The sequence below is a fragment of the Bufo bufo genome, chromosome 7, assembly GCF_905171765.1.
Source record: "Bufo bufo chromosome 7, aBufBuf1.1, whole genome shotgun sequence".
Lineage (NCBI taxonomy): Eukaryota > Metazoa > Chordata > Amphibia > Anura > Bufonidae > Bufo > Bufo bufo.
The window spans coordinates 209,090,308-209,378,665 of NC_053395.1; the positions used below are offsets into that span (position 1 = coordinate 209,090,308).

The window sequence follows — 288,358 nt, forward strand, 5'->3', positions numbered from 1 at the left end:
ACGCCCATGATATTTTGACTCATCTGTTCCTTTAGCATCCTTCTGTCATGTTCTAAAGAATGTGTCAGCCACAAGGGATGAAGATGCGTTTTGGAGTGTTGCCTGACACAACAATGGCCTCCAAAGATCCAGTGCGGTCCCTGGAACAAGAGTCCTTTGGAATATGGACATTTATGGACACTTGCCCATACTGCTTCTACGTAAATCCATCAACTCACTACTTCAGTGCACTTGGAAGGGTTAACTTGCACTATGATTTATTCCCTCATGCTGTTTTATAGTGTTGAATTGAATTTTATATGTTTATTATAATATACCCTGTTCATTTGCACCGTTATTGCACTGTACAAAGGATTAATGCAGAGCCAGCCAATACTGAAAGACTTTGGGACTTTCTATATATGCACTGAGAAGTTAGAAATCTTCCATAGTCACTATAAGAGGCTATGCAAAATTTTGGAAGGGGTAAAACAGACACAGTGACCTTTTGACTTTCTAGTTTAGCTCTGTTGTTTACATCTAAAGTCTTGTTTATGTCTGGAAAAAAAACTTCTTAGTCATTCCCATAGACTTGTATCGAAATTCTGTACAAGTCTATGACAGACTGAAATTGCATCATTGTTTCTGTTTAGGCCGTCATGCTCTACTCCAGCCCTCCACTAGAAGGTTCTAGTTCAATTCAAAACTGTATATAAGGTGAGCAGTTACAACACCTAGTTGCCTGCAGATAGGTACCAGTGTTTAGTAAGAGACTATGCCAGACTGCATGAAGAACCAGAAGAAAATGCTGAGGCAGGGATACTCTGCCAGAGACCCTGGGTCACCAGCCTTTGACCAGAGGGCCAGCCAGATTGTGAACCACAGACCCTGTGCCACCAAGCCTTTGGACAGGGTACCAGCTTTCTGAGAGAGAGAGAGAGAGAGAGGGACAACAAGTTCAGGCCTTCCCTCTGCACATAACCTTCTTCTGCACAGGAGGAGACTGGAGAAGCCATCTCAGTGCCTCGCCTGCATTGTTTTGCACTTGAGTTCCTCCAGTAAAGAGGCACACTGGTCTACTGCAATTGCAGTACTGGTCTACTGGATTTATTTTCCATTGTGGTGCACCATGCCTTATCATCCCTTCCAGAGAGCAGCAACACATGGTGAGACCTCAACTGTGTCCAGGAGACCCAGTGGAGCATTGGAGCCACCCCAACCCTGGCCACTGCACCAGTAGAAGGCAACCCCACATGTAGCTGCTTTTGGAGCCAATCACTTGCTGCTAGGGTCTTTTTCTTATAGAATGATCACAAATAACCCATCAGACCTTGGTGATCATATGTCCTGTGGGTGCAAGGATAACAGCAAAGATTACGATGCAGGACATTCACATTTTCTGCATGATTAGATGGAGACCCTCATAAACATCTCCTGTAGTGAGGTCCTAGGAACTGCAGTCCAAAACTGTGGCACGTTCCAAGAGTGGACTAGCCATAGACCCCAAGGTTCCACGTAATGATTTAATGCCCACAGCATTAATTGAGGGAGGTAGTTTATGCTTTTGGGGCAGTATATTTTACTGCATCGTGGTATTTGCTGGGTATTTTTGCTGGGGCAGTATATTTTGTTGCTCTGTGGTATTTGGTTCTGCTGGGGCAGTATCTTGTATTACAATGTGATATTTGGTTCTCCTGGGGAAGTATCTTGTGCGGCACAGTGGAATTGATGGCCCCGCCTACTTCTGTTTGCCCCACCTACTTGTGTTGGCCCTGCCTTCTGTCAATTTTAACCCACGTACAACATGGGGCCACTTTTCTTTTCCAGGGCCATATTAAGTCCCCAGTCCACCTCTGGCACTTTCTATAAGACCACACAATAGTTTAGACTCTATATTGGGGTACATTTATTAAATTGTTGTCCCTAGCAACCAATCACAGCACAGCTTTCCTTTTTACAAAGGTGCTGTAAGAAATGAGAGCTGCACTGTGATTGGTTGCTATGGGTAACAGTTTGATAAAGACTGCCCCAATTTAGGCCAATGGTCTGAGTATAACTGGCCTTGTTGCTCATAGCAACCAATCACAGTGCAGTGCTCATTTGTCCAGACCACTTTTAACTATGTAAACAGGCTTCTGATTGGTTGCTATGGACAGTACGGCAGTTTACTGGACTGTGAAGCGTTCATAATGTGACCGTCATCTCTGACCTTCATTTTTCAGTAGTACCTGTCAATGGTAATGAAGCCCCATTTTAGGATCCCAAGTGATCAGCTGTAATCTGTGGGGGAACCTGTCAGTAAAGCCTCATTCGCGCGTTAGTGTTTCACGGACGTGTGCTGTACGTGTTCTCCACAGACAGCACACATCCCCATTTATTTTAATGTGTGTATTCAGACATCAGTGTTTTTAGCACGGAAGCATGCTCTATTTTGTCCGTTCACGGGTCCATCATGCCCATTATAGTCTATGGGTCCGTGAAAACCACGGATGCCATCCGTGTTGCATCCGTGTTTCACGGATCATTAGGAACAGATGCGGATCATTAGGAAGAGCAAAAAAACGGACACGCGGACCAAACGCGGATCCTTCAGGGACAGCTTCACGGATGCATCACTGACCACCTTCTCACGGATTTGAGCATGGACGTGTGAACGAGGCTTAAGGGTTAAATTTCTCTGCAGCGCCACCACAGGGGGATTGAAGCATTACACAGTGTCCAGACAAATCAATGGCTTGTCTGTGTAATGCAGGATAGGACAGGTCCTCCAGAGTGAGAGACGCTCTTTAAAACTGCCCCCCCCCCTTTTCTTTTTTTTTTACTAGTACATTATATAAAAATGGGTTTTCTAAACTAGAAAGGGGGTTACCTTTTAATTACATCCATTACAGAGCTTGTTGCATAATATAGTAATTCGTGCAAAGTTAAATGTACCTACTTCTGCTCTCCTGCTTCACTGTTTGTGTAACAGTCTTTACTGTAGTAATGGCATTGCATTCCTGAACTAGGAGGCTCAGGATGAACAGTGCTAAAGGAATGAACTTTGGGAAGATATGTAAATGTTTAGCATTTAAAAACAGATTTTCTCTTCATTTCTTGCAGGACCATGGAGCCGACCTGAAATGTACCGTCGTCTATGGTGCTTGTAAGGCATGCTTCCTGGTGGAAGGTTCAGCTCTCTAGCAGTAAATGGCGGGCATATAATCCCAGCTCCCCACTGAGCACATTCCACCCTCTTGGAGGGGAGTTAACATATATCACAAGCCCAGGGGCCACCCATAACTGCTGGCGTCTCGCACTCTCAACTATGACTGTCAGTCTGTTTTCATAGCATATTTAGTGACTGTTATATTCTAGTGAAAGCTAGGGAAGCTGCTAGAGTCAAATCACCAACCCCACATCGCCTATAAAGTTGTAAAGCAATTAAAAATCCCATTAGCAGCCATTACAAATCTCCGGAGAGCAGAAAGAGACAGAAAAACACGTCCTACCGATGCCATACCGCTACTCCCGGCACTCAAGGGGTTACAAGATCCTGTAAAACGCAATTTCTCGCAAACGCAAATTTACTGTCATGACTCGACAATCAATTATTCTCACTGTGAGCGAGGACGTGTCACAGAACGTACGTCCTGTATCGCATTAGAACCTTAGAAAGTTCCGCACCACCGTCACATGGGTCTTAAAGGGCAACTCTTTCCAGCACCACAGGACCTCCCCCGGTATTAGAAGTCATGTCAGCAGTCCTGTCTGTATCCCTGAGAAGCAGTGTGATCAGTGGGGAAGCGTATATACAATTTTTTAAAAAGTTCTCCGCCAAATTATATAGGCCACGCCCCCAAACACCTTCTAACCTAATGCATTTGAATCACAAGTAACGCATATGACCTCTGCATCCCATCCCAAAATAAATGTAGAACCTAGACCGTTCCCCCAAAATATACTAACCCACACTCCAAAATAAATTGAGATCTTCCAGACTGGACTAAAAAATAATTTCCAACCCCAGAATAGACCCCATAATAAACACAGACCACATACCGTACCCCAAAATCCAGGGGTGTAGCTAAAGGCTCATGGACCCCGATGTAAGGGTCCATTCACAGGTCCATAGTGAATTGCGGATCCGCAATACACCCGGCCGACTCCCCCATAGAAATGCCTATTCTTGTCCGCAATTGCGGACAAGAATAGGACATGTTCTATTTTTTTCCGGAGCCGCGGACCGGAAGATCCGCGGCGCGCTCCGGAAATGCGGATGCGGAGAGCACATAGTGTGCTCTCCGCATCCATTCCGTCCCCATAGAGAATGAATGGGTCCGCACCCGTTTCGCAATTTGCGGAATGGATGCGGACACATTATTACGGATGTGTGAATGGAGCCTAAGAGTTCAGCTTGGGCCCCTCTTCCCTCTTTGTGACCAGGGGCAGGGAAGCACACAGCCTTCATGCTGCCTGAGGCAAAAATTGAAACGCCTCTACACCCCCCCATGCCAAATTCTTGACCTAACCCTTTCCCTTCAGCCAGAGGTGTAACTTGACCTTTCTATAACACCGGTGTCTTCTTATGTGGCCGCACAAGGGTCTTTGGGGCCCCCTCAGGCTCCTGCGACTGCTACCTCTGCACCCCCTATAGCTAAACCCCTGCCAAAATCAACACCAACCCCCAAACAGAACTAATGTCAAAAAGTAACCCTATAATAAAAACAAAACCTGAACCCCCAAATTAAACACAGACCCCTGACCAGACCCCAGAATCAGCACAGGCTTCAGGACAGATTCAGATCCCGGAATAAACACAAACAAAATACTATTCCCCAAAATCAACACCATCCCCTAAACAGACCCAACATCTACACCGACCCCATAATAAATACAAATCCTGGACCCCAAAATAAACACAAACCCTGAACCCCAAATTAAATGCAGATCCCATACCAGACCCCAGAATCAGCACAGGCTTCTGGATGGAGTCAGACCCCAGAACAAATACAGACCAAATACCAAACCTGGACCCCCAAAAAAAAAATTTTTTTATAAATATATATTTTTATGTCTTTTCTGTATACATTGTATGAACTCCTAAAGAAATGTATACAGGTGGGTCCAAGTCAGGGGCGTAGCTAAAGGCTCATGGGCCCTGGTGCAAGAGTTTAGCTTGGGGGCCCCCATCCCTCATTGCTTTGTAGCCAGGGGCATGGAAGCACATTGCCTTCCTGCTGCCTGAGGCAAAAATTTTAACTGCACCCCCACCATGCCAAATTCTTGACCTAACCCCTTCCCTCCAGCCAGAGGTATAACTTGACCAGCATGCACCTTCTATAAAACAGGTGTCTTCTCATGTGGTACAAGGGTCTTTGGGGCCCCTCAGGCTCCTGGACCCGGTATCGACTGCTACCTCTGCACCCCCTATAGCTACGCCCCTGGTCCAAGTTGAGCTTTGACATAAAGGCTGAGGGCCTTCTGGGTACCAGGGATGAACTCCTCCACCATCCCTACTGTAGAGAGAGCTGTAGAGAGCCGGGCACCCAAAGCTTATGATCACGATGAATCTTAAAGGGAGTCTGTCACCTCCAAATTTGTTTTCAAAGTATAACCATACCTTTCCTGTGAAAATCCAGTCATCTAATCCTAAGAAATGCATTATTATTTTTTTTCAGAGAACCATGGGTGCCCTCACCCGCTTGTTTGACAGCCCCTGAGATTGCAGAGCTGGTAGCACTGACGCAGTGGAGGCCAGGCGCACCGAAGCAGCCCGCCCACGGTGCACTGAAGACCTTATTTCTTCAGGATTAGAGGACTGGATTTTCTCAAGAAGGTATGGTTATGTTTCAAGACACCTACTCTACGTGGCGGTATGATTGCCTTAAAACCAGTTTTGGAGGTGAAAGACTCACTTTAAGGCCCCATGCACACAGCCGTATTTTTGCAGGTCAAATGCGGACCAATTCATTTCAATGGGGCCACACAAGATGCAGACTGCACACTGTGCTCTTTCCACATCCGTATGTCCGTTCCCATAAAAAAGATAGACCATGTCCTATTCTTGTCCATTTTCTGGACAAGAATAGGCATTTTAAACATAGGTTTGAACATGCATAATGGGAAAATGCGGAACGCACACGGACGGTGATTTGCGGACACGGCGTGGAGCCCAAATTTTATTGTGGTGACAAGCCTCAGGTGCCAGGCTCTTCAGCAGGGATATCAGATGAGCCCATCCCTGGTACCCCAAAGCCCTTGGGCCTTTATGCAAAAGCTCTACTTGGACTCACCTGTATACATTGACTGACGGGTTTCATACAATGTATACAATGTACTGTTACGTTTCGGGACGCTTACCCTATCTGGCGGTATGCTTTCTGATCTTGTAGGTGACAGCATCCCTTTAATATCATTTATTTAGCAGTATTATTTATACAATATATAGCACTTTCATTAGATTACCTTATGTATGAAGCTATTTTTTCATAGTATTGGTAATGTACACTGTATAGCGGTATTATGTGCTACTTAACTACCATACGGTATATTATTTTTGCAGTTGGTGGTGCTGGCAGGGACACTGTACAGCACTGTTATTTAGACAACCTTGTATGACGCTGATATATTGGCACTATATGGTATCATTATTTGTACACTGTACAGCAGCATGGTGCAAACATAAGGTACCGCACAAGGAGTTTCCGATATAAGGCTGGATACCGCCATGTTGGAGAGAACCAAGCCCAACTGCACAAATACGACTTCATTAAGAGGGAAGATATCTTATCTATGGCTCTGCATTCATCTTCCTTCACAAGTGTTTCCACAGACGGTGACAATGTCACAATGACGGCACAGTAAATGGAAGGAGTAAGGTATGTAACAATCTCGGAAGGACAATAAGACAGTAATGGGGGAGTTACCTCTGACAAGGTTTCAGTCCCACTCATTCACTCAGCGACTGCAAATCAGCATATCCAGTGGACAATAGGCCCAGCAGTGGTCTTTTTATGATTCCGCTTTTCAGATGTTAATGGAGATTGGAACTCTTCTGCCAGGATTTTTTTTTTCTCTACCAGAACACAAATTGCGGTTTACAAGACTCGAAGGAGAGAAAAAAAAATCTTTTTTTTTTCCATTTTTTTTTAATTCAGAGAACTGACATGTAAATTACACTCTAAGTGCTCCACTTTAAGACTCTGATCATCTCCTAATTGTCGCAGTCAATTGTCGCCAACAGACTCTTCAGTCCCGAGCGCTTTGACAACAAGAGCGAGGATCAAAGATGGATCAACTCTCTATAGATCCTAGAGTTTAGGAGGCTACACAATAGAGAGGTGTGAGGGCAAGGACAGGGGGAAATATGACGCTACCTGATTATGGAAGGGGCTGTCCTATAGGATGACGTCATGAATCCATGAGATTGGGGTCTATCGGGGTCCCCAACTGTATAATGGAAAGCAAGGGTTATATCACCCAGGATCAAAAGTGAGAACACTTTTAAAGGGATTTTCCAAGATATTTTAACTGATGACGTATCCTCTGGAAAGGTCATCAGTGTGTGATCGGTTGGGGGAACCCTGCCGAACAGCCGTTTGAGAAGGTACTGCTCAGTAGTGCTGCAGCCCTCTCACACTTTTGCCCGGCCATGTCACCGTCATCAGTCGCATGGCCTAGGAGCAGCTCAGCTCCAACACTGCTATATAAAGCTTGCGGAGCTGAGAGAAGGCCGCAACTAGTGTTGAGCGAATCGAAGTCAACAATGTGGACTTCAATCCAAATTTTTCCGGATGAAATCGATTCGCCACAAAGCCAAATTTCCTCGTGCCTCATGGTAGCGAATCGATTTTACCTGAAATAGTGTAAAAAAAACAAAAAAAATCATACTTACCTCATTCATTTGCTCGCGACGGGCCGGCCACCGCCATCTTGCTTGAAGGTTTCACACTTAATTCCGTGCGCGGTGACGTATGACGTGACCGCGCTGGCCGGCATGACATCATCACGGGCCATGCGAGATTTCACACCAGATCTTCAAGCAAGATGGTGGCAGCCAGCCCGTAGCAAGCAAATGGATGAGGTAAGTATGATTTTTTCTTATTTTTTATTTTTTTGCACAATCACCGCTCCCTGTCATTGCACCCACTACTTACAAAGAAATGTGCTTCATGATGAAGTAATTCGTCACAAAGCAAATTTTGGGGTAAAATTCGGCGAAGCAGCTGAATCCAATTTTTTCATAATTTGCTCATCTCTAACTGCAACGCTACTGAGAGAGGCGGTGCCTTCTCAAACAGCTGATCGGCGGCGGTCCTGGGTGTCGTACCACCACCAGTCAGATACTGAGCTCCTATCAAGAGCATAAATCATCAGTTAAAAAATCTTGAAAAACCTCTTTAAATCTAAACATTCCATTAGGCCCTTCAGGAATGGTCTATTTTGGGCCTTAGAGGGGTTGTCCAGTCTGTTGTACCTTTTTGATGCCAGTCATTATCTGCAGTGGCACATGTGACCCTGCCTACCTGAAAGTTTGCAAGACAGGGACCGGAAGACTACCCCCCAAACATACACTGGGTCAGTGTCACCTCATCGCTGAGGCCAGTCATTGGTATCAGTGGTGCACGTCACCCTGTCCGTCTGAACGTTTACAGCACAGGGACTGAAAGACCGCTGCCGAAGTGGCACGTCACTGCAGGTTCAGGTGCCACGTCACCACTGAGGTCTGTCATTGGTAGCAGTGGTGCATGTCACCCTGTCCGTCTGGAAGTTTACAGGATGGGGACCAAAAGACTGATTCCCAAGTGGCATGTCACTGCTGGTCAGGTGCCGCATGGGGACACATCATAATTGAGGACAGTCATTGGCTGCAACAGTGACGTTTTAAGGATTTTTTTTTTCATTTTCTAAGAGCCATCCTTTTTTTGTTTCTGTTACATAGTTACATAGTTAATACGGTTGAAAAAAGTCCATCAAGTTCAACCAAGGGATAGGTGGGGATGCAACTCCCAGAAGGAAGTGACACTCAAATTTCTACACGTTTTCATAAGCATTAATGTCATTTACTTTTAAGAATTCATCTAAACCGCTTTTAAAACTGCCCACTGTTCCTGCTGTGACCACGTCCTGAAGAAGTCTACTCCACAGATTCACAGTTCTCACAGTAAAGTAGTGTTGAGCGCGAATATTCAAATAGCGAATTTTAATCGCGAATATCAGCACTTCGAGAATTTGCGAATATTTACAATATTACGCTATATATTCGTACAATCGAATATTTGTTTGTTTGTTTTTAACACAGTACACATCAGGTGATCATCCCTCCCTTCTTCTAGCTTGTGGGCCAATGAGAAGGTTTTGTCACAGCTTAGAAACATCCCTAGCAACCAATAGGAAAGTTGCCTACCCCTTACTATTGCCGAAAATTTGCAAGCGCAAATATATTGGAACACTCTATCTTCATGTAAAGCTATTCTAATGTTCTGCCGTGCCAACCATTTTTTCCAGTCTCACGACACTTATACCAGCCTGAAAAATGTAGCATAAGTGACTCACGCCTGTATTTCGCGCGCATTACGCGAATATTACATTGCCGATTTTCACAATCAAGAATATAATCTCGAAATTCGCGAATATATGACGAATACTCTACAAAATATTTGCGAATTCGAATATTGCCCCTGCCGCTCATCACTACAGTAAAGAAGCTTTGACGCTTCCGGAGACTGAACTTTTTCTTCTCCAGTCGGAGGCAGTGCCCCCTTGTCTTTTGAGGGCATTTTAAATGGAACAGCTTTTCACCGTATTTTTTGTACGGCCCATTTATATACTTGTATAGGTTAATCATGTCCCCCCTTAGACGTCTCTTCTCAAGACTAAATAAATTTAATTATTTTAATCTTTCTTCATAACTAAGACCCTCCATGCCCCTTATCAGTTTAGTCGCTCTCCTCTGTACTTTTTCCAGCTCCAGGGCGTCCTTTCTATGGACTGGTGCCCAGAACTGGACTGCGCATTCCAGATGAGGCCGCACCAGCGCTTTGTAAAGTGGTAATATTACATCCCTACCACGCGAGTCCATGCCTCATTTAATACATGACAGTATCCTGGTGGATTTAGAAGCAGCTGATTGACATTGTGCTGTTATTCAATCTATGATCTACAAGGACACCCAAATACTTCTCTATAAGTAACTCTCCCAGTGTTACGTCCCCCAGGACAGTGATGGGCAAGCTGCGGCTCTCCAGCTGTTGTAAAACTACAAATCTGATAGCTGTAGGCAGACTGGGCATACTGGGAGTTGTAGTTTTACAAGAGCTGGAGAGCCGCAGTTTGCCCATCCCTGCCCTAGGACATATGAAGCACAGAGATTATTACTACCAAGATGCAGAACTTTACATTTGTCCACATTGAACCTCATTTGTCAAGTTGATGCCCAATCAGAGTGTTCGTCAGCTTGTATTTTATGGACATCTTCCATAGATTGCACAGTTCTACACAGCTTAGCGTCATCTGCAAAAATAGATATGGTGCTATTAATCCTGTCCTCGATATCATTAATAAATAAATTAAATAATAAAGGACCCAGCACTGAACCTTGGGGTCACCATTTATAACCCGGGACCATTCTGAATAGGAATCATTGACCCCAACTGTTGATTTTTCTTGTGAAAACTGTAGGTAATAAATGTCCTGTGTAGAACATCCCTTTCAGAAGGTTTTGTGTAATTTCCATTGCAATGTATGTCTCCATTATAACCAGTCCTCATGTACTAAAGTCGACAAAGAGAAAGGTTCAAGTATTGACATCTACAGATCTACAGTACATTCCTAAAAATTGCATTCTGGAAACTACTTTGAGTTATTTCAAAGAATATAAATAGGAAACAATCTTCTCCGCTCTGTTTTATAAATCTGCATTATTAATGTTTAGATTCTTGTCAACTTAGCAAAAACAAAAGTCAGTAAATTCCCGTCGTAATTTTCGTTTTCCTTTTATAAGGTTTCATACAAGCGCTGTTTTCAAGCAATTCAGCAGAAGTGAACTGATATAGAGCGAGGCAGGGACCCAATAGCATAATATTTCACATTGGGAAAAGGTCAAATTCTGCCGCACAACTGGATAGACACACCTATGCTGCACAATAAACTCGTAAAAAGTCACAGAGGAGGCCATAAATAAGGCGGGTTGGGTTTTTTTTGTATTGCAAAACTCTAAGGCTGCACTTCAGTCTTAAGTGAAGGTTTGGTGGTATTATTTTATTTTTTCCAAAGACCACTGAACAAAAAAGAATAGATTGTAAGAAACTCCAAAGATGATTCCTTTAAAGTTAATTCCATCTTTTAACATCATGCCCTGATTAGGTCCACAATTCCTGTTGAATCATTCGATAATATATGTGTATTTCTAGAGCAGGGATTCAGCAATCTTCAGAGCTCCAGCTGATGTAGAACTACAGGTCCCAGCATGCACACTTACACAGCTGTTCTTGTCACTGCCATAAAAGTGAAAGGCAAATTCTAGGAGTTGTAGTTGCTGAACTGCTGGAGTGCCGGGGGTTGCTGATCCCTGTTCTATAGGGTCACCGCTGATTCACTTTGCACTTCAGAAAGTTAAAGGGAATCTGTCAACAGTTTTTACTATGCTAAACTGCTGACAGCAAAAGGTAAAGGCTGGGGAGAGCAGTACAAACTAAAATTTCGTGGTGCTTTTGTTATCAGGAGGTGTGTGAATATCAAGCTTTATTCCGCCAGATTCGGCTCTGGAGAGGCAGAGCTTCACTTTGAAGGGTACTTTGTATTGAGCTGCTTCACAGCCCAGCCCATCTTGGTGACCGTTGAAGTTGTTTCATAGTCGGATGCTACTCACTCAGAGGAGAGTAGCTACACCGCCTGGGTACTTTCAGAAGCAGAATAAAAGTTCATATTCACACTACTCCTGATAAGAAAAGCTCCACAACAGGTGCTGTATGTTTGTACTGATGACACCGTAAGTGCAAGTTTTACCATGTGACCCTATTCCTTTTTCCCTATCAATTGAATCATTATAGTATATATAGATGCCGTAATGCACTGTTGTTTTTATACATTGCTCCTGATGAAGGGCGTTTAACACCCCGAAACGCGTTGAGCTACACAATAAAAGATCTACCTTGTTACAACTTGAGAGTCCACCGGGTCATCTGTTTGGAGGACACCAAGGAGTTTAAATCTACACGCGATTTCGGCGAGGTAGGGTACGGCGTCAAGTGTCTTGAGCTTATCTTGCGCCCCCCTCCCTGGTGAAGTGAGTACCTGTGGTAGTGTATGGGATCCGTATGGGTCTATATACACGAACAACTTTGATTTGTTTGTATCCGCCATTAATTCTGGAAATTGATTTGCTTTTGATTTTATTTGACGCACTTTATTTGATGCACTTTATTTAATCATTGATAATATTTTACAAATGATCACTATATAGTGGGTATCCAATAACCATATAATAGGAGGTACCGCCTACCAGTCTAATTGCATAACCTGGGGATTCTAAGGTTTTCTCTCTAACACTTGGCATTCCCTTTTTTTGACTGGTCCAGTCTATACAGCTTTTACTTCTCCAACTTACCTTTGGCGCTCCACCACTCTTCCTTTTTTCTCTTCACGCAACTTGGTGACAGTTGTTTCATAGTTGGATGCTACTCACTCAGAGGAGAGTAGCTACACCGCCTGGGTACTTGCAGAAGCAGAATAAAAGTTCATATTCACACTACTCCTGATAAGAAAAGCTCCACAACAGGGGCTGTATGTTTGTACTGCTCTCCCCAAACCCTATCTAGTGCTGTCAGTGGTTTAGCATGATCACAACAGGTTCCCTTTAAAAAGGGCTTTTTTGGAAATACATTTTTAAAAAGTTTGGCAGGAAAAATGGGTTAAAAATATAAAAAAAAAGTATTAGTCACCATGCCCCTGCTGCTGTCATTTTAGTACTGCTCTGGGCCTGACACACAGGAAATGGCTAAAGATTATTGCTTAGCCAATCACTGGCTGAGGTGGGTGACTACTGTGACCAGTGATTGGCTGAGCAAGCATTTCTAGCCATTTCCTGTGTGCTGAGCCTGGAGCAGGAAGTGGAGAGTAGCGGGGATGGCAAAGGTGGGAGATCGGAAAGGTGAGTAATTCTTTTTTTTTTTTTTTATCTAGATGCCCATGAACTTGGAGTTCCAGATGAAAAAATAGAGTTAGCCTCCCCCCCCCCCCCCTAGTAAAATATATATTATGATAATTGTAGGCATGGAATTTATACAAAAAAAAAATTGTGTTTAAAAGTCGACATTTCCTTTAAGGTGTGTCCAGGAATTATTTCTCAATACGATATGTACAGGCTGAGCCTTGATAGTGACTGTATGTAGGGACATGCCCCACAGACAAGGGGATTGGTAACTACCAGAACTTATTCATACATTTACAGGAAGAATAGCATAATGCAGGGTTCAAAGATGCTTCGCAATTACTATTTTCTGTCAAATCTTTAGTATTATCTAAATCAGACAAGCCAGGGGAGATTTTCTTTTACTTATAAGTAGACTGCAAGCTCTGTGAGCTATAAAGCGGCCATGAAAACTGGAAATGTTCATCATTATCCACTAATAAAGATAAACTCATCTGTTTGCATTAAAGTCTTGCTAACAATTATGCAAAATAAAAGTGTTTGGCTCCATTTTGGAGTAAGTAAGTTCATTATTTATGCGTCTGACTGCAGCAAATTAATCTTTATGGGACGGGGTAAGGCATGCCAATGTATAAAGCGAAATAAAGAATCAAATACAAAAGATCACATCACTCAAGTTGAAGCCTTTAAACTGTTAAGAATTAATAATGGCAGGCTTTTGTGGCAATTATACCGAACCATTAATTCCTGTCCCTCTATAATTAATGAAGACAAGCTTTTACTTGGGTCTTGATAAACATGTAGACAATTAAGTGTCTAATACATGTGTATATTTGCTTTATGGCCTAAATGATCTATCCTGCATGAAGTTATGTGATGTTTGCAGTCAGTTAATTTATAAACAAGCCTTCCTCCTCGATCCGAGATGGGCTGGATGCCAGGATATACTTATATCATCAAAAATGCTTTGTGTGACTACTCAATGTCATCTTCAGTGTCTTCTCTCCATTTCCATGTACCGCTAGCTTGCCACAATTGCTAGCATTGAAGCTAAAACTTAGAAGAACTTTATAGCTTGTCTTCCAAGAGAGTAGACATGGAGATGAGTTGGTGTCCCGCAAGGCTCTGTCCTAGGACCCCTGCTCTTCTCTATCTACACTTTTGGCCTGGAACAGCTCATAGAGTCCCATGGCTTTCAGTATCATTCTTATGCTGACGACACACAATTCTACCTCTCTGGTCCAGACATCACCACCTTATTATCAAGAATCCCACAATGTCTATCTTCTATATCATCCTTCTTCGCCTTTCGCTTTCTAAAACTCAACATGGATAAAACAGAATTCATCATCTTTCCCCCATCTTGCTCAACCCCCCCAACAGACCTATCTATCACGATCAATGGCTGCACACTATCCCCGGTCAACCAAGTCCGCTGCCTTGGAGTGACCTTGGATTCTGCCCTTTCCTTCCGAACGCACATCCAAGCCCTTTCCACCACCTGCCGCGCTTTCCTTAACTTTGAATCTGCAAAAATGCTTGTACATGCCCTCATCATCTCCCGCCTAGACTACTGCAACACTCTCCTCTGTGGCCTTCCATCTAGCACTCTCGCACCCCTCCAATCTATACTCAACTCTGCTGCCCGACTAATCCACCTCTCACCCTGTTACTCCTCTGCCTCTCCCCTCTGCCAATCCCTTCACTGGCTCCCCATTGCCCAGCGAATTCACTTCAAAGTACTAACAAATACATACAAGGCCGTCCACAACCTGTCCCCTCCCTACATCTCTGAGCTACTTTCCCGATACATCCCCACACATAATCTCCGATCCTCACAAGACCTCCTTCTCTCCTCTTCCCACAATCGCCTCCAAGATTTCTCCCGTGCATCCCCCACACTCTGGAACTCGCTACCCCAACTTATCAGACTCTCACCTACAGTGGAATCCTTCAAAAGAAACCTAAAAACTCAACTCTTCAGACAAGCCTACAACCAGTGACCCTGCTGCCTCTATACCGCCAGGACCAACTTCACCCGCACCTACTGTGTCCTTCTCCCATACCATGTAGATTGTAAGCCCTCGCAGGCAGGGCCCTATCTCCTTCTGTGCCAGTTTGTAACTCGTCTTGTTTATGATTAGTGCAATTGTCTGTATTATGTATGTATACCTTTTCTCATATGTACAGCGCTATAGCATAAATTACGCTTTAATAATAAATAATAATAATAATGAGGGCTTTTCTTGTCTATGGTAGCATTTTTACATCATCCAAGATCATGGGCATAGCTACAGCTGGTCAATGAGTTCCAGTTGCACCTAGGTCCTTGTTCTTGGGGTTTGCCAAGATTTAAGTTGGCCATAGACATTCAATAGCTGTGGGCTGAACAGTCAACAGCTATCTCTCCTGTCTACTTCCCGTCTTCCCCATACACATACACATTCGGCTCAGCTAAACATGTCTGTGTATGCTATGGGCAGAGCAGAGAAAGCAGCTTCCAAACTCTTCTGTCTGGTGACCGCTTATCTCCCTGGAAAACAAAAGGATCCGGTGAAAATATACATTTCACTCGATCCTTGTCTCCACTGACATCATATATTGGGGGAGAGTTGGGAGCTCCCCACACACATTATTGTGTCAGGTGAACCCAGCGTTCTCGGCGAATTCAGCCAACAAAAGTATAATGTGTAAAGGATAGGTTATCAATATCAAATTGGTGGGGGGCTGATATATGGCACTAACACAATCAGCTATTTTACCAGCTACCGGAACCAAAAACTACAGCTCTGTCCACTGTATAGCTTCCAGCACTGGTGGCTGCCTGAAACAGCTGACCACGGGATAGCTCATCAATGTCTAAAAGGTCCAAAGACTCCTTGGCTACATGAGAAAACATGAGCATTATAAATCGCTAATGGTGTGTTGGGGGTAAGTTACAATTTTGAGGTTAAACAGCTTCAAATTACCCCTTTGCCCAAAGCCAACAGAGTTTTGGGCATGGTGACATAAAGCTGTTTATGGATTTGTCATGGGTTAAAGTAAGGGCTCTTGTCACACTAACCCATAATAATATCCCCATACTGTACCTCAGCATGCCCAATTTTACATGAAGAGTTTTTATCTAAGAGGCTTATATGGAATTAGCAAGAAAAAAATACTTGTCATACTATGGAGGTACCATGCTGTAGGACAAGGAGTACTTATGGGTCCATAATATGTGACAGTATGGACTCCATAGACACCACACATAAACATAAAGTCACTTTCCAATATTTTGGCTTAAGGAAAAAATCTACTTGAAAATTATCTCATGTAAGATTAACATTGGAAATTGCACCAAAGTTCGGTAAATTGTGTGTTATCTCACCAACCACAGGTGTCATGGACACAGTTTACCATGCATGGGCAATTTGTGGTCATGTACTGACTACTGTCTCTTCTAATGCCATTTCTATCTGTTTTAAGAAAAAAATGGGCACAGGTGACAGAAGCAGGAAAAGGGATATGGTAGAAAACATTTTCGTTCATTTCAAACACGGCAACTGTTGGCTCCATTGACTTCTTTTTTCACCCCTTTTCTTTGATCTTGAATTTTTACCTATTTCTACTACATGAAAAATGATCCAAGGCCTTAGGCCTCATTCAAATGTCTGTGTCCATGAAAACATCCGTGACCAGGTGGTTCAACTTTAAAGATGTCTGTGAAGGATCCGTGTTTAGTCGTGTGTTTGTTTTTTGCTCTCTGTGTGTCATCCATGTTCCACAGACTCTGCCAGAATGATAAATCTATTTTCAGAGCGTCCCCAATGGTCAGTGAAAATCACAGACCAAACACGGATGACATCTGTGTTGTGTCCAGTTTTCAATAGACCGATTAGGTGCACTATTATGTGCGTGAGGGATCTGTAATCACGGACAAAACAGGGCACGCTTCTGTGGTGTCGACAAGGGCCCACGGTCCATTAAAAAAATCCTGATGTGTTAATACACACATTGCAGTCAATGGATGCTGGAGCGGTCTGTGAAGGCCATGGTCAGGACATGTTCGTGATTCACTAACATTTAAGAGAGACCTTAGAGGAATGTTAAATTTCAAAGGTGCTAAGGGCAAATGATGGTGATACACATGAGATTAATATTGGCTGAACCAGTGACCATGTACTTTAAATAGGGGTGTCCTGACTTTCCCTCGAGGTCAGATGTAGTGGGATAGGAGAATCTGACCCTCATATTTCGACATGCCCAATCCTTTCCTTTTCAGGAAAGATAAGCCACCGCCAGAGGTGTCTGGCAGAGGCTTACACCCAACTTCCTATTAAAAACATGGCATGTGTGCATGTTTATGGGGTTTGGAAAGAATATCTCTCGCCCAAACAGTCGACCCATAGCTATCTAGAATATATGGCAGGCTTAAGCTACTCTGGATAATTCCCGTAAGATCCTCTTTCAACAGTTTCATTTTATAAGAACATTGTAATTCACGTAAGTTCCTACCATGAGTGAAACTTACAAACTAATAATCCTAACATAGAAAACCCAAAAAAGTCCATTTCATTGTGAGTCAGCTAAATGCCAGATCTGGTTTTCCTGTACTTGCATTGTAGAGAATGTGCATGATCCATATCTATTAGATGCCAAGGCATCTGCTGTTCTTAGACTTCTTGTAGATTCGTCACACTTTTTCCCCATAAAACAGATAAAGATCATGTTACTCACTATATATAAGTGGTAAAAGTAAATATATGATATTGGACACCTCTAAATGTAGTCCTTGAGCTTGGGTTCTTGGTCCATTTGTTACGTTGGGTCTACATACTCAGGGTGTATATGGTTGGGTTCATGCTTTCATTTTCCAATCCCTTTTTGTTTGTAAAATACCAGTGTTTTTTTAAGAGATGTCATAAACAATGTGTTGTGTAGAGGTTCCATAATTATAGTTAATCTGGAATAGGACACATGAGGTTCTATCTATGATTGGATCTTCAACCTCAGGGGCATGGCTAGAGGGGTTGTTGGTGCATGTGCCCTGGGTACAGGATGCAAAGAGGAGGGGTGTCCAGTGGCATAGCTAAAGGCTCATGGGCCCTTGTGCAAGAGTTCAGCTTGGGCCCGCCTCCCAGGGGCCAGGGGCAGGGAAGCACATAGCCTTCATGCTGCCTGAAGCAAAAATGTAATCCCCCATGCCAAATTCTCGACTTAACCTCTTCGCTTCAGCCAAAGGTGTAACTTGACCAGCATGCACTTTCTATAATACTGGTGTCTTCTTATGCACCACAAGGGTCTTTGGGCCCCCTCAGGCTCCTGGGCCTGGTAGCGACTGCTACCTCTGCACCTCCTACAGCTACACCCCTCCCTGACTCTGTCCTCCCCTCATCTCTAGACCAACATAATGGTGTTCTCTACTATAAGGGGTGTACTGCTATGAACCAGTATCAGAATGGGGACTGAAGATTGATTTTTGTGGTGGTTCCCCCTATTTTGTATATAAAGGCAAAGAAATGTGAATATAGGGGAACCGTCACATTGAACGTGCAGTCATATCTGTGGTCAGCGCGCAGAAGGAGCTGAGCGGACAGGTAGAGTTTCATGGGGAAAAAATTCAGTTTAACTTGTCATTTCAATCTCTGCTTATTCTGGGCTTAGGAGTCCAGTGGGTGGTCCAATCAGAGATTGACAGCCTTCCCTGTGTGTGTGTGTGTGTGTGTGTGTGTGTATGTATACAGAGAAAGCTGTCAATCAATGATAAGAACCGCCCCCTGGACTCCTGAGCCTAGGGTGGGCAGAGATGTAGACATATTATACTAAATCTTTTCCCACAAAACTATATCTATACTATATCAATTTGCTCAGCTCCTCCTGCTCCATAACAGGCTGTCTACATATCAATGTGACAGGTTTGATTCAAATATCTACCCTAGACATGATAACAGAATATTCTTTGCATTTGTATAGTCGTCCCGTTCTACAAGATGTTAACTTTCCTCTGCATTTATAGAATGCAAACATTTCTTGTGTGGAGCCAAACAAATGTTACATTGTAAAAGATGAAACAGAAAAATTTACTAATGATTGTTTTTGCAAAGCTTTTTTTTTTTCTTCACTCGGTCTAATTTTTGCTATATTTTATGCAAGGCAGAGAATTTGGTATTTGGCACCAAAAGTGCACATGAAACTAACGGCTTTACAAAACCACACACTTGGAAACACAATTATTTCCCTGAAACATAGTTTTGGTTTTCAAACTTACAAAGAGCTTGGAAATGGTTGTTTGATTTGTAAGTTGCCAGCATTTCAATCATATTAAGCACATTTTTGGATGCCGAACTCAGGCCAATAGTAAAAAGTAAGGTTACAGGACTAATGCTATAGGCAGATTCGTAGTGTAGAAATGTTGTGATTGTTCCCAGTAAGAAGGATCACACTTTCTGAGAAGTTTTTGCACAATTTGAACCTTATATTAAAGTTTTCATTTGAGTTATCAGGTTATATATATATATATATACAGTACAGACCAAAAGTTTGGACACACCTTCTCATTCAAAGAGTTTTCTTTATTTTCATGACTATGAAGGCATCAAAACTATGAATTAACACATGTGGAATTATATACATAACAAACAAGTGTGAAACAACTGAAAATATGTCATATTCTAGGTTCTTCAAAAAAGCCACCTTTTGCTTTGATTACTGCTCTGCACACTCTTGGCATTCTCTTGATGAGCTTCAAGAGGTAGTCCCCTGAAATGGTCTTCCAACAGTCTTGAATGAGTTCCCAGAGATGCTTAGCACTTGTTGGCCCTTTTGCCTTCACTCTGCGGTCCAGCTCACCCCAAACCATCTCGATTGGGTTCAGGTCCGGTGACTGTGGAGGCCAGGTCATCTGGCGCAGCACCCCATCACTTTCCTTCATGGTCAAATAGCCCTTACTTTCAAAGTTTTCCCAATTTTTCGGCTGACTGACTGACCTTCATTACTTAAAGTAATGATGGCCACTCGTTTTTCTTTACTTAGCTGCTTTTTTCTTGCCATAATACAAATTCTAACAGTCTATTCAGTAGGATTATCAGCTGTGTATCCACCTGACTTCTCCTCAACGCCACTGATGGTCCCAACCCCATTTATAAGGCAAGAAATCCCGCTTATTAAACCTGACAGGGCACACCTGTGAAGTGAAAACCATTTCAGGGGACTACCTCTTGAAGCTCATCAAGAGAATGCCAAGAGTGTGCAAAGCAGTAATCAAAGCAAAAGGTGGCTACTTTGAAGAACCTAGAATATGACATATTTTCAGTTGTTTCACACTTGTTTGTTATGTATATAATTCGACATGTGTTAATTCATAGTTTTGATGCCTTCTTAGTCATGAAAATAAAGAAAACTCTTTGAATGAGAAGGTGTGTCCAAACTTTTGGTCTGTACTGTATATGTCATATTTCATGTTTAACCCTTGAAGACCAGGCCATTTTTGGCAGTAAGTACTTTCATTGTTTTTGCCTCTCGGCATTCTGGTAGTTGCAGCTCTTTTTACATTTAGGATGACATGCCTGAATGAGTGCAGGACTAACAGTTCCTTTTTTTATATAATTTTTGGCTACATATACAGTATGATAGTTGTTAATTTATAATTTTAAAAAAATTCGAAAAGCATTTTTTCCACAACTAGTTACCTGTTGCTTCATTCAGGAGAAAAAGTACTTTCAATCCATATGCAAATGAGCAGTTAAGTGCACCAAGGGCGGGCCCAGGTTACTCTGTGCACCCATGCTCCTCCTGCTTCTTCTGCACAGTTCCTCCCTCTCCTTCCTATTTGATTTGACAAGGCCAGGCTCCTGCATAGTCGTCTCACTGTGAATTTCATTTGTATTATTGTTACAGAACAGGTTGTTATGGGTTATGGTGTGTATATTATTTGTTTTTGTTTTTTGCAACTGTGATATGTATAAAACGTATTAAGTATAAACGTTACATAGATATATATATATATATATATATATATATATATATATAAACAGACATTTTGAATAGTCATCCTTATGATCTTTTAATGAACCTTGTGGCGGGAAATGCCCTACCCCAAGAATTAGGTTAATTCACAACATGCACAGTTTTAGGCGCTCCCTAAAAACACATCTTTTCAGGGTGGCCTATCACCTCCCCTAATCTTCTGCATTCACTTCCCTTCAACACCATTCTTCTGAACCTGATCCCTCATGAATCATGGACCATTGTATAAATCAAGCGCTTGTTACCTTCTGTGTCACCCCTGTCTCCTCATAGATTGTAAGCTCTTGTGAGCAGGGCCCTCATTCCTCTTGTTTTAATTGTTGACTTGTTTGCTGCTGTGTGATCTCTGATTCTGTTTGTACATCTGTAGTATACGGGAGTTGTAATACCCGTTACTACCAAAGGTCACTTGGTGTGCTGTCGTCCCTCCTTAATTATGGGGAGTTGTTGTATGTCAGTTTTATAAAATGTAATGTAATGCATGTATTTCCCTGTCATTGAAACTTGCATGTGCAGGCCTGCTAGGGGTGTTATTACAATTTCTAGTCCATAGAGGGAGCTAGAGAGCCCTAGTTTATATAAGGGTCAGTCAGGGAAGTGCAAGGCAGACGGAGTCTAGTGTCTGTAATCTACAGTTGGAGTTTAGACAATGTCTGAGACAAGTCCAGGCCTGAAGCCTGCTGTTCAGGAGAAGATTCCCTCCTGAATACCCATATGTAGAAGCAGGAACATCTTAGCCTAAGGGCCTGAGGAACCATTCAGAAGCTGAGAGAGACTGAGGCAAAGATCAGAGGAGCCAGAGGTACTGAGAGAAACAGAGGAGGTACTTATTTAAGCCATGATCAAGGATATAAAGCCAGACTTAGGTTAATGGGCCTTGGTGAAGAATTGCTACATTCCAGGATCAGACAGAGTTAGAGTGCAAGCTCCTTTGCTGCAAATCCTGTGTTTAACACTCTGTAATTACCCTGCTGTACTGAATTGCCTGCATCGACCGAATTGCAAAATCGACTGTATGCTGAGGAACTGCGTTTCCAAGATTGTCTCTGCCTGCAAACTACTAAAGTTGAAGTTCTGTTTTAACACCACGTTTCCTCAAATTATTCCTGCATCCGCAAACGGCGTGCCACCGTTTACTTGGCACTGGCGTCACGAACTATTCCTACCTATACCTGCCCTTGCAGAGAGTCAGCTGTACCAGGTTAGTGTATATTGCACTACTACACCCAGAAACACCTACTACGCACAACTTGAGTACACTGCACCTCGACCATCTGATTGAAAGGCGCTGCGGACTATGTTAGTGCTATATAAAAATTATCAAAAGGTAGGGTACTTTCACACTAGCGTTTTTCTTTTCCGGCATAGAGTTCCGTCACAGGGGCACTATACCTGAAAAGAACTGATCAGGCATATCCCCATGCATTCTGAATGGAGAGCAATCCGTTCAGTTTGCATCAGGATGTCTTCAGTTCAGTCGTTTTGACTGATCAGGCAAAAGATAAAACCGTAGCATGCTACGGTTTTATCTCCGGCGAAAAAAACGGAAGACTTGCCTGAATGCCGGATCCGGCATTTTTGCTCATAGGAATGTATTAGTGCCGGATCCGGCATTCAAAATACCGAAATGCCGGATCTGTCCTTCCGGCCTGCGGTAAAAATGTGAAAAAAAAATACAAGACGGATCCGCCTGTCCGCATGACAACCGGAGAGACGGATCCGTTCTTGCAATGAATTTGTGAGACGGATCCGCATCCGGATCCATCTCACAAATGCTTTCAGTCACATCAAAATCGGCGGATCCGGCGGGCAGTTCCGACGACGGAACTGCCCGCCGGATCACACTGCCGTAAGTGTGAAAGTAGCCATAGCTGAGCAGTCCGTGCACATGTAAGGCAGCATATTATTTTCTAGAAAACATCAATTTAGATAGATAGATAGATAGATAAAATATGGATAGATAGGAGATAGATAGATAGATAGATAGATAGATACAGATATAGATAGATAGATAGATAGATAGATAGATAGATAGATAGATAGATAGATACAGAGATAGATAGATAGATAGATAGATAGATAGATACAGAGATAGATAGATAGATAGATAGATAGATAGATAGATAGATAGATAGATAGATAGATAGATAGATAGATAGATAGATAGATAGATACAGATATAGATAGATAGATAGGAGATAGATAGATAGATAGATAGATAGATAGATAGATAGATAGATATGAGATAGATAGATAGATAGATAGATAGATAGATAGATAGATATGAGATAGATAGATAGATAGATAGATAGATAGATAGATAGATAGATAGATAGATAGATAGATATAGACAGCATGGTGGCTCAGTAGTTTACATTGGTATATTGGAGTCATGAGGTCTTAGGTTCAAATCTGACCAAGGACAATATTGAGTTTCCATGTTCTCCCTGTATTTGTGCGGGATTCCTCCCACAGGTCAAAGACCATACTGACAGGGAATCTAGATTGTGAGTGATGGTCATGTGTGTAAAGCGCTGTGGAACATGTCAGCGCTAAAAAAGTAAGTAAATAAATAGTCAGAAATAGGTTTTAAAGAAAACATTTAGAACATGTAGCTGAACATGTGAATCTACATGAAATATTATATATTTTCATTACATCCACTATGTGTCTATCTATCTCATATATGTTATAAATATATAGTAGAAGGTGAGGTAATCGCTATTTAAGAACAGTGTTAATTAGACTTCTTGAAATCTGAAGCTCTCGGTTATGTCAAATTTTAGTCAACACATTGTTATTAGTGAAAAGCCTGAAATGCACAAAAACACAGATAATTGGAGGCAATATTTGAAAAGCCGCAGAAATCATTTGAGTTCAATAAACAGGTGTCAGGGCTCTCGCTGTTTACACAAGCAACATGGAGGCACGGACTGTCTGCAGACCGATATCAAGCGGAGGCCGTGTATCAATCAGAATGCAGCTTAGGCAGGGGGCTGAATCTCCTTAAAGATGACAGCTGTGTATGGAGACTTATAGGCAATGCTCCTTGGGAACAAAATATGCAAAGAGGAACCTTCCAAGGAAAGAGAACCATCTCACTAGTGCCACCTTCTGGAAGTGGCTCCCTTTGAGTCAAAGTCCAACTTTTTAACAAGCCTTGGGACATGATGCAGCGTCCCACATATGTGTGTAAAAGGGACACTTTAAACATCTGCTTATTTATCTAATGTATTTGCAATGTATGGTATTTCCTATTGTCAGGCTGGCATTGTCATTACACCCATTCGCCCCTAGGTGGTGCTGGCGCCACATGATATATAGCTTGGGGTGTGTTTAGAACAGGAAGTAGTTAGTTCAGAGTAATGTAGGAAAACAAGTGTATTGAGGAGAGAAACAGGCCTTATCCACTATGTAGCTGCAATTCCTTTTCTTCCGGGACCTGATCAATCCTGTAGAGGACAAACTAAGAGTAGTTACAGCAGCTTAGCACTGGACAGTAAGTCTACGTCTAAATATGAAGCAAGTCTAGTGTAGGTTAGAGCTGCGTCTGGTCTATGGACTTCACAAGCACAAGTGACCAAGAGTAACTTTCCAAGTTCCTGGACACAACCAGATGACCAAGGCACCAAGTTGTCCTTATTCACTAGAAGCCTTCCGGGATATAGTGAACCTGAATACTTCAGGAGAGCATCCTGCAAATAATGTCACAGAGAGTTTGCCTGCCGCGAGGGAGAAACGCCCTTATTGGATAGCTCAAGATAAGTAGAAAACAGCATATTTAGTACCTGAGTGCTATGGAAAGTGGACTTAAAGTAAATCTAATTATTCTTCGCCTGTAAAGCTAAAGTACCAGACAACTCCCTAACTGACAACTGCCTAAACCTGATAAAAGGAATACTACTGAACCTATTTCTGAGTCATTACTCATGCCATACAAATGAACTGTATCTGTACTGACTACCTGAAGACAATTGATTCAGTAACTGTTCAACTGTTTGATTACAACCAACTCCTCATCATTTCTACTACTACATTCAACATTTGTACCTTACGGTGCTGGCGTCACGAACACAGGGGCCCAGCCACCAAAGTACCCTAAGCATACCCAATACTATCAAGGGCACCTCAACTTCCTTCTGGCAGGTGTTCCCTGCAATAGAGAGTGCCCCAGAGGATTTAGTGCTGTCTTCCCCATCACCGGCCCAGGGAGGCTCTGCTAACCGTGAGTACATGAACTACTACCCTCATCAACCCACCGTAGCCTCACGTGTTCCCCTGCGGTCTGACCCGGTCATTGCAATGACAAGGGAAAATAGCCAATATCCATCCATTGACTGCTGTTTTAGGAAAAATATACAGCAAATGTAGTCAATTGGTCTCTGTTAGCAGGCATGGAGAGCATTTTTCAATTAGTTACTGACAGGAAACCTATCTGCCTCCATGATCACTACTTCATGTCATGATCACTTTAATTTTAAATAATTCATTGTTGAATTTTTGCAATAAATCATATAGAGGGTAGCTATAGAGCGGGGATGGCCAACCTGAGGCTCTCCAGCTGTTGCAAAACTACAACTCCCAGCATGCCCAGACTTACTACAGCTATCAGCCTACAGCAGGGCATGCTGGGAGTTGTAGTTTTACAACAGCTGGAGACCTGCAGGTTGGCCATCTGCTATAGAGGGTGCTGAGGTTACAGTGATGCCCAGGTGCTGGTGCTTGAGAGGTCCAAAGACCACATAAAAGAGATTTGTTTTGTATTGCTTCACCCAGGGGCGGACATACCGCCTGTGCAGCCGGTTCGGCTGCACAGGGGCCCAGTGCATGAGTGGGCCACTTCTTACCGGTGGCATGGGGAGATGAGTGCTTACATTGTGGCACCATGGGGACAAGGGGAGGCGCACAATATAGGAGTATTTTATACTGGCGCAAATTATAGGGCACTATGGGGACCTTGGCTCAACTGGGGGCACTAAAAGGTTTTTTTGGGCACACAGTAGGGAGCATTGGCACACATTATGAGGGTACTATGGGGATATTGGCTCTACAGGGGGCACTAAGAGGAGGTATTTTTTATACTGCCACACAACAGGGCATTTTTATGTACTGGCGCACATTATAAGGGGGCATTTTTCTACTGTTACACATTATAAAGAGAATTATTACTACCGGGGGATTTATGGTGGGCTTTATTACAGTTGAGGGACTATGAGAAACTTGAATACTAGTATGAGCACTATGGGAGCATTATTTCTTCTGGGACACAGTGGGGACATTATTACTGTAGGGGCACTATTACTACTACGTGTTGTTTGGTAGATAATTATTTCAATTGGTGGGACTTTGGGGAGCACTGTTACTTTGGTGGGTACCCTGGCACAGTATTAGCACAATTATTTTTGGGGAACATTATGTTTACACTATTAATGTCAGTGACACTGTTTCCTGGGCGCAGTTATTTTTTAGGACACTGTTTAGGAACTATCTGTGTGTAACCTGTATATGGAGCACAGCGGGCACAGTATTGGGGGTGGCAGGATAGGGTGTTCAGAAGGTGGGAAGATGATGGAAAACTAGGAAACTAAGATGTCTGTCAAACTCGCAAGAGAGAAGAGATGGCTGGAAGAAATCATCATGGCGGTCTGGTCTGAATGAAGAAGATGAGGACAGAGAACATCTACATCAAAGGAGACGTCCCTGGATGTAAGAGATATGTGGACCCGTATTAGGCTACCTTCAAATCTGAGTTACACATCTTCCAGCAGAGAACAGCCTTCCGGAATGCTCCAGCACTGCTGGATGCAGACAGAATGTCCGCCGGCCCAATTAACTATAATGGGGTCCGGCAGAGATCGGCTACAATCTGGCAAAAATGCAGAGAATCAGCGGGACACAAACCGCTGCATGCCTGAGATTGTGTCCGGTCAATTCCATGCATTCCCTGCCGGATCAGGTGGCCGGAGCGTAGTGCCGCAGGTGTTAAAGTAGCCTTAGGCTCCATTCACACGTCTACAATTTAGTTCCGCATTTTGTGGAACGGAATTGCGGACCTATTCATTTCTATGGGGCAGCACGATGTGTTGCCCGGACACAGAATTGCGGATCCGCACTTCCGGGTCCGCACTTCCGTTCCGCAAAAAAATAGAACATGTCCTATTCTTGTCCGCAATTGCGGACAAGAGCAGGCATATTCTATTAGTGCCGGCAATGTGCGGTCCGCAGAATGCGGAACGCACATTGCAGCTGTCCGTGTTTTGCGGATCCACGGATCCGCAAAACACGTTCCGGACGTGTGAATGGAGCCTTACTCTGTATGTTTTGTATTGCTATAAGTAATGCTAGGACGGAATAGGTTAGGTTGAGAATTTGGCTTGGGGAGGGGGGGGGGGGCCCAGGCACATTCTTTGCACAGGGGGCTCTGCTGTCTGTGTCCGCCCCTGGCTTCACCCGCACCTACTGTGTCCTTCTCCCATACCATGTAGATTGTAAGCCCTCACGGGCAGGGCCCTCTCTCCTTCTCTACCAGTCTGTAACTCGTCTGGTTTATGCTTAGTACAATTGTCTGCGTTATGTATGTGCACCGCGTATCATATGTACAGCGCTATGGAATGAATGGCACGTTAATAATAAGTAATAATAATAATATTGTTATGGGAATGGGACAGAAATCATTGCATTTTATTATCGATGACCTATGCTCAGGATAGGTCATCAGTATCACATCGGCGGGGGTCCTGCCATAGACAGCAGCAGCGAACAGGAAGGGAGAAGAGAGGTGCACGCGCCGTCTCCTCATACAGCGGATCGGCGTTGACGCCAGGTGTTGGACCCCCACTGATCTGACATTGATGACCCATCCTGAGAATAGGTCATCAGTCATAAAAGCCCGGACAGGAGAGTCTAGGAAAGCTGGGTGACAAGCCCTGTAATTGCAGCCATGTCCATGTCATGCAGATCCTTAGGTGACTGGTTTTTTCAGCTCTGGATGTCCTCATTGTTTGGGTGACGCCCTTAAAAGATCTTGTTTTTAAAAGAAAAAAAGAAGAAGAAGAAAAGAAGTCACAAGGCGATGTGTCATGATGCAGGAGATTCTGACTCTTTCCGAGTGAAAATCTATAGCCACATGACTGCCTTACATAAGTCTGCAGATAACAGGTCTCTTTCATTCCACTCAGGCGGCTAAACGTACTCAGCGCTAGATTTGTGGTCACTGTCTTTCACAGATCTGATTTACTGATTTGCAGCATACGTCCACTGACCGTTAACTGACACCGGGGACTGATGCAACGGTTCCAGCGACCACCGCACAATAATCACTACAGTCATCGCAATAACCCAGTGCAAAGTGGACAGACTGGACCAAACCTTGTGAGACCTATAGTGGTTCCTGCATACATAGTTTTTTTCCGGCATGGCATGAGCTTCAGAGTGGCAAAGAGGCCATGGGTTCAAATGCAGGCTGGGCACCATCAGTATGAAACTGGTTACACTTGTCCTCTCCTTATAAAGCTGATGACTGTATACCAGGGGGTCAGCAACCTCCAGCACTACAACTCCCAGCATGCACACTTACTCGGCTCTGAAGGAAATGTAGCATGCTGGGGGAAGCAGCTTTCCTACAGCTGGAGGGCAGGAAATCACAGACCCTGTATACGGTGATCTATCAGCAAAGGACTGTGGCCAAACAAAAACTGCAGTTTCAGAACAGAACTGTAAGGCTGCGGCCACATGGTCAGGTTTCTGCATGCAGTTTTGGAAGACAAAATCAGGAGTGGTTGATGAAAGGAGAAAAAGTGAACAGGACAGATATGACTATTCCTCTTTTTTGAATTTGCTCCTGGTTTGGGCTTTTGCATCCAAAAAACCTGACTGTGTGGCCATACCCTAAGTGCGTAGAAAAGCTTTCAATCACAATGTAGGGGCAGCCACACTGAGCTGCTCAGCGGTGTGCACAGTGGGGTCAACACAACAGAGGGCAATGCACATTTTTGCACTTTAATTGCATACTGTAGCTTCGTTTACACATAGAACAGGTCATCAATGTGCATTCAGTGGGTCCAGACCCCAGGGTTTCCCACTAAACAGCACAGCGACACTTGTAGGAGAGCCACAGCCCATCACAAGGGGCATATCGATGGGTGATGCAGAGATGGCAGTCATTAGCAGGTCCCTCTTCTACAATAAAATGCACATGGTAATTGGGGTTCCTGTAATAGGCAGGACTATTGGGCTTCCGAAGAGAAGCCAAGCACAGCACTCGGCAGACTCAAAGAGGTGAGTGGCAGCAGGAATGCTTGACTGCCATTCCATGTACTTGGAGGGACACCGGACCCTGTTCTTGTAATCGGCGGGGGTCCCAGCAATGGAACTCCCACCAATCAGACACTTAGTCCTGCGGATAGGTACATTTAAAGAGGACCTTTCACCGATCCGGACATTGTGAACTAAGTATCATGACATATACAGCGGCGCCCAGGGATCTCACTGCGCTTACTATTATCCCTGGGCGCCGCTCCGTTCTCGCGTTATGTCCTCCGGTATGTTCGGGGACTTGGTTATAGTAGGCGAAGTCTGGCCTTGTTCTGCTGTAGCGCTGGCCAATCGCATCGCAGAGCAGAACCTCCCAGGCTGTGAGCTCTGTGCTGCGATTGGCCAGCGCTACAGCAGAACAAGGGCAGACTCCGCCTACTATAACCAAGTCCCCTAAGCCTCCGCCTACTATAACCAAGTCCCCGAACATACGGGAGGACATAACGGGAGAACGGAGCGGCGCCCAGGGATAATAGTAAGTGCAGTGAGATCCCTGGGCGCCGCTGTATATGTCATGATACTTAGTTCACAATGTCAGAATCGGTGAAAGGTCCTCTTTAAATCTTGGGACATCCCTTTTAGGGGCACCAGGGTTCAGATCCCATAGAAAATTCCCTTTGCACTCCTCTCCTTGGGATCCTTTCCTGCCAGTAGAACCTACACAAGTCAAACAATTTCCTTGCTCATTTTGAAGAATAAAAAAGCAGCCGTCATGTGTCAAGTGATATTGTGTTTAGATGAGACTGATCTCAAGATGCCACATTAAGATTGTTGAAAGATTTCTAGGAAAAACAAGTAAAGATCTCCAATTGTCATATTCCAACACTGTCACAACATTTCTCGCACGCCTACCTCATCTGCCGCGCACATCAGCTATTCAGTACACAGGAAATAAGAAGTGGCACACATCGCATATGCTACGTGTGAGATGCACTTCAAAATACATCAATATCTACTTGTGTAGGGATACTTGTAACAGAGCCGGATTCTTCAAACCAAGTCTACGGTCAGCAGAGAAAGGAGAAGCAACTGATCATCCACTTAAAGGAACGCTAACCCTAAAGTCTCTTCATTTTCTGTGCAGTTGAATCCAATTTATTGTTCCCTGATTTCAGGCATTTTAAGCTGACTGTCTTTGAGTGCGCAGCTTCATAAGATTAACTTTTTTGGAAAGCGCTTAGGATTTACGGCTATTGGTGGGAATAGTTCCAGAATAAAAATCAGCTCTGTCACAGCAAAAAATAATAAACAGTTGCTGTATTCACTATAATGAGATCGTAACAATTATAGCAATAACTGATCAGACTGAAAATGATCATTTTGTCATTTATTCTACAAGATTTGTTCCTTTCATGCTAACAATAAAATGTTACAAGTACAATATGCATGGGTTAAAAAGTTTTTTGAACATAGTGGACAATATGTAATGATATATAAATTCAAATTATTTTTCCTTTTGGTTTGCAGAACTAATGATGGGAGGGAAGAAGGAAGAAAGGAATGAAGGAAGAAGGACCATAGGAGGGAAGAAAGGAAGGAAGGTAAGTAGGATGGAAGGAAGGAAAGTAGGTAGGTAGGTAGGTAGAATGGAAGGTAGGTAGGTAGGAAGGAAGGAAGAAAGAAGGACCATAGGAGGGAAGAGAGAAAGGAAGGTAAGTAGGATGGAAGGAAAGTAGGTAGGTAGTTAGAATGGAAGGTAGGTAGGTAGGAAGGAAGGAAGAAAGAAGGACCATAGGAGGGAAGAGAGAAAGGAAGGTAGGTAGGATGGAAGGAAGGAAGGAAGGTAGGTAGGATGGAAGGAAGGAAGGTAAGTAGGAAGGAAGGAAGGAAGGAAGGAAGGAAGGAAGAAGGGCCATAGGAGGGAAGAGAGAAAGGAAGGTAGGTAGGTAGGTAGGAAGGAAGGAAGGTAAGAAGGAAGGAAGGTAGGTAGGAAGGAAGGAAGGAAGGAAGAAAGGAAGGAAGAATGATCATAGGAGGGAAGGAAGGTAGGTAGGTAGGAAGGAAGGTAGGTAAGTAGGACAGAAGGTAGGTAGGTAGGAAGGAAGAAGGACCATAGAAGGGAAGAAAGAAAGGTAGGTAGGTAGGTAGCATGGAAGGAAGGAAGGTAGGATGGAAGGAAGGTAGGTAGGAAGGAAGGAAAGAAAGACGAATGATCATAGGAGGGAAGAAAGGAAGGAAGGTAAGTAGGATCGAAGGAAGGTAGGTAGGTAGGATGGAAGGTAGGTAGGAAGGAAGAAGGACCATAGGAGGGAAGGTAGGTAGGTAGGTAGGTAGGTAGGATGGAAGGAAGGAAGGAAGGATGGAAGGAAGGTAGGTAGGTAGGAAGGAAGAATGATCATAGGAGGGAAGAAAGGAAGGAAGGTAGGATAGAAGGAAGATAGGTAGGAAGGATGGAAGGAAGGAAGAAGGACCTTAAGAGGGTAGAAAGGAATGAAAGAAGAGTAGAAATGAAGGTAAGTAGAATGGAAGTAAAGTAGGAGGGAAGTAAGGAAGGAAATATGGGCATAGCTATAGCCATAGCACTTGCTATTGGGTCCAGAGGTTGAGGGACCAGTCAGGTGCAAGATTGTTCCTTTTTGTGGGGAATAACAATGTCAAAGTGTTTGCTATTATGTGGGTTTTCCAATATGTGGTGCTATTATACATAGTTACATACAGTACAGACCAAAAGTTTGGACACACCTTCTCATTCAAAGAGTTTTCTTTATTTTCATGACTATGAAGGCATCAAAACTATGAATTAACACATGTGGAATTATATTCATAACAAAACAGTGTGAAACAACTGAAAATATGTCATATTCTAGGTTCTTCAAAGTAGCCACCTGCTTTGATTACTGCTTTGCACACTCTTGGCATTCTCTTGATGAGCTTCAAGAGGTAGTCCCCTGAAATGGTCTTCCAACAGTCTTGAAGGAGTTCCCAGAGATGCTTAGCACTTGTTGGCCCTTTTGCCTTCACTCTGCGGTCCAGCTCACCCCAAACCATCTCGATTGGGTTCAGGTACAGTGACTGTGGAGGCCAGGTCATCTGGCGCAGCACCCCATCACTCTCCTTCATGGTCAAATAGCCCTTACTTTGAAAGTTTTCCCAATTTTTCGGCTGACTGACTGACCTTCATTTCTCAAAGTAATGATGGCCACTCGTTTTTCTTTACTTAGCTGCTTTTTTCTTGCCATAATACAAATTCTAACAGTCTATTCAGTAGGACTATCAGCTGTGTATCCACCTGACTTCTCCTCAACGCAACTGATGGTCCCAACCCCATTTATAAGGCAAGAAATCCCACTTATTAAACCTGACAGGGCACACCTGTGAAGTGAAAACCATTTCAGGGGACTACCTCTTGAAGCTCATCAAGAGAATGCCAAGAGTGTGCAAAGCAGTAATCAAAGCAAAAGGTGGCTACTTTGAAGAACCTAGAATATGACATATTTTCAGTTGTTTCACACTTGTTTGTTATGTATATAATTCCACATGTGTTCATTCATAGTTTTGATGCCTTCAGTGTGAATCTACAATTTTCATAGTCATGAAAATAAAGAAAACTCTTTGAATGAGAAGGTGTGTCCAAACTTTTGGTCTGTACTGTACCTTTTGCTACTTATGCTGCTGTTTTCCATTTCAATTTTTTTATTCTTTATTTCCATTTCTTCATTACAAAATGAATAAAAAAAGAAGCAATCAAAAATCTCTTACATTAGATGTTGGGGGCCCCAACTTATTTTGCTGAGGGCCCCATGACTCATAGTTACACCCCTAGAAGGAACACAATACATGATTAATGGGGCGTATGTTGCAAAAATGGAATTAAGACTAATTGAATGAATTTTGCTGAGCAAATAGAAATGTTGCAGAGTGAATGTCTAAAGGAATACAGTTTACAGAATGTGTTATTCCTTTCCTTATTCCCCCAGTAAAATGCATTACTTTAGACATATAGAATGAATGCAAGTAGAATAAATGACTAAAGGACTGAATGCTGAAGAATAAGTGAATGAATGAATGAAAGAAATGAATGTTTCAAGATGAATGGGTTAAAGGAATGAATGTTGCAGAGATAATAAATGACAAAGTCTATGAGTGTTTCAGAATGAATGTCAAAAGTGGTGAATGTTTTTAGAGTGAATGAAGAAAGGAATACCAAAAGACAGGCATATTTTAGAATAAATTAAAGAAGAAAAGAATACAGTACATTAGTAAATAATTAAATGACTGAAAACATCATCCATACATTTATTTTATTTATTATTTATATTTTTTTTTATTTCATATACTTAGTGTAGCTTTTGCCCTTTGGGATAGGAGTGTAAATCAGAGATGTGAAGCGTCTGAGCAGTGGTTAAACGCTAAGCTCTGATTCCTACCATCAGGTGAAGAAGAGGAAGGTGTGAGGCGCGGTGTGGTTCTGGGTGTGGTTTGGTGTTATTTTACTCTCACTTTTTTTTTTTTGTGCAGAAGCTCGGTGGTTACATTACGGCCTTTGAAGTGGGTAGACGTGGTGCAGACATTGACTTAGTAATAGTGTCAATCGTCTTGCAGCTTCTAGCAGGTAACCTAGTCTTAATCTCGAGGACAGTAAGCATGGCGTAGTCAAGAAGATAATGTAATGTAGTAATAATAGCTATATGGATAATAAAAGATTTGCATTTTACTTCATTAATTATTAATTTATGAAGTTATTATGGTGGTGTTATTTTACCATTTTACATTCTTCACCATTAAGGGTCAGGTTCTATGCTGGAACAAGTATTATATTCAAATTCGGTTATGAAAACTATTGTTTGGCCCCAGATACATGCTCAGAAAAGTTGCAATTCCCTTCCCCCTCACCTACTGTCATCCCACTATTAAATGCAGAAGCTACAACACAGATGTGAATATAATCTTATGGGAAAACATTTATTTTAAAGGGAATTTGTTCCGTAATTAACCTTCTTGATGAAAGGGGCTTTCCACCTTTGTACATTATTGATGTGTACATCCTGTCCTGAAACAAAGTGTTTCTTTGACTTCTTGCTTACTTTTGTATTGTTATCTTTGAATATTTTTTTTATTTTTATTATCTTCATTTATGACATACATTTGTATGTAAATAAAGTATTTTGCAAAAATAGAGAAAAATGCAGGGTCAGTATATACAATGTGTTCACTTGTGCATCGCTGCTGAAAAATGACCCTGAGGTTCTTAGTAGACATTTTGGTCAGACTGTATAAGCCCCCTGGCCACTTCATGGTGACCACTTTAAGTGGCTTTCTGCCGTAAAATTAGCGAAGGGTTGCATATGGAAATGCAAGCGTAATAGCAACAAAGGCCACCAACACAGGACCACAACCATATGAACAGAACAAAAAATGCTGCCCTGCTTTTGGCCTCTGCATTGAGGAGCATCACACAATTCCAAAAGGGATTTTTTTTCTGCTTCTGGACAAGTCTGTAGGGTGGAGTTTAAAGTCTTAAAAGAGTGCTCCGGTTTCCCAATTTTTTGTTATCTGCTCAGAGTAACCCAAGCACTGCATATTTGTGCCCCATATTCCAATTTTTCATGTCTGTGCCCTCCTTCCCCAGTGTGCAGCATCACTGCATCCTGGAATGATGTTTACATGCAGAATCTCCTGCTTTCATCAGCTTCCTGCTGGGTTTTCTAATCAAACCCATCATGCTTTGCTCTGTAATGTTACAGAGGGCCTGGCTAACATTAGTGGACGTTACTACTGCAGAGAGAACAGTGTGGAAGGTGTAACAAGTCCTTAAAAACATTAGAGGGCAAAGCATGCTGGGTTTTGTTGGAAACCCCAGCAGGAAGCTGATGAAAACAGGAAGTTCTGCATGTACACATCCTGCCAGGATGCAGTGATGCTGAAACCAGGAAAAGGAAAGTGCTGCCATAAAAAGCAGGCATATGAATCAAAAATACGCAGTATTTTGGGTACTCTGGGAAGATTAATAAAAAAAAATGATTATGAAACCAGAGAACGAACCCCTTTAAAGGGGTTGTTTTCAAAAAGATTTGTCATTTTAGTTGATATTATAAATTGCTTATACTGAAGAAACACTCCTGGAAAAACTGATACATTGTATTATGCCAAGTGCAGGACATGAGGGGTAGAGCATGGCATATGTATACAAAAAACACCAAAGAGAATCACAGTGCCAGGCTCCTCACCCTTCGATCTTATTCCAGAGATAACACGGTGTATCAGCTTGCCTGGAGAATCTTTAAGGTGGAGTTTGAAGCCAAAAAAATTCTAAATTAAGGTGAAACTTTTAAAAAGTTTCATGTCCTTTTTTTTTGCATCTTATTGATTTGATTTCAAATGCTAAAAAAACAGCCCTTGCTTTGATGATTAAAAGCCTAACGAATTCAGCAAAGGAGGATGTTGTGTGACACTCCCTTTAAAGAACTCACTGTGTAATTCCTCCCTGCCTGCCCATTAAGTTTGGAATGTGTATTAAAAATAATTACAAGCAGAACTTAGGAAAAGTTTGGGGAATATTATTGACTTTATGTTTTTTTCCTATGAGAATGGAACTAAAGTAATCATATATTAGATATGCAAATAAATCTTAAGATCACAGATAGACAAATTATTCCAAAGATTAATTATTCATCACAAAAAAATAATCCATTAATAATTCTGGGAGATAATGGACGTTTCTGTGCGCGTTCATATGCAAAATTAGATTTAATACTTATGATCAATTAACATATAGCAAATTCAAAACTGATGGTAAACAAATAGAAACGTGCATATGTTTACAGCTTTTATGTACTTTGTATCACTGTGCAGTTTATTATGGGGTTATGTCATCTCAGATATGGGTGGCAAATCTCTAGGATATGCCGGAAATGTCAGATAGGTGCGGGTATCACCTCTGGGACCTGCTCCTATCTCCATAATCAGGCCAGTGCTCAGCTATTGTCGGAACTCCCATAGCGGTGAATGGAGGATAGCCATGCTTGTGTGGTGCGCTCTTCCTTCACTTTGGGGGCCCCATTCTGCAGGCAGAGGTGGAACCCCCACCTATCTGACATTTGTGGCATATACAAGTGATATACCACAAATGTTTGAAATGAGAGAACCCCTTTAAAGGCAACTTTATAGTCTAATTAGCATAAAGCAGAACACAAACGGTGCGATTGTGTCGAGTCGTCTGGCCAATGAAACCAACCATCCCCTTCCAGACTATGAAAGAACCCGCCAGTTTAATTGACTTTTTGAGTCAGGTGTCATCCAATATGGTGAAATACAATTCCAATTGGTTGACCTCCATAAGTAATTTTGTCATTTGGTGAATAAGAAAATATCGAATTTCCTTAAATCTTGCTCTTACAAGGTTTATTGTGTGAAACTGGGTTTTGATGTTACAGAATATTGTCAAATATACCATGTCTGTGGCCAATGGGGCACCAAAAATGAGTGAAGGGAATGGGCACAGCTTTCTCTTACCCGGCTCTCTCTCCTGCAGTTAGATGGGTATGGTCCACCAACAATAGAGGGGATTTTTATGGAGGCATGGTGACATTTTGGGGATAGCTTTTTCAATGGCAAGAACCATGACCATAATAAGGTTTTTATCAAGTTGGTGAGAAGTGACCTGGTGCCATTTTCAAAATGTCAACAATAGGGCATAATCTAATGTCAAAGGCAGATGACACCATGACCCCTAATGTTTGTGAACAGGAGATTTATTGGAGATAAAATATTACTGCCTTTTCATGTTTGAACTTAATGCACCTAAATCTGTGTAACTAACCATATTTTGTAACTACGCAGCCATAAAAAGGGATGTCCTCCATGTCTATGTTGCCCTGATCCATTTCACAATGCAATGTAATTCACAGTTGATCTTGACATCAATATAGGTCAATCACCATTATATCTTTTATCTATTTATTTTTTCACAATTTTAAAGGGACAGGGTGTAATTAGTTCATCACATTTTCTTCATTGCATTGTTCATTAAATTTGCTAATCGTAAAGAATAATTTTACTTTTCCTTCCTTCACTCTTCTATAATACTGTCCCCTATGGACGTGAAAATGAAGAATATTAAAAGGACATTTTATGACATTTGTCTATAAAGTGTCAAATCGAATTTTTATTACTTTCTAGATTAGAACTTGCTCCTGTTCACAGTGTAGGCCGAGGCACATCTAGAAGGTGGATGCTCCTGTTCACAGTGTAGTCCGAGGCACACCTGGAAGGTGGATGCTCCTTTTCACAGTGTACTTCAAGGCACACCTGGAAGGTGGGTGCTCCTGTTCACAGTGTAGGCCGAGGCACACCTAGAAGGTGGATGCTCCTGTTCACAGTGTAGGTCGAGGCACACCTAGAAGGTGGATGCTCCTGTTCACAGAGTAGGTCAAAGCACACCTGGAAGGTGGATGCTCCTGTTCACAGTGTAGGCCAAGGCACACCTGGAAGGTGGATGCTCCTGTTCACAGTGTAGGCCAAGGCACACCTGGAAGATGGATGCTCCTGTTCACAGTGTAGGCCAAGGCACACCTGGAAGGTGGATGCTCCTGTTCACAGTGTAGGCCAAGGCACACCTGGAAGATGGATGCTCCTGTTCACAGTGTAGGCCAAGGCACACCTGGAAGGTAGATGCTCCTGTTCACAGTGTAGGCTGAGGCACACCTGGCGGTTGGATGGCGGGCTAGCTTCTTGCAAATTGAATGAGCAACGGGCCATATGGGCCTGGGATAGCAAACTGAATGTGCTAATTGCCCTATATCTTGAATGAAATTGGCCACCTGCTCAAGCTGTATGCCGCACAGTGTATCGCCTGGTGTAAGTGGCTCATTTTATCACGGTTTTCCTAAAAATAATGCTCTTTTTAGTTGCAGAGATGTGAAAACAAATAAACCTCCTGCTTGTAGAAGTGAGCATTTTCAAGGGGAACAAAAACCTCCTGTGTAATAGACTTTTCTTTGAACTACGAGACTGCTGAGTCAGAAGTGAGAATCGAGGAAACATACCTTATCTTGTTTCTCAATGATGCTAAGAAAACGTTATTGTCAGCTCTCCGAGGTCACTTGCATCGCGCCTTCATTCTTGCATTCATTCAGCCTTAATAACTGCTTTGGGCTGTCAAAATATATTCCAAACAGTAGATATGATATATACCATGGACAAAAGACATTTACCGTGAAATATACAAAGGCATGAAAACAATCTTCAGGGAAGAAAGAGGGAAGTACAGACAATTAGAGGGTGTATAATGGCCCATTATGAGGGTGAATCTTTATGGAGATTTCCGCTGAACATATTTCCTACAATCGTTTAATGTCCCTCTTATATGGAATTACATGATATTACCACCTAAAATAGGAAAGGAAGGCAATTCATCATGTACTGTACATAGGCAGATCGATAGATAGATAAATAAATAGATAGTTAGTACACTTAGGCCTCTTTCACACGAACGTATGGCTTTTTCAGTGTTTTGGGGTCCGTTTTTCACTGATCCGTTGTTCCGTTTTTTGTTTCCTTTGTGTTTCTGTTCCGTTTTTCCGTATGGCATTTACAGTATACAGTAATTACATAGAAAAAATTGGACTGGGCATAACATTTTCAATAAATAGTTCCGCAAAAACGGAGCAGATACGGAAGACATACGGGCAATAATAGGACATGTTCTATCTTTCAATTGAACGGAAAAACGGAAATACGGAAACTAAATGCATACAGAGTACATTCCTTTTATTTGTGGAACCATTGAAATGAATGGTTCCGTATACGGACAGTATACGGATTGCAAAAAACGGCCCGTAAACGGGAAAAAAAAACGGTCGTGTGCAGGAGGCCTCACACTTAGAAAACATTACATGCAGAGCTACCAAACATACAGCAATACAGCCCCGCATACCTCTTATATCCAGTGGGGTCTCCTCTGATGTAGATGTTCTCTTTCCTCATCTTATCCATTCAGACCAGACCACCATGATGATTTCTTTCAGCCGAGTCTGTAGAGTTTGACAAAAAGACATCTTGTTTTCCTACTTTTCCATCATCCTCCCACCTTCTCAACACCCCATCCTGCCACGCCCAATACTGTGCCCACTGTGCTCTCCAATACTATACTGCAGAAACAGATAATCCGCCTGAAAATACTAGTACCACAGAAAAAGTGCCCTCTTCAATAATTCATGGCACACAGAACCCTAAAAAATAACTGCTCTCAGCAAATAGTGTCCATGACACTATTAGTGGAAACATAATGTCACCCAAAATGTATTGTGCTAAGCTGATACTGTGCCAGGGTGCCCCCCACAGTAATAGTGTTCCCCAAAGTCCCACCAATAGAAATAATTATCTGCAAGAGTGCACTTAATGTTAACACTCCCCCCAATAGTAATAGTGCCCCCATTGTGCCAATACCAGTAATCATGTTCCCCGTAGTCACTCAGTAGTAATAATTGTCCTTAAAAAAATGCCCCCTTATAATGTGTGCCAGTACAAAAAATATACCCTTACAATGTGTGCCAGTACAAAATATAGCCCCTTAACTTTCAGATCAGACACCCATATCAGACCTCAGATCAGACCCCCATATCAGATCCTCAAATCAGACCCCCATATAAGATCCTCAGACCCCTATATCAAACCTAAGATGAGACCCCCATCAGACCTCCATGTTAGACCTCACCATCAGATTCCCATATCAGACAGTGCAGCACAGTCCTGGAGAAGAACAGGTAGGAGGGGTGAGTCCCCTAGCTTAGGAGCCTGGTCACAATTGAAACCGCTGCGACCCCTATATCTACTTCACTGGATGGATAGATAGATAGATAGATAGATAGATAGATAGATAGATAGATAGATACCATTTAACATGATAAATAGACTGTGAGCCCAGTAGCTCTGAATAGGGATCAATGAACCATGCATTAAACTTAAAGAGAGAGTCTAATATGCTTGTTTGGGTTTCGGGAAATATATGAATTGTCTGGTGGGTGCTCTTTCTTATTATGGAGAACGCCTAGTATGCTTGAGGAGTTTTGAAGGCCAAGCAACACTTCTCTTGGTTTCTAGGAAAAAATATATGCAAATTAGCATGCCTAACATCTGGTGGCATGAAAAAGGCTCCACTTTCTTTTCTTTTTTACTAGGAAAGAAAAATTAGAATTTTTCCTAGAAACCCAAACATATGCAAATTACCTTTCCAGCTGAAGTAAGAAATGTTAGTTTGCATGTATTGTTCCTAGAAATCAATAGCGCTCTCTCTTTCATTTACCTGAATTGGGATGAATTCTGAATAGATTGAATCGATGCTCTCATCTCTAGTATAGATAGATAGATAGATAGATAGATAGATAGATATATAGATAGATGATGGATAGATAGATGTGGAGTCCATCTTAAAACATCAGTGGAGCAGATTACTCTGTGGACATTTTTTGACAGCTGTATCACATTGCTTTCATAATCTACACTCCTTCCTCCCGAACTGCGTCCTTGACATTTCTATAGCAGAGATTATCAAGGTGGGCCTACATGCAAAAGTAATGATCAGGCTGTTACAATGTGTCTAATTAAAAAAAACACCAAGTCTGTGTGTGATAAAGTGCGTTTGTAAAGTGCCCCAGCCCCCTACAATGCCTCCCGTCACACAGCATCCCCCAAACCTACATTTTTTTCAGACTGGAGAAGACACCCCATATGGATAAACGAACGCAGGTAAGGGTAGAGGGTGTTTGGATGAATGTGTGCGCCTTTATCTGTTGACTTGCTATCAGTTGTTACCACTTCATAACACAACTGGGAACGCTACGAGATCATCACACCTATATAGGTCATGAGCCATTGACTGTGCCCCAGTGTATCATGGGAACACTTTCATCACATAAAAAACTGCTAAATATTGTCTGGCGGCGTAATAATTATTTTTTTATATGATGTTGTATCGGGGGACACATGGGTTTCAGACAAGTACATACAGTGCTGCCCATAATTATTCATACCCCTGGCAAATTTTGACTTAAAGTTACTTTTATTCAACCAGCAAGTAATTTTTTGACGAGAAATGACATAGGTGTCTCCCAAAAGATAATAAAACGATGTATAAGAGGCATTATTGTGGGAAAAAACATTTCTCAGCTTTTATTTACATTTGAGCAAAAAGTGTCCAGTCCAAAATTATTCATACCTTTCTCAATAATCAATAGAAAAGACTTTATTGGCTATTACAGCAATTAAACGCTTCCTATAATTGCAGACCAGCTTTTTGCATGTCTCCACAGGTATTTTTGCCCATTCATCTTTAGCAATAATGCCTCTTGTACATCGTCTTATTATCTTTTGGGAGACACCTATGTCATTTCTCGTCAAAAAATTACTTGCTGGTTGAATAAAAGTAACTTTAAGTCAAAATTTGCCAGGGGTATGAATAATTATGGGCAGCACTGTATGTGGCGAAGTATAGCATTATTAATGGGCACCAAATACTAGATGAAAGAGCAAGATAAATTGGAAAGAAAGAAAGAAAGAAAGAAATTAGATAGATAGATAGATAGATAGATAGATAGATAGATAGATAGATAGATAGATAGTGTGGGGATTCGCTCTGGTAGTTAGGTTTAGTGGATGCCGTATAGAGGTGTTTATTCCCATATTGGTGTATCACAAAACGCAGGTGACTTGGTGTTTGTTCAGACACAAGGAAAGTCCATAAACAATAAAAGTCACCTTTTCTCCTGGGTGTTAATTCACACCCTGTTAGCAGTTCAGCCTCATCAAGTCCATAGGCGGCCTGTTCGCCTTTAGAGGGGCCTGAGTCCTCCAGCCCGGCTCAAACCTCAAATCGCAGCACAGCCCTCGGATTACAGCACACAGACTCCTGAGCTCCACTGTCAGAGGGAGGTAAATCCACACACCTGGCAGTGCTGGCTGGTTTATATGCCTGGCCAAACCCAGCCTGGAACATGGGGAGTAGTCACCCACCCAGCACTTTGACTACTCCCAGTAAGAGCCGTCCCGGACCAGCTATGACAGCCATGCTAACTCTTAAGGTGTCAATTAGCAATAGCTGCTGCTGACACATAAAATACCAGCTCTTACTTCACCGATGCCAGGAACATCGGTGACACATACCTTCCATCCACGATGATTCCAGGTACCTTCTTACAATAGATAGATAGATAGATAGATAGATAGATAGATAGATAGATCTGCCTAATCATATTCTTCCCACTTGGTGGCCCAATCTCAGTGTGAAGCCTGCGAAACCCTTTCCCAAATGGCAACAGTAAATTTATGTTGGCGGACAGGCATATAAAAATGGAGCCCGCTACCACGGGTAGTGGGACCCATGGCTGCTGGGTGTCTGCTATTTTGAAGAGTAGACACCAGGCACTAATCTCTGCAACTGGCGTTAATGCCAGTCATGGACTTTTAACCCTTCAGGTGCCGTGGTCGTCCAGTTGTGCTGCTTCGTTCCCTGGCGGAAGTCGGGGGAGCCTGAGTGTGTATGCAGCAGCCCCTGTCCATTTAGGCGGGAAAACCTTACTCAAAACAATAAAATTGAGGGATTCACAACGGGGATGACCATAATCCCATGTGGATCCCTCTATAAGGTCCAGGAACCCTCCCTATTATGAACCTAATGGTATTTCACTTTTAAAATGATTAGGGTTAAAACAGATGTCAAACATGGCCGCTGGATTATTGCAACAACACTGTCCCTAGCGGACGAGCGCTTGCCACGTCTCTCCCTGTGCTCAGCTCACAGGACAATGGCGGAGATCGTGTGGGATGAGGGTTTTATAGGGCTGTGTATAGGACAGCATTACAGGTGATCTCGCACTCCCGAGCTTCTTACTTTCACTTTGTAACACGTGCCGCCACCACTTTAGGAAAACCTGATTTATTACCACAAAGTGTGAGGAAATTTGGCTTTTTTTTGCGAATTAGAGACGGATAGATAGATTGATCCCGATGTTCCTGGATCTCTTCTCTGTTTCATTTCTCTGCAGGAAAGCCCATACATTTTTAGAATGAGTTAAATGTAATTGAGGTATTAGTGTGGACTTGATGTGATGTTCACACTTTTGAAAAGGCCCCAATTCAAATGACCTACCTTTATTGGGGTAGTCCTAGTTGTACTCAGATGCTGATGCCTCAGAGACCCCAGAGGACAGTAATATGGAAGATCATAATAGTAGTAGTAGTAGAGATCACCTGGGTGCATCAGTGTCCAAGCGCTTCAAGCCGAGAACCTTCATTTATATTGGGTACTTTCCAGTCTGCAACCAAGAGATGTAGCAAGTACCAAATGCGGTATGTCAATGTTTCAAAAAACATATACTTATATAGTTACAATATTTGCATTGACCCATGACATCCAGGTAACTATTAGTTTTTACTTGTCCATGGCAACGGGAGCTGGCAGGTAGTTTGCTGCTCTGGGTCAGTGCAAATGCTGAGTATTGAGGGTGTGGGGTCTGTGTCAACAGAAGTGATTATGGTGAATGCTAGAAACCATTTATTCATTTCATATGTACTAAGGTTTTGGATGGACACAATGAACACAGATAGCAACAGATTCCTTGTGACCAGTGATGAGCAAAGGCTGCAAGATGCCTGGGCTGATCTTGGATTCATAGGTGGAAACAACAGCTGCTTTCAGTCTCATTCTGCCAGGTCAGGGTGCAGTAATAAATTCACCAAGCCTGGACATGAGGACACTGACTTCATTAAGGAGCAATCCCACCCAAATGTTTTCATACAATAAGCATAGAATACACCCATAGGGGGTAAGGGGGGGGGGGGCAAAAACACCCTTAAATGGCTGGTTCCTTGTCCCACTTTGGGACCCATAGTAATTTGAGAATTTGCAAGTCTTGGTGGATCTTCCACCTTGGCAAAATGAAGGATCTGAGATTAAAGGGTAAGTTGGTTTTTTTGGCTCATGCCACCATTACATGGAGTGACCGCATTCTAAGGTGCAGCTTTGTGCAATGGAAAATCTATACATGGGTTGAAATTAGAGGTGTAACTTGAAGCTCTTAATTCTCCAATGCATAATGTGTAACAGGGTCCCCTACCTAAATTGTGCCATGTGTAAGAGTTGTTTCCTTGTAAGTGGCAGAGGAGCCCTTGGGCCATCCCAGGTTCCATCACCCATGTTTGGCTGCTATCTCTAGGCCTCCTATAGCTATATTTTAGTTTAGTAATTTACTATTAGCGCTCCATAACTTTAACCTGCTCCACAATAGACTCATTTCACATCAGTGACAGCAAAATAATTATATGGTGGGAGTGATAGTGTATACCCTGGATATTGCTTTACAGAGATCCCAGGGCACCCTGGATATTACTTCCCAGATATCTCAGGACACCCTGGATATTGCTTCCCAGAGATTTGAGGACACCATAAATGTTGCTCCCCAGAGATCTCATGCACCCTGAATGTTGCTCCCCAGAGATCTCAGGGCACCCTGAATGTTGCTCCCCAGAGATCCCAGGGCATCTTAAATGTTGCTCCCCAGAGATCTCAAGGTACCCTGAATATTGCTCCCCAGAGATCTCAAGGCACCCTGAATATTGCTCCCCAGATATCTCAGGATACTCTTTATATTGCTTCCCAGAGATCTGAGGACATCCTGAATGTTGCTCCCCAGAGATCTGAGGACATCCTGAATGTTGCTCCCCAGAGATCTCAGGGCATCTTAAATGTTGCTCCACAGAGATCTCAAGGCACCCTGAATATTGCTCCCAGAGATCTCATGACATCCTTGATATTGCTCCCCAGAGATCTCAGGACACCATGGATATTGCTCCCCAGAGATCTCAGAGCACCCTTGATATTGCTTCCAGGCATCTGGGAGCACCTTGAATATTTCCCCCCATAGATTTGAGAGTAAGAAAAACTACTCACCTACCCTGACCTCCTCTGCAAAGTGGTGGTAAGCCTGGCCTTCACTGTTGTTCCCAGGCATTACAAATTTACATTACATTACATCCACATCAGTGGAGTCAGTATACTCTTGTCTCGGTGTTAAAAATTGCCTTCTTTTATCAGAAAACAGCGCCACTCTCATCCATGGGCCATGTGCGGTATTGCAGCTCAGCCCCATTCATCTGATATAGCGGATGAGTTAGAGTGGTGCTGTTGCTGGAAGGGAAGGGGGAAGAGCAGACCCTTTTTCCTCTGAACAGCCCCTATAATATTTCTCAATGTAGAGAGCAGATTCAGAGGCAGAATACCCAAGTGTAGAAATTAATCAGTTAATTGTAGATGGGGAGGGAGCACCGAGTGCACAGAGCAGCAGGGAGTGTGTGGTGGGAGTGCAGAGGGGAGCACTGGGCCTGTAATGGTGATTACACAGAGTGGGCACAGTGAGGGCATATAGAAGGGGAGGCTGCAGGACTGAGAACACAGAGTTGGGGGCTTGTGTGGAATGACCTGGGATTCCCAAGTGAGTCACAAGCAGAGGAAGCAACAGCTGCTCCCAGGCACCTTCTGTCAGGTCTGACATGTACTCAGCAGACAGCACACTCCTGTCCCTGTGTAGTAACCAGCTCCATCCATACTGCCCAGCCTGTCTCATAATGTGGGGAGGGTGGGAGTCTGCAAAGCAGGGACAAGAATGGATGAGTCCAGACCCAGGCTATTGATCCCAACATATGCTCAGGGTTTTTCTTTCCTGGAGCTTTCAGACATTTCTGAGCAGTGGTTTTACATTAGAACATTTCCTCTGTCTTATTCATATCTGTCATTGTGCCTAGTATATTTGGAGAAGTGGAAAAGCTGACAATTGTCATTTTAACCATCAGCCAAGAGAGCAACTTCCTTTTTAGCAAGATCCTGCAAGCAAGCAGGTTTATTAACTATGGGGTGAAGTATAATCCAGTCCCATTGGGTCCACCTTGACCTGCCTTTGTCTAGGACATGACCTGTCCTACAAACTGATGTGAGATCACTTCAGTATAGATGCGGTGCCACAACACCCCCAGCTCCAGGTCCTGGACATGGGGAGCTGGGAGCCAAACACAACAGTATGACCCCCCCCCCCCCCCCATCTGGAATTAGTCATTATTCCAGTGTTTGCCCAGAAGATATGATTGCATTTCACAGCAGATCATCCAGGAGGATTAGAAAACTAAACTAGTCCCAGAGTTTGGGGTAATTAGACCTAAGAATCTAGACACAAACATTAGTTTAACAGGAGGAAAAAATAGCAGCCCTGAGAATAACTGACCCTTCACCTGTCACTGGGATCTAAATACTGTTATCTATAGTATGGAAAGAAAAAGAAAGAAAGAAAGAAAGAAAGAAAGAAAGAAAGAAAGAAAGAAAGAAAGAAAGAAAGAAAGAAAGAAAGAAAGATGTAAGATTCAGATGAGATAGATAGATAGATAGATAGATAGATAGATAGATAGATAGATGAAAGGGTGGATGATAGATACATAGATAGATATATAATAGATTAATAAATATATAGAATGATAGATAGATAGATAGATAGATAGATATGAGATAGATAGATAATAGATGAATAGATAGAATGATAAATAGATAGATAGATAGATAGATAGATAGATAGATAATAGATAGATAATAGATGAATAGATAGAATGATAAATAGATAGATAGATAGATAATAGATGAATAGATAGATAGATAGATAGATAGATAGATAATAGATGAATAGATAGATAGATAGATAGATAGATAGATAGATAGATAGATAGGCAGAGGGATGGAAGGGTGGATGATAGATACATAGATAGATATAATTATGTAATAGTGCTAATGACTTCCAGTGTTTGCCTTGGAGCTTAGTCTAGAACATTCTGAGCTCTGCTCTTGTCAGTCAGATACTTACCAGGATGAGACACCTACTGGACTTACTATGGTCACATCTGAGGTTCTTTGCCTTTGCTGCAGAATGTTCTATATTGTGCAGCACTTCTCAAGTTATTTCATCACAGGGTAAAAACCAGCAAATACACAAACATCGAAAAAGGAAGAAACCGTAGAACCCCGCGGGTGATCTGGTCACTTCTCCTCCACAGTTTCCTCTATCTTCCTGATTACAGGACTTGCACTTCGTTCTATATAAGTTCTGATCTGCAACCTGTGACTCCCAGCCTTTGTAACACTACAACTCCTAATATTCCCTCTCATCTGGCGGTTGTCTGAACCTGCTGAGAGTTGCAGCTCCACAGGTGGCAGCCGACTGATGTAGTCGGTGAACTGCTCCAGGAGTGCAGAAGGGACCCCCTCACCTCCTATAGGGGGCTATGGTCTGCAGAGAGGAATGGAGGGAGAACCTGGACACTGGGGGGGCAATGGGAAGTTCTATAGGATTTGTGTTTGTATAGTCACATAGAAAAGAGTATTATGGCACCTTTATGTTAAAGTAATCTACTAATTGTGTGATGAGGATGAAGATGGAAATCACTCACATCGGGTTACATTACTGGGAGACTTTTACATGATATTAAAATTGACAGAAAAAGGCAAAAAGAGGAATAGATAAAGAAGAGGAAGTGGAGATAGATAGATAGATAGATGATAGATAGATAGATAGATAGATAGATAGATAGATAGATAGATAGATAGATAGATAGAAGATAGATATAGATAGATAGATAGATAGATAGATAGATAGATAGATAGATAGATAGATAGATAGATAGATATGTAGATAGATGGATAGATAGATATGTAGATAGATGGATAGATAGATATGTAGATAGATGGATAGATAGATATGTAGATAGATAGATAGATATGTAGATAGATAGATAGATATGTAGATAGATAGATAGATGATAGATAGATAGATAGGTCGATAGATATGTAGATAGATGGATAGATAGATATGTAGATACATGGATAGATAGATAGATAGATAGATAGATAGATAGATAGATATGAGATTGATACTGCAGCTAGATATGAGAAAGAAGACAGATAGGTAGACGTAGACATAGATAGAATGAGTTACAAAAAATATTTTAATATAATATATACATACACACATATCATTAAATATTTTTGTATGTAACACCTTTTAACCTTTTTACACCTGTTGTATATATATATATATTAGTGTTATATACACACACACATTACATACTATAACATCTATGTGAAAGCGACTGTAAATTACTTAGGTAATAATCAACAGTAGAAAACTGAAAATATATTTCTTTTTATAACAACAAACACCTGATACATATATTATACATATATATAGATTATAATTATTAGATAGATAGAATAGATAGACCTAGATTACATACAGCATAGCCAAGTCTAGCCCCTGAGTATTGGACCTCTTATTGCCCAGCATGCGGACAGGCAGTGGAGTTTTGCACAGTTATGACAATAACTTCCATTCTATGTATTACATTTCATTCCACTCGGATATTTTACTTCCTTCAGATAGAAATAAACAATCTTAATCATTCAAAGCATAAGAGGAAAAAAAATCGATTTCCTTGCAATTCTAAATAAGCACATTATTTTTCTCCCCCTGTTGAGGAGATTAGCAGATTGCACTGGAGTTTTACAGCTGAGCTGCTCGGTGCACTGTGTGAGGAGGCAGCAGATCACTGGTTAAAACACTTAAGCTCAGTGTCCTCCCCTGGGATGCAGACTTGAATTAGTTAATATTGCTCCTCTATCCTGACTACTCCAGATGTGGGGAATATCTGTGTTTGGACCTGATTGGCTCAAAAAAAAAAAAAAAAAAAACAACGTCACATCACAATCTTTTGACTGACGATTCAATTAAAGGATAGTTTAAAAAAAAAAAAAAAAAACAATGTAAGATCTGCACAGAGAAACGTCTTCATTTGTCACTACTGACCCCCATTCACAAATCATGGCACATGTCATCTGCACACACTCATCCAACAGTCCAAAAACTTCCCATCCTATACTTATTTTACCTTTAAAAAATAAAAAATAAAACCCTGGGAAATAACAGAAGATATACATAGGAACCGCTGCAACAATGTATCAATCTTCATTCCAAAACAACAAACAATGTAACGACTCAAAAAACGGAGGCTCGAAAGATGCAACAAAATTTAAACAAAGGGGGGGGGAGAGGCAAAAAAAAAATAAAGGAGAAAAATCATGGAAATCATCGTCTGAATGGATCCACGGGCGAGCAGGGATCTTCAATATCTGGGGGTCTTCATCGCAGCCTTGGGATAGTTGAAGTTCCTTTGGGTTCTAAGATGCATGATTGGTGCAAAATGTTTCCAGTCTTGTATCCACTAGGATTTAGTGACGAAGATAATGATGGCAAGGGCTTGATGATGGCTGGTGGTGGGGGGGAGAACACAGGGGGGAGGAGAGAGAGAGGGTTGAGGTGGGGGGGAGTTAAGGGAAAAGAGAGAAGTGTTTTTTTTTTGGGTTGTTTTTTTTTTTTTTTTTTTTGGGGGGGGGGGGGGATAAGGGAGGTGGAATTTCAATTTTTCTCCTAAGCTTTTGCTGAGGCTTCAAGGTATAATCTATCCCAGATCCTTTCCCAGAGAGAGAGAAACTTAGTGATCACGTTTTGCAAATGATGATGCTCACGTTTGGTGCTCAATTATCCCTCCCCATAAAGATAGGTGGCGTGAGTAGCAGGGTCTCCTCCACCAACAAGAAAAAAATGTCATTAGGAAAAGCGTAACACGTCAGTCCGTCCCCAGGTCTGTGTTTCCTGAAGTGGCAGTAAGAGATCAGTCCTAACCTGCCCAGCAGGAATAACGGTTCCTCCTCACCTCCCCCGACTGCCTGGCCTGCCACTGTCTCCTGGAGGAGCCCTCATCCTTCCCACCATCTCCGCTCACCACCAGGTCTGCCAGCACTTCTTCATGTTCCACCACCACAGCCCCTCTACCCAACTGCCCACAGGACTTTAAAGGTAGGTGACTCATGTCTTTTTATTATTTTATCCGGCAGAAACCCCCCACATTCATCCCCCACCCCCAGACATACTGCCCCTCAACCGTACCGTGAGCCCCCTTCTACCTGTTTAGCCAGGTAATGGGGAGGGGGGGGGGTGCCTTTTTTTTTATTTCTTTTTCTTTTTTTTTTTAACTTATATTAAATTGCAAATTATTCAGAAATGCAACACACAGGTCTCCCCTTAAAGTTGTCTAATCACATTCATCACCCTGAGAAAGATTTACATACATTTCTGTTTTTAGTTCATCTTGTGACTCTTTTCCCAGAAACACTTCAGGGCTGTTAATTGAGCGAGTTTCATTTCTGTATTTTATTTTATTTTTAAATTTTATTTTAGATTTTATTGTATCTTCTTGCCCAAATGAAGTCCTTAGGCGCTTCTACCTTTGGATACATTGTTGCATTTCATTTTATAGATAGATTTATATATTATTATTTTTTTTTTTTTAATAGGATGACTTTATTTTGTCATCGCACAGTTTAGACACCTATTTGTGGGATGGTCCTGGGTGCTGTGCAGTTTGATGTCCATTCCATGACCCCCCCCCCCCCCATCCTTCCAATTTTGCAGTCATTTGATAGAAAAAAAAAATTAAAAAAAAAGTTGCCTTCTTTCAGACTGGCCATTTATTTCACTGTGCGGTTTTGTAGTAGTATTGGCTGGTGAAGTTTGTTGCAGTCGTGTTTGTTTGCTTTTAGTGTGAGTGTGTGTCATTTGTTTATAGGCAGCCTGCGTTATTAGTAAACCTTCATTCACACTTTGTTAAAAAAAAAAAAAAAAAAAGGTTTGTCTTGGCCAAAGTGAGACAGTGCCTAGGTGCTAGGATTGGGCGAATGCTCAGGGTTAGCAAGGGTTAACTGCTCTTGTCTTAAGGGTTACATTTATTTTACAATCCCCCCCCCTTTTCCAAAACTGGAACCCCCTTGTCCTTATCTCCCCTTACCTAAAGTGCAACTTTTTTTAAACTACACATAAAAGCCCCCCCCCCCCCCCTGCAGAATAACGGTGCAGTCCCCTTCACTTACATTCTAGGAGGACACTACAGCCAGCTCTGCTACACACAGAAGGGGGTGGGGGGTTGAGGGGGGGGACGACGACACTCTTTTTGATTCTTGCATAGACTTCTGCCAGTCCATGTGGTGGGAGCCTTCCAGCCTGGGTGTCACTGTCTCTCTCTCTCTCCAAGTTCACAAGGTTTCATTACAGTCCACTACTATCCAAGGATCTGCATCTCCCATTACACTCAACACCCCCCCCCCCCCCCCCCTCCCTAAAGAGTTGTGCAAAAAAAAAAAAAAAAAGGCTTCTGGCCGAGGATGCAGGTGGGGGAAGCTTTGACTCACCATTGCAAGATGTAATTCTTGTATTCATTCTGCTTTGCAACCCTTAAGACAACAGCGAGAAGATCACTGCTGTGAGGGTGGGGGAGAGACAGACAGACCCTGGAAGAAAGGGGGTCTGTGGGAGACTTTTTTTTTTTTTTGGGGGGCATTCTTTGGCGCCCTGTGTTTAAATGGGATCTACCAATGCCCACACTGTGCTGTGTTTGGTTGATAGAGTCTGCGTGCTGCTGATATACAGTCGGAGCCCATGAGAACTAGCTTCTGATCCACTGTTATCAATGAAGCAGATGATGGCGGATGGCCCCAGGTGTAAGAGGCGAAAACAAGCCAATCCAAGGAGGAAAAACGGTAAGGACTTCTGCAGATCACCCCCTTACCCCTTGTGTCTGGAGAGGGTGCAGGGCTGGGAGCCTTTGTGCAAAAGAGTTGAGGAGTTGAGGGGGGCTGGAGGTCTTCTGGAGCTTCTTCTTCTTGCGGGCAGCTTTGGGGATTGTGTGGTCTTCATCCAGGGGTGGAGAAGGGCAGGGAGCTGGGGGGGATTCTTCTTCTTCTTCTTCTTCTGTTTTTGCTTTTCATGCTGAAACTTTTCTGCTCCCAAAGTCTGTGTTCTGCTCACATAACGGTTCCTGTAGCTCCTCAGCAATGACACACACACACTGTGCCGGATCCCCTTTCTTCTCCAGCTCTGCAGCACAAGGCTTCCCCTAGCAGCTGCTCTCCGTGCAGGGAGCACTAGCTGAGAGCCCCCCTCCCCTGGTCTGAAGGACTAGCAAGCAGGCATTTAGCCTCCAGGGTCCGGGCAGGCAAAGCAAGCATTGCTCTCCCCTTCATTCCCCCTGGAAGATAGCTATTTCTTCAGCTTTGTCGCTTTTATTATTATTATTTTTTTTGCTTCTCACCCCCAGACCCTTCATGTGCTTCATGGGCAGGAGGGGAGGAGGGTGCGGAGGGGGTTCTGCTTCACAGAGCAGCCTGGGTGCCCAGCACAGAGCCCCCTGCCTTCACTGCTGCTGATCTAATATTTAACGTGTAACTTTCCTATTGCAATTAGAAATCAGCTCCATGATGGTCACAGGGTGTGTGTGTCTTTGCTGTGTCCTCTACACTAACCCCCACCACCACCACCACCTCTCTGGTGGTCGGGGGGCTTCTCCTAAGAAGACCACTTCTCAGCCAGCTAGCCTTGATCACTCGCTGCTGCTGCCATACTTTTCCTCCTTCTTCTCCACTTCAAGTAACTTTTTTTAACACAAGAGCTTTTAATGAATGGTTGGTGGGTTCTTCACTAGTGTCCGCTATAGGGCTGTTATTAACCCCTGCTGTGCCAGGCAGCTTGCTGTAAACACTAAGTGGGTGATTTATTTTGGGGAAGGGGGTGTTTAATTTACATCTGGGACCCTGCTGTAGTCAACCTGGGGTGTCAGATAGGGATTCTAGTATAGCCCCAAAAAAAACTTCTATGCCACACCCCCCCCCCCCCTCCAGTCCTTTGATCTATGTGTTTATCTTCAGTCATTAAATATATAGCCCCCCCCCCCCCCCTTTCCTTGTCCAGCCACAGACCACTAGCTTGTCTGTCAGGGTATAAGGTGGTCCTCCATAGCCAAGACCTCCCATCTCTCACTTCAGAATGACTTGAGCCCAGGCTACAATTACATGTAATGTTTCCCACTTCTGTTCCCTGAGTCCATTTTTATTAAATGTTGGTTATTGATTTTTTTTGTATCCACTGTGTTGTGCATGTGGGGGCATTAGCCAAAGGCTGATAATCACTGCATAGCAAAGTCAAGGATGGCATCCTAAAAGGAGAAGAGTTGTCTGTGCTGTTTTCTTTCATGCAAGTTGTCAGACTCTGCTATACTGGATGCAGGTCTTGCTTCATAGGTGTAGTGTGTGTGTTATCTCCCTGCATCACATGTTTGGTGGTTTATGTTTTTTTTTGTTTTGTTTTTTCTCTCTCTCTGATCATGGGTCCATATTACCTCTCCTCTTAAAAAATAAAATAAAATAAAAAGAGATGTTGTGTAAAGGCAAGATTGCAGCCCAAGGTGTAAGGGGCTGTAAAGAAATGGTGCACATTTCCCCATAGAGGGGGGGAAATGTGTGACTGAAAGTTTACATCTTGTGGTTGTAAGGGCTGAAACTTTGACATTTGAGAATGGAATAGTAAAATGAGTGAGTTTACCTGAGCAGAGATGATAGGTTGGTTTTGCTACATTTGTTGCAGTTACTATATATATATAGTGATATAGTGATGTGGGTATTTGAGAAATTAGTGGAAATGTAAAGATGAGTTGTGTCTTTATCTCCTGGAGTTTTTGACAATATCTGAGGTTGTATCAGTATGATGATCATGCAGTAATAGATAGATAGATACTGGATAGATGGATAGATAGATAGATAGATAGATATATAGATAGATAGATAGATAGATAGATAGATAGATAGATAGATAGATAGATAGATAGATAGATAGATAGATATAGATACATCGATAGATAGATAGATAGATAGATAGATAGATAGATAGATAGATAGAAGAAACATAAATACTAGATAGATAGATAGATAGATAGATAGATAGATAGATAGATAGATAGATAGATAGATAGATAGATAAATAGATAGACAGCTGGATGGATAGATAGATAGATAGATAGATAGATAGATAGATAGATAGATAGATAGACAGCTGGGTGGATAGACAGATGATAGATAGATAGATAGATAGATAGATAGATAGATAGATAGATACCATCTAACATGGTAAATAGACTGTGAGCTCAATCAGTATCTCTGTATAGGGATCAGTGAACCACACATTAAAACTAAAAATCCCCCATTCAGAAGAGTTTTGTACCATTGACTGACCAGTGCTAGTTCTGAGGATGTGACACAAATGCATCGTGAAATGTAAAACTATTTAAAGTGGAAAGTTTAATTAAAATACACGAAGTCCACCTTGATTGATGAGGGCTTTCTCTGACTCCAGAGCAGTCAGGAGGACAATCAGACTCCAGGCTTCTTGTAAGTTTCACACTTTTGTCAGATGACCCCAAGTCTCCTGACTGCTGCTACTTTGCAACTTTTCCTTAACAAAAAAAGAAAAAAAAAATCCGCTAAGATTACAGAGTCCCATGTCCAGATAATTAGCCCAGTGTGTTGTCGGGGGGGAAGCTCTGGGTAAGAGGAAACTTTTTGCCTGCCTTGTGTCACCCAGTGTTATCATCACTATCATGGTGGTGTGTGGTGTGGAGTTTATTGGTGTTTTATTCCCCCTCTCATTCTGATCCATCTGATCCTCTCTTTAGAAGCCTCCTGATATTTCTCGTTGTCTTTAGAATCCTTCTATGTATTAAATACGAAATGATCCTTCCGCCTGAGAAAGGAGAGATAAACTCGCATGGCATTCATTCCTCCTACAGTATGTGTCTTCCTCTGAAAAGTCACAAACGATCAACTCTATCCTAATTTAATTCTTTATTTTTTCCTCTTCCAATTAGTTATTTATTTATTTATTTATTTTTAGAATGAGATGAATTATTGAAATAAAAAAAGCCCAAAATGAAAATAAATAAATAAATAAAATAAATGTAAACAATGCAAAAAGCTTCTGTTATAATGGCTGTAGGGGAGAAAGACAGTTATTCGATACTATGTTGTATCGATCACTTTGGAGAAGCTTTGATGTCTCTTCAGACCTGGGATGTTTTAACTTCCAGACTTCATTTTTGGAGATAGAAGTTAACGAATAATAATTACAAAAATAACAAATTTGAAATTGGCACAATGTTTTGCTTGATCTGGAATTTTTTTTTTTTTATTTAAGCTGTAAAAATAATCAAGCTTTTAATGTGAGCTGTTTAGTGTTATTTATTCATTTATTCTAATTGGAATTTCTGCTGGAAAGGAGGAAAAGGAAATAAACTATATTTTGATGTTTGCTATTTTTATTACTGACATAACTAAGAAGGAAAATGGGGTTAATTAACTATTTGGAATTGGTGTGAGGGGTGAATTGAGGGATTGTAGTTGAAAGAAAATCTACAAACAATTTATTTTCTAATTTGTGTCTGTATTGTTGTTTCTATGTATTATTTCTTCTGGTTGTATCAGTATAGTATGTTCTATATGTATGTTCTATATATATGCGTACTGTGTACAAAGCAAAGCTTACAGGTCATTAAGGAATAATACCATTATGACATGGGGGAATTTAGTAGGAAATTGTGCATTGACCCTTAAGGTGGGAAGCTTAAGAACACTGGTGCATTCACATACATGGCAGGGAATACAGCCCTTATAACTGTTTTCTTTGACATGTGTGCCATTCAAAGCTTTTAAGGTGCATTTTCCAAGTCTTTGTCCCTTTTTCTATGCTCCCCTGGGCTTCCCAAGGTAGCCGGTATTTTGTGCCTGTCACACAGAAAGGGATTGCAGGTTCACAGTGACTATAGACAATTGATTGTCTTTTCCTAATGTCGCTCATTTACATGTTTATAAGGACAATGGCGCAGGATGCCCACTGTACTATTCAGCTCCACATTCCCACAAGGGTGCAATAGACTGAATAGCCCAGGCAGACACCTTGCCTCATTGCTTAGATTTTTTTTTTTTTTTTTACTAAATGAAGAAAGGGGGGGGGGGGGGGGGGGAGACGTTTTTTATTTTTTTATTGCTAAAGCAGAGCAAACAGTAAAGAAATACCAAATTACCCCCACTAATGAATTAGATTGATTTGGTGTGGACTGCGCCACTTTTATCATTTGTTTTTTATATTGTCAATATGATAAGGAGATCCTTGGGAGAAAAGTGAAATGTTGTCCTAAGTGGTCAAAGTATGAAAATGTGAGACTATCTATCGATATCCGTATATATATATATATATATATATATATATATCTGTAAAATTAGAGACGGAATAGTTTATAGAAAGACACCTAGAAGCTATGACACCTTATTTTCAAGGACAGTGATTTACTTACAGTCAATGAATTTATGTGTATATATATATATATATATATATATATATACATAGATATACATAATCATGCTTTGCGTCTTATAGACAGCATGACAATCGTGCATTATATATATACATATATAAATATATATATATATATATACACATAATCATGCGTTGTGTCCTACAGACAACATGGCAATCATGCATTTTATATATATATATATATATATATATATATATATTCAAATATATATATATATATATACACATATATATATAAATATATATTTTTTATTACTTATAATATAGATAGATAGATAGATAGATAGATAGATCATACTGGCTTCAAATATGCAGTGTGTGCTACAGGCCAGCAAGGGGCATACCTATATAGATTTCTGCCCCTACTGCATTGATGGAATAAATGGAGATGACACCATTACATGGTACACAGATGGATTTCTATATATTATACATATGATGTGAACACTCTGGGGACCAGTGTGGACAGTGATTTTTTTTTTCTTCCTTTCTAGTCTGGGAAGAATAGTGCACACCCAGTCACCCATAGACACACATTTGCACACTCACCCATAGACACACATTTGCACACTCACGCACACTCACGCACACTGCACTCAGTGCACATGTACCGTTAAGTGAACCCCTGACACTACAGTCCTGTGGATGCCTTAGGTATGATTTCACTTTCGTTCACATCAATGCTGACCTGAATGCCTTTCATATCTGATCCGCTGTGTCTCTCCCAGTAAACATCCCCTAAGGGATGAACAAAGAAAGGAACTCTTCTTCTTCTTAATCACAATTCAGCCCTTTCACCGCCGGCAGAGAACATTTGCATTCTGCAACAGAAAGCCAAGATGAAAAGAAGAGGGGGGAAAAAAAAGAAAGAAAAAGAGTGAGATGAAGGGGGGGGGGGGGGGGGGGAGCGAAGGGTGTAGTCTGAGAGAAATAACTTAGGTGTTTGTGGTTGTTTGTTGGGCTTTCCCTAGTTACAGGCCTTATATAGCCCCAGCTCAGGCCTTACTGACAGCCAGATAGTGTTACCACAGGGTACTATTCATGGCCTTTACTTTGGCACTTGAGGTAAAAAGTGTTGCAGACGGATCATATTCTCTTAGAACAAGTCAGGTGTATACACACACTCCCGCCAGACTGGAATCCATCTGTCTGCGAGTAGTCGTAGTAGTAGCAGCTATTATTATTATTACTATTATGATGATCAGTAAAAGTTGAGCAAATCTACAAAAAAAATTCTCATCTCCATTGACACTTCTGGAGTTGACGAAACCGCTACCAGTTCCCGAACCGGGCAAAATCCGCTTTATAGACCCCCGCTGCAAGGATTATCAGAACCATTAAGGGCCCTCATGCACACAAACGTATTTTCTTTCTGTGTCCGTTCCATTTTTTTTTTTGCGGACCGTATGCGGAAAACATGCACTTCAATGGGTCCGCAAAAAAAAAAAAAAACGGAAGCTACTCCGTGTGCATTCCGTTTCCGTATGTTCGTATTTCCGTTCCGCCAAAAAAAAATAGAACATGTCCTATTATTGTTCGGACAAGGATAGTACTGTTCTATGAAGGGCGAGCTGTTACCGTTCCGCAAAATACGGAATGCACACGGACGTCATCCGTATTTTTCGCGGACTGCAAAATACATACGGTTGTGTGCATGGGCCCTAAAACTAGTCGGGACTATTCGTGCTGGTAGACCCCCATCATAGGTTAGAATTAAAATAATTATAATAATAAAAATTATTATGGACAAATTTCCCAATAAAATGCATTTTTATTTAAAAAAAAAAAAAAAAATCTGCGGAATATTTTTAATAGTGATGAGAGTGCAGGCTGCTAATTCTTGAAGTGAAAGGGTGTGAGCGTTTTATCAAGATAATGAGCATGGAATATCCATCCTTGATTCATTCATCTATGGCCTACAGGACAATCAACTACAGTCCCTCGGTTCCTTCCAAAAAATGCAGAGTAACCTTTGGATTTTTTATTTTTTATTTTTTTTTATGAGAGGTTTGCCTACTACGGTACGTCAGATTACATGGCATCAGTTTTAGATTTTTTAAAAAAAAACTCCATTCTATAAAACCTAATAGTAAGTTTGCGGCACGGTCTCGCGAGTGGCTACATTTTGTTATTATTTGTATGATCTTATTTATAAAACAGAAAGCTTTGAGAATGGATACAATATACAATGTATCTCCATCATCAGGCCATTGTGGAGAAGAAGGCAGTGGTTCTCATCATAGTTCCAAGTACATCTTTGGTGTCCTTAACAAAAAAAAAAAGGAAAAAAAAGAAAAAATTCTGAAGAAAAACCGAGATGTTACAAGTTTTAAAGAAACATGTGACACAGATTTGTGATTTTGTTCCCAGACGGTTCAGGAACATTGGCACAAAAAGGGATTATCCCTACACCTTCAGCCCCCCTCTCTGCTTTTCCCCATGACCCCAGCGATGAAGGATTTAGACAGATTTACTTCAGTAAACACCTTTGGACACTTGGGGAGGGGGTTCAGGATTCTGTTTGCAAAGGGAGCCTTTTGTTAAATGAGGTTTACTGGGCAGCTGTGATATTAACCTACAGAGCGATGCTGAAAAACTGCTTAACTCCTTCTGAATTAAGTACTTTCACTCAGCAGATAAGATCTGTTTTATTGAGTTTTCTTTCAAGATCTCTAGACATGATTGTTTCCAGAGAATTTACATGCCAGAGAGAGAGAAAAAATAAAAAAAAATCCTGATAGATTTTTCCTAACACCAGTTGTGTACCCCCTGCGTGCTGGAGAGGATCAGGGTGGATGTGGTGCGCCCCACAGGCAGAGGCCGAGGGACCCCCCACCCCCCCTTCCCCTGCCCTCCTCCCCCTCTCCTCTCTTTTCTGGCCTAACAAATTTTACTCACTGCTGTCTGTCATCGGATATGTCAAAATAACACATCTCCCTGTCCGTTCACTGTGGGCTGCAGTGCGTGCACTATTCAAAGGTAGCAGAGCTGAGTTTGTCAGGTGGTGCAAAATAGGAGATAGTCAAATGAATGGACCTGGCTCCTCGCGGGATATGAGTCAAAGGACGCATTCAGATCTGCTTCTGCGTAAGCACCATGCCACCGCCACGCGTTCTGGAATATGTGTACAGGTGTCGATTATTTTGAGTTTAAAGACAATTTCCTTATTTAGTTTGGAACTGCAAGTGTCACTGTTGGAGCAGCCAGTGAGGTGTGAAAGTGCAGAGCATGAGACATGACAGGATTAAAGGTGTCTGTTGTGTTGTTACACCTTGTACACAGACAGTTCCCTTTGTCGCAGCCTCCCGGTGATTTGACAGCGCAGCGCAGATCAACTTCCCTTGTAGGTGATACAGCAAATTTCAAGTGGAGTTCTAAACGAGACCCCCCCCCCCCCCCCCCCCCCCCCGGAGGTCTTGTGTCCTACATGGATGCTGTGGCTGTAGATTGTCAGCTCTTAGGAGCCAGACGTTCCCCCCTTCCTCACCTACGGGTGCCTTACTGGATATTCGCGTCTACTCATTGGGGGTATTGAGTTTTGGAAATGGAACGTGAATTACAAAGACGATAAATGATATTAAAATAATAATTTCGCTACCGTACCTAACGAGGCCACAGCCACCCACTGCTGCAGGTGGCACTGGGGGGACGGGGGGCGACGCTTGTTAACCGTTTGCAGCTGCCTTGCCAGGTAACGTGCCATTATACGCATTTTCTCAGACATAATAGTGAATTCTGGGTGCCTTTATTCTAAGTCCCAGGGTGGCAGAAGTACCGTGCAAGCTGGCACGGGCTGTCTGGTTGGCAGAAATGCCATCTGTCAAAGCATCCAATAATGAAGTGTTATGTTATCCGTATGAACAATCAGGCATAATGTATTCTTTTTAAAAAAAAAAAAAAAGTACATTTATTTAAGAATGTGGCTAATCATATTATTGGGGGTGGGCGCATGGACCATATACCCAATGAGGCCCATACGGGGGTGACTAAACAGTTGGTTTAATGGCCCAGATGACCACAGGTTGCAAACCCCTATTAGTGCTCCATTATCCAAATTCTATAGCCTAAGCTGCTGCAGAAGCTCTTGGCTGCACCAATAGATACAGAACCATCTCTCGACTATAGATTTCCCAAGATGCTCTGCAGCAGATGGACCTATGCGAATGGTTAATCCTCCTCCTTGGAGGTCTATACTATTAGAACTACTCCAGGGGTGGGCCAAGATGGCCGGCAGCTCAGCGCCCTCAGATTACACTAACCCTGCAAAGGATTTCATGAATCAGAAAATTCGTCAGTCTTACATCAGCCGGGTAATGCTTGTTGTGTCATATCTCATGTACCTATTGCGTTCAAGGGTCAGGTGGAGGACACTTTTATGGAGACACGTAGACATGTAGCAAAAAAAAAGGGAAACACTCAGGTTTCGTGATGAGGCAAAAAAGTAAATTTTTGAGGAAGACGGAAGAACCTAGAGTTCAGAACGACGAAGTCAAATGGGACATTGAGATAAGACGACATCTAGTGCATTAAGCAAGCCATATCCCGGTGCATTTCTAATCTGCAGACCATATGTAGGTCGCCTATAGCAATATACAAGTCACGCTCTCGTAATCATAAGCGTTAGATCAGTCCTGGTGTTTGAGTTTGCATTAGGTTAGGGACACAGGACATCGATCTGTTGATCATTTTGTGATAACTAGTGTCAGCCCATCAGCCATGGAACGCTGAAAGGCATATACGTAGAAAAAAAAATTAAAGTTGCATAAACCGAATAAAGTGACTATAGATACAGATGTAGCAGTGCTAACGTTGATTTACCTGCTGCCCTATGTAAAAATAACACATCTCGTATTCAGCGAGTTGTGCCAAGCTAAGCTCTGCTACATCCGGAGAGAGAGAAATGAACGATGTGGAAACACTAAGTTTCTCCCATATACACCACGCAATTTAGTTTCTACCTCTTGGAATAACGAAGATTTATAAGCTGCTTATTGCTCCCACATAGCGTTATCTAAATTATTCCATGTCTTAGGTGACTGCGGAGTGACTTGGCTATTGAAGACTTCTTGTTAAAGTTCAATATTAATCATTCCTAGGAGCAATTTCTATGAAATAATAAGTAATAAAAGAGGGCAAACATTTTTTAGAATTGGTAAAGACTCACCTAGCAGAAGAGTAACGCTATTACCCCCACTCCCTTCCGCCCGTTCCCCAAAATGGGGTGGTAAATAAGCGCAGGAGCTTTAGCTTTCTTGTGCAGCCACCGAGATTATTCACCTTACTAACGAATAAAAAATAAAAAAATTATACAAATCTTTTTGGTTTGATTTTATATTATATTTCTTTGTTCCATGGTGATGATCCGCTTTAAGCTTCATTTCCAAAGACAAGAGAAGAGGTAAAGACTCAAAGTTCTCAAGTCGTATTCGAACCAGGTTCTGTGGTTCACATTTTTATTACCTGACCGATTTCTCAGTTCTTATTTCTTTATGTATTTCGGGTTAAAAAGTACAACGTTAACACTGCAAAGTCCCAAAAAAGTTACGCTAGATAAAAAGAAAATTAAATATCCAAATCTATATTTGTTAAATATTTGTAAATGTTTTCATATATTTTTGCTTTGTGTCATCACAAGTCACTTATTAGTCCATAGGCAAATTGCCAAGTTTTCTTTACAACTGACAAAGTAAATTGCCATTACAGATGAGATTCGTTCCACTAGGTATCTGTCAAAAATCACACAGCAAAAAGCAAAGGATAAAAAAAAATTCTAAAATAAAAAAATAAATTCGTGAAAAAAAAAAACTGTATTCCTTTGTAATTAAAGTAATTAGGTTGATACTTTTAATGCCTGCTCTGCCTCTGTTTTTTTTTTTTTTTCTAATGGCAGTTTTGCATCTGCAATTAGGAGCAATTCTGACAGTTCCAATTTCCGAGGGATGGAAGACAGTGAACAAGATGTAGAGCAGTGATATTACACGTGAAAACCCCTGTCTCTTTAACCTTGTTGGTTTTTGTCTCGCAGAGGTTACCTTTTCCCGATGGTGCAAAATCGACTTGACATAACTGTTCATGAGTTTCTGGGTTTTCCCTCGAGGTATTTGCATCCGATCAGCCCAGTCAAGCTTCAAGTTGAAATTGGCAGGCCAGAAACTGACAGGATAGGGACTAGGAGTGAGACAGCTGAAATATAAGCAATAAACTGACAGCATTGGAGTGAAACTGGGACTATGTAACTCTCAGAGTGCAGGCAAAGTATGGACTGAAGTCTCACAAGCTCTCGTTGGCCTCTAATATGTTGTCGGATTCGGTTACAGGTTGAATGACTGACAATGAATTTCTGTACTGGAAGAGCAATATTTTTGTCAAGTCCTTGACCAACTCGCTCTTTTGTTTCAAAGAGGATTGGTCTGAAACAGAGTGGAGCCAAATTTCAGGGCCCTCCCATGAGCTTCACGGACCCATGACAACTTGTCAGATCTCAAACAAAAACTACCAAAACAAAATAAAATAAAATGTAACTTAAAGAGTTATTTATATTTGACCCTCGCTTTGACTTTTTGCTTTTACTTTCTGGAGAATTAGAACAAATCCTTGCAGAGGATTGTTAATTCTTTTTTTTTTTTTTTTTTGTCGATGGTGATGGGGGGGGGGGGACGTCCTTTCTTTGTCAGAAAAGAAAACAAAAAGCTCCGTAAAGTTAATTAAACCAGAATAAAATAAACACTTCCTTGAATAGTTGCACAGTTTACATTATTGTTTGTTCAATGATATCCTGAAACTCGCGTCTGAGAACGAGAAATAAAAAAAGAGTTGTAGTTTTTTTTCCCCCCTCTCTGTAAGATCGAGAAAGAATTAGGAAAAATAAGCAAAAATGCTTTACGACAGTAAGAGTTTATCAATTTCACGTTAAAAATTGTACAATTTTTTTTTTCTATTTTGCTTTTTTTTTATAGGTATTAGGCTGATTAATAAGTCTCTGTTACTTCTTCTCCAGGAGACGTAGCAGACGTAAGCTTTGCTTTCAAACAGTTTTTAGCCCTGTGTGTGACTGGCATTGGCTGATCTGTTGATACCCATTCGACAGGCCCTGTTGAGTTTAAATGGTGTGACGGCACATTTTTGTTAAGCTTTGAACAAAGGGATAGAGATGGCGTGCTGGCACCATCCTCGTGCACATCGGACCTGTCACAGTCTTCCCTGATTTATTAATGCTCTGTTTATGCCTTAATATTAAAACTTAAGGTCAGAACAATGAGTTTTTCCATACTCCGCGTACAAACTTTCATTCTGGGGTCTTAAGATATAGAAGCAAATGTCGGATCTTCTCGTTCTCATTTCCATAGAACAAAACAATCAAACAATAACTTTCGAAACGTAGATTGCAAACTTGCCTCCGAGCTGTTATCCATTTTAAAATGGGGAGATTTTTTATTTTTTTTTCAAGAAAAAGTCTTATTAAGAGAGAGGAAAGATTATTTTTCTTTGATCATTTGTTAGAAGTGATTATTTCTACAGTGGATTTGCTTATAAGCTCCTACCAAAAAAAAAAAAAAAGGTTAGGTCTATTTGCAGGCGTTGAGAATTGCTTAGACTTTTTAAAAATGACAAGAATAATTTGAAATTGCATTCTATCCCGTAAAGATGATTTACAAATAAATGCAAACGCATGGATAAGAAGATACATGTATATGATGTGTAGGGATTGTTAGGAAAGTTGGCACTGAGCACTGGGATGTAATTATTTTACCGCTAGACAGGATCAACCCGCGCTCTGAATGTCTTTTATTTATCAAGTCGCACAATCCAGTTTTACTCTTCAAAAACCCATAAAATGGTGCAGCTGCCCTTGGAAAACCTCACATGAACTTTGTGGGTCCATGTTTTGGTGTGGCACCGTTCACCTTGACCAAATGGCCATATGGCACAATCGTTTTTGATTGTCTCTATGTTTCGAAATGGCTTGAGGAAACCTCCGTTGAACCAGTACAGGAGACAGGTTAGGTTGACATGTTAGGTTGGTCATGGTTGGATATCAGCAGCTCTCCTTCCTTTCAGTGCTTACCACCATGGGCAGATATGTCCTAGACTCCCGATACTACAGTTTTGCTTGCATCTTTCATATAAAGAGTCCACAAATTGCTATAGTGATACTTGCCTAATGTTCAAAACCCAGCTGTCTATAGCCCCCAACTTTTTTTCTGTAGGAAAGTGCCATTGTCCTACAAGATCTATATAGAAGACCTACAATTAGTCTCATAAAACAAGCAAAAAATGATCAAGATCATGACAAGAGCCACATGGCACTTAAATGCAACGTTCTCCACCCAAGCCTGGCGCTCAGCTTTCTAACACATCTCTTTTTGACGCTGTCCTAATTATTTCTGAGTTGTTCTTTTTCTTCTTAAACTCGTACAAATGTTCTACATCCCCCCCTTCCCCTTCCACTGTATTAACCTACAGATTCCATTAGTAGAAAAGGTCCACACAGACAGATGTGGAGCATCCTCTGCACATCTTGTAGATTTGGCCTGTCCTCCCTCTCCTTGGCTTGAGATCCATCCGACTAGTTAGTCCAGTTAAAAAAAGACATACGTCCATCAAGTTCAAATAAGGAAGGGGAGATGTGCCCTACGAGTGACAAAATGGTATCTAGGCATTGAAAGGATGCAGTGGGATGGGACCAAACAAGGCGACCTACAGATCCGCTTCTTATTCTATATTTGATGACCTAATGGAATGTAGTTTTTCTTACTATTAGGCTTTTATTATGCTCTATGTATTATATTACAATTCAATATCATCCATTTAAGTGATCGGCATTGGCATAGGTCAGTCACCTTAAGTGACCTCTCCAGGATGAAACCCTAGGACTAACCTCTCGTCCCCTTTTTCCATATCAATACCGTAGTTGTAATCTAGCATGTAGTTGGGTGTGTGTTTGACTAATGTTCGGCTGTTTGAATCATTCCTTGTTTTTTTCCCTTGCTTAAAAAAGGAGGACTTATATTACACATTGACAGAGATGAGCAGGACCTATCCCTTCTACCAGAGCGACACCCAAATATTTGTAGGAGGAAAGACTCCCGCAATAGTAGGTCTTTTTTCCTGGTGTAATGTTGTCTCGATTTCTTATGCACAATCGCCTTCTGTTATGACATGTCTTTTTAAATGTTTGCCTTGGTTATCATAACTGTTTTAAATCTTTTTGTAATTAGAGCTAAGAGATTGACATCCCCAAGGAAGCATTAATTGTTGGATCATGTCAGTATCTGTCTACCAATCTATAAATACATGCACTGCGATTTTTAACCATCTCCGTAGCAAGAAGGGATTTTTTTTTTTCCCAGCGAAAGACCAGCAAGTATTGATGATAAAAACCCTCCATGGAAGTTTCACGCAAGCTGTGAGATCATTACATACCATAACTTATGAATGGGGCTGGCCCATAGAACAGCCTACAAGTGCATTAGTCCCATATGTTTGTAATCATTTCTGCTGTTCAGAGCCTTCTCTACAGCGTTTTACGTCCTACTTCCAAGATCATTTTTCAAAAAATGTATTTTTTGTTTGCAAAAATCAAAGCAAAACAACAGTTTTGATAGAATTTTTGGAAGAAACCAATACGATTGCCAAAATCTTGAATCTAGCGTAGCGGCTAAGAAAAGACTATTGCCTATTCGACATTTAGTAATTGGTGGAGAGACTCACATATTTGTTAGCAGATGATGTCACTTTTTGGAAAAAAAATAATAATTAATAAATAAAAACAATTATAAAATTACAATGACAGAAAAAATGCGCAGTTACTGTATCTGTGTTCAGTTCAACAATCAACATGCAGGGAAACAAAACAATTCTATGCAAAAAATAAATAAAAAATCATCATTCATCTACATTATAATTGCTTCTTTTCCACATCTACGGGGTGGTTAATTAAAATTGTGATTAAATGTGGTCTCGCTGCCTAAGATGTCTTGCCCAAAACAGGTGGTACGGAATTTAAAAGTAAAAAAAATGTAATTAGCATTGGAAATTGAGAAATTGCCTGTAAGAATCAGTGTTAATTTCAGTCAGTGATGAGGTAATTTATAAATGAATTCGGTGGAGGATGGGGAGTAAAAAATGCACAACCGACACTCTGCCCCTCCTTGGCATTCCCAGCATGCAGGTGAAGATGTTTGCAAAATATTGAGGTAATTTGAAAATAATTCCACACATTCCTAGTCTAAATTGAGACTACCTACATTCTCCTGCCTTATAAAGGGGGCCCACGGCACATGTCACATATAGGCTGAACACAATGGGTAAGATTTGTACTCAGTAACTGTCGTAAATGAGTTAAAGTGCCTATAAAGCTATAATTAGTCCATTTTATGGCGCCAAAAAACTGTGCAGCGCTGTACAAGATCACTATTTATTTTATAAAGTCATAATAGTTCCTGCCCCCGAGGAGCCTGAAATACAAGTTGTATAAACAACTCTAGAGGGAAACGGAATTTGAAAGTTCCCAAATAATACTCCGCACAATTGATAAACACCACACTGAATCACCTCCAAAGGAAGGTGAAGTTAGGGAGATAAAACGTAACTTATACTAGTATCTAATATAAAATCGCTACACCATGGTATGACATACACAAACACCAAAAAATATATATAAAGAAAATATTACGTCCAAATCAGCATACCGATCAATTATCTCAAGTGGGGCACTTGTTTAGCTCTGCTTAAAAAAAATTTAAAACTTCTTACCAATATTGAAATGTGCAGGGAAGATGAAGGTGCGGTCCCAGAAGATGTAGAAGACTTGGTATCTGGTCAGCCACAGTGGTAGATAGGCACAAGGGTGTGCTAGCCCTAACGACAGGTGGTAGGGGGCTAGAAAATACCCTGCCTATCTACACAGAGCACCCACCCCGACAGGGGCGACCACGTCCCGATACCTGTCCCTAAACCCGGGCAGTATCCCTGGTAATTCCTTTACATGGATCCCGACATGCCACGTTTTGTCTGATAACTCGTCAGGGAAACTTGGTAAGGGTATCAAACAATATATATATATACAGGGTAACTAGAAATTTCGGTCCCAAAACACTGATAGATGAATCCCCATATCAGCGGGGAATGCCAACATCTCGGACCCACTGGCTGGGTTGTATTAGATGAGTGACACATATTGATTTCAGGTCCACTGACCGGGGGCAATCTCTGTTTTATACTTTTGTCCATTTTACTTGGTCCCATCTTTGTATTGATTAAGTGTTTTGGGACCGAAATTTCTAGTTACCCTGCATATATATTGTGTTTGATACTGGTTTAGGGACAGGTATCCGGACGGGGTTGCCCCTGTCGGGACGGGTGTTCTATGTAGATAGGCAGGGTATTTTCTAGCCCCCTACCACTTGTCGTTAGGGCTAGTTAGGGCTAGCCCACCATTGTGCCTATCTACCACTGTGGCTGACCAGATACCAAGTCTTCTACATCTTCTGGGGCCACACCTTCCTCTGTTTGAATCATCTTGCCTGCACATTTCAATATTGGTAAGAAGTTTTTAATTTGTTTAAGCAGAGCTGAACACAGGCCCCGCTTGAGTTAACTGATTGGTATGCTGATTTGGACGTGTATTTTTCTTTAGATATATTTTTGGGTGCTTGTGTATGTCATACTATGGTGTAGTGATTTATATTAGATACTAGTAAAAGTTACGTTTTATCTCCTTAACTTCTCCTTCGTTTGGAGGTGATTCGGTGTGGTGAAATACAAATTGCCAACAAATCTGTAACCTCTCTGGATTCAATCACACTTAAATAAATTACCAATATAGAATTAAACTAAATCTTTAGAGGGCACACTGAGCGTGCCCCCTCTTCAATAACAGTCATGGGTCCATTATCAGTCATTTTAGGTCTAATAAATGTGAGCCAAGTTACCACAGTGCTCTTTTTGTTTTGCTATTTTTACAGACCTTGTACCTAGATGATAAGGAATCTGACTCAGGAGCTATGGACATCTTCTGGCTATGGGTCCAGAGGCTCTGCCCTAATGCCCAAAGGGTCATTACCCCCTGCGGGAAACCAATGTGGATATGAAGGGAGGTGGTAGGATCCAAGGTCATAGACACAACCATTTCCTTATACATATACTACCCGCATACATTTGTTGCATGATATGTAATGGTCTCAAGCTTTGATAGGGGCTGAAATAATTTTAAAAATAAAATTGAATTTTTTTTCCATCGAGGTCTATAGGTATAAAAACTTTACTTTAGCAAGTTATCTAATCTGGGGATATATTTTCATTAATTGCTTTCTGTGACCTCTTTCTGACCGTGAATATCGTCCATGCATTGATTTTCTGTCTCTGTGAGTTTATGTATTAGTGAAGAAATGTTCTGTTTTACATCCATTCGTTTGGTACTAATTATACGTGATATATGCGTACAGTGGATTTTTTTTAAACCATCTTTATCATTATCGTCAGAGTGGAAAATCTTTGTGTGACATCATCACATGGCATTGTTGTATGGCATAATTGATTTTCCTTTTTGTATCCTTCATTTGTGCATAAGCTTCGACTGGTCTCAGGTTCTTCCTGAATATCAAGCATAGGCAATGCATTAATATAGTGTTCACTACTTGACGCTAGAAAAGCTTTGACATCAGCTGGATGCCCATACCATGCAACTAGACATGGCTTCATATTGTAAGAAGTGCCAGGTGTCATGGTGATCAACCTCTCCAACATGTTGGCTAGAACTGTTGCAGAGGTTGAATTTTTAGATACACTTAGCGCTCAATGGCTTGGTGATGTGATAAGTATCAAGTACATTTATAGGCTGGATTTTAGATTCCAAACCTTCGGTAGATTCTAAACATGGCCAAGTACTGTCATTGGCTTCCAAACAAGTTCAGTATCAAAGGCATAACTATAGGGGGTACAGAGGGTGCGGTTGCCCCTGAAACCTGAGGGAGTTCAAAAGGTCTCTATTCCCCATATGAAGAGACAAGTACCATAAATGAAGCATGATACATGTAGGTGGAGATCCTGTTAATGATTTTGCACTGGGGCCCAGAAGCTACAAGTTACGCTTCCATCTAGTATCATCATTGTCTTTCAAAAAGATCCATTATCATCTCTGGTTCCCCTAAAACTTCTAGCAATTCCATTACTTTGCAGAAAAGTCCAGTACTATCTTTGACTTTGATTTTTTTTAAAAAGTACCATCACAAGCTTCCAAAAAATTCCAGTGCCATCACTGGCTTCCAATAAAAAAGTCCAGAGTCATCATTACTTTCCAAAAAGGTCCAGTATAGTCATAGGCTTCCAAAAAGTTCCGGTATTTTTATTGACTTCCAAAAAGTTCAAGTATTTTCATTGGTTTCTAAAAATGTCAAGTGCCATCACTGGTAAAGTTCTAAGATTTTCATTGGTTTCCAAAAAAAACGTCAGATAACTGGTTTCCAGGCAGCTTAGTTCTCATTAACCAAGCAAACCAACAAAGTGTAGTCTTGCTTGAATTTTGTTTGTTCAGGAGATGGTAGACTTGATGAAAGATTATTTCCTAAGTATTTGTGGCGTATTAATGACTGAGGCCTCCTCCAGTTGATAATCTATAAGGCTGTGGTTAAGGACTAATGCACAGGTACTTACAGAGAAAGCCAAATACTTCTTCGAATGGCGAGGATGGGGAGGGGGGAGATTAAGGAGGTTGGTCCTTGAAGATAAATAGACAACCTTTCTGAGAAGCCATAACACCGTAGTTATTTATTTATCTTAAGACACCGAGGTTACTCGAAGGAAGAGCAATCCTATCTATGACTAGGAAGATGACCCAGGAGACAGATTTCCAGTTTGAAAAATAAAAAGCAATTCCTAATATCTGGGAAATGCTCTGTTTGTTTACGCGTACATAATGCTAGTTTGTCCGCCTGGGAACTGAGGCAAATGGGAGAAGTATGCATGGATTTCACAGGTAACAGGATTACGTGGGCACATAATTGATCCATTTGGAGGAGAGGAGAGAAAAAAAAATGACACTGCTCTCGAAGATGTCTCGGCTTCGGAGATAGGAGTTTATGAAACAGGCATCTGTAAATTCTAAAGAATCAATATGTCAATTTTATTAAAGCAAAAGACCAGCTGGACATTAATCAGGAACATTTTAAAAAAAAATAAAAAAATTCAGCTGTACTTACAGCTGTCCTGCATAGCTCATTACAAAGGCTTAGATTTGTGTTAAAATGTGGCGTCTTTGTTCCCTGCTAGTACATCTGTGGAATCAAAAGCAAAGGGCTCAATCTACAAGACGAGAAAAAATTTACTGCAAATCAGCAACACTAATGCGCGATGGTGACATATAGACATAACATGATCCTCTATCCCATTCATTAAGCCATACGGGGGCTTCATCGAAGCCTCGAGGGAAGACCCATCTCTCTTTCCACCTCACCTATCCCTAACATGAATACAGTCTTTCTTCTATTTTATTTTTTTTATTTTTGTTTTAATCAAAAACATCCGTTTTATTCCCCCCCCCTTCCCCGAGATTCATTGACGTACCTAAATGAAAAATCCAATGTGAGTTTCTCACTTCAAGGCCATGAATAAGATGGACTCACATCGCAATGCTTTCTGTATGTGCATTGAAGAAATAAATAAAAAGGAAGCCCTTTGATATGGGACCTTTAATGTCGGCACAGAGCACAGTTGATCTTGGGGGAGTGTAGATATGATGTGCATCAAGCTTGTTAAAAGCTGATGTAACGCCACTTAAATGAAGGCGCAATTTATCATCTATCTATAGGCATGTATATACATTTATCAGAGGTACATGTAAAGGGGTTATAAAAAATGAAAATCATATCATATAGTACACAAAAATCTCATTCCATCAAAGCTAGAACCAGCCCTTTACCTCACATGGATCCAGAGATCTCCTCATTCATTGCTCTGCTAGATTTATATCAAGCAGGCAGCTCAAGGGACGTGTCCTTTCTGCTGCAGCTGGTGGCAATTGAAGGATAGAACTGAGCATGTGCATTCACCTTAAGAGGTGGACAGAAAAATGTGAAAAAGACCAAACAGCAGATAGATTCCATTAAATAACTCAGTGGCTGTACTAAAATTTTAATTATATGCAATTCAAAAGTGTTCACATCCAGGTAACATAGTAACATGCCAGTCATGAATAAGAACTCACCTGTTCGAAATGCGTAGATTGCAAACAGGAACTGTGAACAAGTTTTATTGCTGTCTCCTTGTCACTGAAAATAAAGAAAATTTCGTTTAAGAAAATTCTTCTCTATTGTTAACATAGTAACATAGTTTCTAAGGCTGAAAAAGACATTTGTCCATCCAGTTCGGCCTGTCATCCTGCAAGTTGATCCAGAGGAAGGCAAAAAAAAAACCCTGTGAGGTAGAAGCCAATTTTACCCACTTTAGGGGAAAAAATTCCGTCCCGACTCCAATCAGGCATCAGATAACTCCCTGGATCACCGACCCCTCTCTAGTAGCCATAGCCTGTAATATTATTACACTCCAGAAATACATCCAGGCCCCTCTTGAACTCCTTTATTGTACTTCCCATCACCACCTCCTCAGGCAGAGAGTTCCATAGTCTCACTGCTCTTACCGGAAAGAATCCTCTTCTATGTTTGTGTACAAACCTTCTTTCCTCCAGACGCAGAGGATGTCCCCTCGTCACAGTCACAGTCCTGGGGATAAATAGATGATGGGAGAGATCTCTGTACTGACCCCTGATATATTTATACATAGTATTTAGATCTCCCCTCAGTCGTCTTTTTTCTAAAGTGAATAACCCTAATGTTGATAATCTTTCAGGGTACTGTTCTCATCATGGGCATCTATGACCCTTTTGATGCAACCCATTATCTTATTGGCCTTGGCAGCAGCTGCCTGACCCTGGTTTTCACAGCTTAGTTTGCAGTTCACCAAAATTCCTAGGTCCTTTTCCATGTCAGTGTTACCAAGTGTTTTTCCCATGTCGTATTTACGGGTGACTTGCATTATTCCTTCCCATGTGCATAACCTTACATTTGTCTGTGTTAAACCTCATCTGCCACTTCTCTGCCCAAGCCGCCAATCTATCCAGATCCATCTGCAGCCGTATACTGTCATCTGTAGTATATATACAGTATACTGTCCTCTGTAGTATATATACAGTATACTGTCCTCTGTAGTATATATACAGTATACTGTCCTCTTCCATGTAAATTACTTTACACAGTTTAGTGTCATCTGCAAAAATTTGATATTTTACTATGCAAGCCTTCTACAAGATCATTAATAAATATATTGAAGAGAATAGGGCCCAATACTGACCCCTGAGGTACCCCACTAGTGACAGTGACCCAATCTGAGTGTGTACCGTTAATAACCACCCTCTGTTTTCTATCACTGAGCCAGTTACTTATCCACATACAGACGTTTTCTCCCAGTCCGAGCATTCTCATTTTATATACTAACCTTTTATGCGGTACAGTGTCAAATGCTTTGGAGAAGTCCAGATATACGACATCCATTGATTCGCCGCTGTCAAGTCTAGAACTTACCTCCTCATAGAAACTAATTAAATTAGTTTGACATGACCGATCCCTCATGAAGCCATGCTGATATTGTGTAATTTGCTTATTTTCATTGAGGTACTCCAAGATAGCATCTCTTAGAAAACCTTCAAACAGTTTACCCACAACAGATGTTAAACTTAGCGGCTTATAGTTTCCAGGCTCTGTTTTTGGACCCGTTTTGAATATTGGCACAACATTTGCTCTGCGCCAATCCTGTGGAACATTCCCTGTCAGTATAGAGTCCGCAAATATCAGAAATAAGGGTCTGGCTATGACATTACTTAATTCCCTTAGGATACGGGGGTGTATGCCATCTGGTCCTGGCGATTTGTCTATTTTAATCATTTTAAGATTCCGCTGTACTTCTTCCTGGGTCAGACAGGACACTTTTAATGGGGAATTTACTTTTACATTCTGCATTTAATTTTATTTTCTTCAGTGAATACAGTGGAGAAAAAAATATTTTATAACTTTGCTTTCTCCTCATCGCTCTCTGCAACTCCCCTTCCCCTCCCCCCCCGACCACCTTCAGATTTATACTTTTTACCATTTATTTAATTGAAGAACATTTTAGGGTTAGTTTTACTCTCTTTGGCAATTAATCTCTCGGTCTCTAGTTTGGCTGCTTTTATTTGTCTTTTACATATTTTATTTTTTTCCTTCTTTTCAGTGCTCCCCTCCTGTTTTAGTGATTTAAATGCTTTCTTTTTGTCATTTACTGTTTTTTTTTTACAATTCTATTTATCCACATAGTTTTTTTCTTGTTCTTTACCTTTTTATTCCTATATGGTATGTACCTCTCACTATTAGATTTTAGAATGCTTTTAAAAATATCCCATTTTGTGGCTGTATTTTTATTTTTGAGGACTTTGTCCCAGTTAGTTACGACTATGGCCTCTCTTATTTGGCTAAATTTAGCTTTTTTGAAGTTTGGTATTTTTGTTCCTCCCTGAAAAAAACACTCTTTTGAATGACAATTGGAAGGTTATTACTTTATGGTCACTATTTTCAAGGTGTCCCCCGATCTGCACATCTGTTGTTCTGTCAGGTCTATTGGTTAATACTAAGTCCAGTATGGCCGTCCCTCTAGTCGGGTCCTGAACCAGTTGGGAAAGGTAATTGTCTTTGGTTATTGCCAAGAACCCGTTTCCTTTATGAGATGTACAGGTTTCAGTTTCCCAGTCTATATCTGGGTAGTTGAAGTCCCCCATAATGACCACCTCATTATGATCTGCCGCCTCATTCATCTCGTTTGAAAACTGTAGATTATTTTTCTATTGGACAAGCCCTTTAAGTTATAGGTCATTTTATGCAGAATCTTTTGTGAATTGTCTATGCAGTAATGTTTCATTGTGCACAATGTAGCTATAGGGCGAGCCGTTACACCCACTTAGAAATATTGGGGGTCTATTACAGGTTTTTGCATTGAGAACCTTTCTCTGATATATACTAATCAGAGAAGGGTGAATATATTAAAATTTGTTTCAGGTCCGAAACGACCATGCGATTTTGTTTGGGTAGGAACTGATTGTACCTGAAACAAAAGTGCTTTAAATGCCTGGAAAATCTCTCTCTCTCTACTGAAAAGTTGATTCTCAAGAAATTCTGATTCTAACACTCATCTCTAATACTTCAGTGCCCTCTATATAACGTATGTGTTCTGCTGAGCTGAACTGGTGGAAAATCTGGGTAGTTGTGCAGAACGGATCCCCCCCTCCCGATTTAGCCGCCTATAGACAGTCTCCAGTGGTTAGCAGGAGGGAATACAAAATACAGATTGCATATACCACAGGAATGAGAAATGCCACTTTGGGCACATCCGCCAGGGTGCTAGGTTTCCCAGTAAAAACATGGAGAGCATTCACATATTCAGTATTCTCCTCTGACAATGTGGTTTGCCACATATCCAACCCCTTGTATTCAGTAACCCGTGTCCCATTATTTCTTACTGGATGCTGATAAAATCTCAGCAACCAACATGTAGGGGAAAAGTCAATCAAATCAACCTATTTGTTTCACGTTTGCTCCCAATTGACAGCGCCCCCTAGGTATCTAAAAGACAAAGCAAATCAAACACTTTTACAACTTTCTAACCTGATTTGAACATCAATCCCTCACTATTTTCAAGCTCTCTGCTGTCTGTCAGTGAACATGAACTTGCTTGCTGTCATTTAGAGGCACTGGGACAGACCTAATCATTTTCAAAGCTGGTTTGCTACAATTGTATCCAGTCCAGGCAATCCTCTGTGAGCAGGAGCCTAGACTGATACATGAACTGATACATTGTAGCCAACTATCAGGACCGGGAAATAGATCTGCTGCTGATGTATTTCGGAGGATTGTCTAGACTGGATGCAGCTGCAGCAAACTTTGAACTTGAATGTTTGTAGTTGACAGCAAGCAGAGATTTTGAGAATGGTGAGAAATTGATATCTATTAGAAAATGATAGAACTTTTCCATTCACACAACCGTATGGCTTTTTCAGTGTTTTGCGGGCCGTTTTTTCTGTATCCGTTTTTCCGTTTTTTGTTTCTGTTCCGTTTTTCCGTATGGCATATACAGTATACAGTAATTACATAGACAAAATTGGGCTGGGCATAACATTTTCAATAGATGGTTCCACAAAAAACGGAAAGGATACGGAAGACATACGGATGCATTTCCGTATGTATTAAGTTTTTTTTGCGGACCCATTGACTTGAATGGAGCCACGGAACGTGATTTGCGGGCAATAATAGGAAATGTTCTATCTTTCAACGGAACGGAAATACGGAAACGGAATGCATACGGAGTACATTCCTTTTTTTTGCGGAACCATTGAAATGAATGGTTCCGTATACGGACCGTATACGGAACGCAAAAAACGGCCCGTAAACAGAAAAAAAATAAACGGTCGCGTGAAAGAGGACTTAATCATATATTGTGTAAGGAACCTAATCTCATAATGTACCAGGACAAAAGTGTCCCTTTTTAGTGCAGGGTGGGACTTCCGCAGGTCATTTTTGCTACATTTCTGCAGCAGAAATTGAACAAATCCGTGGCAAAATGGGCAGGTGTAACATACGGGTTTTACTGCAGATTTGGCTGTAGATTTCACCCCTTGCATTGCAAAGATTTAAACACTGCACCGCAGGTTTTTGATATATATATTTTTTTGCAGCAGCATGTGAGTGAGATTTCATAAAATCCCAGGGTGGCAAATCCGCAGCGTATCCTTCCCGTGTACCCTTAAAGCAACAGGCCACGAGTAAATGGCCCTAAAGCTACGTCCACGACCGGCACAAACAGACGCAATTTAAGTCCATCGATCTGTGTGAAAAATGAGGGGGGGGGGGAAATGGATTACGAACAGATGACATTGACGCCCCAGTGCGTGATCCCTAAATCCGCCGTCATTTTCCCCTTACTGACTGACATCAGCTGTCGCGCTAAGCAGGTGTCCCTGTGTAAACAAACGCGCCCTGTATGCGTTCCGCCGCGCTCCCTCCTGCACACCCAAAAGAGCGGCATGATTAAGAATCCTGTACATTTTTGAATGGAAACGGATGGGCGCCTCAGCAGAGCATAATTACACCATTTCAACATCCGCAGTTCACCGCCGCAGCCCGAAGTTGAAGAACAGCAGAAATTAATAATATATAATAGCATCGTTCTCGTAATTTATAAATGAAATAAAGCAGAAAGCGGATTCTGCTGATACGCAGTTTCTTCCTAATTTTTGAAAAGATAAAGTGTAGATTATAATTTTGTAAGGGGGGGGGGGGCAGGCAGTAGCTGGATTTTTTTAATAGAGAGGTTTATTATCAGACGGCTTGAAGTTTTTCGCTGAGAGTAACGAGAGGAGACCGCCCCAGAAGGAATCTGCAATTCACATTATAGATGATTGTAAAGAGCGTGCGTTGTAATAAAACTATACAGCGTAATGATCGATTGGCAGTCTGCAGTTCACTCTCGTCGTCTACCTGCGCTCCGTAGAGAGGATGCCAGCTCCGATATATATAGGGTTATAGGAAGAGAGATCCGTGCACCATATTGGCTTTTAAATGGCTATGTAAGTCAAGTAGCAAAATATGTATCTAGATGTAGCAGAGCCGAATGTGTTATTTTAACACGTTAGAGCTGTATGATCTGTATCGATTACGGTCTCAGCTATGATTTCCTTGGCTCTGCTACATCTGACAGACTCTGCTCTGCTACATTTAAATATAAGGGGATTCAACTATTTGGATATAATGGACTCAACTGACCTCAGGTAGTGGTCAAATCATGTGAAATAGAAAGTTACGCTTCCATATCGGTTTTACTAACTAGGTGTGGAGTGAACTTGGCCTTGCTTGAGCATCAGTCTCTAAATAATACCGCCATACACTGCCTAAACAGTGAAGGCGTTAATGCTATAGTGATCTTTAGAGGGTTATTAACAGATATAGTGCAATCAAAGTTTCTTGGGACTCCTACCCTTGGGGAGTTCCCTTGAAAATGGGGGCGGGCGACTAATTCAGTGTCCAAATAATGCCACCATAAAATGCCTAAACAGTTAAAGTCGTGTTTGCTAAAGTCCTCGATGTCTGGTGGAGTGAAAGGGTTAATAATAGATTTGGTGCAAGTAAAAAAAGTATTCAATCTAATCCTGGGAGTCGGGAATGGGGACAGTTAGTTCAGTATCCAAATAAAACCGCCAGACAGCGGCTGAATATTAAAGGGATCAATGCTAAAGTCCTTGTGGTCTAAAGCAGTGCAGGGGTTAAGTAAAGTTGCTGGAGATCTAGTGCAATGAAAGTTGACTTTATCTCTTGGGTTGTTCTGGAGGGTCCGGTCCTTAGAAATGGAGGCAGTTAGTTTAGTGTCCAGTCAATACCGCCATATAACGCCTGAATAGAGAAGGCGTTAATGCTAAAGTCCTGAGGAAGAGTTAATGGTAACACTGCCGCCCCTGGAGATCTAGTGCAGCAAAAGTTTACTTCATCTAATCCTGGGAGTTCATCTTTTGGGGGGGGGGGGGGGTTCCATTTCCATACCGATAGTTCAGTGTCCAAACACTACCGCCATACAATGCCTAAATAGAGAAGGTGTTCCTGTGAAGGAGCTAATAGCAAAGTCCCCGGAGATCTAGTGTCATGAACGTTCACTTAATCTAATCCTGAAAGTCCATCTTTTGGGGATTGCCTTGGAAATCGGGGCAGTTAGATGGACAGTTCAAATAATACCGCCATATAATGCCCAAATAGTCAAGTCATTGATGCTTCTTGCGATCTGGAGTACAGTCCCCGGATCCATGCAGAAAAACGTAACATAATGTACTCTCAGGGGTTCAGCCGTTGGGGGTCTCCATCACAAACAGGGGCCCCGCAGGGCAATGGTCCAGTTTGTAAACCTCCAAAATTGGCCTTGACTGTTGTCATTGAATAGGACTGGTCCGTTCAACCGGACTCTGAGATATAGCAAGAACCCCCCCCCCCCCCTTAAATCAGTACCAGAGTTCTTCTATCCCGACCCGAGCGCCTTCCAGTCCCTGCGTCCAACGTCTCGGCCACCACTTCAAGCTCAGGATAGCTCTCATTACCTTTTCAGATCACTAGCCTCAAATTGACTGGTTTTAATACGCTTAAAGCGGCTCGAGTCCTTCTGAGTGTTCATTAAAACCAACAGGGTTTGCGGTGAAATACTACAATATAAAACGGGATGTACATTAATAAAGTCGTGATATATGTGGAGTGCGCCGCGCATTGATCGTCTCCGTTATGTCGAAGGATTCCGGCTCCAGTCTAATGGATGAGGGGGGGGGGGGAAGGGATCAGATTAACCCTTGCAGCAGATTTCTGCATTATCCCGGTCGAGCTGCCGGAGGGTCAACTGGAGACAGCAACTTGTTGCAGATCCATCTGTTGAACAGGAGTAAGAATTCCTTGGGGGCGGCTTTTTTTTTTTCTTCTTTTTTTTTTTTTTTGTGTCCCCCAGAAATGCATCACTTGATCAATGACACATTTTTGTCACTTTTCGCTTTGCAGCATTTCTCTCGGAACATGTGAATTTGCTTCTAAGAATGAAATGTCTGCTTATCTTCCCGGCGGGGATTTGCCCTTCATTTGGGTTTGATGTAAGTTCAGGCTGTTCTGTTCTGTTCTGTGCGATGCATAAGAATAAACACGCAAGGTCTTGCTGTGTGGATTTCGGGGGGTCTTGTAGGCTCCCCCTCTTCGCTGCACTGCCTGTGCTGAGGTTGCTGGTGCAGCCTTGGTTACTTAGTAGTCAATATTGCACTTTGCAAGACACAATGGGGATGGGTCGTGGAGCCACAGGTAGAAGAGGGGGGCAGAGCAAAAATCAGAACTGAACCCGTCCTGGAGCAAACAACCACAACTCCCATCTTGGGAGAAGAGGGTAACTCCCATCTTGGGAAAAGAGGGTAGGGCACTTACCTGCCCCTGTCCTCCAATTATCTATCAAAGGATAGAAGTAGAGTGATTCGCTTGGTGGGTTCATCCAACCCATACAAAGTTGCCAGCATGACTTAGGCCCCCCTTCTCCATGTGCCTCCCTCTGTGTTCCTGGCACCATACTACAGGGGTTGCACCATACTACAGGGGTTGCACCATACTACAGGGGTTGCACCATACTACAGGGGTTGCACCATACTACAGACATTGATATGATCATGGTTGTACCTTAGAGGTTGCGTCCACCACTCATGGTGGGATCATCATGTCTCTCTTATCTGACATGGAATGGGGGGAATGTGAACATTTGGTGGATTCATCCTTTAGGAGTGATGACACCTAAAGACCCCCATACACAGGCTCGGCCGACAGTCTAATGTATATGGGGAGCTCCCGGCTCTCCCCGATGGAAGAGAAGGAAGATTGGAATAGTTGTGCCCGATCCTTTTGTTCTCCCAGACGATAAGGGTCTGGCAGCGATTCTCTCCTTTCTCCCCACTGACAACACATAAATGCCGCCCTCATCGAACCGAATGTATATGGGGGAGTTTGGGAGACAGTTATCGGACATGAATGGCCAGTCATATAACATAGATAGCATATGGGCTTAATGGAAATGTGAGTGGGCCTCATTCTGTTATCTGTATTATAGAACCCCACAGTTGTCCCTGCTGTATCCATGATCCATGTTCTGTAGCATTACCATACATTGTTTTATTATTCGAGTATTGTGACATCACTGCATCATCTCTACACCATGACATCATGTGTGCATTTTACGTGACATCATTACATTTTTTCTTATGCTGTCAGGTCACAGATACTTGGTGATCTTTCTTGCAAGTGCTATGAAATCATGAGTCCTTATCTCTGTATAATTCCTGTGCTGTATGATCACTGGGTAGACTATCCCTGTACTGTGACATCACCATGTGCATTATCTTTGGTGTGTGATATCACTATGTGCGTTATCCTTGCTCTGGGACATCAATATTTAGATTATCTATGATCTGTGACATCACTGTGTGTGTTATTCCTGTACTGTGACATCACCATTTGCATTAACTCTGTTCTGTGACATCACTACGTGCATTATCTTTGTTCTGTGTCATCCCTATGTGCTTTATCCTTGTTCTGGGACATCACTGTGTGCATTATTCCTGCTTTGTGACATCAGTATGTGCATTATCTATGATCTGTGACATCACTGTGTGCATTATCCTTGTTCTGACACATCACTGTGTGCATTATTCCTGCTTTGTGACATCAGTATGTGCATTATCTATCATCTGTGACATCACTGTGTGTGTTATTCCTGTTCTGTGACATCACTATGTGCCTTATCCTTGTTCTGGGACATCACTATGTGCATTATTCCTGCTGTGTGACATCAGTATGTGCATTATCTATCATCTGTGACATCACTGTGTGCATTATCTATGATCTGTGACATCACTGTGTGCATTATCTATGATCTGTGACATCACTGTGTGCATTATCTATGATCTGTGACATCACTGTGTGCATTATCTATGATCTGTGACATCACCGTGTGCATTATCTATGATCTGTGACATCACCGTGTGCATTATATTTGCACTGTGATGTCACTGTGTATCATTCCTGGGTGTTTTTTCATGCGTTGAACTTGCTGATGAAGGCAGGCAAGGTCAGGAGGGAGCCGCTCCAAGTTTTGCACTGAGGCCCCATCATTGCAGCGCTACAAACCCGGTTGGTGACAGGCAGCACTATATAGCGCTCTCCTTCGTCTGGTCGCTACATTTAGATACATTTGTATACCTTGGATGATATTATTCCGATCTCACTGACCTGAATGATTGTTCTCTTCACACCCGGCGTCTGGTTCACGTCTTCCGTTTAACGCACTTGACACCGCTCCGCGCTCCTGATAAAACTAATTCATTAATTGAATGGTTATTGATTTCACATGAAAAAAAAGGCCATATTATTTAATAAGACGCCTCTGAAGGCTGGCAGCCGAGCGCTCTTATTATCAGATGATTTTATTTTATTACCTAGTAGTTTGGCAGGATTCTCACACTACCGGCTCCTCGTTCTTCCGCACGCAGTCACGCTCAGAACATCAGGCGGCGAATCTCAGCATGTTCCCAACACCGTCACCACTTTCCTCCACTTCCAGACGTGGTTTTATCACTGTTGTTGCTCAATGGTTTTGTACGACTGCATTGCCCAATTGTTGCACATTCAGGACGGACGGTAACACTGCCCCAGAATATAGGCTTATTCATAGTCAACCCCAAAAGCTATGACGACACTGATATCGGTGTGACCAATCAAAACCGGAGTATTACACCACAGCAGATGTAGCAGAGCTAGCAGAGGCAGCACAGCTGAGTTTGGGAGGTGGCACAGTTTTAACATCACCTAAAGCAGGGATGCCAAACCAGCTGTTGTAAAACTACAACTCCCACCATGCCTGGCTGTAGGCTTGCTGGGAGTTGTAGCTTTGCAATAGCTGCAGCCGGGCCGCAGGTTGGGCATGCCCGACCTAAAGCAAAGATTCAGTTCCATAGTCCTTTCTGAATTCCCTTGACTTGTTGGTGCCCAGCACACGTGCCCTATCAGTTGTACCCCTGCTTTTGGCACTATGACTCTTTCTTCTATTGGATCGTCTCTGCTGGGAGGCAGAAACTCTACCAGCGAGGCACAGGCACTGCTCACGCCTCTGCCTCCCATACAGCAGGTCCTGGGCCTGAGACCCAGCAGAGACAATCTAATAGGAGAACTAGTTGGCGCCACGTTGTCTGTGGTTTCACATAGGACCACCAGGTGCACTGGGTTATCTCAATGGACAAGCAAAGAGCACAATGAACAAATCCAGCTCTGCTACATCTGTCTTCTTTCTTGCTGTTAGACCATTACCTATATAGTGATGTATCCATCCAGTATATGGCAAACCAGTCACCCAAAGTGGGGGCAAAATCGAGGCAAACATGAGGAGAGCATCTAACCCTCCGCTAATACAGTGCGGCTGTTGATCATGATACATTTTGATGCAATAGGTCGCTGGGTCCTACCCAAATATGGCCGTTGGAGATCTCCCATAATCCTTTGCACAAATGTGAAGCCCTTATGCTAGGCCTCTTTCACATTTTTTTTTGTTTTTTTGCATTCTGTATACAAAACCATTCATTTCAATGGATCCGCAAAAAAAAAAACGGAAGGTACTCCGTATGCCTTCCGTTTCCATATTTCCATTCCGTTCAAAGATAGAACATGTCCTATTATTGTCCTATATGTCGCCGGCTGTTCTATAGGGTGCCAGATATTCCGTTCCGCAAAAAAACGGAATGCACACGCATGTCATCCGTATTCTTTGCAGATCCGTTTTTTGGCGGACCGCAAAATACTGAAAAAGACATACGGTCGTGTGCAATAGGCCTTACCCTGAGGTAGCTGAGCGCTCACCTCTCACGATTTAATACCCCCCCCTCCGCTTTTTAAACGTAATTACATATTTCAAAAGGCAAAGTACTTTCATTTCCGAAACTAAAGCGGCTAAGGGATCCATCTCCTTCCAGATTAGTTCACTGTCTTTACAGGATAATACATCTTAATACCTGGTTCATTTCCATTTTATAACGAGACGCATTACTTCTCCGCAGACTGCCACTTGTCTCTTCCTTCTAAGATTACTTTCAAGGCAAGTAACTGTTTACACCTGAGAACCATCAAAGAGGCTGCGTGACAATAGGAATAACATAAGCCGGTGGCGGTAATGAGAACTGACTATACGGTGAAAACTGCTGCATAATAGCACTGAGCCTTACTAGGACCTCACTGTATGGAAAGGCCCATTAGGGCCCATGCCTAGGGCGGCAGGTCTGCAGTGGCGGTACCATGTCTTTTCTTGTTTGTTTTTTTCACATCTGCATTGATAATGTAACAAGTGGCCTGTGTCTCAGTTCCTATGTCGCCATGTAGCCCTAGCCTAAAAGGGTTAATTAAAACAACGTAACTCTTTGAGGGCTGCATGATGAGGGGTCCTTATGGTAGCCCTGTGACTAAGGCCCCGTGCAGTCCACAAAAATGGCAGATCTGCAATACATGGATGCTTTCCATGCTGCATCCGCATTTTTGCTGAACTATTGACTCTGATGGATCCGCGGACAAGCATAGGACACGTTGCATCGCTTTGCAGAACGGACATACGGATGCGGAAATCACACGTATCATCTGGATCCTTCCTGCATCCATTTTCCCGTAGAGACGGACCACAGACCCGTTGAAAACAAAGGGTCCACAAATAAAATGCGGATGGCACACGGACCGCATCTGCATTTTACGGATCTGCGATTTGCAGACCTCAAAACGGATACATTGGCGTGCATGAAGCCTAAACTTAGTTTTTACATAGGACTGCTGGTAGACAGAAGCCATACATCATGATGTTGGAATGAGATGTACTAACTGGCAAATTCAGCTCTGCTACATCTACACACATAAAATATATATATATATTGAACAAATATTATTTTTTATTTCATAGCTATATATATATATACACATCGGTATTATTTTTTTTTAAATAACCCTCATGCCCTTTTTAGCGCTTTCGCTTCTGGAAGGATTATTTTGTTCTTGTTGTGTCTTGTGTTCGCTTTGTGCTTTTTAATGTTAAACCAGGCGCTGTCTGCCGTCCAGGATGGACTTGTGTGTACGGCAAGGTCACCAGTAGTGACTGGCAGAACAATCTGCTGAATCCAGAGGGGCGATTGTGAATGGTGCCAGTCAGTCGCAATTAGAGCCAGGACCAAGGAAATCCCTAACTAGTGCGTCGTTTCGAGCCGGCTTCATACAAATCATCTCACCTGAAACTAATTGTCACAACAGAGATCTTATGCAAATGAGCCCCGGGGTTAGCGTGGGAAAAGAAACATACTGTCGCAAATATAGGTGACCCGCTGAGCAGGGGGTCTGTTGCTGGGGAAATCTTTGTTCATTCAGTTTAGGGGGGGGGAATTCCCCCATTATTTAAATAATTAAAAAAAAAAAAAACTTTGAAAGCGCAGGATATAATTTTACTTTGAGTGTGGGCAGCCCCCCCCAGCTACAAAACGCGTGTGAGTCTGAGCATTTACTGTTAGCAATAGATTGTGCCATAAGCAAGTCCTCATTCAGCTAGACCCCTACTTAGCCCCCCCGTGACCCGTCCCCACCTGAACCGTACAGCTTCTCTCGGCCGTTATGCTCATATGACCTTTGTTAAATCGCAGGCGTTCAGGATGTGACCCACTTTTTACTACGGCGCTAAATAGAAAACATGTCAGATTTACCTCCAGTAGTCAATCAGGAGTAATGATGTCAGGGGTCATCCTTCTCCTATACAACCGGCTGTGTGATTTGTGATTGAGCCAGGCTGGTTGTGTAACTGTATAAAAGAAATGATACAATGTAACACTTTTTAACTCTATTGACCTATTGGATTGTAAAGTCTGGGATTTAAAGGGTTAGTCCGAGATAGATTGATAGGTCAGATCGGTGGGGGTCCAGCTCCCAGCATCCACACCTATCAGCTGTTTGAAGAGGCCACGGTGTTCTGGTGAGCACCACAACCTCTTCCTAGGTCATTAGTCACATGGCCTAGGCATAGCTCAGGCTGCAATACCAAGCACAGCCACTATATAAGGGACTGCGCTGTGCTTGGTAAGCTGTGAGGGCCACTGTGCTGCTCATGGAAGCACCATGACCTCCTCAAGCTGCTGATCGGCGAGGGTCCTGAGGAAAGGTCATCAATATCAGATTCTCAGAAAACCCCTTTAAAGGTATTTAGTTGTAACTAATATGGGCAGGTTTTATGGTAGATATGAGAGACAAAACGGCTGGCCCTCCAACAAATGAAATGAACCCCAAAAATAGTCACAAGTGTTAAAAATGAATGTAAACAGCAATAATTATTACTAATACTTAAAGGTTGTCAAAAACGATCTCCAAATACCCTACTTAAGAATTCTCAATGGTACCTCCCTGAATGGCAAAGAGTGTCCTTTACACTGGAGGATCCGACATGTCTACTCGTTATATTGACAGCCCATTGATTTCAATGTGCACTGTGTAATTCTTTAGTTCCCCTGTGGTGGCGCTGCAGAGCAATGACACATCTGCTGCCAGATTCACTCACAGAATACAGTGGACGACCGGCTGATTTTGGACAACTCCTTTAATGTCTACTACTTACCTAATCAGCTCAATGGATACATGAAAATTAATTGGCACTGCAAAAAGGCATATCATTTTACGTTTGGTGACCACATGCCTAGGTAACCCTACCTACCCACTGACCTGTCAACGTTATAAACCGATGCCCTAGCCACTAAGAAACCATGGGAGATCACTAGATGGTGCCCAGTAGGAAATGACCCCATGGTCTAGGACTTTACAAGAAAGTTATATATCCCATGGTGCCAATATGTCAACCACAGACCAAAAATGTACCAAAATGGATCCTATAGAACCATTTGCACTCAATAAGCCATATGGACTCATTGAAGGAGAAAAGACAGAGGTGTATCTTGAAGCTGTAACAGGGCCCCCCAACCAGGGTCAGACTGGCCCACAAGAGTGCCAGAGGATCCTCCAGTGTGCCCAAGCTCTGACAATAATGGACTCCTAATAAAACAGGCCCTAAAGGTCCTTAATACACAGAGGTCGGGCCCTCAGAATCCTTTCCTCTGGTGGGCCCAAGGAACTTCAGTCCCATGCTGTCCCCCAACTATCATGTAAACTGTAGGGGGACTTTTTGGGCTTCCTCAGTCTCCAGGACCCAGGTGGGACCACAGCTTTTGTACTCCCTATAGCTACCTTCCTGAGGCCTGTCCACTTGCTGAGTCCTTACTCAAATGAAGAACCTCTTTTCTTCGCTTCTTCTCGAACTGTGCCAAGGAAGCCGAGAAATATCAGAAAATAAGAAGCCGATTCTATTCTCCAACTTTTTTCCCCCGTCTCTTTTGTCCCTTTTCCACTGTCTGAAATAATTTTCACAAATAGGAGATGTTTCACAGTGGGTATGAAGTGCTCAGCTTTCACTCATCAAACTTTAATCGAAACTGCATTTTAGTTTTTGAATAAAGAACACTTAAAAAATTTAGATGCAAATTATTTTGCATTATTCATATTCTAAGTGTCCTTGTAGATTTAAACACTTCTGAGGCCACCTTGATTCAAGTAATTACCTAGGCCCTCACTGCTCCATCATGAATAAGGTATTTTGTACAAGTAAAGTATGCGCCCAATGAGCTTTTAAAAGTGGCTTTACACTGAACTCGTGTATTGCTTCATGTGCATGAATGATTTGAACATGCGTCGCGATCTGTCTCAGGTGGGAAATCCTGGCAGCGCCTCTGTGAGCGACGAGTCTCCGAGCGAGCTTCCTTCCCTCTAACTTCTATACAGTCTCAAAGTAATTCACAATCTTTGATTCTTTTTTTTCTAGAAAAAAAAAAAACCTCGGAAGCAATGTGTGTGCGCCGAGCAGCCGGCACTGGGTGCCGATTAACCCTTCAGGGGCCAAGGGCCTCCCTCCCTGCCGCCGCTCTTCTTACCTGCTGCCTGGATCCATCAACTCGCGTCGGCTCCCACGTAGGTTAATAAAACGCGATGTGCGTTCACTTAACAATCCACATCTGTCTCCCCATCTGTTTCGAAAAGCTTTTCTTAGATGCAAGGTCTGCAGAACACCTGAATGGCACTTTTTCTCCCTTTTGCGCTATAAATAATATAAAGTAGCTATATTCGGCAAAAAAATCATAAAAAATCTAAAATTGTTGAACAAAATTCCAGGCGGGCCAATAAAGGGTTAAGATAATCATGGCCCAATAAAGGGTTAAGACAATCATGGCAAGGGCTAGAAATCTTCCTTTTAGATGAGAAGTTTATAACGCAAACTGTAGTTATTGGGCACCAGTGCTAAAATTGGTTTATAGCGTAATAATAAATGGGTTTTAAATACAGCAAAAATTAACTTGGCCTAAATAATAATAATAAAATAAAAAAATCACAGAACTTAATATTGTTAGAAGCAAAAAAAAATTATAAATAAAAAGCGAACCCTACCTGACACTGTACTTGATCATCTTTACTACGCAGTGCTGCAATTAATATTTAAACATTGTAATAATGCAGTTTGCTATGCACGCACTTTTCTGCATCCTTTCCATATTTTAGCTGGAAGAGGGGTGGGAGCGGTAGAGGAGGACAATTGAAATTTGCTAATAAAAAAAACTAAAAATTACATCCACGATATTGAAACAGTTGGCAAGTTCAGAGCTCCTGTTCTTAGTGCTATTCATTTTTTCTCCCTCTATCTATATATTATTTATGGGGGGTTTTTATTAGTTTTTTTTACATTTATTTTTTTTCTATTTATTTATTTTTTTACATTTATTTTTATTTTTTTTACTTGAGGTGAGAGGTGCTTTCAGCAGCTGCTGGATGACTAGCCCCCAGCCTTATACAATGTGTATTTTTTTTTTCAATTTCAAGATGGAGCACAAAATTAACAGCAAACATAAGGATGTGTGAAATACCGCATCTTTGACATGAACTCATTTACAACTTGAGACTCTTAAAAAAAAAAAAAAATGTAAGGTAAAAAATAATATATAGAAGAGTGGGCTCATAAAGAATTCACGTACGTGGCCTCCTCTTCCCTCTGCAGTTCACAAGGGCGATGGGACTGGTAAAACAAAGCTATAAAGTCTGGTAATTTGGGACCCAATTTCCCGTTCATCATACAAACCAGTGCGAATCCTGGATGTGAAGACATTGTACAAACACAAAAAAGTGAAACGGATTACAATATTTTTATAAAATTAGGAATTTTAACTGTTTCGTGTTAAACTAAGCTTCACCTTAAATTCCTGCAGCGTTGCCTGGAGGACTCATCGACTTGACCTGCAGGTGGTGCTGTAGAGTCCTGCTTGCATTCCACTTGGATTTAGAAGGCAGAACTTTGCTATTATAATGGCTGCACCCTTACGGCTTGTACAAATATGTATAAAAAGGTAGATACATTGATTTTTGGGGTCATAAAACAGGTGAATATATAGTTTGGTGCACTGATAAAGAAATACGACTGATCTATAGGTAAAGTATATATTTTTCCCAAAAATTGATTATGGCTCACAGAGAAAGAAGAGGATTGGAGGGTTGCATAGGGCAATAAAAGTAGCCATTGATGTCCCCCCTTTCACTAAATTAAGAGGGGTTAAGGGGTAGCTACAGGGGGTACACTGGCTGCAGTCACACAAGGGCCTTTAGGACTTTGTGGGCCCGGAGACCTCTCTGGTCATTGACTTATGGTTGGGATCTTGGCTCAGACCAAGGATTTTCATGCTACCTTTCTGTTGGAGCTCAAAGAGTGCAGAGCGTTTTGCAAGTTCAACCCGTTAAAAAAAAATTGCAATAAAAAATGTCTGACTTCTGATTGGCCGGTGTAGTAGAATGGAAAATGCTGGTGTTTTTGAATCTATTAATAAGCTTTTCACAGATCAGATAAAGCATTTGGAAGATAAATACATATATTTGGAGTAAGCCTAAACTTGGCCCTCAGTGCCAGGGCCATGGGCTAAATAAATTATCCGCACTATCTGTGCCTGTATTATATAAAATACAAGGCCCGTCTGTGGTTTACGGGCGTCCAGTTTCAGTGGGTTTCGTTGACTCAGTCCGAGCCCAATACTTCTTCATCAGAAAAAGTATTCAGTTTTACAAGTGACATAAATGAATGAAGAAAAGAACGAAGTTACAATGCTTGGTTTTCCTAGGAAGCTGTAGACAGATGTAGCAGGGCTGAATGTGTTATGCGACTGATGACAACTTTGGACATCACAATCAGTTTTGCCATATCTCCAGATTGAGTTCCACCACAATTGGCAAACATCTTGGCCCTGCTACATCCATAATAGAACTAGGTGCCTGTCATTAGAAGGTATGGGCATACTATATTTCTTTATGGAGAGCGGCTAATGAGCCTTAAAGGCCAGGCAACGCTCCTCTGGAATTCTGGGAAGAGGGTATGCAAATGATCTCTTAGCAAGCTCTGCCCCTGATACCACCAGGTGTAAGGTGGCTATCCTACAAGTCAATGTTCAAACTTTGAGGCAGGCCTTGAGATATTTGAGTCCATGCAATGGACTACAAGCTTCAGCATCCTGGTGGCCAAGCCTTAGCTAGGGGCCAGTCCATGCAATGGACTACAAGCTTCAGCATCATGGTGGCCCAGCGGTAGCTAGGGGACAGTCCACGCAATGGACTACAAGCTTCAGCATCCTGGTGGCCCAGCGGTGGCTAGGGGCCAGTCCATGCAAAGGACTATAAGCTTCAGCATCCTGGTGGCCCAGACTTAGCTAGGGGCCATTCCATGCAATGGACTACAAGCTTCAGCATCCTGGTGGCCCAGACTTAGCTAGGGGCCATTCCATGCAATGGACTACAAGCTTCAGCATCCTGATGGCCCAGCGGTAGTTAGGGACCAGTCCATGCAATGGACTACAAGCTTTAGCATCCTAGTGGCCCAGCAGTGGCTAGGGGCCACTCCATGTAAAGGACTACAAGCTTTAGCATCCTGGTGGCCCAGCCGTAGCTGTGATCCAGTCCATGCAATTGACTACAAGCCTCAGCATCCTGGTGGCCCAGCCTTATCTAGGATCCAGTCCATGCAATGGACTACAAGCCTCAGCATCCTGGTGGCCCAGCCTTAGCTAGGGGCCAGTTGATGCAAAGGACTACAAGCTTCAGCATCCTGGTGGCCCAGCGGTAGCTAGGGACTTACAATATACCCAGCTTGATCACATAGGTCTTCTCTTATGAACAACTGTAGGGGATAAGGAGGAGGTGCAGGACGGATTTTGCCCTCCCGTGCCCCCAGTCCTGATGTGGAGGCCATTCAGCGAGCGTTACCATCAGACTCTCTGTAGTGTAACTTGAGTAGATTTATAACAAGTAGGTAACAGTTTCAGGCCTGTGTCATGGAGCATTACTGAAAATTTCATGCTGGGAGATATAAGGCTGGACACAGAAGGAGTCTGGGGGGCTGGGCCGCATCCTATTCCTGGACAGACCTTTGCCCTCCTGAAAATAAAACATTCATGAGGGTAGAATGGAAAGCCTGCAGGTAATGGAGTTACAGAGAAGCATCCATCTGCTGCATTACTCCATTCATAAAGGACTGGGGCCTGTTGATTAATAACTGCTTGTCATTGCCATAAAACATCTGCATGGCACTGAAAAGGTTAAATGTCCGGTTGCTAAAACTGGGGGAGGGGACTTTTCCCCCTGTGATCATCCATAAAAGTGGTCGCCCTATAAAAGTGCAGCCTGTCTACCCGCTAATATCCCAGATGGGACGATGACCTCATACTTGTGCGACGGTTCAGTGTGTGACATCATCACAGCTTTGATGACCTCATACTCGGGGCGAAGATGAATACAATGATAGCTTAGACCATGAAACTTTTTTGCTCCATTCACACGCTGTCAAGGTCGCTTATCAGGTTTTCACAAGTAAGAAGACAGTAATTCTGTACTTTCAGGGACTAATGCAGAGAATATTGAGACATTGTGGTATCCTGTCCTGTTGAGGTGCCTCACATCTGGCTGTAAAGAAGATATAAAATGCACATACAAATGTAGCAGAGCTACTACTGAGTCGATACCTCAGTCCTGTGAAAAACCACATGACAAAATCAGATCTACTACATCTGACAAATGCACGGTTGCTATATTCGTCTACTGGTAATGATGTGTATCTCTGTGTCTCTTTACCATTTCTCCTTTGTCTTTACATCATTCAGGATTTCATCCCAGTAAACCTGGTCTAGGTAGGATTTCTAGTTCTACCTCTAGAAGTTCTGCTGCATCTGTATATTTAATATTCAATGGCGCACTTGATGCGCGAGACTGTAGGTGACATAATGCACTGGAGACATAATATTATATTCTCACATCTTTAATATAAATTTAAGATAGTTAAGTGACCAAACTGCTGAACTGAGATTTGTAATGTCGCTGGAGATGTCTGGAGAGGTTTTAAATTCAATCCGTGTTCAAAGATTCACCAAAGGGCAGCTGCCATTCTAAATCATCAAGGTAGAACCGTAGGTTTGTTTGTAAGGGGCATCCAGGGTGATTTATTGTGAGTCCAATGTCACAAAAAAACCAAGGAGTGGAAGAGTTACTGTGCCATTAACATTCTTTCATTCTCAATCTCATCAGGAGGCATCTAAGGTCCATCCATGGAGGATCATCCACCTCCCCGGCTATAGGAGGACAATGCCTGGAATGCCAGCAATGTGTTTCTATTTTTGTCACACCTATGTGTGGCCATCCATCTGGTCTTAATCAATCAGTCTCATCCAAAAAGCTTTGCTGTACTTGCAGCTGAAATAATACACCTCTTCATCAGTTCTACTTAACATGTCTTCTGCCAGGACACTTACTACGTTATTTGTCAGCTCCAAAGACGTATGGCACCAGGTCTCCATGACTATGGAGGTAAAAAAAAAAAATCATTGCACCATTGGTATTGTAAATCATTGTACCATTGGTATTATTGTATTGATTTCAGCTTTGCTCAGGGTTGGGTGGTCTACCTATATTGTACGATCATAGAAAAGTCTGTCCCTATTGATGGTTGACTGTGCTTAGAAGCACCTTAAGATCTTCACCAATGTTGATGCTACCTATCAATTCCTGAGGAACTAGTGTTGTCAGGGAGGCATGAGGTTCCATGAGGACTACTTTTTGAAGGTCTACAAGATGGCTTCCTTTCACATGTTTATCTTTAAGGTGCCCATACATTTTCAGTAACATTCGTTTAGCCGAGAGCTGTTCTGCCTGATCACCTATCCTCCATACACATGTACACTTGATTTGGCATGTGTTCTGAATGGAGAGAGTGGTATAAGCCACTTCTAGATATTTGGTGGCAACATATCTCAACTGAGAGCTAAAGGATGAGATGTTGACCTTCAAAGTACCCAATCCTCCTTTCCCACCATGTCATCTGTTGGAGAAAGAGGTTGTCCCACCAAAATGAGTGAGTTTGGATGACTTTGCTCCTTAATACTTTTCTTTAACTTCACCCAAGCCTGGCATTGTGTTTGGCATCAGTTATATCATGTACATACCTTACACAGTACCATGTGATTTTTTGGAATGAAATATTATTCAGCAGATTACCCAACGTCTTGTTTAGTTGTGGAACATCTGTTGTGGCTGATCTAGGTTCCGGTTGAGCAGTGGGAAGAGGATTGTGTTGACTGGCAATAGCCACGTGTGTTTCGTAATGGTGATCTTAGCAGCAGATAGAAACTTTTACAGGTTTTCTTGGTTTCAAGTTACTAATTGCAGCAACTTTGTGTCCTCTTAGAGGAAGACGGGCCATATCCATTACGTTAGATGGCTGACGTTCATACGTCTAGCAGAACTGTCCCTTTTTTACGTCTTTCTGAAGCCTTGGGGGGGGTTTGCGCTCATTGAATTGCATGCTCATCTGGTGAGGGCTGGGATAACTTATTTACATTGGATTGCCATTTATCAGGTGAACTTTGCTAAGCATCAGCTGGTCATACACAGGAGGTCGGAAGCACACATGGTCATCTCTTTTTTTTTGCAAAGTGTTCCATGACTTTCTCCACCAGCCTATGGACAAAGTTGTGTGGGGGATGGAAATATTACCGCCGAGGAGGCGTGCGCATAACAATACCTACCTCTGTCCTTTCTCTCTTTTGTGCTTTTCATGTCAGGGATGTTTTGCCATGCTGCCTGGGTAACTGCTCTGAAAGGTTGAAATATCCCTTGTTGAAGGAGTTTTTTGACTGAGTGCCCCCTGACATCACCTTTTGTTCTATAGAGGTGTTTGATCCTATCCCTTTCTCCTGAAGGAGAGAAAAACCCCTTCCCCAACCTTTAACCTTTTCTAAGCTGGTGAGGTTAAACACAGACAAGCTCCGAAAAAATAAAAAAATAAAAAGCAAAAAATAAAAAAAGTTTCCTCTTAGTGTCCAATTTGAGGAGAACATTTTTGTAATCAAGGATTAAGCTTGAAGTTTAGTCAAAGTTGGTTGATGAGAACATATAGTTTATCTCTTGGCATAGCAATGTTGGCTTGTAATATCAAATTTTTATCTTTTGCAAAACTTTTTATTTTTCTGTGCACCCCATCTTAGATGGGTTTTCTAGTAATCATACCAAATCTCAATCACATTTATGACACCACATCCTGGTGGTAGCCATACACAATCATATTAGGTTGGTGGGACTGACTGACCATCTAAGATATGTGAAATATTTGACCGAAAAAGCAGAAAAAGGAGAAAAAAAGGATAGGGCATGTTGAATGTCATCAGGTGTGATCCTTTGAATATGCATTCGGCCATCAGATCTGGAAGGTGTATGGCCAACCTTAAAGAACTGCTGTATTGGTTTCCCTAGGGCAGGCATGCTCAACCTACGGCCCTCCAGCGGTTGTAAAACTACAACTCCCACAATACCCTGCTGTAGGCTGTTCGGGCATGCTGGGAGTTGTAGTTTTGCAACAGCTGGAGGGCCGCAGGTTGAGCATGCCTGCCCTAGGGTTACCTAGCAATCTATGAGTTGGCGTGGATCATAGAGGTCAATAAGGTTGCAGCAAAGGGGCTTTCTGCTCCTATACTAGGATGATGGTCTATCCATATCAATATCCAATTGGTGGGAGTCTGACAACTCATAGCATTTGTGGAGGTTGCACAATTTGAAGATTATGGGGCCACAGGTTGGAGATCACTGCCTGACGCCGATTGAGCAGTCACTAGGCCAAGTGGCAGCGTTGGCTAAAGTCGATTATCCCCCTTAGGTTCAATAAGTAACATAAAATATATTAACACTTTCTCATTAAAAGTATCAACCTTTAGTAATATCCATGGAAAAAGTACTTCTGCCGTCGTTCTCAGCTGCCATTATGGGGTTAATCCTCCGTGTGGAGTTTCTTTCCTTCTATTTTTTTTTTGAAAATTGAATTTTACTGCAACAAAGTAAAGTATAACGGCCCCCGCGAGACAATATTACAGCTACTATATTGTTTTCTAAGCTGATGTCATCTTTCACAGGACCAACTTTCAAACAAAAGACAGAACATTTCTAACAAATATATCACTGTGCGAAAGGAAATCTACAAAAATGTTTAGCACAAGGTGAACTGATAACGAGGAAAGAAAAAAAAATTCCCTTTTCTCAGTCAACAAAATGACGATCTGTTTATTTTTGTAGCCTGTCGGGAGGTGTTTTTTTCACTGCTAACGCATTCATTTTTATGTAGGCTCAATGAACTTTTTTTGTGCGAGCAATCTCAGGCTGCCTCTACCTCCTACCGAAATTGTAAATGAAAGGGCCTTCTCTGAAGATGGGCTTTTATGACTTGTCCATCAGACATCTGGTAAATCAGGACCCCTACTGATCTTGAGAACAAGTGGGACTTGTTCCCTCTTTTTTAAGGCAGCCATGCAGGGTAAGTCTCCAGTGAATATACTTACAGTTCCCTATGGCTTCGTAGTTAACTCCAGAGGGGTAACTTGAAGTTACTGGGCCCCAATGCAAAAACAACAGGGCCCCTAAATTATCCCACATTCATACTGGTCATTTCCTATTGGACAGAGGAACTTTTTGAAACCACTGAAGCATTCTGCCATTACATCCCCAATGGCCTTGTCTGCTGAAACTTTTTCAAAAATAAAATTTAAAAAAAAGTTTTTTTTTAATAATAGTATATAGAGCCCAATATTGCCCTAGCATTATTTGAAAAGACATAGGAACAGTATATATTACTATGAGTTGTTATAATTTTAGAACATTCAAGGATTTTCAGTTTTGTTCCTTTTGTCCATTTATTTTCTGGATGTGTCGGAAATGTGGCCTTTTTTTTATGGTTTTGCATTACAAATCTGCCTTGGACCTAATTGTAGGGTGTGATGCCGATGACTCACTGGCATTGGTGTCATGATCAGAGTCTAAGCAGATGTTGGCATTCCCACCACTTTTTTTTTTTTTTTGCTTTTCTTCGCTTCCTTTTGACTTCTACATTTTTTCCTCGTCATCGAGTTCTATTTATTTACAGTTGTGGCTCTTCGCGAAGTAACCAAATCGTGGTAAGAGCGTCATAACAGTATCACGTTTACGAGGCGGCAGACAGTGAGAGGCACACAAGAGCGTTAGCCGCATCTCAAGAGCCCTTTGACTGACATAAAAATGATTCCCATATTTGAAAGGGGACGGTATCCTGCACCTGTTCTCCGCACCGTCCACAGTCATAACACTGGAGACATCTGATTCTGTTCATTAAAAGAAAAAAAAATACAGGAATCGTCTTTGACCCTGTGTAGCCGGTGAATAGCAGGTGTTGGCCACATACTATTTTAATTGGTCTATATTTGAAACAGGGATTCCATATGGATATGTCTGTCTATCTATCTCATATCTATCTATTTATATATCTCTATCTATCTTTCTATCTATTATGAATCTATCTATCTATCTATCTATCTATCTATCTATCTATTATCTATATCTATCTATCTATCTATCTATTTATCTATCTATCCATATATGTCTATCTATTTATCTATCTATTATCTATCTATCTCTATCTATCTTTCTATCTATCTATCTATCTATCTATCTATCTATCTATCTATTTATCTATCTATCTATCCATCATTTTCTACCACAGACCATAATGGATACTGCTTCATGAACAGATCTTAGGCTAGCCAGACACATGAGATACCAGACAGCCATCTGTCCCCACCCCTCTTATGGGACAGGAAAGGGGCTAAAGGGGTTGTGTCATCTCAGACAATGGGGGCATATCCTATTAATTTCTATGGGTGATGTGCTCCTATTCATTTCTATGGGGATTCTGAAAATAGACAAGCGTGCCAGCACCGGCTATTTTTGGGGGGCCAATAGGAAGGCTTGGTAGTGGCCGGACCCGGCACCACCGGCCACCACTTTGCCAGCCTCTGGCTTCATTTTAGAGATAGGTGCGGGACCCAGCGGTGGGACTCACACCTATCAGACAATGGGGGCATATGCTAGCGATATGCCCCCATTGTCTGAAATGGGAATACCCCTTTAAGTCATTGCTAGACACCTCTGGTTGAAGCTCATGTCCCCAAGAAAAATTGATCAGGCATAATGAAATCCAATAGCCCGATCCTTACGTCCTCCACATCTGCTGTTGGGAGAGATTCAGGTGGTCACTATACAGATAGTTGTTAGTTCAACCAAAATTGGCAGGTTTGGTTGATATGTACATCTAGTGCACATGGCCACCTAGTGTCCTCTAACATTTCATTGACACGAGGGTCCATGCTGCTTGTTCCATCTCATTGCTATACAAGAACATCTGAGGCACATCTGTGTCCTTACAGGCGCCATCTCAGTGGCATAGGGGAATTTAGGTAAATTAGTTGAAAAGGACAGAAGGTGAAACACGAGACTGTTTTGTTATTGCTTCAGGCTCAGTGACCATTTTGCTGACCAAATGGCTTTCATTGTGACTCACATGACTGATATCACATGTTGAACCTGGGAAAATTGTCACCTTTCTGCCTGTTTACATAAGCCGGCCATAGAGGTAAATGCCCCTGAGCTGTCTGGTCCTCTTCAGTATGAGGACATGGGTCATTATTAGAGCATACTTTGCAATGATGAGAATGATTTTCCATGTGGAATACCAAACCTAAGATGTCAAATGTTGTCCATATGCAATATCTTATCAATCACAAGGTCGACATGAACAATTAGACCCAAGGAGTCAATAAATGGCGAGACTGCGTAAGACTCAGAGATCTTATGAGTAATTGTAATTTTTCTGACCCACAAACATATGGGGGGAAAAATCTGAATTACTTAAATGGGTCCCAAAAATACTGCAGGTTAATCTGAGAGGCCTAGACCTTTAATAGTCCTAAGAATGGGTCTCTTCCTTTGTTGCACTCACTGGAACTCAATGCAGATGTTTAGTTTAGCTGTTGGGGTCTTTAGGGGTCCTATGTGCTCGGGCACCAACTCTAAGAACAGGACTCTTCCTTCATTGCACTGACTAGAATTCAATGCAGAGGTTTAGCTGCTAGAGGCTTCAAGGGACCTGGATGCTGAGGGACCAATCCTAAGAGGACTCTTTCTTCATTGCATTAAGACTCAATGAAGAGGTTTAGCTGTTGAGGGCTTTGGGGGCCCCGAGTCCTGGTTTACCAATCTTGAGAATGGGACTCTTCCTTCATTGCACTTACGAGGACTTATTGCAGAGGTTTAGCTGTTGGGGACTTCAGGGCTAGGGCACCAATAAGCCCCTGTGACAAGTAGTCTACACTAGGGGCCCAACATAAAGATCAAGCCAAGTCTCCAATTAGGATACCGGGTTTTGAGACCCAGCAAGACCTTGTCTTTTTTCTCCCTTCACCAACTTTACATGACCCTTTGGCCAATTCTCCACCCTATTATTTGTTACTAAGGTGGTTCCCCGGAGAGTGGGTCCTGCATAGAAGAAGATGGGACCAACCAGAATTATATCCCCTCTCTCAAAAGGCCCCATGGCAGACCTTGCCTCTGCTACATAGAAGAAGATGGGACCAACTAGAACTGGGTCCCCCCTCAAAACGTCCCAAAGCAGTCCTTGCCTCTCCTGTATAGAAGAAGATGGGCCCAACTAGAATTAGGTTTCCTCTCTCAAAGAGCCCCAAAGCAGTCCTTGCTTCTCCTCCATAGAGGAAGATGGGACCAACCAGAATTGGGTCCCCTTTCTCAAAGGGTTCCGTGGCAGTCCTTGCCTTTCCTGCATAGAAGAAGATGGGACCAACCAGAATTGGGTCCCCTCTCTCAAAGGTCTCCAAAGCAGTCCTTGCCTCTTCTCCATAGAAGAAGATGGGACCAACCAGAATTGGGTCCCCTCTCACAAAGGTCTCCAAAGCAGTCCTTGCCTCTTCTCCATAGAAGAAGATGGGACCAACCAGAATTGGGTCCCCTCTCTCAAAGGTCTCCAAAGCAGTCCTTGCCTCTCCTGCATAAAAGAAGATGGGACCAACCAGAATTGGGTCCCCTCTCACAAAGGGTCCCATAGCAGTCCTTGCCTCTCCTGTATAGAAGAAGATGGGGCCAACTAGAATTGGGTCCCCTCTCACAAAGGGTCCCTAAGCAGTGCTTGCCTCTGATAGTGTATTTCAATGCAAGGATGGGGCAGTGAAGAAAAACCTAGCTAATACTCAACATTTATCAATACGTTACAAAAAGTTGAATGAAGTTGCGGCTCTTTAACCTCCGGGAACCGTATATTGCGCAAATCTGCATTCCTTTCACATCATCCTTTCCTATCTCCTCTGTCTTATAAATATGCAAACCCCCCCCCTCCCCAACAACGCAACATTATCCAGTCATAAAATAGAATCCAAACATATCCAAAAAAAAAAAAGCCAAAAAGCCGTAAAACCCAACCTATAATTCTTCCCCTACAAGCGGCACATTACGGGACGGCTGGTTTTATTCATCGTGATAAAAAAGATGAAATATTCACAAACACTTTCCCCCAAATTCACCGGAGAAGAATAAACTCATCCTTATGTCAGTCTTGTTAGAGAGGGATTAAGAAACTGGCAATTATTTCGGCGACCTTAATTGTCGCTCTGCAGGAAAAAAAAAGGCGTAATTGGGGCAGAGTTTTTTTAGTTTTTATTTTTATTTTTTCAGCGGGCCGCACACCTGCAGCACATCGTACTGTATAATGTCAGCTTTCAGCGCGCGGCTCTGCCAGGTTCTGTCACCACCAGTCACTGTGATTCGCGGAGAACACTTTGGGCTGGTGGATAATGTGGCTTCTGTGCCGAAAAGAAGGGAACATTTTCCGCGAGGCACAATGGAATGCACAGCATCAACACTGGCTTCATTATACTTTAACGCCTACCTTCGGAGCCGCTCCGGTCTGCACAGTTTGAGGTTTCATTGTTGTGCCATAATGGGCCCCTGCACATTTGAAATTCCCCCTATTATTCATCTTATTAAAGCAATACTGACTTGATTATCAGGCCGCAGTATAGCGAAGAGTCTGTGCGTGTGCCAAATCTGCGGCCGGCCACATTCCACTATGTGTGCAGGACACAAAAGCAGAGCTGTGCATCTTATAGGGCAAGGTATGGAGGAGAAGGGGCTGCTGGTTGCTCCTGTGCTGGGGGCTTGGTGAAAACTGGATGGACGTTTCATGGAAATGGGCGGCAGAGATGAGTTTGTCATCGGTGACCTATTCAGCTCTGCTGCGTTGCTAGCCGCTTTTTGTCTCAACTGTGTTTATAGTCATGAGCTGGTGGACCCCCAAGGCAAAATGTGTAGCCCCCTACCATGTGGAACCCATTGGTGGACATCGATACAGATGTTACCTAGATTGACGTCAAACACATGGCTGCAGAAGTAGGCTGCCCAGCGTCTTAGATATTCCAGTCCAGCGTCCTTGTCTGAAAAGTGTTCCATGTAGTAGAGCTGGGTTTGTCATATAGAACTCATCAATGCTTAACATTGTTACTGAGGATTTTACACAGGACGGCGGGTAAACCTGAGGCAGGGATGCCGGAGATGCATTGTCTCTCCTGCCGACCCCCTCTCCCACGTCACAAGGTGGACATAAGCACTAGGGGAACACCAGCAATTCATGGCGGTTCGAAATCCAGCATGGTCATCTCTGGTGGCCTGGACAGCCATTCACCTAGGACGTTTCAAGGCCAGCCATTACATGGCTTATTTACCAGCGGGCTTAAAGGGCATCGTTCAGCAGGATCAACCCTATTAAACCAGCCATAAAGTCACGGTAGGGTTGACCTTGCTGATTTAAACCACATCTTTCTTCCCCGATATGTTGCTGCCACTCCTCTGCTTTTTCCTTCCCTGGACACTTCCTCCTCCACCTAAATGAATGGGTGCCTGCCACTGACGTGGAGGGGAGGAGTTTCTAGGCCCTGCCCTCAGTGCACTTAAGCCCTAATTTGCATATAAAAAAAAACAACATTTCTTCTAAATGGGGAAATAAAGCTTTGGAATTAATCAGCCCTCCCAGGCTTGACGGCTGGCTTTACAGGCCTAAAAGAATACCCTATAATGACAAATTCCAGTTTTCGGTGGAGTTCCCCTTTATAAGACACATTCAACTCTGCTAACCTTAAAGTTGGGACCCCCTACGCTTCTATTGACTCTGGCTGCCATATCCCTACCTTACCCCTATCCTGCACCCGTATCCAATAAATCCGACGCATTTCACGTCCTATCGAACAACCGTACAGAACCTGACCGCCATAACCCCTGACACATGGACTCCATTAAAAATCCCTTCACCTCTATGGACTTCCCTGGTCCACAGCAGCGGCGGAGCACAGCGCAGCGCAGCGCCTTCTCCTCTTTTTTTTTTTTTCCCAGCCAGAAGGACTGCTCTGGCACCCGGAGAGTTAACAGACTTTTTCGCCCCCCTAAGGGAGATCCTCTGTATTTTGCTATCTGACATGTTGTCATATAGAAAGAAATCAATTGGTAATTAAATGATGCACCTTGTGAAGATGACAAAAGGCATTTGGTTGCAAAAAAGAGAACTGGGTTGTGAGGGGTTTGTAATGAAGGCCTAATGACTATTCATAAGAGATTTTCCGTCCGTTGATCCACTTGACTGGAATGTTCTGCCCCCGAGAGTATGAGCTGTCAGATTCTCTCACCTCAGAAAGCCGCCGCTATCGACGGTGTGGAGCCGGAGCGAGGTTTTATCTAGTCGTTGCTCAAGGCCTCTCTTAGGTCACATGCAGAAGGCACACATCTGGCTTCCTGTAGGTGCAACCTCGGGACATAAATTTTGACTCAATTTTTTTCATTTACTTATTTATTTATTTATTTTTTCTCAAACTATAAATATGTAGGACTGACGCTGAATACGTTTTACCTCGCCTTCGTATCGCCGACGCTCGGCGGTGCTCGGCGTCACTGTAATTTGCAATTAGCCCACTCATTTGTTAGCAGTGGAAGAATGACCTTTTTAACATAAATTCTCTAAAAAAAAATTGTGATTTGACCAGGGAGTAAAAAAATAAAATAAAAAGGACAGGCTTTGTTAGTGAATGTGATGACAGCCTAGGTTGCGATCGCCATTTTACCGCATTTTTTGTTCTATATTATTGGGATTATATAATCTACGTCAGGGATGCGGCCCTCCAGCTGCTGAAAAACTACAACTCCTAGCATGCCAGGACAGACTGCAGCTATTAGGGCATGCTGGGAGCTGTAGTTTTGCAGCGGCTGGAGGGCCGCCGGTTGAGCATCCCTTGGGCCTAACTATAGTCAGAGCAGTCAGAGCGCTTGCTGTTGGGGCCCAGAGGTTCGGGGAGGGGGCCAATCAGATGCAAGAACATTGTATACTTTAGTGGGAGGTAACAATATGGCGGCTTTTCGCTATAGTGTGGGTTTTCTGATATATGGTGCTATGATCCATGCCTTTAATTATTGCTACTTAGGCAGCATGCACGCGACCGTATCCGGGTTTGCGGTCCGCAAAACGCGGACACAGGCCACGTGCATCCCGCAAACGGGTCCCGCAAATGCCTATTCTTGTCCGCAAAATGGACAATTTTTTTTGTGGGGACACCGCGTGTGCTGTCCGCATCTTTTGCTGCCCCATCGAAGTGAATGGGTCCGCATCCAATCCGCAAAAAATGTGGATCGGATGCGGACAGAAACTACGGTCATGCGCTTGAGGCCTTTACGCCGCTGTTTTAAATTACTTACACTAGGTGGTGGGGGCCCCATCTTATTTTGCTATGGGGCCCTATGAATTATAATTACGCCCCTGGCGGAGACTGATGTGTGGGAGGGGTTTTAACCTGGTTGTGAACGTCAAGCACATGCTGGGAGATGTAGTCCTGCCGCACCTGTACGTATGCGAAGCTTTTCCGCGGTCGTCTCAGACGTCCCACTTGTGGCTGAGGGAATGTTAGAAAACACTGCTTTTATCAGATTACCGCTGATTCCAGAACCCAGGGGGACGGAGAGAAGAATGTTAAATGCATCAACTCACTTTAACTGCAGCGAGGGGTAATGCTTCGGTCAGGGAGGTGGCGAGGATTGAATTATGCTTCGCAAATCCCTATCCATTATTTGAACTTTTATTTTGTTTGCGACGTTTCTTTTCTCTGAGATTCAGGATCCTGTCTCTGGTTTTCCTGCGTCTTGGCAGACTCGTCTTCTTCTTCTGCGGAGGAGATAGGAAAGGAAGGGGGGAAATCGTAGCGCCTGTGAGATACGGTGAGCAGGGGGTATGTCCATACAGCACTTCCCGATCACAGAAGCCTTCCCATGTTTGTTTGTATTATTTTGCATTGGTGTAGATCAGGGATGCCCAACTTGCGGCCCTCCAGCTGTTGAAAAACTACAACTCCCAGCATGCCTGGAGAGCCTACAGCTGTTAGGGCATGCTGGGAGTTGTAATTTTGCAACAGCTGTAGGGCCGAAGGTTGAGCATGCCTGGTGTAGATGGTGTTTTTTTTTACACCTGCCATAATGACTACCGATTGAGCATGGTTTATAGACACATGTGGTGCCCTATGGTGCCCATGTACAGAGCAGATTAGGGGCGCGGGGTTCAGGCCAAATCACATTCTTTCCTTTCTTCCAGAGAGCAATTTTACCACTATAGAAAACCAAATACGATACAGTGCTCATATAATACTACCATACAGTGCTCACATAATAATACTGCTGTACAGTGCTCATATAATACTGCCATACAGTGATCATATAATACTGCTGTACAGTGCTCATATAATATTGCTGTACAGTGCTCATATAATACTGCTGTACAGTGCTCATATAATACTGCTGTACAGTGCTCACATAATACTGCTGTACAGTGCTCATATAATCCTGCTGTACAGTGCTCACATAATACTGCTGTACAGTGCTCATATAATACTGCCATACAGTGCTCATATAATACTACCATACAGTGCTCACATAATACTGCTGTACAGTGCTCACATAATACTTCTGTACAGTGCTCACATAATACTGCTGTACAGTGCTCACATAATACTGCTGTACAGTGCTCATATAATCCTGCTGTACAGTGCTCACATAATACTGCTGTACAGTGCTCATATAATACTGCCATACAGTGCTCATATAATACTACCATACAGTGCTCACATAATACTGCTGTACAGTGCTCACATAATACTTCTGTACAGTGCTCACATAATACTGCCGTACAGTGCTCACATAATACTGCTGTACAGTGCTCATATAATACTGCTGTACAGTGCTCATATAATACTGCTGTACAGTGCTCATATAATACTGTCATACAGTGCTCACATAATACTGCTGTACAGTGCTCACATAATACTGCTGTACAGTGCTCATATAATCCTGCTGTACAGTGCTCATATAATACTGCTGTACAGTGCTCATATAATACTGCCATATAGTGCTCACATAATACTGCTGTACAGTGCTCATATAATACTGCCATACAGTGCTCACATAATACTGCTGTACAGTGCTCACATAATACTGCTGTACAGTGCTCACATAATACTTCTGTACAGTGCTCACATAATACTGCCATACAGTGCTCACATAATACTGCTGTACAGTGCTCATATAATACTGCTGTACAGTGCTCATATAATACTGTCATACAGTGCTCACATAATACTGCTGTACAGTGCTCATATAATACTGCCATACAGTGCTCACATAATACTGCTGTACAGTGCTCATATAATACTGCTGTACAGTGCTCACATAATACTGCTGTACAGTACTTGCAGATTACTACCATACAGTGCTCACATAATACTACCATAAAGATGCTCACATAATACTACCATAAAGTGCTCACATAATACTGCCATACAGTGCTCACACAATACTTCTGTACAGTGCTAACATAATACTGCCATATAGTGCTCATATAATACTGCTGTACAGTGCTCATATAATACTGCTGTACAGTGCTCATATAATACTGCCATACAGTGCTCATATAATACTGCTGTACAGTGCTCATATAATACTGCCATACAGTGCTCACATAATACTGCTGTACAGTGCTCACATAATACTGCTGTACAGTGCTCATATAATACTGCTGTACAGTGCTCACATAATACTGCTGTATAGTGCTCACATAATACTGCTGTACAGTGTTCACATAATACTGCTGTACAGTGCTCACATAATACTGCTGTACAGTGTTCACATAATACTGCCATACAGTGCCCACATAATACTGCCTGTGAATGGTAACACCCGTATATATTCTGGAACGTGATGCTGCTGCTACAGAGCCCCGGAGGTGGAGGGGGCACGCAGCGCCATCTCATGCCAGCGGTTAGGACCCATCATATAGTCACTCGGCGTCTATGGCGGGCTTCCTTCTCGCTGTGTTATATGGGGTTTAATGCCGCACACATTTTGGCAGAACAGGTCACCTGCATCAGGGGTTAATTTGTTTATCGCCTCATTAGGGTTATTACATGAACCGTTTAAAAAAAAGAGACATTTGTGAAAACAATAATCCTTTGTAATGTAGACGGCGGGGGAGGGGGCGGCCACCTTCAGCCTGTCCATAATGGAGCAGCTCTGTAATTCAATACATTATGTATTTGTGAGGATCTTCTGTCTGCGCGCTGTGGTTAGCGCGCCTCGCTGACGTCTTTCTTTCAAGCTGACAAAGTGGCCGAATAAATGGCCGATTGTCACAGAAACTGCGATATTCATTATTAATGCGCACTGATTGCTGCTTTACTGAATGCCCTGAAAAATATATCAGTATGTAAACAGCCCGGGAGAGAGCGGGGGAGTGCGAATGCAGAGGGCCCGAAACGCGTCAATACATCGCCTGCCATCAGACTACAGCGGGGAAAAATGCCGCCATATACTGGGCTCCTATTGGCCAGATATCTGCAATCATTCACCCTGGTGCCCCTTTCCAAGAGCACCACGGTCATGAAAACTAGTGTGAGCACTACCTAAAGAACATGGCGGCGGCGGCTGCCCCCAGCAAGGTCAATGATTCACCTTATGTAGTCCTTTTTTTTGTGTATTTTACAAAGTTATACGGAACTTACATATTTAGTAAAGTATTCAAAAAGTTAAGGGGAGAACATACAAACTCCATGTAGACGTTGTCCGCAGTCGGATTCGAACCCAGGTCCGCAGTTCTACAAGGGCAACAATGCTAATCACTGGCCAACCTATCGGAGATCAGCACTAAACTGAATGGGAAGAATAAAACATGCTCTCTGATTGGGCAGCGAGGTCACTATTTCCCTTAAAGGGATTTTCCAGGAGTAGAATATTGATGACCGATATCAGATCAGTGAGGGTCGACTGCCGTCACAACCACCAAAAGGCTGTTTGAAGAGGTGTGAGCACAGCGCCGTACACTTTATAGTGGCAGTGCTTGGTATTGCAGCCCAGGCCCATCCATGTGATCTATGAAAGTGAAGTCTCTGGCCTAGGAAGAGGCTGCAGCGATCACAGGGCAGAGGCCTCTCCTGAACTGGATTCGGATCCCCACCGATCAGATCTTGATGAAAACTCCTTTAAGACCATTTTTATACATAAGAGCCCCCACGTTCTGATTGTGTGCCCATTTTTTATAAATCTCACCCTCAAACTACTGGGGGGGGGGGGAGATAATATTTTCTTTTGGTGTCCAAAAAAATGACTTTGTTTTGGAAAAGCTGCAAAAAATAAACATTCCTGATCTAACTTTTTGAGAGCAAAAAAACCCCGTCAAGATGAATGCCCACGAGACGTCCCTTCTCCGTAACAGACATAATGTTCTGTCAAATTGCATCAGAACAGTTTTCGATAAGATTAAAAACCAAATTGCTCCATGTTTTATTCCTCGCCTTCATGGTGCTCCTGTAAAAGAAAACGAAATGGAATTTTTATATATTTTTTTTTATTCTTATTATTTTTGTTTATTTTTTTTATTTTTTTAACAGCTCCAATTTACACACGTTTTATCAGTGACAGCAGAGGGATTTCTGTTACCTGGTTGCGTTGCAGTCAGATCTGATGCCAGTAATAGTCCGGAGCGCGGCGTTATCTGTTTATTTATCATACAATTATACCAGCATGCAGTTGGCAACTCCGAGGAAGTCTGGCGGAATGAATAATATCTAGTCTTCTACTGAAGCAGAGGATATTTTAGTGGAATTTATGCCCAAAAAATAACATAATAAGAAATATATAATAAAAAATATAATAATTTAAAAAAAAATATTTGTATATCTACAAGTAGAAGCAATACAGTAGACCTTACCATACGATAGCATTGTTTTTATTATATATACAAGGTTGCTTTCTTCTAGACACAGCGCCACACTGGTCGATAGGTTGCGTCTGGTATTGCAGCTATGCCCCATTGAACTGAATTGAGATGGGCTGCAATACCACACTCAGCCTGTGGACGGCTGTGGAGCTGTTTTTGGAAGAAAGCTGTTTTTTCCCCCCTTATTTTAAGAGTATGTTCACACCTGGCACATTTCATAGGAAGAGGGCTTGTAGAAATCCATGCACTGCCAAAGCAACCAAATTCATAATGGAACTGGTTTTCAGGCTGAGCTTGGCTCAACATGCTGCATGACCAAGGATCGCCGTGTAGCAGGACAGCCATTGAACTGCAGGGGTTGCAGCGCAATTTGCGCCACCAGAATCACAAAAAAAAAAAAAAGAGTTGGATTTAAATTTTTGAATTTTTTGCAACCCTATTCAGGTCAACGGCTGCAGTGCCGCTCATCGATCCGCATGGCCATGTAGCCCCAGTCTTAGGGCTCATGCACACAAACGTATTTTTTGTCCGTGTCCATTCCGCTTTTTCTTGAAGCCCGTTTGCAGAACCATTTATTTCAATGGGGCCGCAAAAAAACGGAAATGACTCCTCGTGCATTCTGTGTCCGTATATGTCCGCATGGCCGTTCCGCAAAAAAAAAATTTGAGCACGTTCTATTCTTGTCCGTTTTGCGGCCAAGGACAGGCATTGTTACATTGGATCCACAAAACAAGTGGATACAACCGGTTTTTTTTTGCGACTCATACGGTCGTGTGCATGAGCCCTTAGTTGTAGAAACTTCTGCAACAAATCTGCTGCATGTGAATTCCGTCTTATAGATTCCTCATGCCAATCTGCGGTTTTCCAGCATCAGAATTTGCGCCGAAAAACCGTGCGTTATCCGCCACGTATGCAGGTAGCCTTGAGGTTACATTTTTATTGGTGCACGTATGGGCCCGCTGGGCTGAACGTTATCTGGGCTATTAGGAGACAAATGATGGAACCGATTACACCTTGGACAGAAATAGTTTTCGAATCCATTTTCTGCAGCACAATAAAGGTAACAGCGCGAGCGGTTTTAGGTTTACAATCCCCCATCAGCAGATCTGTGTTTTGCCAGATTCTGTTACAACTAATGGCCCCTGACAGTTTTCCAGTTAAAAATTATACATAAGGGTCACTTTCCCTTAAATTATCTATTACATGCCAGCTGTTCACCACTGTACCCGTTTCCGAGTCTATCCAAAGCCTGATAATGCTCTGTGCCTGCAATGTCAATGACAAGACGACAGAAGATAAAGTTTAATGTGTGCGTGCCGTACCTTGGTGGATTTTTGCTCGCCGCTATCTGGATGCATCTAGGCCACTGGACACTCTCTCCGTCCTCGTGTAATATTCCAGCTCTGCAAGCATTAATCCTCCCTTGCAATAAAACCTTCTCCTTTCGGTTTTTTGTGGAGCTGACTGATGGTCCTGGAGAGGCTGTAAGTGCCTCTTGGATATTATCTACACAATGACAAGAACTTCAGGCCGGACAAAGAAACTTTTTGTTGGGTTTAGATCAAGTCAATGGTCCCCCCCCCCTCCTTTCCCCTCCTCAGACCGGTGACTGTATTCAGGTGCTACCAATAATTATACCCATCTCATCTCAAAAAACACTTGTGGAGGACACTTAGAAGACACCCTTTAAGAAATGGGACCACTTTTAGCAGACAAGGGAAAACGGTTAATTGCTGAACTGTGAATCAGAAGGACTTTTTGTAGCACTGGGTCTATGGGTTTGAATTCAACATGGGCAATATCTAGATGGAGGTTGTGTGTTTCACCTCAAGAACATCCATTCCTTATCATGGGCTTAAGTAAAGGACTATTGTGTATGGGGAGCTCCCGACTCTCCACTGACAAAAGATGTAAAGGGTGCGTTGAATATCAGTGCCCAGTCTTTTTGATTTCCCATAGATAGGTTGCCACCAGAGGTGTCTGGCTTTTTCTTTTCTCCCCACTGAAACATGTACATGTTATACGTGGTCCTTCTATGGAGAATTATATCAAAAACCTTGCTTGTATGTGGTCCTTCTATGGGGAATGATACCGAAAAAACCCTTGGTTATATGGGGTCCTTCTATGGAGAATAAAATGGAAACCCCTGATTGTATGTGATCCCTCTATGCAGAATGACACCGATAAAAACTTTGGTTGTGTGTGGTCCCTCTATGGAGAGTGATATAAAAAAAAAAACTTGGTTGTACGTGGTCCTTCTGTGGAGAATGATATGGAAACCCCTGGTTGTATGTGGTCCTTCTATGGTGAGTGATATTAAAAAAACGTCAATTGTATGTGGTCCTTCTATGGATAATAATATGGAAACCCGTGGTTGTATGTGGTCCTTCTGTGGAGAATGATACGGAAACCCCTGGTTGTATGTGGTCCTCTTATGGAGAATGACACCAAAAAACTCTCAGTTGTATGTGGTCCTTCTATGGATAATAATACGGAAACCCGTGGTTGTATGTGGTCCTTTTATGGAGAGAGATACAGAAAAAAAAACTTGATTGCATGTGATCCTTCTAAATTATTCCAAAAAATACTCGAAAGTCCGTGCTTGGTGTTTTCTACTACCACCCTTCTCAGCAGGCCTCTTGTACATAAGTAATATTTGGTGGGCCTCACCTTTAACAATCAAGGAACGACACTTGTGGTGGCAAAAACAGAGCTGGCCAGGCCACCGCCACTGTCATCGTCTAGAGTGATAGTGAAGATGGTGGTGATTGCCTATGTCGCCCCCTCGAAAAAAAAAAGATTGTTGAAAATGATGACAGGCATGCTCAGCACGAGCACAATGAAGCATTTATTGAAATAGCAAGTTGGATATAAGTGCCCCTTAAGACTGCGATGAGATCCTTGGGCTCCATTGTCATCGTTTTGCTCACTTTCACAGCCATCGAGACCACAATTGCGCCTGTACAGGAGGCGGCGAGGAGGGTACACTACGCTTTTGGAGGGAGCAAAACTGACAATGATGCAGTAAGCCTGGCATCTGCACGCCCCACCAGGATAAACAAGTCTGACACAGCAGTCTCCCTGTTGGTTGCAGGGCATGTACGGTGGGCGGTAGAAATTGATAGGCATTATTACGGTATGTAAAATTTAGCACAGGGGTCATAGCACAGGTGGGGGGTTCCTGCTTATTGATTTTTGTAATTGTGTTAGAACATACGGCTAATGTCTTCTGGCCCCCGGGGGGAGCCCTGGAAGAGCTTACCTTGAGTAATAAACCCCCCTAGCTCACATGGCGCTCCAGCCCAGACTGCACACTCAAGGGTTTGTCTTCTTGCAATAAAACTTCAAGGGGAGAAGGAGAGAGAGAGAGAGAAAAATGTGCGGCGTTTATTACAAACTTAATAATCCATCCATGGAAATGGTCCACTCGTCCTAATTACTCATATTTCCGAGCAAATTAATCACAAAAACGTATGTTACATGTTGTTTCTCCAGCTGAAAGCAAATTAGGCTTCCAATAAGACAGTATATCAAACAAAATAGCATGTTCAGCGGCGAGATAGATGATTATAATTTTTTTTATTTTATTTTTTCTAAGAATTATAGTTAGACATTTTTTGGCAGACAGATTGTTTTTGCTCTATCAAAATGACAGTTTCTTTTGTATCTGCAAGAGTTCTAATTAGACAAAGGGTTGCAATCTGCTCCGTAGAGTAAGGAATGTTTGTTACCCGGCTCGAGAAATTCCACTATTGGAAAAGACTGATACGGGGAGGGAAGACGGAGAACAGCGCACACTTCATGTTGTGTCGTTGGCAGGCGGCTGGAGAAAAGAACCCGTTCTGGCTCTGACTACAGCGCTGTGGCATCACTAGAGAGAAAATTCTGGAGCTGCAGACTTCCAGGTCACATATCCGGCCACAGAGCTTACCATCTAATTCTCACGTATTTTATTATAAGGCGAATAGTTTGCAATTGTGGGAGATATGAAAGATAATTCTTGGTGTCCTTGGCGGGATCAAGTCCAGGGCCAATAGCATCGTCATGTTAAAGAGATTTTCCAGGCTCCTGAAATTGATGACCTATCCTAAGTTTAGGTCATTAATATCCAATCGGTAGGGGTCTGACGCCCCCACACCCCCTGATCAGCTGTTCTCTGCAGCCTCTGTCACTGGAACTTGCACTTTGTATGGAACAGGAAGTACAGCGCCAATCAAAGTGTAGTGGCCGTGCCGTAGTACTCCATCTTAGCTCCCATTGAAAGAAATGGCTCCTGAACTGCAGTAACCCAGTATGACCACTACATCGGTAGGGGTCTGACGCCCCCACCCCCCTGCTCGGCTGTTCTCTGCAGCCTCCGGCACTGGAACTAGCACTTTGTATGGAACAGGAAGTACAGCGCCAATGAAAGTGTAGTGGCCGTGCAGTAGTACTGCATCTTAGCTCCCATTAAAAGGAATGGCTCCTGAGCTGCAGTAACCCGGTATGGCCACTACACTTTGAACGGAGCTGTGCTTCCTGTTCTATTACAAGTGCTAGTTCCAGATCCGGAGGCTGCAGAGAACAGCTGATCAGTGGGGGCTGTGGGGTGTCGGATCCTCACCGATCGGATATTAATGACCCATCCTGATATTGAGGACAGGTCCTCAATAACAGGAGGCTTGAGGGTATGAAAGCTGGTCATGCACATGAGATAACCTTCGTTCGCTGACAACTTTCTCTCCCGATCCCACCATACACATGCATGCTTGGCCAAATGCATGTACATTTTGCAAAGACGGGCAATGTCTGCCTCTGCATTCCTACACAGTTTCTTATGTCGGGAATGCATAGGTGTGAGTGCCATTTATGTTATAAATTTCTAAGGTTGGAATACTCCTTTATATGGAAAGTACTGAGCTGCAATACCAGACGTAACCATAAACAAGAGTGGGGCCGTTTCTGGATTTATTTCAACTAATGTCACACAACCCGAGATTTTGATATTAATGACCTATCCTCAGGATCATCAGGATCAGATTGGCAGAGGCCTGACTCCTGGCACCCCCGACGATTAGCTGTTTGAAGGGGTGGTTGTGCTCTGCGGAGTGCAGTCGCCTCTTCCTAGGCCCCTCACATTCATCACTCACTTGGCCTAGGTGCAGCCCTTTAAGGGTATCACCGTTGGTCAAAGTAAACTACCGTACATTGATTGTCTGTACAAGGACAGCGCTGACTACATGGACTACTCAGAACGGCATAGCTTATGTTATAGCAGCGTGATCACACACCCCACCTACCGCCTGTCCTCCTCTTCTCTGAGAAACCTGTATTTTCCACAGGCCTATGCTAAGAAGTAAACTGAGATGATACTTTCAAGACTTCCCCACGCCCATGATGCTGACTCCATGGCGGTTGTAAGGAGAATTCCCCCCCCTTCCCCTACCTTATTTATAACGAAACTCACCTTTAGGTTAGGAGGACATTGAGTCAAAGGGCCGTCCAATATTACAGGTTCTCGGGGAATCCCACCACATGTGTAATCTCGCATTAGATTATTTATTATGTGTGGGTAAAACCTAGAAAGGAAAGAATGAGTATGTGTATCCTTATGAGTGTACACGACCACTCTGTGTAGGTGACATGTATCTGCCTGATAGAGAAGAGTCGTTACACTGGGACACAGCAGAGACATGACCATTACCTACGGATTACCAATCCGATCCGGCCAGGGGTAGGCGAAAAGGTAAGATGGTAAAAACAATTCACTGTCTTCCATCTGTCAGTATCACAGAAAACTAATCCCTATTACAGATTATTAGTCCCTATTACTGAGTAGACATCATTATTATGTATTATTAGGCATGACTGCAGATCAATGCTAATTATTGCTAATGAATCAGTCCTTATTAGAGTTGACTAGTCTTTATTACAGATTAACTAATGGTCAATACCGCAGATTAGTGTTGAGTATTACAGATTATAATCCCGTATTACAGATTAGTAGTTGCTATTATATATTATTAGACTGCAGGATAATTATTGCTAATGAAGAGTCCTTATTAGAGATGACTAGTCCTTATTACAGATCAATACCATAGACTAGTGTTGAGTATTACAGATTATAATCCTGTATTACAGATTAGTAGTTGTTATTATATATTATTAGGCTGAGTCCTTATTAGTGATTAATATAGTCCTTATTGCACCTTCATAGCCACTATTACAGACTAATGGTACAGATTGAAAGCCATTATTACAGATGATTACAGATTATCAGCTATTGCTACATTTTATAGGAAATTATTCAATATTAATTTATAGTTATTGCAAACTAATGAGATTGTAATAAATGATGTCATTATTTGGAATATAATTGCGGATTAGAGACCATTATTACAGATTAAAGATCATTATGGCAAATTAATAACTATTATTACAGATTGCTGTGGCTAATAGTCTCCATGGTAATGACCATTGATACAGATTAAAGATTAATATGATTTAGTTGTTGCATTAACCATTATTACAGATTATTAGTTATTGTTGCATAGCAACAATGTTACAGTTTAGTCGATAGTTCTACAGATTAATAGTTATGGTTACAAACGAAGGGTTCACGCACACGGACGTACATGTATGCATGGTCCGGCACTCTTTGCGGATCGGATGCAGACCCATTCATTTCAGTGGGACTGCAAATGATGCGGACAGCACACCGTGTGCTTTCCGCATCCGTAAATCCATTCCGCACCCCCTCAAAAAAAATAGAACGCATCCTAGCCTTGTCCGTTTTTTACGGACAAGGATAGGACATCTGTACGGACATTTATAAATAAATTGCGGCATGCATTCGGCTGGGATCCGTGTTTTTGCGGATCCGCAAGCACTGACGTCCGTTTGGTGTGTCATTATTATACCTTAAAGGCCATTGATAAATATTAGTTGCCACTGATACAGATTGAAAGATATTCTTACAGATTAAAGGTCATTATGACAGATTATACCAGATTATTACAAACTATTACAGATTAAAGGTCATTATCACAGATTACAGCCCCTTGTCACTATTAGTTGCCATTGCAAGGACCATTATTAGATTAATAATTTTTATGCAAAAAATTAGCAGTCAATATTACAGTATTTCTACAGATTCATAGGCGGTATTATCAATTAATTGTTATTAGTCATGATTACAGTTCATAAATTATTACAGATTAATTACTACTAGTCATTATTAGATATGTATTCTGTATAGAGAGAAAGAAACAGAGGCGTTTAAGGTAACCTTTTTCCCTAACCCACTTCACACATTGGACTCTGGAGTTGTGTCCCCAGAGACCGGATGGCAGGAAGTCCAGTGACTTCTTTTAAATTCCTTCTCTTTTTATATGGACATTTCATGGCGCTGCCTCGTAAAAGAAAGTAACAAAAATGTATAAAAAATAAATAAATAAACAAAAAGTTACATTTACCTAGGGAGGAGGGGGGCATTTATTTATTTCCTGAAAAAATTAAAAAAAGAAGCAGAATGTAACAAGTTCTATGGTGGAGCAGAAGGTCCTCGGTTTCCTGTTGAGCATTTAGTGTGAGGATCTGGGAGAGGATTACAAGGAGTTCGGAGAGATAAGTGGCTATCTGCTCTGTTCCGGTAAAGGGGGGAAAAAAAATAATTTCCAGGATTTCCTCGCGGCACAAGGTTGATACTTTGTATCAGCGCGCAGTGTCTGATTGTTAGCTCATTTGCGTTCTCCACGACTCGCTCCCTTTGTCTTGGAGGGGAAGGCTGCTGCAAGCACTTCCACCTGGATGTTTAAATTATTTAAGTCGCAGGAACTCGGCTTTTTCCCTCCTGAGTAGTTGTGGGTTTTAAAGGCTAAAATTGCTTCATCATGCCAAAGTGAATGTATGCATAAATTATTTAGTTAAACCTGAGAAATTGCAGACTTTCCCCACTGATGTCTTTGGTTTTCTTCTTCGTCTTTTTTTTTTTTTCTTTTTCAAGGGCCGCCTGATTAAATTTCAGAGAAGCCATCGTTTCTCTGAACGCGTTTTAAATACCCTGCAAGTTTGGCGCCCGATAACACGAGAGCAGGATGGGGCTGTAGAGATGCCACGCTGATAGGTGACAATATCACAGTCGGCAAATGTGAACATGTACAGATGTAGTGGATGGGACCAGATGGCATCAGGCACCTTTTTTTTTTTTTTTCTTTTTTTCTTAATACCAAGTGGTACAGTTTTGGCCAAGGTCACTGTAGATGAAACGCGTTTAGTTAACACAATGCAGTTCTACGAAGACTAACAAAGCTCAACTATATCGGGGCGACAGACGCCAAATGGCAGGTTTCAGGCTCTGCTGCATCGTTACAGCAAGGATGGCCACACCACACATGCAACACAGTGAGCCAAATGGCAAACTCAGCTCTGCTATATCATGATTTGTGTGAACTAATGGACAGACTGTACTCTGCTATATCAGAGAGCTTCAGCACTGTTACAGCGGGTTAGGGTGAGCCAAAATATCCAACAGATCGGTTTCTAACCCCTCACTATGATAGCACCGAGGATTCCTATCAGATATACACACAGAAAGGCCCCAAACATTGGAAACGATGTGGACCCCGGCACATGCGGAGGACGGCACCATGAGTGAGATCCAAGATGGTTAGATCATTATTTGTACATTACCAAACATAAGTCTGGTTCATATAGTTGCTCGTTCACACGACCGTATGTCTTTTTCAGTGTTTTGCGGGACGTTTTTAACTGTTTCAGCAGTGTTTTTCCGGTTCCATTCCGTTTTTCCGTTCCGTTTTTCCATAAGGCATATACAGTATACAGTAATTCCATAGAAAAAATTGTGCTGGGCATAACATTTTCAATGGATGGTTCCGCAAAAACGTAACGGACACGGAAGACATACGGAATACATTCCGTATGTGTTCCATTATTTTTGCGGACCCATTATTTGCGGGCAATAATAGGACATGTTCTATCTTTGAACGGAACGGAAAAACGGAAATATACGGAAACGGAATGCATACGGAGTACATTCAGTTTTTTTTTTGCGGAACCGTTGACCGTATACGGAACTCAAAAAGCGGCCCGTATACGGAACACAAAAAACGTCCTAAGGGTCCATTCACACGTCCGTAGCGCATTGCGGACCCGCAATACACCCGGCCGACACCCCCCACAGAACTGCTCTCTGCATCCATTCCTGCCCCATTGAGAATGAATGGGTCCGCACCTGTTCCGGATATTGCAGAACGGATGCGGACCCATTCCACGGATGTGTGAACAGACCCTTAGACAGTATCTTCCCTCCATGACTTATAGAGTGTAAGCTCATATGGTCAGGGCTCTAATCTACAATATGACGGCGCTGTGTAAGTCATCAGTGACAACTCTCTAATGTATATATATGGAAAAACAGACAAAAGAGACAAAAGACAAACTCATTTTTACTGCATTACATTGAGGTGAACCAAACGAGCGACTACTACAGTCTGTTACATCATGAGAAGGTGACACAAGTGGCAAACTCAGATGTATTACATCACCAATGACAAAGTCAAAAACAGCTCTGCTATGCCAGTAGGATCTGTGCCACCGAATGACAAACACTTCTCTGCTGTATCTGAAATCCTATTCCTCCATTCTGCATACGTGTATATATATAATGCATTATTACTCCTGACTTACACAGCACCATCATATCGTATGCATCCACAGCTGCATGAAGACAATGTGGCACACATCTCACAGTGGAGACTAGAGCCCTGACCATATGAGCTTACACTCTACAAGTCACGGACAGCAGATACTGTCTTATATGAACCAGACTTATGTTTGGCAATGTACGAATAATGTCCTAACCGCCATGAATCTGACTGATGGTGGTGTATATGGTGTTATCCTCCGCATGCTGCCGGGGGTCCACATCGTTTCCAATGTTTGGGGTCTTTCTGTGTGTATATCTGATAGGAATCCTCAGTGCTATCATAGTGAGGGGTTAGAAGCCGATCCCCTGGATATTCCCTTATCTTTCCTTCTTGCACAGAACTTGTAACAGCTGATTTGCATGAATTAGCAAATGGGTCAAACATGAATGCCTACATAAAAGTTCCAGGGTAAAGGGAGATTATGTTTTTGGAATATGCATGTGTCTAGATGAGGAGAAAAAGAAAGGGAGAGATTCACTTCTCTGATGTAGCAGAGCTGACCTTATTATTTATCAGGAAATATCATATCATCTTAAACATTCAGTACATGTCTGATACATACAGGCCCCACCACTAAGGACCCCCCAGACCCCAGTCCCACACTGGACACAAGTCTCTCGCTTTACTGCTATTGGGGGGGGGGGGGGGGTGCATAAACTGCCAAACTCGCACAGCCATGTCTGCATTCAGTGGCCTGCTTTCCAGACTTGGCAGGGTTCGAGGGGACCCCTGTTCTGGAGATGCCATGTCTGCAGGAACAGGAATACCCCTTTAAATTAACTTACTTTATTATCCTTAAAAGGGGTATTCCCATCTCACAAAGTGATGACATGTGCATAGTTTGAATTGGTGCAGATCTAACCTCTAGGACCCTCACTGAAAATGGAGGTGCTGCAGCACATTCCTTAGCGCTTCCACTTCACAGTCTTTCCCTGCACAGCAGCACCCTAGGCATCCGCTGTACAGGGAAACTGCAGCACCCTAGGCATCCGCTGTACAGGGAAACTGCAGCACCCTAGGCATCCGCTGTACAGGGAAACTGCAGCACCCTAGGCATCCGCTGTACAGGGAAACTGCAGCACCCTAGGCACCCGCTGTACAGGGAAACTGCAGCACTCAAGGCATCCGCTGTACAGGGAAACTGCAGCACCCTAGGCATCCGCTGTACAGGGAAACTGCAGCACCCAAGGCATCCGCTGTACAGGGAAACTGCAGCACCCTAGGCATCCGCTGTACAGGGAAACTGCTGCACCCTAGGCATCCGCTGTACAGGGAAACTGCAGCACCCTAGGCACCCACTGTACAGGGAAACTGCAGCACCCTAGGCATCCGCTGTACAGGGAAACTGCAGCACCCTAGGCATCCGCTGTACAGGGAAACTGCAGCACCCTAGGCATCCGCTGTACAGGGAAACTGCAGCATCCTAGGCACCCGCTGTGCAGGGAAACTGAAGCACCTTAGCCACCCGCTGTGCAGGGAAACTGCAGCACCCTGTATTTTATAAGATGGGAGTACCCTCATTAAAAATTACAGGTAAAAAAAGATGAATTGTGCCAAATAACAAACTCAGCCTGCTATGTGTATATATATATATATCTTTCCTATTTTCACAGTACAGAATGGCAGCACTGCGATCCAGACATTAGGACTGGTAAATTTCTTCCTTTTAGAAGCAAACACATGAAAAACTGCTCGGGCTCCTCCAATATTATGTTTTGATAGACTGGTGCTCCTTGTTGTTAACAATTCAAGTGCAGAGGTTATAGTCGTAGCGGAATGTAATTCTGAGCAATCTGACAGACCTCCGGATTGAAGCGGCAGGGTCTCCCTATGATTCCCGGGAATTGCTTCTCACAGTGACAAATGATTAGCTGTTATCTCTGACTGAATTTGATTTCTACAAGCCGCTGAGTCAGGTAATGCTCAGGGATTGATATCATGAGGCTCCTTAAGAGAACAATCTCTCCCGATAAAATCATTGTAGGTTTTTAGGCTAATTGTCTAGTGATTCCACACGTATGAGCGGCTGCTGATCAGGAGTCTCTGTTCTGCAGACGGATGGGATCTCTTTACAAAGTCGATATCTTGAGTCATTGTCAAAGAGAATTGCAAATCTTAAGACAGTGAACACTTCTCAAAGTAGTGGTTTCATTTGTAATATGAAAGATAGAGATCAGTATTCGGTACTCACTAATCTCTGATCATGTCATGATGTCATATAGGAAGCCATAAGCAGGGTGATGTGCAGAAAGTACAGTATATAGCTGTATGTAAAGAGGTCTGACTAATAACATCATTTATTTGCGTGATTCCTAGCCTTAGAGGTGCACATTAATGGAACGCCTACTGAAACCAATTTTGGTGGGACCGGCCAACCATCTAATGCAGGGATGGCCAACCTGCAGCAAAACTACAACTCCCACCATGCCCTGCTGTAGGCTGATAGCTCTAGGCAGTGTGGGCATGCTGGGAGTTGTAGTTTTGCAACAACTGGAGAGCCTCAGGTTGTCCATCCCTGATCTAATGTGTCCTGACTCTCTTAGGGTGGCAGATGTTGGGGAAAAGAAGGATCTCTTCCTAGGTCAGTGATCTCCTGTTCACTGGTCACATGGTCTATAGGCAGCTCAGTCCCTTTCAAGTTAATGGACCTGGGCTGCAATACCAGGTACAGCCTCTATGCCAGGGATGGCCAACCTGAGGCTCTCCAGCTGTTGCAAAACTACAACTCCCATCATGCGCGGACAGTCTACAGCTATCAGCCTACAGCAGGGCATGGTGGTAGTTGTAGTTTTACAACAGCTGGAGAGCCGCAGGTTGGCCATGCCTGCTCTATACAATGTAAGGATCTGTGCTTGATATGCTATGAGGAGGCTATAGTAATCACCGTAATGTCACACCCTCATTAAACAGCCAGATGTCAGACCCCACCAATCAGAAATGAATGACTTATCGTGAGGATAGGCCATCAATACTGAACTCCAGTAAAACCACTTTTAAGCCCTAAAGTTTGCTATATATTTTTGGGCACCTTTCTATCTCTGTTACGTTGTTATGAGATTCATTACGCTGTTAAGCTTCCCATGTACATAAGATAACTGTTGGCCAAAGAACTATGTTCTCGACTCTCCCAGAAACATATATAGCCTTAACAGCCTTCCAAAACCACTCTGAGTGGTAGTAAGATAAGGATACCCCTAGGTTATTCACCAGAGCCTGTACGAGGCCAGATAGCTTTGCTGCTAGAGACCCAGGTTACATTCGGCAGAGTTGACACCAGAAAACTGGTAAGGACACACTAGTGGCGTGCCTTCCAGAATGTGCAGAGAGGTACAAACAGAAGTCAGCAAGCAGGGTAAAAATCAGGATAGACAGACATGATCAATGCGGTAAACAAAGGTTTAATCCAAAGCCAGGCCAAGGTCAGTACCAGGAGAGTCAATATAAGCAGGAACAACATCCACAGGGTTTATCGAGAAACAAGCCAGTAGTCAGTTCTCCGGGAGAGTAAATGGGATACCGCGCAGTACACAGCCCTGATACAAACACAATCACAGGCAATAAGGAATCAGTAGTCTTGAATCCCTCACCTAGCTCTGAGATTGACACAGTCAAAAACCTGATTGGTTCCAGTTATACTGACAGGTCGAGCAGCCAGGACTTGGCCGGTCAGCTCGGCAACCCTTCCAGCACAATCTTGCACAGTGATTTGGCTGAGTGAACCCGACATATGAATTTTTGGCTCAATTAAGGGTACATGTAAGTTCAATACAGGGAAAGTGTGTGACTCGCTCAACAGGCGCTGCTTTTCAGAGGAATAAAAGATTAAAACCTGATAGGAAAAATCCTAATCAAAGCTGCTCCCAATATACAGAATAATTACTATTAGGATGGGGTGGATTCTGTCATGATTATATGGCAGCCACCTTTCCAGCAGCCTTTTGTGAGTCTATTACTCGAACCCCTTGGCCCAAAGGGACTATTTTCCAGATTTCTTCTAGTTTCTCTAAGCTTTTGAGGAGGCACCATTTTCCTCCATGTTTACCCACCTTGACTATAACTCCTGGAGAACACTGAGATTTCTCATTAAACCTTCTCCTTTCTTGTTTTAACCTCACTCAAGGATCCAATAACTGGGAGCCTCATACTTCATCTTTGGCCGTCAGCACAGGAATGTTTACCCAGCGGAGGAGGCCTAAACATTCCCACTTATTCCTGATGACCTTACATGTCTGTCACCATTTACCTTGCCAGCTTGCTGTTATATGTTTTGTTTTTCTAGCACAGAAAGTAATGTAAGGGCGAAAAAAAAAGCCTTTGGGTGGGCAGAACGCCCGGTCTCGTAGCTCTGATAATGTCCTCCATACGTGTCCTTAGAGTAACATGTATGAAATAAGTGGAGATTTTGAAGTACGGTTATAGAATTTTAAGAGTGTCGGTATGAGATGAATTTACAGTGCAGCTAAGGATCGTCTACAAGCCAGTAACATGACCCAAGGAGTGTCTGTGTGGCATACCAGTGTGCGTGTATCAGCACTCTTTCACTACTGGACCAGACACTGCAAAAAGAATAAGAAGGAACTATTCTAACCCGCAGGTACTAGAAATTAATTAAGTAAAGGAACACTAAACTGAAAGTCTATACATAACCAGAGAAACTAAACACAAAATCTAAAAACTTATAAACTTAACTCTAGCATAAAACCAAGCCTAAAGACCAAACATAAACTCTATTCCAAAACCTAAAGAGAAACTTAAAGATGAAATCTAAAAAAAACGCAAACATCTTAAAGATTAAACCTAAAGAGGCTAAACCTAAAATGGGACATTAAACCTCAAGTCTAAACTTAACCCTAAAAGGAAACTTAACTTAATGATAAACCCTAACAGGACACTAAATCTAAACCAAAAAGGGACACTTCTCCTAAATCTGAGATATTGAAACCTAAAAGGACACTAAAACCTAAACACTAAACTAAAGGACACACTAGACCTCCAGACTTAACCTAAACAGACATTACACCTAAAGACTAAAACTTAAGAAACCTAAAGACTAAACCTAAGGAGATACCATACTACACTTAAAGTGAACTTGTCATATTGAACACGGTGTCTGAGCTGCAGGCGGCATGTTATAGAGCAGGAGGAACTGAGCAGATTGATATATAGTTTAAGTATAATGTGTATTTTATTCATTTATATTTCTTCTCATTCTGGGCTTTAAAGTCCAGGAGGCGGTCGTATCAGTGATTGACAGCTATCTCTGTATACACAGTCATAGAGGGAGGCTGTCAATCACTGATAGGACCGCCTCCTGGAATATACATTATACTGAATACTGAATCTTCTCCCACAAAACTATAGATCAATCTGATCAGCTCCTCCTGCTCTATAACATGCTGCCTTCAGCTCAGACACCATGTTCAACATGACAGGTTCCCTTTCAAGAGTAAACTTTAAGAGACACTAAACCTAAGGAAAACAATAAACCTAAAATGACATTAAAGCTCAAGGATACACCTCAGGAGACACTAAAAGGGCACTGAAATCTAAAGACTAACCTAAAGAGACCCTAAAAACTCTAGATACTGAATCTAAAGATGTAACATCAAAGCTAAACTTAAGGGGACGCCTAACATAACGAGACACTTAGCAGGCGGTAATTTGGTGTCATGGCTCCCATTACATCTTCTGCCATTGACAGGGGGCCACCATGGCCTTCGTTTGCAACAGTGTCGTGAACGAGAAACCCGGGCTGCTACCAACTGGAACCGTATCGTCTTTAGTGATGAACCCCCCGGGACATGTTTGGGATCTGACAATGTTCGGGTTCGAATATGGAGGCCTGGTGGTGAGAGCTTCGACCCTAGAGCCTCCTTCCAATTGTACAGTCTTCTCCTTTCGCTCTAATATTGCAATCACTTCCGTAGAGTCACACAGAGAAGGTTTCATTCCAACATCTCCTTCTTGGTGCGGTATTTATATATATATATTTTTTTTTGTGTCAATGAGTATACAATAAGCAACACAGAGAAAAAAAAGGTCAGAGTTTACATAAAAGCAGTCTATATTAGTGTAGGAGCGGCGGGGAACAAGGAGAAGATTAAAGGCTTGTGTCCGGGCTTCGCCCCGGTGCAGACTTCCTGTGCAGCCAGCCCTCCTGTCCCCACAGTTTTCTTTCCTCCATCTCTCTCCCTCTTTAAAGGGAAGAGTTGAGCCCTTCTCACTGCCTGGCGGTGTCAGATTAAATACCGAGATGGCGACAGGAAAGAGGCTTGGAGTGAAAACAAAAGACAGGGGGGTGAGATTTATCAGGTTGGCGACGGAACTGCAGGCTTGTCGGACTCCAATTTACAGAAATCCAAACAGATTTTACTTGACACGATCCGCAATCATTAGTGCCGAAGCAGAGCTAATTAAGAAATTAGCTTTCTTGATTGTTTGCCTGCTCTCGTACTGATGAGTAGCTGAATTATAACTATTTAACGAGTGCTGTTACAGATGTAGCAGAGCTGAGCTTGTCAGGTGCAGCACCATTAAGTTGTCGCCAGGTAGCAAATAACAAATTCATATATAGTCCAGATTCGGAGCTGCTTCATCTATAGGATTGTCTCCCGTGATGAAACCCTATATGTGGTTCTAATTGCTGGATCGGAATAAATACGTTTGTTTTTTTTCTTCTCATCTCTATTTTGGATGTTGTGTCCTGGCAGCGGGACAACTAACGCCAGGGCCAGGGTCACACAGGGACAGAGTGTAGTCAATTGATGGCACCAAATAATCAGAAATGCACTCAAACAACGCGTTTCAGACCCAAAGGACTTTTTTAAAGACACCCAACTTTCTCAGACTCCTAAACAGCAGTAAGACGCCCCCCAGCTCCGGCGCTGCTACACAAGTAGGCAGATTTGCCGTTCAGGAGTCTGGAAAAGTTGGGTTACCACTCCAGCAGGAGCAGTCAATAGGTTTCTTCATGAGCTTGATGGCTTCTAATACGGACACCATTAGGAGGACTTTTGATTATTATTTTTTCTTAAAGGGGAATCCACCTTAACTTGAGTAACGGTGTTGTCCCACCTCAAACATTGGTGGCATATCGCTAGGATATGCCTCTGATGTAAGATAGGTGCAGGTCCCACTTCTGGAGCTCCCAAAGCGAGCAAGAAACCGAGCATGCGCATCCGTTCTCCATTCATTTCTATGGGAGCGCTGAAAATAGCCGAGAAGCACGCTCCCATTGAAATGAATAGAGTGCTGCCACCGCTCCATTCACTTCTATGGAACTGCCGGAAATAGCTCAACTATTTTCAGCACTGAGTGGATGGCGGACGCGCCCACGCGGTCTCTTGTTTACTTTGAAAGCTCCGTTCTAGAGATAGGTGCTGATCCCCAGCTATCTGACATGGGTGGCATATCCAAAGTTTGAGGTGAGACAACTGCTTTGCGTATATATCTATTCCTTTATATTTCCCATTCCATTTACATCCACTTCTGGCTTTGGCGTCCGTGATTCTAGCCTTCAGTCTATGTTCACACACAGCAGAAATGTTTGCAAGTTAGAAATGATTTCTATTCATCTGAATCGGGTCATTTGGGCAGCAATCTCTGTAATGAAGAACGGGATGGTCACAGAAGTTTTTAGCGATTCACACCGATCTAGAGCTGCAGATATTTTCCTTCACCCAGATCAGATATTCGGGGTGCTGCCCTCGCCCCCGTGTTTAAATACCACCGCCAGGGCAGTACGGCTTCCTAGTGCCCCCCGCTACACCCCTCCTTTATCTCATTGCATCTTCTATTAATACTCGTCCATGGAGACATTTGTATGGAATGTGGAGGGAGCTTTATTTGTCACAAATCGGCTGGTGACAATACCTGAGCCGAAGGAACACATTCCTAATAACTTACAAAGTGACGGAAATCTGACCCTGAGGGTAATAAATGATGTCTCTTGTCTGGGCTATTTCAGCTTGTATCACATTTCTTCCTCGCTTATATTTTGGGATTCAGGTTATTGATTCTTTACATTCTATACATTATTATTATTGTCTTCTTCATGCTTACTGCAACTGTCTGTATTATGTATGTGCACCTCTTACCCTATGTATGGAAGGAATGGCGCTTTAATAATAAATAATAATAATCTACATCTCATATCTATCTATCTATCTATCTATTATCTATCATCTATATATATATCTATCTATTATCTATCTCTCTATCTATCTATCTATTATCTATCTATCTATTATCTATCCATCTATCTATCTATCTATCTATCTATTATCTATCCATCTATCTATCTATCTATTATCTATCTATCTATCTATCTATCTATCATCTCATTATCTATCTATCTATCAATCTATCTATCTATCATCTATCTATCTATCTCCTATCTATCTATCTATCTATCTAATATCTATCTATTTCCTATCTATCTATCTATCTATCTATCTAATATCTATTATCTATCTATTATCTATCTATCTATCTATCTATCTATCTATCTATCTATCTATCTATCTATCCATCTATCTATCTATCTATCTCATATTATCTATCTCATATCTATCTATCTATCTATCTATCTATCTATCTATCTATCTATCTATCTCATATTATCTATCTCATATCTATCTATCTATCTATCTATCTATCTATCTATCTATCTGTCTATCTATCCATCTATCTATCTATCTATCTCATATTATCTATCTCATATCTATCTATCTATCTATCTATCTATCTCATATTATCTATCTCATATCTATCTATCTATCTATCTATCTATCTCATATTATCTATCTCATATCTATCTATCTATCTATCTGTCTATCTATCTATCTATCTATCTATCCATCTATCTATCTCATATTATCTATCTCATATCTATCTATCTATCTATCTATCTATCTATCTATTATCTATCTATCTATCTATCTATCTATCTGTCTATCTATCTATCTATCTATCTATCTATCTATCTATCTATCTATCTATCTATCTATCTTAGGGCCATGACTACAGCCACCCCCTTTGTTTATAGGGTCAAAAACAAGTAGTAAATGTTTAACTAGACTTCTTCTCCCTATCTAAAAGAACCGTGGGGGTCCCATATCCAAGGCCCCCGTGGTTTACAGTGATGCCTACCCCCTCCACACCTGGGAGGGATTATTGTCTAGGAATGACTTTTTAACGCTAGATTATGCTTTGCCAAGTTGTGAAAAAGAGAGCCATGTGTAGTCAGAGCTTGTCCGACAACCATGTTTATTTTTTGAAATTCACCATGTTGTCAAGCCGCAGTTTTCCTGGTAAATATATCATCTCTTTCACTGCGCCGATCATCAGGACACGCAAAACAGTAGCGAATGACATTGGGTAATATCCCAATGTGCTGCAGGCAGATCTATTACACTTAGGGCTCATGCACACGACCGTATGTATTTTGCGGCCCGCGAAGAACGGATCCGCAAAAAATACGGATGACGTCCGTGTGCATTCTGTATTTTGCGGAACGGAACAGCCGGCCCCTAATAGAACAGTCCTATCCTTGTCCGTAATGCGTTCTATTTTTTTGTGGACATACGTAAACGGAATGCACACGGATTAACTCCCGTTTTTTGTTTTTTTTGCGGACCCATTGAAGTTATTGGTTCCGCATTCGGTACGCAAATATAAAATACGTTTGTGCGCATGAGCCCTTAGGCTGGCTTTTTGGTGTGGACTCCGCACGGAATTCCGTGCAGAGTTTCTGTTTGTAAACCTGCGTCCGCGTGCAGATAGCCTCCCACTACATGTGTGCGGCCGTATCGTGCCTCCATCCAAATCCTGGAAAGCTGTAAATGAATTTTCCCATCTTGTAACATGGTGACCTATCGCTTTAGGGGATGCAACGACCTGGTACAAGTTTTATAAAAAAATAAAATAGGCACCAGCTTATTGCACCGAACGCACACAGGTTTGCACTGTGACTATGCATGGATCCATAGACTCCTGCTATTAGTTAGTACCCATGGGACATATGCAAATAGAGTAATCAAGCCGACAATGGGGTTAAGGGCTTCCTAGGTGGGATTTTGGTTATTTCACTTTCTGGAAGGATTTCAAGTTGCAATACTAATATCAAAGCTTTTGTAGGAGAAAGCCTTGGAAAAAGAAAAAAAAAAAAAGAAAAAAGCTCCCATGCCGGCTTTCTCCCCCCATTGTGGTCAGAGGGGTTCCATTGTGATAAATGTATATCCTTAGCAGCTTAACTAAGCAGGTGAGGTGTTCATTTGCAAAAGCGAGTTAAAAAGAAGGATGATGCTACAGAGAGAGGGAAGAAAAAAACAAGTCTGATCATTTGTTCACTCTGCAATCTACACATCAATTATCCTGCTGGGCTAATTACCACCTTCCCTGTGCCTGGGTACCTAAGCATTCACACTTCTGTGCCTCTGATCAAATAAATTCATTATTGATAACGTGTGGATGCAATAAACCTCATAGGTGCAAAATAAATCCCCCCTTATGGAAAGTAGGGAAGAGAAATCGGTGTCGGGCAAAGGTAAAGGGTACGGCGCCACTGGTCGCAGGACAGCTTTCGAGGCCCGGGATTGTGGAGTAGCGATAAGCCCATAGAAAAGAATGGGATCGCAAAAAAATCCAGCAACGCAAAGTAGCAGCGATCCCATCGAAATGAATGCGATTTGCGGGCAGCAGCACGGTGGCTTGGCGGTTAGCACCGGCGCCTTGCAGCGCTGGGGTCCTAGGTTTGAATCCAACCAAGGACAACATCTGCATGGAGTTTGTATGTTCTCCCTGTGGGTTTCCTCCCACACTCCAAAGACACACTGATAGGGACCTTAGATTGCAAGCCCCATTGGGGACAGCTGGATGCTAATGTCTGTAAAGTGCTGCGGAATATAGTAGCGCTATATAAGTGCATAAAATAAATAAAGATTGGAGCGCGAGTTGCAGCAATCCCATCGAAATGAATGGGGTCGCAAAGGCTCCAACACTGCTAGATTTTTTGCGGCTTGTGCTGGGATCCCATTCATTGCCGCGATCCTGGCCGCGACCTGTGTCGCCGCGTAGTCCTACCCAAATTCTTGGTGCTTTCATTCATCTCCTAGAACTGCAAATCTATTTAGGACGCACGTGAAGAGAAATCATTGAATATGAGCATTTCTCCTTCAAAAATGGATCCTTAAGGGCAACTTCACTTTTGCCTCCTGAGAAAGCTGGGTGACAGCCTACTTGGCTGTTACAACGGCCACCATAATAGTAGCTATCTAAAAATCAATGTGGCCGCCGTTAAAGGGGTTTGTCTGGTTTCAGGCACAATTTTATGAGATACCATAATGCAATTTTAATACTTTTGCTACTAAAAAAACAGAACAGATTTTTTTTTTTTAAATGTTGGTGATTTTTTTGTTTTTCTATTATGGGGTAAACGCCCTTTAAGTCACATTCAGCTGCATGGCTGGTAGAGGATAATCAGTACAGGGAATTTCAAGGATAACGTCCCCACGTTGAGCGCGGATACTCCTGTGAGACCATCATTTTCTCATTCCAGCTTGAGAATAGATGAAAAAAACCTATTTCCTGTGGCTTTTTTGATACCTGGTGGGGATGCTATTCAGGTGACAGAGATACAGACTCAGAGGGGGAGAACAGATGTTAGGCCATTATCATGTGAATAAAAACACAGATCCTCCTGATCCGCAGCCTGGCCATCACCTGGTCAGCTCTGCCTCTGATCTTTATCCCATCTGAGAGACCTGGTTCCCCCGACCTCTTTAAATCCCTGACCCCCAGCTGGTGACATCGAAGTTTATGGCAGGGAGCACCCTGTGGTATCTCTGTGCACAGATGCCATTCAAAAAAAATCTGACTTTGCATTGATTTTTGTGTTTAGGATTAAATAGGGGCCAAATCCAAAAACAGAATCCATTGAAAAATGCAAAAAATAAAAGGAGTGGGAGAAGGGCAAGCATTTCATTTTGTATACTTTTATATAGGATTGCGCTATATGCCCCTCCCCCACTCAGATTACTCTATTCAGGGATTATATATAGTGTCATTTACTGTTTTGCATACAAAGCAATTTTTATTGTGCAGCAATCAGCGATTGACGCCAACCACCCTGATTAGGGAAAACCTACGATGTCGAGCTACACGGATGGCTTCTGTGAATAGGACAGATTATACAACAGGGGGGCATGATAGTTACGCTTCCCTCGCTGTCAATAACCACAGAGCATAGGCCCTCCACATCACAGGAGACCACCTAGTCCAATCTGCATCCCACAGGGGTAGTCACCCAACTTAACCAGGACCCTGATCAGCATCAGCAAAAGGGAGCCAAGGCTATATGTCTACAGAAAAAATCAGGGCTGCCAATCAGGGACCTGGGAAAGTTGAGTGACCCCCCCACTATGTGAGTCTAGAACAGAAATATACTGGGGATTGTAGGGAGAATGTCCTTTAATCTACAGTTTATAGAGATAGTATCATGTACTCAAGAGTTATTGATCTCCGTGTGGTTCACTATGACATTCAAAGACGTGTCCAACGTCCTGTCAACCGTCACACATCGAGGAGCGCTGCCAAACTACCGTAGATAAAAAGGGACTTGTGACATCAACATAACAGATGTATCTATATGGGTCCTGACTATATGTGAGCAATGCAAATCTATCTATCTATCTATCTTTCTATATCTTTTATCTATCTATCTCTTTTATCTATCTATCTATCTATCTATCTTATCTATCTATCTATCTATCTATCTATCTATCTATCTATCTATTCTAAATCCAATATACTCTTGCAGTATAGGAGCTTTACTTTGAACTCAGTGTTACATTTTCTTAAAGGAAACAGATGAACATAATTGGTTTCGCCCCGAGGGATAAGGACAACACATGGTCATTTGGAAGCAATTGATACAGTATATCCTCCAGACTGTTATTGATCATTCTATTGGTTCTTCAAGCTTCTTCTGCTATCTATTGTGTGGATGATGACCCAAAGCTCTTCTTCAAACTTCTACAGTGCCCATGGGCAATAGTGAAGTTTTTGAGTGTCCACAATGGCCTTGTTGTAGCTCATACGTGCTAGCACCTTGTAACTTTTGGCTTTTCATGATAAGTGTGTCCAAAATACAATAGGGAATTTATACGCTGGCTATAGACATTAGATTGGTTTAGGGTTGACTGCTGGTCATTTTGACACAATCTAATATCTATGAGGCCAAGCAGACAGACTTCAACCAGTACTACTGGGCTGTTCTAAGTAGTCAGGAGGTCTATCTAAATTCTTCACCTAATTAAGTTGGGTCACTGTGATGGGTTATGTCCATTCACAAAGATATTCTGATCCTCAGTTCTAGATCTTTCATAAAAATTCAACCGTGAAAAGACAAAAGGTAGCCATACACATTAGAGAGTAGATTGAACAACCATTGAACAAACCATCATATTGGCCATTACAGTTGTCGTACATATGATGAACAGTCAATGAACAATCTTTTTTTTTTTCATAGAAAGATTAATGGTGGTCGGGCGATTTCTTTCCAGATGATCCCATTAGGCCAACTCAACCAATGATTATTTTGGTCAATCATTTATTTTAATCAACTTTAGATTAATCTGAATGGTGCCCATAAATGCTTGAAAACAAGAACAGGCCACTATCTGTTATACAACCTAATGGCCTGGCCTTATGTCATTGTAGGCTATAATTTCACCAAGAACACCCAACAATCCATAGGTTGCCGACCTACAGCTAAAGAAGCTAAAGCCAAGGCCATTGAAAAATCTCATATTTTGTTGGTGGGACAAAAATAGTGATCTACATCCATTGACCAGTGGTCTAAAGGGTAATCTGCCCAAAATATCCTACGTATATAGGTCAATCAGTTGGGTTGGTCATGAAATTCTCAACATGTGTATGTTAAAAAAAATGACTACAATTTTAAAGTAAATGTAACATTAGTATACAATCTGTGACCTGATGCATCTGGTGGTTGGAAGAACGAGCGATGAATCTCTACGTCTGTGGCCAAGGCAAGAGGAGAGGAGGCTCAAAAACAGGAAAGTGGCGATATTAACCTTCTCGTTTATCTAAATGAGCTTGACGGTTTTTGGCGGTTAGCAGAATGTTACGAAGACTCTGTGGGAACGAATTGCAGCTAGGTTTGATGATTTTAATTAAAATTGCATTAAATAAAATATACAATGAAAGTCCCTGCACACACAGACATTTAGCTCAGCGCTTAACATCAACAGTTAAAGAAAACAACAGCGATCAAATGACTTTCTCGACGTAATTACTGCTCCGTTTTGGACTTAGCCATTATTAACAGAACGTAGAGTTATACTCTTTTGGCACTGTAATATGTTATTGTAGAATTATAATTAATCTTACAGGAAGTGGTGGGATTCTTACAGTATCAGATTGAAGCAATACGGCATATAGATTTATTAATGCTTTTAATCAGTTCTGGCAAAATTAATTTTGCAATGATTGCTTACATTGAAATTTGCCTAGATCTCAAGGAAGCCATTTATTTCAGTGGATATTAAAACAGGACATGGGCCCGGAGCTACAAAACTTTTGCTGCTGATCTCACATAGTGAAGAAAACTTGTGATTCCGACTCAACTTTTTCTGGATCTACCGGGGGATTGTTGGTTTATTTCCCCTCCCAGCTGGACTTCATGATCATTAGTGTTGAGAGACCTTGTGTTTTAAGTTCTGCGTCCAAAGTTCGGGTTATCGAAGAATCCCGTTATGGATTCCGCTACCACGGATCATAACGGAATTTGGAATCCATAACGGGATTCTTCGATTACCCAAACCCAAACTTTGGACGCCGAAGCTAAACCACAAGTTCGCTCAACACTAATGATCATGTTTTCTTCAACCATAACTTGTGACTCTTGGAAACCATCCGAGTAGCATTCAGAGTCCTTTTTTGGGGGGTCTTCGGGGTCTCATTGCTTTATTGATTATTATTAAGAAATTAAAGGTGTTTCAGATATTAGTGGCATATCGCTAGGTATGGGTCCTACCTCTAGGATCCTCATCTTTCTCCAGAATGCCCCCCCCTCCCCCCCCCCCCCGAATTAAGTGGAGAGTAGCCGCACATGTGCGACCACCCTCCATTCATTTCTATGGGACTGCCAAAAATAGCACTGACTCAGCTATCTCCGGCAGTCCCATAGAAGTGAATAGAGCGGTGCGCTGTCCATTCATTTCCATATGAAAGTGATACGCCATCAAAGTCTGAAATGACACAACCCCTTTAAATTTAGGACAAATATTAGAGATACTATTCTGGAGAAAATATTCCTAAGTTTCTATACCTTCCATGGGTATATAGTAGCGGCTTACTTTAATACATCTGACCAAACGTAAACCAATCTTTTTTACAGTTTCACTCTCCTTAAAAAGTTGATTAACCTTAAAAACGGTTTCAGTTACAGATTTTGTACCATTTCTGAGTTATTTCCTGCAGCCTTCTCCATTCACATCCATGGCTGCTTTCAAAATTCTGCAGTTTGTCCTTGGAAACAGACAACCTAATAGCTTTAGACATGATCAGAAGATAACACATCCAAGGTCTTATGGACCATGCGGCTGGCTGTACTACAGCTCTGTACTTCCATAACGGGGCACCCCTACCACTGGACCATCCGACCCTACTGCCTCCTTGTATGCCTCGGATATCATAGGGAGGGATTTTTCTGTATAAAATCACAAAAGCAAAATCAGGACGTGGTCCATCTCGGACCATTCTCCCCTAGGAGTATTGCTTCCACGGAGGACGTCCACTTAATACAGGGCCACACAGAGCACCGTACGGCAGTACATGGACTCCGTTCAGCCTCCATGTACACGGCTCTGTCCTACACTATGAGACCTAAATGTATCTAGGGAGATATAGGAGAGCCGTGTAGTTAGCCATCATATATCTTCCTGTATAGTACTATGCCCTACACTTGCGCCCCTCGTTGTCTTGCATGGCGTAGTCGGTTGCCGTAATTCATTCGGCATTGAATTCCCATCATCTCCCCCTATGATAGGTTTAACGATTACCCCTGGCCAGTAGACACATTGTGCGAGTGGTCCTGTTTTTCGTACCCTCACTTCTCATGGCTTCAGGCAAGGAGCCTGATAAAAATCAGCCAGTTATACAGACACAGGTCTTGCACCTCTTCAGCCCTCTATCTTATCAGGACCGTTAACCGGTTCAACCCCAGAGAAGAATTCGAGCACCATCCATGGAGGGAGTTGCGATAGGCCAGACCCCAGGAGCATTATCACCTATAACACTTTCAAACACCCCTCTGTATCTTCATTTCAGTGGAGGTCCTGTACTTTCAGCTCAGGGATTTAGATAAGTATTTGAGGTCTATACAAACACATGGCATTGATAAGTGGACAAGTGCGAAACCATCTGCAGCCAGGCGTTATCACTGCGCGCAGTAAAATTCTGCTCCAGGAGATAAAAGTCTTATCAGACTTCTCGGAAAGGTTTCTAGTTTGGACAGTTTGGGACTAAACTTTTGGCTTCCCAGCTCCGGATCCCTCCCGTAATTATTCCAGCTATAAGTTGGTATTGGTATTACCGGGGATGGGACAAGAGACAATTCACCAGTTTGGTGCTGCGCCCTTATCTCACAGGGTTATGGGCCCGACATTGAAATTCATTGGATTTTTCTTATTTTTTTTCTCTCCAAAATCTCATACATTTTTATGTAGCGAAAAATCATTATTTGATTCAATGCGATATAATGGTATGGCAGCAATATAGTGGATGGAGCTGGTATAGTATAGCTTAGAAATGTGCAATACACCGGACAGTGCAGTATAATATAGTCTACATACATACAATGTATACTATAGGAACAGTATAAAAGCTGCATTATAATATATATATATAATATAGCCTACTGTTAGTACTGTACATAATACCGTGTGGTGCGGCATAGTTCAAATTAGCGCAGTATAATATGATTTACTAAACTACCGTATATTGCAATGTAATCTACTGTACAGTATAAGATACTATATTACAGGGTGCAGCATCGTACATGAGAGTATATTACAATATTACAACATATTATGAAATTCGTTCACGCTTCGTTTGGTGAACTGCGTTATGGATTCCGTTACCACGGACCATAACGCAATTCTACGACGCAATGCGCAACTGAATTCTTTTAGAGGCTTTGCGTTATTCACTCCGTCATAATAGAAGTCTATGGGCTGCAAAACGGATCCGTCCCGTTTCCATTAGGCAGGGGAGGACTCAGGATCAGGAGAGGACTCCCCTGCGTCACGTAAAAACGAGTGAATAACGGAATGCGTCTAAAGGCATTTGTTCAAACAGATAACAGGCGGTGTGTGCGGCGCGGCGTCCGTCGCTAGTACGGCTGTCACTATTGTATATAGTCCGGAATAGTAGCAAAGTACATTATACAGTATAATAACATATACCGTAATATATGATATACCATAATAATAATAATAATATCATACAGTAGGAGTTAAAAGTTTACTACAAGCTCCATATACTACATCATGCCATCATTTTTGCAATGGTTAATGCAGTGATCTCCCACCTGTGGCAAGAGTACAGCTCCCAGCATGTCCTGCCAGCCAAGATGCTGGGAGTTGTAGTTTTGCAACAGCCAGAACTGTTGATGATGAATGGGCAAATGTGTCATGTAACAGAATGCGTTCTAGAATTGTATAGTTTAATAGTTTAATAGACTGATGTTGTTATTTTTTGGGTAAAGCCCGGAGGGGTTAACTCGATCCAGCTGACGGTGTCCTTTGAGCTGCCACCTTTCCTGAGAACAGGAGGGTTATGTGCTGGGGCTATCTGTCTGGTTATTGCCACACCCAGGATTCGAGCTGACAAGCGACCATACATTGCCAGTGTCAGCAAATTCCACTACCTGAAAGAGATGGAGGGGGGGGGGGGGAGAGAGAGAGGAGGGAGGGGGCATCGCCACGTTATACCCGTGGCACCAGGCCATGACAACTCTTTTAGCAATCTGGAGCCAACTCCAAGGGTTTGGGAGAGGGGGAAATCAGCACTAGAGCAGATAACAGAATTGGTGTTTAAACAGAGACACAAAAGTGACAGCTGACGGTGACAAGCTGCTTGGATAGAGACGTATTTACATGGATTTAGCTGGCAAAAGAGGAAAGATGCAAAGCTGCATGGGGTGCGGAGGATGGGGCTGCGCCGTGCCTTGGTGCCCGTATGAGGAGAGTAGACCGATATCACTTGTGGAACACGACGCAGCGCCGGGGTCCTGGGTTCAAATCTGACCAAGGACAACAAAGTTCATGGAGTTTGTATGTTCTCCCAGTGTTTGCTTGCGTTTCACACTCCAAAGACACACTGGTAGGGACCTTAGATTGTGAGCCCCACTGGTACCAGGAGCAATAAAAAAAAGTCAGTTTAGCGCTGCGGAATATGTCAGCACTATATAAGTGAGTAAAATAACGAATGCATTTTGCATTGGGGCCCAAATGTTTCAATTTCCATAGAGAATTCTGCCAATGTTATTAGGTGTGTCCACCTGGCAACAACATACAGACCTGGATATATTTGATACATTGTAGCTAAAACCATTCTCTCATAGGAGATACTTATAAAATGCCCATAATATTTTCAAAATATGAACAAACCAAAAGCTCATATTTCCACCAGGCAGCGACTCAGGGGGTCTGACTGTTCCTTCCTTGGTCTGATCGGACGCCCCCTCTGGTCTCCTTTACCTGTAAAATCCCCTTTTTTGCCTGTAAGGCGTCTGCAGTGGGGCGAGATCTGACTCCGTCCTGCGAGACGCCGCTTTGATTTCCCCATTCTGTAAACAGTCGACACTGACAACTTTGCTCCTGCTGTTTTGTATCCTCTTGAAGATTATATTTGTTTAAATATTTGCCCATTATTCCGCACACTGGTTTCTGTGTGGGAATGATACCTACAGATGTAGCAGAGCTGAGCTCGTCAGATCCGGCAGATATGAGGTCGTAGTTTGGCACAAGGTTCTGGGATGTTGCAATGAGTCATTTGTGGGTTTACACAGGACTGCAGTGTACACAAAGAGTGACATCGCAGAGTCAGATCTGCTACATCTGCATCAGTATTATCTATCTATCTCATATCTATCTATCTATCTATCTATCTATCTATCTATCTATCATCTATCTATCTATCTAACTATCTAATATCTATCTAATATCTATCTATCTATCTATCTATTATCTATCTATCTATCTATCTCATATCTATCTATCTATTATCTATCTATCATCTATCTATCTATCTATTATCTATCTATCTATCCATCTCATTATCTATCTATCTATCTATCTATCCATCTATCTATCATCTATCTATCTATCTATTATCTATCTATCATCTATCTATCTATCTATCTATTATCTATCTATCTATCCATCTCATTATCTATCTATCTATCTATCTATCTATCTCATATCTATCTATCTATCTATCTATCTATCTATCTTGTATCTATCTATCTCCTATCTATTATCTCTCTATCTATCTATCTTCTATCTATCTATCTATCTATCTATCTATCTCATATCTATCTATCTCCTATCTATCTATCTATCTATCTATCTATCTATCTATCTATCTCTACTATCTATCTATCTATCTATCTATCTATCTATCTATCTATCTATCTATCTATCTATCTATCTATCTATCTATCTATCTCCTATCTATCTATCTATCTATCTATGTCATATCTATCTATCTATCTATTATCTATCTATCTATCTATCTATCTCATATCTATCTATCTTTTCAACAGTTTCATTTTTACCATAAGGACACAGCAGATTTATTGCACAAATTTGTACCACTTGCTTTGGCGGAAAGCACATGGATTCCAGAAAACCCCATTTATCTGCCCTAATGCGGGTTTATCTGGAGCCCTATGGAAAACCACAGATGACACTAATAAGGGTCCATTCACACGTCCGCAAAATGGGTCCGCATCCGTTACCTGCGGGAACAGGTGCGGACCCATTCATTTTCAATAAAGCCGGATTATGCTGTCCACATCCCCATTTGTGGATCCGCACTTCCGTTTTTCAAAACAATAGAACATGTCCTATTCTTGTCCGCATTTTCTATGAGAGTGCCCGCGATGTGCGGTCCGCAAAATGCAGAACGCACATTGCCGGTGTCCGTGTTTTGCGGACGCGTGAATGGACCTTAAAATATTCTGATGACTGCCAAATATTATACTCAACTCTGCTAGACCTGAATGTAGAGATGAGCGAATTTCATATTTTGAAATTCGTTCACGCTTCATTTGGTGGTAAAAACAGAATTGCGTTATGGATTCCGTTACCACGGACCATAACGCAATTCTATGACGGAATGCATAACGGAATGCCTTTAGAGGCATATTAGAAGTCTATGGCCTGCATAACGGATCCGTCCCGTTTCCGTGACACAGGGGAGTCCTCTCCTGATCCTGAGTACTCTCCTGCATAACGGAAACGGGACGGATCCATTTTGCAGCCCATAGACTTCTATTATGCCTCTAAAGGCATTCCGTTATGCATTCCGTCATAGAATTGCGTTATGGTCCGTGGTAACCGAATCCATAACGCAATTCTGCTTTTACCACCAAACGAAGGGTGAACGAATGTCATAACATGACATTCGCTCCTCTCTTCCCGAATCATTCACCCCGGTGGGAGCTGTATACAATGTCCGCACGTGCTGAGTACATCATGGCGCAAACCTACCCTATTCCTTATTTATTTCTTATGAGTAAATGAAGGATCTTTATTCGCGAGGATCCCGTGAGACAGAATCTTGGCACCCAGCACCCTCATTGGTCAGTGAAAGAACAGGCGAACAATGAGTTTTGATTTTGCAGGTGGTTACATTTAGTGATTATTGGAATGCACTTATAATGCTGACCTAATTATGCAAAAAAAAATAATCTATTCAGCCGGATTCATTTCTTCTCTCTTGTAAAAAAAAACAAAAAAAATCCAAAAAGAAACAAAAAAAGGGGGCTTCAGTGAAGGAAATTGTTAGCTTTTATTGCAGCAAAGTGGTAGCTTCGGCGGTACCAAAACTGTAACGATTTGATATTCCAAAGGTTTTGTGTGTATTCGGTTAGTTACAGTAATTATACCCAATAACTGACAGCCAAAATCACGTAGGAGAAAAGCAAAGGCTGTTTTCTCACACAGGCCCTGCTGCAGAACATCTGCTGAGAGATTTGCATATTAATTAACCCATATTAACTCTAATTATTCTGGGAAATTATCAAATAAATTGAATTTTCTAATTTTAACCTTTCTTTTACTTGACGCGTGTCGAGGCAGAGAGGACGCACTAGACCATCTCACCTGGGCAGTGGGCATAAGAAAGTGCCCTCCCCAACCGACCACTGCAATTACCCCGATCTCCCGGTCGAAAGAGCTTTTGTGTGTCCTTTTTTTTTTTTTTTGGCTCCTGTGTTCACTGGGTCTCAGTACATTTGCTGCGAGGTGGAACATGTGTGTGTGTGCGAGCACAGATGGTGGATTTGTACAGGGTGAAGAAAGGTGGTACCTCCGAACAGTTGAACAAACCTTACTTTTTTCAGCCTGTTGTTTAGGCCTGAGCAAATAAATGGAGTTTAATTCAATTAGAGCTTGGCTTTAGTCAGTGCCTCATGACAGAAATTATTCAATATTTCTCCCCCCCCCCCCCTTCGCATTGTTTAATTTACACATCGCTGCCTCTGTCGCCTTTGTGCCCCGTTTAGAGTGACCATAATGCATTGAGCTTTTGTCTGTGCTATGTCACCGTCCCTGTCTGGCTTTGTCCATTGTGAGGTGCAACGATGCCGTTTTTTTGTTTTTTTTTTGAAAACAGGAAGGTTTAATGTGCCAGCGCTGCTCTGTTAAAAAGAAGGCTGAATAGTTCAAAAAGAAAAATTTAAAAAAATTGGATTGGTACCCTATAGAAACACATGGGGAGAGTTGTCATCCAACAGGCAGAATTTCAATTCTAATGGCTACAAAAACATCCTTTATTTGCAAAAATTGGTTAAAAAAAATACTCCCCTGACTTTACTCATGGTCCAATGGGTACCATAAAAAGTTTATGCCTTAAACAGTAGGCCATTCTACCTACAGTTCATGACCCGCAATAGTCTTGAATGAAGGAACTAGAGGATTTGCATGAAAATAACCTAACCCCAATATCATTAAGAGTTGGAAAACCTTTTCCTTTGGGACAAGCAAGACCCTCATTTCCACCTTAATGGTTTCACCTCCCCTTGTTTTTTAACCATTCTGGTGATCAGCTGACTAGGCAAGAAAAAAAAAAAAAACTGGAAAGAAATCCCTTCCTTTGACTAATGGGCAGCAAGACAACCAACCGGTTACCTGAAGCTAGCATTTGTCAGTAACAACTGCTGCTGTGGATAGGAATAGGTGGGGGGGGGGGGATAGAGTCAGAAGGACTGGAGATGCAGAGGAGGAAATGTAGCTTTCCACTGTATGGAGCCAGCAAAAGGAAAAAAGGATTATTATCCATGGAGCATAAACGGTTAATGCCTAAGAGATATGTTGTGAAAGTAGAAGATGAAGCATCCTCAGCCAAAGGTAGGAGGACTTTATGAGAATTTATGCACGTTGACCTTACTGTAGATCAAACCTCAGACAGATCCAACCTAGTGTAAATTAATCCTATTGTAGATCAACCCTACTACAGACCAACCTTACTGTAGAATAACCTCTGTGTGGATCAACCCTACTGTAGATTAAACCTAATGTAGATCAAAACTACTATAGAATAACCCTTCTGAAGATCAACCCTACTGGAGATCAAACCTACTGTACATAAAACCCCACTATAGAATAACCCTTCTGAAGATCAACCATACTGTTGAATAAACCTTCTGTAGGTCAAACCTATGTTAGATGTCACCCTACTTTCGATCATACCTTCTGTTATTTAACTCTACTGTTGATCATGCTTACTGGAGACCAAATGTACTTTAGATCAATCCAACAATATTGCAACCCTACTGTACATTCAACGTATGGTAGATATAACCATGAGTTGGATCAAACCAAATGTAGATCAGCCATACAATAGATTAATCTTACTGTAGATCAACCCTAGTTTAGATCAAAGTTACCCTACTCTAGATCCACCATGCTGTAGACGTGTTCTTCCACAGATCAAGCCGGTCTTTATTTCTTATATGAGATATTAGCTAAGTATAGGTCAGCCTTTCTTGTTTTCTGGTCTAGGTGCAATATCTGTAAGAATTGATATAAGACTTAAGATGAAGACATGTCAGAGGATGAGTGAATGTCTGAGGTTTCCTAGGTTGCTCTTGTCTCAGTCACGCACATTTTTTTAAACATTTTGTAATCTTTCTAAGAGGAAGGTATTAGACACAATAACTTTCACAAGGACGCCGTTTCCTCATATTTCTCTCCTCATTTGGTTGTCAAGGTTTTAAGTCCAAGGTTTTAAAAACGTAACTCTAGACAAGGTCCCTGCACTGGATAACAAAGTACACAACTCAAAAAAAAGTCCATGAATACTACATTTGTGTTCCTACTGATTAGATATTCACAGTGATCTCTGTATGATTCTAGAACTAGTAGGAGGTAGGAATTAGATTTTATAATGTCTTTTTAGAATGGCATTTTGTATATATATATATTGGGGCTTGTACATTAAAGAGCCTGTGGCGGCAAAGTCAGGATCGGGTCTGCAACTTTTTTGAAGCTTGTACAAATTTGTTCATGTGAAGGGTGATGCCTTATTTACAGAAACGTGTCTCACGTACAACATCATTCTATATCTATCTCTGATGCTTATCATCTATGTCATCTATCTATCTATTATCTATCTATCTATCTATCTATCTCATATCTATCTATCTATCTATCTAATATCTATTATCTATCTATCTATCTATCTATCTCACCTATCTAACATCTACAGTATCTATCAATCATCTGTCTTTATTTATGTAGCTACTATCTATCTCTCTAGTGAAAATCTATATCTAATATCTACTATCTATCTATTTATCTGTCATGTATCTCTAATATCTATCTATCTATCTCATATCTATCTCATATTTATCTATCTATCGCCTATCTATCTATCTATTATCTATCCATCTATTTCTATCTATCTATCTATCTATCTATTTCATATCTATCTATCTATCTATCTATCTATTATCTATCATATATCTATCTATCTATCTATCTATCTATCTATATCTATCTATCTATATCTATCTATATCTATCTATATCTATCTATCTATCTATCTATCTATCTATCTATCTATCTATATCTATCTATCTATTTCTATCTATATCTATCTATATCTATCTATATCTATCTATCCATCTATCTATCTATCTATCTATCTATCTATTATCTATCTACATATCTATCTATCTATCTATCTATCTATCTATCTATCTATCTATCTATATCTATCTATCTATATCTATCTATATCTATCTATATCTATCTATATCTATCTATCTATTTCTATCTATATCTATCTATATCTATCTATATCTATCTATCCATCTATCTATCTATCTATCTATCTATCTATTTCATATCTATCTATCTATCTATCTATCTCATATCTATCTATCTATCTATCTATCTCCTATCTATCTATCTTCTATATCTATCTCCTATCTATCTATCTATCTATCTATCTATCTATCTATCTCCTATCTATCTATCTATCTATCTATCTATCTATCTCATATCTATCTATCTATCTATCTATCTCCTATCTATCTATCTATCTATCTATCTATCTATCTATCTCCTATCTATCTATCTATCTATCTATCTATCTATCTTTCCATCCATATATTTTCATCTATCTTGAGAGTTTTGTGTTGTGTCCTCAGTTGTGAGCCTCCACTTCCAGCCTGTGGCCGTGACTAGGTTATTATGATAATGTATCTTTAAGGGTAGGAAGTCCTGTGCTTTTCACTTGGTATTTATGCTGCATTCAAGCTATTGTTCTGTTCCAAGTTCAATGTATGTGCATTTCAGCAGAAGTAATGAGTAGTACAGGGCAATGTGTTGTGCTAATTACTATGTTTATTCACAATGCACAATTTTTACACATGCCAGATAATGCTGGGCCGAGGGGGTGAGCGGTGGTGGTAGCTGAGGCTGGAATTAATAGATTAAGTGATTGCCACTCCAGGAAGTGTTTTGCAAAGTCTCTTCGCCATACCCCATTACACAACTTACTTAGCGTGTTTGCTTCACTCTCCTGTGCCCATCCATTCTCACCGCTGTGTAAAAGTGTTACCTTTTTCTCGCTCTTTACACCTAGGTACTCACTGTATACTGAGAAAAAAAGCAATTTACCTTGAGTAAATATACACAAACCTCCACGTACAGGGCTCTTAAAGGTACAGTCCACCGGTATATATTCACTGTCTACAGGCAATGTATAGAAATAACATAAGACAATTTGAGTTTTGGATGCTGCTATATTGTATGTGTCAGCTGAGGTTGCAAATGATCTAAGAGGGGTTTGTTATCGGCCTCATTTGCACGCTTTGTCCATCAAAGACTTGCCTAGCCAAGTGATATCTGTCAGCTGAGTGCGACCCGTACCTCACATCCTCTAGATGGTTCACAAGACTTTATATGTCACTGGATCATGTGAGAAAGTCGTTGTGGAGTGAGGGTTCAGATGCAGCAGAGCTGAGCTTGTCATTTGTCAAAAGTCATACAGGTAAACCTACTTCATTTCTGCACTGTGACAAAATCGGCACTGCTACATCTGTTCATTTGCTCAGTGCACTGGGCTTTTTCTGCTTTTCGAGATGAGTTCTATGAGGAAATAGGCTCTTTCCAGGATCTTGATTTTCCTTCTTATTGGTGTGTTATACTTATCTCTATGGAGGTATTACCTTCATACAGTATATAGAGAATTAGGAGCTGCCATTCAGTCTAAAAATGTTAAGTACCAATCAAGAAGGCAGAGGGTAGGGTGGCGGCTTTGTCTACATGATCCATCATAGAGAATGCTGAAGGTATTTGGAGGGGTCCATCTGTAATATAGTAAGATAGAAGTGGGGTGTGACTATAGGGGGTGCACCTGGGCCCAGGTATCTGAGGAGGATCAAAGAGGCATTTGTCTCAAGGCCTAGGAGCATCACATTATACATCTGGTGTGTATCCTATGTCTAAGGCCTCCATACACATTAGTGAACCTGCCATTCTCCATCCATCTAATGTGTGTGGGGAGCTTCCGACTCTCCCCGACAAGAGAAGGATCGGGCGAAATGAATCTTTTTTGCCCACTTCTTTTGTTCTCTCTCCATTGAATACACATGCACTCTCGGCCAAGCCAAATGTTTAGGTATAAGAGGGAGTTGGCAGAGATAGCTGTCGGCAGATGGACTGCTATAAAATGAGTATAGCCGCCCTTAGGCTGGCCAGACACATGATATACCAGCTATCTCAGCCAACCGTGCCATACACATGCATGCTCAGCAAACAGACGGGGGGGGGGGGGTAGTGGCAAGCCATTGACATATGCCTCTGGTGGTGGCTTATATCTCCTTGAGAAGATTGGGTATGTTGAAATCCAACAACCCAATTCTTATTTCCCATGAAGGTAAATGTCAGGAGGCCACCAAACACTTTAGATGGTAGGCAGGTCCCACCAAAATCAACTAGTTCTACTGTGGTCAGCTTTACCACTGCTGCATCACCTCTTTGTAAGAGGAGTTGCAATATGCAAAGAGTTATCTCCCAAGGAAAGAGAACCATCTCGCTAGCGCCACCTTTTGGAAGTAGCTCCCTAGGAGACTTTTTAACAAGCCTTGGGACATGACAAAGGAAAAGAGTTAGCAATCGTTTTGTTGCAGTGTAATCAGACCCATTTGTTGTGGTGGTCAGGTAAACGCTGGAGATTTCCTGTTTAAAATAAAATGCGAAGGTGACAAAGAGTTTTTTGTTCTACTTTGAAGACCCTGATGAGCCTCTTCTGCCAGGCCTGACTATCAGGGACACATGTATCAGTTTATGGCTACACAGACACAGTGTGACCAATCCCTAATTATATTTCGGCTTCTTCTCCTCTTCTGCAAACAAAGCTTTGTTCAGATGACACACGTTGACACAAGGATCCCTCTTCCCTCCTCCTCCCAAGTTTCTCAAGGCGAAAAGTCACCATGATCAATACCCCATGTATTAGGAACAGATGCTTCTGTGTTCTGCAACTGACAAAAGTAACGTCCATCTGTGTGAAGGGGGCTCGCTAGGTAACATTGTTTACACCGGTCACAGATAATGGTTGAGCTACTTCAAATGTCAGACTAATTATCGACAATACTTACTTAAGTACCTTGGCCTGGAATGTCTTCCTAATTCCTTCCAGCAGGTAAAGGTGATCCTGAAATGTCAAGCTCTGATGAGATTAAAGGAAAAAAATAAAAAACATTATATAACAAAATAATACAAAATGTTGACTTTTGTAAATTCATTTGGACCTCTATAAAAAAAATTATAAAATTACATTAAGAATCCATGTAGGTTATTTTTGGAATCATCTTCTACTTGTAGAAGGAAGTGACTCCTTTAATAACAGCATATTGGGGCACTGTCCATGGAATATCATAAAATATCTAGAATTTTTGAGCTTGTTTTTTTTTTCTCTCTCTCTGGAAAGCCTTTGCTGTGATAGTTGACGGTGTAATAGCTTCACTATAGAGTAAACCATTTAAGTAATGTCAAGCTAGAATACCAGGGATTGCCTGTGATTACTGTGCGCTGCCTAAGCCCGTAGCCTTACTACGTCTTATCCTGTAATCGTTGGATCACATGGCAGTCTTCCATCTCTACCTGTATGAAACATAATTACAGACGCTTTCTGGCAAAGCATCTAATGCCGTGGATTGTAATTAATTTTCTAAAGATTACTGGGAGGAATTGGTTATCAATCCTGAGTTTCTGGCCATTTATCATCTCTTTTTAGGAGATATTTTTGTGTTTGTTTCTGCCTTCTTTCTTTCCTCCTCCTTCGAGAGGCATGGAGAACGAGTGTCTATTTTGAGCCCAAGAAGAGTACATCTTCCCGCTTGTTTATTGAACTGAAGGAAAGGAATTCTTGGGGCTTCCAACTCCTTTGTGGTTACCAGAAAGTCCTTCAGCCTACGCTAGCCTTCGTCTACTTTTCTTTTTTAACCCAAACTACTACTAACTTTACACTCGTAGATGAAATACACTAGATGACCATGGACTGGTGTCTATCACGTTTTTAAGGATTGACCACAGACTGGTGTCTACCAAGTTTTTAAGGATTTTGATAATGACCCTTTTTAGAGCAATATACAAAAAATCAGAGAGTAACATATCTTCCACATGTTTTTGATAACCACTTCCAATATGTATGATGTGTCCAACGTGTCCTAACCCATGGACCACGTTTCCATTGTCGGACTGGAGTAAATCTTTTTTGTCCTACTTTAGAAGCTTTGTGGCTCTGAATTTGAGTAAGGCCTCTTTCACACATCAGTGATTCATGTTAGTGTGCTGTCCTTGGTCTCCATGGACCGCTCACGTATCCATTGACTTCATACATCAGGGTTTTTTCACGGACCATGGGTCTGTGGTGTCACCACGGAAGGGTGCCCATTTTGTTCATGATTACAGATCTCTCACACATTTTATAGCCTATGGATCTGTGAAAATCATGGGCACAACAACGATGCCTTCGATGCTTAGTTGGTGGTTTTCACAGATCATGCTAGAAGATGCTTTTTTTGCCTAGCAGTGTCCATGAAACAAGGCTAAAACATGGTCTCAAAATCACAGAACCACTGATCAAACACAGAAGGATCACAAACAATATCACGGATGAAACATGGACCATGCCATCATGGACATACTAAAGTCTGAAAGAGGCCTAAATGAGAAGTAACCAGTCCATGAAATACTGCTTATCTCAACTCAAAAGTGGGCATTACAAAGAGGAACCCCTAAAAGTTTTGACATTGTTTTGTATATTATGGCTACTTCTTCATAACTTTTTATAAAGACTGTCTTGATCCTAGTTGATTCCTAGACAGATACTAAAAATTTACATGTACACATACGACTAGGTGCAAGGGATGACCGTTAATTGAGTAACGTAACTCTTGTCCACTCTTCTTAAGTTATTTATCTGTCTTAAAGTATTTACTACTGTTCGGGAAAGCTGAGCAGCAGGCGTAGTACAGCATTGTTGTCCTGAGATGGTGATGGATGGCGCGTTCCTGACCTCGTATACTGAGACATGACTTCACTACTTGTTGAAATTGTTCTGATTTTTTTTTGGCTCCTCAGGGGTTTGTTGATAAATCATCTATCTTTTTTTTTTTTATAAATCTAGAAGAAAATATCTCAAAGCTCCTATAAAACTTACGTGTCACTCTGGATGGTCAAAAAGAGACCTCAAAGGACATATTTTCTTCCAGGATAAAGGCCTTTTAATGCTTGTCCAGCCTTAGATAATTTTATTCACTCCTCCTGGACCTTCCTTTATTTCTCCTGTGCCCAGAGATCACTTTTTAAGAGGTGGGTTGAAAGATTCCCAGGCCTAAGGATCTTTTGTTTGCCCCCCTCCCCGGCTCAGAGCTCAGAACATTTATAAAGGGCCGTCTGTGGGTTGCTAAGAAATGGTTAAACCTTTGTCACCGACGGAAAAAAGATTCACAATATTGATTGTACTAAGGTATATCTGGACCACACAGCTTGAGCGGGGATGGCAGAATATCTCTCTTTTTTTTTTTTGTTGTACATCTTAGGGCATTACCCAGCCTGAACTTGTTTAAACCCTTGTGGTCACACCTCTTGAAAAGGTTTTGTTTCCCCCGTCAATTGGTATTCAAACCAGGTCAGCAGATTCTGTTTGCTGCTCCTGCAGCCGTTTTCATTTTAATTTGCACCTGTTGTGCAGTTGTTCAGAAGGCAAGTGCGGACCCGCGGATTATACAAAGATCATATTATGAGCAGATATGCACGGTGTAATCTTTTTGTCCCCAGACTCACATGACAAAAAAAAAAATCTCTCTCTTTTTTTTTGTGCCCTTTTTTTTTCTCCCTGGGAACCTGTCAAAGCAAACAGATATCACCGAAAAAATTTGTAACTAGACGCATTTCAAGAATCTCCATAAGCGTTATGATCCTGAAACACAATCCTTTTCTTTTTTTTATTCTTCTCTCAGACTTTTCAGATACTTTTCTATAATCCGATAGCTGGCAAGAGCCACTTGAGATAGCTCAGTTGATAATTTAAGAGAGGGTGGCTTTATTAGACACAGAGAAATCAAAATGAAGCTGAAAATTGTTTTTTTTTCTCCCTTTCCTCACTCTTCTCGACCCCCCACCCCCTCCTCTCTTTCTCTCTCGTTCCCATGATGTCATGGCTCTGACTGTTTTTTTGTGCGTGTTTGTACAGAGTAAGGTTAACGTATTTTGGCAATCCCATGTGTGCGTAACGGATGGTGTGTTTCTGTAGCTGAGCTAATGCCCCGGTGTTTATTACTCTAATCTTTCTTGTCTGCTGGTAAAGTGGACAATTTATGTACTATCATGTAGGCCGGGAGCCTTGAGAGGGCCGGCTAATTCAGAAACAGCCACCCTCAATAGAGTTCATAGACCATATTTACTGGCTCTGCTTTAGAAAGAATCATCTCTGAGAGACGAGTTGGATCTGGAAGGGGCAGGTTCCTGTTAATTTATTTATTTTTTGTTTTTGGGGTTGCTTGAAATATAACTGAAATTCATAAAATATAAAAATCCAAAAATGTCTTTGAGTCATGAAGTTGAATGCTTTCTATTCTTTCCTGATGCCCCTTGGGCCATCACATAACTATGAATATGTTTAGATGTTTCATTTTAGAAATATTTTTTGTTTTACAAAGAGTTTTTACAAATTTTTTCCCTTTTTTTGCTTTGCAGTTTTGAATTACGACAATGTAGTGGACACGGGTTCGGAAACAGATGAAGACGACAAGCTTCAAATTGCTGAAGATGACAGTATTATTACCACTTTGGACCAGGAAACCAGTCCAGCCAGTATGCTCAACCATGAGTCTTCTCCACATGCCAACCAGGCTTTACTGGCTAGAGAAGAAGAGGAAGATGACTTGAGAGATTTGAGAGATGGAGGAATGGATCACAGTTGGCACAATGATGATCTCCTGAAAACGCCTATAGATGGCTCTGGTAAGTTCTACTCACCTTTCTAATTGGTTATATAGACTTACATATGTGGATGATTCGGAGGCAACAAAAGTTAGTTGACTCCAAATCAACTGGACACCTCTACCATGATATTAAGAGAGGGGCTGTGATAATTGGCTACCATGATTGTATCTCGTTGGTACTACAGTACTTTTGAATTGTTTTAGTAGGCAATACACAACTTTTCTTTATTTGTGAGCGAGGGAATTTATATATGGGTTTGTAATGTTTTTGGTGGAAAATTATCTGAAGGTGTTTTAAGGGGTATTCCAACCCATAAAAAGCTGTTAAATAAACAAGATTATACTCACCTTAATGATCTCCCGCCTCTGCCTTTACGATGGTGCCCATGTCCCTGCTGTGCTCCACTGACTGCTCCTTCCATGATGCTGTATCAGCAGGAAGTGCAGCGTAGTGGGGACCCAGGCATCAATGGAACAGCAGAAGCGGAGGATCCACGGGGTGAGAATAAGCTTGTTTTATTTTGGGACAGTTTTATATTGGGCAGGAGTACAATATTAAGGTCACAATGGAGGAAGCCCCGATATTTAGTCAATGGACTCAAATATCTTGTTGACTAACCAGTGAGACTTCAGTCCATTTTTTTTTTTAAAAACTAACAGTGGTTTAAAGTGGTTCTCCAGGCTACAGATATTGATGACCTATCTTCTGGAGAGTTCATCAAACTCAGATTGGTGTAGGTCCACCTACTGATAAGCTGTTTCGGGCTTCTCCGACACCAGAGACTATACAGTGTAATTATATGGAGGTAGATAGCTCCATACGGTGTGTAGTGGCTGTGCCGTGGTACTGCAGCTCAGCTTCTATTCAACTGAATGGGAGCTGAGTTTCAGTATGTTGGTGGCAGAAATGACATAGTGTATAGAGGATTCTGCTTTCACTCCATATACTGTTAGTTTCCAGCAACGCAGAAGCCCAAAACAGCTGAATGGTGGGGATGTCGGGTGTCCTGGGGATACATCAACATCTGAAGCCCAGAGAACCCCTTTAAATTTCTGGCAAGAAAGGTGATTTTAGGTAAAAATTGGGTAATTATAAAAATAAAGTGTAAATACACGTTAGATGAATGTCAGCCCAACAACCCACTGGGACCAGCTGACCATCTAATGTCTATGGGGATGTCTCGACTTTCCTTAACTGCAAATGTTGGGGAAAAGAAGCATCAGGTTGTTGGATTTCAACATGCCGATCCTTTTTCTTAGGGGAGATAAGCGATGTCTGGAAACAGCTTACTCCCCTCTCCTGATCATGAACACATGAACGCTCAAGCTAAAAAAAAAATTTAAAGCATAGGTGGGTTAACTTCTGACATGGCAAACCTCAAGAGAAGGCTATGAGACAGGAAAAATTATTGGACCCAAGTTTTCTCTAACTGAAGACCTCGGCCCAGAATCTCCATGGTCCCATTGATGTTTGATAGTTGATAAAATCCTACAAAAATTTAATGTCTAAGGTCAACTGTAGATAAATACATTTTAAGCTATATATATGTCTATATACATGTTGCTCTTTCCACGGTGGTGGTAAATGGGCATAGGACAACCCGATATCCAAGTAATGACTTTACCCATTGTGAGGGTACGGAAGATCTTGTTAATATGTGATGGATATTAGTGCTGTACAGGTATGACAAAGAGAGGCTAGCAATGCCAATAGGAGGATCTCAAGTTGGACAGACAGCGGTTTTCTGCAAGCCAAAAGCCAATCGTTCACGTCTATGATTTACCAGTAACCGAGCCGTCCTCGAGTCATCGAACAAATTGTAAACTGCACATTAAATTTGATATTTTCTCCTGAGGAGGAAGGGGGGCAAACTATTTCTCGAATCTCCCATAAACATTTATCGTCAAAGGCTCAAAGACCTTAAGGTTTCAGATTCTCAACCATGGTGGAGGTGGTGGTGGGGGGGGGGCACCAGGCAAAAGATGGAGAAAAGATAAATACGTTTAATTAGGGGGCAGAAGATGATCATTAAAGGAAGTCTGACTGCTGTAGGAGTCATTAACAATCTTAAATGAAATTTTTATTTTTATGATAGCCATTTACATGTATAATAAGAGCCAATGATTCTTAGGAGCCGTGTGACAGAAACTGAGTGCGGCGAGAAGTCTTGTAAGACATACTATTTAAATGAGCTGGCGTTAGCTATTCATACTTGTTAATGAACAAGATATGCAGAGCCATAAGAATGAATGTACTGATGGTTTAAATTTTAATATCTAGAAATCAAGGGTAAGGGCCAATTACTGGGATTTTTTACCCTTAAAGGAATAATTAATAGGGATTTAACAAATGCAGGACTTCAAACTTCTGGAGGAAAAATAAAAAATAAAAAGTTCCTATTTTTTATCTCAAGGATCAGGATGAACTTGTTTGAACTACTGCTAAACAAATGTGATTTACCCTCAATTTTATGCTTTATTTTCCCCCAAAAATATCACATTTTATAATCCCACTGGCCCCACATTATTGTGTTACTGGCCCTTTTTTGCACAGGCCATGGTTAGGGTCTACCGTGGTTCTATAGGAATCGGCGTGTGATCATTTTTTATGTAACTTTTTAATAGTTTCCTGTTGAAATTCGTCCCCCAAAGGCTCAGTTGGGGGAAGGTAAAAGTAGGCCATGTTTGTCTGCATCCTCCATGGGGATAGGATACATCCACTGGGACCTATCTTCATACACCATCTTTAGGCATTTTCAATGGTAGAAAGTTTGAGCTAATACATGGCAGGGATGTATCAGAGCGGACGTGGTTCTTTAAAAACTAGAAATTCTCATATTCACCAACTTTGCAGTTTCGAAATTGGTAAAAAATAGGGTCCTTCCCCAGGAACGCCCCCAAACTACACAGGAGCGCCCAATTATGGGTGGGTTTCCATAAGCTCCACCTATTTTTTGTCCTGGGACGGCCCAAATTTGCAGGAAACTTGCCGATTCAGGACTGTTGGCAACTTTGCGTTCCATTACCTATTGAGGTGTTATCAACCAGCGTTTAAACTGCCCCCCACCAATTACAGCACTGCTGTTCTCTTATGACCCCCGATGAATCTACAACCTGTACCTCTTCCCTAGACACCCATATCCTACTAAATCTTTATTTTTGTTTTCAAGAATCATCACATTGCAAGCTCAAAGAGTTAAAAAAAATACAAACTATTCAGCCCCGCCACATCTACTCACCAATCCCCAGAGAACCTCTTTTGAACCCAACATCCTCAATTTGAACATCTTTCTTAAAGGATGCAGGATCGAACCGCCCCCCCCCCCCCCCATAAGATTTGTATTTTAAAAAAAAATGTTTTTAACCTTTTCACTGCCTGCCCACAGCACAGCACATCGCCCTGCTTGGCTTCTAACAGTTAACTGTTCAGGGATTGTTAAACGGTCCAGTCCCAGGTTGACATCTGCTCTTTCCGTCTGTATCCGTAATTTTATTTTACTGTTCTAGGGGGGCAGGAGAGAGGCTTTGCTTTTACCTGTCTGCTCCTAATGACTGGTAATGATTTATAGTTTTTTTTTATTTTTATTGTAGTAGAAGTGCTGTGATGTGGTGCCTTGATGTCTAATGAAAAAAAGATTGTTGTTCCTCCCCTCTCCCCGCGCTGAAATCAGGCCAGTGTTTATTCTGACCGGCAGATAACACATTTTTTCCTCTTCTGATAATTTTTATTTTTATTTTTTTTACATATTTATTGTTCCAAAAAACCCTCCCTTGCATATAGACAATGATTGTAGGTTGTTCAGCGGTGAATTATCCCTGGTGCCTGTCTGTCTCGCATGGCACCTCCGTGCATAGTTTTTCTGTGAGATAAGCCCTTCTCCTTTGCTTACACTGCCATACTTTCTCCTTTTTGTCTGCAGGATGTAGAGTTTGAACTGAAGAGGCCTGTAGACTTCTTACTGTGCTTTTCCGGTTCAGGCACAATCAAAGTTTTGTGCTAGTGATTGTCCTTGACATTCCATCGTCCCACAATAGGGTGGACGCGGTGTGCTGAAATACAGCATGACATCATGATCATCATCCGTTTAAATAAATCACCTGCGTTCGGTCACATTCTGCTTAGACAAGGATTCCTCCTCGGGGGGGGGGAAGTATTCTTTATTTTCCCAAACCTTTCTCCCCAAGGGCGACAGGAAGACGGTAACTTTTACTCTTGTTTTTATAATAAATACACCGCCGACTTAAAAAAAATAAAAATAAATATGACAAAGACCAGGGCCAAAAAGTTGGGTAAAATTTTTTCAAAATCTATCTTTAGTACATAGGGGGAGATTTATTAAGACCGCCGGTCTGAGCTGCATCTATGCTGCCACTGGCACAGGCGCTTCCTCTGGCAGGGGTCATGCCATCACTTATGTAAAAAAATAAAAAATCAGATATCATAATTAATACATGACAATACCTTTCTAACAAAGCGAGAACCGGCCCTGTACCTCACATGGATCCAGAGGTCTCCCCGTTCATTGCTCTGCTAGATTATATTCCGGGGACGTGTCCTTTCGGCTGCAGCTCTTTTCCTATACGGCTGGTGGCAGGGGAAGATTTAAACTGAGCTGAGTGAGACGGACATAAAAAAAAAAAAGAAAAAGAACAAACAGCAGGTGGCGCTATACAGATACATTTTATTGAATAGCTCACTGGCTATAGTACATTTTTAATTACCTGCAGTTACAAAAGTGTTCAGATCCAGGGGCTGGTTTGAAAAATAATGAATATGTTTCTTGACACAACCCCTTTAACTCTACGCCTAGGAACATGCATGCCCGGGAGCGCTGAGTGTGCGTGTGTATAAGGGTTCGGAAGAGATAGAAGTCAGCAGAAGGAGTGTTCGGGTCACAGCTATATAATGCATAGCTTCCACATCCTGAAGCCCCCCCCTATACAGTTATATGGAAGCAAAAAACTGATCTGCAAAAAATCCGGATGATGTCCATGTGCATTCCGTTTTTTGTGGAACGGAACATCTGTCCCCTAATAGAACAGTCCTATCCTTGTCCGTTATGCGGACAATAAGGCCACACGAACGTTTATTTTTTTCGTTTACGTTCCGTTCATTTCAATGGATCCGTAAAAAAAAAACGGAAGGTACTCCATATGCTTTCCGTTTCCGTATTTCCGTTCCGTTCAAAGATAGAACATGTCCTATTATTGTCCGCATAACGGACAAGGATAGTACTGTTCAATCAGGGGCCAGCTGTTCCGTTCTGCAAAAAACGAAATGCACACGGACGTCATCCGGATTTTTTGCGGATCCGTTTTTTTGCGGACTGCAAAATACTGAAAAAGCCAATACGGTCGTGTGCAAGAGGCCTAATAGGACATGTTCTATCTTTGAACGGAACGGAAAAACGGAGAAATACGGAAACGGAATGCATAAGGGCTTGTTCACACAAACGCGGTCCGCATCGCACGTGCACCGTTCATGGGGCAGCCGCATGGAGATCGTGGACCCATTCACATGTGAATGGGTCCGTGATCCCTTCTTTCCGCAAAAAGATAGAGTATCTTCTATCTTTTTGCGGTGCGGAGGCACGGAACAGAACCCCAGAAAGCACTCCGTAGTGTTTGTGCCCGTGTATTGCGGATCCGCAAATGCGGTCCGCAATACGGGAACGGGACACCAACGGGTCGTTTGAACGAGTCCTAAGGAGTACATTCAGTTTTTTTTGCAGACCCATTGAAATGAATCGTTCCGTATACGGTCCGTATACAGAACGCAAAAAACGGGAAAAAAAAAAACGTTTGTGTGCATGAGGCCTTAAACGGTTGGATTTCAACTGCCTGATCCTTGTGTATTTGGGGAGCTGAGCCAGCGCTGGGAGTAGCTGTCAGCAGCTTTTTCCAGTGTCCTTCTTCGGGACACATGCATCCTTGGATGAGCTGAGTGTGCATGTGTATGGCGGTTTAGAAGAGATAGCAGTCGGCGAACAACTACCGTATCTAATGTGCACGGCCGGCCGCAGCTCCTACACCCTACACCGCAGCTGGCGCAGATCCATGGCAAACTAAACAGTCTGGTAAAGACAGGGTTATGCCAGGTGCACATAGCATGCGATGGGGCCCATAAGGTGCCACACCAGGCAGAGGCCACATAACTGTATAGTATAATAGTTCTTAACCCTTTAGTGGTCAGGCGTCTCTATGCATTTTTTTTCACTAGCTGTGATTTCCAGTTTGCACCCACCATGTGAAAGCTCCGGATTCCTGCATGCCACAAGCTCATCACGTGAGAAATGATGTAATGCAGTGAAAAGTAATCCCATGATCGTCCGGCAGAATTCGCACTGCGCGGGGACAGTCAGCGAGGCAGATCCATTTGCCTCCCTTTTTGGAAATTGTATACATCAGGTTGTACGGACAGCGGCTGCTTCTTCAGCCGCCCTTGATTCATTCTTAGGGTATGTTCACACCATCAGGAAACGCTGCAGCCTTTCTACTGTTTTTTGGGTGTAAATTTTAGCGCGGAAATGCTGCCGATATGATGATGCAGATTTAATGGATGAAATCCGTGATGAAAATTCGCAGTATTAATTAAAAAAGGCTGAGGATTCGAAATCTTCCCCGTCCACGATGCAGATTTTTTTCCGCATCGTCTGGATGAGAATTGCTAAAAACGAAAAAAAGTACCTGCAGAAAACCTGCATGCGGTAGGCATTGTGTGCATAGAACCTAATAGTGCAGACTGGGCCAATACTCCCACTGGGAGGCGTGAGGTATTAGGTATAAAAGTAACGCCAGTCTCCAAGCAAGTTTCCGTAAATAAGGCCTCTTTCACATGTCATGTCGGAATGTGCCCCGTCAGTGTTCTCCACCGACAGCACACGTATCCAATCACTTTAATCCATCCGTGTTTGGTTTGTGGTTTTCACGGACCATTGCTAGGAGATGCCCCGGACACCAATTTTCAGCCTAGCAGTGTCCGTGGAATATGGATGACACACAGAGGGCAAGAAACGGACACACGGACCAACCACGGATTCTTCACGGACATCTTCATGCATGAACCACTCGCCATCTTGTCACGGATGTCATCACAGACGTGCCCAAAAGGCTCTGACTTCAAGGGGAAGGGGGGCAGCACTGGAGTGCGTTTTTTTTTTTCCGTTTCCGTTCCGTTTTTGCGGATTCCGTTGGCCCTCCGTATGCGGAACCATTTCAATAGTTCCGCTAAAAAAAAAATACGGAATGTACTCTGTATGCATTCCGTTTCCGTATTTCCGTTCCGCTGAAAGATAGAACTTGTCCTATTATAACAATCCGTGGTTCCGTTCAAGTCAATGGTTCCGCAAAAAAAAACGGAATGCATACGGAATGCATCCGTCTGTCTTTCGTATTCCGTATCCGTTCCGTTTTTGCGGAACCATCTATTGAAAATGTTATGCCCAGCCCGAATTTTTTACGTACTTACTGTTTCAACATTATTGTATGCTTCCGTTTCCGTTTGCGATCCGCAAAAAAAAAAAACTCATCACAAACGGAAGCGGAACGGAAACACTACTGAAACAAAAAAACAATGAATCCGTTTAAAACGGACCGCAAAAGGCCTCAGGGGCCAGCTGTTCCGTAAAATACGGAATGTACGCGGACGCCGTCCGTATCCTTTGCGGATCCGTTTTTTGGGGGGCCCGCAAATTACATACGGTCGTGTGCACAAGTCCTAAAGCGGTGGATCTGTATGGCCATATCCTATGTAGAAAGTGGGCTTATGGGTGAGATCTAACCCCCTTCCCACGAGGCTGCGGTCCTGGGGGGTATACCGGGCGGAGTACCCCTTTAATTCATAAGGACGCTGTAAACGTATCCAGCATAGAAGCGAAGCCATTCTCCCGACACCAGGGTTAGCTTTTTACGATCTGGAGATATTCCAAACCCATGAACTTCTCCTTACTTATTCACATGTAAAAAAGAAGGAAGGAAATACAAAAAAAAAAAAAAAAAATCTTGAAAATGACCAGTATTATGCAAAAAGAAAAAAAAAGACCTTAAATGCGAGCAATTGTTCTGCTGGGCGGCGGAGGCTGTGTGCCCTCAGATGGCAATCTTGTGACTCTTAACAGGAGAATCACATGAGATGAGCCGGGGAGCGGGATACACAATGGCTATATTTATTCCCAGTGACAACCTTCTCGGAAATACCTTGATCTAATTACTCGCAGAGATTGATCTGAATATCAGAAGCAGCCGGTTAACTCTTCTGAGACACAGACCTGAGGACCACGGCTGGAGACAGCTGAGGACGTCTTATCTAACCCTGCCGACTCTGGGTGTGTACTGACAGGTACACGAGGATACAGGAATTTCCTGGAACTACAGAGACGTGACTTCCTAAGAAATTAGCCTATTAGAGATACATGTGATGTAGCAGAGCTGAATCGGTTCTTTACCTCCTGTAAATTCACAGATGATGACACATTGTTTTGTGCCAAACTACAAACTCGGCTCTGCTGCCTCCGATATACAAATGCAACCTTAGCCTGAAAGAAAAGCCTATACCGTTACTTATTGGGACAAAACCACTTCAGGGGTCCAGGAAGCTGAGATATGCGGAGCTATGTGTTGGGGTTGCCGCACTGTTAGCTGCCCCTGTGACGTGGTGGTGCCAACGACCATGCCAAACTACGTTAGTTGCCACATTGTTGGCTCCATGTCAACAGGGTGAGGGCCCTAGCAAACAGCTACTCCTATCTCAGCTTCCTAAGCCTTGGAACATGGTAAAGGAAGAAGAGGGTTCATTTAAAGGGGTTCTCCAGGCTTGAGTCTTCTCACTGTGGACGAAAAATAGTTTCCTCAGGGGAAGTAATGAGGAAACAATCTTTTTGTCCATAGGTGAGAAGACTTTGGGATTTTCTAAAAAAGCTCAGAGAACCCCTTTAAGTCCTGATTTTTTTAAAGTTGAGTGGTGTAAAGGCCCCCCATAATCAAGGGCGCACCACCAATGAGGCCAGGTGAGGCGAACGCCTCAGGTAGCACCAGGCAGAGGCATTAGGGTGGGGCAGCCGATGGGCCATGGGCTGAAGTGAAGGGGTTAAGAAATCGGCATTGGCAAGGGGGGGGAGGCGCTGTCTCAGTTATCGCCTCAGGCTAGGTGCACCCCTGCCCATAATTATCGGCTGAACCAACCGCCTTTGGCGGGACAGGCTGACAGTCTAATGTGTATGGCGTACTCCCAACTTTCCCTTTATTTGGGGTAGAGAAGGATCGGGCAAAAAATGAAAAAATTTCACCCGATTCTTGAGATCACCTGGGAGGTAAGTCGCCATCAGAAGTGTCTGGTAGCGGCTTTCTACTCCCCAATGAAAATACATACATGCCCGGCCAAATTGAACATGTATGTCTATGTGGGAGTCGAGAGAGCGAAAGGTGTATGGGCACCTTTAGGATTTAAAGGCACAGTACTTATTTATAAGAGAGTCCCCCCCCCCCACCTTCCCTGTAGCTTTAACCCTATGGAATCCACATGGACAGGAAAGCAGATGAAACGGGGGGGGCTGTGCCTTGTCTGTACGATCAAACGAAAAAGCGACATATTGTCCCAATTGTATTGTTACCCCACAAACATCAGAGGCGGAAATATTAGCAGCAGCAAAACTGATGCAGTAAAAATATTGTTACAGCCGCATCAACAATCCTGCATTTTATTAATAATGCATAACGGTCGCGAGGAGGCGAAGGATTCCGACAATTTTATGTTTTAACTTTTCATTCGGTTCCCATGTTGTAATTGGAACCTGTTATTGTGCTCAGACGTGACAGCAGCAGACGGAGGTGGGTGAGATATTATCTCTACAGGAACGTTCCGCCACCCCACCCCCCTCCACCGTCACCACCGGTTCCAATCCAAAGGATTTTAACCTAAAAGTAATAGGCAGGCGGCAGCGCGACAATTAGAGAGCAGATGATGGGTCCTATACTGTCTTGGTTTAGGACCACATATGGAAACATATCCTCCAAGTCTATTTCGGACATAGCAGAGCTGAACCGGCTTAATTCTGCACCGCGAGAAGTCTTTGATCTTGAGGTAACGCAACTATTCTAGCGAACCACGAACAACGCGTCATAAAATTATTATCACCGGACATGAGCGAATCTCTAAAAATTCGGGTTTTAATTCGGCCGAATCGGTTGTGTCCACTCTACCCGTATGAAAAGTGCTCCGATTTGTGTACGAGGTGTACGTTTTTTCTCTTTTCTCTAACTTTTTACAAAAAATTCAATTAAAGGGGTTGTCCGAGTTATATAAAAACTCAGGCAGCCCCTTTAAATGGCCTAAAATAACAAACGGGGATGGATATTTTTCTGTTCCCTTCGAGCTCCGGTCCTCCAGCTGCAGACATCATCTTCTTGGCTGCAGCGGTGACGGTCTGTGCGCAGGTCACCACCACAGCCAATCACTGCATGGGACGTCTCTGCTGAGGCCAGTGATTGGCTGCAGCAGTGACCTTCACACAGAACGTCACTGCTGCAGCCAGAAAAAAACTAAGAGGAGCGGAGCACGGTGCTGGAAGAAGCAGAGGAGAAAACCGGAGAGAATCCATTCCATTCGTTATTTTAGGCCGTTCACAGTTTTTATATAAATCCTTTCATTTCTCTCTCCACCCAAAATAGTTTGAATCACCCCCAAAAATTTGTTTCCAGTCAGTTTACTCATCTCTAATACACATTGACAAAGTCGACTCTGCTACATCCGGGCTGACACAGTGCGATAACGCAGATAACAGAGTCTCATGTAAAGCCACAGATAGCTCACCCTGATACCCTGATAACTGCCAATCCATAGGCAGATGAAGCTGAGCTGACTTTGTCAACGAACTCTGAGGCCGCATTGTCGTCATTACGCTTTTGGATTGTGATAAAACGTTCGGTTTGCCCGGAAAGCCGGCAGATAACACAGTGATGTCGTAGGGGCTTAATGACAAACACGTCTTTGCTACATCTGAAAAATGCCTATTGAAAAAAAATGGCTGAATGCGAGGAGCAAAGAACTGATCAGAGGTTCGTTACAAGCAGAGACGCTATCTGCGATATCTGTCATCGGAGCCAAACGGAAAGACCGCTCTTTTCTCCGGTTCTCCGTGTCATTATATGTTTGCATGTATGTTCCTGCCTCACACGTATGAAGGTTTCTCAGTCACGGCTCCCTAGCACATTAGTTGAATAATGTGCCCCGGCTGTGGGATTATTACAAGGTGTCGGCGGCGTCAGACTCTGCGCTCGCGAAATACAAGTTGTGACAAGCCGGAAGCGTCGATGTGACTGAGGGTCAGATTAGCCTAACACCTTCGCACTTCATAAACCTCATTTCAGGAGAAAGACCAAGAAAATATGCAAAAAACGCACGGCCAAACATATTTCCTCTAATTTTTTTATTTTTATTTTTTTATTTTCCAGATGAAATGAAGGGAGAATATGACTGTATGGGGCCAGAAGCCACTCACGCAACCACTATAAACAACGGTACAGGTAAAGAATACTCAATACTACACTGTATAAAAAGACAGTGGGAATAATAAGAGCCACAGTGTGCCTCCAATCCGATTCCAGCTCACATCCCACCAGCGAAGGGGACAGGATGAAAGAAAGAATCCGATTGGCCAATTTTTTTTTTTACTAGTTTGTACTGATTAGACACATTGACTTGGTCAACCAATCAGGTGGCCCTTGAAAAACGAGAGCTGTAATCTGATTGGTTGCTACTGGAAACCTCAGCAGGCCTCGGCTCCAAACTGTTGCAGTGGAAGAAAAGAGTGAAGGTGCGAGCTTAGCAACCAATCAGATTTCAGTTACTAGGCAGGGTAGAAAATGGAAGCTGTGAGATGATTGGTTGCTGTGGGCAACACTGTGCTTCTCTGGCCTACTAGAAGGGCTTTTTTGTCTAATTCACTTGAACAAAGTCCTTTTAGTCTTTAGTGCAGTAAAGACACAGTGAAGAATGGGGGATATGTATGGCCCTGCTTATTAGTTGTAGTGTGGAGCGATACTGTGCCTGCAATAACTCCAATGTATGCCATATACCTCTAATGTATGGTGTATACCTCCAATGTATGCCATATACCTCTAATGTATGGTGTATACCTCTAATGTATGGTGTATATACCTCCAATGTATGGTGTATACCTCCAATGTATGCCATATACCTCCAATGTATGCCATATACCTCCAATGTATGGTGTATATACCTCCAATGTATGGTGTATACCTCCAATGTATTGTGTATACCTCCAATGTATGGTGTATACCTCCAATGTATGGTGTATACCTCCAATGTATTGTGTATACCTCCAATGTATGCCATATACCTCCAATGTATGGTGTATACCTCCAATGTATTGTGTATACCTCCAATGTATTGTGTATACCTCCAATGTATGCCATATATCTCCAATGTATGCCATATACATCCAATGTATGGTGTATATACCTCCAATGTATGCCATATATACCTCCAATGTATGCCATATACCTCCATTGTATGCCATATACCTCCAATGTATGCCATATATCTCCAATGTATGCCATATACATCCAATGTATGGTGTATATACCTCCAATGTATGCCATATATACCTCCAATGTATGCCATATACCTCCAATGTATGGTGTATACCTCCAATGTATGCCATATATCTCCAATGTATGCCATATACCTCCAATGTATGGTATATACCTCCAATGTATGCTATATATCTCCAATGTATGTCATATACCTCCAATGTATGGCGTATATACCTCCAATGTATGCCATATATACCTCCAATGTATGCCATATATACCTCCAATGTATGCCATATATACCTCCTATGTATGCCATATACTTCCAATGTATGGCGTATACCTCCAATGTATGGCCTATACCTCCAATGTATGCCATATACCTCCAATGTATGCCATATACCTCCAATGTATGGTGTATACTTCCAATGTATGCCATATACCTCTAATGAATGCCGTATACCTCCAATATATGGCGTATACCTCCAATGTATACCATATACCTCTAATGTATGCCATATACCTCCAATATAAGGTATATACCTCCAATATAAGGTGTATACCTCCAATGTATGCCATATACCTCTAATGAATGCCGTATACCTCCAATGTATGGCGTATCTCTCCAATGTATGGTGTATCTCTCCAGTGTATGGCGTATCTGTCCAGTGTATGCCATATACCTCCATATACCTCCAATGCATGCCATATACCTCCAATGTATGGCGTATATACCTCAAGTGAATGCCATATACCAAGACTGGGGAACACCAGATCTCCCACAAAGTATTCCAAAGTGAGACATCGCTCCAAACCTGCAGTTAGAACATAAGAATGGGGCTGAGCTGTGATACCAAGCACATCCATTATGCAATGTACGGCGCTGTGCTTGGTCAGCAAGGAGAAGGCTATGGCGCTACTGTGAGTGCCGGTGCCTTCTCTAACAGCAGATCGGTAGGGGTCCCGAGGCCCCACCGATCAGATACTGATGACCTATCCAGAGAATAGGTTTTTAGTAAAAAAAACACTTGGAAATCCCTTTAGGCTCCATTCACACGTCCGCAAAATGGGTCCGCATCCTTTCCGCAATTTTGCGGAATGGGTGCGGACCCATTCATTCTCTATGGGGACGGAATGGATGCGGACAGCACACAGTGTGCTGTCTGCAGCCGCAATTGCGGAGCGCGGCCCCGATTCTGGGTCCGCAGCTCCGCAAAAAGATAGAGCCTGTTCTATTCTTGTCCGCAGCTTGCGGACAAGAATAGGCATTTCTATGGGGGTGACGGGCTGGTGTGTTGTGGACCCGCAATTTGCGGGTCCGCAACACACCACGGACGTGTGAATGTAGCCTTAATAACATGAAGCACTACTGGGCTGGATGAATAAACCACCCCATTCTAACTGCTAGTCTGGAGCGCTGTCTCACTTTGGAACAGTATGCCACTATGTAGGTATACAGTGGTATGTATTGTCCACTGAACTAAAATGTAAAAAAAAAAAATTATAATGTGCGTACATCATTTATTTGCGGAACTTGATTTGTTGAAAATAAAGGTGTCCCCCATATACTGACCAGACAGGCCAATGATCAATATATATATTCAAAACATAGGGCTGAAGCACAGTCTGCACGGAGCCTAAATCTCAGCGTTATTGTCCATATATATAGAAAACAAAGAATTTCTGCAGCACTCCAATAATAGAATTGATGAAACAAGGGTCATCTTTCTGCTGGCACTCGTTTATTTCTTTTTTCACATGGGAGCACTGCTTCTTTTGTTTGTTATATATATATATATATATATATATATATATAAACTGCATATGATACATTTCAATGCCTTATATCATTTTATAATCCCACATTGTGCAGGATTTTCGCTACCAATCAGACTGTTTGTTCAGCCAGCAATTACTCCATATTGTCACGTTAAGAGTCCACTTGTAAGCTGTTAAGAATCGGAATGGGGTCAGAGGTTTCAGGCAAAGTTAACAGCTCAGGCACTTCACCATGGGTCAGCGAATGCCAGTTACAGAAGACATGATTGTTAAGCATTAGTTGTGTTTATTTACGTAAGTGTATCCTACTTGACTGTTAGCGAGTAACATTCATCCCCGGGGCATGTTTTTTCACCGCTGAGAGTAATAATGGATGACATTTCTTTATTCCCACAAAATAAAGTGGATTCCGATCACCGTTCACATTTTCACGTCAATGCAGACTGGGAATGCACAATTTTGCCCATTACTGTCACTTATATTTCTACCTTTTGATAGACCGAGAGATGGAAAATTATATTTTCTGACAACTTTTTTAATCTTGATTTCTTTGAACAGTGAAGAACACGAATTGCACTTCGGAATTTGAGGAGTATTTCGCCAAAAGAAAAATGGACGATGGCGTCGGGCACGGAGTTAGCATAGCGGAGTACCTGCATCGCAGTGACACGGCCATAATTTACCCAGAAGCCCCTGAGGAGCTTTGCCGCTTGGGTACCCCAGAGGCCAACGGTCAGGAAGAGAATGGTAAGGCCGTGATTCATTTTTAGATGCTTCGAGGAGGACCCTTTGCAGCTGTTGCAATTGTACATGCACAACGGGCTTGTGGGTGCTTACCTTAAAATTTCGGCAACAGCTGCACGGGCCTGGAATTTCATGAGCTGAACATTCAATAAGCTCATGCTGTCCCGTTTGCAAGTTCCTAACATTTTTCTTCTACACTTGAAGGACAGGAATTGCTGAGCTTTAGGATCTTGGGATGAACTGAACCTAACTAGTGTTGAAATTTAATAAAGAGCAAGTGTTCTAGGTAATTCCCAACATAAATAATGATAGAACGAGACGCCTGTACGCTGGGAAATGTAACGATTCATCCGACTAATTGTAATATGTGAGGAGACAAGGAAAAGGTCTATGTAGTCAAAGGCCAAGGATGAGACTGTACATGAGGGCTCCATTTGCAGCTCCCCAATGAGGCCAGTTTCCATTGTACCTTTTTCGGACTTGAAAAGGTTAGGAGCCAGGTCCTTCATTAATTTTGAAATGATTCATACAAGTATTTCCTGGTTGCGTTGAGGGGATTGAAGTGCGTTGAGGCCAGTGTGAAATGATGATACGCTACTGCTGCTGCCGTAAGACCATCCTGGGCAAAGAGCCCATTAGCTGCCATTGATTTACTGACCTTTTGGCCTGTCTCTCCTTTTCATTTATCTCCACTGTAGACCTACCACCTGGAACACCAGATGCCTTTGCCCAGCTGCTGACCTGTCCCTATTGCGACCGAGGCTACAAGCGGTTGACGTCACTAAAGGAGCACATCAAATACCGCCATGAGAAGAACGAGGAGAACTTTTCCTGTCCTCTCTGTAGCTATACGTTTGCCTACCGCACCCAACTCGAGCGGCATATGGTGACGCACAAGCCAGGGAGAGATCAGGTGGGGGTTTGGCTTTAAGTGATTCTTTTTATAATTACCCCTTAGAGAAGCTATATTGCTTTGATTGGCAATCATTATTAATTTTTCATGGCATTTTGAAGATGCAGATCTTTTAATGGTAATAGCCTTAATTGAGGTCTAAATGATTTTTTGATGGTGTCTCCTAATATAATTTAATAGTCTTATGTTCACGATCGAATGAGTGTGTTAATTTCTAATTTAGAAATTTTACTTGCACGATAACTTCACTCTAGTTTAACGTTTTTTTAATGCCGCTCAAAAGGTGAACGAAACATTGGTGTCTTTAATTAGCAGGATCTTAGAGAAATTACTGTCGCTGAGATCTTCTTTGGTCATTCGGCAAAGTGTTACAAAACAAGCGTTAACTTTGAAATGTGCTTCGTACTCGTAGATGAAAAATAAAAATGATGAAAAATAACAATCTGCGGAGAGTTGCTTTTCCGTTATGACTCATAGGTCTAAGACATCTGTGTTATTAAGTGACTGTATGTAAGTGGCAGTGTCGTAAGTGGAACATGTGGTGTCATCGATGGAATTGTAGAACCAAGCTTTAATCTTCAATATATGTATGAAAAAAACATGAAATAATCAATCACAAGTTTTCATTCTACAGACAGGTTTCTACATGGTCAGCTCTGATTGGTCAATATTCAAAAATGTAAACCCTTATAAGATATAAATATTCATTCTCAAAATGATGACACCTAAACACTAGAGATGAGTTAGAAGAGTGCCTGTCAGTAGGATCAACCCTATTAAGCCAGACATACTGGTAGGTATGCTCCTGCTGATTAAAATAATACCTGTCTTGTGAAAATCTGTTGCAGCATTCCCAAGAAAAATTACTTTTATTTTTTATGCAAGTGAATGCTTAAGTGCACCAAGGGGACGTGGTCTAAACTTTCTTGTTTGCATAAAGTCTTTTTTCTCAGGAACGCCATAACCAATTTTCACAAGACAGGTATCATTTTAATCATCAGGATCAACTCTACCAGGCAGTATGTCTGGTTTAATAGGGTTGACCCTCCTGATAGAGGCTCTTAAAAATTCAATTCTAGTCCAATTTGGCCTAATTATCCATCCGGTTCAAGTCTCTCTCTTCCTTTCCCTTTAAAATCGAATTTTGGAATTTCAGAATCGATTCGCTTATCTCTACTAAGCACACATGCTAAGGCTAGGTTTTCTTCCAATCATTTCAAATGCCAGTACCCCTGAATATTTGCGTCGGCTCATTAGATTCTACTAAAGTAGCAATAATGATAGCAGCTGTGGAAATTTCTGAAACCTGCAAAATTTTGTAACCACATCGGTTGTAAAATGTTTTCATTGGTCACCCTAAACACTTCTTTAAGAAATGTAAGCACTCGATATGATGACTTATCAATACGGACGATAATTAGCTGACATACAGTCAGAGAAATATTCCTAAAATATTCACTAATGATTCATAACTAAAGTTCATAACTTGGTCTTTCATAATTATAGCCTATTTTGATATTGGTGCACAATGTGCAAAGCTAAATTGGGAATATTCATATAACCATGTCAAATTGATGCAAATTCTGGGCATATGAGACATTGTAACATGGCTCATTATTTACATTACAAGCAATTTTTACCGTCGTGTCATAGCTGAACCTTAAATGTTTACACGGCGATTGTGCTGGCTCGGTATGAATAGCTTTGGTGTTGAAAAGTCCCCTCATTTGCTCGTGGCATTTACAATTAGTAAATTAAAATGATTGTATCATATTAACAGTGGCACAACTAAAGTTTATAGTGGTCCTCCGAGGGCCATGGGGGGAGGACAAGCAGCTGTTGCTGTTTGTTTATGCAACTCGGCAACATATGAACCGTGGTCCCTCAATGGCGCTCGACGGGTTGGGCTAGGCTTGATCTTTGAAGGTTGCTGGTGTTTGAACAAACCTCCCTGTGTCCTGTGTACACCATCTGTCTCACCAGGAATGTGGGAAGACTCAGTACACCCCAGCAGTTGTCATACTGCTTCTGAGCTTTTTTTTTTGTTGTTGTGTGAAGCTTTTGTGTCCTTACTGCTTGAAGCTAACTGACATACCTTGAGCATCGACACTGCGTTATTTCGACATCCTCTGTCACAACTCATATATTTCTGCAATGCTTTCAACGTACACCTGATTTCCTCTTTTGGCACAATCTGTTATTTGCAAGGGCTGCATAATGCTTCTCCTGTTACTCTGAACAGTTTATAATAGTGGAAATGCAAAAAAATATAAAAAAAATAAAAAATCTAGAAATAGACTTTATTTAGAAATACAAGAAATTGTAGTTGTTGATTTTTTTATGTTATTATGTATTTTACATTTTATTATATTTTGTAAGACTCATAAGTGTATGAATTGTAGATTACTGAATTTTTGCTTCGAAAATTTCCTACTTTTTTTTACTAAATTTACTTAATTCATTTTTTCTCTATGCAGCACCAACTGTTGACCCAGGGAGCTAGCAATCGCAAGTTCAAGTGCACAGAGTGTGGCAAGGCATTCAAGTACAAACACCATTTAAAGGAACACCTGCGAATACATAGCGGTAAGTGTTTTTTTTTTTTTTTTAAGAGGCAGATTTACCAATCTTATGTAGGGGTGGTATTACACTGCCCGATGTTCGCAAACCATGCAAACCGAGTGTCGGAGGAACGATTGCTACCGTAGTTCCTCCCTCATTCTGTTCTATTCATTGGTTACATGGGAAGATGTGCTGACAATAATTGGGCACCTTTCATCCTGATGAAAGATGCTAATCAGCCGTCAAACGAGCATTTGTTTGTTCATCGACTGATCAACTGCCCGTTATTGGGAACGAGCGTTCCTGCTTCTTCGTGATGATTTGCCCGATTATTGTGCAGTCTAACAGGGGCTTAGACAATGTAAAATTAGACTGGACGGTTTAAATATGCACCAACATTATCAAAGTGACAAAGGCTCAATGATAAACTAGCTGCATCTTTAGACACTTATGTCTAACACCACCAATTAGTTGGCTTACTTTTCATCATTAATCAGTTAAACATTTATCAGCCAATTAATCAGCCAATGTTAATACTATATATTAAGAAAATGTAAGAAGCTATATTAGAAAACTGTTTATCAAACCATTTTTTCCAATATTTAAAAATGTATGACACATTTATTTTTCTTCTTTACAGGGGAGAAACCATATGAATGCCCAAATTGCAAGAAACGCTTCTCCCATTCAGGGTCCTACAGTTCACACATTAGCAGTAAAAAATGCATTGGCCTAATCTCTGTGAACGGGAGGATGAGAAACAACATGAAGGCGGGTTCATCTCCTAACTCTGTGTCTTCATCTCCCACTAACTCAGCCATAACACAACTCCGGCACAAACTGGAGAATGGTAAACCACTCGGTATGACTGACTCTTCAGGCTTGTTGAAGATCAAAACTGAAACGCTAGATTATAATGATTATAAACTTCTTATGGCAGCCACTCACGGGTTCAACGGTCCTAATCCATTTATGAATGGTGGTCTTGGAGCAACCAGCCCCCTCGGAATTCACTCCTCAGCGCAAAGTCCAATGCAGCACTTAGGTGTCGGGATAGAAGCATCGTTACTTGGGTATCCAACCATACACAGTAATTTAAGTGAGGTGCAGAAGGTCTTAGAAATTGTGGACAACACCGTTTCTAGACAGAAGATGGAATACAAGAATGATGAAATTGCAAAGTTGAAGGGCTATCACATGAAAGAAACAGGACCTCAAGGAGAGGATCAAGGTATGACATCTCCTGGTATTCCACAAGTCGGTCTTCCTGTAGTAAGTCATAATGGTGCCACTAAAAGTATTATAGACTATACGTTGGAGAAGGTGAATGAAGCCAAAGCTTGTTTACAGAGCTTGACCACGGAATCAAGAAGGCCATTTAACAGTATTAAGAAGGAAAAGTTACGTACTTTGATAGACCTTGTAAGTGAAGAAAAGATGTTAGAGAGCCATAATATATCCACTCCATTTTCTTGCCAGTTTTGTAAAGAAAGTTTTAACGGCCCCATTCCTTTACATCAACATGAACGATACTTATGTAAAATGAATGAGGAAATAAAAGCAGTCCTCCAACCCAGTGAAAATCTAATTCTCAATAAACAGGCAATGTTTGCTGAGAAACAAGCACTCTTGCTGTCGTCGGTACTTTCCGAGAAAGGAATGACTAGCCCAATCAACCCATACAAGGACCACATGTCTGTACTTAAAGCTTATTACGCTATGAATATGGAACCTAACTCTGATGAACTACTGAAAATTTCCATAGCAGTTGGCCTTCCTCAGGAATTTGTGAAGGACTGGTTTGAACAAAGAAAAATCTACCAATATGCAACTTCCAGGTCACCGTCTTTGGAAAGGACCAGTGTGGAAGTGGCTCCAGTAAACACCACTCCCACTAAAGACTCTCTGTCAGCTAGATCACCAGTAAAACCTGTGGATTCTATCACTTCACCGTCTATAGCGGAACTTCATAACCGGGTATCTAATTGTGATACACCTCTCAGGCTAACAAAACCTAGTCATTTTGCTGGTCTGAAGCCAGTCGTAGATAAATTGGACCACTCCAGGAGCAATACTCCATCTCCATTAAATCTTTCTTCCACATCTTCTAAAAACTCCCATAGTAGTTCTTACACTCCAAACAGTTTTTCCTCAGAGGAGCTTCAAGCTGAGCCTTTGGACTTATCTGTGCCAAGACTAATGAAGGAATCGAAAAGTGTTACAGCCGCAAGGAACAAAACCAAACCTAATAACATCACTATTGAACACAACAGTGTTCCTTTACTTTCTGACATGGTAGATGAGCCCCTGAACTTAACGTACATTAAGAAAGAATTTTGTAATGCTAATAATCTGGACAAAAGCACTAACCCACTATTTGGTCTGAATCCATTTAGTGGAAAACCTTTGTACACGGCGCTTCCACCACAGAGCGCCTTTCCACCAGCCACTTTTATGCCGCCAGTACAGGCTAATATCCCTGGGTTGCGACACTACCCAGGGCTTGATCAAATGAGCTTCCTTCCACACATGGCCTACACATACCCAACTGGAGCATCTACATTTCTTGATATGCAGCAGCGGAGGAAATATCAGCGAAAACAGGGATTTCAGGTAATTTATATTTACAGTTGAAACTCGAAAAATTTGAATATCGTGCAAAAGTCCATTTATTTCAGTAATGCAAATTAAAAGGAATTGCATTAATGCAGCTTAAAATTAGAATTTTGTGAAAAGGTTCAGTATTCTAGGCTCAAAGTGTCACACTCTAGTCAACTAATTAATCCATACCCCCTGAGCAAAGGGAACCTGAGATTGTGACTTTGGGGTTTCATAAGCTGTAAGCCATAATCATCCAAATTATAACAAATAAAGGCTTGAAATATCTCGCTTTGCATGTAATGAGTCTGTCTCATGTGTTAGTTTCACCTTTTAAGTTGCATTACGGAAATAAAGAAACTTTGATCGATATTCTTATTTTTAGAGTCTCACCTGTATATATTCTTTTTTAGATCAAGCTTTTCCCTGCTGTATTGCAATCTTGACTAAATACTGTGCAATATTGCTAATTATTGCACCATGTTGACATATCTGGTTAACCAGAATAGTTTCATGGCACAGAGCCTGAGAATATGAACAGCCAAAATGGACGCTTCCAACTGTTGCTCTTCATCTCACGTCTATAGGCAATCGCCAATGATCTCTGCATTGGAACCATTTTGTTTTATTTTTATCCAGTCTGTAGATTTTGATATAGAGAGGATTTAAGGTTTAAAAAGATATCTTATGGGAGGAGCTACAAATTAGATTCTGATTGCTCGTTACTTAAAAGGGTATTCTATTATTTTGTTATTGACTGTCTATCCTAAGGATAGGCCATCAATATCTGATCAGTGGGAATGTGCTACCCTGCACTCAGTGTAGCTCCAGGGCTGGAAATACACAGCTCCATCCATTGTGCAGTGGACAGAGCTGGTTTCTACAGTTCCTACTGACTTTAATGGGTGTAGTCCTTCTGTAACTATCTCTGTCCACTATAAAATGGACGGAGCTGTGTAGTTCCAGCGCCGAGTTCCAGTGCAGAAGCTACACAGAAACAGCTGATTGGCAAGGGTGCAGGTTGTCAAACCATATTGAAAGTATATGCTGAGAATAAGCCTTCAATAGCAAAACCTTGGATATCCCTTTAAGTTTGAGAATATTAAAAGCATAAGATGACTACAGGCAACATAGGATCATACAAAATCCTACCAATAAACTTTGGTCGGATAGATGTAGCTGTTTTTTATCGAAATTTGAAAATGTTCTCTGGATAGCTACTTGTGCTAAATTTAAAGGGGTTGTGTAGTGCAAAGATACTGATGACCTTTCCTCAGGATAGGTCATAAATATGAGATTGATGGGGGTTTGACTCCTGGGACTCCCATTGATCAACTGTTTGAAGGTGTAGCGGCTGCACATTGTAATTACAACTGCTCAACAGGTAATTTTGAAGCAAATGTCGCTCTCGCATGAGCTTGGTTACCCCTTCAAACAGCTTAGAGCTGGACCCCGGCCAATCTTATATTGATGACCTATTCTGAGGATAGGTCATCAATAGCTTTTCAGTGCACAACCCCTTTAACGTCAACAATGCTCAGGAGGGGTTTAGGTTACTTTCACACTAGCGTTTTTGCTCGATCCGGCAGGATTCAGGAAAAACACTTTAGTTACTGATAATACAACAGTCTGCATCCGTTATGAACAGATCCGGTTGTATTATCTTTAACTTTTTTTAACATTGCCAAAACTGATCCGTCATGAACTCTATTGAAAGTCAATGGAGGACGGATCCGTTTTCTATTGTGGCAGAATATGCCAGAGAAAAACTGATCCGTCCCCATTGACTTGCATTGGGGGTCATGACGGATTGGTTTTTCCCAGGACGGAAAGCAAACTACAACATGCTGTGGTTTTCTCTCCGCCAGTATCGGAACGCAACTAAACGGAACGGAATGCATTTTGGAGCACTCCGTTCTCTTCAGTTCAGTTTTGTCCCCATTGACAACGAATGGGGACAAAACGGAAGCGTTTTTTTCCGGTATTAAGCCCCTAGGACGGAACTCAATATCGGAAAACTTTAACGCTAGTGTGAAAGTACCCTCAGTCATTTACTAAGCCAATAAAATTTTTGAGATTGATGCCTTTTTTTGCTATTGGTTAGCAGTTGAGAGATTGCATCCTTACAAATTTAGAAGAGCTTTTCAAAATTAGGTGAAGGCTGTTTCAATATTGTCTATAACTGAGGCAAAGATTTAGCCCAGGCCAGGATAATTGTAATCCTTGCAACTTCACCATTATGTGTTATGGGGTAAAGAGTTTTTACGCTATTGTCAAAAAATGTTTTACAATGTATCAAAATGAAGTGAAATTGAAGTAAGTATGACTTATTGCTTCAATTCAGATTTGGTTCTGTACACCAGACAAAGAATATGCCTTCAAGTTTTATAGCCTTATCAAGAACTTAAATTGAAGAATGCAAGCGCGCTCCTCCCACAAAGTCAATGTAATCTGGTTTCTATTAATTAATTAGAAGTCAAATAGAAGAAGCCATACGTACGATGCAAACGTATGCCAGCGCTCTCTGTAGTCGCTCCGAAAATAAATCTAAATACACCGAATGATTTACCAACCCACTTTCATCATCGTCTAATGCTGAAGGCATGTGGACGTCGAACAATGATAAAAAAAATATTCTCCATTTTAAATTGCAAAATTAAATATTACGCTTAGGGCATCTTGTCAGCAGACATAAACTTAAATGGATTGTGTAATAACATTTTGCATCTGATCATAAAATTCAATTATACAATATATATATATTTTTCTTTTAGAAAGGAGAAAAATGAAAACTAATTAACTCTCTTCTCCCAGTATTTATTGTCTGATAAAAATTAATACGCTCAGATTTGAATAAAACAATATTTTTAATGACGCCACAGCGATTTTCATTAGTTTTAGAAGCGCATCAACGTTTAATAAGGCACTAACGTTCGTTTGTTATATTACAGGGTGAAATGCTTGATGGAACCCCGGATTACATGTCAGGTCTAGATGATATGACGGATTCTGACTCCTGCCTGAGCCGAAAGAAGATTAAAAAGACAGAGAGTGGCATGTACGCGTGTGATTTATGTGATAAGACATTCCAGAAAAGTAGCTCCCTCTTGAGACATAAATACGAACATACAGGTAAATGCATTTCTCACCTGTACCTACGAATGATACTGTGATGTATACGTAGTCTTTCTTAAAGGGACGGTTGACTAAAAACTTTCCTTCCAAGGTCATTTAGCATTTTGCTCCTAGGACCTTAGCTCTACATATCTAGATGTAGGTTGGTCGACATCTCTGATTCTGACCATGCTGAACGTTGATTTTTAAAGTGATGATTTTTTTGGCCAGCTGTCGGCTGTGTGAATGGTGGGAGTTTTGTTCATGGTAGAACATGATAGGACAGATGCAGAAACATGATTAAGGCTCTATCCACATCTCATTTTGCAATCATGTTCATCATACACACCAGGAAAGCTTCCGATGAGTACTCGGAATGCATCCATAATGCACCATGCACCCAGCCAGGGCCGGCGTCAGCACCCGGCATACCCGGGCAAGTGCCAGGGTCCACTGCTCCTGGTGGGGCCCACTCAGCTGCTATGAGCACTTCCATCAATGACACTGCTGTCATTTCACTTATGCAGTGCCCCTCTGGTGGGCCCTCTGAGGCCGGCTGCTGCAGAGCTTCAGACACGCCCCCTCTACACAAGACATGCTGCCTGAGGAAAGAGACCGCAGGGCTGGAGCAGAAGTGTGAACACAGTCTGTGAGTCTGCATTGTAACTGTCTCTTCTCTGTGGGACAGGAGGGTGGGCAGGCTGGACTCTTTGAGCTGCTGCTGAATGCTTCTTCATGCTATTTGGGGGTTTTACTGCCTCATTAAGCAGTTTGCCTCCATGACACCTGCCCCCCCATATCCTGTCCTATCTCATCCTCATTAATCCCCTTCTGTCTCCTTTCCTCCCTCATGCATTCAGAGCTCCTGTTCCACCCTCCTATCTCCTGTTGCTGCCCTGCACAGACCTCCTGCCCCTACTTCTTGTATGAATCCCCCTCAGAGCCCCTTCCACCTACTTGCTGGGTCCACCCCTCCTGTCCATCCAGGGCCCCGGGCTCCTGTCTGACTCCTCTGCCTCTCATTATGGTGGCGTCTGAACCGCATTCACCATAAGGACCTTCTAACATCACAAGGTCATGTGACTGTGCCCCCCACCCCGTATTGTGCCACTCATCCTGTACTATGCCCCTCACCCCGTACTGTGCCCCCTTATACCCTGCATTGTGCCCTCTTACCACACCCTGTGCAGTGCCCCTAGTCATTCCCTGTACTGTGCCCTCTTATACCCTTTTATCTGGTCACGGTATGGCGGTGTTATCCGGTCACTGTACAGAGGTGGTATCCAATAACTGTATGGTCATAACTGTATCCCTTTCCCTGCCCATGCCATTCTTTTTTAGACCTGGCATGAGTGGTAAAAATATGCAGATTGCGGTGCTAAGGACCTTTGCATCACAATGTGTGTCAGAAATAGGCCTAACATAGACGTATTTCTATATAATAAATGACCACCTAAGTGTATTATTATTCGGGGGTAGGGCTAATATGTTTATAGTATATAGATTCAGCTCCTTCTCTCATCCAGGCCCGGTCCAGCGGTGACATCATGACGTGTGTCTCACTGCTGCAGCGGGCCGGAGGATAGAAGGAGCGCAGGGAGCTGCGGTTAGTGAATGACAGGACCGCCTGCTCCCCAGCGCTCCAACAATGATAGGTATGTGAGGCGGCCACTGGGGGGCCATTACACTGTGGGGGCCCCTTACACAGTATAATGACCCTCAGTGCCCCCCATTTAGCATAATGATCCCCAATGACCCTCCATTCAAAATAATGAGCCCCAGAGCCCCCATTCAATATAATGACCCCCAGTGACCAGCATACAGTATAATGACCTCCAGTGCCCCCTCCATACAGTATAACCCCCAGTGTGGGGGCCACTGGACATCATTATTCTGAATGGGAGCGACTGGGGGGCATTATTCTGAATAGAGGGCCGCTGTGGGGTCATTATACTGTGTTTGGGGCCACTGGGGGTCATTATGCTGTGTGAAGGGCCGCTAGTGGCCATTATACTGTATAGGGGTCACTAGTGGTCATTATACTGTATAGGGGCCAGTGGGGGTCATTATACCATGTGGGAGCCACAGGGCGACATATAAATGTAAAAAAAATGCCTCAAGGGGGCCCACACTGGGATTTATCGCCCAAGCGCCCACATGAACCTGGAGCCGGCCCTGCACCCAGTGTATGCCAAATGAGTGTCCTTTTGGAATATATTGGGCTGGTAGGTGTCAGGGTACCTGTTTTTCCTCTGTATAGGACAGAGGAGTGTACTGCACTTTCCTATGCAGAGGGATACAGTAAAAACTGTATAGCGGGCTATAACTATATATGTTTTTTTTTTAAATAGAAGGCAATGGTGAATATACACCATTGGACACCTAAACAGTGGCATACAGTGCAGCCTACTGTCAGAGGTATACGTCAGGGAATATTCCCAATGTATACCTCTGCTGGTAGGAAAAAGATGATAAAAAGCTTTGTCTAAGATAAGAACTCCATTGAAGATCTTTAACGTCACTAGCTCAACAAGAAGGGTAGCCTCAGACATTAGAGTTGGGATCTGCCAATAATCTGTTGTCTATGATGACTGCCAGACAGTCACCGGACCGGACAAAGTGACCTGGCAGCTGCTTATTAGCCCCTTCCCCCCCCCCAATGAAATAACATGCATGTTTGTCCAAGTCGCTCATGCAGTTTAATGGGAAAGTCGGAGGTCTAATATCTATAGCCAGCTTAAGTCCCACACATACGGTAAGCAAGGTAAAGGAATCCATTTTCCATTTAGGCTAATAAAGGCTTCAGAATACTTCAGAACCACCTAACCACGTGGAGTCTGTGCAATAGAGAGACTTAATGAAATTTATATATCCTTGATGCTCTGTGTCCTTTAAGAGGTTCTGAAGCAGCTGCACATTTTGAACTCTGGCACTTTGCTGCTGGTATGTGATCCTCCCAGATAATTAATATGACAAGGGCCCCCCACCACCACCAACACAGCCACCCTCCTGCCATTCCCTGCCAGCCTACCCCTGATGTTTGCATTCCTCTCCTCTATCATTCTCATTCTGGTGCTGACACAGCAGGTGTACATAGCCTCTAGTTACCGTTGTACATTCTTTTTGCTCACTTTGAGGTCGATTCATAAAAATTCAAGCAATTTAAAGCCACGATTTGCTTGTCTCATTATAACTGTTCAATAGAAAACCAGTTATGGCTTTAGCGCTTTAATGCTAAAAAAGTAATGAAATATCCTTTCACACGAGTGCACTTTCTTTTATTTGAGGAACGGTTTAGAAACCTTCATTAAGAAATGCAAACAGAGATCACTTGCGGTGATATTCAGTCTCGAGAAAAGAATCTTTCTCCCTTCTCAGAGAGTTCACCAATGTTAACTCAGCTATTGACGGCAAACAGAAAATTACTTCATTTCATGTAGCATAAAGGTTTTCTTCTATAATTTAACAGCATGTTCATGTGAACCGTTATTAATCCATCCTTATAATGGGTATAAATCTACTGGTAGATAACAGCAGATTTTTACCCAACTGGGTTTTCCAATTTTCAAAGGGATTTTCCAATTTTGCAAAATTGGTTTTATTTACAGTCCTTCCTTTTTATCTCAGCTTCTAACTTTCAATTCTTTATATCTGGAATACGGAATAAATAATTGTTTTCTGGTGCATGATGTAAAGTTACTGGTAGAATTTTCTTGAATCCAGTGTTATGGAGAGTGCTTTTGTAACAGGAGACATTAGCCAATATCATCACTATATGTAAAATATGGTCAAACAACAGAACAGGGATTATTCAGCAATTCGGCGCCCCTTATGTCTGTCCCACATGGCCTGCCCTTGTTTCAAATGTCAAATGAGACCATGTAAATGGCCAATGACATCTCTAAGAGGTTTCCTCAAAATAGTTTTCAGGAAACTACTATGCTATTTCCCTATGCTATGCTTCACTTGATTTATGGAAGGCAGGTACTCAATGACAGTCAATGCCACTACCCCAAAAAGGCACAAAAAGGCAACTGGAGCTAACAGTGCTTTGCCACTGCCACATTGTTCTATGTGGGACACATCGGTTGGACCTCACCAATTGGGCTAGCTAGTTGCACCACAATCTGCGACTTTACCCCACTCACACCAGGTCTAAATAAGTGGGAATGGTGTGGACAGGAAGGGGACGCATCGGCAGGCCCATCTGATTTACCATTTTCTCGCCTAGAAAAACGTCTAAATCTAAGACAGCCCGGAAGCTGTTTTACATTTAGAACTGGTGCTGGATGCGTCAAAGTTATGGAGAGGCCTGCGCCTCTACATAAATTCGACGGAACCACCGCCAGCTTAGGACTTTATTAAGACCGGCATCTAAAACACAGGTCTTAATGAATGTGCCCCTAAGTTTTTGAATGACCCAACCATGGACAATTGTGTGGGAGTTATTAACAGATTGGTAGCGCAGATGCTAATTCTGGATACACGCTCTAGATAGGCAATGTCAAATAGCAGACATAATACCAGTGAGCTTCTCATTCCTTGTTGCAGTAGGAGGGCAAACATACAAGAGAGCATCTTCATTCAGCTCTACTATCGTACATCCCATGAAGCAATGCAGTTGTAGTGTCTATTAATGCCTGGGTGTCTCTGTGTTGCATCATGTGTCTCAGTCTTGTGCCCTGGCATCACGCTGTCAAGCATTTAGTGTCAAGTCTATTTTTGAATGAAACGTCAAGCATGGCCGCAATGGTAGGTGTGAAAGGCATTCCTTGGCTATTTGTAGCCTGGAATCAGCCAGATGTGTTTGGGCTTGGCATGACTCTCAAGTTCCAATCTTGGGCTGAAGAATGTATATACTGCTCCTAAAAAAACCATTGATCTCTGGGGTAGTTTACTGCAAATTACGTAGCACATTTTATCCGATAGGGACCAAAATTGTTGTTTTTGTAATTTATTTTTTATTTGATGTACTTTAACATAAGTTTATTTTGTCTTCTAGGAAAAAGGCCACACCAGTGTCAGATTTGTAAAAAAGCATTTAAACATAAACACCATCTAATAGAACATTCACGTCTGCACTCCGGCGAAAAGCCATACCAATGTGACAAGTGCGGGAAGCGTTTCTCACATTCTGGGTCCTACTCACAGCACATGAACCATAGGTATTCCTACTGTAAAAGAGAGGCCGAAGAAAGGGAGGCCGCGGAGAGGGAAGCCAGAGAGAAGGGTCATTTAGAACCGACAGAGCTGCTGATGAATCGAGCTTACTTACAGAGTATAACACCTCAGGGCTACTCTGACTCAGAGGAAAGAGAAAGTATGCTGAGAGATGGAGAGATTGAAAGAGAGCATGACAAGGAGGTGGAGGACGTTTATAAGCTTGGAAGACAAGATGGAGATGAAGAGTTTGAAGAGGAAGAGGAAGAAAGCGAGAATAAGAGCATGGACACGGATCCGGACACGATCAGAGATGAGGAAGAGAATGGTGAACATTCAATGGACGATAGTTCAGAGGATGGTAAAATGGAAATAAAGTCAGACCATGAAGAAGAAAACATGGAGGATGGCATGTAATAAACTACTGCATTTTAAGCTTCCGATTTTCTCCAGTAGTCTTGTTACCTGCTTGAAAACTCTGCTGTGTTTAAGCTGTTCATGCACGTGCCTGAAGCTTCCACGAAGCCTGTATAGATGAACTGATGGGGGTGGGTGGGCAGTTCTGCCAAAAACAAACAAAAAAAAAGTTAAATGAAGTTTGAGGTGGTCTTTGTTGAGAACTGCATTATGCAAACTTTTTGTACAGTATTAAAGGCCTAGAAACTGTGTGGTTTCAGAGACTAAACCCTGTGTTTAATAGCATTTATTCTTTAAGCACAAAATAGTTAATTGTACGAATTGCACTCTACTTATATATCACTACAGACTTAAAAAAAAAAAAAAGATATTTCTAATTTATATTAATACATTTAAAATTAAAAAAAAAAAAGTGCCCGCACTGCTGTACATCAGTATTATCATTTCACTTTAATTTAAGGTGCTCGCACTGCAATACGACTTTTATTAAAACTCCTTCATAACTTTACTTTCCTATTCTCAGTTTTCTCAGTTTCATGGTAGATAACCACACAATTTTAGGCCTATTTTTAATTTAATTTTTATTTTATTTTATTTTTCAAATTATAATGTAAAGGAACATGAAGTGATGCATGTGTAAAAAAAAAAAAGGAGATTCCGAAGTCTTAAGAGTGACCTGGATATGGTGGTTAAAAGAAAGGTGATGACAAAGAAAGCCTTTGTAAGGTGTTTTTAAAAGAAAAAAAAGCCTTATATGCAAACCTTTTAATCTGTGTGTTTCTGCAAGTGCCATCCTTGTACAGTGTTAAGAAGGTAACAAGTGTTACCCAATGCACCAGCTTCAGTGTTAAGCTTACCCTGTTCTTTGAAGCACCCATGTCAGTATTAGAATAGGCGGCAGTTCCTTAGTTTACATGTGTTTGTGCAATTTTTTCTGTAATTTTTTTTTGTTCATTAATTTTGTCAGTATTACACCAAACTTTTTTTTTGCAAGTTTTTTTTGCATTCATTTAATTTTAGGTCAAATAACATTTTATTTATGTGGCTCATTTTATATTTCCTAATTTTATTTATTTCATACTGTAGTGTACAGTATAATAGTTCTTCAATATAGATATATTTTAGTAAAAAAGGAACATGATGTTGATCACTTGGGCAAATTTTACGTAAAGAGAAGAGCATTTATGTGTTTTGAAACCTTAATTTTGAAATGCAATTTTTTTTTTCAATTTTATTATTATTATTTTATTTTTGTTCGTTTTATTATTATTTTTTTTTTCTTTTCTTTCCAATTACTGGAAATTCCAAATTTGGGAACTTTTGATACGATCTTGTGAAAACACTGTATTTTCAACTGAAAAAATTCCACTTTCTTCATCTTGTTTTATAGCTAAAAAAAAGAGGGACTGTTAAATACAATGTATAATACCATGACAAAAAAAATCTTTCCTGACTTGTCTTTGTAAAAGTATTATTGAATTTTCAATTTGTAATTTCTCTTGAAAATGACCATGCTCAAATAAAAAAAAAATGTAGCCAAACTATGCAAAGTGTGACTGACTACTTAAAGATACTTTGGTGGGTTTTGTAGTGCTTATTGATAAAGTAATTTTATATGTTTATATTCTATTTGCAAACACGGCTATATTGATGACTTATCGGTAGACAATTTGCACATGTTAACCCTAGTTCATACGTGTGGTTTCTCCAAGAACGGTATTTATGCTCCTGTGGATTTGTGATTTATGTCATCTGTGTTTGCCGATGTTTAAATAAGTGAAGTTTTAATATAAATGATAAATAATAATAGACAATGCTCAAATATATTGATACAAAAGTAAAAAAAAAAAAAAACAGAGCCCATTCCTTAATATAGCTTAGAATATTTGTTATGTTATTTGCTGACACATTTGTTTTTTAATTACTGACAAATACATTCCCAAGACAAACGTTTAGGCACTATCTTTTGGAGAGGTCATGACTATTTGATTGGGAAGGGGGACCCCAATGATCCCAGAAATGGGGGTGCATTCCAAATCTCTAACAGACTTTATTGACAAGTGATTGTGCAAATATGACCACTTCTCGACCTGCAAAGGGAACCAGACACCCCTTTTTCTTAATGGGGGGACCCAGCAGTCAGATGAAACAGATCTGATGTATCCAATTGATAGTCCTTTAAACTTTGTCATGGCAAAACCGCTTTATGAAGTTTACAGGTGTAAATAAAACACATAAATATTGAAGCACCCCAAAAATATAATAAAAGTATAAAGCAAAAAATACATTTTAATAAACTTCTAATGATACCACTGGTCTCAGATACCTGAGCAAACACAAGTCAATCAAGTAATATACAGTATATACATTTAACTTGCTTATCACCCACACCTTAATGATCTCGCGCTCTCTCTATATTTATCTGTATGCATTAAATTCCCATATTGGGTTTACTTACTTTTCAACATTACATTAGGACTGCAACAGCAATTATTTTCTCCCTGTTACTTCATTAAACACAACAAATAACATGTCAAATAAGTGAAATGTCCGACTTGTTATTTTTGTATATAGCATGTAATTTTTTTGTATTTTATTAAAAATTTTTGCTTTGCTTTGACCAGATTCACCCCTGGTTGTACCCTTACTAGACCATTGTAAATATATGATGGGCATAGAGGCCAAATAAAAAAAAAAATACAATGTCGGTAATTTACTGAATCATTTCAGTAAAAGAAAATAATTCAAAAAATACACTGAGATTGTCTCTGTAAATGCAATTGTAATTTATTTTTCTAATGTACATTTTTTTTATTCTTTTGCTTTTTGTACTTTTTCTGGTTTGATGTCCCATATTTTTTGTACACTGACCAAGAGAAAAATAAAAAAAAAATAATGAAAAACCTCAAGTATCACTCAACACTATGCTATTCTGTGGGGCAACTGTTTTTGGTTCAGTAGTATAAATACAGTATAAGCCCCCAAGGCCTAGAAGTGAATTGTGAATATCTGAGCCTGGGACTCTTGGACATACAGATGCTTCAGCAAGTCATAGTTTTTTGAAGCTAACGGTCTCAATAGTGATGGGAATAAATGATTGAACTACAAACTGAAAATGGATATACTGGTTTACCCATGGAATGAGCCATTCTGTTGGTTCAGTCTGAAGAGTTTCCAGGCCACTATTGACTTGCTACCAGCACAACCTCAGTTTCTATATGAATGCGTTGCCTTTATTGTAGACATCTGATTTTTAATAGAATAACATAGCATTAAGTGATATATAGGGGGCTTTGTCATATATAGATCAATGTTTCCCAACCTGTGGCAGGAACTGCAAAACTACAACTGCCATCATGTCTTCACATCCTGTGACTATGAGGGCATGATGGGAATTTTGCAACAGCTGAAGAGCCACAGGCTGGGGATCACTGCTATAGACAGTGATGGGCAGAACATAGGGCGGGTAGAACATGGTGAAGTCTCGTGACCAGAGACAAAATTATGGCACAAAATTCAGTGCCACCTGGTTGTAGAGCTATTGATAAAGTGGATCTGTCAACTTTATGTACTGGTTATTACAGTTACAGGGCTGTACTCCTAGTAGCCAAAGTGGCACAAAAAAAGTTGTGCTACTTGGCTAATGGGAGAGCTGAAAGAATACTGTGCGCTCTTAGTTAAGCGCTTTCCCATCTCTATCCACCCGTCAGGGTGGTGATTGACAGGTTAGGTTGTATATGTACAGGTGAAACCCGAAAAATGAGAATATTGTGCAAAAATTATTTCAGTAATGCAAATTAAAAGGAGTTGCATTAATGCAGCTTAAAATTAGAATTTTGTGAAAAGGTTCAATATTCTAGGCTCAAAGTGTCACACTCTAGTCAACTAATTAATCCATACCCCCTGAGCAAAAGGTACCTGAGACTGTGACTTTGGGGTTTCATAAGCTGTAAGCCATAATCATCCAAATTATAATACATGAAGGCTTGAAATATCTCGCTTTGCATGTAATGAGTCTATCTCATATGTTTACTGCATTACTGAAATAAATGAACTTTGCACGATACTCACATTTTTTGAGTTTCACCTGTGCATACAAAGCAGCCTGTCAATTGCCACTCTGAGGGTGCAGAAAAGTGGTAGAGGCAAATGGGGTGTTTTCCTCACAAATACACTGAACTCATAACTATATGTCCGGTGTATTCTTTCTGCAATCCTATAAGCCAAACAGAACACTGGCTAATTTGGCTAATAGTAGCATGGACCTGTGGCTTACACAAGCTGACCGATCTGCCAGCTCTTCCATTAAAGGAGTATTCCGGTTATATTAAATTGATACATTAGATTAGTTGGGGTCCGTTTAACCACTAGGACTCCCACCAATCACAAGAACGGGGTCTTGCTTCTTGTGGGACCTCCCAAAATGTGTGGAGCAGACGCCAAACATGTGCCATGGCACTCCATTAATTCTTTGTGGGACTGCCAGAAAGAGCCAAGTACAGTGCATTGCTAACGGTTTTCTGTCGGTCAGTACAACTAAGATGATACCAAATTTATACAGTTTTTATTATGTTCTACTACTTGCATAATGAAAACAATTTTTTCCATTACAAGAAGACCCATAAAAAAAAACACTGCATTACAAGACCCATAAAATGTTTGTCTTTCTATCAGCATTACTGTTTGAGGTCTTTTTTAATGAGGTTGTCAGGCCCATCCTTTTTCTTTAAGGACTGAATGTAGCATAAAAATAAAAAGTCATACTCATCTCCACAGATCCTTAGCTATTCCTGATCCAACACTTTCACGGTCCCTGCTGATCTCATCTTCCTGGTCCCCTTTGACATAAGAGGAATGCCCACTCAGCAGCCACTGACTCAGGTGGCAGTCATTGGCCAGTTATTTGGGTATTCACTGTGTGTGTCGAGAGGGACCAAGAAGCAGAGCCCATCAGGAACCCAGGGAGCCACTCTCATATAATATACATGTATTCCAAACTCTGCTTCCATACATTTCTTATACCAGACAGAATATAATGGTATAGCCCATGTATCAGCCATGTATACTGTGTCTAACTGAAACATGGCATCAGTCTCTTCACATCATATAATCCCTGACATTCAATAAGCAGCAGTATTACATGATATATGTGTGCTGGGTCAGCACACAGGACACACCCATGTGATAAGTAAATAGGACTAGTGGCAATATAATGATTTTAATTGTGGTTATTACAGTAACTACATCACTGTGTGTATTCATACGACTGTCTGTAGGTGATTTGTAAAAGGGCTGCCTGTCTCTAGGTAATGTTGTCATGTTGTTAATAAAGTTTAGTGTAAAAAAAAAAACATCACACACAGAGACCTGCTTTGACACAGACACTGACAGGCATGATGTTGATGTGCTGATGCAGGTAGTAATACTGTATATACTGTACATGTACTATACTGTAGATACCTGGGAAGTTAACTGAAAGCCGATCACATGACACATGTGAGGGTCACATGACTGACACCATGTTTAGTCCTCTCTAGCTCTCCTATGGATGCATTTTATAGGAATTAAACGGGCCCTACCATTTTTTTTCTTTAGAGAGAAGTTACTGCGCTGATATAATAAAGGTCTGCAAATTTTTTTTTAAATAGATGTACATTAGAAAATTGTTCAACGTCCTTTTCTCTAAATAAATAAATGTAATCATTAAAACCGGAATACCTCTATAAAAATGGTGGGCCAGAGAACCACTTTGGGGCTCATGCTCACAATGTATGTAATTTGCGCCAAAAAAACGGATGACATCTGTGGGACGTCCATGTTGCATCAGTTGTTTTTTGTGTGGATCCATTAGCAATGCCTGTCCTTGTCCACAAAATGGACGGACGGACATGTGGACATAAGAACACTGAATTCACACTGAGTCATTTCAGGTTTTTTTCCAGCCCTATTGAAATGAATGGTTTCATTTATAAAATCAGTGATACAGTCCTAACCTCAGTATCTGAGGAAAGGGATTTAGGGGTCATTATTTCAGAAGACTTAAAGGTAGGCAGACAATGTCATAGAGCAGCAGGAGATGCTAGCAGAATGCTTGGGTGTATAGGGAGAGGCATTACCAGTAGAAAGAGGGAGGCGCTCATGCCGCTCTACAGAGCACTAGTGAGACCTCATTTGGAGTATTGTGCTCAGTACTGGAGACCATATCTCCAGAAGGATATTGATACTGTGGAGAGAGTTCAGAGAAGAGCTACTAAACTGGTACATGGATTGCAGGATAAAACTTACCAGGAAAGATTAAAGGACCTTAACATGTGTAGCTTGGAAGAAAGACGAGACAGAGGGGATATGATAGAAACTGCTAAATACATAAAGGGAATCAACAAGGTAAAAGAGGAGAGAATATTTGAAAGAAGAAAAACTGCTACAAGAGGACATCGTTTTAAATTAGAGGGGCAAAGGTTTAAAAGTAATATCAGGAAGTATTACTTTACTGAGAGAGTAGTGGATGCATAGAATAGCCTTCCTGCAGAAGTGGTAGCTGCAAATACAGTGAAGGAGTTTAAGCATGCATGGGATAGGCATAAGGCCATCCTTCATATAAGATAGGGCCAGGGGCTATCCATAGTACTCAGTATATTGGGCAGACTAGATGGGCCAAATGGTTCTTATCTGCCGACACATTCTATGTTTCTATGTTTCACATACAGACCTGTAAATAAAACGAATGGAAATGGAAGAAAAATACGTTTGTGTGCATGAGCCCTTAAAGAGGACCTGTCACCCCTCCTGACATGTCTGTTTCAGTAACTACTTGCATTCCCAATGTAATAACTATTCTGGAACATCTATTCTTATGGCTCTACTAGCAGAAGGACCCGGCTTCGCTCGGGTATATTTAATCTATTTCATTTAATGTTTGTGTGTGTCATTAAAAGATATAGACAGTATCCCCAAAACAGTGACCTCTACAGCACCCCGCACCTTTAACAGTGAACTCAACAGCAACCCACCCCTTAACACTGACCCCCCCCCACAGTGCCCCACCACTTTAAAATGGGACCTCCACAGTAGCCCATCCCCTTAACTTTGACCTTCACAGCAGCCTGCCCCTTTAACAGTGAGTTTCACAGCACCCCACTCCCTTGACAGTGACCTCACAGTACCCTGCTTCCTTAACAGTGACTTCCACAGCAGTTGCCCCTTTAATAGTGGCCCCTGCCCCCTTAACAGTGACCTCCATAGTGTCCGCCCCTTTAACAGGGACCTCCACAGCGCCCTGCCCCCTTAACAGTAACATCCACAGTGAACGCCTCTTTAACAGTGACCTTCACAGTGCCCGAAAACTTTAATAGTGACCTCCACAAAATGGCTGGGTTGTTATGGAAACCTGGAGTAAAACTGTTTGTATGGGGAGACTAAGGGCCTGCGAGCTTCTATTGGCTGATAAGGGACATGTGACCGTGTGTATGGCAGTTGGGATATGAAAAGAAAGACTTGCAGGCTTGTATTGGCTAATGCAGGTCATTTTTTGAGAATATCTCAGGAAGGGTAAGTCCTAGAGAGCTGAGACCCCCACAAGACTTATTTCCAGGTAGCAAGGGATGTGTATACCAAGTTTCGTTGAAATCGATGGTTGCATTTTTGAGTGATCGCGGAACATACATACATATATACGTCCATTTTTATATATACAGTCAGGTCCATAAATATTGGGACATCTATACACCACCACAATGGATTTGAAATGAAACGAACAAGATGTGCTTTACCTGCAGACTGTCAGCTTTAATTTGAGGGTATTTACATCCAAATCAGGTGAACGGTGCAGGAATTACAACAGTTTGCATATGTGCCTCCCACTTGTTAAGGGACCAAAAGTAATGGGACAATTGGCTTCTCAGCTGTTCCATGGCCAGGTGTGTGTTATTCCCTCATTATCCCAATTACAATGAGCAGATAAAAGGTCCAGAGGTCATTTCCAGTGTGCCATTTGCATTTGGAATCTGTTGCTCTCAACTCTCAAGATGAGATCCAAAGAGCTGTCACTATCAGTGAAGCAAGCCATCATTAGGCTGAAAAAACAAAACAAACCCATCAGAGAGATAGCAAAAACATTAGGCGTGGCCAAAACAACAGTTTGGAACATCCATAAAAAGAAGGAACGCACAGGTGAGCTCAGCAACACCAAAAGACCCGGAAGACCATGGGTCGTTTCATTTCAAATCCATTGTGGTGGTGTATAGAGCCAAAAATGTTAGAATTGTGTCCATGTCCCAATATTTATGGACTTGACTGTATATTATACCAAAACTGCCCATGGCATACAGTATATAACTGGTCCTTATAAAAGTACAGTACAGAACAAACCACCTAGGAATAGAAAATGAGATATTGGGGAAATTGATACTATACATTACACCGTCTGCTACAAAATAACTTCACCGGATCCCCCAATTCCTCCCCAGTGCACGACTGCATTAAGGAGAACTTTCAATAGAGCAGCAGTGGAGCATATGTGCTAGCACTCCATTCAATGTCTATGGAAAATGAAAAGAACTAAGCGCTATACTAAGCTGTCTCCATCATTCCCATAGACTTTGAATGGAATGGTAATGCACAGGAATGAGGGCTCGGGACTCTGTTGTAGCGATCAGCATAGACTCAAGTGGTGGGCTTCCAGCGATCGCACATTCTATCACCTATTTAGTGGATAGTGTGGGGACACTTCTTTAATGAACCAATTGCCTTGTCACCATGTGTCACCAGCCTATAGTGCAGTGAGCACTAAACTAAAAGGGTTTTTCAAACTAAATACTCTCAGGTAAGGCTATGTGATACACGCTACAGGGTACATTTTAGTATACCTATGATGTGAACCTGATCCTTGGCACAAGTCACTAAAGGTCCCATTACATGGGCAGACAATTGGAGCAATTATCTGGAAGGAGCATTCATAGGAAAGCTTGTTCTCGTTCCCGATGAATGCCTGTGTCATAGCTGCAGCTCGTTCATCGAGTGACACCAAAGTCAGCATTTCTAGGCAGGATCATGCAATTGGGAGTAAACAGAATGTAACATGCACACAGGAAATATACACAGGCCACTGTTTGTCTCAGCAGAGTCCTGGGGGCTTTTGTTAGGCCAGGAATTAAAGATCAGGGAACAAAGGAAGCCTCCTTTTATAAAAATTTGGCCCAGCGCAGGGGGCTGTGTAAAGTTAAAGGGGCTATCCCAGAAATCGCACCTGCGTCTTCCAGGATGTATTGCAATTTGCTCTTGTTAACCTCTTCTTCCTCTGCATAGAAAATAGTTCTTCACATACAAGCTCAGCGATACATGGTATGTAAGGCACCAGCAGTGTCCTTTACCATTATGGAAGTGCTCACTAGTATGCAGTAGTCGTGGGGAGCGGTGAGTGTAGTGCTGCTAGCACTGGCTGTACTCACCATTCCCTGGTCTTGTCCGGGTCCTCTGCACTGTCCGGACTGCATACAGCATCAGGATGTAGTGTGTGCACTATGCAGAATGGGCCCAGAGGAGACTAGGGAGTAGAGAACGCAGGAAGAGCATTTAGTTAATTTTTGTTTGATCTGAGGTCTGATATTGGGGTCTGATCTGAGGTCTTATATGGGGGGGTCTGATGAAAAATATTTTTTTTCTGATTTTCCTCCTCTAAAATCTAGGTGTGTCTTGAATTTTTTTTTATTTTGAAGTCAGAGTTGGAGTCGGTATATTTCTACGACAAAACTGGCTCTGACTCTGTACAGAACTGTACATTTATGGGGTGGGAAGGAGTTGAATATCTTGGTGTCATGACAGAGGATAGGAATAAGTGCAGCCCTAAACTCCACCCCACCTCTGTCCCTGCCTACTCTTAACCGAATGCGTACAACTTGGCGGCAGTCCCTCGCTTAGATATGTGCAGGGGCCTAAGAAGATAACAGAAGTATCATAACAGAGTCAGATAAGCCAGGAGGTCACGCAGGTACACAGGGAGCAATCTGATAACGAAGTCAAAACACAATCCGGAGTCTGAAGCCAAGAGGTCATGTCAATTCCAGGGAGGTCACAAGGTCGAGGTCAAAAACAGAGTCGAGGTCCAAAACACACAGAAGGCACGATACAAAAATGCTGGTGAGGGTAGCAAGACCATTCACAGGCAACCTGTGGCTAGCAGGCTGCCTGTTTAAATAGCAGAACAAGTGGGTCACATAATGTGGCCAGCATCACGTGACCCAAGTCCAGTCCAAACCATCTGAGCACCGATAAATTGCGATTGGCGATCGGTACCTCTTTTAGCTAGTAGGATGCCGGCCGCGCTGAGGAGGCGTGCACGGCCGGGTACTCCCCGCCCCCTGGTCCCAATGGAGACGAGGACGCAGGCAAGGAGGAAGCGCGTCACCGACTCCCCATTACAGTACCCCTTCTTCCACGAGGGGCCACCGGACCCATAATTACTGGAGCATTTTTCCGGGTGAGTAAGATGGAGTAAGATGGAACCTTCTCACCAGCTTCACAGCATGCATCTTACTAGCCGGCACCCAAGACCTCTCCTCAGGACCAAAGCCCTTCCAATGGACCAAATGTTTCAAAGAGTTACCTACCTTTCTCGCATCAATAATGCTAGAGATCTCGAATTCTGGTTGACCGGCCACCTCCACTGATGGTGGAGCTTCCTGTGAAGGGGATACAGGCGACACATACTTTTTAAGTAAAGACTTGTGAAAAGCATTATGGATACGAAAGGAGTTGGGTAATCTTAACTTAAAACATACAGGATTAATAATGCCCACAATCTCGTAAGGCCCAATGAACCGTGGTGCAAACTTATTCAAAGGTACCTTCAAAGACAAATTCTTAGTGGACAACCATATTTTATCACCCAACCCAAAATCTACTTTTTATCTGCGTTACTTTTCTGAATCTCCTGGGCTTTTCTCAGGTTCGACTGAACCTGGGCCCAGACTGTGCACAGTTCTCTAGCCATTACATCAGCCTCTGGAATTTGCGACGAGGACGGCGAAAACGAACTAAATCGTGGATGAAAACCAAGATTACAGTAAAAAGGAGACATACCAGTAAATGAATTCACCTGGTTGTTAATGGCGAATTCAGCCAGAGGCAGATGTTTCACCCACAGCTGTTGGTTATCAGAGACATAGCACCTTAAATACTGCTCTAGAGACTGGTTCAAACGTTCAGTTTGACCGTTGGTTTCCGGATGACAGACCGAAGAAAAAGACAAAGACATTTACGGCAAAAAGCACTTCAAAACCTTGAAACAAATTGGACACCTCTATCCAAAACCACATTCTCTGGGATTCCGTGTAAACGTATAACATGATCAACAAACAGGGAAGCCAGAGTCTTGGCATTAGGCAATTTTGACAGGGATGAAGTGTGCCATTTTAATAAATCTGTGCACCACCACCCACACAACTGACTTACCCTCAGAAACCGGTAAGTCTGTGATGAAATCCATAGAAATATGGGACCACAGTCTATTCGGGATGGACTGTGGTCGTAACTGACCCACAGGACGGGACCTAAGAGTCTTGGACCTGGCACAACCCTCATATGCGGAAACATATGAGTGGACATCTCTAGACAAGGAAGGCCACCAATAAAAACTGGACACAAGTTCCTTGGTGGCATTAATACCCAGATGTCCACTAAAAACAGAGTTGTGGCACTCACCCAACAGTCAGAGGCGTAAATGACCAGGGACAAATAATTTATCACTAGGAGATTGTACCGGTGCCAAGTATTGTTCCGCAGAAATTTCAGTCGTCAAATCAGAGGAGACCAAAGCCACAATGACTCCTGCCTGCAATATAGGTGGAGTGTCAGGAGGTTGGAAAGCACAGAAACTTCGGGACAGGGCATCAGCTTTAATATTTTTACTTCCTGGCCTGAAAGTAATACAGAAATTAAAACGTGTAAAGAACAATGCCCATCTAGCCTGCCTGGGATTTAATTGCTTAGCAGACTCCAAAAACATGAGATTTTTATGTTCAGTAAGAACTGTAACACGATGTAGGGCCATCTCCAAAAAATGACCCCACTCTTCAAAGACTCACTTAATAGCAAGCAATTCTCGGTTCCCAATATCATAATTTCTTTCGGTAGGAGAGAACTTACGAGAGAAAAATGCGCACAGTCTCAGGTTCATGAAAGTTGATGACCCCTGGGAGAGTACCGCTCCTACCCCATCCTCAGGGGCATCGACCTCGACCACAAAAGGCTTCTCTTGGTCAGGTTGGACCAAAATAGGAGCGTTAACAAAACATCTCTTGAGTGTTTCAAAAGCCTTAGTGGCTTTGGGAGACCAATTCACTAAATCCGCTCCCTTTCTAGTTAGGTCAGTGAGAGGCTTAACGACAACCAAATTTTTTTTAATACATTTCCGGTAGTAATTGGAAAAACCCCAAAAACGTTGTAACGCTTTTAGAGAGGAGGGCCTCACCCATTCCAGAATCGCCTACACCTTCCCTGGATCCATCTTAAAGGATTGGGGAGTGAGAACATACCCCAAAAACTAAATTTTCTGTACCCCAAATATACATTTTTCACCTTTAGCAAATAGTTGGTTTTCTCGAAGAACCTCTAGTACCTGTCTAGTGTGGCTAACATGAGAATCCCAATCGGGTGAAAAAAATCTAAATATCGCCTAAATAAACTATCAAGAATTTTCTAATAAATTGCCTGAAAATATCATTAATAAAGAATATTTAAGGAATATGAAAAGCAGTTTTCCACTCATCCCCCTCCTTGATACGAATTAGATTATATGCTCCCCTGAGGTTGAGTTTAGGGAACCATTGGGCTCCAAGGACCTGATTAAACAGGTATGGTATCAACGGCAAAGGGTATTGATTTTTTATAGTACTGTATTTTTCACCCTATAAGACGCCCTGGCCCATAAGAAGCAACTAGGTTTTTGAGGAGGAAAATAAGATAAAAATATTTTTAACCAAACGGTGTGCTTTTGATGGGTTTTGAACTAATGGTGGTCTGTGCATGACACTACTATGGGGGATCTGTGGATGGCACTGTTATGGAGGGGATCTGTGGGTGGCACTGTTATGGGGGGATCTGTGGATGGCACTGTTATGGGGGGATCTGTGGATGGCACTGTTATGGGGGATCTGTGGATGGCACTGTTATGGGGGATCGGTGGATGGCACTGTTATGGAGGGGGATCTGTGGATGGCACTGCTATATATGTGTCACCCACAGATCCCCCACCCCATAACAGTGCCATCCACATATCCCCCACCCCATAATAGTGGCATCCACAGATGCCCTAATATACCGGAGCAAAACCTGTGGGAGGGGGAGGGAGGAGGGACCGGTGGCATGCAAATGCGGCGGGGCCGGTGCGGTCATAAAGTAGGCGGCGCCCTGCTCTGCCTGCTACAGGACATTTAGTAAGTAGTACAGATGGGGCTAAGGATCAGAACTTCAATTAAAGTTATTATTATAAAAGGTTTAGGCAATAAAGTAGTGAGTGAGCGGCGGGGCCGGAGTACAGTGACCGCACCGGCCCCGCCGCATTTGCATGACACCGGCCCCTCCTCCCCCCTCCAGCTGATACATCGCAGTCTGCGATGCTGCAGCATCGCAGACTGCGATATAAAATGGCAGCATTCGCCCCATAAGACGCTGGGTAATTTTTCCCCCACTTTTGGGCTAAAAATACGGTAATTTTGTTTATCTCTCGATAATCAATACAAGGTCTTAATCAACCATCTTTTTTTTTCAACAAAGAAAAATCCTGCCCCCATAGGGGAAACCGAAGGTCTAATATGACCTTTTTGTAAACTTTCCTTCAAATAATCCCTCATAGACCTCCGTTCAGGGCCAGATAGACTATAAATACGACCCTTAGGGAACTTCGATCCTGGAATTAGGAACTCGGCATCAAACTTGGAAAACACATCACCGAAGTCACTGATGTAAGGGGGCAGGTTATTCGATTCAAAAGCGATTCCAGCTTGAATATACGGTAAACAGCATGACTCACACTTTTGTCCCCATTTCTTTAATTCACCCGTGGACCAGTTGATAATTGGATTATAAATTTGAAGCCAGGGCATGCCCAAAACTACTTCCACGGATACATTTTTTAATATCAAAAAGGAACAACTCTCCATATGACTAAGCCCCACCGTCAAGGTTACCTCCGGTGTACAATATTCCACAGTACCGCCCACCAAAGGAGTGGAATCAATAGCTATAATGTGTATAGGCTTGGGAAGAGAAAAATAGGTAATCCCAATGACAAGGCAAAATTATAGTCGATAAAATTAGAGGCGGACCCAGAATCAATGAACGCCTTTCCAGACCCTTTACACATGCCCAAATAAATAATTACCGGCAACAATACTTTTTCTTTTACTACCTCTGGGAGTACCTTATCCTTCTGATCATCAGGCCTGGAGGATCTCTTGGAGGGAGGAATTTTGGGGCAAAGGTGTACCCAGTGATCAGATTCTCCGCAGTAGAAACAGACACCCTTTTGACTTCTAAGATCCATCTTGGTCATCCCAAGTTGCATGGGTTCTTCTGGGTTACTTTCCAAATTAAATCTCAAGGGTGAAGAGTCCGGTTTGACTACCACCTGTGGAAAAGTCAGAATTCCTCGCCGTCTTTCCCTAATACGTCGAACTAAGTGGACAACTAGGATCATAGTCTGTTCTAAAGTGTCAGGGGTGAGATAACAGACCAACATGTCCTTCAGTTCATCGGAGAGTCCAGTCCTGAATTGACACCTAAGTGCTGGGTCATTCCAGCCAGAGGAATTGGGTGCCCCTGACAAAGGGTCTGTCCCCCTGACAAAGCGACTATAACTGAGACTCTGCCACCGTCGACCTATCGGGTTCGTCATAGAGTACCCCTAAGGCATGAAAAAATGCTTCAACAGTAGTTAGGCAGTAGTCCACGGGGAGGGAGTAGGCCAATTCTTGCGGACCTCCCTCCAGCAAATAGAAGATAATGCCTACCCTTTGCTGTTCGGAACAAGAAAAATGTGGACGTAAACAAAAATAAAACTTGTAGTTTTCTTTAAATGTCAGCAAATACTTCTTATCCTCTGAAAAACGGTCAGGCAGTTTGACATGAAGTTGAAGATTTTGAGCGGAGGAGGCCACTACAGGTGGGGCCTGGTGCAATTCCTGCTGCTGTAACCTCTCCGCCAAATCCTGCACCATTTGGGCGAGACTATGTACCTGGTTCGTGAGGACTCGCATAGGGTCCATGGTATAGGTAAGTCCTGTGAATCTGTCATGACAGAGGGTAGGGATAAGTGCAGCCCTAAACTCTACCCCACCTCTGTCCCTGCCTACTTTCACGGCCCGTCCTAATCGGCGGCGTACAACTTGGAGGCAGTCCCTCGCTTAGATATGTGCCGGGGCCTAAGAAGATAACAGAAGTACCGTTACAGAGTCAGACAAGCCAACAAGAGTTCACGCAGGTACACAGGGAGCAATCTGATAACAAAGTCAAAAAACAATCCGGCGTCTGAAACCAAGAAGTCAAGTCAATTCCAGGGAGGTCACAAGGTCGAAGTCAAAAACAGAGCCGAGGTCCAAAACACACAGAAGGCACAATACGAAAATGCTGGTGAGGGTAGCAAGACCATTCACAGGCAACCTGTGGCCATCAGTTTGCCTGTTTAAATAGCAGAACAAGTGGGTCACAAGACGTGGCCAGCATCATGTGACCCAAGTCCAGCCCAAACCATCTGAGAGCCGATAAATTGTGATCGGCGCTCAGTACCTCTTTCAGCTAGGAGGATGCCGGCCGCGTCGCATGGAGACGGTCCCCATGGAGAAGAGGACGGAGGCCGTGTTCTCGCTCCTCCACAGTCGCCGGCTCCCCATTACACTTGGTTTCTGTGTCTCTATGGCGCCTATTCACACAGTCTTATTCCATCCTATGCCTCCAGTATTATACGGACGCAGATTCAGACGCATGCTTCATCGGATGCTGCGTTGCGGAGCTCTTCTAGAAGGCGCGGATTGCCATACAGGCTTGGCGCACTCGGCTCTGCTGTGTTCATGACACCTATATAACAGAGAGACATTGAGCATCTCGTTGAAGACATAATGTCAAATAAAACGCAGTTGAATTAATTAATACTTAAATGAGAGATTGCCGGTAATGATAGCAGTTATTTTTAAACAAATTGCGACGCGGTGACTTTTCCCTCTCAGCCGCATCGATTGAGGATAAATGGTGGAACGCAGTTTGTTAAATGAATTCATTCCTTTTAAAACATGACAATTGTTTTACGATGATAGACAATTAATACGTGGGGGTGAGAGGGGAACATCCTGATGGATTCGCTCTTCCAGGCATTGCCGTTACAGTTCGCACAGAGACTTATCATATTACGGCTAACTAGTTAGTTTAAACAGCAGCTTTCTAATTCTGTGATGTGGGGATTAATTAACTTTATTTCCTTTTTAAATTAAGTTTTATGCTGATGAACAATGCAATTTCTTTAAAATGACTTCACAATCCTATTTTTTGTGTGTAATTTTACAATTAATAGTTTACCATTATGTAATTTACGGCGGCATTATCTGTGTCAACATTAAAATCACTGAAGCTTATATCTGAATATATTTACAGTTGATTACATAGAAAGACTCTACTCCGACGTATATTTCAATGTCACCATGCAGAACAAAAGAAAAACACTGGTGTATGGACATGGAGAGGAAAGAGGGGTGCCCCAGCTGCTCGGACCAGGGGCGTTTAGAGTATGGCATTTATAAGGGTCATGGGGAAAGTTGAGGTTTATAGCATTGCAATATAGCATATACCCCCGTGGTAACGCTGTGCAGGAATCAGGGTCTCTGTCACCACTTATTGATCGGTGGGTGTCCAACAGCCAAGACCCCCGCCGATCAGCTGTTTGAGAAGGCACCAGTGCTTACAGTAGCGCTGCAGCCTGTTTGCAGCTTTTCCTAGGCCATGTGATGTTACATGGCGGAGAAGCAGCTAAGCCCTATTGAAGTGAATGGGGCTGAGCTGCGATGGATGGCGCTGTGCTTGGTGAGCTGAGAGAAGGAGGTGCCTTCTCAAACAGCTGATCGGCTGGGATCCCGGGTCTTGAACCCCCCCCCCATCCCACTGATCAGATACTGATGACCTTTACAAAGATAGGTCATAAGTAGTGCTGAGCGAATGGACAAAAGATAAATTTGATACGCCGCAAAGCCAAATTTCCTTGTGCGTCATGGTAGTGAATCAATTTAACCTGAAATAGTGTAAAAAACAAAAAAATATATACTTACATCTTGCTTGAAGATATCGGCCAAAATCCTGTGCGCAGTGACGTATGACATCACCACGCCGGACTCCAAGCAAGATTGCGGCAGGCCTGTCGCAAGCAAATGGATCAGATATTATTATTATTTTTATTTTTATTTTACACTGTATCATTCCTACCAGATGCCGCGATCAGCTATGAACGCGGCAGCTGAGGGGTACAATGACGGGGAGCAGCGGAAATCGAATTTTACATAACTTTGCTCATCTCTAGTTAAAAAAATCCCAGAAAACCCCTATAACTTTTTCAGCAATTTGTGCTACGGTATCTCTCTGGTGGAATTGGACCAGATGGGCTTGTCTTCACTCCCCATGTGCATCAAATAGCCTTAGGCATCAGGGCTGTCTTTAACATGGGCCAAAGGGGCAGCTGTTCTGGGCCCAGTTGCGCCAGGGGGGCCCAAGGCAGCTGCCTCTTGAGCCCTGCTGGCCACTGTCCACAGCCACAATGACATCCTAAAATATCTGCTCTGCTCCGCCGGCTCCGTGTCCCGAAAACTACCGTAGCAGGCAAGCCGGCCGTGTAACGTCACTCACTCCGTCACTGCTCTGCCTTCTTCATTAATAAAGTGGGAGGAGCAGACTGCTGCGGCGTGACGGAGTGAATGTTTGATAGTGAGTACTAGCTATCTAGCTCCCAGCCATGACTACACTTTACATACATATAAAGACTGCTGTGAGCGGGGCCCGGTATAATAGAGTACAGTGACTGCACCGGGCCCTGCCGCGATTCCAACACCAGTTGCCTCCACCCCCTGTATTGGGGGTCACTATTTACACAGGGACACTGTTATGGGGGGATCTGTGGATGACACATATTTAGCATCAGATGCTATATATGTGTCATCCACAGATCTTCCCGCCATAACAGTGTCATCCACAGATCCCCCCATAACTGTGTCATCCACAGATCCTCCCCATAACAGTTTCATCCACAGATCCCCCATAACAGTGTCATCCACACAGATGCCCCCATAACAGTGCAAAATCTACAGATGTCCCCATAACACTGTCATCCACAGATGCCCCCATACCAGTGCATCATCCACAGATCCCCCCATAACAGTGCATCACCCACAGATGCCCCATAACAGTGTCATCCACAGATATCCCCATGACAGTGTTATCCACAGATGCCCCCATAACAGTGCGTCATCCACAGATTCCCCCATAACAGTGCGTCATCCACAAATCCCCATAACAGTGCCTCATCCACAGATCCCCTCCATAACAGTGTCATCCACAGACCACCATTAGTTCAAAACCCACCAAAAGCACACCTTTTGGTTCAAAATATTTTTTTCTTATTTTCCTTCTCAAAAACCTAGGTGTGTCTTATCATCAGGTGCGTCTTATAAAGCGAAAAATATGGTACTTGCTTGCTTCTCCTCCCGAACTCCCCTGCCCTTTGCAAATGCCGCGCGTCATGACATCACGCGGAGGCACTGTAACGCTAGGATGAGCCCCGGTCTCCTTCCTGAACTGCAGAGCGGTGCCCACTTCCAGCCCTGAGCCCAGCTGCCCAGTGCACTGCTCCTGAGCCTGCTGGAGTCTTCAGAACTGTAAGTATTTACAGTAATTTACTGTAAGCTATATTATATATATATTACTTGTTTTATGTGAGTAAGGGTGCTGCTGGGTGTTTGGAGAAGGGGGGGGGGATGGAGAAGGGGAGGGAGGGGTGGATGGAGGAGTTAGTAGTACAGTACTATTTGCATATTGTAGTGGAAGGCGTAATTGCATGCTAGGGTGTAGGATCCAGGGAGCCCAAGTAAATTCTTGCCCAGGGTCCAATCAATAATGAAGACGGCACTGTTAGGCATCTATGACATTGTCTTTCGTTGGACCACGTTTGGTATTTCCTAACCACTACACATCAAGAACACCCCACAAGACCTGGCATTTTGGAGATGCTTTTTCTATAGCCATCACAATGTGGCCCTTGCCAAAGTCTCTCAGATCCTAAGGGTACAGCCACATGGTAAGGCTTCTGCATGCAGATTTGGAAGCCACAGGACACATTACTTCTCATTTTTGAATTTACACTTGTTTTTGGCTGACCATGTGGCCATGCCCTTTCGCTTGCCCATGTTTCCTGCTTGCTACACTTTAACTTCAAGAACTAACCGTTCCCTTACTGCTTTATATATCCCACCCCTTGACCAGTGCCACCGTTATGAGATAATGTTATTCACTTCATCCGTTATTGGTTTTAACGTTATGGCTGATCAATAACTATGCAGGCCATTTTTTTTATGGCAAACATGTACATACTCTTTGGGTGGGTTATCAGAAGATCGGAGTGTGGTCTGCAATATCATGCCCTTATTTCATAATATTAAAGAAAAAAGGAATTGAGTATTTATACAGATCTTATGTAATCCAATGAAACCACAAAAATAGCATAAAACTAAAATAAGTTAGCGATTTACAAAATCTCCAGTTTCATTTCACATATCCATTTTCTGTAAAACACTGGCTGGCTGCATCCTAAGCACAGAGGACACACATGGAGACAGGAATTCTGCAACCTGGAAAATATGTTTTATAAATGAAAGCAAAATGGCCAAAATGAGACATTAATCCAAAATCGGTCATAAAGTCAACAAATGTAACATACATGTTAATAAACGTGAATTATTGGATTTCAGCTTAATGAACATATTTGTGGCTACTAGTGTTGAGTGCGAATATTCGAATAGCGAATTTTTATTGCGAATATCGGCACTTCGAGAATTCGCAAATATTTAGAATATAGCGCTATAAATTCGTAAAATTCGAATATTCTTTTTTTTTTTTTTAGCACAGTACACATCAGGTGATCATCCCTCCCTTCTTCTAGCTTGTGGGCCAATGAGAAGGCTTTATCACAGCTTAGCAACTTCCCTAGCAACCAATAGGAAAGTTGCCTACCCCTTACTATATAAGAACCTCCCCAGCAGCTATTTTCAGAAGTTTATTGCAGTTATGAAAGAGAGAGAGAGAGCAGTGTCATTGCTGTGCTCTGTGCTTTGTGTTATTACATTAGACAGTTAACTTATATACATATAATTCAGATAGTTACGGGGAGATAGTCAGTGTAAGTTAGATTGATCTATAGCAGGGGTGCACAACCTGCAGCCCGGGGGCCACATGCGGCCCTCAATACCATTCTATGCAGCCCCCAGCCGTCTGGTATCAGACATGTATGTCTATGTCTTGTGGCTGCTCACATGAATCTTTCATGTATTGTCCCATTAGATGGGAGTACTAGAAGTGTAACTAGACATTTATAATATATACTGTATGTTCAATATGCCATAAATATTGTATTTCACTTGGTAATACCCCTTTAAAGTTTATTTTTGGCCCTTGGAATTGGTTGAGGTTGACAATGTGGCCCCCAACCAGAAAAGGTTGTGCACCCCTGATCTATAGTGTAGCTCAGGTGTAGGTTCCGCTGTCCATACATACATGCTACAGACATAGTGCTGTGATGTCACAAGTTGCAAGTAATGCGAAAAAATATGCGCATCATTAATTGCCGAAAATTCGCAATCGCGAATATATTGGAGCACTCTATCTTCATATAAAGCTATTGTAATGTTCTGCCATGCCAACCATTTTCTCCAGTCTCAGGAAACTTATACCAGCTTGAAAAATGTAGCATAAGTGACCCACGCCGGTATTTCTCGCGCATTACGCGAATATTACATTGCAGATTTTCGCAATCAAGAATATAATCTCGAATTCTCGAATTCGCGAATATATGATGAATATTCTACAAAATATTCGTGAAATATCGCAAATTCAAATATTGCCCCTGCCGCTCATCACTAGTGGCTACTATCGCCCACGACTGTATGTATGAATGCACTGGCATAGCTAGAAATGACTGGGCCCCACAGCAAATTTTTGAATGGGCCCCCCCTCCCCCAGTAATTTTTTCGCAACCCATTCCTTTCATGCCGCCCTCACTCCTGTGGCTAGTAGAGATCGCTCTCTCAGACCAGGGCCGGCAGCTGTTCCATCCGTTTTCTACACTGTCTATACTGTCACGGTATATAATTTCATTGTGTAATACTGTTAAGGGTGCCCGGACAAAATCTTTTAGTCCTCCTCCTCCTGGATGGGCCCCTTCTGGGTAAGGGCCCCAAAGCAGCCGCTTCCCTTGCTTCCCCTATAGCTACACCCCTGTATGAATATATTTTACACTCAAAATTAGCAAGATTTGTTTTGGAGAAGTTGAGATTTTTTTTTAGAGTTTTTAATATTTCATTACATTAGTTATAACATGTTTTAGCCCATTATAGGAATACTGTTTTATAACTTTATTTCACATTTATAATGTACCAGCATAAGGACCCGGCTTCGCACTGGTATATTTCATCTATTTCATTAAATGCTTGTGTGTGTTGTTAAAAGATATAGACAGTATCCCCCATAACAGTGACCTCTACAGCACCCCGCCCCTTAAAACTGACCCCCCCCCACAGTACCCCGCCACTTCAAAATGGGACCTCCACAGCAGCCCATCCCCTTAACTTTGACCTTTACAGTACCCCACTGCCTTAACAGTGAACTCCACAGCAGTAGCCTTTAATAGTGGCCCCTGCCCCTTAACAGTGACCTCCACAGTGCCTGCCCCCTTAACAGTGACCTCCACAGTGTCCACCCCTTTAACAGTGACCTCCACAGTGGCCTGCCCCTTTAACAGTAACATCCACAGTGAACACCTCTTTATCAGTGAACTCCACAGCACCCGCCCCTTTAACAGTGACCTTCACAGTGCCTGCCCCTTTAACAGTGACCTTCATAGTGCCTGCCCCTTTAAAAGTGACCTCCACAGTGCCCACCCCTTTAACAGTGACCTCTACAGTGCCCTGCCCCTTTAACAGTGACCTCCACAGCGCCCGCCACTTTAACAGTGACCTCCACAGTGCCCACCTCTTTAACAGTGACCTCCACAGTGCCTGCCCCTTTAACAGTGACCTCCACAGCGCCCTGCCCCTTTAACAGTGACCTCCACAGCGCCCTGCCCCTTTAATAGTGACCTCCACAGTGCCCGCCTCTTTAACAGTGACCTCCACAGCACCCTCCCCTTTAACAGTGACCTCCACAGCACCCTCCCCTTTAACAGTGACCTCCACAGCGCCCTCCCCTTTAACAGTGACCTCCACAGCGCCCTGCCCCATTAATGCTAGGCAGGGCACTACACGACAACATGTGTTACACGACATTTTGTCTCAACAATTTTTATAATGATAGTCTATGGTGTCGCACTGTGACATGTGACCATGCTGCGACTGCAACACGACAGTTGCAAAAAATCCATCCAAGAGGGATTTTTCTGCGACTGTCTCAATCGCAGCATGTCACATGTCACATTGCGACACCATAGACTATCATTATAAAAATTCTTGCGCGACATTGGTGCAACATCAATGTCACGCAACACATGTAGCAGTGTAGTTGTGCCCTATGTGTCGTGCGACACATGTCGTCGTGTAGCCCTAGCCTAAAGCTGACCTACAGCAGTGAAGAAAAATAGCTGGGTTGTTATGGAAACCTGGAGTAAAACTGTGTGTGTGTGGAGACTAAGGGCCTGCGAGCTTCTATTGGCTGATAAGGGTCATGTGACCGTGTGTATGGCAGTTGGGATATGAAAAGAAAGACTTGCAGGCTTGTATTGGCTAATGCAGGTCATTTTTGGGAAATATCTCAGGAACGGTACGTCCTAGAGAGCCGAGACCCCCACAAGACTTATTTCCAGGTAGCAAGGGATGTGTTTACCAAGTTTCGTTGAAATCGATGGTTGCATTTTTGAGTGATCGCGGAACATACATACATACTGTATATACGTCCTTCTTTATATATATAGATTAGCACATTCCTGTTTACTAATTCCTTACATTCTGTCTCAGTATGACACTAGTGACGGAAGGCTTACAGTGCAGACAGCCCTGGGATAAAATACATCGCTGTAAACTGGGGACCTGCACTACCGGCGTCAAAAGACAATGGGCAGTCATTAAGGGGTTAAAGGGCATCTGTCAGCAGATTTGTACCTATGACACTGGCCGACCTGTTAGGCTACTTTCACACTAGCGGCACGGACCTCCGGCAGGCTGTTCCGTCGGGTGAACAGCCTGTCGGATCCGTCTGCCGCTAGTGACCGTGTGCCCCCTGACTGCCGCTCCGCCCCCATTGACTATAATGGGGGCAGGGCGGAGTTCCGGCGGAGGCACGGCGAGAGGCTGCCGGAATAAAACGATGACATGTCCGACATTTATTCCGGCAGCCTCTAGCCGTGCGCTCCCGTGCCTCCGCCGGAACTCCGCCCCCGTCCCCATATAGTCAATGGGGGTGGAGCGGCAGTCCGGGGGCACACGGTCACTAGCGGCAGGACGGATCCGACAGTCTGTTCACCCGACGGAACAGCCTGCCGGAGGTCCGTGCCGCTAGTGTGAAAGTAGCCTAACATGTGCACTTGGCAGCTGAAGGCATTGCTGAGAAAAATGTCGTTTTAATATATACAAATGAGCCTCTAGGAGCAATGGGGGCGTTGTCATTACACCTAGAGACTCTGCTCTCTCTGCCACTGCCACGCCCTCTGCACTTTGACAGGACCAGGCAGTGAAAACATCATCATGTCTGACCCTATCAATCAAAGTGGAGATGTCAGGGCAGTTGCAGAAAGAGCACAGTTTTTAGGTGTAACGGCCACGCCTCCGTTGCTCCTAGAGACTCATTTGCATATAATAAAACTATTTTTAATAAATAGGGGCACATATGAACATGGGACCAACAGATTTGCCTTCAGCTGCCAAGCGCACATGTAACAGGTCAGCCAGTGTCATAGGTACAAAACTGCTGACAGATGCCCAATTTACTATATTGTGTCTACTGGTCGTTTGAGCTTAGGCTCTTTCACACTACTTTCTACTAGCGTTTTAGTTTTCCGGTATTGAGATCCGTCATATTCCTCAATACCGGAAAGAAACGCTTCAGTTTTGTCCCTATTCATTGTCAATGGGGACAAAACTGAACAGAACAGAACGGAGCGCTCCAAAATGCATTCCATTCCGTTTAGTTCTGTTCTCATACCGGAGAGCAAACCGCAGCATGCTGCAGTTTGCTTTCCGTCCTGGGATGCGGAGCAAGACGGATTCGGCATGACCCCCAATGCAAGTCAATGGAGACGGATCCGTTTTCTCTGCACACAATCTGCCACAATAGAAAACGGATTCGTCCCCCGCTGACTTTCAATGGAGTTCATGACGGATCCGTCTTGGGTATGTTACAGATAATACAACCGAATCCGTTCATAATGGATGCAGACTCTTGTATTATCAGTAACGGAAGGGTTTTTGCTGATCTCTGCCGGTTCCAGTAAAAACGCTAGTGTGAATGTAGCCTGAGTTGATGACAGTTGACCACTGATGCTGATAATCTTATCAGTCATTTTATTTTATTTTTAAACTAAGCAATTTTATAACAATTTACAAATTTCATTTCCTATTTCACTGGGGTAATAGACTCTACGGCTGTTAAACCACATTAAATCTACATCTCTTCGATGTATCGAGATAAGGGAGCTGATCCATATTTCACATTTATTAATAAGTCCTGGGTGTTTAGACAGTGAATTTAATTTTGCTGAGCTAATATCAGCCGGTAGGACTGAAGGAATTAGCAGTCCCAGAGCGGGCCACCAGCGAGGACAATTATTATTTGAGTACCTTAGTTGCACCTATAAATATACCGGTGCGCTCAGCTCGCTCCGGCCGTCACGTTTCATTGCTACCTATTAGTGACTGTAATTGTAAGCTAAACGTATCAGTTGCGCTATCTCTATTACGCGATCAGAAGAGGCATGTTTAAAAAAAAAAAAAAAGAAAGAGAATGCATTTGTTTACTAAAGCATTGAAAATGAATGATGTACGGTAAGGATGGGTGAGCGAACGCAGCTTTCAGCAAGAATAGGTTACAGCGCCAGAAAGTGATTTCACATCTGTCAGCATTCAGTTGATGGGCACGTACACAAATCACGACCCCCACGACCTATTCTCAGTCACTGTGATATATACAGGAAGGTTGCAAATCATAAATTCGTCAAGTTCTACCGATTTCAGAACAGCGATTCCAAATCCATTTTGACCACCGACACCCTGGGTCAGCTAGAGATTCCATGGAGAAACTGTAACCCGTGCACGGTCCAGAGGAGGAATGGATCATGACTTTTTTTAAAGTCAGTTTTGCATTGAGTTTGCATTGGCCAAAGCCACGCCAAATGTATCACATCTTTAACCCCTTAAGAACTGGGCCCACAATCTGATAGCCATAACGTTTGAAATTTTCCGTTCACAGCCATATCAGGGATTTTTTTTTTTTGTGGGACAAGATGCATTTTTTGATGCCACCATTGAATTTACCACGTCGTATTGGAAAACGGAACAACATTCTTTGTGGGGTAAAATAAATTGTAAAGACTGGCAATTCTGCCAAGGTTTTTTGGGTTTTGATATTACGATGTTCACTTGCACTAAAAATGACATGACATCCTTAGGCCTCATGCACACGTGATTTGGCTTCAGTGGTCTGTGTCCGATTTTGCTTCAGTTGTGTTTCCTTGTGTCTTCCTTTTTTTTTGTCTGACAGGGGAAAAAAAAGGAAGGTTAATGAAAAGTGTCATTTTATTGCACCAAGGTCTTGTAGAAAAAAACGGACATGGACTCGGACACGGATGACATACCAGTTGTGCATCCATTTTTTTTCGACTGACCCATTGACTTGAATGGGTCTGTCCTCCGTTTTCCACTGACAAGAATAGGGCAGGTTATATTTTTTTGACGGACTGGAATCACGGATCACGGACGCAGAGAAAAAACTGAGGACTATCAGTTTTTACAGCTCCATAGAAATGAATGGGACCTCCGCTAAACTGTGAAAAATGACGGAACGGACGCGGACGCACCAAATATGTATCGTTTTTATTTGGTTTTATTACTTTTTTATATTTCCATCTATTTCATGTTTTTTTGCAGGACTAATAACTGTAGTTTTTATTGGTACCAATTGGTACAACTTTCAGTGAGCAGGACAGAGAAATTAGAAAAAGAGCAAACAGCAGGTGGCGCTATACAGGGAGATTTCAGTGAATAATTCAGCAGGTATAATACATTTTTAATTACATGTAATTGCATAAGTATTCAGATCTTGATGCTAGTTTGAAAACTGTAGAATATTATTCATGGGACAACCTAAGTAAGACTAATTAACATAACTAACCACACCCACTTCCCCATCCACTTTCAAAAGTGGCTAACTTCACACTTGCGGCAAAGCTATCCGGCAGGCTTTTCTGACTGCAACCATTTTGGTCATTTATGCCAGGGAGTGGCCAGATTCCATTCTAGTTAATGGGGTCCGGCGGGCACAAGGCACTATGCTGGATCCAGAAGGCTATTCTCTGCTAGAACAGCCTGCCGGACAGCTTTACCGCAAGTGTGATGTTAGCCTAATTGTGGCACAAACTGGGACTTGACTTGTGACTTTTCTATGCCAGAAAACTGATATATTTCATATATCCCCCCCCCCCGCCCCATTGTGTATTTGGAGAAATATTTGTGTAGCCACTGTGGAGTAGAGTATTTTACAAATATAAAGCTTTTAAAATTAATTACATTTTTTGTTAAATTTTTTCCTTTTGTACAATTTCCCTCTTTCAAAGTATTCTTTTTTTCCCTACCACATATAGCACTAAAATAGTCTCCGCAGGGAGACATCAGTTCTGTAGGAGGTAAAATAACTGTGCAATCTATTACAACCCCTGAAATAATATCTTCCCCATTCATTTCAGGACAGTCGTGGTCACTGACTCACATAGCATTCAGCACTGAACCATCGCTGAAAACCTGATGCCGAGAACTATGTGTATTAATATCCACTCCCAAAAAAATAAAGTTTGACACCCACAAGCAATTCTCCTCTGATGTGATCAGGATATGCGGTAATGGGCTCATCTCGGAATAAACTGGCTGTAAAAAAAAAGTTCTAAATTCTCCCTTATGGTCCCAAGCAACAAAATCTTCATCTTGAGATTTATTAAAGAAAATCTGCTTTATGTAACATTTTACGGCAAAGTTTTTGAAAATTTTCTTTCCAGATGCGCTCATCATATCATGTTTTAGTAGCGCATAAAATGATGAGAAACGTCCCCCACCAGAAGAAGACAACTGGGAATTTCAATATCTTTCAGGCTGCTCACCAATCCTAGACAATGAGACTTCACTTTCTAAAATAAAAAAAATAAAAAAATAAAAACCCACGGCCATGTCCGAATCATGAATCTTGCCTTTATCTATGAGTCCGAGAGACACCAATATGAAACATTTTATTTTCCAGTTCTGTGCTGATAATTGTCTATGATAAGCCTGCCAGCACATGTAGCCTTGTGGGTTCCCTCTCTCAGGATGTGTGGAATTTAATGGCTGATTTTCAAACCCGGCTATTTCATGTGGCTTGAGAATATGGTAACGCAGCTTTCTTCATTTACAGTTACGGAAGCCCAAGGTTGTGCTGTGACTCACTGGTGTAACCATAGAAATGGACAAATAGAGGACGCCGTCCAGTTCCGTGGAACATTAATGCAGTAAAGCACTCGTTTCTGCGTAAGACTGTTATCAAGCAGCAAAAGCAAAAAATTGCACTCGGTTCTCTATGTCTCCGTAGGGTTCTTGTCTTACAAAAATAAAATACCACATTAAGGGTACTTTCACACTAGTGCTTTTTGATTCCGGAGCTGCCTGCCGGATCCAGCAAGCCGTGTACAAACGGAAAGCCTTTTTTTTTTACGGATCCGTTAAAATATCATCCGGAATACCAGATCTAGTATTTAAAGATCAAAAGCAAAAATAGCTCCTCCTATGTCCCGGTGCATGTGCAGACTGGAAAACCGGATCTGGCGATGCGGCATTTTCCGGAACACTTGGTACCGGATCCGGCATTAACACATCTCTATAGAAATTAATGCCATATCCGGGAAGTGCTGTATTGTTCCGGGATTTTGTCCTGCATGCTGCCGTACAAGGGATGGAACGGAAGATATCCTGATGCATACTGAAAGGATTGCTTTCCATTCATAATGCATTAGGACAAAACTGATGCGTTTTTTTCCGGTATTGAGACCCTTTACCGGATTTCAATACCATAATAAACAACGCTAGTGTGAAAGTACCCTAATTATTTTTTTTACAAGGTGTTAAAAAGCCTAGTTTCACACCTGCCCTAAGGTGGTGCATGCCTAGCCAGATACCGCTGTGATCACTGCTTGAGCCCTTAGACTATTATGGGATCCGGCAGGGATCCAGGTGGTTTTCAACATGAAAGCCTGGGTTTAGCCGGACAAAAAACGGTGCATGCACCAGTTTTTGTCCAGTCGAAACCTGGTGCTTATGTCAGAAGCTGGGCGAATCCCCACCAGATCCCATTATAGCCAATGGGGTCTGGCGGTGCATGGCCCTATCTGGCTATGCCGTATATATTAGTGAACTCCAGCAGGCGGTTTCCTTACTGCAGGGGTGCAAGTAGCCTAAAGTACAAAATATTGGGTTCTATACCACACCTGGGTTCTCCAAAATGGTTTAAAGGGGTTGTTCCAGAATGATGTTTTATCACTTATCCACAGGGTAGGCAAGAAGTGTCTGATCAGTAAGGGTCACTGAACACTGGGGACCCCATTGTTCACAAGAATGGGGGGTCCCCTGTATGACTGGGTCTGCAGTTGAGGACAGCACTCCCGACACTCCTGTTGATCATCTTTTGGAAGGAGCTGTGGAGTTTGGCCATGCAGTCCCCTCCTCGAACTGTGACGTCTCATCTACTGGTTACATGGCTTTTGTGCAGCTCGGTCCCATTCAAATAAATGGATGCAATACCAAGCTCAGCCACTATACAATTTAGGTGCTGTGCATGGTATACAATAGAAAGGCCACAACACTCATTCTAAAGCTGCGTCCTCTTCAAAAGGCCGATCGGCAGGGATGTCGGGACTGAGACCCCCACCTGTCTGATAAGGATAAGCTATCCTAGGTCATCAATATTTAATTCTCGGAAAACCCCTTTAAGAGCCTAGAAACCTCTGCTGCTCAAACACATTACTGGATACTTAAAGGGAACCTGTCATGTGGATATTTGATTATAATCTACCTAATTACATACAATCATTAACTACTAAAAAGTGCCTTAGATGTATTCACTTACTGGTGTGACAGATGGTTACCTCATAATATACACACAAATATGAGCTGATTTGAGTCTAGCGTGATGTCATTGAGTCCAGCGTTTCCCACCTGCTGCTGAATCATATGGAAAATAACTGTCAATCAGCAGCAGATAGGCGGGAAGAGTCAGGAGCTCATGAATATTCAGGGCTCATCGTCATTAGCTGGAGCTTTTCAATACAAGATTGACTGGGTCAATTAAAGAAAGTGACCCAGCATTTTGCTAAGAGAATCAGTCACTTATTTATGTTGCCCTTAGTTAGGACACCATAAAACTGGTGACAGGTTCCCTTTAAGAACCATGCCCTTGGCCCACACTTATCCTATTCATAACACCAGGGCTGGTCTTATGATGATGATGCCCTATGTCTGTTGCTGTCCCAATGTGATGTAAGGTCATACAGCATCTACTTATCACTGTGATACAGTATAGTGCTCAAATAATAGTGACATAACATAGCCCGAATAACACCGTCATACAGTGACCACAATAATAATGCTATACAACTCAATAGCAGTACCACATAATACCGCTATACAGTGTTCAAATAACACATACAGTCAGGGCCGTCTTTTCGAATGGGCACGCTGGGCAGTTGCCCGGGGGCCCCACTTGCCTGGGGGCCCGCCTGCCCAGTGAACCCACCAGCCAACTTCCCAACCGTCATTTAGCAGCGGGCGAGGGGGGGCAATCGCCCCCCCCTATGTTGTCCTTTGCCCCCCCGGTTGCCCCCCCGCTGATTCCCCCAGTTGAATACTAATGAGCGCTTCCATTATGGAAGCGCTCATTAGAACCGAGAGACCAGGAAGTGGTGAACGCTCTGTACTCACCACTTCCTGGTCCTCGGCTGTCGGCTGTGCAGGGCTGCGCACAGCGTGAGGGCGCTCTGTGACCTCACGCTGTGCGCGCCAGTTCAGAGCACAGAGTCGACTGAGGAGAGGCAGGCGGCGTCCAGGAGCAGGAGAGGTAAGTGATTTTTTATTTTATAAGAAAATGTGGCTGCTGGGGGCATAAGGGGGCTAATGGAGAGGCATATGGGGGCTAATGGAGAGGCATATGGGGGGCTAATGGAGAGGCATATGGGGGGCTAATGGAGAGAGGCATATGGGGGGCTAATGGAGAGAGGCATATGGGGGGCTAATGGAGAGGCATATGGGGGCTAATGGAGAGGCATATGGGGGCTAATGAGGCATATGGGGGCTAATGGAGAGGCATATGTGGGCTAATGGAGAGGCATATGGGGGCTAATGGAGAGGCATATGGGGGCTAATGAGGCATATGGGGGCTAATGGAGAGGCATATGGGGGCTAATGGAGAGGCATATGGGGGCTAATGAGGCATATGGGGGCTAATGGAGAGGCATATGGGGGCTAATGGAGAGGCATATGGGGGCTAATGGAGAGGCATATGGGGGCTAATGGAGAGGCATATGGGGGCTAATGGAGAGGCATATGGGGGCTAATGGAGAGGCATATGGGGGCTAATGAGGCATATGGGGGCTAATGAGGCATATGGGGGCTAATGGAGAGGCATATGGGGGCTAATGAGGCATATGGGGGCTAATGGAGAGGCATATTGGGGCTAATGAGGCATATGGGGGCTAATGAGGCATATGGGGGCTAATAGAGAGGCATATGGGGGCTAATGGAGAGGCATATGGGGGCTAATGAGGCATATGGGGGCTAATGGAGAGGCATATGGGGGCTAATGGAGAGGCATATGGGGGCTAATGAGGCATATGGGGGCTAATGGAGAGGCATATGGGGGCTAATGGAGAGGCATATGGGGGCTAATGATGAGAGGCAGCATATGGGGGCTAATGAGGCATATGGGGGCTAATGGAGAGGCATATGGGGGCTAATGAGGCATATGGGGGCTAATGAGGCATATGGGGGCTAATGGAGAGGCATATGGGGGCTAATGAGGCATATGGGGGCTAATGAGGCATATGGGGGCTAATGGAGAGGCATATGGGGGCTAATGAGGCATATGGGGGCTAATGAGGCATATGGGGGCTAATGGAGAGGCATATGGGGGCTAATGGAGAGGCATATGGGGGCTAATGGAGAGGCATATGGGGGCTAATGAGGCATATGGGGGCTAATGGAGAGGCATATGGGGGCTAATGGAGAGGCATATGGGGGCTAATGAGGCATATGGGGGCTAATGGAGAGGCATATGGGGGCTAATGGAGAGGCATATGGGGGCTAATGAGGCATATGGGGGCTAATGGAGAGGCATATGGGGGCTAATGGAGAGGCATATGGGGGCTAATGATGAGAGGCAGCATATGGGGGCTAATGATGAGAGGCAGCATATGGGGGCTAATGAGAGGCATAATAACACTGTCATCCACAGATGCCCCCATAACAGTGTGTCTTCCGCAGATCCACCATAACAGTACGCCTGCGCACTGACGAGAGACAGAAAGAAGGGGAAAGAATCCACGGAAGCAAGCAGAGGACGGCACAGCAGACGATTGAACAGCTTCTTTTGTAAGTAAATAGTTTTATTATAAATGTATCCCTGCATACCGCAATTCTCTCATATTTTGTAATCTTATTTATATATACTTATTTTGTTTTTGCCCCCCCATTTTTGACTGTGGTATCTTTGTGCCCCCCCTATATATTATTCCTATATTAAACACTGATTTTGTTGAAAGTACCAATAAATATCGCCTTATTGATAATTTGCATTTTTATTCTAGTGCGTGATTGTGTAGACAGGGCCCCAGTGCACTGTATTGCCCGGGGGCCTATAATGCTCTTAAGATGGCACTGCATACAGTGAATGAATAGCCCAATGTATGAAATAATCTAATAACAGTACGGCAGAGTGTCTAAATAATACTGCTAAACAATCAATATCTCTATGGTCACAAGCTTCGGGCACCTTCACCATTCAGCAGCGGTGTCAAAGAAATTTAAAGAGTTTCTTCTAAGTGATAAATATCTCATCTTGGGGGTCTAACTACTGGGATTCCCACCATTTGTCACTGTATGAAGGTAGCAGCAGGTCCCGCATGCATGCCCCATTCATTCTCTATGTGACAGCACAGCACTCAGCTATTGATGACTGGAGCGGCAGAGTGCACACGGAGGCTTGGGTACTCCAATAAGATGCAGATAGGGCATACACTTAGAATAGGCACGGCCCCTTTAAGGACGCAGACATGCAAATAAGGAAATGAAGTTTCGACAAAATGCTAAAAGCAAGAATGCCCCTTTAAATGCGTTGAGGCTTAGTCTCTATTTACAGAATTTATTTAACAGGAAAGCGAGATCATGCTGGAAAGTTAATGTACACGATGAGCGCCTGGTCAAGGGTGTAGAAAGATCAATCATATGATTTGGGTTTAGTAACTAGAATAACAGGTTCCATGATGCTGTGAATCGGTAAGACAGAAATAATCAATCTCACATTTTTTTATATATATATTTCTAGTTTAATCCCCCTGAATTCTGTCTCTGCGAACTGAAATGTCATCGGCCAAAAGACTTATTCCGTATCCACCGCTGATGGAATTGTTAGGTTAGAATAAGTGACAGGAAGGTTCTTTATTAGCGAAATGTCTTACAAGGAGATCGGGAGAGATTTTCTCTGTAGTCAAACCAAGCGGAACTATCTAGGGTCACATACTGAAGCATTTTCATCTCATGTTAACATAGATGATCACACTGTGTGGCCCCACCGGGCGCTGCGTGCTCCTGTAAAGGATCAGTAGGCGACTTATGTGGGAATGTTCCTGTCTATCAGGGTATAGAAGACAAATCGGGCAGAGCTAGGTCTCCCTCCATACTCCAACAAACCTTTTAAGAAAACTATATGACCTCTATTCTTGTCTATAACAGACACCTTGCTCTTTCTCTGTTCTACGTAAATGGGTTTCCAACTATTTACAATCTCTTTTTCTTTTTGGGGTCCCACCCAAAAAATAAAAAATATTTGATCATACGTTACAACACTGCTGGAAACCCCAAGGATAATCTGTAGGGCAGCGCCACCATAGGAATAATGAAGCATTACATAGTGTTCATTGAAATGCTGGAAGGGCCTCTGCCTCTTTTGTTTCTGCATAGACAAGGTCCCAGAGATACATTTTTGGGAGAATTTCTCCTAAGATTTTAGCTTATCCCTGAAACAACTGAAATAAAATGCTGAATTTCTTTTGTCCACTATGATATACATGCTAAACGTTCAATACTTCTGACATATCATCCATTAAATACGATTCGAGAGTGGACACATTTCCTTAGCAGTCTTCATTTCACAACCCGAAACCAACGCCGGTGCTATTGCTGACTACAGGGAATTTTTATGACATTCCAAAACCTATTCTTTTGGCAACTTTTTTACAAGACATAGCAATGTACACTGGCCTGCGAATACACTCTGTAATTAACGTATTAAGCAACAAAATATAATTTACAACATGAGAATCAAAGTCACAGCTTATTGGAATCCTAGCGCATAATCACTCCAGCCATTCAAGCCAAGTCCTAACCAGAGGAGAAGACGTATCACAGGTGGGAAAACACTGAAGACCTCCCAAGTAGTGATGGACAAACATCGGCCGGGACGCGATCAAATGTTCGCGAACTGCAAGTTCGCGGCGGGCCCCATTCATTTTAATGGCAGGCAAACCTGAAAAACCTTCAGGTCATATTTGCAGCCACCAAATACTTACTAGAAGTGCACAAATAGTCCCACAACATGGACAGTGACATAACAGTGGGGGATCAATGGAAAAATTTTCCACAAAAAATATGTATTTTAATCAGGGGCCATTTTTATGCTTCTTAAAGGGAAACTCTCAAAAATCTGCCCTGCTGGAGCCTAGAAAAATTTTATTTTAGGCCATGGGAGTACAGGACCCAAACATTAGGCATTCACCGGACAGAAAACATCAAGTGATTATGTGGCTGAAGGTACATTAGGCGGTCACCGTATAACAGATTTACTGTTGGCCAGTTACATTAAAGGCTCCAAAAATTATGCATTCAACGTACAGAAAAGATCAACTCATTATGTGGCTGGAGGTACATTAGGAGGTCACCGTATAACAATTTTACTGCAGGCCAGTGGAGCACAGGCCATAAACATTAGGAATTAACCGGACAGAAAACATCAAGTGATTATGTGGCTGGAGGTATATTAGACGGTCATTGGATATCAATTTTACTGCAGGCCAGTACAAATACATGAGGCTGGATCCGGAGGGCAGCTGTCGATGGGTTGGCTGCAAGAATGATCTCATATCCGAAGTGACCAACACTTCAAACCTCCTTCTTGCTTGCGCGGTAGGATTGGTACCTGCACGTGTTTCTCTGTGGGTCGAATTTCCTCTGCCAGCGCCCACAACAGCAGAATGCAGCATCTCTCGAAGCAAGGCCTGGAAATGCTGCATTTTGACAGCCCTCTGTGATGCTGGTAACATGTCCGCCATTTTGTGTTTGTACCGAGGGTCTAAGTACGTTGCCACCCAGTATTGGTCCTTGCCCTTTATGCTTTTTATACGGGGGTCCCTCTTCAAACACTGGAGCATGAAGGCCCCCATTTGCATTAAATTGGAAGCGGTAGAGCAGCCTGGCTCCTGCTCATCGCCCAGGAGAATGTCGTCCTCGGTCTCCTCCGCCCATCCACATCCACAGACAACACCAGGGATCCCCGAAAAGTTTAAAGCCTGCTCTTCTTGCTCCTCCTCCCCCCAGCCACCATCATCCTCTGACTCCTCTTCAGACTCCTGCTGACTTCCTCATCTTCCAGCTCCTGCTCCTCGACGGCTTGATCAATGACACAACGCAATGCATGCTCCAGAAAGAAGGTACAATGTCACTGATGTGCCCTGGCCGCGACTGACCAGCTTTGTGATCTCATCAAATGGCCGCAGAAGTCTGTATGCGTTGCACATGAGCAGCCACTGGCGCGGTGAAAAGAAACCAAACTTCCCAGAACCTGTCCTGCTGTAGAGTTCGTACAGGTAGTTCGTTAACTGCACGTTTCTGCTGGAGTACACGGAGTGCTGTCCGCATCTTTTGCGGCCCCATTGAAGCGAAAGGGTCTGCATCCGAGCCGCCAAAACGGCGGCTCGGATGCGGACCAAAACAACGGCCGTGTGCATGAGGCCTAAAAGTTATGTACCTTCCCTGCCCGTGTTTGCTAGACCACGTGTCTGTGGTCAGATGTATCTTGGCACCGACACTGTGTGCCAGAGATACATTCACTTGCTGCGGAACATGGTCATATAACTCTGGGATGCCCTTCTAGGAGAAATATTTCCTTCCGGTAGCCTTCCATTGCGGTGTGCCAATGGCCACAAATTTTCTAAAGGCCTCTGAGTCCACCAGTTTATATGACAGTAGTTGGCGGGCTAGCAGTTCTGACAAGCCGGCGGTCAGCCGTTGGGCAAGAGGGTTATCAGGCGTCATCAACTTTTCATGTTCGAACATTTGGGCCACGGAAGTCTGCCTTTTGCCAGATGAACGTGACGACGGCACGGTGGAAGGTGGAGGACAAAATGAGAGGAGAAGGGGCAGGACATGAAGCGCCGGGAGTGTGGCTTTGTGGGTTCTGACGGTGTTGCTCCCATTGGGCTCAGTGATGGGAGGCCAGGTGCCTTCTTAAGGCGGTCGTCCCTAGGTGAGTGTTGGGCTTACCGCGTCTTATGCGTTCACAGCACAGGCTGCAGATGGCAACACTATTGTCAGCAGCTGACACGTTAAAAAAAGCCCACACTGCGGAGCCATGTGCCAGCGTCCTGGGAGCGCCAGATGTGACCATGCATGGTGGATGGCTTGCTCCAGATACATCTGCAGTCTGCTTTTTGCCTCCTGTGCACTGCGAGTTCTGTCTGCTTCTCCTACTTCTACCCCCTATCTGCTGCTCTGTCTCTCCCTCTGAACTCCCCTCCTCTTCCTCTCTTGTGGGCACCCACGTGACATCCATCGACATGTCATTATCGTCACCTTCACCACCACTGACATTAGAGATCTCGGAGTAGGCAGCAACAGCGGGGACCTCCATTCTTGGGCTGATCTAGGTACTGTCGTCAGATCACTGGGTGGCGGCCGTTGCTACCTCCTCCGATGCCAAGAATGGCTGGGCATCGGTAAGGTCTGGGAATGGATGGGAAAATTAATTCCTCTGACTCGAGTGGAGGGGCTATGGTGGTGGTGGTGTATTTGGGGGTGCACACAGCAGAGAGTGAGGAGGGTGCAGAAGCGGAAGGCTGAGTGAGCCACTCAACCAACTCTGGTGCGTCATTTGATGTAATTGCACGCACCTTCTCCAACTTCCCACTTAGGCTCCGGCCTGGTAAACCTGCTCGACCCCTACCACCCCTGCGGAATGGCCTGCCTCTTCCTCTGCCTGTCATTTTCAAAATGACCCTTTGACAAAGTCCCTATAAAAGAGCAGTATTTGTGGAAGCTGATATATAAAACTGCTTAATGATTATTTGCTGGAAGCAGGTATATCACATCAGTTGCAATTAGTTGTTCCAATAGCGTTTGTCCCTCTGTATAGCTGCGTTATCGTAGCAGAACTGCACACAACTGCTGCACAATACAAATGCACTATATAGAAAGTATATTATAGGTATATCACACCACTGCCTCAATCAGTTTTTTTTTGGGGGGGAAAGGGTATATCACACCAGTTGCAATTAGTTGTTCCAATAGCGTTTGTCCCTCTGTATAGCTGCGGTATCGCAGCAGAACCGCACACAACTGCTGCACAATACAAATGCACTATATAGAAAGTACACTCACCTAAAGAATTATTAGGTACACCATACTAATACGGTGTTGGACCCCCTTTTGCCTTCAGAACTGCCTTAATTCTACGGGGCATTGATTCAACAAGGTGCTGATAGCATTCTTTAGAAATGTTGGCCCATATTGATAGGATAGCTGTAACGGTCGCGTACACACACACACACAGGGGGGAGGGAAGTGACCACTGCGCTCCACCCTTACCCCTGGCCCTGCCTACTTGCCTCGCGAGTCCTAATGACAGGGGACAACTGGACGGCAATACCTAACTTGGAGTAAGTGCAGGGATGACAGAAAGACAAACAACAGGACGTGAACGGACCGAGTCAATACCAGGAAAGCTGCAAAGTACAAATGGAGCAAGCAGAGAATTGTCAGGAGAAGCCGGGGTCATAAATACCAGGAGAGCAGAGAAGTACAAGAGGAGTCCTAAGAGAGTAGTCAGGTGGGAGCCGAGGTCACAATACCAGGACGGATGCGCAGTACAGGAGGATCAGGCAAAAGGATGGTCAAGGAACAGGATCAGGTAAGTATTCAGCAGTCCAACAAATAGCCAGGAACCTAGAAATTAACAGGCAACCTGCAGCCAGCAGGCTGCCTGTATTTATAGTGGGGAGTGAGGGTCATGTGACGTGGCCAGCGTCACCTGACAGACAGACCAACCAGTCGAGCACCGAGTGATCAGCTCGGCGCTCAAGGCAGACTAGGAGCAGGGAGCCACCCAGCTAGTAAAGCCGCCCTGGGAATGAGGTCAAACACAGAACCTCATTCCAAAAGCTAAGCAACAGTTCTGCGGGCAATGGGGGACCGAGTGCACCTTCGGAACCCCGTGACAGTACCCCCCCTTTTACGAGGGGCCACCGGACCCAAGACTTCAGGCGATGGCTTTTCAGGGTGTTCTAAATGAAATTTACGAACAAGTCTAGGAGCATGAACCTCCCTGGCAGGTACCCAGGATCTCTCTGCAAGGAATTACGCACCTTCCTGACATCCACTATTTTAGACACCACATACTCGACAGCATCATTAACAAGAACCGGCGGAGGCGAGGCTTTTGATGGTACTACCGGTTCAAAATATTTTTTAAGCAGAGATTTATGGAACACATTATGAATGTGGAATGACTCAGGCAGCTCCAACCTAAAAGATACCGGGTTAATCACTTCCGTGATCTTATATGGTCCAATAAAACGAGGAGCAAATTTTTTAGAAGTTACCTTGAGAGTTAGATTCTTGGAGGACAACCATACTTTATCCCCAACCTGAAAGTTTACCCCCCTTGAACGTCTCCTATTGGCCTTGAGTTTTTGAGAACATTGAGCCTTTTCTAGGTTCGATTGAACCCGGGCCCAAACTGTGCACAGTTCGGAGGAGAGTTTATCCGCTTCAGGGTTAGAGGAGGAGACGGACGACCCAAAATGAAAACGGGGATGAAAACCATGGTTACAAAAGAAAGGGGAGACCCCAGCAGAAGAATTGACACGGTTATTCAAAGCAAATTCAGCCAACGGAAGGAATTTGACCCATAATTTCTGGTCATCAGCAACATACAACCTCAAGAATTGTTCCACAGACTGATTAAGGCGTTCAGTCTGCCCATTACTCTCAGGATGGTAGGCGGAAGAAAAAGACAATGAAATTTTACATCTTTGACAGAAGGCCCTCCAGAATTTGGACACAAACTGCACACCCCTGTCAGAAACAATATTTTCCGGGATGCCATGTAAACGAACAATCTCTCTCACAAAAATAGACGCGAGGGTTTTAGCATTCGGAAGTTTAGACAGGGGAATGAAATGAACCATCTTGCTAAACCTATCGACCACTACCCAAACCACAGTCTTACCCTCCGCCAGCGGTAGGTCAGTTATAAAGTCCATCGAGATATGGGACCAGGGTCTACTGGGAATGGGTAGGGGTCGTAGGTTACCAGCAGGGCGAGTCCTAGGTGTCTTGGACATGGCACAAACCTCACAGGCTGACACGTAGGACTTGACATCCCTAGTTAGAGTGGGCCACCAATAAGATCTAGAAACCAGATCCTTAGTGCCCTCAACACCCGGATGTCCACAAAAGGCAGAATCGTGACACTCACCCAACAGCTGGAGACGAAATTGTACGGGAACAAACAACTTATCTGTTGGGGTGGATACCGGTGCCAGATGTTGTTCAGACCTAATGCGAGCCGAGATATCCTGGGTAAGAGCTGCTAAGAAGATTTTTGCTGGTAGGATGGATTCAGGTGGTACCTCAGTAGGTTGAAAAGCCTGGAAGCTCCGAGATAATGCGTCCGCCTTCACATTTTTACTTCCCGGCCTGAACGTGATGGAAAAATCAAAACGAGTAAAAAACAGAGCCCATCTGGCTTGACGGGGATTCAACCTCTTAGCAGACTCGAGAAACATAAGGTTTTTATGGTCAGTGACAACAGTTACACAATGTCTTGCCCCCTCCAGGAAATGCCTCCACTCCTCAAATGCCCATTTAATGGCCAGCCGCTCCCTATTCCCTATATCGTAGTTTCTCTCCGTGGGAGAGAATTTCCTGGAGAAGAAGGCACATGGTCTCAGATTAGTGAGGCTAGCAGGACCTTGTGAAAGGACTGCTCCTACGCCGTCCTCGGACGCATCCACCTCCACAATAAAAGGTTTCTCCTGATCAGGCTGGATCAGAATGGGAGCGCTACTGAATGCCTTTTTTAATTTTTCAAATGAAGAAATGGCCTCAGTAGACCAATTCTCTAAATCCGCCCCTTTCTTAGTAAGGTCGGTCAACGGTTTAGCAATTACGGAAAAATACATAATAAATTTACGATAGTAATTGGCGAAACCTAAGAACCGTTGTAAGGCCTTTAAGGATGAAGGTCTTACCCATTCCTTTATTGCTAGTACCTTACCAGGATCCATCTTGAAGGCGTGAGGAGTCAGAACATGCCCTAGAAACAGAATCTCCTGTACACCAAAGACACATTTCTCTTGTTTAGCGGATAGCTGATTCTCCCTCAACACCTCTAATACTTGTTTAACATGAGACACATGGGATTCGAAGTCAGGAGAGAATATCAAAATGTCGTCAAGATAGACAATAACAAATTTACCTAAGTACTCCCTAAGAATGTCATTCATGAAGTTTTGGAACACAGCTGGGGCATTGCTGAGTCCAAAAGGCATCACTTGATATTCAAAGTGTCCTACCGGAGTATTGAACGCCGTCTTCCATTCGTCTCCCTCCTTGATTCGGATTAGATTGTATGCCCCTTTCAGGTCAATTTTGGAAAACCAGGTTGCCCCCAGAACCTGGTTAAATAAATCCGGAATCAATGGGAGGGAGTATCTATTCTGGACAGTGATTTTATTTAATCTCCGGTAATCGATACATGGCCTAAGACCACCTTCTTTTTTCTTAACGAAGAAAAACCCCGCCCCCATAGGAGAGACAGAAGGTCTAATATGCCCTTTACCAAGGCTCTCCTTAATATAATCTTCCATGGCCTTGCGTTCGGGCATAGAAAGATTATAAATTCGTCCTTTAGGAAACTTGGCCCCCTCCTCTAGCTCTATGGTACAATCATAAGGTCTATGGGGGAGTAGAACCTCTGGGGTTGGTGATGAGAATACATCAGAATATTCTCTAACAACAGAGGGTAAAGTATCAGACTTTACTGAGACCCCAGCCTGTACCACGGACAAGCACGAGTCACACTTAGGCCCCCATCTCACCAACTCCCCATTGGACCAATCTATAGTGGGGTTATGTAGTCGGAGCCAAGGCAACCCTAGTACCACCTCAGCAGGTAGGTTCTCCAGGACTAGAAGCGAACATCTCTCTGAGTGGCACACACCCACGGTTAGAGAAATCTCCGAGGTACATAAGCTCACCGTACCACCAATAAGAGGAGTAGCATCAATAGCCATGACATGGATAGGAGTTGGTAAGGCAAACATAGGAATACCCAATCTTACAGCATACTCAGAGTCAATAAAGCTAGCCGCTGAGCCAGAATCAATAAAGGCCTTACCCGGCCATTTATCTACTCCCAGAGAAATCGTAATGGGTACCGAAAGCTTACATTTAGAAAATTCAGGGTGTACCTGGTCTTTAGGTTGCCTTGTCTTAGGAGACTTGACAGAGAGGACCTTCTTAGGACACTGGTTGATCCAATGGTCAGGATCTCCACAGTAAAAGCATTCTCCACGTCTGCGGAGAAGATTCCCTCGGGTCATGCCAACCTGCATGGGTTCCTCGGTGGAGACCTCAGCATTGTCTCTGGGATAGGCCTCTGGCTGGACCACCATCTGGGAAGAGAACTGTTGTTCCTGTCGTCTCTCTCTAACCCGTCGGTCAAGTCGGACAACAAGGGTCATCATCTCCTCTAAGGTCTCTGGAAGTTGATAACTGACCAGAAGATCCTTTAATTTATCAGACAGACCTGACCTAAACTGACTCTTCAGGGCTGGTTCGTTCCATCCTGAGGGGACACACCACCTTCTGAATTGGGTTCAATAATCCTCCGCTGGTAAATTGCCCTGAACCAGTGCCTTTAGAGCCGTCTCGGCTACTAGAGCCCTGTCTGGTTCATCATAGAGGGTACCCAAGGCCTGAAAGAACCCCTCCACAGAATATAAACAACTGGTGCCAGCAGGTAAAGAGAACGCCCAGTCCTGGGGATCACCCTGTAATCGGGAAATGATAATGCCCACGCGTTGACTCTCGGGGCCAGAGGACACGGGGCGCAAACGGAAGTAAAGTTTGCAACTCTCCTTAAAAGAGAGAAACTTCCTCCGGTCTCCAGAAAAGGGTTCTGGGAGCTTAATCTGGGGCTCAAAATGCGGACTGGAGGCCTGAGGAGTGGAAGAACCTTGCCCTAACTCAAAAGAACTGAGTTTTTCCCCTAACTCCTACACCCTCTGCGCCAAATTAGAGACATGGTCAGTCAGGGTCACCAGAGGATTCATAATACAGTGGTTATTGGGCCTGTTAATCTGTAACGGTTGCGTACACACACACACACAGGGGAGAGGGAAGTGACCACTGCGCTCCACCCTTACCCCTGGCCCTGCCTACTTGCCTCGCGAGTCCTAATGACAGGGGACAACTGGACGGCAATCCCTAACTTGGAGTAAGTGCAGGGATGACAGAAAGACAAACAACAGGACGTGAACGGACCGTGTCAACACCAGGAAAGCTGCAAAGTACAAATGGAGCAAGCAGAGAATTGTCAGGAGAAGCCGGGGTCATAAATACCAGGAGAGCAGAGAAGTACAAGAGGAGTCCTAAGAGAGTAGTCAGGTGGGAGCCGAGGTCACAATACCAGGACGGATGCGCAGTACAGGAGGATCAGGCAAAAGGATGGTCAAGGAACAGGATCAGGTAAGTATTCAGCAGTCCAACAAATAGCCAGGAACCTAGAAATTAACAGGCAACCTGTAGCCAGCAGGCTGCCTGTATTTATAGTGGGGAGTGAGGGTCATGTGACGTGGCCAGCGTCACCTGACCGACAGACCAACCAGTCGAGCACCGAGTGATCAGCTCGGCGCTCAAGGCAGACTAGGAGCAGGGAGCCACCCAGCTAGTAAAGCCGCCCTGGGAATGAGGTCAAACACAGAACCTCATTCCAAAAGCTAAGCAACAGTTCTGCAGGCAATGGGGGACCGAGTGCACCTTCGGAACCCCGTGACAATAGCATCTTGCAGTTGATGGAGATTTGAGGGATGCACATCCAGGGCACGAAGCTCCCGTTCCACCACATCCCAAAGATGCTCTATTGGGTTGAGATCTTGTGACTGTGGGGGCCATTTTAGTACAGTGAACTCATTGTCATGTTCAACAAACCAATTTGAAATGATTCGAGCTTTGTGACATAGTGCATTATCCTGCTGGAAGTAGCCATCAGAGGATGGATACATGTTCTCATTCTGTTTACGCCAAATTCGGACTCTACCATTTGAATGTCTCAACAGAAATCGAGACTCATCAGACCAGGCAACATTTTTCCAGTCTTCAACAGTCCAATTTTGGTGAGCTCGTGCAAATTGTAGCCTCTTTTTCCTATTTGTAATGGAGATAAGTGGTACCCTGTGGGGTCTTCTGCTGTTGTAGCCCATCCGCCTCAAGGTTGTGCATGTTGTGGCTTCACAAATGCTTTGCTGCATACCTCGGTTGTAACGAGTGGTTATTTCCGTCAACGTTGCTCTTCTATCAGCTTGAATCAGTCGGCCCATTCTCCTCTGACCTCTAGCATCCACAAGGCATTTTTGCCCACAGGACTGCCGCATACTGGATGTTTTTCCCTTTTCACGCCATTCTTTGTAAACCCTAGAAATGGTTGTGCGTGAAAATCCCAGTAACTGAGCAGATTGTGAAATACTCAGACCGGCCCGTCTGGCACCAACAACCATGCCACGCTCAAAATTGCTTAAATCACCTTTCTTTCCCATTCTGACATTCAGTTTGGAGTTCAGGAGATTGTCTTGACCAGGACCACCCCCCTAAATGCATTGAAGCAACTGCCATGTGATTGGTTGAATAGATAATTGCATTAATGAGAAATAGAACAGGTGTTCCTAATAATTCATTAGGTGAGTGTATATTATAGGTATATCACACCCCTGCCTCAATCAGTTTTTTTGGAGGGAAAATGGTATATCCCACCAGTTGCAATTAGTTTTTCCAATAGCGTTTGTCCCTCTATATAGCTGTGGTATTGCAGCAGAACTGCACACAACTGCTGCACAATACAAATGCACTATAATATACTTTCTATGTTAGAAAGTATATTATAAGTATATCACACCCCTCTGTATGTCACACCTATCGATAGCACTCCTATATCAGTCCTTAACAGGGCTTTTGTGGCCCTATTAGCTAGCATTTGGTGTCCCTAACAGCCTGTCCCTGCTCCACACAGCAACCTCTCCCTACACTGGCAAAAGACTGAATGTAAAATTGTGGCCAGATCAGGTTTATTTATAGGGTAGGGGGTATGTCCATGTGCTGAAACGTCTCAATTGGCTGTCCTGTCCCACCTGATGGATGTGTCATGGGTCAAAGTTCTGCACAATGCAAAAGAATATGGCGCCGGCGGACATCGCCATATGTTCGCATGTTTGGCGAATCGCGAACGAGCAAAGTTTGCCGTGAAACGACCGCAAAGCCATCTCTACTCCCAAGTCTGCTTTACTTATTCCAAGTGAAGCCTGGTGAGATGTCAGTATCATCAGAAGAGAAGAGACCAACGAAGGACTAATGAGCTCATATCAGTATCACCCAGGGGCGGACTGGGAACTTAAAGTGGCTCTGGAAGAAATTCTAAAAGTGACCCCGTTTTGTAGTCAGGTCCAAATTGACGGAAGGCAGGGCCAGCAATATCATATTGTGGCACATCATACTGCCCCAACAGAGCCAAATACCATAGTCCCTCACAAAATACTACCAGCAGCACAAAATACATCCCCAAAAACTTCCACTGGCGTGAGGAGGGTAAAGATGGCCCCCTGGGCATCGGCCCACAAGGAAATTTCCCTGTAAGGTCTATGGCCAATCCACCCCTGGTATCACCTGCAAACTAGGACCACACAGTTAGGAATGCTATTGTAAAACTGGGACATGTCCTGCCTAAACTCTTAATAACCAGACCTGAAAAGGCCTTAAAGGGGTTCACCAATTTTTTACAGTTTTTATAGAGGAGAACTTACTTACCTGCTGTCCGACACTCAGTTCTGGCTCAATCGCGTGTAAACTCCCTGCACGAACAAGGGTCACATGTACCGCTGCAGCCAATGACTGACTGCAGGGGTGTCATGTCCCTTAAGCAGCACGTGAGTCAGTGGGGTGGGGGGGAGCCAAAAACTGAAGAAAAAAAAAAGCTGGAGAATGCCTTTAATAAGCAGACCTTTCTTTGCAATTTTGTGCATATGATGGTTTAAACTTTTATATTTGTTGGGCCACCAAAATAATTTTTGCTGCTTTCAAGGACACATAGGGCTGTTTATTAATATGCTTATTTAATTGAAATGTTTTTTTTTGTTCTTTTTTTATTTTATTTTGGGTTAAACTGTAGAAAAAAAGATATTTATCAAACTACAGATATTTAGGGGGTCATTTATTAAGACCGGTGATTTATATGCCGGTCTTAATCCCCATGCGCTGGAGGAGGATGCACCAAAGCTATGTAGAGGCACAGGCCTGTTCATAACTTTGGCGCTTGGTTCCGCCGGCCGTGCGGCATGGTTTAAACTATGCCAGCTCCCTTGCTGGTGAACTTTAAGATCATTTTCCAAACCAAAGAAAATGGTAAATGAGATGGGCTGGCCAGTCGTCCCTCTTCCTACGCCACGCCCCCTTTGTCTGCCACCTCAGAAAATGACGTGAGCGGAGAATGGTCGCAGATTTTGACGCAAAACCCCTTTGTGACAAACTCTGCATCTTAAATACACCAAAAAGTGGCATATATTTCTTAATAAATGACCATAGTCTTTAAATTTACAAAGCAAAGGCGCCTTTCACACGGGCGAGATTTCCGCGCGGGTGCGATCCGTGAGGTGAACGCATTTCACCCGCACTGAATCCGAACCCATTTATTTCTATGGGGCTGTGCACATGATCTGTGATTTTCACTCATCACTTGTGCGTTGCGTGAAAATCACAGCATGCTCCTCTTTGTGCGTTTTCCACAAAACGCAGGCCCCATAGAAGTGAATGGGTCTGCGTGAAAATCGCAAGCATCCGCAAGCAAGTGCCAATGCAGTGCGATTTTCACGCACGGTTGCTAGGAGACAATCGGGATGGGGACCCGATCATTATTATTTTCCCTTATAACATGGTTATAGGGAAAATAATTGCATTCTTAATACAGAATGCAAAGTACAATAGGGCTGGAGGGGTTAAAAATAAAAATAAAAATGTAACTCACCTTAATCCACTAGTTCGCGCAGCCCGGCTTCTCTTCTGTCTTCATCTTTGCTGTGCACAGGAAAAGGACCTGTGGTGACGTCACTGCGCTCATCACATGGTCCGTCACATGATCCATCACCATGGTAAAAAGATCATGTGATGGACCATCTGATGAGCGCAGTGACGTCATCAAAGAAAAAGACAGAAGAGAAGCCGGATTAAGGTGAGTTAAATTATTTTATTTTTACAGCCCTATTGTACTATACATTCTGTATTAAGAATGCTATTATTTTCCCTTATAACCCTGTTATAAGGGAAAATAATACAATCTACACAACCTAACACCTAACCCAAACCCGAACTTCTGTGAAGAAGTCCGGGTTCGGGTTTGGATACCAAACATGCCGATTTTTCTCACGCGCGTGCAAAACGCACTTACAATGTTTTGCACTCACGCTGAAAAATCGCGCATTTTTGCCGCAACGCACCTGCATCTTATCCGGGCCAAAAACATGACGCCCGTGTGAAAGAGGCCAAACAGGCCAATCATTCGAACAGAAGGGCATCAAATAGGTGCATGCTTCCAACAGATGTAGTCGAGAGGAGGAAGTAAATCCGGTAGAATAGTAAATATAGCCTTGCATGAGTGGGTTACGACAGTTTGGGTTGGTGTGGGCATTATTTTTCATAATATTTTTTATTTTTTACTTATGTGTTTGTTGTTAATACACTATATGTCCCCCGATAGGACACAAAAGACCGCTAGCCGACCCAGATCAGCTCTGCCAGTGTAAAAAACCCTTACAGGGGGCTGTTCTCCTCTGTAACTGGGGTTCGTATGGATGCAGTAGAAAAATGCATAAAGAAAAAAAGTTGAAGTGTCCCCACTTACACTTTTTCTTTTCTTTTTTGCACTTGTCCACTGTAACTAAGGCATCCATACAAGCACCAGTTACAGACAAAAACAGCCCCTTGTAAGGTCATTTTGCACTGGCATAGCTGATCTGGGTCTGCTAAGACCAGGAGCAGGAGCATTTCTGTAACAATTTTAAATGATATCGTAGTGCTGGACCTGCACCGACCACCATCAAGATAGTGGGTGGCCATTAAGGAGTTAAAGGGGTTGTCCGGGATCAAATTATTATTATTATTTTTTTTTAAAGTGTTCTCACTGTTAACAGGTGATTCTAGGTCCCCCCATATGTTTTAAGGTATTTTCGCCATTTCTACATGGCTCCGACGGTCCCCCATGCACTGTTTACATCTCTGTTTATTTTTGTCTAACTTCCCGCCACTCTGCACTGTGGGTCCCAGCGCAGCGCGGCATCACGTGCTTTCAGACGACTCTCATCTCCGCCGTGACTCCGGCCCCTCATTGTTATTCCGCCCCCCTTGAATCATATTCCGCCTCCTGCCGCACATTTTACTCCCCCTTAGTAATGCCCCTAAACTCCTCCTGGCTCAGTCCTTTGAAACGTGATTAGGTCCGAGTATTGCTTCTATCTCCAGCCTGCTGCCCCATTTGCCTGCATTGGAGGCGTTTACTATGCTAATTAGCATAGTTTTCCTGCCTCCTTCATTGTGATCAACACGCCCTGCCCGGTGACGTCACCGGACCGGAGGGGCATGGCTTAGCGTGATCTGTTGCCGCCGAGGTAGCGCTCAGAAAATGTGTCCCCCCAACAATCAGCTGTAATTTCTGTTCAAACCTGGCAGTAATTAGATAGGACACAAGGACCCTTAAAGCCCCAGTTTTCATCAGAGCACTTAAAGCGGGTTTTGACACTCCGATGTACAGCAGATTCCAGACAGTCGGCTGCACATTTATTGAAAGAGACCACTGCATTTACATGAAGTGATCTCCTTCACAGTATGAGGACGAGGGATCGCTATTGTGATCGCTAGTCCCAATACAGAATTGTTGTTTCTGGGCAGCAGATCACTGTTTAGACCGCACGATCTGCTGCCCAGAAATGATGATTTATGTGCCTGCACGAATGACAGGATCACTCGATGAACGAGCATTTCGCTTGTTCATAGGGTGATCGGTGGCACATTTAGACAGGCACATTGTCAGGAACGAGCGTTTGCATGAACATTCGTTACCGATAATCTGCCCGATTATCGAGCAGAGTAAATCCACCTTTAGACTCGGACATGACTCATTTTGCAACTTCAAGATACAACCTTCTCTAGCTGTTGCCCTGTGGAAGCTTTGAGCCCTACTCACCATGTCACTCAGTGCATTCCCAAGTGATGCTACAATGTTGCATTTTACATATCCAATGTAGGGCAAAAAGAAATAACACATTGTCATTATTGCAGCAAAATTCACTTATAAACTGATGGGCCGTTTCCTAGAAGTTGGTGAAATAATGATAAACCAGTCATCTGTGTAGACCTCCACCATCCTCTTGAACATGATAGCCTCATATTCCTTTCTTCTGCTCTCATGTTCTAATGGATTTTTTGACAGTGGTCTCGAAACCTCATGTAACTGTCGGACTGGGGTTTGCTTCTTAAAATGTTGCCTATCTTTAGCACAATGTCTCTAGATGAGCCTTTTGATTTATATACTGAACCAATAGACTGACAATCTACTAATAGCCTGCGTCCTCTTCTATAATACAGCAACAATATTATCTATAAGGAATGATAGTTTTGTAAGCTGGTTAACAATCTCTGCTCCAGAAGCCAGTCAAAGAAGTAGAGGGTTAGACTGAGAGTTATGAGGCGCTCACCTGTTCTGGCTACTGACATGGAGCAGAGAAGAAGGGGTTTAGCTAGAGAGGCAATCAGTGAGATCTATGCTATACTTAAAGGGGTTTTCCAAGACTTTAATCCTCTGGATAGGTCATCACTATCTGATCGGTGAGGGTCCGACACCCCGGACCCCAGCCGATCAACTGTTTGAGAAGGCAGCGGCACTCACAGTAGCGTGGCGGCTTTTCCAGCTTACCCTAGGCCAGTGACGACATGTTCATCGGTCACGTGGCCAAGGCGCAATACTGAGCACAGCCGCTATGTAAGCACAGAGAAGGCCGCTGCGCTCACAGGAGCTCCGGTGCCTTCTCAAACAGCTTATTGGCGGGGGTCCCGGGTGAACGATTTCTGTTTAAGCGTATAAAATTGTTAACGTCCAACGATGATTTTTGCGCCCACACAAATGATCGAACCAACGAGAAATCTACCGATTGTCAGTTGTCGCTCTATCAGTCATTGCTTTCACGCTGCTCGATGATCTTGCAGTTTCGCTCGATTTGACGATAATTTACACGATAATTGCCTCATGTAAAGGTACCTTCAGTTATGACTCGGCTTGTTTCTGCTATTGCTATTGGATATGGCTTTTTGACTTGTCTAGTACGACTACTCCACCTGCCCACCCCTCCTGCTACGCGGTGAACGCAAGATTGAATTTCATACCACCCCCAAGGGCTGCTCAGGGTTAACTAGTTAGGTTCCTGAGTGAGATGACCCCTATCGGGTGGCTAGTCATCTGTAGCCAGTACCCCTGTAGTGATTGGGTTGATGCAGGGGAAGTTCACCAGCTTTTGTTGAACTGGGTAGCCAGTGACATGGATGGCAGTGGGTGCTCAGTGTACGGGACAGGTTCCATCACAGCAGGCCATACACCTCAGACAAGCGTGGGCTGAATACTCATTAAGCTGACAGATATTACATACTACCCCCTTATACACATGCATGCTCGACTGAGCCTTGCATGTATTCTCAACGGGGATAGAGAATAAACCTCTGGTGGTTGTCTATCTCCATGAGTACAAAGAAACTTGCATGTTGAAATCCAACACACCCTATGCCATCTGCCACCAGGGAAGAGTTGGGCCACCCTATGCTCAATACTTTGGCTTGGGTATAATACCAGGTTATAACACTGAGTTGTATGTAGATGACCTTTATAATTTATTCCATTCAAACATTCCTGTTGTGGTGTTTTGTGTCCCTTTAAGCCGGTTGCAGTAAGAGCATATTCGGTCATCTGGACATAAATGTAAGCAAAATAAATATGAAATACATTTCCTAACGACCTAGTTATTTTAAGGTAAAGCAAATGCACGCGTACACAGGGTGAGTTAATATAATTTGTACATTATTCTGTAAGAGAGCGGACTGAATAGATGTCAACTCATCGAAACATCTCAACCTCCCTCAGCTGCAAGTGATCCGAGCGTCCTCTGATAATCGGAATAATTCCCTGCATACAGTTTTTTTTTTTTTGTATATTTTAATGTTTTGCATTTCTTAAACAGATTATTCTGTCAACTGTTTCATGGAATATAAAAGGTAATATTAGCATTTGTTGAAGTCAGCACGAATGCTTAATAAAATCATCAAAATAAAATGGCGTTTGATATCTCTCTAAAACGTGTTCTCTGAAAAGTCGTGGATTGATATTTGCTTCAGGAACAAAAATGTTTGCTTTTTTAGCATTTTAAAAAAAATATATATATTTTTGTTTCATATCAACCTGCATGACTCTCCAGCTTTTGGGAAATTAAAACTCCCAAAATGCTCAGAGTTGTACTTTCGATATAGCAACTACTATGTATAATAGTTTTAAAATAGAGAAACATATAGAATTCTAGAATTTTAGAATGAGGATTAATTCTACATTTAGGGCTACATTCACACGTCCGTATGTATTTTGCGGTCCGCAAAATATGGTTCCACGAAAAATATGGATGACGTCCGTGTGACATCCATGTTGCATCAGTTTTTTTTTTTGCGGATCCTTTATAACAATGCCTATCCTTGTCCTGCTGTTTTCTAATGCTGTGCCCTGACACTACACAGAGTCTTCAATGTGTGGAGACCTCACTGGTATAATTTATGTGGGACATTTATTAAGCCCTGTATGCCAGAAAATTGGCATCAAAAAGTTGCAAAGTTTAGCGTATGTGACTTTTGGGGATTTGGTTCCACACTTTTCCAGAAAGGCCGGTTGGGCCCCCAGGGTCAAGTAGTGCTATCCTATGGACCAGTTCATAAGCTCTGCACTGGCTGGGCCTGGTTACTGCATCACAGCCTCTGGAGGGCCAGTCCACAACTGAACCTAACAATTCTACAAAAGACTAAAGTGATGGTGTGTCTAAAAGGCAAAGTTGATGTTCTGATACTCTGTCCATGGAGGGATCAATGGCTTTATAAAAAGGTCCAATGAGCGCATCTGCTTTTAAATCACACAATAATCATATCATGTCTCATGCCTTATTATACACGTGCAGAGGCTAGTAAAAGCGTTTCAGACATATCCTTTTGTAGTCAATAAACGGATGGTCTCTCCAAAGATTAAAAAAATTTCCTTGCAAACCGAATGCGCCAGCAAAAGGGGAGCCATTAAATGGTCCGTTCGAAGTGCCATCCTGGTGGACAAAAGAATAGAGCCTTACACCTTGACCCCTTAAAGGGGATGTCGCACTTCAGCAAGTGGCATTTATCATGTAGATAAAGTTACTACAAGGCACTTACTAATGTATTGTGATTGTCTATATTGCTTCCTTTGCTGGCTGGATTCATTTTTCCATCACATTATACACTGCTCGTTTCCAGGGGTTATGACCACCCTGCGATCCATCACTGGCGGTCGTGCTTGCACACTATAGGAAAAAACACTGGCCTCTCTGATGGCCGGGACAGTGGGAGCTCACATCGGCTAGTGCTTTTTCTTATAGTGTGCAAGCACGACCACTGCTGTTGGGTTGCAGGGTGGTCGTAACCATGGAAATGAGTAGTGAATAATGTGATGGAAAAAGGAATCCAGCCAGCAAAGGAGGCAATATGGACAATCACAATACATTAGTAAGTGCCTTGTATTAACTTTCTCTACATGATGAATGCTATTTGCTGAAGTGAGAGGACCCCTTTAAGAAACAAGGTACTGGGCCTTTTTTGATTTTAAGGAGTCCAGAATGTAAGTTGTGTGACTTCTTCAGACTCTACTAAATGACTGGGAGCAGCAGAACAAGTGGCACTTTTGTACGGTATTTAGTGGATACATCCAGGGCCGGCACCAGGTTCATGTGGGCCCTTAGGTGATAAATCCCAGTGGGCCCCCTTGAGGCATTTTTGTACATTTACATGTCCCTCTGTGGCTCCCACATGGTATAATGACCGCCAGTGTCCCCTATACAGTATAATGACCACTAGTGGCCCTTCACACAGTATAATGACCCCCCAATGCCCCCAAACACAGTATAATGACCCCACAGTGGCCCTACATTCAGAATAATGACCCCCAGTGGCCCCCAAACTGGGGGTTATACTGTATGGAGGGGGCACTGGGGGTCATTATACTGTATGGTGGTCACTGGGGGTCATTATATTGAATGGGGGCTATGGTGGTCATCATACTGAATGGAGGGGCACTGGGGTTCATTATAATGTGTAAGGGGCCCTCACAGTGTAATGACCCCCCAAGTGGCCCCCTCACATACCTATCATTGCTGGAGTGCAGAGGAGCCGGTGGTCCTGTCATCCACTAACCGCAGCTCCCTGCGCTCCATCTCTCCTCAGGCCCGCTGCAGCAGTGAGACACATGTCATGATGTCACCACTGGGCCGGGCCTGGAGGAGAGAAGGAGCTGTGCGGTGATGTAGCTAGAACTGACTGGGCCCCACAGAAAATTTTAGTACGCTCCCTTCCCCCCCAGTGGGTTCACATCATGTTTTTCCTATCGGTCCAGTAAAAAAATGCATACGTTAACTTAATTTTTTTCTCTACTATTGAACTGTATGGTGAACGGACGCCACTGTACGGAATGAGTCTGAGGCATCTGTTAACGTATACATTTTTGGTATGCATTAAATGGATGGCAATAATAGGATGTGAACCCAGCCCTAGTGTTAGAATAAGCACCAGTACACAGCGGAGCAGCGTGGCGGAGAGGGGAGGCCGCCATGTACCGACAGAGCGCTACCTGGTCCTGGTGGTCAGGGATGAGGACTGTGTTTCCCAAGGATCATTTTCTACTGGGAAATACAGGGCACAGTATAATACACTAGAATCTATATACTATAAAGATATTAGCCCTACCCCCGAATAATAATACAATTAGGTGGTCATTTATTATATAGCAATACGTCTATATTAGGTGTATTTCTGACACAGATTGTGGCGCAAAGGTCCTTAGCACCGCAATCTGCATATTTTTCCCGCTCATGGTCTAAAAAAGGTGGCGTGGGCAGGGAAAGGGATACAGTTATGGCCATACAGTTATTGGATACCACTGCCATACAGTGATCGGATAACACCTCTGTACAGTGACCGGATAACACCTCTGTACAGTGATGGGTTACCCCGCCATACAGTGACTGGATAAAAGGGTATAAGAGGGCACAGTACAGGGAATGACTAGAGGCACTGCACAGGGTGTGGTAAGAGGGCACAATGCAGGGTATAAGGGGGCACGGTCACATGACCCTGTGATGTTAGAAGGTCCTTATGGTGAATGCGGTTCAGACGCCACCATAATGAGAGGCAGAGGAGTGAGACAGGGGCCCTGGATGGACAGGAGGGGTGGACACAGCAAGTAGGTGGAAGGGGCTCTGAGGGTGATTCATACAAGAAGTAGTGGCAAGAGGTCTGTGCAGGGCAGCAACAGGAGATAGGAGGGTGGAACAGGAGCTCTGGATGCATGAGGGAGGAAAGGAGACAGAAAAGGATCCATGAGGATGAGATAGGACAGGATATGGGGGGTCAGGTGTCATGGAGGCAAACTGCTTAATGAAGCAGTAAAACAACTAAATAGCATGAAGCAGCATCCAGCAGCACAGAGAAGAGACAGTCACAGTGCAGACTCACTGACAAACTCTGTGTGTCTGAAGCTGGTAAGGTAACCTGCTGCTCTGCTGTAGGATTGAAGAGGGCGCGTTTCTGAAGCTCTGCAGCAGCTGGCCTCATGTGACACAGAGGGCCCACCAGAGGGGTACTGCATAAGTGAAATGACAGCAATGAGTGCTTCCATCTGTATTGATGGAAGTGCTCATTAGTGTTGGGCTCGAATATTCGAATAGCAAATATTATTCGCGAATATCGGCACTTCGAGAATTTGCGAATATTTTGAGTATGGTGCTATATATTCGTAATTTTGAATATTCTAGATTTTTTTTTCATCAGTAACCTCCTTTCTTGCTTGTGGGCCAATGAGAAGGCTGCAATGTCTTTGTCTGAGCTCAGCAACATCCCTAGCAACCTATAGGAAAGTTGCCTACCCCTTACTATATAAGAACCTCCCCAGCAGCCCTTGTATGCAGTATTTTGCAGATCTGAGAGAGACAGCTGTGTTATTGCTGTGCTCTGTGCTTTCCTGTTTCATTCTATTAGATAGTTAGTTAGTTAGTTAGTTAGTTAGCTTATATATAATACAGATAGTTAGTGGGAGATAGTCAGTGTAGGTTAGATAGTGATATAGTGTAGCTGATTCTGGTTCTGCTGTCCATACATACATAGTGCTGTGATGTCACAAGTTCACAACAATACTTAGTGCACCAATCACTAATAAGTAGTCAGACCTGTTAAAATGTGAAGTTGCACGTATTGCGCCAAAATATTCACATCATTAGTGCCAATTTTGCAATCGCGAATATATTGGAGCACACTATCTGCATATACAGGGAGTGCAGAATTATTAGGCAAGTTGTATTTTTGAGGATTAATTTTATTATTGAACAACAACCATGTTCTCAATGAACCCAAAAAACTCATTAATATCAAAGCTGAATATTTTTGGAAGTAGTTTTTAGTTTGTTTTTAGTTTTAGCTATTTTAGGGGGATATCTGTGTGTGCAGGTGACTATTACTGTGCATAATTATTAGGCAACTTAACAAAAAACAAATATATACCCATTTCAATTATTTATTTTATTACCAGTGAAACCAATATAACATCTCAACATTCACAAATATACATTTCTGACATTCAAAAACAAAACAAAAACAAATCAGTGACCAATATAGCCATCTTTCTTTGCAAGGACACTCAAAAGCCTGCCATCCATGGATTCTGTCAGTGTTTTGATCTGTTCACCATCAACATTGCGTGCAGCAGCAACCACAGCCTCCCAGACACTGTTCAGAGAGGTGTACTGTTTTCCCTCCTTGTAAATCTCACATTTGATGATGGACCACAGGTTCTCAATGGGGTTTAGATCAGGTGAACAAGGAGGCCATGTCATTAGATTTTCTTCTTTTATACCCTTTCTTGCCAGCCACGCTGTGGAGTACTTGGACGCGTGTGATGGAGCATTGTCCTGCATGAAAATCATGTTTTTCTTGAAGGATGCAGACTTCTTCCTGTACCACTGCTTGAAGAAGGTGTCTTCCAGAAACTGGCAGTAGGACTGGGAGTTGAGCTTGACTCCATCCTCAACCCGAAAAGGCCCCACAAGCTCATCTTTGATGATACCAGCCCAAACCAGTACTCCACCTCCACCTTGCTGGCGTCTGAGTCGGACTGGAGCTCTCTGCCCTTTACCAATCCAGCCACGGGCCCATCCATCTGGCCCATCAAGACTCACTCTCATTTCATCAGTCCATAAAACCTTAGAAAAATCAGTCTTGAGATATTTCTTGGCCCAGTCTTGACGTTTCAGCTTGTGTGTCTTGTTCAGTGGTGGTCGTCTTTCAGCCTTTCTTACCTTAGCCATGTCTCTGAGTATTGCACACCTTGTGCTTTTGGGCACTCCAGTGATGTTGCAGCTCTGAAATATGGCCAAACTGGTGGCAAGTGGCATCTTGGCAGCTGCACGCTTGACTTTTCTCAGTTCATGGGCAGTTATTTTGCGCCTTGGTTTTTCCACACGCTTCTTGCGACCCTGTTGACTATTTTGAATGAAACGCTTGATTGTTCGATGATCACGCTTCAGAAGCTTTGCAATTTTAAGAGTGCTGCATCCCTCTGCAAGATATCTCACTATTTTTGACTTTTCTGAGCCTGTCAAGTCCTTCTTTTGACCTATTTTTCCAAAGGAAAGGAAGTTGCCTAATAATTATGCACACCTAATATAGGGTGTTGATGTCATTAGACCACACCCCTTCTCATTACAGAGATGCACATCACCTAATATGCTTAATTGGTAGTAGGCTTTCGAGCCTATACAGCTTGGAGTAAGACAACATGCATAAAGAGGATGATGTGGTCAAAATACTCATTTGCCTAATAATTCTGCACTCCCTGTAAAGCTATTCTAATGTTCTGCCGTGCCAACCATTTTCTCCAGTATCAGGAAACTTCTAGCAGCTTGAAAAATTTAGCTATAGTGACCCACGCCTGTATTTCGAGCGCATTACATGAATATTACATTGACGATTTTTCACGATCAAGAAAATAATATCGAATTTGTGAATTCTCGAATATATGACGAATATTCTACCAAATATTCGTGAAATATCGCAAATTACTAGTGCTCATAGCAGCTCAGTGGGCCCCTCAGTGGGTTTGCCGGGTGCTGACGCCGGTCCTGGATACATCTAATAGTTATATCGTTTTTTGGAAGGGACAAGGTTAGCCCAATGAACTCAGACATTAGGAAATGTCTTTTATCGGATCTTGAAGTGTCACAGGATAAAAGTGTATTTACCTTCCAACAAAAGGCAAAAAACACACCCACAAGCTATGCAGTGATCTATCATCACTTCTTAATATTATACAGCCCCATAATATACGTACTGTACACAAGGCATTAGTACACATTTTGATCAAAATGCATAAACCCACTCACCACCCTCTACGAGTGGGTACCTACTCTAAGTTGACATGCCACCACTTGGCGACTACCGATGCTACAGCACCGCACCAGCAGGCGGCGTGACCCAGTAGTTCAACAGCACCCCTTCTGTCAGACTAGGCCCCACCAACCCACTGACACAGTATCACAGCAACAATGGCAACCACGCAGTACCGCACCATTTAAACAGATGTCCAAAGCTCACCCGTCAATGTGCTCTTAGAAACTCCATCTAGTTGGACTCTATTTAGTGGATACATCTACTAGTTCATCATTACTTGGAAGGGACAAGGTTAGCCCAATGAACTCAGACATTAGGACTTGTTCGAAGTGTCACAAGATAAAAGTCTACCTTCCCTCAAGTGGTATGCTTCGTAAAACAGAGGGACATATACACACATACGAGGAATAAAATGTAAGCACCATCTGTGTCACCTTTCGTTTCTGCTTCTGTTACACAACACGTGAACAGCGACTGATCACAAGTTCTAGTCGTGAAATGAATCTATAGTGTTAAGCAAAACATTGAAAGTAAAAGTTGTCAAATTAGCCAGAAATGTATCACCTGTTGGGAAAAAAAATTACAATTGTTGAAATCACATATTGCTGCTTCTGTATTCTAGAGCGAAGTGAATGCAAGTAATGCAACGACTCTTTGCATTGGGTATTATGCATGTACCTAGGACGGTGATGTCATTTCCAACTACCCTTTAAGGTGTGTAACATTTTGTGATGGGTGTAGACTGGTCCAGGTCTGTTTACATCCAGAGCCTATTGCTTGCCCTTTGCTGCAGGAAAACTCCTGTGTATACATCAAATTTATCCATAGGGCTCCATACACTTGATGAATGCTAAAAGAGTGACCAGGTTGCAGAGGATTCCAATATGGTATACATTTCTTCAAGATGGGAGACTATGGGTGATACATAGGCATCAGAGCCTTCTGTTACCTCAGGATATCCTTTATGTTATTGAGTGTCCTCTTATCTTACCTATTGCAAAAGAAGGTAGATCTAGGGGTCAGTAAAGCATGCTAAAGTTTGCTCAGGGTTATGTTCCGTCTGAGGTTCATTACTGCTTTGACTATCCCCAAGTATTTTAGCAGGCTAAAAATCTGTTTTCCTTAAAGTGTAACTGCCATTATTTTTTTTAATTGTGTAATGTATAGGGGCAGTGATACTGACAATTTTTGTAATATACTGTACTTTAATCACTGTAATCGTACATTTCTATGTGAAAAATAGCTCTAAAGTGTCCCATTTTGAGTCTTTTAGCAACGTTCCTCTGTCTTCTGTTTACATAACATTGGAGACTTGCTAACATTCACTGTGTTATGTAAACAGAAGACAGAGAAGCGTTTCTAAGGCTCAAAATGGGCCACATTAGAGCTATTTTTTTCAAAGAAACTTATGATTTCACTAATTAAAGTATATTATATAAATGGTCAGAATCACTGCCCTTATACATTACGTAAAATAAAAAAGAATGCTGGTTACACTTTAAATTCTGCATGGCTTGGAGTAGAGATTTGTTTGGGTCTGATTCGGACGTCAGATGTCAGATTTCATCCATTCCGATACAATTCTGTCTGAAGAATTGTGGTGTATGACACTTTGAGGTCTCCCAGGTCTGTATCCAACCCCCTTCAAACTCTTTAACGCCAAGACAGCATTAGTAATGTCAATGTGTCAGTGACATACATGGCTATGGGTAACCAGATGGCAGCCAAAATAATAGTGACCAAAAATTATCCTTTTTAGTGGCAGAGGCCACTAATTTGTCAAAATTTGAATCTTTCGTGAAATTTTTAACAAATCAGATTTGTACAGAATCAATTTGCTCGAGTAGCAGGGCCAATAGTATCACATGACTGCATGGACATGCCAAGTAAGTGAAAATCAATGGGGAAAAATATAGGAGAATGGAGAATAGGAAAATTGACTGTGGTGCACATCTCCTTGTGGGCTTGTTCCACCTACATATAGCTATGTGTGTGTGTGTGTGGGGGGGGGGGGGGGAGGTTCTTTAATCCAGGTGAACAAAGACTCTGTCGAGCATGAATGACATCACAGGGACTTTTTGGGAATCAATGCAATCACAGGACTATGTCAGTTGAGTACAGAGACAGGGGCATACAATATATGGGTATTTTGTTGTTTTGTGGAAAAAAATGAAGTGAATCTGCGGGGGACACTTATTATTTGGCAATAATATAGACTGCTATATATAAGAACTATTTATTGGTAAATATACATCAAAATGATATAAAATACATTTAAAAAAATATAAAATCATACGTGGTACATAAATAGATTACAACAGGAACAACTGTATATGGCGCTATATATTTGGATATTTCTTAGATATTTTTGATATGCCGGTGTAGAAATGATAAGCAGTAGATGTAGACTCAGCTTGTCTGAACATACACTGAATCCTTGATCTCCCATATGTTGAGAGAAGAAAACGTTCCTTCTGAAACAGTATAAATATGATGTTGGTCTTGTGTATATAAATCCAATGGGATAGTTAATTATGAAAAAGTTTGTATCGGGCACGCTGGTATGACCATATGTAGGGTACTTGGCATATATCACCCGTACACCGGGGAAATTAATATAGTTTTAGCCATTCCCTGAATTTCAATTGTGTCCAAATTCAAGCTTATGCATTGGTATATAAGGAAATGTACTTTACCACTCCGCAGTTTCTTCAAGGCTCCGTGGTCAGAAGCTGGCTGAAAAGTGCAGAGTCCAAAATTCACTTTGTCCTGCAAGGACCTGTGTGGCGTCCCACGTGGTCCGCAGGTCTCCCCGTGATGCCTCGCGTGACTCCTGGAATGGGGAGGAGCTAGGTTCCGTACTCGGAGTATGCAAGTTCAATCTCCGTTCAGTATTAGGGGGCTGGCGTTGCCAGACTCTCCCGGATCGGTAACATTAATGTCGCACAGTTCTTGTGTAATCCCTCACTGTTCAAATACCAGACGCGTTTCGGGGTTAAGGATACCCCTTCTTCAGTGGTCGGTTGAGTGAGCCACTAATCCTAACTCTCTAGCATATTTTGTTGTTTTACAATTTCATTTTCTACAAAAAAAAGCCCAAAAATATGGAAGAGACATTTTCTGTGAGTTTTCTAATAAAACTTTTGTCTGGTCATGTGTAGCTCAAGCAGAAATTGGGCTTCACTGGGTCCTGGACCAATTGCTTTTCTTCCTACCATGTTGGCTACTCTCATGCACAAACAAAATGGCATAACTAGGGACAAGGTTGAGCGTATGGCAGGGCAATAAATAAGAAGCACAGCAGGTAAGATGTAAGCTCTACTCAGATAGGACTGTATAATGGATACTAAGGATCCATTACACCCTAAGTAACTTTTTGACCAATTTTTAAACATTTAGGTTAATATTTATTTCAATTGTAATTTAATACGCTGTGAGTGGACACAACTAATGTATTCTACATAAACTCTACTCTGCAAAATAACACTTATAGCAAAAGTAAGGGAATATGTTAATATATTATTGGTAAATGTTATAACTTGGAAGAAAATTGTATCTCAGCTGTATTTCCTCTTTTATATGTGTTGATGTTGAAATCTTTTCTAAGTGATAAGAAGCTTCCTCTTTGCATTGTTACATATTCTTTGTGCTCGGAGCTCTATGGCAATGATTTCACCGTATAGATTTCTGCAGACTGCTAAATGTGAAATAAGAGCATGATCACATATGCTGCAAAATGCAATATTCAAAAATAAGATATGGTAAACAGCCAGATAATAGATAGATAGATAGATAGATTGATTGATTGAAAAAAAATAGATATCTAACTATTTCTTACTGGGATTCGCACAGGGAGCAGCACGCACTTCTACTGTTGCTACAGAACACCTGCCACCCACGGCTTGCACCCACTACAAATCTTAATAATAATTGTATACCTGTCTTATTAAGGCAATGGGTATTACTAGTAATATAATACTTTATGTACAGAGTTATAACAGCACTTCAGTGCAAGAACAGCCTGATAACCACTGAAGAGGCAAGTAAGGACTGTCCAAAGCATTGAACCCATTTATGGAGCCTATCGATTGACTACATGAGAACCATATAATACTTCACTTCTACTGTGCGGGTGCTGCAAATAAATTGAACAATGCCGATTGCTGGAGCACTAAGCAGTGGGACAACCTATGATTAGAGTACTGTAGGAGAACCTTCTAATAAAGAGAAATCACTCTGAGCAGACAACATCTTTAAAGTGTAGGTCTGCTTCTGGTGAACTTTCTCTTCCATATTTTAGAACTGCAAGTACAGCAATTTCCTATTATACTTCTGTTACCGAAACTATTCCCTTTTCCCTTAAGACAAATCTGATAATAAAGCAAAGAATCAGCAGGTTGATAAATGGAAGCTTGTATTCAAGAGGTTTTGTAAGCTAATCATGGGGAAGTTAAATTCCATTTGTTTTCCAGTCTCTATTTCGACTAATAAAGGGAGTGTACTGGGGTACGGCTACACCCTTAGGTTTCCTGATCAAGTTTTAGAAGTTAAAATCAAGAGTGGATGATAAAAAGAAGGACAGATACAACTTCTACTCTTTTTTTTATTTATTCAATACTGGTCTTGTTTTTCAAAACTGCATCCAGAAACCTGAACGTGTGGCCATCATCTTATGCTGGACCTCTATGTGGTCAATGCCGCGTTCCTACTCTCCATTAACGACTTTGTATTTCCTCTATGTCATGCTGGTCATCTGTTGCATTCAGGCATCAATCCTGCGTCTCATCACTGCAGTGTATCTAAAGGGACAATGACCCACCCAGCCTTGCCTGAAGTCTAACATTTACGTCTTGACCCTGGTTATGGACTTTATGCATTGTGACTACTCTCCTTCCTTCTCCTTTTGAATATATGCATGGTTCGCTGCTGTTGTATTCCATGTATCAGTCCCTGACTCCCCAACTATGGCTTACTTATCTTTGGTTCTTCTGTTTACCTTGGGCTGCTTTCTTGGTTTTGAACCTTGGCTAGCTTGAGCTCCACACTTGTTCTACACCATACCACTGCCTAATGCCGTCTGCAACAAAACTGCTGTTAATGGATGACTATCCGGGGAGCCATGATCTGGGTATCCAACTGGGAGAGACTATCGCTATGTGAGGGGGTTAAGGTTGAAGAATGGGATGGTTTCTTAAGACTCCATGCATTAGTTTACCCAGTGCCAAAATGGTTGTGGTACAGAGGGTCACTATTTAGATGAGTTAATCAATGGGAGACCTTACTTGTTATGGCATCCTTAAAAAACTTTAATAAATTGTAAAACTAAAAGCAAAAGTAATATAAAGCTTTATAATAGAATAATTTCAGTATTATTACTTAATGCACACTTTCATCACACGTTGCTAAGCATTTTCTCCATTTGTTTTGTTATCGTCGCTATAAGAGTGGGTTCACATCAGTGTTATATATTCTGTTATGGCTTTCCGTTATAACATGGTTATACCGGAATCCATAAGACGGAAGTCAAAACGGAAGCCTTTAACCCCTTCCTGACACATGACGTACTATTACGTCATGGAGGCCACTGCGTTCCTGCAATTTGACGTAATAGTTCGTCATAGTGACTGGGCGGGGACCGGAGGAGTGCGCGCCTGATCACTGCAGGGGTCCGTCAGTCCCTGGTAGCCGGGCCCCTGCTGTATCCGCCAGCATCGCTGTAAAACCCGATGCTGGCGGATTAACCCCTTCTATGCCGCGGTCTGCGCTGACCGCGACATAGAAGGGGTTTGTGTCGGGTGAAGGAGCACATCCAGTCCTCGCGCTGTTGTGGCGGGAACTCGATGTGTCAGAAGGCAGCCCGATGCCGTGTAGAGGCTGCCCAATGCCTTGCACGGCATCGGGACCTGCCTTCTACGAGTGGCCAGGAGATCCAGCCTCAGGCTGTGTCTCCTAGGCAACCTATTAGTGTATGACTCAGTGTAATCCACTAACAGGCAATGCATTACAATACAGATGCATTTTTGTCACCTTACATCACAAAAATTGCAACAGCAAGCGATCAAAAAGGCATATACCCCCCAAAATAGTACCAATCAAACTGTCACCTCATCCTGCAAAAAATGAGACGTTACCTAAGACAATCGGTCAAAAAATTAAAAAGCTAGCACTCTCAGACAATGGAGACACTAAAATATGTTTTTTTTTGCTTCAAAACTGCTATTATTGTGTTAAAGTGAAATAAATAAAAAAAGTAGACATATTAGGTATTGTCACATCCTTTATGATCTGCTCTATAAAACAGTCACATGACCTAATCCTTCAGGTAAACGCTGTAAAAATAAATAAATAAAAACTGCGCCAATTTTTTGGTCACCTTGCCTCATAAAGTGTAATAAGGAATGATCAAAAAAATCATATGTATCCAAAAATGATAGCCAATAAAAACGTCAACTCTTCCTGCAAAAAACGAGCCCCTGCACAAGACGATCGGCAGAAAAAAATAAATAGGGTGTTCAGAAAATGGAGACACAAAACATAAAGCATTTTTGAAAAAATAATTATTATGTAAAACTGAAACAAACAAACATAGAAAGTAGACATATTTGATATCATTGTGTCCGTAACAACCTGCTTTATAAAAATAGCACATGATCTACCCTGTCAGATGAATGTTGTGAAAAATAAAAACGGTGCCAAAACATCCATTTTTTTGCTACCTTGCATCACAAAAAAAGTAATATAGAGCAATCAAAAATCATATGTACCCCAAAATAGTACCAATAAAACTGGCACCTGATCCCGTAGTTTCCAAAATGTGGTCACTTTTTTGAGTTTTTACTGTGGGGGTGCATCATGGGGGCTTCAAATGGGACATGGCATCTAAAAACCAGTTCAGCTAAATCTGCCTTCCAAAAACCATATGGCGTTCCTTTCCTTCTGCGCCCTGCCGTATGGCCATACAGCAGTTTACGACCACATGTGGGGGGGGGGGGGGGGGGGTTCTGTAAACTGCAGAATCAGGGTAATAAATATTGAGTTTTGTTTGGCTGTTAACCCTTGCTTTGTTATTGATTAAAATGTAAAATCTGCCCAAAAAGTTACATTCTGAAATTTCATCTCCATTTTCCATTAATTCTTGTGGAACACCTAAAGGGTTAACAAAGTTTGTAAAATCTGTTTTGAATATCTTGAGGGGTGTAGTTTCAAAAATAGGGTAATTTTTGGGTGGTTTCTATTATGTAAGCCTCACAAAGTGACTTCAGACCTGAACTGTTCCTTAAAAAGTGGGTTTCGGAAATTTTCTGAAAAATTTCAAGATTTGCTTCTAAACTTCTAAGCCTTCTAACATCCCCAAAAAATAAAATGTCATTTTCAAAATGATCCAAACATGAAGTAGACATATGGGAAATGTAAAGTAATAACTATTATGTGAGGTATCACTATCTATTATAAAAGTAGAGAGATTGAAATGTGAAAATTTGGGAATTTTTCTGAAATTTTGGTAAAATTGGGATTTTTCCACAAATAAAGGTGAAACATATTGACTCAAATTTATGACTATCATGAAGTACAATGTGTCTCGAGAAAACAATCTCAGAATGGCTTGGATAAGTAAAAGCGTTCCAAAGCTATTACCACATAAAGTGACAGAAGAGCAAAAACTGGCCCGGGGTAGAAGGGGTTAAGAGGCATTCCGTTTTGATCCGTCATAATAGAAGTGTATGGGGATCATAACAGGTCCGTCTGGTTCCCGTTGTGCAAGACGGAAAACAAAGTCCTGTCGACAGGACTTTTCTCTCTGTTCTGCGTAACGGAAACCAGATGGATCCGTTACGATTCCCATAGATTTCTATTAAGACGGAATGCCTTTTAAAGGCTTCCGTTTTGTATTCCGTCATAATACAAGTCTATGGGCAGCATGATGGATCCGTCTGGTTTCCGTTATGCAGGACTGGACTCCTGCATAATGGAAACCAGGACGGATCCATTCTGCTGCCCATAGACTTATATTATGAAGGATCAAAACGGAATGCCTCTTAAAGGTTTCCGTTTTGACTTCCGTCTTATGGATTCCGTTATTTTCCGTTATAACCATGTTATAACGGAAAGCTATAACGGAATACATAATGCTGATGTGAAACGCTTGTGAAACCTCCCTAAAAAAGGGAATAACCTTAGCAATAATTAAGGAAGCCAGATAGCACTTTTGATTTCTATAGAATTAAAGGTGCCTGTATCACATAATAAAGAAGGGAAGTAATAGGAAGAAGGCCCATGTCCTTGAAATGCACAGTGAAATGCATGCTTCCAAGAGTGGAATTAGAGTGATCCATTTCTGTAATCACCCATATATCAACGCACTGGGCCAAATACTTATGGGCAGTGAGGTCCATCTTGACACACAAGATCTTATTTCTCAGCCCAGTCTTTCTATGGGGCAAGAACTAGGGCCATTTTTGGACTGATCAATAACTGCTTTTGATAAAATTCCATGTCATACACATTCAATAGCTGTCAGCTAAAAAACCCTCATGCATGTTCTCAAAATATAAAAAGGTTGAATGTCCCAAACCGTTCCCCCACTATGAGTGCTGCTAGTTTCTAGTGAAGTGGGTCCCGTTCACACACAGTCCGTAAAATTATTTGAACCAGTAATTGATTGCATCAAAGAACTCTCTGCGTGCCTTTCGGTGGCAGGATTCTCTTCTACTTCTCATACACGTTATGCTTAGCCCAACGTGTACGTGTATTCAATGGGGAGAAAGCCGGTGCCAGCACCTTATCTGTCAGGAGAACAAAAGGATCGGGTGAAAATATTAATTTTGTCCGTTCCTTCTCTCCCCTGACATCATCTATCAGGGGAGAGTCAGAACATTGACTTTAATGGGTGGTTTTCCATGGACCATTGCTCCGTGGTGACAACATGGAAGCATTACCTATTTTTATCTATGAAAACCATGGACACAACGTGGGTGCCTTTGGCAGAAGATGCTCTGGAAATAAATTTTCAGCCTAGCAGTGCCTGTGGAATACGGATGACCTTCAAGGCCATCTTCACGCATGAACCACTGACCATGATGTCACAAGATGTCATCACGGACACAGATGTGTGAATGAGGCCGTAACAGAGTTTTTGATTACGTGAAGCAGGTCTAGCAGTGCACAAACTTGACCAAGTGATTTGTTGGTAAGGTGGCATCCAATGCTGGTGCCCCGTGTTCTTCAACACAACCCACAAACCATGGCTCTGAGGGCTGTGCGGAGCTATCCATCAATACACCTGTTACAAAATGTTGCAGCTTAGATGGCCACTGGGGTGCCCACTTTCTGCTAGACACATGTGTACATATCCAGAGAGTTACTTTTCAATCTCTACCTCACATGGAGTCTACATGAAAGTCCTGAAATGAATAAAAGACTTGGCAGATTGATAGGAATATCCTTGCAACAATATATTTGGCGTTCTATAAATAAATTTCCAGTGGTAAAATGGAGCGATCTGTATGTTTTTCTAGAGCTTTGTGTTTGAGTGACTCTTCGCCGTTTGTTTAAACAGTCATGTGTTTGCTCTCCGCTTCGGTTACAATTTGCTGCATCAAAAATAAATGGGAGCTTAGTGGAGGAGTTTTGATGTGGTAATAACGGGGAGTCTGTTATATACATTGGATGCAGCAGGAATGCAGTGCACTTTGATCGCTGCCTTGCCGCCTATAACTACAGCATTATCAAGGGGGGGAATGACAATTCAAGGCCTTGCTTGCTTTTTGTCAAGGAGACATTTTGCAGAGTTACATAAATGTATGGGTATCCTTTAAACTGTTAAAGGAACAATGACATATTATTATTATTATTCATCTGGTGGTATTGTAACTCTTAAAAGAGGATCAAAACCTTTGCTAAAAGCACAGAAGGTGCAGCACTAATACCGGCTTGCGTCGGCTCTGCTCTGCTTTTCAAGCATGTGGAGTACGGATCCTATATACTTTCTATGGACCTGCACTCCAGATGCTGGAGAAGCAGAGTCAATGCAAGCCTAAGGTGCGGAACGCTCTGAGAAGTACTGCTGCACCTTCTGTGCTTTCAATGTTTAGATCCCCTTTAGCTAGATATACAAGAGCTCATGCATCTTCCTACAGCACAACAATGACACCACTGTGCAAATACGGCATATACGCAAGGTATTTAGCATTGTATAGCTTTGCAATACACAAGTGGGAAATGCACTTTTGGATTGCTAGGATATGCCACCAATGTCTCATCCACATGGATCTGATTTAGGGATAATCCAGGGAGCAGAACCTAAATCCTTAGATGTGCATTGGCGTAAACTGATGAAATCTAGGCAGATATGGCTGACCATCTAATGTGTATGGTGGCCACCCAACTCTTCTCCAACGGCTGATCTTAGGGGACATAAGGATCAGGCATGTTGGATTCACTTGCCTGATCTTTCTGCCAGCAGGGAGATAAGATGCAACCAAAAGGAATCTGATGGCAGCTGTCCCCATTCATTACATATGCATGCCTGGCCAAGCTGAGCACGAATATGTATGGGGGGATAGTGAGAGATCTCTAATCTATCTAATGTGTATGGCCAAGGATTGTGCATTATTCCGCCTTAAAGCGGTTGTCTTACTTCAGCAAATGGCATTTATCATGTAGGCAAAGTTAATACAAGGCACTTACTAATGTATTGTGATTCCATGACCACCCTGCATTCCAGCAATGGTGGTCGTGCTTGCACACTATAAGAAAAGGCACTGACCTCTCTGGTGTCCAAGACCATAGGAGGGCACGTAGGCATGCATGTGCAGCAGCTCCCGGCCATCTCGTATTTCAGCTGCAGCGGTGGTCGTAAGTTTTGCCTGCATTAGCGTAAATTCAATTAACCCCTTAGTGACCACTAATATGTCTTTTTTACTGACGTACACAAAGAGGGTTTTAGTTAAACAGCTGGCTTTAATCAATCATTACATGTACCCAAAATGGTGCATTAAAAACTATAACTTGTCCTGCAAAAAATAAGACCTCATATAAGTACATTGATAAAAAAAAACTAAAAAGTTCTAGCTCTTGGAATGCGATTTTTTTTTAAAAATGTGCCTGGTCACTAAGGGGTTAAATGTTGCATGTTGTTTGGTAAATCTGGTGCATCTTCAAACCTAACCTCACATCTAGCAGCAACATTATCATTACTCGCTGTCCTCAGTGGAGCTCACAATGTAAATTTTGTGTAGAAATGCTACTCGTTTTTGTTTTTCCTAACACCACTTCCCTATTCGAGGGAGTCTGTAACTTTTTTTGTGACTTTTTTTTCTTTTTGAAAAGTCAGTGATAAATCTGCAGTGAAGCTACCGTAATTAACATAGCTTACCGTTCCTACTTTCCCACCCACTTTTCAAAACTGGAGTGAATGGTGTAAAAAGGCAAAAAGTTACAACTTTTTGTGCAAATAAGCCTAAAAAGTTGCAAGCTGCCTATTTTCTGACTTTGCAGGGTTTGATAAAGGAGTGCGACTTAATACGAGTTGCTTCAAATGCTCCAAAATTGTGCCAAAATTTTGGCGCAGAGTAAGTCAACCAATATGTTATGGAAAGCTAGACAAACGTACCTAAAGATTCACCAAATTAATCATCCAGCATGATCCACTTTGAAAATTTCGGCTTATCTTTTGATTGTCCAGTATAGTTTTACCCTGTCTAAACAGTAGATGGGATTAGTAAATCTGCCCCAATGTGTTTTTACATAATTCTATATAGATTATATAAGAGTCATGCGTTATGGTCTAGAACACTAATGTACAGGATGCAGCTCATCACAGTATAGACATTCATCATGTAAGGGTTAACTGAGTTTAATTTTGTGGCGACGCATCAAAGTCTAACGAGGGAAGGGATGCGTCTATAAAATCGATAGCGCCTCTTGTTTCATTTAACATTTATGAATAATATTTACATTCAGTTTTCTATTGATCATTAGTACTGAAAGCTTTCAGCTCTCCTGTCGTCAGACATAGACAAGCCCCAATATGACTGACAGCATACAGGAGGATTTAATGGAAAAGTTTTCTGAAAATGAACGCGATAACTTGAAAGGCGTTTGAGTTAATCAACTTTAATAGAGAACTCACTATAATGAATTGTTAAAGGATGACTGATATAAAATGAATGAGAGGAATGGTGTCAGGTCACTTATTCCTTGTGATGTCCCCTGAATGTATCTAATACTGTGAGTAATTGTGTAATGACTTTAGTTGCAATGCTTTACTTCTTGTGGTCTTGAGTTTTACTTCTTCTACAATCGTGCTGTGTTACGAAGTAGATGTGGCCATTTGAAGTGATTTGGCTTGGGGCTACTCCTAAGGACGTTAAGTAGTCCACTGGTCTTCATCCTTTGATCCTTTAATCCCTGTACAAGATTCTGCTCAAGGGGAACCACCAGGCTGCTTTGAGTAGTCTCTGTTTAGGTGACGGCTGACCCAAGGGGGCTAAGAAACACCTGAGCACCAAGGGATCAGGCAAAACTGTAGTTTGGATGAGGTCAGGGCAAGCAGGGTTTGTGCAATCCAATAAAAAGCTCAATGTCCCAGCAAGAAGCCCAGGGCCAGTAGGGAAATCAGACAGTGGTCAGGTCAGGCAGCTAAGGGTCAAATCAGGAAATAAGGCAAAAGTTGGTACACAAGCAGATGAACATGAAATAGCACACATTTGCAGGAAACTAGCAAACTAGAGCCTATTGCTCAGATAGCTTCCCACAGGGGAAGGCTCCTTAAAGGACACCTGTCACCGGGATTTTGTGTATAGAGCTGAGGACATGGGTTGCTAGATGGCCGCTACCACATCCGCAATACCCAGTCCCCATAGCTCTGTGTGCTTTTATTGTGTAAAAATAAACGATTTGATACATATGCAAATTAACCTGAGATGCGTCCTGTATGTGAGATGAGTCAGGGACAGAACTCATCTCAGGTTAATTTGCATATGTATCAAATCGTTTATTTTTACACAATAAAAGCACACAGAGCTATGGGGACTGGATATTGCAGATGTTCTAGCGGCCATCTAGCAACCCATGTCCTCAGCTCTATACACAAAATCCTGGTGACAGATTGCCTTTAAGTACTCCAAAGTGCCAACTGGGAGGGATGGGTCATACCATGTTCAATGTGTATTCAAAATTTTCCTGGTTGCTACTTGGAATCTGTCAGCACTGTGTTGACAGACTGACACTTACAGCTGTTGCTAGTGGAACCTGACAATTTTTGACTGGATCAGTTAAAGGGAATCTGTCACCGGGTTTATGCTGCCCAATCTGAGGGTCAAATAAACTAGTGAGACTTAGGACACATGTATAACTTACTGGATTTCTCTGTGTAGTTTTGGTAAAATTACCCTTTATCAGCCACAGCAGGAGCCGACAATGTAGTCCTTGAAATTCGTGAATTGTAGCTTCTGCCTCCGATTGACAACTTTCTCTCTACACTGTGCACAGGGAGAATGCTGTCAATAAACAGCAGATGATGGTGTTCATGAATATCTAGGACCAGGGGCGTAACTATAATTCATAGGGCCCTATAGCAAAATAGGATGGGACTCATCAGTCATGTTCCATACAGTCTTCACCACTCAGCAATAGGTGCCATAATGCCTGCTGAGACCACTGATAGGCTGCAATGGTCATATGGCATCCGCTTGTATTCAAAGTGGAAGACCACTGAAACATCTGCACTGGATCATCAGGGGATTGGAGAGGTGAGTACTGCTTTTTGCTATTTGATAATATTTGCTTTTTTTATTTAAGGTTAGATAACACCTTTAATGCAGAAATCATGTATGATATCTGTCAACAGAACAGATGTGTGCTTGCCAATTATCTTATGTCTATGGCCAACTGTACAATATTGCAGAATATCCCCTTGCTTAATCTAATACACCAGATCATGCTCTGTACACACAGAGAATTAATCAACAGGTAGATGGGAGGTGACACAACCCGACAGAGCAATCAGAAGCCAGCAGCATTTTGAATGCAGCTTTGAAGGTGAATGGCATATAACAAACAATATAACACAAGAGCAGGTCAAGAAAGGGAGCTACGTTGTGTCAGAGACCCGCAGAATTGTAACCTTATATAAAATGTTCGCGCCCCAGTAATAGTCCTAAAATATCAGTTACAGCGCTCATAAATGATGCTTAAAGAAAATATCTTCTCCTCCAAATATTCAACCACTGAAATGTATTCAGCTCTCCAGATGTAGACAATCTGTATGAAAAATGTACATTTATGTTCAACGGTTAAACTTGCTTTTGTAACATTTTTATATTTTCAAAGCATTCCTGTTTCTTCCACATATTCTCCAGATTCAGAGAAGAGCTCAGTTTCATCAGATCTCAGCATCAAACGATACATATGTCGATATTATTTTATTTTACCTAAAATACGCATCCATCATCCTCCCTGGCCATTTTGTCAGGTAATTGACGGAATCGTCAGGGAATGAAATAACTGAAAATAAGCTTTCCTTGGAAAGTCACCAATGGAAACAGAGGATGCATTGATATAACTATAGAGGGGGAGGATGACTGTTTGAAGGCCACACAATCAGTTTAAAAGTCTTTCCATGTAGTAATGTTACAATCAATTGATATTAGTTGACGTCCCTTTCTTTTAATGGATGTTGGCAATATTAAACTATGGACTGCAATAGAATACTATTCCAGTCTAGAGGATTTTGACTGGCTGCCTATTAAGCCCTGCTACAGGCAAGGCTTAACCGTCTGTTTGCTATGGCAGGCCTCAAAGCCTTCACAAGGCCTCAGGCTGTTATAGCAACTGAATGGAGAAATTTTTTCACAGGGTCTATTGAGAACGGCATCTGAGGGGCTAATTGATCTACAACCCCAATTCGGCGATTTAACCTTAACCAGCATCTGAGACTCACATTCAGGTGCTCAGGGAGTTAATCAGGGTTAAAAAAAAAATGTATACTTACCTCATTCACTTGATTGCGGAAAGGCCGTCAGCTCACGTCTTGATTGAGGAAAACCCGGCAAAGGACCTGCAGCGAGCGTGATGACGTCACAATATAATCACAGTGATGACGTCACCGCGCACGACGAGCGCGATCATGTTGTGACGTCTTCATGCCACCATTTTAGGAAAAATTTATTAATTACCACGAAGCGGAAGGAAATTTTGCTTTGCTGTCAATCAAACGTTTCCTAAACTTCGGATCGAATTCTGCTTCAGATGCTTCAATATGATCAACAACGCAACTCCAAAAAGGTTGGGACAGGGGCAACAAAAGGCTGAGAAAACTAAAGCAACACTTATAAAATAAGAAGTCAAACTGAATCTAAAAAATGTGGAAATTTTTTTGAAAAATGTTCCTTAACATAAAATTGTGAGGACTTTGAATATCCCACCATCTACAGTATATAATATCATCATTTCAGATAATCTGGAGAAATTCATATGTGCAAAGAACAAGGCCTAACGGGTCAACATTCCTCTCCTAAAACTCTAGCAATTGGTCTCCTACTTCCCAGACATTTACAGGCTGCTCTTAAAGGGGGGATGCTACACAATGGTAGACATGGCCCTGTCTCAACTTTTTTTGAGATGCCCTGCCGCCATCAAGTTCTAAATACGTACATTTTTTTCATGAAATGATAAAATGTCTCTCTTTCAACATCTGATATGTGTTCTATGATCTATTGTGAATAGAACGTGGGATTTTGAGATCATTGCATTCCATTGTTATTTACAGTTCACACAGCATCTCGACATTTTTGGAACTGGGGTTGTAGATGGGAGCTTTCTCAGATCCCAGTCATTGTGGCCTGGTGTCAGCTGTAACGGGGCGCTGAAGGCGCACTCGGTCTCCCATCAGCCGCAGACCTGCTGCTTAGCTTCGGGAGCGAGGATCTGTGTTTGGCCTCGTTCCCAGGGCAGATTTTACTAGCTGGGAAGCTCCCTGCTCCTAGGTCTGCCTTGAGCGCCGAGTTGATCACTTGGTGCTCGACTTGTCAGTCTGTCGGTCATGTGACGCTGGCCACGTCACATGACCCTCACTCCCCACTATAAATAAAGGCAACCTGCTGGCTACAAGTTGCCTGTGATTTTCGTCCTATAGGCTGTGTACTTTATTGTTATTAAGTGACCTCTGGAATTGACCCTCGATCCGCCTCTTGACACCTCTTCTGCCTGCTCCCTGTATCTTGACGCTACCTCTCGGATTTTGACCTCGGCTTGTTTACGGATTTGTCTTTGCCTCCTCCCTTGTTCTGACGTGACCTCCTGGACTGACCTCGGTTAGTTGACCCGCCTCGCCTTCCGTTTTGTTCTACCTCTTGTCCGCTTAGTGTTACATCTCAGTGGCTGTCCTCTTCCCTGCTGTCTCTTTCTCTCTTCCTGCACTAAGTAGGTTAGGGATTGTCACCCAGTTGCGCTTCGTCACCTAGGCGGGTGGTGCATGTAGGCAGGGACAGGGGACCGGGTGGCAGCTCAGGGGGTGCACCTCCACTCTATCTTTATTCCCGTGACTCTACCCGTGACATCAGCAGTGTTACACAGTCATCACCCGCCACATATGGAGCAGGCTCAGCTTGTTTTTTAGGGTAGGGGACTCGGGACTCCTGGCCTTAAGGATCACAGGGGGTTCCAGCAGTAAGATCCCCAGTAATCTGACATTTATCAGCTATCCTGCTATTACCTATAGCTATTAGTCTAGGTTCACATCCCATTTGCGACAGCCAGTATAGTAGGAAAAGCTCCAGGTGTACGTACTAAGCATATCCACAGGGCACCATTAGCCAGATCGAGGTTAAAAGCATACCTATGTTCGTATGATGCAAAAAACAGTATAGTATAGCATAGCAAAGCAAAAAGGATTGTAGATGAGGTTATTCAATGCAGCAGTATCCAGTAAAAAGATGAGCTATAAACTTTTTTTTTTACAATGGGACACGGGCAACATATCTCACTGCATGGCTATAGAGTGGGATATGTTGCAGGCTTCGCTTGGAGGGATATGCTGAGATGATCTTTCAAAGTACACTGCAAACACCAGCCATTAACATGATGTGAATAAGGCCTTACTGGGGTATGCAGGGTCTGGTTATGTAAATGAATTGCACACCAAGTGATGAATGGTTCGCACTGGTCACCCAGAGCTCCAAACTAAGTAATGCATGGTTCGGACTGGTCAACTAGACCTGCACACTAGGTGATGCATGAATTGGACTGGTCAACCAGAGCTGCACGCTAGGTGATGCATGGTTCGGACTGGTCATTTAGAGCTGCACGATAGGTGATGCATGGATTGGACTGGTCAACCAGAGCTGCACACTAGGTGATGCATAGTTCAGACTGGTAAACCTGAGCTCCAAACTAAGTGATGCATGGTTCGGACTGGTCAACTAGACCAGAACACTAAGTGATGCATAGATCGGACTGGTCAACCAGAGCTGCACGATAGGTGATGCATGGATTGGACTGGTCAACCAGAGCTGCACACTAGGTGATGCATAGATCAGACTGGTAAACCTGAGCTCCAAACTAAGTGATTCATGGTTCGGAGTGGTCAACTAGACCAGAACACTAGGTGATGCATGGATCGGACTGGTCAACCAGAGCTGCACGATAGGTGATGCATGGATTGGACTGGTCAACCAGAGCTGCACACTAGTTGATGCATAGATAAGATTGGTCAACCAGAGCTCCAAACGAAGTGATGCATGGTTCGGACTGGTCAACTAGACCTGAACACTAGGTGATGCATGGATCGGACTGGTCAACCAGAGCTGCACGCTAGGTGATGCATGGTTCGGACTGGTCATTTAGAGCTGCACTATAGGTGATGCATTGATTGGACTGGTCAACCAGAGCTGCACACTAGGTGATGCATAGATCAGACTGGTCAACCAGAGCTCCAAACTAAGTGATGCATGGTTCGGACTGGTCAACTAGACCTGAACACTAGGTGATGCATGGATCGGACTGGTCAACCAGAGCTGAAAACTAGTTGATGCATGATTCGGACTGGTCAACCAGAGCTGCACGCTAGTTGATGCATGATTCGGACTGGTCAACCAGAGCTGCACGCAAGGTGATGCAGGGGTCGGACTGGTCATCCAGAGCTGCACACTAGATGATGCATGGTTCGGAATGGACAACCAAAGCTACACACTAGGTGATGCATGGTTCGGACTGGTCAACCAGAGCTGCATGCTAGGTAATGCATGGATCGGACTGGTCAACCAGAGCTGCAAACTAGGTGATGCATAGTTCAGACTGGTCAACCAAAGCAGCCTATAAAGTTAGGCCCTCAGTGTGAGATCTTCTATGACGTCTACATCCCCAAAAAGGCACAATTATTGGGGGTTTTGACTTGAAACAACCCCTTTAAATTGACAATTATCATCTGTACGAACCCCAACTGGTGACAAGCAGCTCTAATAAATTCAATCTGCTTTGAAGTATTCGCTGAGAACATGATTGTGCCTTTTGAAGAACTAAAGTTTCCAGCATTTCCTTCCAGTCTGTCATCAGCGGCAGATCAATCAGCGTAAGGAAATGCTGAATAAAAACCTCAACATTGACCTGCTGTAATCCGACAATTGCAAAATCTCTTTAAATCTCATTATGGGAAAGGTTTTTGATTTGTTCCCATCCCAGCGCTGATCAGAACAGTTTAATCTCTACATTTCTGACAATATCCTCTGCTCCGCGAATAGTAGATGAAGAAAAGCCAAATGACTGTAGCACAAACCTACGGACGGGTTACCTGTTGAGATCGCCATACGCGCCCTCCAGCAAATACAATAATTAGTCGTCCTTAGTCCCAGGCGTCCTGCGCCAACCCGTTGATACATATGAAACACAAAGCTCACTGCAGCACCCAGCCATGCATGGCACAGCTGGAGTTGTTTATGCTCATTCAATTTTTAATGCACCAATCAGATGTTTTGATAAGGGCACCGAGCCCCGGAGAGGTTTGGAGAAGCGATCAAGGTTTGGATTAATAAGGGAAAATATCAAGTTCTGGAATTCAGCTTCCCCGCAGATCTCAATAAAAGTCTTTGAGGAAATGATTAGAGAGACACAGCACATCTGGGAGGCTCACTAGGTACAGAGGTTCTCACCTAGCTGCTAACTTACTGACACTAATTTGAGGCTCATTTATCCACTTGTTTATCTTGCTCCCCTTTATAGTTCAAGATTTGCAGATTTTAGCTCCTTCGCACACTAGTTTTCAGTGTTGTAAATGCATGCAAAAAAATAAAAACATCATGAGCTTAAAATGTTTCTATTTTTTAAGCATCCTTAGTGTCATTTTTATTTTGTTAGGGTATGTTCACATGATGGATTCTTCTACCAGAAAAATCCACCACTGAATCCAGAAAATACTGTAAAAGGATGGATTTCTGCTGTGGTTTTCCATCTTGCATGCTGCAGATCTGCTAATCTGTGTGCAGACGCCTGCCGTGGTTTCCAGGCGGTTTTTGCATGGGAATCAAGAGCAAATACAGTCAGGTCCATAAATATTGGGACATCGACACAATTCTAACATTTTTGGCTCTATTCACCACCACAATGGATTTGAAATGAAACGAACAAGATGGGCTTTAACTGCAGACTGTCAGCTTTAAGGTGAGGGCATTTACATCCAAATCAGGTGAACGGTGCAGGAATTACAACAGTTTGCATATGTGCCTCCCACTTGTTAAGTGACCAAAAGTAATGGGACAATTGGCTTCTCAGCTGTTCCATGGCCAGGTGTGTGTTATTCCCTCATTATCCCAATTACATGGGCAGATAAAAGGTCCAGAGTTCATTTCAAGCGTGCTATTTGCATTTGGAATCTGTTGCTGTCAACTCTCAAGATGAGATCCAAAGAGCTGTCACTATCAGTAAAGCAAGCCATCATTAGGCTGAAAAAACACAACAAACCCATCAGAGAGATAGCAAAAACATTAGGCGTGGCAAAACAACTGTTTGGAACATCCTTAAAAAGAAGGAACGCACCGGTGAGCTCAGCAACACCAAAAGACCTGGAAAACCACGGAAAACAACTGTGGTGGATGACCGAAGAATTCTTTCCCTGGTGAAGAAAACACCCTTCACAACAGTTGGCCAGATCAAGAACACTCTCCAGGAGGTAGGTGTATGTGTGTCAAAGTCAACAATCAAGAGAAGACTTCACCAGAGTGAATACAGAGGGTTCACCACAAGATGTAAACCATTGGTGAGCCTCAAAAACAGGAAGGCCAGATTAGAGTTTGCCAAATGACATCTAAAAAAGCCTTCACAGTTCTGGAACAACATCCTATGGATAGATGAGACCACGATCAACTTGTACCAGAGTGATGGGAAGAGAAGAGTATGGAGAAGGAAAGGAACTGCTCATGATCCTAAGCATACCACCTCATCAGTGAAGCATGGTGGTGGTGGTGTCATGGCGTGGGCATGTATGGCTGCCAATTGAACTGGTTCTCTTGTATTTATTGATGAGGTAACTGCTGACAAAAGCAGCAGGATGAATTCTGAAGTGTTTCGGGCAATATTATCTGCTCATATTCAGCCAAATGCTTCAGAACTCATTGGACGGCACTTCACAGTGCAGATGGACAATGACCCAAAGCATACTGCAAAAGCAATGAAAGAGTTTTTTAAGGGAAAGAAGTGGAATGTTATGCAATGGCCAAGTCAATCACCGGACCTGAATCCGATTGAGCATGCATTTCACTTGCTGAAGACAAAACTGAAGGGAAAATGCCCCAAGAACAAGCAGGAACTGAAGACAGTTGCAGTAGAGGCCTGGCAGAGCATCACCAGGGATGAAACCCAGCGTCTGGTGATGTCTATGCGTTCTAGACTTCAGGCTGTAATTGACTGCAAAGGATTTGCAACCAAGTATTAAAAAGTAAAAGTTTGATTTATGATTATTATTCTGTCCCATTACTTTTGGTCCTGTAACAAGTGGGAGGCACATATGCAAACTGTTGTAATTCCTGCACCGTTCACCTGATTTGGATGTAAATACCCTCAAATTAAAGCTGACAGTCTGCAGGTAAAGCACATCTTGTTCGTTTGATTTCAAATCCATTGTGGTGGTGTATAGAGCCAAAAATGTTAGAATTGTGTCGATGTCCCAATATTTATGGACCTGACTGTATGTATTTTCTTGGAAATCAATGGGGAGGGGCATATTCAATGCAGAATTCTATTTATAAAGTAAAAATCCATTTCCACTGCAAAATCCACACCAAATCGGTGTGCATGTATTACAAGCAGGGATGTCATGGTTTTCACCCTCTACATTGCAAAGGTTGAAATCCACAGCATGGATTGGCATGTCACGAATTTAAAGGGGTTGTCCAGCCTTTTTTAGGCGATGGCCTATTCTCACAATAGTCCAACACTAGCTGAATGATGGGTGTCCGATAGACTGCACCCCTGCCAGTCAGTCAGCACCGGAGCTACACTGCACCGTCAACATTGTAGTGGAGGCAGCTAGCTACTACATCACTGTTCCCATTGAAGTCAATGGGAACAGCGCTGCAGTGAGGAATGCTCTCCACTACAACACTGACGGAGCTGTGAAGTTCTGGCACCGGCTTTCTGCGATGGGTATATTCACACGTGGTGATCATATTGCAATTCTTGCAAAAATTATTTGCACTGGTCACTTAGACGACCTCATGCACGTGGCCGTATATACGATTTTCGGTCCACAAAATATGGATCCTTAAAAAATTTATATTTTGTGTGCATTTTTTTTTGTGCTCATTCTCATTGATAGAAAGGGTTATTCTAATGCACAAAAATAGACACAAAAAGTATAAGACCTGCAGTGAGATTCTTGGATAGCGCACACGGATCAGCAAAAAATGTGTACAAATCCCACTGACTTGTATGGGACAGTGAGCTATCTGTTTTAAAAGGGGTTTTCAAAAATATTTTCTGGATAGGTCATCAGTACCTGAACGGTGGGGGTGCGAAACCTGGGAACCCCGCCGATCAGCTGTTTGAAAAGACACCTGCATTCGCAGTAGTGCCACAGTTTTCTCCAACTGTTCCTAGGCCAGTGACATCACGTTCATCGGTCACGTGGCCTAGGAGCAGCTCAGCCCTATTGAAGTGAATGGGGATGAGCTACGATACCAAGCACAGCCGCCATACAATGTTCGGTGCTGTGCTTGGTGTACAGCGAGAAGCCCGTGGCGCTACTGCACAAGCTGCTGCCTTCATTAAAAAAAGCTGATGATCGGGGGTCCCGGGTGCCAGACCTGCACCAATCAGATACGGATGACCTATCCAAAGGGGTGGAAGGGTTGCAGCCAACAGGGTCGCAGGTGACGCTAGGGAGGCTCGCCCCCATTACGGCTTGCTATTGGCTGTCCACCAACAACACCTCCCACCCTCGCATTGCGACGGGGAGATGCAGGGGCCGTGCGAGGATCAGCAGCGATGCGGGTGCCGGGGTATGTATAACGTATATGAGGGGCCAGGGCATCAGGCGAGTCATTATACGGGTTGGATAACCCCTTTATGTTTTAAAAAAACCACCACTACGAAATTTTGTGTTTTTTCCACAATTATTATAAAATCAATGCACAAAAAAGTAATATTTTCAAAAATGTTTTTCAAAACATCTGCTTTAGCTGCACTTTTTTTGTAACTCTTTCTTTTTGAACCACAGAACCAGTATTTATCATGAGGATTAGCTCTTTTCACTAATCTGGTTAATACTTGACTGACACAACACTTACTGCACTTTCATTGAGGACTGATGAGGCTCACCGTGGTCCCATTCACCACTCCTGATGTGAAGTGATTATTATGTAATGAAGGTGGTGAGAGGGAGGTGCGGTATTACGTATTGTAATGCGCAGATGCAGAGGTGTCTGCAATTTCATGAATATGGAGAGAGGGCACTGCTGTGTATTTTAATGAATTTGAGAAGAAGACCACTGTGATGGCTACTTTTCAGGGTACAACTGTGTAAAGTCTCACGCACGAGACAATGTCATGGGTTTGTGCCAGGTCCTTGTCTTTAGGATCCGTTTGTGCCCCTGGATGTAAAACAAAGAGTATCATGCTCTATGCCCCTTCAGAACCTTAAAGGGGTTGTCTCATTTAAGCAAGTGTCATTTATAATGTAGAGAAAGTTAATACTAATGTATTGTGATTGTCCATATTGCTTCCTTTGCTGGCTGGAATCAATCATTTTTCCATCACATTATACACTGCTTGTTTCCATAGTTACGACCACTCTGCCATCCAGCATCGATGGTCGTGTTTGCACACTATAGAAAAAAAAGCATTGGCCTTTCAGGTGGCCTGGACCATAGGATCACACATAAGCCGGCGCTTTTTCCTATGGCGTGGAAGCACGACCACCAATGCTGGAGTGAAGGGTGGTCGTAATCATGGAAACAAGCAGAGTCTAGCCAGCAAAGGAAGCAATATGGACAATCACAATACATTAGTAAGTTCCTTGTATTAACTTTCTCTCATGCCCTGCAAGGTGGCTCTCATGCACTGCAAGGCGGCTCTCATGCACTGCAAGGCGGCTCTCATGCACTGCAAGGCGGCTCTCATGCACTGCAAGGCGGCTCTCATGCACTGTAAGGCGGCTCTCATGCACTGCAAGGCGGCTCTCATGCACTGTAAGGCGGCTCTCATGCACTGCTTCTCCTATTCAATTAAAACTGTGAGTCCCACAAAAAAAGCATATTTTCTACATTTTTCAAACGAGAGCCTGGATCTGAATAATTTTGCAATTGCATGTAATTAAACATTTATTCCAGTCACTGAGTTATTCCATAAAATGTATCTGTATAGCGCCACCTGTTGTTTGTTCTTTTCCACATTTCTCTGCCCACCTGGGTCATGCTCCTTCAACTCTTGCCAACTGTGAGAGTTAGGCCTCATTCACACGTCAGTGTTTCACGGACGCGTGCTGTACGTGTTCTCCACGTACCCATTCATTTTAAAGTGTGTATTCACTCATCAGTGTTTTAGCACGGATGCTCTATTTTGTCCGTGTTCACGGATCCATTACGTCCATTATAGTCTATGGGTCTCCGTGAAAACCACGGATCCAAGAGATGCTTTGAAAATTATTTTTCAGCTGTTCAATGTCAGTGAAACACGGATGCAACACGGAGAGCAAAAAACAGACACACGGACCCAACACGGACAGCTTCATGGATGCATCACTGACCACCTGCTAACGGATTGGAGCACGGACACGGACGTGTGAATGAGGCTTTACAGGGAGAGAGGTGCAGCAGACAGAACATGCCCAGGGGCGTAGCTATAGGGGGTGCAGAGGTAGCAGTCGCTTCCAGGTCTAGAAGCCTGAGGGGCCCAAGGACCCTTGTGCCACATAGGAAGACACCAGTATTATAGAAAGTGCATGCCGGTCAAATTACACCTCTGGCTGGAGGGAAGGGGTTAGGTCAAGAATTTGGCATGGAGGGGGGGGGGGGGTTGCCTCAAGTAGCACGAAGGCTATATGCTTCCCTGGCACTGGCCACAAAGCACTGAGGGAAGGAGGGCCCAAGCTGAACTTTTGCACCAGGGCCCATGAGCCTTTAGCTATGCCCCTGCACATGCCCCCTGAAAAAGGACATGCCCCTGAACTGCCACCTTAAAATAAATCTAGTAGAGAAATTGGAGCAATGAATGGAGAGATCTCTGGACCCATGTGAGGTACAGGGACGGTTCTAGCTTTGTTAGAAATAGATTGTGATGTACTACATGATGTCCAATTTTTTTTGCCTTAATCATAGGATAGCCTATGATAAAGCGAAGCAGCACTACGGTACTTAGACCCCGACACTACACACAGAGCTCTGTGGTTCTGATGCCCGGTTCAGACGCAGGAGCTCCTGAAAGCAGCTTATTGGTGGGGGTGCTGGGAGCCAAACATCCACCGATCTGGTATTAATGACCTATCCTAAGGAAAGATAAGGGTGGCATTACCTGATAGCTGATCGATCGTCCGACCAAGCCATAAAATCGCACCATGCTCAATAGGACATTGTATTATGGAGCTAGTCTGTCCTAGAAACACTGACAGTATATATCCATAACACACTGTTGTTTGAAGGTACCATATGGCGGCCCACCATAGCAGAGAGATGCACCGTACCGTGCGCACAGCACTTACATGTTCATAGGTCCTAATTAGGAGCATAGTGGTTATGTTGGTATTGGTGGCCCCAGGAGCTTTCACTGCAAATTCCAACTGAATTTCATGTATAGAAGCTGATGAATAATGAGACCAAACAAAAGCACCTCTAAATAATGTGGTAAAAATAAAACAGCGTTTTACTGGGAAGGTGGGGGAGGTATGCAGCAATTACCGGAAATTAAGGTAAGTTATCCACTGTCTATAATTACCTTTATTGATGTTATGATTGAAAGCACAAATATAGTAAATTATGTGCTGGCTGGCGACGACAGAATATTACAGAAACGCTCATTTATCTCTTTTAACCTTTATCTAGAACAGACTATAAATTTGTATGCAAATGATTCGATGATCAGACGCTATCTCCCAGGCTCGCTTGATGCAGACGACTAAATCTTTTCTTTTTTTTTCCCTGCTGAGTCCTATTAAACTGTCCAGCACATCTAAAAAAGGTGTTGAATTTACCAGACTGAAAATACAGGGGAAAAAAAAAAAAGATCAAACGCCAAATGTAATAGTTGTAAAACGTAAATTAAATTCACCGTCTTTTTTCTCCAAAATCCAAAACAGGGAGTTGGTCATTTTTTATTTTTTTGAAGTTTTTAAATAATATAATTTATATTTTTTTTTAAAGAGGTGAGCGAATGCTGTCTCCCTCCTTTAGTATGCAAATTTTAGGTATACAAAGATGGAGAGCTTTTATTTAAGAAATATGCCCCAGGGCAATAGTACCAGGCATTCGGGAGATTTCTGGTTTGGTATTAAATAAATAGTTGTTAAGAGATCACATGAAGATGTGTCTCAGAAGATGAAAAGCCGCGTGGTCTGAATAATTTATTGTGATGCAATTTTTTCTAGAAGTCAAATTAAGAGGACAAAAAATGTAGCAGTCTGCAAATGTTTGGTCTAAGAAAGGCAGTTATAATGCGGTATCTTAGAATATGCATGAGACGACTTCTTGAGCTGAAGCCATTAACTTGGAGAAAGTTGGCAGTGAAAGTTGAGCGGATTTTCGTGGTGTGGTCGACACACACATTTGCTTGACCACAAGAACACTGAATGCTGAAATTATATCGTGTAAACAGCATTTGTCTTTTCCCTCCGTTTTTTCATTTTGCTGATTTAAAGGAAAATTATGCAGGCCCAGGAGCCTATGCATCAAAACAGAAAACTTGACCACAGCAACCAATCGCAGTGCAGCTCTCATTTTTCCAGAGCAGCTTAAAGGGGTTGGCCCATCTCACACATTGGTGGCATATCGCTAGGCCACCTCTACGTTCACCGATGCTTGGCTTTTTTCAGCATGCCCACAGAAGTGAATGGAGGATGGTTGCACTTGCGTGGTGTGCCCTTGTTCAGTTTTGGGGCCGTGTTCTAGAGTAGTGATGAGCGAATCGACTTTGGATGAAACATCCGAAGTCGATTCGCATAAAACTTTGTTTGAATACTGTATGGAGCGAGTGCTCCGTACAGTATTAGAATGTATTGGCTCGGATGAGCCGAAGTTATTGCTTCATGAAGAATCGCGAGACTTTGCATAATAACTTCAGAAATTGATTTATACTGTAAAAAAACATGGTGGTACCTTGGAACCGAACCCGAGTTCGGGAAATGTTTTTTTTTTACAGTATAAATCAATTTCTGAAGTTATTAATGCGAAGTCTCGCGAGATTTCACGCAGTAATAACTTCGGCTCATCGGAGCCAATACATTCTAATACTGTACGGGGCGCTTGCTCCGTACAGTATTCAAACAAAGTTTTATGCAAGTCGACTTCAGATGTTTCATCCGAAGTCGATTCGCTCCTCCCTATTCTAGAGAGAGGTGGGACCCACACCTATCTGACATTGGTGGCATAGCCTAACGATATGCCACCAATGTGTGAGATGGGCCAACCACTTTAAGAAATGGAAGCTGAGCTCTTGTTGGTTACTTTGGGCAACACTTCCAGTTATTCCTGTTAGATTCTGGTAGACACAACACATCTGGGGCCAGGGGCATAGCTAAAGGCTCATGGGCCCTGGTGCAATTCAGCTTGGGCCCCCCTTCCCTCAGTACTTTGTGACCAGGGGCAGGGAAGCACATAGCCTTCGCGTTGCCTGAGGCAAAAATTTAAACAGCACAACCCCCCCCAATGCCAAATTTTTGACCTAACCTCTTCCCTCCAGGCAGAGTTGTAACTTGACCAGCATGCACTTTCTATAATACCAGTGTCTTCTTATATGGCACAAGTGTCTTTGGCCCCCCTCAGGCTCCTGGGCCCGGTAGCCACTGCAACCTCTGCACCCATATAGTTATGCCCCTGGCTGGGGTCATTGAGAAGCTGGAAGCAGTCACGTGCACATCACAACTTCTGGTCTGGTGTTTTTTTTATACCCTATCCAGCCGCCTGCAAATTTTTTTCCAGTGTCAGATAACTGACTTAAAGTGATATTCCTATCTTGGACATTTATGGCATATCGATAGGATGGAAATTCCCAGATGGGTCACCTATGAATCTGCTCCAATTTCATGAACAAGGCCTCAACATAAATGGAGGAGATGCTGCACGTGATCGGCGTCCTCTCAGTTCATTGCTATGGGACTTCCAAAAATACCTTGAGTGCTGGCTCAACTGTTTTTGGAACTCCCATAGCAGTGAATAAAAAGCACGCGATGAACGCATGCGCAGATATTCTCCATCCACTGCTCTACAGAGTAGCCGAGCATGCTCACCTGGCTATTTCTGGAAGTCTCATAGCAGTGCAAGAAGAAAGCTGAGCATGGACCTAATTTTTAAGACAATGGTGGGTTCCCAGAGGTGGGACCTGCATCTATCCGACATTTATGGCAAATTGGTAAAATGGGAATTCCCAATAGGGAAAACCCCTTTAAGCTCCAGTTATTGTAACATTTAACACTGATACTAACTGGTATTTTGGTCATTCCCCATGGAGCATCCTTTCCAGTTGCCATTATTACAATTTTCTAACTATATGTGGAGCTAAAATAGAGCAATAGAGTACCCCAGATTTAAAAAAAAACATGGCTGCTATCTCCCAGAAACATCCTTACATCTGTCCATGCATTGTGTATTGTGTCTGGTATTGCAACACAGCTCCATTGAAGTCAATGGTCAAAAGTGTAGCTCTGTTTTTGGAAAAAGGCAGACATTGTTTCTAACTAAGAACAACCCCTTTAACCAGCTCTTGGGTTGTAACATTTCAGATCAGGTAACCATGCTTCTTGTCATGTTTCCAAAATCTGCATGTTGTCACTGGTGCGGTCTTGGGGGTCATCATACTAGGAAAAGGGCCAAATTGAAATTTTCTATAGGACCTTCCATTACGACTATATTCACAGTGCATCTTCCTGTAGCCCAAGCCTGGCTACTACGACCATATAGGTTTATTGGTCACGATAGAAAATCATTTCTATTTCTCGTCCGACTGTGTGAATGCAGCTGACATATTTCAGGTTTAGAAATGAAAAATAAATTATCCGGCACCTGCAAGAGTCGGGTTGTTTCATCCTTCCACACATCTTTATGTGGAACAAGCTACTGATCAGTCATTGGGTCCGTCCTGGGGAGAACAGGTTGTGATGTTAACAGTGTGTGAACTCGGCAAGATGCATGTGTTCTGCGTGCGGTCTACTCCGCTAGTGTGGAGGTGGTAAACATCTGAGATATCCAGCCGATCACACAACTCTTATTTGCTATTAGTACAGAAGCTGAAAATTTCATATTCCTCTGCTGGCTTTTTATTTATTTGCCTTTTTACTAACTATAATAAAATGGCCTAATCTCCAGGGCCTATAGAGGGAGGAAAAAATCAAACAGAAAACATAGAGAGAAGAAATGGGAAAAATAGAACAAAATATAAGTCAGAAAATCAAGCCCTGAACTACATTTTTTATCTAACTAGATGTGCAAGTAAAAATAAATAATACTGACAATAAATGAATAATAAAACTAATAATAGATGAATACTACCACTACTACTACTGCCAATAATATAACGTATAATAAAATTAACGTATTTGCCAAATTGGCACCCTAATGGGTTAGACTTATCAAAAAAAAAGCCTTAAATAAATACCTATAAAGCAATACCAGACCGCTTGCAAATCAAATACAAAACTTTATTACAAAATGAAATACATGATTAAAAGACATCAGTACAGGGAAAGGCTACATCAACTGGAGGAAGACACAGTGGATACAAAGTTCAAAAATTGTCCATATTGAAATATACAAAATCAAATCAAATAAAGTGCAAGTGCATTAGTGTATCAAATACATATAAGGCCTCCTGCACACGACCGTTGTGTGCATCCGCGTCCGTGGTTCCGTTTTCGTTTTTTTTTCGCGGACCCATTGACTTTCAATGGGTCCGTGGAAAAATCGGAAAATGAACCGTTTGGCAGCCGCATCCGTGATCCGTGTTTCCTGGCCGTGAAAAAAATATGACCTGTCCTATTTTTTTCACGGCCAACGGTTCACGGACCCATTCAAGTCAATGGGTCCGTGAAAATCACGGATGCACACAAGATTGGCATCCGCGTCCGTGATCCGTGTCCGTTTTTTCCTATCATTTCAATGGCAAACTTGACTTAGATTTTTTTTTCATTTTTCATGTCCGTGGATCCTCCAAAAATCAAGGAAGACCCACAGACGAAAAAACGGACACGGATCACGGACCAACGGAACCCCGTTTTGCGGACCGTGAAAAAATACTGTCGTGTGCAGGAGGCCTAAGGGACAAAGAACAGTTACCCATGCTGTGTCTCCACCAGGATGGCTGGCTATGCAGCCAATAAACGTGCAGGTAAGTACTGCCCTTCACTGTAATGCCGTAACCATATTGGTTACTGGCATTACAGTGATTGGCTGGCAGGAACGCGTCATCGGGTGCTATACAGCACCCGATGACACGTGTTCGGCTCAGTGTTAATCAGGTAGAGCTGTGCTGAGGGAGGGAAAGATAGTGTAGGGAGACAATTTTTTTTGGGGGAAGTTGAAAAACTTGTCAGAAACCCAAAAGTCCTTTTAAGGACTATTGTGTGTGACAGCAATATTTATTTTTAGCGCATCCTGCGCTAGTGTGCAATAGTTAGGCCGCTGCAGACAGCGACATTATCTGCGCTACATCTCCTGTGTGAAGTGTGCGCATTCCAAAAATATCTGTGACACCCAGTGTACTTTTTCCGTAGACGCTGTCCGCTGCGGACAGTGACATTAGCTGCGCTACATCTCCTGTGTAACGTTTCCACATCCCAAATACCTGTGACATTCCATGTCATTTTATATTAGCCGCTGCTGGTGACAACAACGACATTATCTGCGGTATTTCTCCTGTGTAATGTTTCCACATCCCAAATACCTGTGACATTCCCTGTAATTTTTTTATTAGCCGCTGCTGACATCAGCGACATTATCTGCGATATTTCTCCCGTGTAATGTATGCGCATCCCAAAAATATCACTGACATCCAGTGTACTTTTTCCGTAGACATGTCCGGTGTGGACAGTGACATTACCTGGGGTACATCTCCTGTGTAACGTTTCCACATCCCAAATACCTGTGACATTCCCTCCCTGTAATATTATATTAGTCGCTGCTGATATCAGCGACATTATCTGCGGTATTTCTCCAGTGTAACGTGTGCGCATCCCAAAAATATCAGTGACATCCAGTGTACTTTTTCCGTAGATGGTGTCCGCTGCGGACAGTGACATTACTTGGGGTACATCTCCTGTGTAACGTTTCCACATCCCAAATACCTGTGACATTAAAGTCATTTTATATTAGCAGCTGCTGACATCACCGACATTATCTGCAGTATATCTTGTGTAACGTTTCCACATCCCAAATACCTTTTTTAATTTTTTGGCGCATACACTTACAAATCCTACGCTACTGTACGTGTGACATACTTTCAAGCATATATAACATTTAATATGAAGAAGGCGAGCAGTAAGGGACAGGGAAGTGGCCGTGCTGCTGATGGTGCACGCAAAGGCAGTGGCCCTGGGCGCGTTAAAAGTGTACGTGATGCCAGAGCACAAGAAAAACAATCATCCACGATACCTAGCTTCATGTCCAAGTTTGCAGGGCGGCGGAGGACAATGCTCTCGAAGTCAGACCAGTGCGACCAGGTGGTCGGTTGGATTGCAGCAGATATTGCTTCCAGTCGGTTAAGCACCACCCTGTCTTCCACCAAGTCCAGTCTCAGTAGCCAAGAGTCTGCTCAACCCAATCCTCACCCTGATCCTCCTTCCTCACACTATGGAGAGTCTGGGCAAACAAGTGATCCCACACTCGGATATTCCGAGGAGCTCTTTTCAGCGCCATTCCTTGATTTGGCCCTCTCGCCAAGCACGCTTGAAGAGGGACAGATCTTGTTCCATGATTCCCAAACTCTTGAGCATCCACAATCACAAGAAGATAACGGTGGGGAACGGCAATTACTGTTTAATGAGGTGGATGATGATGAGACACAGTTGCCAATAACTCAATGGCAATTACTGTCTCAAGAGGTTGATGAAGAGGATGAGACACAGTTGTCAATCACTGAGGTAGTGGTTAGGTCAACAAGTCAGGAGGATGAGCAGAGTGAGGAAGTGGAAGAGGAGGTGGTGGACGATAAAGTCACTGACCCAACCTGGGAAGGTGGAGAGGACAGCAGTACAGAGGGTGCACATGAACAAGCTGGAAGAGGCAGTGGGGTGGCAAAAAAGAGAAGGCAGGCTGCACCAAACAGGCACGCAACTGTTCCACGGAGCACCCCTTTGCGGAAATCTCCCTTGCCAAGGGGTAGGTGTTCCACAGTATGGCGCTTTTTTAAGGAAAGTGCGGACGACAAAAGAATAGTAGTTTGCAACCTGTGCCGTACCAAAATGAGGGCGTAAACACTAGCAACCTCACCACCACCAGCATGATCCGCCACATTGCATCCAAGCACCGTAATAGGTGGGACGAACACCTGGGTCCACAATCTGTGTCTGCGGGTTACACCACTGCCTCCTCTTCCCCTGTGTTACATGCTGGCCAATACCCTGTCAAAGGCCCAGGCCTGGATGCCTCCTGCCCTGCACCTGGACCTTCGCAAGCACCATCAGTGACCACATCCACTTCCGTGTCCCAGCGCAGCGTACAAATGTCCTTACCACAGGCATTTTTAATGCAAGCGCAAATTACTGGCCCTGGAAATGTTGCCATTTAGGCTTGTGGACACTGAGGCCTTCCGCAGCCTGATATCAGCGGCCGACCCTCGTTACGCAGTCCTCAGCTGCCACTATTTTTCACGGTGTGCTATGTCCCCCTTATACCAGCATGTGTCCCGTAACATCACCCATGCCCTAACGCAATTATTAGGAAGGTCAACTTAACCACTGACACATGGACAAGTGCTTTCGGCCAGGGACGCTACATTTCCCTGACGGCACACTGGGTGAACGTTGTGGAGGGTTTCTGCCAGCACCCACGTTAGTGGATCCAACCCACACTTCTCCTGCTCCACCTCAGAATTATCCTCTTGCAGCACCAGTCAATCAGTCGGTAGCTGGAAGCAGTGTAGCACTGCAGTGGGGAAGCATCAACAGGCCAAGCTTAGGCTGATCTGCTTAGGTGACAAACAGCACACCGCCGCAGAGCTGTGGCAGGGGATAAGAGACCAGACTGAGCTGTGGCTCTAGTCACTCAACCTAGAACCAGGCATGGTTGTGTCTGATATCGGCCATAACTTGGTGGCAGCTTTGGAGCTCGGGAAGCTAACACACATTCCACGCCTAGCCCATGTCTTCAACTTAGTGGTTCAGCGGTTTCTCAAAACCTACCCTAATTTGCCTGAGCTACTGGTGAAGGTGCGCCGCATGTGTGCCTATTTCTGCAAGTCATCGACAGCTTCAGCCGGTCTGCTAATGCTGCAGCAGCGCTTACAATTGCCAGCTCACCGACTGTTGTGCGACGTGAGCACGCGCTGGAACTCGATGTTCCACATGTTGGCCAGGCTTTGTGAGCAGCAGAGTGCAGTAGTGGAATACCAGCAGCAACATGGTCGTCGCCTTTCCAGTCAGCTTCCGCTATTCACAAGCGAGGAGTGGGCATGGATGTCTGACCTCTGTGAGGTTTTAAGAAACTTTGAGGAATCAACACAGATGGTGAGCGGCGATAACGCTATTATCAGCGTCACATCCCACTTCTGTGTCTACTCAAACGCCCGCTGCTCACAATTAAGGCCGACGCTTTGCATGTGGAAGAGGTGGAAATGGGGGAAGACATTACACAGGGTGATAGCCAGACCACCCTCAGTTCGTCTTCTCAGCGCAAATTGGATGATGAGGAGGGGGAGGAGCAGGACACGGTTGCCTCCGCTACAGAGGGTAGTACCCATGGAAGTTTAATTCCATCTGTTCTTCGTGGATGGGCAGAAGATCAGGAAGAGGATGAGGAGATTGAGAGTCATCCTCCTGATAACAACAGCAAAGTCTTGCCTGTTGGGACTCTGGCACATATGGCTGACTTTGTTAGGCTGCCTTTCCCGTGATCCACGTGTTTTATGCATTTTGGACAACACCGATTACTGGTTGTTCACACTTCTCGACCCCTGCTACAAAGTGAACTTTTCATCTCTCATTCATGTGGTGGAGAGGATGAGCAAAATGGTGCAATACCAGAAGGTCCTTGTGGAAAAATTGCTTCAAAAATTTCCAGCTGACAACGCTGGCAGCAGAGTACGTAGTTCCTTGGGCAACCAAGGAGGGGAGACACACAGCAGTTCCAACAGAGGCAAGGCAACACTCTCCAAGGCCTGGGACAGTTTCATGACACCCCGCCAGCACCCTCACCCTGATGCGCGGCCTAGTGTCACAAGGAGAGAAAAGTTTTGGAAGATGGTGAAGGTGTACGTAGCAGACCGTGTCAGCGTCCTCAGTGATCCCTCTGTGCCTTACAACTACTGGACACCTGGCACAAACTGCTGGACACCTGGCACAAACTGACGCTCTACGCTTTGGAAGTGCTGGCCTGCCCTGACGCCAGAGTTTTGTCAGAGCGGGTATTTAGTGCTGCTGGGGGCATAATAACTGATAAGCGTATCCGCCTGTCAACTGAAAATGCTGACAGGTTGACTCTTATAAAAATAAACAAGGCCTGGATTGCCCCTGACTTCTCTACTCCACTAGAGGAAAGCGGCTGAACATAAAAGCACTTTAAATGTGTTTTTTATAATGTACCGAATACACCCCTTCCACCACAAAAAAAGGGTATATGGTTTAATCTTCCTTTTCTCATCCTCCCCCTCTTCCATCATATCAACATGCTTATTAGTCTGTCCTCGCATATAATGTTTTAGAGGGTCTGCTCACCTGCAGGCCATCGCATATAATGTTTTAGAGGGTCAGCTCACCAGCAGGCCCTCACCTACAATCTTTTAGATGGTCAGCTCACCTGCAGGCCCTCGCATGTAATGTTTCTAAAGGGTCAGCTCACCAGCAGGCCCTCACCTACAATTTTTTAGAGGGTCAGCTCACCTGCAGGCCATCGCATATAATGTTTTAGAGGGTCAGTTCACCAGCAGGCCCTCATCTACAATCTTTTAGAGGGTCATCTCACCTGCAGGCCCTCACATATATGTTTTAGAGGGTCAGCTCACCATCAGGCCCTCACCTACAATCTTTTAGAGGGTCAGCTCACCTGCAGGCCCTCGCATATAATGTTTTAGAGGGTCAGCTCACCAGCAGGCCCTCAATCATAATGTTTTACAGGGTCAGTTCACCAGCAGGCCCTCACCCAAAATGTTTTCAATGATCAGCTCAGCAGCAGACACTCGCCCCTAATGTTTTAGAGAGTCAGCTCTGCAGCAGACCTCCCCCCTAATGTTTTAGATGGTCAGCTCAGCAGCAGGCCCTCGCCCGTAATGTTTTAGAGGGTCATCAGCAGGCGCTTGCTCCTAATGTTTTTGAGGGTCACCAAAAGGCCATCAATCATAATTTTTCAAGGCTGTGTATAATGCCCTCCTTTATGTGTAATAAAGGGTGTATTGAGGTGCCGGTTCCTTGTAATTTTTGGCAGCCCTTTCACTTAGTGCATAGGCTTTATGAGTGTAGAAGTCCCACTACATGAACAATTGTACCACAATGTGAATAAGGCCATCCTTTATGTGATATACAGGTTGTATCGGAGTGCCTCTTCCTTGTAATATTTGGCAGCAGTTGCACTTTATGTACAAGTAAATATACAGGAAAGAATGTTTCCTAACAATTTTTCCTCTAAAATCGATTTTATCTTCGGTTTTGTGCGTATTAGTGTTAGTCTGTAAAAGTGCCGTATTACTTGGACAACATCATTTCCAGCAGCGACCTGGGAGTTGTTCCCAGCAGCGACCCATGCTGTTCCCGAACCATTTTAGTGGTGTTTCCATAAATTTCTGACCTTTTCCTATGAACCAGACACCCTCCCCTCTTCAGAGCAGGGGGTGCCTGGTTTAATGCTCGGGTTCTCCCATTGACTTCCATTGTGCTCGGGTGCTCGGTAGAGTACAAGAGCATCCCGAGGTGTTCAACCCGAGCACCCGAGCACTTTGGTGTTCGATCAACACTAGTGGCTCGGCTATTTCCGCCGGCCCCATAGAAATTAATGGGAGCAGGGGCCACCCGTGCGTGGTGCGCTCCCATTCACTTCTATGGGAGCAGCGGGGAGCAGTGCTTGGTGGTGGACAGAAATCCGGGGTTCTCCAGCCACAGCTCTCCCCGCTCCATTCTCGTTGTAGGTGCGGGTCCCAGCGGTGGGACCCGCACCTATCAGACAATATGGGCATATCCTAGCGATATGCCCCTATTGTCTGAGATAGGAATACCCCTTTAATCACGGTCATCTGTAGATTGGTGCAATGTGTCTGTGAAATGAAGATTGGCTGTTCTTCATCCTCTCCTTGTCACCATGCACTCCCAGCCTACCAAGATTTTTTTTCTTTTTTAAATGTACAAAAAGTTACAAAGTTACAAAACCAATAATCAAATTGGGACACGTATTAAAGGGCATTTGTCAGAAGATTTGTGCCTATGAAACTGGCTGACCTGTTGCATGTGCCTTTGGCAGCTGAAGGCATCTGTGTTGGTCTCATGTTCATATGTGCCCGCATTGTTGAGAAAAATGATATTTTAATACATGCAGATGAGCCTCTAGGAGCAACGGGGGCGTTACCATTACCTCTAGAGGCTCTGCTGCTCTCTCTGCAACTGCCACGCCCTCTGCACTTTGATTGACAGGACCAGGTGTGATGATGTTTTCATTGCCTGGCCCTGTCAATCAAAGAGAGGGCAAGGTAGTTGCAGAGAGAGCAGAGGCGCTAGGTGTAATGGCAACGCCCCCATTGCTCCTAGAGACTCATTTGCACATGTAAAAACGTCATTTTTCTCAGCAATGCGGGCACATATGAACATGGGACCAACACAGATGCCTTCAGCTGCCAAGTGCATATGCAACAGATTGGTCAGTTTCATAGGTACAAAACTGCTGACAGATGCCCTTTAAGAATTTTTCCTAATAAAATACATAAAAATTAAACACTTAAAGCAAGTGCAGCAGAACATAATAGTGTCTCGGTTACTATGGAACAGAGGCGGACAGCTCGCCATGTAAACATTTCCCATAGTCCTGCATTAGCTCTATTAATTTAGCATATTAAACTATTCACATAACATTACATGGTAACATGGTGCATAAGTGAAAATAATTAATGTATTAATGCACACTTACTTTACTATATTTGCAGTCATGCAGAGACAGTTCTATATATCGCAGGGTTTGGTATGGAACTGGCTATTAAGTATATTATAGTCTATTAGATTTAAAGGGAAAGCATCTGTGATATACATATAGTGAAAAAACCTGTACAGATCTATTAAAGGGGTTATTTCACAAATAATTTTATATAAAAAAAAGCCATGAAAAGCCCAAATGTTTTTGAAACAGCAAATGATGGCACCCCCTAGTGTTTCTAGCGAGTACTAATTCTGCATCCATATTCCAGCTCTCAGCAGTGGACACGCATGCGCTGTCTTCCCTCGTCAGCATGTGAAGGGCTCTCTACTAGGGATGTGGCCCTCAATCCGGAGATAATGGAACAAAGCTATGGCTTCTGGGGAGACTGCAAAGTATCACTGGAGAAGGCCACATTGGGTAGCATTGCAGAGCCCATAAATGAGAGGGTAAGGAAGCAGAGAAAAAAATGAAAAATAGTGATTTTAAGTTATGCATTGAAGAACTGGTACCAGCATATATGTCGAGTCGTCCATAGACGTCAATAGCCAAAAATTGCCCTTTTCTCAAACCTTACTGAAATGCGTTGCTCATCGTCCTCTTCAATACAAAAGCATCCCGTAAAAAGATTAATATTAACAAGAAGATGTAACCTGTCCTGACACATCTTTATCAGTATTCCCAATTAAATAACAATGCTAGAGCATATTTTCTGGGAACTCTGGGAAATGGTATCAGCCAGTTGTCAGTTTATAAATCCATTACCAGGAGGAATAACAGAGGAACAGCACAATGCAGAGTAAAGAGTTCAGACTTATGCATATTCCAATCTTGATGGCCACCACCCACGCCAATATCACTAAAGCAAATCATTGCCAATGAGCAAGTGCATTGGTATAGACTAGAGATGAGCACATTTTTCAAAAATTCGTTTCGACCAGTTCGCCGAATTTTTGAAAGAATTTTGGTTCGATCCGAATTTATTTGCGGCGAATGGCATTAAAAAAACGGCTATTTCCTGGCTGCAGAGAGCCTGTATAGTGGTGGAGGACACTTTGCCTTGCAGTAACACGCATAGGGAGTCTGCTGTGGTAGTGAAACAATACTGTGAGTCTGTATGACATGCAGATGACAGGCGTCGCTCTTAGAATCACCCACTGCACACTTCACTTACAGTTGCAATAAAAAGTATGTGAACCCTTTGGAATGATATGGATTTCTGCACAAATTGGTCATAAAATGTGATCTGATCTTCATCTAAGTCACAACAATAGACAATCACAGTCTGCTTAAACTAATAACACACAAAGAATTAAATGTTACCATGTTTTTATTGAACACACCATGTAAACATTCACAGTGCATGTGGAAAAAGTATGTGAACCCCTAGACTAATGACATCTCCAAGAGCTAATTGGAGTGAGGTGTCAGCCAACTGGAGTCCAATCAATGAGATGAGATTGGAGGTGTTGGTTACAGCTGCCCTGCCCTATAAAAAACACGCACCAGTTCTGGGTTTGCTTTTCACAAGAAGCATTGCCTGATGTGAATGATGCCTCGCACAAAAGAGCTCTCAGAAGACCTACGATTAAGAATTGTTGACTTGCATAAAGCTGGAAAGGGTTATAAAAGTATCTCCAAAAGCCTTGCTGTTCATCAGTCCACGGTAAGACAAATTGTCTATAAATGGAGAAAGTTCAGCACTGCTGCTACTCTCCCTAGGAGTGGCCGTCCTGTAAAGATGACTGCAAGAGCACAGCGCAGACTGCTCAATGAGGTGAAGAAGAATCCTAGAGAGTCAGCTAAAGACTTACAAAAGTCTCTGGCATATGCTAACATCCCTGTTAGAGAATCTACGATACGTAAAACACTAAACAAGAATGGATTTCATGGGAGGATACCACAGAGGAAGCCACTGCTGGCCAAAAAAAACATTGCTGCACGTTTACAGTTTGCACAAGAGCACCTGGATGTTCCACAGCAGTACTGGCAAAATATTCTGTGGACAGATGAAACCAAAGTTGAGTTGTTTGGAAGAAACACACAACACTATGTGTGGAGAAAAAGAGGCACAGCACACCAACATCAAAGCCTCATCCCAACTGTGAAGTATGGTGGTGGGGGCATCATGGTTTGGGGCTGCTTTGCTGCGTCAGGGCCTGGACGGATTGCTATCATCGAAGGAAAAATGAATTCCCAAGTTTATCAAGACATTTTGCAGGAGAACTTAAGGCCATCTGTCCACCAGCTGAAGCTCAACAGAAGATGGGTGTTGCAACAGGACAACGACCCAAAGCATAGGAGTAAATCAACAACAGAACGGCTTAAACAAAAGAAAATACACCTTCTGGAGTGGCCCAGTCAGAGTCCTGACCTCAACCCGATTGAGATGCTGTGGCCAGGGGCGTAGCTATAGGGGGTGCAGAGGTAGCAGTCGCTACCGGGCCCAGGAGCCTGAGGGGGCCCAAAGACCCTTGTGCCACATAAGAAGACACTGGTATTATAGAAAGTGCATGCTGGTCAAGTTACACCTCTGGCTGGAAGGGGTGAGGTCAAGAATTTGGCATGAGGGGGTTGAAAGGTGCCGTTTCAATTTTTCAATTTTTGCCTCCCTGGTCACAAAGCACTGAGGGAAGGGGGGCCCAAGCTGAAATCTTGCACCAGGGCCCATGAGCCTTTAGCTACGCCCCTGGCTGTGGCATGACCTCAAGAAAGCGATTCACACCAGACAACCAAAGAATATTGCTGAACTGAAACAGTTCTGTAAAGAGGAATGGTCAAGAATTACTCCTGACTGTTGTGCAGGTCTGATCTGCAACTACAGGAAACGTTTGGTTGAAGTTATTGCTGCCAAAGAAGGTTCAACCAGTTATTAAATCCAAAGGTTCACATACTTTTTCCACCTGCACTGTGAATATTTACATGGTGTGTTCAATAAAAACATGGTAACATTTAATTCTTTGTGTGTTATTACGGTAGTTTAAGCAGACTGTGATTCTCTATTGTTGTGACTTAGATGAAGATCAGATCACATTTTATGACCAATTTGTGAAGAAATCCATATCATTCCAAAGGGTTCACATACTTTTTCTTGCAACTGTATTTGGCCAGTAACGGGGCCAAAACTGACCAAATAACTCATAAAAGATGGAATAACCGCAGCACTCCAACGATTCAATATCTTCAAGGATTTATTATCACTGAATGCAGCAATGTTTCGACCACACTGGTCTTTATCATGCTCACTGATGTGAGCTTGATAAAGACCAGTGTGGTCATAGCGTTGCTGCATTCAGTGATAATAAATCCTTAAAGATATTGAATCGTTGGAGTGCTGCGGTTATTCCATCTTTTATGGTTTTGTGAGGACTTGACACTGCAGGCACCGCCACAGATTGGACCACTTGCTGGTCAAGAAACGACCGCTAGATGACACCGGGAGCTCAGGCCTCTCGCTGCGACTCCTGCTGCCACGCCCCCTTACTCTGCTGCGACCTGTGCCTGCGCCAGAAACATTTAGGCCTCAGCCACTCCCCTGTGCAGGGCCTGGCACTTCTCTGTCTGACATACTGTTAGATTAAATAAATAAATAAAAAGGAAATTAAAACACCCAAAAAAGTCTGTAATTTTCTCACTTCACCACACAACGGCTAATAAGCCCTTTTTTCCCCCCACTAATACACACCAAAAAGGGCTGTAGTTTTCTCACTTCACCACACAACGGCAAATACTTTTTTGTGCCACTAATACAGGCAAAAAGGGCTTTAGAACATATAACTGCATCGCTGAACGGCAAATATATTTTTATTTTGCCACTAATACACGCCACAAAAGGCATTAGAACATATAACTGCACCGCTGAACTGCAAATATATTTTTATTTTGCCACTAATACACGCCACAAAAGGCTTTAGAACATATAACTGCACCGCTGAACGGCAAATATTTTTTACTTTTGCCACTAATACACAACAAAAAGGGCTGTAATTTTCGCACTTCACTACACAACAGCTAATAAGCCCTTTTTTTTTACCACTACCAGCCAAAAAATGCTTTAGAAAATATAACTGCACCGCAGAAGGGCAAATAAGATGTAGAAATATTTCCTAGTAATAAACCCTGTTAATGGCTGTATCAAACAGCACTTGCACCCCAATAACAAGAACAGTTTGCTGGAATTACAGAACTGTATAATGGGAATTTGGATCACAGTGCAGCAAGGTGTAATAGGATTGTTCCTAATACCCAGACTGTAACCTCCCCTACTGAACCCTGTTCAACATAAATGCTGTGGAACGATTCATCCCTATACTTTCCCTACACCTTGCATAATCTTTCCCTGCACTTGTAAATAGTTTTTTTTAGCACAATGAAGTCTTTCCTAGCACTGTCCCTAGCGCCTGCTGACGTCTCTCCCTGCACCAAGTACACTGGAAAATGGCAGAATCCAAGATGGCTGAGGCTATTTATAGGGCTGTGACATCACAGGGCTGGCTGGCTGCAGATTGGCTGCATGCATGGCATTATGGGTGATCCCGCCTTCCGTGTCCTCACACGTGCGAATCAAATTTTTCCTGAAATTCGGATCGAATTCGACTTGGTCAACTTTGATTCGCTCGTCTCTAGCAAGACCTATCTGTAAACTCTTGTGTCTTTACCTTTTATAAAAAAAGAAAATCAAACCTCAATCTCTGATACATGTCACGGTGGAGAGTGGGGGAAAACCCCCTACCGTACAATGTCAGGGAATTTGGGAAAGCAGCTAGGCCTGGTTACTGAGATCAGGGAGCAGGTAACCTCCTATAGCGTCCCTAATCCTCGCCCTAACTGCTCACCGTATGAGCGGACCTGGATGGTAGGACGGCTCATACCCCAGAAACCTAGGGCCCTGAGTTGCCCTGATAATACCTCACATAGGAGCAGGGGAGAGACGACCTGTTCTTCCAAGACACGGATAAACAGGAGTCTCAGGGAAAAGTAGAAACCATATACAGCGGACAACACACTTACCTGCCAATGCCACCACGACTGGAACCCATGCATACGTACAGGAGCCCACACACCACAGGAAACCATACATACAACACACACAGGAATCCAGCACACCAGTTACTGCCTGGACCCCCATGCAGAAAGATGCACGGCGGCCCCAGGCAGCGCTGCATACAGGCATGTGGTTCACCATGAGACCCCCTTCCGGAGACCACAACAGACAGGGAAACGTCTTGCATTCATGCTGGACAAACCACACTAAAATACCAGACATGAAACAACAAGACGTACACCACACCCAGAATATAAACCCACACCAAACTTAAACACAGGTAAGGTAGGGAACATGGATGAAACAAGGAAGACATTGATGTCCCACTAGGTGGCCCACACACTGCAAGATGGAAAATCCAGACCAGGAGCATAACTCCAGCACACACCAAGGCTGGAGTACAAGTGACTCCTGGCCTTTAGCCACAGGTATAAAAAACACCTAGTGACCACATCCAGCAAGGTAGTTAACCCCTCCAGCTCCAGGAACCAGGAGAACAAAGCACACATATGCTGACAACCACACGTTGCCCCTGGCAACCGGCATGTACGGCAAACGTGTCACAGCGCACAACACAGAGGCCGTGACAATACAGGTCTGGATCAGAAAAGAAAAATGAACTTGTACGTACCTAATCTTAACCTCATGAATAATATAAGTGTTCAGTCCTCACAATCAATCTGAGCCTGCTATTCCCTCTCCGGTGTCCTAACATTGATTTGATTGCTTGTAGAAACTTTATTAAAAAAAGACAAGAGACCTTTTTTTTTATACTGGTTGTGATGGTTTCCATAACTCATACTGAAGAAGGCCATCTAGACTAAACCACCCACATACAGGATGAAGAATAAATATCACTTAAAGGGGTACGATGAGACCGGGAACCCCTTTTGCTATCGCCAGACAGCCAGGGTGCAGGGCTTTAAAAAAAAGAAAAGAAAAAAGACTCGCCTGTCACCGGCGTTCCAGCAGTGACGTGTGACCGCCGCCACCGTTGAGGCCCTTCATTTGGCGGCAGCTTTGACAGGCGTGGAGATGGCACATCACAATTCCGGTCCAACGTGCTTGAACTAAAACACTAGTGACAACTGAGTCTTTTCTAATCCCTGCACCCTCCCTGACAATATCAAAAGAGGGATTGGTCTCGGAGAACCACTATAACGGATGTAGCTGTGAGCAATAGACCCCTTATTTTTGGGATCTGCCATAGAAGTCAAAATGAAAATCCTTTCCAGACATGGCCAAAAAAAGCAGACCCTTTTTTTTTTTCAAATCTCAGACAAACCCTTTCTAAGTATACTTCTGCCTTTTGGGTAATTTTACTCCTTAAAGGGCTTGTGTACCTTTGAAGGGGGGAGGTTTTGGTAAACCCCCCTTATGGGCTGACCTACGAAGAGATGCATACTTACCTGCTTCCAGGCGCTGGCTCCAGTCATCTTCGTTCCCCGGCCTTGGCTGCTCCGCTGGGCTCCCTGGATGCCAATCTCTGGCCACAACGGTGACCTGCTCCCCTTCCGTCAAGACAAGTGGTCATGTGACACTCGTTCATCGGATGATTAGCAGCACATTTACACGGGCAGACTGTCTGGAACGAGCGTTTGCAGGAACGGTCGTTCCCCATAATCTGGCCGATAATTGGCTTGTGTAAATCCAAAGCACAGAAAAAAATGGTGGTGTAATTACACCTTCTAGTAGGCTGAGAGGAAGACTAAGACCAAGGGTATTAGAGCACAGAGACTATGCCAATGAAGTCACAATGACATGCAAACTGAGAAGAAGTCTTACATAAAAAACGATCAGACGGGAACATGACAACATGCGAGCAGTCAATGGGCAAGCATCTCGGCCACACAAAGTGACACTAGGTTCGGTGATAGAAATTAGATTTAGCAGAAAACACAATCCACAAGACACGGCTGTTACACCAGAGGTTCTTGCACATCAGCTTATTAGCTGCACTTTATATCAGTGAAAGAAAAAAAACTCTTAGCAAGTTGAACTTTTAAGAAAGCAGAGAAAATCACCATGGAGTATGTGCTGTGGACATATTAAGCTGATTTTAGAAATGGTGCAATTTATGTCACTTTCAAGGATTTTGCATTAATTCAGCAATGCCTTTTACAATTTATAATCTGTGCATGGTTCCCAAATATAATTGAAATATCAACACTAAGCAATATGCCTGCAGGTTCCAATGCTATCAAACACTTCCCATTACATTTTGGCCCAGATTTCTCCGTCCACTAATCTCCTTGCGAATAAACTAAAATTAATGAATTAATCAAAGCTGGGGAAAAAAAGCTATATTTGGTCGTGAACGTCAGGATTTTTTAGGCACATCAAGACTCCGGTGCAGGGGGAATAATATACGGTTAATTGAGGCAGTATGTGAGACGTTTGCTAGTAATCTAAAGACATTTGGTGGGTGAGATGAGCTGAGTTGTCAATCTGTTACACTCCTGTTTTTTTTTCTTTGAGCTTTGCTCCCTAATATATATATATATATATATATATACAGTACAGACCAAAAGTTTGGACACACCTTCTCATTCAAAGAGTTTTCTTTATTTTCATGACTATGAAGGCATCAAAACTATGAATTAACACATGTGGAATTATATACATAACAAACAAGTGTGAAAAAACAGAAAATATGTCATATTCTAGGTTCTTCAAAGTAGCCACCTTTTGCTTTGATTACTGCTTTGCACACTCTTGGCATTCTCTTGATGAGCTTCAAGAGGTAGTCCCCTGTAATGGTCTTCCAACAGTCTTGAAGGAGTTCCCAGAGATGCTTAGCACTTGTTGGCCCTTTTGCCTTCACTCTGCGGTCCAGCTCACCCCAAACCATCTCGATTGGGTTCAGGTCCGGTGACTGTGGAGGCCAGGTCATCTGGCGCAGCACCCCATCACTCTCCTTCATGGTCAAATAGCCCTTACTTTCAAAGTTTTCCCAATTTTTCGGCTGACTGACTGACCTTCATTTCTTAAAGTAATGATGGCAACTCATTTTTCTTTACTAATCTGCTTTTTTCTTGCCATAATACAAATTCTAACAGTCTATCCAGTAGGACTATCAGCTGTGTATCCACCTGACTTCTCCTCAACACAACTGATGGTCCCAACCCCATTTATAAGGCAAGAAATCCCACTTATTAAACCTGACAGGGCACACCTGTGAAGTGAAAACCATTTCAGGGGACTACCTCTTGAAGCTCATCAAGAGAATGCCAAGAGTGTGCAAAGCAGTAATCAAAGCAAAAGGTGGCTACTTTGATGAACCTAGAATATGACATATTTTCAGTTGTTTCACACTTGTTTGTTATGTATATAATTCCACATGTGTTAATTCATAGTTTTGATGCCTTCAGTGTGAATCTACAATTTTCATAGTCATGAAAATAAAGAAAACTCTTTGAATGAGAAGGTGTGTCCAAACTTTTGGTCTGTACTGTATATATATATATATATATATATATATATAAATAATCTCTAAATGTCATATTATATTAACATAACTAAGTCGTCTTCTTACTTTCATATTATGCTTTTTTTGAGTTACGTATGTCATTGAGGCAGTTACCTATGGCAGGCTGTAGTTTTATTCCGGCCGCCTCTCATCATGTTTGCCGGGCTGCGGCTGCATCTCCAGCCTGTCCCATTATACTGAATCAGGGCAGAGTGGACTTCCAGCAGCACGCGTGCACTAGCGGCAGCACGGATCCGGCAGGCTGCTTACCTGCTGGAACAGCCTGACGCTAATGTGAAAGTATCTGATGGGATTTGAACTCACAACCTTCTACATTACAGCTCAGTATGTTAACCACTACACTATAGAGCTGCAGAAAGTCACAACCTTCTACATTACAACCCAGTATGTTAACCACTACACTATAGAGCTGCATAAAGTTTCTGACAGGATTCGAGCTCACAACCTTTTACATTACAGCCCAGTATGTTAACCACTACACTACAGAGTTGCAATTATGCAGCTCTATAGTGTAGTGGTTAACATACTGGGCTGTAATGTAGAATAATGTGAAAGTAGCCTTACCTGGTACGGCAGAAGACTGCTGAGGTCAGTGATTGATATCCCATACACCGCTGCAGCCAACACAATACAGCACTAGCTGCCTGGGGAAGAGAAAGGAGATGTGGCGCATGGACCGGAGGGGTGAGTAGAAGGTGAGCTTAAGTGTTTATATTATTTTATCAGACACCTGGCAGTTTCCCTACATAAAAAATAATAAAAATAATAATAAATTACCGTACTTGGACAACACCTTTAAGGCCCAAACAGGTATGATCATAGGATTCTTGAAAATGGACTGACAGACGTAATTTTAATCCCACAAGTGGATATTCGCTTGAAATATTCCCTCTTTGGCCTGCTCCGGATACTCAAGAACTTCTCTTCTTGTGACTGTTTAAAGACTCTTAGCAACACTTTATGTTTTTGCCTTTTTTTTGTTTATTTTTGGCCTTATTCACCTAAAATATGTGTTGCCAACATGACCGGATCTTCTCCTTCATTGACTTCCAATTTTACACGATACTTTCTGCCGCTTGGCCTGCAAGTTTAGGAAAGGAAAAACATTTTGAAGCAATCATAACTACATGATCCAGTATTAACGTGGAACAGTGAGAACGAGCAGTCCGCAACCGGCCAAACAACAAAGTACAACAAATACACCACCTCGAAGTTCTCAGGCTATAAATACACTTCTCAGTTTGAGATATTTCCATCATTTTTAACTATTCATTGTGAAAGTGCTGATACAACAACGCCGTGTTCCTCTTTTTGCAGTTGCTACATCACCAAAATGAGTCACGGGCTTGAGAATCTGGTGCCAGAGCGACTGGATCCAGTCGACTGTCCGCGCGGTGCTATTAGCAACAAAAGTATCACATAAATCAACATGTTTCTCTCAAATAAAAGGGATGATGTTTCATGAAGGAGAGAAATGAGATTTTTTTTTTCCTCCCGCTCTAACTTCTATTTTTCTTGGTTTCACATATTTCCAAAATGTGCATGAGAGAATGCTATGTTGGAAAGGGTACAGTCGAGTCTTCGCAAGCGTATGGGGGGCTGCTCATTCCTTTGAAAAGCTTCCAAAATGCTACATGTGCAAACTAGCTGTGAACTAATGAAACGGTACAAAAGTACTAGAAGCCTCGAACTGAACTGTGCGCCGAGAAAGTGCAAAAAGGAACCAACACACAGTTCGGACATGGAGAATGTAAAGGGCGTGCAACATATATAACATGGAAGATATATAAAGAGTCAAGTAGCTTTTTGCCAAATCCTTAGCGGATTGTATATTATTCCCCATGTGGACGTACCCTTAAAGGGGTTAATCGGTGGATAAATAATAGGGGGCAGAAAATGAGCAGATTAGGTTAAAATATAAATAAAAAAGCATTGGTCTCCTGTCTGATCCCCTGCTGCTCCCATTCTAATGCTTAAGCTACATTCACACGACTGTATGTATTTTGCGGTCCGCAAAAAAATACGGATGACGTCCGTGTGACATCCGTGTTGCATCCGTTTTTTTTTTTCGCGGATCCATTGTAAAAATGCCTATTCTTGTCCGCAAAACAGACAAAAATAGGACATGCTCTATATTTTTTGCGGGGAAATGGAAAGGACATGCGGATGCGGACAGTACACAGTGTGCTGTCCGCATTTTCTGTGGACCCATTGAAATGAATGGGTCCTCATCCAATCCACAAAAAAAACCGGAATGGACACGGAAACAAAATACGTTCGTGTGAATGTAGCCTTAAGGCCTCATGCACACGACCGTTGTTTTATTTTGTGTCCGTTGTTCCGTTTTTCGTGATTTTCTGCGGACCCATTGACTTCCAATGGGTCCGTTGAAAACTCAGATATTGCACCGTCCGTGATCCGCGTTTCCAGTCCGTCCAAAAAATATGACCTGTCCTATTTTTTTCACGGACAACAGTTCGCGGACCCATTCAAGTCAATGGGTCCGTGAAAAAACACGGAGGCACACAAGATTGTCATCCGCGTCCGCGTCCGTTTTTTTCATATCATTTGCAAGGCAAACTTGACTTTGATTTTTTTTTTTCGTGTGGTCTTCCTTTATTTTTGGAGGATCACCAGACATGAAAAGTGAAAAAAAAATTCAAATTTGCCTTGAAAATTATAGGAAAAAAACGGACACGGATAACGGACGCGGATGACAATCTTGTGTGCCTCTGTGTTTTTTCACTGACCCATTGACTTGAATGGGTCCGCGAACCGTTGTCCGTGAAAAAAATAGGACAGGTCATATTTTTTTCACGGACTGGAAACAGGGATCACGGACGCGGATGACAAACGGTGCATTTTCCGAGTTTTCAAGGAACCCATTGAAAGTCAATGGGTCCGCAGAAAATCACGGAAAACTGAACAACGGACACGGAACCCAACAACGGTCGTGTGCATGAGGCCTTAGGGTAAGGCCACTCACATAGTTGCCTACTGTTCCAAATTTGCCAGGACTGTCCTTTACTTTTTAGAGACAGGCCCGGCAAAGTCGGATTTTCCTGTGGCGAAAATTGGCGGAGTCAACGTCAACTTCGCCTATAAATGTTTGTTCTCGGGATGGGGATTAGATGTCCCGATTTTACTACGCTGGTAAGTATGCACACAGAGCAGACTTTCTGCATTACAAATTCTGATGCAGATTTACAAAATCCGCACCGAATCTGTGCCACATGGGCGTTTATTATGGATTTGCTGCAGATTTTACGCTATGAATTGCGAAGGACAAAATCCGCAGCATGAATTCACAGGTCATTTTACATTGTGGATTTTTATTTAATTTTTTTGCAGTGTGTGGATGAGATTTGTTAAAATCACATCTACTTTGCTGGCACTTTACAATTGGCAGCGTATATATGCGATGCGTGAACATACCGGGTCCCCTCGCTAGTCTTCACTCCCTGGCCCGGTCTCGATGCACAGGATATGCCCACTCGGTGGCTTAGGCGGGTCACTGCTGCAGCCAACGACGGACTCCCCTGACCTTTCCTGCATCTCTTGAGGAGGACGTGAATGATGACAACCAGTGATGAGCGAATCAAAGTATTCGTAGTGGACTTCGATTCCAAATTTCAGGGAAAATTTGATTAACTGCGAAGCCGAATTTCCTTGTGCTTCGTGGTAATGAGTCAATTTTGCCTAAAATGGCGTTAAAAAAAGAATCATACTCACTTCATTTTATTTGAGCGCGAAGAGGCCGCCGTGGCCATCTCGGTTGAAGATTCTGCGCGAAATCTTGTGCGCGGTGACCTATTACATCGCATGATGACGTCATCACGCACCGCGCAAGATCTTCAAATGAAGATGGCTGCGGCGGCCTCTTCGCGCTCAAATGAAAGTGTAAAAAAATCAAGTAGCTTTTTGCCCAATCCTTAGCGGATTGTATTTTATTTATTTATATATTTTTTACCGATTAACTCCTGAAAGTCCTATTTTTTTTTAATCTCAGATGCATCTGAGGGGTTCAATGACAGAGTTGGGGGGCGCAATCGCCGTTCCCCATCATTGCGCCTGCTACTTACAAAGAAGCGCAATTTGTGACAAAGTAATTCGTCACAAAGCAAATTTCTTTGTAAAATTGGGCAAAGCAGCCGAACCGAAGTTTTGTGAACGTCGCTCATCTCTAATGACGATGTACCACGCTGCGGAATACGCTGGCGCTATGTCAGATAACCAATCAGGTTCTAATGGCGCACGTGGAAAGGGCCTGTCGGTATTAACCCTTTGAAACGTTTCCAGTCTATAAATGAGCATCATGCCTAAGTCTAAAAATATTCCCAGCGAGTAATCTCAAAACCTTATCGCACAGTCACACGCACAGCGGCCGGGTAGGTGTGCAGCCAGCAGTTTGCATATTACATGTGCATTTTCTGTAAGAGTCGATGGGAAATCCCGCCATGTTCTGGTTTCCTACAGCATAATAATAAAAGAAAGAAAAAAAAAACTTCAGCTCAATTCGCTGTCCCAAGTGTTTGAATGTTCGAGATACTAAAGGTTACGCAGGAACATGTGTGGGTCAGACACATCGACAAATCATGTAATCCGGCCTGCTGACTTGAGTTAAGTTGATGCTTTAAGTAGGCTTATGCGCCACATTATGCATGGCTTGTGGAATGAATTTCTCGTATGTGTGGGCTCCCGGGCATCGCCGTCATCATCACGCCGACAGGCTGTCATTTGTGTCTTACATGGTAAGAATGGCGGTGGCTGCCAGATGTAGGTGACCCACGCGGGGTGGGACTGCATAAGCCATGGTGATTTCTAGCTCACGTGGGCAAGGACCGGTGTGTTTGAGATTGGATTTAGGGCTCGTTCACACAAACGTGTGATGCCCGTTGCCGTATTGTGGACCCGCAATAAACGGGCACCGTTCCGTGTGCATTCCGCATCACGGAGGAGGACCCATTCATTTCAATGCACGGAACGCTACGGAGTGCTTTCTGGGGTTCCGTTCCGTGGCCTCCGCACCGGAAAAAAAAGATAGAACATGCTCTATCTTTTTGCGGAACGGAGGGATCGCGGACCCATTCAAGTGAAAGGGTCCGCGATCCCCATGCGCCTGCCCCACAGACGGTGCCCGTGCATTGCAGGTCCACAGCACGGGCACCACACCCTTATAATGTTATCAAACTGACGGATTATCAGATATTCCGGATTATCGGCATAGAAATGGCGTATGGCAGAACACAGGGTCCACATTACAGACCTATCGGTGCTACACGGGCCGCTGTATCATGTCTCCATAGAAGGGATTGACTCCCTAACACAGAATGTGATGCAGCGCTCTCTTCCTGCCTGTGTGTCAGTCCTTACTATAGTTCTGGCATTCTATTCCAGCAGCAGATGGATCAGAATGAGTGGTGGGAAAGGTCCCATGCATGGAATAGTTGAGAAACACAAAAAATGTGGAAATAAATCATAGAATGAACATACTTTTATAGCTGGAAGGACTTGCAGCTGGGCTCTGTTCACACCTGTTTGTAGCCGAAACCAGAATGCAGCGCTGGATCCGTCATACAACAGATACCACCGGCACCTGAAGGGCCCCAATGGTCTGCAATGAGGTCACAGGATGGCGTTGTTGTGTCTGTAGTTTTAATGGTCGCCTCACGATCCCCTGGTTTCACCCCCCACCCCCCCTTCCCAGGTCTCTGTACCTCCTGGTCCCTCTCAACACGGACAGGCGACCGTTGCAGTTATATTTCTGTGTTCAGAGGGACCGCGAAGTACAGAGACCGCGAGTGGTGACTTTTCTGTGTCGAGAGGAACCAGAGAGTACAGAGACTAATCAGGGGGCCTGGAACAGGAATGGCGGGGGGATCAGAGACTACTACCTTTTAAAAATGTTATGTTAGACCATTCGAATCCTTTTTAAATAACATTTTACAGCCCCTTTAAGCCGAATTTACCTTATCATTTACTATACTTTATGCAGTGCTTCCTGGGAAGGAACTATGACAATGTTCATCCTGAGTTTCCCGGTTCATGGGTGTTATCTCAGCACTACAGCGCCACTTACACAGGCAGAGCAGAAAGGGAGAAGTGCACGAATATAAGCCGGCATAAAACTACAGATGAATATGTCAGTCGGAGCCTGTGAAAGGCTGGGTGACTAACCCTATGGGCAATGGCTGCTATTGGTGCCTATCCCTAAGGGCATTGTAAAATCCACCACGGGAAATCCAAAATATGGACTTGTATTTCGGGCTTTCTCCCTTTAAAGCAGGCATCTCAAACTGCGGCCCTCCAGCTGTTGTAAAACTACAACTCCCACAATGCCCTGTTGTAGGCTGATACCTGTAGGCTGTCCGGGCATGCTGGGAGTTGTAGTTTTGCAACAGCTGGAGGGCCGGAGTTTGAGATGCCTGCTTTAAAGAGACCCCGTCCCCTGTCCTGACATGTCTGTTTTAGTAACTACTTGCAATCCCCATGTAATACCAATTCTGGAGCATCTCTTCCTATGACTGTTTGGTGAGCCATTCCTCTATAATTCCTTCTAGAACAGGGGTAGGCAACCTCCAGCACTCCCAGCTGTTGTGAAACTACAACTCCCAGCATGCATACCTGCTCTGCTCTTCTAGGAACTCAAATATAAATGAATGGAGCATGCTGGGAATTGTAGTTTTTACAACAGCTGGAGTTCCGGAGGTTGCTGATCCCTGCTCTAGAAGTTATAAATGAATTACTAGCAGTTTGCCGTGAAGGTCCAGATGGGTGTTACCAGTTAGGATGCGTCCCCGCACGGTCTGACACTATCCGATCAGTGCTGCCAGCGTCAGACTGTGCAAGGACACCCCCCCCCCAACTGGTAACACCCATCATTGCAGACTGCTCGTAACTTTTAGAAGGAATAATAGAAGAATGGTACAATGTAGAGTCATAAGACTAGAGGCTCCAGAATTGTTATTACATGGGGGAATGCAAGTAGTTACTAAAACAGACAAGTCAGGAGAGGGGACGGGTCTCCTTTAAATTTACAGTTTGCCTAATTCACTATTAATCTCAGTGCACGATATGACCTATTACACGGGGAGATGACTCCGATCCGTCATCATTTGCCAGCTGAATTTTGCACACACTTGAATAGAGCACATCAGCTTTTGCGACGCGTTTAAGGTCACTCGTGTTGTCTGAGCATTAAGCCATCGAGCCTCTTCTCACCTCTGGTTAAGCCTAAAATGCCCATAACATGTTTTCATAGCTCTGAAAGCCGGGCGACTTGATGCGGCTAACACAGGTGATCCTAATGCTGAGCGACACGCCGGCCGCCAACGCTAAAAGCCTCAGCCTGTATTCACCGAGCAGCCGCCTCTTCTCACATACACGTCTTCTGTCTCTGCACCTAAAACAGAGAAAAAACGAAAATTCTACCATGAGAACCGAGCTAAACCATAGGATGTAGAGGTGCAGGGAAAATGCTTATGTAACGTCGGGTGTAGATCACTACCCTCATCATCCTCCTCATCACACCTCATTGTGACTTTTCTGTATCGCCATAGGCTCATCATCTATTCTAACATCCTCTGATATTGAACTGGAGCAGATGAAATGACCCAGAAACCCCAATTCAGACACAGTGCGGACTACTGCTGCTTAAAGGGGTGGTGTCCCGAAAAATATTCTATGTTTTTCAAACCAGCACAATACTTCAGTAACAGTGGACATATGGATACAGAATGCACACGGAGTCATTTCCGTTTTTTTTCGGGCCCATTTAAATTAATAGTTTCGCATGCGGGCCGCAAAAAAAAGAAAGAAATGGACACGGACAAAAAGTATGTTCGTGTGAATGGGCCCTTATGGGAAGAAATTCAGTATAACCTGTCATTTATTACAGGTTATAGACCGCCCCCTGGACTCCTAAGA

The 288,358-nt window shown here is 42.8% G+C and overlaps 1 protein-coding gene and 1 long non-coding RNA gene across 4 annotated transcripts; one reads left to right on the plus strand and one right to left on the minus strand.

The window, feature by feature from the left end:
- Positions 1 to 35,929: 35,929 nt before the first annotated feature.
- Positions 35,930 to 39,528, minus strand: LOC121008855. Its single transcript, XR_005780624.1, has 3 exons — positions 39,306 to 39,528; positions 38,416 to 38,524; positions 35,930 to 37,462 (listed from the first exon to the last, which is right to left on the minus strand). It is a non-coding gene; the product is annotated as an uncharacterized LOC121008855 (long non-coding RNA).
- A 10,322-nt stretch (positions 39,529 to 49,850) lies between these two features.
- ZEB2 (zinc finger E-box binding homeobox 2) lies at positions 49,851 to 180,675 on the plus strand. 3 transcript variants are annotated; one of them, XM_040441575.1, is made up of 11 exons: positions 49,851 to 50,310; positions 51,913 to 52,046; positions 65,705 to 65,800; positions 147,848 to 148,114; positions 159,544 to 159,615; positions 162,982 to 163,170; positions 163,866 to 164,080; positions 166,558 to 166,666; positions 167,283 to 169,255; positions 172,192 to 172,372; positions 177,357 to 177,931. In XM_040441575.1, the coding sequence occupies exons 2-11, from the start codon at positions 51,977 to 51,979 to the stop codon at positions 177,929 to 177,931; spliced, it is 3,747 nt and encodes a 1,248-aa protein (XP_040297509.1). In that variant the 5' UTR covers positions 49,851 to 50,310; positions 51,913 to 51,976. The 3 variants fall into 3 exon arrangements, with proteins under 3 accessions (XP_040297509.1, XP_040297508.1, XP_040297510.1); XM_040441574.1 differs by lacking the exon at positions 49,851 to 50,310 and having other exon boundaries at positions 50,367 to 52,046; positions 177,357 to 180,675; XM_040441576.1 differs by lacking the exons at positions 49,851 to 50,310; positions 65,705 to 65,800 and having other exon boundaries at positions 50,367 to 52,046.
- The last annotated feature ends 107,683 nt before the right edge of the window (positions 180,676 to 288,358 follow it).

What these genes read in the sequence shown, in the direction of transcription:
- ZEB2 (XM_040441575.1), top strand. Translation starts at nt 51,977, where the DNA reads ATGAAGCAGATGATGGCGGATGGCCCCAGGTGTAAGAGGCGAAAACAA. An exon ending in ACAAGCCAGGGAGAGATCAG is followed by an intron (nt 164,081 to 166,557) that starts GTGGGGGTTTGG and finishes TTCTCTATGCAG; the next exon opens with CACCAACTGTTGACCCAGGG. An exon ending in ACACCTGCGAATACATAGCG is followed by an intron (nt 166,667 to 167,282) that starts GTAAGTGTTTTT and finishes TCTTCTTTACAG; the next exon opens with GGGAGAAACCATATGAATGC.